General features: G+C 37.6%; 4 protein-coding genes and 1 long non-coding RNA gene across 8 annotated transcripts; 3 read left to right on the top strand and 2 right to left on the bottom strand.

Moving 5' to 3' along the window:
- Positions 1-81,423: 81,423 nt before the first annotated feature.
- Positions 81,424-81,915, bottom strand: LOC5565096. Its single transcript, XM_001649400.2, has one exon. The coding sequence runs from the start codon at positions 81,849-81,851 to the stop codon at positions 81,552-81,554; it is 300 nt and encodes a 99-aa protein (XP_001649450.1). The 5' UTR covers positions 81,852-81,915; the 3' UTR covers positions 81,424-81,551.
- Positions 81,916-105,090: 23,175 nt separating this feature from the next.
- Positions 105,091-105,557, top strand: LOC110675441 (biofilm and cell wall regulator 1-like). The gene has a single exon (XM_021840487.1). The coding sequence runs from the start codon at positions 105,139-105,141 to the stop codon at positions 105,436-105,438; it is 300 nt and encodes a 99-aa protein (XP_021696179.1). The 5' UTR covers positions 105,091-105,138; the 3' UTR covers positions 105,439-105,557.
- A 15,229-nt stretch (positions 105,558-120,786) lies between these two features.
- On the top strand, positions 120,787-121,345 carry LOC110676684. The gene has a single exon (XM_021845521.1). The coding sequence runs from the start codon at positions 120,806-120,808 to the stop codon at positions 121,106-121,108; it is 303 nt and encodes a 100-aa protein (XP_021701213.1). The 5' UTR covers positions 120,787-120,805; the 3' UTR covers positions 121,109-121,345.
- A 5,880-nt stretch (positions 121,346-127,225) lies between these two features.
- Positions 127,226-244,774, bottom strand: LOC5565095 (calcium-binding mitochondrial carrier protein SCaMC-2). Of its 4 annotated transcripts, none has more exons than XM_021840483.1 (6): positions 243,916-244,774; positions 204,761-205,002; positions 204,587-204,698; positions 134,809-134,967; positions 134,175-134,742; positions 127,226-129,505 (listed from the first exon to the last, which is right to left on the bottom strand). In XM_021840483.1, exons 1-6 carry the CDS (start codon positions 244,138-244,140, stop codon positions 129,294-129,296), a joined length of 1,518 nt encoding a protein of 505 aa, XP_021696175.1. In that variant the 5' UTR covers positions 244,141-244,774; the 3' UTR covers positions 127,226-129,293. The 4 variants fall into 4 exon arrangements, with proteins under 4 accessions (XP_021696175.1, XP_001649449.1, XP_021696176.1 ...); XM_001649399.2 differs by having other exon boundaries at positions 204,761-204,975; XM_021840484.1 differs by lacking the exons at positions 204,587-204,698; positions 204,761-205,002; positions 243,916-244,774 and adding an exon at positions 145,904-147,211.
- Positions 244,775-256,778: 12,004 nt separating this feature from the next.
- Positions 256,779-267,194, top strand: LOC5565106. Its single transcript, XR_002499496.1, has 3 exons — positions 256,779-257,818; positions 266,671-266,852; positions 266,918-267,194. It is a non-coding gene; the product is annotated as an uncharacterized LOC5565106 (long non-coding RNA).
- Positions 267,195-288,358: the final 21,164 nt, after the last annotated feature.

Here is a 288,358-nt window from a genome sequence, read left to right as displayed (position 1 = left end):
ATTTACAAGTATGTTGACATGATGACATTGATGACATTTCTCAATGATATTAGAATTCGGGGTAATGTCATTCGGGGTTATGGGTCGTTCGGGGTTTTGGATTTCGGGGTAATGGCATTCGGGGTAATGGGGTAGAATCCATAAGACGTACACATCAGCAAACAGCTCCGTCCAAAGCTAAGAAATTTCGGAATAGATTTAGTATTTTCCAGCCGAGACAACCAACTTAGGACTTCGTTAGGCTCTACCAAGGATCCGGTAAACACACTAAACAAGGCTGGTGTTTACAAAATCAGCAGCTTTCACTGCAGCAAGGTCTACGTTGGTCAAACAAAGCGGTCTCTCGAGGTTAGATTCAAGGAACACTTAGCGGAAATAGGAAAAGCTCAGAAAACGATAGACAAGGGAATGACATACGATTTCAAATCTAAGGTGGCAGAACATATCTTTTCAGAAGGACATACAATTACGACGGCCGATATCAAAATTTTGAGAAATGTTTCTTCTCCTTGAAAACTGGATGTGGCGGAGAGTCTGGGAATTTGCAAACAGGTACCTACGACGCTACTCAACAGAGACTATGGCAACGGCAATACATGGCTATTCAACTTAGTACCTACTAATCGTTCCCGTGATGTACCTTTCAGCATTTAAAGTTTCAACAAAAGAGGGATGGAATGTACATAAATTTTAAGTTAAAAATGGGTAGGGAAATATGTTTATACCTAGTATTTAATATATAATGAGTGCGAGCGAGTAATGGCGCTCGAACCAAAGCTTTTTAGCTAGGGCACTAGGTGGAAATACCTGTGTCCCATCCCTGGAAGACGAACGCGCATGGAGTGACTTTGAGGTGCAAGTAAAAATGAAGCAAATGTCAAAAATGAAAAAGCAGTTTTCGCCCTTGAAGTCGGAAAGAATAAAGACACACAACCTTGTTATTTTAAAAATAAAACAGCTGTGTATTATTGTTTTTTTCGGTTTGTCGATTTTAACGGAGAAGGCTGCTTTTTCACTTTTGACAGTTGCTCCATTTTTACTTGGGCCTTAACTTTTTTAGCTGCGTCACTATCAACAATGATGAAACCATTACATTCACACTTACACCCAATTATAAAAAGTATACTTAATTACACCTACACTAAATTTCAACCCAGTCGCATCACTCGCTTATGGTGAATCCTAGACCATCACCCATCCCTTCATCCAACTCCTTGACATCTATGAGGGCGTCGGTGAGTCGCTGGCCTCTCTTCAAGTAGGTGTCATATCATCATTTTCCTTTCCCTTCCTCGTAACGGAGAAGATGGGCGTGGCCGGCAATGGACATTGTCATGTCTTTTCATTCCTGACCTGAGTTCTTCATGAGCAATTGGAATAAGAGTGGTAAAGCAACTAACATGACAGTTTTTTAGCATGCAATCTACGAAATACTCCGTTACCACGCAACGCAAGTATTTAATATATAATGTGTGCATACGATGGTCGAGTCTAGTACACGACACTGAAGACGGCCTTATAGTTGAGGTCGAAATACGCGTATCTGTCAAAGGATACAAACTCTATGGTATAGTATAGTACCATATAGTATAGTACTATACCATATAGTTCGGTTTTTTCATTTACGTACTTTGTATAAAAATTCGAAAGTTGGAACAATTCTTGTAGGTTCAAAATTAGAGCTTCTCCCTTACAACAGCATTTAACTGGAATTGATACAAGACGATAATATAGGATGATCCATTTCTATATGAAAAAAAAACTTGAAAAAATCCTAAGTTAGTTTCACCCCAAATTGATTCATTTGGATCCCCAGAAGCTACACAGGAAATAAGAGTACAATCGGTCAAATCAAATTCGTTTAGCCCCTCCTTAGAGTTGATAGATTCCAGATTCCACTCAAATTCTCACAGTAGCTTCTTAGACCTCCAAAAGCTTAACAAATTTGGAGGATGTGATGTTTTAGTCTGATCAACCACCCAAGTGCACGAAGGCTTTGATATCTTGTAGCCTTTACGTTTTGTAGCAAATCTTCTAAAATATTTTAGGAAAGAGAAGCGAACTTCTCTTGTGTAATTCGATTTCATAATTCTTAATAAGATGATGACAGCCAATGTCAAAAAGAAGGGGAAATATGCTATGAAAGCATCAAAACAAATTACATCAATTTGTTTTGAGATTATAAAACATATAAACACTGGTACAAATCACTTTTTTGAAAATACAATCAGAGAGAACAGCCGTTTTCTTAAAGAATGCTGTATAATCTATGAAAACAACAAAATACTTAATATTTCCTACAGATTGGGCCAAAGTTAATAATAAAACATTGTATAACGTATGTAAGAATAGCGTTTTCCGCCTTAGATTTTGGTTAGTGCGTCAAAGTACATAAGGGACTGTCGATGTGGCATTTTTTTTTAAATTTTGAAGTCTCTCCACTTTTTTCCCAAGTGTTTTTTTGTCCATACAAAAAAATTCTGAAAACAATATTTTTTGGTTGAATTTAGGCCGGTGTCCGAGACACATCGAATCAACACGGATTCCATGTCATGAGTATGAAACGAGTGAATAAAGAATTAGCATAGCATAGCATAGCATAAACGACTGTACAAATCGTGGGTGGCTGTGCAATTCTCAACTCTTTACGTTTTGAGAAATCTAATAAGTAGTGTCGCAAAAAAAAATGTTTTGGAGTTGACGCCTTTTTTCTACATATTAGAAATGAGCAAAACAAGCATCAAATTGTACACCTGGCCACGTCCTCACAATCGCTAAGGGAAGGGAAGGAATGTTAGTTCAACGTCTACTTTAGAAGATACAGGGAACCCAAACTATCTTCATAGACATCACAGGATGAGGTAGTTGTGTTAGTAGGGTAGGGTGGTAATGAGGAAGAGCTTTATTCGACAACTTAGAGCATTATTGGTAATATAATCATAAATGAGTTGAAATTGGTTTTGAATTTACCTGATTATTCTGGATCACTTCTGTAAGAGAACATTTTTATTATTAGTAATATGATAAATATAACCGAAAAATAAATAAATAATGAATGTTTGGGTATGAAATATAAAATCTTCGGAAATTTCTTTTATGTGTCTCTGTATTTATACATTTGGGAGTTGGTGTAGAATGATTAATTGCGTTTTACGAATGAATTACTGGTTAATACTTATATATACATTTATTTCCTCAAACAATGCTATTATCTTCAATCAACTGAATCAGTGGATTCCGCTTTTCCATAAATTTCTTCAATTTTGTTTGTAACCTTTTCTCTGTCTTTTGCTAAATCTTCCCATTCCTGAAAACTCAGACCTCCAAATCTATCAACATTTTGTTTAATAACGTCAAGCCAAGTAAATGATGGTCTTCCTAATTTTCTGTAGTCTTTTTTGTACTTAGCAGCTAATTTTAACAAATGATTGTCTTCCTTCCGTACTATCTTCTTCTTCTTCTTTCTGGCGTTACGTCCCAACTGGGACAAAGCCTGCTTCTCAGATTAGTGTTCTTATGAGCACTTCCACAGTTATTAACTGAGAGCTTTCTTTGCCGATTGACCATTTTTGCATATGTATATCGTGTGGCAGGTACGAAGATACTCTATGCCCTGGGAATCGAGAAAATTTCCTTTATGAAAAGATCCTCGACCAGCGGGATTCGAACCCACGACCCTCAGCATGGTCATGCTGAATAGCTGCGCGTTTACCGCTACGGCTATCTGGAGCCATCCGTACTACACAGCCAATTCAGATTACCGACCCCAGTAAAATTTTACTGGGTTTTGGAACTACGGTTTTTTCGGTAATTTTTACGATTACCGAAAAAACCCAGTAATCAAAAATATGTTTTGATTGATGGAAATAACTGACTTAGTCAGTAAAATTGTTGAGCGTTTTTACTGGCTTTCCAGTTTCCCATGCTTCATGCTTTGCTTCTCCGGATACTGTTTTTCAGAAATCAATACAAATTAAAACCCAATCGACATGAACATGAACATCGACATGCATTTATCGTACGAATAAACATCTACGGTATGCTTATATCTTAGTGGAAGTAATCGAAAAATGTGTGACAAAATCATTATTTGGTTGGTTTGCATACAAGAGGCAAACTCAATGATGCAGATGAATTTACCTCCTGTATGGAAACCAACCGAATTTTCCAACGTAAGCAGTTAAAATCGTGCTAAGCCTTTTGGCTGCTGAAAATGGTTGATTTTCAAACTAAATTTCGACTACTTACCACGAGAAAGCGCAAAATAGGTGCAGGAAAAGTTTTGTTGCAATAGCCGTGTCTTTCGGCGCCGGTCGATTCTACAGCAGGAGATTCTCATTTGACACTTTCCCGCATGCGCATCAGTTTGTTTTGATTTGATTTTGACGACAAGTCAGTAAAAAACATCAACTACTGAATAGTCGGTAATTGTTTTTACTGACTTTTCGGCCTGTTCGGTAATGTTGCAAAATTGGGTCTGACAGCTACCGTAGTTCAGTAAAAAGTAAAAATTATTACTGAACCTCAGAAGTTTTCAGTCAAAAAGCTGAATGTCCGGTATTTTTTATGATTTACAATTCGTACCCAGTATAAAAAATTACCGAACAAGCAAATCATGATTGAGTGTGTATGTGACTCCAAAATCTCATTTGCAGTTCTCTAACCTTCTTGGTGATCGTTTTTCCTCGTAGTATTTCAGCACCGGTTGGTCTGTCATTGTTTCCTGTACAGCAACTAGCCAATTCGTCTACTATTTGTTTCTCATATTTCCGCATGGATTTACGAGTACGTTTGGTAATAACAGAGACTTGTGATCCAACAGCCTTTCAATTTCAATACTAGGCTTATTTTCTTTAGCAAAGGCAATCACTGCTTTTGAAGATTTCACTGCCTTTTTACATCGGGATTTGTTCGTTTTGCGACGGCACAATCGATCTTTTATTGTCACTCCCAGGTAGTCTAATTCGTTGGATACCTTTCTCCTGTAGGCGTCCTTACAACTATTTTGGTTTTATCATCATTTAGCATTAAATTTGCTTCTTCTAGATACTTCTTCAGCACTGGTAGTAATCTGTCTAATTGCTCTTTATTACATGCGATAATCAATATGTCGTCGGCATACACTAGTATTATCGGGTATCTAGTATGATGTACCTGATCCAAGACGAAAAAGCCTCTTAAATCAGCTTCTGTCTTTCGCAGAACGTCCTCCATTATCAAGTCGAATAGAAACGGAGAAAGCGGACATCCTTGCTTTATCCCTGTGCGGCGATTTTCCTGTGACGTTTTCTGTCCATTCCACAAGGTTTGGTAAGATTCCTCTCTTACGCATTCAACAACTCTACGAATTATTTCAATCGGAGCATTATTTTGCTCCAATATTTTGTGAAGATCCCGCAATGAAATTTTGTCAAAGGCTTTACTTATATCCAGTGACATTATGATCAAGTCGTCTCCTGCATTCCATTTCTCTTCTAAAATCCGTTTAGTAACAAAGAGATGATCCATAGTTGACCTCCCGTGAAGAAAGGCCGTCTGGTGATGTCCAATGGGAACTGTATGTTTTATCAGATGTTCAAGTACCAAAGATGCATACATTTTGTACCCCGTGCTACTCAGACATATTCTCCGGTAATCATTTTCATTTTTAGGGTGAGATTTTTTAGGGATCGGTACAAGCAATGATTGTCTCCATTGAGATGGTAATGAATTTTCTGACCATATCTGCTTCAAGATACCTTTGAACTCATCTTTTGTTACAGTATCGGCATACTTTATTAACTCGGCCGGTATATTATCTAGCCCAGGCGCATTATTATTTTTACTTTCTCTGATAATAGTGTCCAAATCATCGATGTCAGGCATGTAACATTGCACCTCACCAGACATGTCGTTTTTTTCTGGTAAAAGAAAATTTCCTTCTTCTCCAATTCTCCATTTACGCATCGAAATTTTCGGTTTCCGAGTGCTACTAGAGTTTTTCCTATGCTTTTTCATATACTGATGCGCTCTACTGATTCTTTCACCAACCTTGTAATTTTTCAAATTTTCAAAAAATTGTTTCTAATCTCTGCTTTCCTTCTCTTTACACAAACGAGAAAATGTAGCCTTTGCATTTTTCTTCTGTTTGATTGCGCTCTGATTATAGGGTTTCATCTTATTTCTGAAAGACCACTTCTTCACATCCGCCAGCGCTTTTCTGCGAGATGGTGATAAAGGTATTTTATGTAGATCAGATACTGATGAGTTAGCTGCTTGCTTCAATTTATCAACAAAGTTTTTCCACATTTCTGATGTTCCTGTTCGGAAGATGTCAATTTTTTTGTCAGCCAAAGCTTTATGGTAATTTGTTCTGAATTTTTCTTGTTGAAGCAACTTCAAATTCCATTTGATTCGTGAACAATCGTTCAAAGATCTCTCGCCTGACGAAATGTCAGAGTTTATGGTCTGTGACTACGGTTGAATCCCAGGTAGCATGGACATTCTTCAAAAACATCTTGGAGTTTGTTTTTGTCATAATATGATCGATTTGAGAGCCCCTACTTCCTCTAGCCCATGTGATTAGACATGACCTGTTGGCCATAGTACTCCTTACAGCAAGATTGTGTCGCCTAATGAAAAATTTCAATTGTTCGCCGTTCGCATTTGATTCAGAATGGCCCAAAAATTTTCCAAAAAGAGAGCTGTCTTCGCCGACCAGGTCATCTCCTCCTATCTGAGCATTAGTGTCCCCAATACATATGAACTTCTTGAAGTGTTTGATTGCCATAAAACATCAGCCTAGATCACTCAAAAATTTACTGTAGCCATGATTTGGAGCATGTATGTTAATTATCTCAAGGGCAACCCTTTTACCTCTAATTGGGACTACCACCTCGATCTTTTGTATGTTCTCGAAAGCGTTATCCAAACCTACGATTGAAATGTCAACTCCCTTTCGAAGTAGAAACGCTAGACCACGTAGATGATTACCCCATTTCTTGAGATATACCAAACGTAATCATTGGTCTGTAGTTCGGCTGCATCCACATTCACTTCCTGCAAGCATGCGAGATGTACATTTCGTCGCAACAGTGCGTTATTTATCAGATCCCGTTTTGCTGAGTCGCAACATCCTCGAATATTCCAACTACACAGGCTTGGTAAATTTTGAGCATAATCATCATCAGAAAAGCAAATTTCACGAAAAACTCCTGTCTGGTATATCTTCGTAATGCTGTGGAATGGGCCACTTCCATCGTCAATTGTGTGGTATATATTCACGTGCTTAACATGATCTACTCCGGTTCCATCAGGTACAAAGCAGTTCCAAACATAACCGTTACGGTCGTACATTATTATTTTGATGGAAAACGTGTTTACAACAGCTATTATTGTCTTGTACTCTAACAAGCTAACACCAATTTGTTTTCTGATCTCATATGCTGATATTGCCCTCGTTTTAAAGAATTCCTGATTTCGTCACGCGTAATTTGACGAAACTTCTATAATGCTTATTATTTTCTTTTTAAATTCTTCTCTATTCTCCAGACTGTTCAATAGTTGATGAGTGATTACATAATATATCGAATCGGATGCAACTGGCGATACTAGATATTTTAAGATAGGGAGTCCTAACACATTATACAACTTTTGAAATGATACTCTGGGATCCTCTTCCTGGTCCACAATTTCATTGTTAGCGAGACCACTGACCTTATTCAAATCTGTAGCCGCTAATGTGTTATTTAGTTGGGGATGTTTCTCGACGCGATTTGCTTTTTGTTGTTCAGACAATTCTATTACCTCGCGAACACTATCGTAATGATTCACACCATTATAGTAGATATTGACCGTCGCACTGCCAGCCCTGCCCTCAAACACTATAGGGTGTGTTTCATTCGAAAAAAATCTTATTGTCACTCCAAGAATGTCTCGAACCGCAGCAATTGATTCTGACCCTGCCCAAACGCCATCGTGACTAAGTTGCTGCAAATACCCTGATATAATCGCACCGTGCCTATTCTCTTCCGGCCATGACTCCCCTCGCTCTATTGCCTCAGTTATTATCAGATTTCGGTAAGTATCAATACATGAATACAGATGTTTCGTACATTCCTGGCGCATTACAAAGATTGCATCTTGAAACACTTCATGTGTATAGTGCAGCTCCGTCAACTGGTACACTATAGCAGAAAACAGGCAATTTCCATCTCCGGGCATACGATCAATTATTAGGTTGTATTTGTTATTCACCGTTATCTCTATATTGCAACACTTGCTATTCTTCGGCTGCCACTTAATACAACACAAATATAATGAAAATAACTGTCATTGATGGAATGCTTTTTAATGTATTTCTTCTCAATTTACCGCAATTTTCTGCTCGAGCACTGAAACGATCAATATGAGTCAATGACCAGAAAAATTGTTCAAGCCGTACTCCTGTCCTGATTCAACAACGTGTATCCACTTACTACGAGATTCTAAACTCATCGACGAACTCACATACTAAATAATAGCTTTCATATGTTTCTGTGGGGCCCAGATAGCCGTAGCGGTAAACGCGCAGCTATTCAGCTAGACCAAGCTGAGGGTCGTGGGTTCGAATCCCACCGGTCGAGGATCTTTTCGGGTTGGAAATTTTCTCGACTTCCCAGGGCATAAAGTATCATCGTACCTGCCACACGATATACGCATGCAAAAATGGTCATTGGCATAGTAAGCTCTCAGTTAATAACTGTGGAAGTGCTCACAAGAACACTAAGCTGAGAAGCAGGCTCTGTCCCAGTGGGGACGTAACGCCAGAAAAGAAGAAGAAGATGTTTCTGTGTGTTTTCCTGTTTGCAATTACAAAGCCTCGCATAACGCATTACGTACACATATTTACCTGAGATGCCCACAACATTTTTTTTTCATTTTGGTCACACCAATACATATACTCAATAGCCTGGGACACGGTTATATGAAAAATTTAGATTCTCGCTCCAGTCCACTTTTTGGATTGCATTTAGGTCCCATAACAACTGTGCAAAATTTCAGCTCGATCGGAGAAACTATATATTTGCGCCAGCCGTTCAAAGTTTGTATGGGATTTACTATGGGAAAACTTACTTTTGCAAAGAAAAATCGCCAGAGGCCGCCAATTGACCTCTATAAAAATTCTGAACACAGATCTCAATAGGTATTTTTACAATGAACAACATTGCCGAAGACCGCAAAGCAATCCGATGCTTGTGTAAAAAGTTATCAAGCATAGAGTATTCGGAAATTTTGCCCGTTTTTATTATTATTGTTATTCCTTTACGTGTTAATCAACGTCGCGTTGCCAATAGGTTTTCATTGAATAACTTTTTTGACAAGTGTCGGATTGTTTCGCGGTCTTCGGCAATATTCGTCATCGTAAGAATACCTTTCGAGGTCTGTGTTCAGAATTTTTATAGAGATCAATGGGCGACGTCTGGCGATTTTTCTTTGCAAAAGTAAGTTTTCCCAAAGTAAATCCCATACAAACTTTGAACGGCTGGCGCAAATATATAGTTTCTCCGATCGAGCTGAAGCACAGTTGTTATGGGACCTAAATGCAATCCAAAAAGTGGACTGGAGCGAGAATCTAAATTTTGTCCCACACTAATACTCACGTGTCTGAGGGGGGCCCAGATAGCCGTAGCGGTAAACGCGCAGTTATTCAGCAAGACCAAGCTGAGGGTCGTGGGTTCGAATCCCACCGGTCGAGGATCTTTTCGGGTAGGAAATTTTCTCGACTTCCTAGGGCATAGAGTATCTTCGTACCAGCCACACGATATACGCATGCAAAAATGGTCATTGGCATAGTAAGCTCTCAGTTAATAACTGTGGAAGTGCTCATAAGAACACTAAGCTGAGAAGCAGGCTCTGTCCCAGTGGGGACGTAATGCCAGAAAGAAGAAGAACGTGTCTGAGAATAGTGAGTCTCAGATTTACATCCGACAAATCCGCTCTCTGTTCTCACCTGTCTCACTTCAAATGACGCCGGTGGAGACGGCCGATGCCAACAACATTTATATACAGTTCGGTATTACGACCACTGCAAGCACCGCACCTCTCGAACATGTGCCCCTCACTAACATCATATCGCCTTTGCTTCATAAAATTGTGTGCACTCATCACTGTGCCGGTTGCACTACATTTCCCCTGCCACATCACCACACCGCATCTGTTCAACTCTCCATCCTCTCCATCCTGAATCTGTACTCCATGCGCACACGAATCAGACGCATACCAATCACTATCGCCCAGTTACTCAATTCAAAAGCAATTAGATGCGCTGAGACACAAACACACATCTATGGCACTGTGCGTGTGTGGTCTTTCATTTCATTTTAATTTCTTTTTATTTTTTTAGGGTGCTGTCCGCTGCACTTCTCACCAGAACCACACTAGTGGTTGTGCTCCAACTTCTCTTCCTTTTCACAATATCACACGCACCACTGATACCAATAGCGCGCCGCGGCGGCCATTGTTTTTTACACAAACGCCCCTTTTTATGCCTCAAAATACACAGAATCGACTCAAATATGACATCACAGCAACCGGAAAAAAAATTCGCAGCTTTAGCTTAATAAATTCCACACACTTCCGTTCCACTACTCGCGACCGACGTGTACCAAATATCGAATAAAACCGGAGCGCAACAAACGCGTCCTCACCCGATCGACAATCAAACCGAACTCGAAACGAGTGAATAAAGAATTACTGAACAAAATAAAAACTGAAACGAACTGTTAGATAGAAGCTGACAAAGGATTACAAGACAGCATTCAATGTATCGCATCATTCTAGACTAAAAATGAGACTAGGGACGCAAACACTCAACATTTAAACGGTATTTTTGGACACAACTCCGATTTTTTCCCTTGGGATCCATAATAATAAAATGACGAACTAATATTTGTTGAATGAACTAAGGCCGAAATTCGAAGCGTCTTGTAAATCATTTTTAACGAAAATTAAAAAGAAAACTGAACAAAACCAAATTTATTTTATTTCTTTGTACCTTGAAAATGAATTAAAATGATTCTGGAGAATGCCCCATTCTGGGGAATGGAACTCGGGGGTTTGGCTTTCTGGGAAATGTCCTACAACCCATGTTTTCAACGTTATAATATAGTTTCACTTCTGATAATGAAAACTTTCCAAAAAAACAACTAAAAAAAATTCTAGTCTATTCTGAAGTATCAACATGTTTTTCTGGGAAAAGGGCCCCCACATATGTAAATCCACCCTTGCCTGTAAGTATTCTTTAATTTGAGAGAAATTTCAGGAACCTTTAAGGAATGATTCAGATTTCATCAAATCTAGTTAGTATAATATGTAGACAATCGGCTAGCAATTCTTGAAATAATAATTACCGTTATTCTTGAATACAGCTCTCAACGAAACGCCTAAAACATTCCTTGAAAAAGTGTCATGATGTCAAGATAAATCCTACACATCATCGTCTTGGCATTACGTCCTCACTGGATCAGAGCCTCAGCTTAGTGTTCATTGAACACTTCCACAATTAATAACTTTTGCCAAATTTGCCATTTTCGCATTCGTATATCGTGTATTCGTGCAGGTACGATGATACTTCATACCCAGGAAACTCAAGGAAATTTTCAATACGAAAAGATCCTGCATCGAACGGGAATCGAACCCAGACACCGTCATTATGGCTTTGCTTTGCAGCCGCGGACTCTAACCGCTCGGCTAAGGAAGGCCCCCAAATCCTACACATATTCCATCTTTAATATTGTGTATTTCATACATTACTGGACCACTAAAAGTTTCTTCAGAGAAGAAGTTCCACCAGGATTTTCTTCAAGAAAATCTTCAGCGATTAAGTAAGAATCGCTTCTAGAGGATCGTTAAGGTGAAGATAAATCGAAGCCAAACCTATAATTTTCAAGAGCACAAATCTAGAGAACCGAACACCCGTTTGAGCTAAGAACTTAATGGATTGGTCTCCACCAGCTAGCAACCAATCGATTAAGTTTTCAGCTTAAACGGATGTTTGGATGTCCAAATTTGTGCTCTTGAAAATTTGAAGTTTGGCTTCGATTAATCTTCACCTTAAGGAAATTGCCTACGTAATCGTTTAGAAATGTCAGTTTTATTTATAATTCATTATTTGATCGGTAATTTCTACTCGCATAATTGACATAATTAAAAATGTTGCTTATTAAATTATGTCATTTATTGAATCTATTTTTAGTTCTTCCTAAATTCTAAATTTATAAATAAATTCTGCTAAACATTTTCTGAACTAAATAAGGCCAATCATGATGTAGGTGCTTTGACTCAGTAGTTTTACGATGTATCGATTGATTCGCATGATTCAGACGACCACAAAATGTTAAGATTTCTGTGCTTCTTGTCTTTTAGTTTTCATAGCAATAACACATCATTTACAATTTGCATCGCTAACCATCAATCATCAGATGTTGATCGATTGCAGAGAAAACGAGGGTGTCGAACCGATGACCGCATCAAGCTACCTCCATTCCCATCAATAGTGAGGCGGCAACTTTGTTTTCATATCACAGAGTTCATCTCAGACTCATCATTACCACACATCAACAGTGAAAACATTCGATGCGAAAACCCATCCGTTCAATAGAACTCGAGCCGACTCGATTCGACTGACGACCCCTCGGATTTTGCCAAAAGCTTTCAGGGGCAATTAAACTCTCCGGACGGCCATCTACATGCCTTCCTCCTCTCAGTGTGCAACACGTAACGTCGAGGGCTGCTCTATGTAGAGTGAATTTTTAATTTCACGCAACAATCTAATGACGATAATCGATTATAGCTTCTCTGCTGCCTTCCTGACCTGTTCCTAGTCTGCTGCTTCCGTACTCCACGCCGATCCACATTGCGGACACTGGAGGTACAAAGCCGAGCGTCTACCTCCGGAGATACTACGTTTCAATCTGTAACAAGTAGTCTGACTGCTCAGACCCAACTCATCAACGCAATACTTTCTATTTATGGTTCCAAGCACTGGCCATAGGTTGAGAGCATCCCATCCCATGAGTTAACCTGAAGGGGCAGCAAAATAAAAGAAAAGTTCTCAAAGAAAAGGGCGCGAATTGCGAATCATCGCCGATGATGGTGCGGTGTTTGTGTGTTTGCTTATTTTTTTCCTGAGCTACTTCACTCTTCCACTGTTGCACAAAATCATCACTGAGCCACTTCTTCCTTGGAGAGCTTCCTTCCTTCGGGGAGTGCCGAACAAGTGGACGTGAATACCAGACTGCTGCTCACACGGTGGTGCGATTATGCATGTCAATGGCTATAGTGCCATCATCACCACCCGGGCCCGGGTGAGGATGGGAAGGCGTTTGATCTGCCAGCCAGTGCTCATCCACAATGCCACGGTCACGTAGCTTCTTCACACTTCCGTGCAAAAGTTTAGGGTCACCCTTTGAAAAATATACATAATTGTTTTGCCCATATATTTTATTACAAGTCTAATTGAAACTTTCTGTGAGGTTGTCCATTAACCACGTGGTCATGTAGAGGGGAAGGTGGAGGGGAGCTGGCCAATAACCACGATCCATTTCTTTCTTTCTTTCTGGCGTTACGTCCCAACTGGGACAAAGCCTGCTTCTCAGCTTAGTGTTCTTATGAGCACTTCCACAGTTATTAACTGAGAGCTTTCTATGCCAATCGACCATTTTTGCATGTGTATATCGTGTGGCAGGTACGAAGATACTCTATGCCCTGGGAAGTCGAGAAAATTTCCAACCCGAAAAGATCCTCGACCGGTGGGATTCGAACCCACGACCCTCAGCTTGGTCTTGCTGAATAGCTGCGCGTTTACCGCTACGGCTATCTGGGCCCCGATCCATATAAATTTCAATATTCATATATAAGGGAGCATTAGGGAAGGTATTCAACTTTATCGTCATAGATTATCTATCGATTTGATCCCAGATTCTCGGTGTGGATGACTTTCATAGTTTTCCGCAAGTTCTCATGAAAGAATATAGGATTACGGTACTAATGCCTCATTGATTTAAAATTTTGATCGATCCTGTTTGATTCTTCCGAAATGTCACAACTTTAAGTAAAATTTTAGAGAAGAAGTTAAAAAATGTTTTTTTTTTGTTAAAATATTTGTGAATCTGTGATCTCTCTACCTTTCGAATAGAGAGAATCTCTGTACCTTTCGAATAGAGAGTTTCAATTAGACATGTAATCATAGAAAAAGAGGACAAAACACGTTCATATGTGTTTAGGGGGTAACCCAAAACATTTGCACGAGAGTGTAGTTTCTTTATACAGATATTTTCTTCTCCGGTTGGGTTGAGTATAGCTTTGATCACAACAGGCTCCCGAAACCTGTCGGATGGACTTTTGGATGGTTGTTGAGTTCGATTTTTGCAAACTACAAACCAACTGCCAGAGAGGATCCGATCACTTACTGATACGTGTGGAAAGAATAGCTTAGCGTTTATCGAAGTGAGCGGCTTGATTGAAAGCAGCACTTTCTTGACTAGGAGTGGACTGGGAAATAGATCAAACGAAGACGTTTATTTCTTGTTCATTGAGATTACGTTTAAACTTGAAACGTAGAGTGGTTTGAAAGATTGCATTGTTTTTGCGTAGCCTTCGATGCTTTTGCAAACAAAAGTGAAGTTTTACGAGTTAAATTTTTTATACTATTCGACAATGGCACTCCGAAGGGAAATAAGATGAGTTAAATTTGTTAATGTTTATTGTGGCAAGTTTTGGTTAAGAAACCTGAAACTATGTTTCTTCAATAGTAATTCTTAAATCACATCTTTCTACAAAGTACCGTAAACCGTGGGCAAATTGATCAGTATTTTATAACTTTCTGTTGTGTTGCCTTGAACTCAGTACTCATTCAATCTTTGTCAGTCTACGTAAGTTTTTCTTATTCAAACAGACTCAAGTCATAAAAGTCAACAAACTTACTTAATCAGTCCCACGTGTTTCACAGACGAAATTCTACTCGTTCCGCTCTGAACCCTCTCACTTTAAGAACGTTTAATTTCAGGATTCACAAAACGGCGTAGGTAAGATTTTCAACTTTCGCAACCTAACCAATACTTTCGCCGCTCCGTTGTATGTAGAGACAAAGTGACTTAACCACGAATCAACACAAAACACTACTTGAGTCAATTTTACACTGGTTCAAAACGTCGTAAGTAACTGAATGAAACGGATTATCATTTTGTCATACATTTTTTGTGGGAAACGATTAGAACTACCTAGTGTTTTAACGCGAGGTGATTTCATTCAAAATTTAAGCAATGTACACGGTAAAAAAAATTTAAAAAGGGGATGCATTTAAAAAAAGGTCTAGAAGACTGGTTATGATTCTTATTAATTAACTATCTCAAAACCACATGAAAGCTACTTACGTCGATTTGAAAAAGTAATCGAGAAATGATAAAATATTGAAATTGACACTCTGAAACGAAATTAATCAATTAATTAACATGTTTGAGAATGCAAAACTACCTCATACAATAAATTTGATGGTTTTATGATCGAAACACAAAGATTCTTAATCTGTATGAGTTTAAAGAAAGTAGAGCATACTTAAGCTAACACATCATTTCAAATTCAACTTACATGTAGCACTAACAACGTCAACAAAATTGAAAACCGTGAGTAATAAAATTTTAATACTTGCCTTTTTTAAAAACAAGTTAGTTTAAAATTATCTTTGAATACCCAAAAACTAAGAACTGCGAACGGAGGAGAAATAATAACTCTAAAACTGGTCAAACTCGACCAGTGATCAATTTGCCCCCGGAATACGGTACTATTTTTCCTTGGTATATGACGATTACTCTTGGATAGAATGCAATTCGCATTCCTCTGGTTTAGATAGTTTGAACTATTTGTCTATTAACTATTAAATCATCCTGGGACAGCGCCTTAAAGTTTTCACCGGAAGTTCTGGTCAGATCATATATAACTTCTAAGAGCAACTTCACCGGTGGTCCATTTTTTGGTCCAAATTTTCCACAAAAATGGACCTGTCAAAACTAAATAAACCAGTCGAAATAGACCAAACCGCACATGCATGCGCCGGTTGTTGTATTATTTTTTCGATCCATTTCGAAAGTGGTCAACAAAAACAAACAAATTGAACTAGCAGAACACTTCCTCAGAATCCAGTTTATACGGAATCCTGAAGAATCTTTGATGGGTTTTTTGAAAAAAAAAAATCCCAAGGGGAATTCATGGAGAATTCTCCGAGTCCTGGAGAAATCCTGGAGTAACACATGGCGGGATTCCTGGTAAAACTGCCAGCGGAACTTGTGGAAGAATTTCTGCAGGAACTTCGGAGGAATTCTGGAAAAAAAACTCCTGAGGGATTTTTGCTGTAATTCCCGAAAGAACTCCAAAGGAGTACCCGGATGAACCCCAAATTGATTCCCGGAGCGATTCCGATGGATTTTGCGGCGCATCTCTGAAGGAATTCCCATCGGACCTCCGAAGGAATTTTAGGTGGAGCTCCGGAGACTTTTTCGGAAGAACTGTTGAGAAATTTCCGGTATAGCTCCAGAGGAATTGAAGGAACCCTTAAGAAATTTCCGGAGGAATTCCTGGAGGAACTCTGGACCAAATCCTATAGAAACTCTAAAGCTATTCCTAGAATAACTTCGGTGACGTTCGTGGAAGAACTTTGGATGCGTTTCTGAAGAAACTCCGGATGCGTTTCTGGAGGAACTCCAGAGGAGTTTCTGGAAGCATTTTCGGTTTCAATTCGGAGGAAGTTCCGAGGAATTGCTTGAAGAAATCCAGAGCTCAACGGAAGAATTGTTTTCTGCATTGGATACTGGTACCGGAAAATCGTCTGGTCCTGATGAAGTAGGGTATCCAATGATCAGAAGATTACCATTCAGAGCCAAACTCGCACTGTTGGATGCATACAACGTTGTCTGGACTACCGGTAACTACCCAGATGGATGGCGAAGAAGTCTCGTCATAGCTATTCCAAAAAAGGGCTCGAAGTCAATGGAACCTGATGATTATAGACCCATTCCTTTAACAAGCTGTATTGGAAAAGTGATGGAGAGAATGATAAACAGGCGATTATCGAAAATTTTACGGGAAAAGAATCTATTAGATGAACGTCAATATGCTTTTCAACGAGGTAAAGGAGCCGGAATATATTTGGCAAATTTAGGTCAAGTGCTGCATGACGCGCTCAGCAGAAACTTGCATGTGGACAGAGCTACATTGGATCTAGCGAAAGCTTATAACAGGGTTTGGAGTCCAGGAGTGTTGAAAACATTAATCGATTGGGGTATAACCGGCAATATGGTGAGATTCGTCAAGGAATTTCTTTCAAACCGAACTTTCCAAGTATCTGTTGGGAATCATCGATCTCAACCAAAACATGAAGAAACCGGTGTTCCTCAGGGATCAGTTTTGGCTGTAACCCTGTTTCTCGTTTCTATGAACAGCGTTTTTGAGCGACTACCAGAAAATATCTTCATTTTTGTATACGCAGATGATATTTTATTGGTGACTGTGGGCAAACAACCTAAGACATTGCGGAAGAAAATCCAAGCAGCGGTTCGTGCTGTTGCACAGTGGTCCAACATCAATGGCTTCAATATGTCTTTGGAAAAATGCGCGATTACTCACTGCTGCAATCAGAGGCACCATCCATGGAAATCACCAGTAACTGTTGATTCCGTCCCTGTTCCGTATAGGAAGAGCATTCGAGTATTAGGGGCAGGCATTGCAGAATTCGCTCTCATTTGAGAATGAAGCACGATCAAAGCAAGCAAAGAAAAACATCCCATCTGTTGCGGTCTACGATCGTCATTGTATCGCAAGGTGTAACAAGTCTGATAAATGGAAGCAGCGAGCGAGAGCCCCAACGAGAGAGCGATGATAAAATCCATTTTTCTCGTTTGTTTACAGTTGGGGATAGGTGTTTTTCTTTACTGACACGATAAACAATCCACGAACTTCCAATAACAACAGTATCCCCCAGGCTTGGAGCATGTTTAGAGGGGTTTTATCATGCACTACTATCCCCCCAATCTGATCAAACTTGTAGCAGTATACGATAAACAGCTTCTCATAATATGCAGCATGTTATGATAGTTACAGAGAGCGATACGTGAGAGATTCTCTCAATTTTCTCAGGATTCAATCCCTGATTAGGGGTACACATTGATAGGCAGGTGAACTTTGCTTTGCATTTTGAAAATGTAAAGAAAGCGTCAGAAGGATAGATGAGAATCATTCGTGCAATAAGCGGAAGGCATCAAAACTGTAACAGAGGCACTATTTTACGAGTGATGGACGCAATCATTGTTAGTCGTTTGGTTTATGGAATAGAAATAACATGTAGGTCAGCAATCAGTTTAATTGATAAGTTAGGACCAGTTTACAATCGTTGTATTAGATTTTGCTCAGGCTTACTCCCAAGTGCACCAGCTGTTGCAACATATGCGGAAGCCGGGATACTTCCTTTCGACCTACTTATCACTAAAATTGTCTCGAACAGAGCTAATAACTTTCTAGAAAAGACATATGGAGAGAGAGAGAGAGAGGAAGTCTTCCTCCTAATGGAGGCCATGAACCTCCTCCAAAAATATGCCAACATGGATTTCCCTCCGGTAGCTGAGATCCATCGGGTGGGAGATAGGCGTTGGGATCATGCTGGACCCAAAATAGACTGGACGATGAAAAACCATGTAAGGGCTCATGACCCGAAAAACAAAGTGTTGTCCTGCTTTAATGCCTTAATTAGTGATAAATACAAAAACCACATTAGCATTTACACTGATGGATCTCGAGCAAATGGACAAGTCGGTATTGGTGTCTACGGTCCAACAGCACGTGCGGCTAGATTACCAGATTCTTGCTCCGTTTTTTCAGCAGAAGCTGCAGCTATACTGTGCGCCATATCAATGATTTCCAACAGGCCTACGGTCATTTCCACTGACCCGGCTAGCGTTTTAGCGGCATTGGAAAGAGGTAGATCGACACATCCATGGGTGCAACGTATTAAGAGTTCAGTCCCTGACACTACCACTCTGTGTTGGGTCCCAGGCCACTGTGGTATACGCGGAAACGAAGAAGCTGATCGTTTGGCAGCAGATGAAAGAACGGCGTTGTTTTTTATGACAGAAATGCCAGCTCTGGACGTGAAGAATACGATAGCAGCTGGAGTGCAAGCAGCATGGACAATTCGATGGAGAAACACGCGTAATGTTTTCTTACGAAAAATCAAGGGTGAACCAGATAAATGGACAGACCGATATAGTTGGCGTGAACAGCGTGTTCTGTCCCGCCTAAGAGTAGGGCACACATGTTTAACACATGCACATTTTCTTTCAAAGGTTGAACAACCAAGATGTGTACCTTGTGGACAGGCTCTTACAGTGGAGCACATCCTTCTAAACTGCGTCCAATATGAAGAAGAGAGAACTTTCACAAACTTGCCTACAACAATAAGGGATATTTTATGCAACGGCCGAGACGAAGAAGAAAAACTACTTAGATTCTTAAGAGAATCTGGATTGTACGATTGTATATGAAAATGTAGCGGAACAAAATTATATTTTAATATTTCTTGAGGTGAACCGGCCGCCAGGTTGAAAGCCTCTTTAATAAAGACAAAAAAAAAATCCAGAGCACTTTCTGGAAGAACTTAAAAAAAATCCAGGATGAACTCCGCAGGAATTCCACGTGGAACTCTGAAGGAATTACCGGAGGACGTCTAGAGAAAAACTCTCAACAAATTGCCTAAGGATTTATGGAGGATTACCCGGAGGAAATGCATAGAATTTTTAGAAGTAACTCCTGGAAAATTCTTAGTTGGCTCCTAGTGATTCCAAAAGAATTACAAGAGGAACTCTGAACAATTCCTGGAGAAAAAAATCCAGACTGAACTATACAGGAAATCGGAAAAAATCCCGGTGAGGTTACAAAGAAATTGCCGGAGGAAATCTGAAGGAATTCCCGGATGAACTACGAAGAAATTCCATGAGGAACTTTCAAGAGCCTGCAAATGAGTTCCTACAGGGACTCCGAAGCAATTGCTGGAGGAACCTTGGAATATTTGTTTAAAGAACCTCCGAAGAAATTCCTGAAGGAACTATGGAGAAAATCCCGGAGGAAATCCTAAGAGCAATTTTTGGACGAAATTCTCTGAGGAATTCTTGGGGGATATCTTCAGAAGAATCCTTGAAAGGAGATTGGGCGAAAATGTATGGAGTTTGGTCCCGGAATGTACACGGATGACTCATATATCATTTGAAAGATCTAAATGAGACAAGAAAAAGTTGATATGGAGCCAAAAATATTCGTCGAGGGAGAAAAAAGTTATATGTGCTGGAATGATGTACAAAGGGGTATGTTTTGGACAGTTTTTCATAAAATGATATTTTCTTGTGCAAATGTTATCGAGTTCGTGCGTACGTAAGTGCTTATGTATGTTTTTATTTTAATTGACAATATATCAAAAATGTAGTGATCTGTCTCAGACTCCAGGAGGTTTTGAGTTGCTGTAATGTAAATACTTAAAACATACGAAGGTAAAAAATAAAGATATAGGAATGTGCGTTTGAGAAGCACATCACTTTAGGTAACAGAACACAAGTATCAAATCGTGTTATCCTTTTTCAGTGTTCTAGCAATATGTTTATATAAACCAGCAGTATACTCAGGAAGGAATTTCCAGTCTATATCCGATTTGACATTCCAGTGGTTGCGTTGTTGTATTCTGTACTACACTTGTAGAAATACCTCGCTTGTCGTGCACAGCTGTACCGTGCTTATTTTAGCAGAAGAAATCCGCGTGACAGTTACCACACTTCTATCTTTGATATAAATACAACATACTATCGTGCTATTGCTACTCAGAGAAGGAGATCATTTGAACTGGAAGTAACTATAGTGTTTGACTGTTTGCTGCCAACGAACTGCCAATAATCCGAACAGAACCATTTCAGTTTGCTATCATAGACATTGGCGACGCCTGAGCACATGTGCCTCCACAAATGCTTCGCTAAGAACGCTAAATACTTATGAGGATATCAATAATGTGAATGTTCAGAAGTAATAATAATCATTCCAGAGTTGCATGTCACACTTGAACTGGGAACAGCTTTCATCGTGATGAACGACATGCAAAAACATGAGATCAAATGGTGGTCGATCAACAAAAGAATGTACAGGTTGAGGATCAACGGTCGATCAACGGCACTGATGATGGCAAAGACGCAACTGGAACGCAAGTAGGACCGCCACCCAAGCTTCCGCGTCAAGATCATTATAGGGTTTAGAACGCCAAGATGATGAATTGAGATGGACGATTGGGAAGATCAGTGCTATCCGACTGGCGAACATGAATGTCCTACGCTTGATTGTTTTGCCGCCTCCAAGAATTTGTTAATTCGTAGAACCATCTTCCAAGATAACCTTTCTTAGCATTATAACTGGCGTTCACCACAGCAAACGGAATCTCGAACCGATCAGGTATTGGTTAATGGATTGCACATCTCCGACATAATCAACGGCAAAATCTATCGTCTGCTAACATTTACTCTGACCACTATCCGATAATTATTAAATTGCGCTTAAAACTTCCTCTCGTTAACGACGAACAGTACCGACGCCCGCCGCAGCATGACCGTCAGAGACTGAAGTAGACGGATGTCGCCACAGCATCGCTCCGCATCTCGAGTAAGTGTAACAGGAATAGGTTTTGCTAGTTAAAACCCTTCTTGGCTGTTGTACTACAGTAAAAGTAGCCACCAACTCACAGGTGAATCATTGTGCGTCTAACGTAGTCTATGGTACGATTGTTTTGACGAAGGGTGTAGAATTATTCTAGAGGATAAGAACGGAGGTTCAAGGCAATTGGGAGCATTTCTACGTCAAAATGTTGGATAATAGCAGCCAACCAGATCCAACTTTGTGAGTATTTAAGGATGCCGTTCAATAACTCAAGGACAACACAGCAGTAGTTAAGGATGGTATATGAGTGGAACTCCTTAAGATGAGCCCGGAAAAGTTGATCGCTTGTCTGAATCGGCTGACAGTAAGAATCTGGGAGATATAACAGCTGCAAGAAGAGTATAGCCAAGGAATTAAATACCCTATCTACGGAAAACATAAGAGTCTTTCTGTCTGTCCTTTTCCTCTATCTGTAATACTTGCATAGAGGTTATCAAGAGCTTGCAAACAAGTTACTGGAGAGTAATAGTCGGAGAGAGAGATAGGAGATGATATATGATATAGTGCACTCATTAGAAAAAATAATAATGTCATTAGGCTCCTCGGCTTTCGTATACCAACTCGTAAAACGATAATAATTGACATTCTAACTTAAGACTGGTTGAATAATGTAGGAGTACATGTGATACTGAACATCCAGGTATGCAAAATACAGCGCGAGATGGTTTATACTAGCGAGCTAGATCGATTTAAACACATGAAATCCTAAAACTACGCATTTGTTACTGATAAGTTCAAATGAGCATTTCAACCCACATTTCACGTTTTTTATGCTGATGATGTTGTTCATTGAGGTAGAGCTGATGGTTTTAATATTTTTGCAATATCCGTTCTGGATAAATATGTACTTTAGCAAAAACAATTATAGATAGTTCTCTTATAAGACACCACACACCTTTCTTTCACCACTGTTTCCCAATTGTTTTTTATCGAATAAGTCTGACTTTTTTATTTGAATGTAAGTCGTAATATTACCTTATTGTGAACAAAACATATTGTATAAGTCTGTTAAAAAACCGTTAGGAATTGTGATTAGTATAATGTGGGCAGCAGGGTCTGGTAGAATACTTTACTGAATATACATATTTATTTTATAACGATTTTTAAAGTTATTACAGTCCAACATCACCATGTAATGTTTTTATCTCTGAATCAAAGTACTAAATCACTTCTTTAAAACATAGAGCTGCTAATCATCGTATAAGTGCAGAAAAAAATCTATGTTTTCATTTTTAATCGAAAAAAAAATATAGCAAAATAATAATAAAATACATAGAAAATCCATCTCAAACTATGCGGAATAACTTTTTTCTCCCACGACGGATATTTTTGACCCCATACCAACTTTTTCTTGTCTCACTTAGATCTTTCAAATGACATATGAGTCATCTGTGTACATTCCGGGTCCAGATTTGCCCAATCTCCTTTCCGAAGAAATTCCTGGTTTAACTCTCCAGTGAAATTCTGGAAGAAATGTCCGAATGAAATCTCTGAAAAAAAATACGAAAGATTGTTTGGAGAAAATCCTCGGAAAATTTCTCAATGTCTCTGGAAAAATTGCTATTGGAATTCCCTGGAGAAATTTTCCGGAGGAAATTTTGGGAAAAATCTCCGAAATATTTCGTACAGCAAATCGCCAGAACAAAAAGGTTCCTGGGATAAATCCTTAAAGAAATTCCTCGGAGGAAATATCTGAATCACTGAAGGAATTTCTAGGCTTAATCCCCTGGAAGAATTCCTGGACAACGAAATCCCTGGAGGTATTTTAATTGGAAATCCCCCGAGAAATTCCCCGGAGGAGTTCTTGGGAGTATTTCCTGGAGGAATTATTATAAAAAAATCTCTAAGGAAAAAAAAATACTGGAGTAAATATCCTGGTGCAAATCCCCAGAAAAATACCTGGAGGTAATCTCCAGAGAAATTCTCTGAAAAATCCCCGATGGAATTTCTTGAGAAAATCCCCTGACGAATTTCTTATTGAAATATCTGGAAAAATGCCTGGACAAAATCCCTGGAAGAATTGCTTTTGGAAAGTCCCTGAGAAATTCCTGGAGAAAATTCTCTGAAGAATTCCTAGAGGTAATCCCAGAATTATTTCCTGGATTATATGGGCAGAGGAGTTTCTGAAGGAAATTATCGGATAATTTGCTATTGCAAAACTTCTGAAGAATTCCTGACAAATATCCCCGGGTGAATCCTTGAAACTCCAGAAGTATTCTTGGAGAATATCTTCGGAGAAATTCTTTGTGCAAACTTCCAGAGAAATTCCTGGAGGAAAACTCCTGATGATTTCTCAAAGAATATTTGAAAAAATCCCCGCAGGAATATCTTAATGCAATCCCCGGTGGTATTCTTGGAGGAAATCACCGGAAGAATTTCTGAATGAAATCCCCGGAGGAATTCCTGGAGCTAGCCCCCGGCAAAATTGATGGAGGAAATCTCCGGAGCAATTCTCCGAGGAAAACCTCTTGAGAAGTTCTTGGAGAAAATCCCCGGAGGAGGGAATAACCCTGGAGAAATCCCTGGAGGGAATTCTTGGAGGAATCCCTGGAGAAAATCCCCGGAGAAATTCAAGGTATGAATTTCCAGAGAAATTCCTTAAAACATCCCCAAAAAAAATCTCTGAAGAAACCCCCGAGGTTATTTCATGATAAAATGTCTGGAGGAATTTCATAAAGATTAATTCCTGGAAGAAATTCCTGGAGAAAATGCAAGGAGGAATACCTGGTAGAAATCCTTTAAGATAAAGATCGGATAATGTATTCCGGTAGAAATACGTACTGGAATCCATGGACAAATTCCTAAACGATTCCCCGGAGAATAACCTGATGATTCCGGGAGGTATCGCTGTATGAATTCCTGGAGGATTCCCCGAAGGAATTGCCGAATGAATTGACGGAGGAATTGCTGGAAGAGGAATAAATATTATTTCAAAAAAACCAGCAGCGATTGAATATTGTTCCTATTTTTACTTACCTCAAATGAGTAGGAACTAGAGACGGTGAATGTTTCAGCGAGAAACATCAGAACTTAGATCCTGGTCCAAATCCGACCAAAAATTTACCACGCAGCTTCTTCGTCTTCTTGGCACTAACGTCCTTACTTGGACAGAGCCGGCTTCTCAGCTTAGTGTTCTTATGAGCACTTCCACAGTTATCAACTGAGAGCTTTTTTTGTCAAAGTTGCCATTTTCGCATTCGCATATCGTGTGGCAGGTACGATGATACTCTATGCCCAGTGAAGTCAAGGAAATTTCCATTACGAAAAGATCCTGGACCGACCGGGAATCGAACCCAGACACCCTCAGCATGGCTTTGCTTTGTAGTCGCGGACTCTAACCACTCGTCTAAGGAAGACCCCCGGCTATCCTGTTCCAAAAAATAGACCAGAAAACTGGTATAAATAAAATTGGAACATTATTTGTAACACCGGTACAAGGTCCAATTTTTAACATGGTCCAATAATTTGGAACTAACCCGTAGTTCGGACCACTGGTAAAGGTAATCCTCATGATGTAATTATTGCAACAGGAGTTTCGAATTCTATATTTAAACTTTTCAGATACAAAACCATTACTAAAACTTAAAAAGTTTCTGAATTAATTTGAGCGTGCCATTCAATGATTTTAGAGTAAATAGTAGAATTTGAAAAGGTAATATCCAGAATCATGAAAAGCCGAAGGAATTATTTACCGATAATATTTGAGCACATCGAGTGCAGTGCTATTTGGGTACTTCCATGATTCACTTTAGCCCCCCAACGTCATGGGCGAATCGTCTGACACTTTGCAATAAGAAGCACTTTAATACGACGCATATTTTAGGGAAATATTAGCTTAGTAGCATTAAAAAAACCTCAGTACCGAACCGAATCATAAGCGCCAAGAATAAGATCCGGCTCCCTATTAAGACTTCCTGGAGAAAACTTAAATTTATTAAGACTTCCTGGAGAAAATTTAAAAGCTGTTAGCTATTAATGTCCGAAGGCTTATAGTTATTGATGTTCTAATCATTTTTCAGGTACGCTTTTTGCTCCAGATTATATTCGAAGCTGGCTGCATCCTATCAAATTTAAGTAAAACTTTCAATGTGTGCAGATGTTCACTACATATGCCGCTTTGCATGCTTAGATTAGCCAAATTTGATCTATACTATCATTTACAAACAGACTATAATTTCCTGGCGATTTTTTCAATGGTGGATTAAATGACAAATCCTACAAAAAATATTTTACGTAAGACTATTGAAAGTAAGGATATTTAAATGTTCAGAACGAAAATGTTTATATTTACGAATAAAAAAACTAAAAGATTACATCGAGATCTCCATCGATTTTTTTCTCGCTGCATTTCGGCGACCAGCACATGACTTTACCAAAATTGACACTGACAAACATTCTGAAAAAATATGTTTCAATGTGACCTCACGAAGTGCTTATAGTAAGTTTCGGAATATAAAATGAATGCGAAACAGATTTTTTATCAAAGAAACTCCAAGCAAATTTCATTTAAATCTGATCGAGTCGGCGCATCATTCATCTATAACGATACTTCTTTTATACAGCCTTACAATAGGTTCCCATAGCTTCCCCAGCTGACTCAAACTCAATCAATTGCAAACTTTCATATATTAATACGCCAATCCACAAGTTTACCTCAGCGAAGAATGTGACCCAGTAAACCTAATCCACGAATGCGAATCGTAGGGTCCAATTCCCTCTTTCCCATCGATCATCCATCAACGACTTCAGAGGAACTCCAACCGCAGTTTGTTATCCGATTTGTCTTCTTTTCCCAACTTCACGCCCATTCTGTCGTGTTCATTATCGTGCCTACCATCTGAAGCAAACACGCGCCTCCTCAAAGGACTGCGTCGCGGATCAAATCTTTACGACTGGCTCATTTGTTTTGTTCTTTCTTTTAGTGTGACCCTTTCGCAAATTTAATCCAAAAGCCCGAAGATCAAGAGGAAGCAGAAAAGCGACACCTTATCTCCCCCGAAAGATACTCGATTTGCATGTGGCCCGTTGGCAAAAACGGGTTCCGGCGACGATCCCGCGAATGGTCAAAATTATCGGTCAGTGTGAAAATAGGTTATGATTACGCGGGGACGATAGGACAGATTGCAGAAATGCTGTGCTCTGGCGGCGAAGACGACGCACGGTGGGGCAGCTAGGACAATTTCGTGGAAATAATAACAATTTTGGAAAAATGATATTTTTGTCCCACTAAATTTTAATATTAGAGTCAATGCACAATAACCAGATTACCCAATGATTTTTTTTTTTTTTTCATAACTTTCCGTTATATATTTAGGAGGAGATGTCCAGTGCCGCACAGAGTTCAATACCGGACACCGTAAAAAATTGAGAAATCATGGTCCACTCAAGAAATTTTACAGATTTCTTTAGGCCTATCTGTCAAGATAAGCAACTAAGTAGAGTTTAAAGGTATCTTGTCTAACTAGTGATTTTAAGTATTTTCTTTTTTTCCTTTGCAATAGTGAAGTGAAGTGTTAAAGCTCAATGAGTGGTTTTCTAAAATATTCTTCAATAAACCCTCCATACATTTAAAAAGTGTAATGGAAGTGGTGAAACTTCAATTGTGTCCTGCAATGGTTCGAAATAAACTCAAATTAAGCCATGTGTTGTACCAGGTACGAGTATTTAGGGGACTGAATACAAAAGGTTTGTCTTTTCCATATAAATTTTCACATAAACCTAAAAATGCGTGTGCAGACCCAAGCTTGTTTCAAATCACTTGAAATTTTGAGAGAATGATTTTCATCATAATTGACACCATTAGAGCATAGGGGAGTAAAAACTTCAAAATTTGCATCATCTACCGTTTTGATTCATATTACGGACACATAAGGACTCAGGGAAATATAACCCAGCATAGAGCATGCAAAATAAATCATTCTGTTTGATTCCTTAGCGCTATCGAGCGTCGGGAGCCCTTTACTTTCGAACGGTGGGTGAAGAATACGCTTCCGCAACTTCAATAATTTTAAATAAATCAAAATATGTGGTCTTTTCATGATTCTTATTCCGGACGCTTCCTCACTTTTGCCTCATATTCCAGACACTTTGAATCGAATACCGGACAGCTCATGATAATCATTAATGGAACAGTCAAATCATCAATCGAAATCGTTAAACCACCAAAGAGACATCTAAGGTAGTTGGGCATTATAAATTTTCAAAGATATTTATGAAAAAAGTTTACTAAAACGAGCCATGAAATTGAGAACTTTTGAACTTCATTGATTTTCATGAACATTACTTCAATTTTGAACAAAAAGATTGAATATTTTCAAAAACAATTAAGGTTTTTTTCCTCTTAAGGTTAGAACATTATTTTAGCCATGATTGACCCAAATCACTCCTGTGCGCGACGACGGACAATATCAAACAGCACTGCGAAACAAAACTCGCTTCCTCTGCGTCAGACCGGGGCGGTTTTGTGCGAGCAGATAGGTCACCCATCGCCATCGTCGCCATCGACTGGGTGATTGAAAAATTACATCCTGTCAGTCAAGCGGGCCAAGCGCGTGTGTTTTATTGGCGATTTCAACGCGTCGGCCTATCGATGGCGGCGAACCCGATTTGGCGAGTGTCAGCTCAGCGCAACACAAAATCACCGGACGCATCCCGGGCTTATTTAGCTGGAACTTTCTCCGGTTTTCGAAAGTGCCAATTAGACCGTCATATAGAATGAAACCTATTCAGCGATTTCCCATTGTTCACATGAAACATTTGCCGACATTGGCCGCGGCCGAGTCTAAATATTTGGCAAATCCTTGTAGGAAAAAAAACTCCCACCACATGAAGGTGAGTAGGTCATATATTCAGTGCGTGGTTGAATCGCCTTTCGGTATCATGCTGATTAATCCGTATTTTTTCCTGGCGTAGGTGCGCTTCTTGTACATATACCCAGGGTGCAATAAATCAAAAGTCACGATCCCCAAAAAAAAAAATGATTTCGTCCGGTTTGTAACGAGAGATGCGAAAGCACAGCCAATTGCACCCACTTGGAGCCAAACTGAGAGTTTGAATTCGCATTCGTTTTTTTTATTAATCGTCCATTCGACTCAACGGGGAGTTCTTTGAACTGGATTTGGACGGTTGTGAAACATCACAACAAGATGTGATTGAGTGAAAGCATGGCCAATTGCTGTCAGTAGTTGATGGGTATATGTTATTGCCCTGTGCCTTCAAATGTTTCTCGAATTTCACGCACAGGGCCGACTGAGGTCACACAAAAGGGAATCGAACACTGTCTAATGAATGTAATAAACGGCAGAAGAATGCTGTGCGAAAGTTGCTAATGGGATAATAAAGTGTTACTTCCGAATGGGGTGTTTGACCGAGCAGCGTGGAATAGTGTGTCTGCCCATGGTATGCCTATTCAGTAGTGATTCATCGTATTGGAAATGCGTTCATGAGCTTTTGTTTGCTATATGTGATGAGCCAGCTGTAGGTCATTTGGACAGACTTGACGTTTAATAGTAGAAATAGTCTTTGGATACGCGATCAAGGATACACATATAGGTATAACAAAGTTCATCACAAATGTTTTCTCTTTCTCATTACTACTGGAAACAAGCATGCTTTATAGAACATTTAGTCGGCGTTAAGTCAGAAGGGACCAAGTACAAAACTTGGGAAAATTGGATTATTCTTTCAATAAATGCGAAATTACTTCACCTACATTTCACTTTGATCAGATTTGATAAATGCTGTAAACTGCGAGAGATGTATAACAAATTTACTTTGGATGATCAATAAAAATCGATAAAAGTATGCAGTCAAGTGCTTATTACCATAACAGCGAACATGATCAGCTCCTCAGCGCGCTGATGCGAGGAAATGAAAGATCTATTAAGAGATTTGTTAGATTTTTCGACATCGAATTATTATTCTACTCATCCGTCAATAGAAATTTACAAATACAGGTCGGACTCGATTATCCGGAGACTCGATTATTCGGGGACTCGATTATCCGGGATTCGATTATCCGGAATTTTAGACTCGATTATCCGGAATTTGTTTTTTGATGTTCTTGTTTTTTAATTTTTATGCATAAATCTGAGATAATTTGGTATTGCAACATATAATATGAATGGTTTTGCAGTGTTTAACGTATTTAAGAAATGGAGGGTTTGAAAAAGTTTTTTTTTTGTGTATGCTGATAAAAATTTGTTTTTTTTCTTGTATAGACCCCTACAGGAACAGAAAAAATTTCTGGCTACGCCACTGCATTATATAGATAAAACAACGAAAAAAGATAATATTTATGTTCTTTTATCGAAGATTTTAATTTTTTTCTTAGTGATTCGATTATCCGGAGGATTCGATTATCCGGAGTGAAAAAAAAAATTGATACTCCGGATAATTGAGTCAAACCTGTATTACTTAATTCGGTGCATTTGATTTTGATTATTGACCATTTACCATATTTGGATCGGTGGTCAGAAATTGCAACACTTTCTGTGCAGACAGAGCGGACCAAGTGTCAAAAAGCAATGAACTTATTGATCATTGCATTTTTGAGTCGATTTCAGAGTCCGATAGAAGTTTATAGTAGTTCTATGGTATATGTATGGAATGTTCTCGAACCCGCTTATTGGACCAGTATAGGGGAAGTGGTGGTAAAATGAACTGGGGTGGTAAAATGAACACCTTGCCTTTTATCGAGAAAAAACAAATTTCGATAAATTTTTATCACGTACGGGCGATTTATAGCATAAATAAGAGTGTTCGAATTGATACGTAGGTCAATTAAAGTGAAAATATCAACGAAAACTGAGATTTAAGAAAACCACGTTTGAAAATTAGAACTGACGTAACTTTTAGCTCGGAAGACTTGAGGTTTTTCAGTGAGGTGAGTATCGTTATGATATGAGGTCAAATCTGATACCTTTAGAATTCTCTTTGAATGGGTTACAATCATTAATGGATATATCTTCGGTGAAGCAATAAAAATTTTCAGAAATATTTGTTTTGCTCGCGTTTTTCGAATGATGTTCATTTTACCACCAACAGCTGTACATTTTACCAACATAGTGCAGGTAAAATGAACATTTCCATCGTTTTTTGCTAGCGACAAAAATATGTGAAAATTCAGCAATTTTAGTCTGAATTCATGTTGCTTTCATGTTGTATTAAAAATTGTTTTTTTATGTAATTTAATATTCAAGTTTTATTTTTGATTTTTCTACGAAAATAAATAAAATATTTTTTCAGTGTTTTTTTTTCTCATAGATCAAATGGTTCACTACAACTTCTTCACAGAACGTTTTTCTCTTAAATCAACAGTTTCGGAGTTAGAATTTTTCAAACAAGTTGCATGCAAAAATTTATAGGTCATTTTCAAAAGTTACACTTGAGTCAAAATGATCATTTTTTCTATGGAAAACCCTTATTCTATCATACCAAAAACATGTGCAAAATTCAATCCAAATCGAGGATGGTCGAGTTCTGTAACTGACCGATTTACATGGAATCCGTCAATAAAAAGCATTCAAGTTCTGTGTCGTAGGGTGATGTGCCATCTTATTAAGCATTGGTCAGTGAGAACTGCAATTTTACCAGTATTTCGGTGAATGATGCTGATAGAAACCGATGCCAAACAATTCTTTCTCAAAACGGCGTTAGCATTGTACAATAACATTTTGATAAATTTTGATCTCTTTTTGGAAATAATGCAAAGAAAATGTATCTTACCGTATTCTCAGACCGTCGTATCGTTTTCAACTCCGTCGCAATCAGTTTCCAGATTCGTCTCACAACTTACGGCTCACTGTGTGTATTGAATGGTTAAAATACAACATATCAACGCTATAATAAAATGTTTTACTAGAATATATAGATCTACGGGCATCTCCCCCCATTCCTTCAGCATGATGGAATATACTAATTTCGTTTAAAATGAATTGTTTCAATTGAATTCAGCCCAAAACATATGAACACAAAACTTTTTGACCGTACAATTATGGCATTTGCTCACAGTACAGCGAAAACAACACAATCAAAAAAATCGTATTTTTAGCGTCTCGCACACATTGATGCGCACAAGCTTTTTTTTTTCTCAGTACGACGGATTGAACTTTGTTTACATTCTCAATTATACGCGGCGGTTGAGGAAATTTCGTAAAATTTGGTGATTTATTGAAGTTTTACGGCGTGTAATTGGAATGAAATCCTTCAGTGAAGAAGTACGAAGGTTTTCCATAGTGAAAATAAGTGCCCGGCAAAGTAAGTAACCCACGGGGGCGGCAAGAAACTTGTGTTGGAAAGTGGTGTGGCTCAGTTGATCGCAAAGCATTTCTCTCAAATCGTTTGTCCATGCGATTTCAGTGAAAAAGTGCAAAGTGGATAATTGAACTGAAGTTATTTACCGAAATACAGTACATAGTTTCATTGCATTTTTGGTGTACAAGTGTACAAACCATAACAGCTTTCACAAAATTACACTTGGATAATGAATCTATGTTGCAGGTAAGTTTGAATATCCGCCGTAGTGGAACATTTAAAGTTTGATACGACGAATAGTAGCGCTTACGACGAAGTAGAACAAAACCCTAAAACAAATTATACATCAATTTATAATATTCAATACGTAGTATTGAACAATGATCAACAACTTTTAACATTCATCTTCTGTCCCTGACCAAGAAACGTCAAAAATATTCTTGGCATTGTAAGGACTGTTCATTTTATAATGTGGACACCTTTTCATGCTACATCTCTTTTACTTATCAATGAAATCATGATTGATTGTAACTTGAGTTTTTGGGGGGGGGAAAAGCTTACAAACTGTAGTATTAGCTTCCAAAATAGCATTTTTTGGTAGTCTGTGTGTCATACATTTCAGACATCTAATGATTTCCCGTACATGCATTTCTCACCATCTCATTGGAAATAAGCATAGAACGACCAGGAAAGGAAAGGAAAATTTCTCGATCTATCTTCGTACCTGCCACACGATATACATATGCAAAAATGGTCAATCGGCAAAGAAAGCTCTCAGTTAATAACTGTGGAAGTGCTCATAAGAACACTAATATGAGAAGCAGGCTTTGTCCCAGTTGAGGCGTAACGCCAGAAAGAAGAAGAAAAAGGAGAAGAAGATACTTTAGTTATATTTTTGTTTTATTTTCTATCAGTATCATTCCAAACATTACATTCATTTCTTATATCTACGTGTTCTGTGTTATTAGACAACACTATCATCGAGTCTAGTACACGACACTAACCTTACAGTTGAGGTCGAAATACGCGTAGCTGTCAAAGGATACAAACTCTAGTGAGATTAAATGGTATTGTACTAAATTCGGTTTTTTCATCTACTTATAGGTATTCTACTAAACAGCTCGAAGATTTATTATCATCATGGCTACCAAGCGGACGGAGCACAGTATATTCATCGACCTGAAGAGATCTATCGTAAGCACCCAAAAGGACGTGGCATTTCTGAAGAAATGTCTGAAGGAAAAGCTAACGCCCGTTAGCCATAGGATTAAGATGGGCCCCCATATCCCACAACATATCAAGAGGACAGCAGAGAAAGAGTACATCACGGCATCGATTAAATCCCACTATGCGAAACTGGACAAGCTGACGACGAAGTGCTATTTTCTGCATTTAAAATTGGCTCAGGAATATCCGTGAAGGATTCTCATTATTCCTGACCAAGGTTAAACGAGCGGAAAAATGCGAAGCTGACAGGAAGAACCTAGGACCGGACGTGACAGCTCAACTAAGACTGCCCCGTTGTTTTTCAGTCGATAACCTTGACGATGCAAAAGCCAGCGCTACCAGTATCCTTTTTAAGCAAATCTTCTGTACAAATTCAAATATCAAGGCTCATCATTTGGTAGTTTTTAGCACGCTTCATCCATGCAATACAATAGAGAATGCTAGATTTTTCAAAAATCAGGTTTATTTTCAAAACCGGCGATATTTTTAGAGGAAATTGAAACAAATTCCATTATTTTCCTCTCAATTAAGTATTTTGTATTTATTTTAGCATTAAAGAAGCACATGCGGTAAACTGAACATCGAATTTCAAAAGATTTAAAACAAAAAGAGCTCATGCAAAATGTTCAAACTTTTGATGAAAACTCTAATTTCTGAACTAGCAACACGGCATGGCTAGCAACAAAGTGCCCTGTTGCAATTCAACTCAACGATGTGAAAGTAGGCCTTTGCCAAAACGACCAATGAGAAGTGGTCTTTTTTGACATGTAATTGGTTTCGTTTTTGTACTTTGACCTGTCACGTCTTGTCTTAGGGAAGAACAGGCTACATCGAAAAAAAACTAGCCTCCATGCGATCCAAGACGACGGAAGTTAACTGCGTTCCTGCTCCGATTATAGAACCCATTGAAGATTTCGTAGTTAACCGTTCGACGCAGCAGTTCACAGTAGAGCAATTGACACACCTCAACAAGGGGTTAGGATATGCGGTGACTACGAAGCCTGACGTGGAGAAAATCATCGTAGACATGGAAACAGCAATCATCCTAAACGTACCAATAAAGGAACAGAACACAACGAGGAACATCGTAGCAAAGGCCATTACACCAGGACAACGAAGCAGGGCAGACAAGGACGAGACGAGGATCGTGAAAGAACTCAAGGATAAACCAGTGTTCTACATCAAGGCGGATAAAGGCAACGCAGTCGTCATCATGAACAAGACGGATTACGACGAAAATATTGCGAAAAAGATCAACGAAGGCCCCTACCGACATTTGAGAGTGGATCCACTACCCGGAGTCATCAAGCTCACGGACAAAACCCTGAAGGACTGCAAGGCGATTATTGGCGAGGCTCGTTTGAAAGAGTCAAACCCCATTCTTCCACGGATTAAAGGACTACCGAAGATTCACAAACCAGGAAAGGAAATGCGAGAAATCATCTCGGCCGACGGATCCCCCACTCATAAACTGGCGAAATGGTTAATCAAGGAATTCTCGAGTATGCCGAATCCATTCCCCACTAGGTCGGTTAAAAACACCCAGGAGTTCTCCCAGAAACTATTAGAGTCAGGACACATCGAGGATGACGAGATGATGGTTTCTTTCGACGTAGCGGCTCTTTTCTCCAGCGTTCCAGTAAAGGATTCCCTAAATCTTCTCGAGGACTGGTTATTACCCCAAAGAACGGATGCAGCATGGATAGGAAAGGTCAGGACATACATGAGGTTGGCAAGATTGTGCATGGACGAAAACTACTTTCAATTTCGAGGAAATTTCAACAAACAGACGAAAGGAGCCCCCATGGAAAACCCTCTCTCCCCGTTTTTGTGCGAACTATTCATGGCGAATTTTGAGGAAAATTTAAAGAAACAAGGAGTATTACCGGATAAATGGTGGAGATATGTCGACGACATTTTCAGCGTTATCAAGCGGAACGATCTGGCTAAAATTTTGGATACAATCAACAGCGTACACAAGGATATCAAGTTCACCCACGAGGATGAGAAGGATGGAAAACTACCATTTTTGGATCTACTTGTCACCAGGGAAGAAAGTTCAACTTACAACTTCGAAATCTACAGGAAACCTACAAACACCCAGTGAGTTATCCCTTACACATCGAATCATTCGCTCCAGCATAAGATGGCAGCGTTTCACCACATGATCCACAGGATGCAGACTCTACCCCTCAGCGAAGACGGAAAGACCAAGGAACTGGAATATATCTACGAGACGGCAAGGATCAACGGATACAAGGAAAGGACGATAAAAGCCATCATCGACAAAAAGGAAAGACAGCAAATTCGGAATGCTTTAACGTCACTAACCCCTATCACCGAACCCATGAAGAGAGTCTCCATCCCATACGACGTACACATCAGCAAACAGCTACGCTCAAAGCTAAGGAATTTCGGAATCGACTTGGTATTTTCCAGCAGAGACAACCAATTTAGAACTTCGTTAGGCTCTGCCAAGGATCCGGTAAACACACTAAACTAAGCTGTTGTTTACAAAATCAGCTGTTCCCACTGCAGCAAGGTCTACGTTCCCACTGCAAAGCGGTCTCTCGAGGTTAGATTCAAGGAACACTTAGCGGAAATAGGAAAAGCTCAGAAGCCCATAGACAAGGGTATGACATACGATTTCAAATCTAAGGTGGCAGAACATATCTTTTCAGAAGGACATACAATTACGACGGCCGATATCAAAATTTTGAGAAATGTTTCTTCTCCTTGGAAATTGGATGTGGAGGAGAGTCTGGAAATTTGCAAACAGGTACCTACGACGCTACTCAACAGAGACAACGGCAATACATGGCTATTCAACTTGGTACCTACTAATCGTTCCCGTGATGTACCTTTCAGCATTAAAAGTTTCAACAAAGAGGGATGGAATGTACCTAAAAGCTCATAACTTTTAAGTTAATAAAAATAATAATAAGGGGTAGGGAAATACGTTTATACCTAGTGTTAATATATAATGTGTGCATACGATGGTTTTCTTCAAGTCGATCTAGTACACGACACTGAAGACGGCCTTACAGTTGAGGTCGAAATACGCGTATCTGTCAAAGGATACAAACTCTAGTGGAATTAAATGGTAAAGTAATAAATTCGGTTTTTTCATCTACTTATTGTATTTTGATGTTCTTGTTTTCCAATTTTTATACATAAGTCTTAGATAATTTGGTATTGTAATGTACAATATGAATGGTTTTGAACGTATTTAAGAAAAGAGGGGTCTTTTAGGCCTGGAGTTCTGATAATTAACCTGAAGTGTACGATTTGACGGATAACTTTGAATTATTCTAACAATGATGGAAAATTAAAGTTTTTTAGTTTTACGATCAAACCTTCATGCCAAACACTGTCGAATGCTTTTTCTATGTCTAGAGGAGCAAGACCAGTAGAAAAGCCTTTAGATTTGTTGGAACGAATCAAATTTGTTACACGTAAAAGTTAATCAGTGGTCGAATGTCCATGACGGAATCCGAAATGTTAATTGGCAAAAATTGATTTTTCGTTGATGTGGACCATCATTCTGTTCAAAATGACCTTTTCAAAAAGTTTACTGACGGAGGAGAGCAAACTGATTGGACGATAGCTAGAAGCATGTGCGGGATTTTTGTCTGGTTTCAAAATTGGAACATTAGCAGCCCTGTCGTCGTAAAACTTGAGCTTCTTAGTCGTCCTTTTTTGAGGGGGGCGTTGCTATAACCCAGAAGGCGCTTCTAGTCCCAGGCGTTGATGATGTCGTCTCATAAGAAATATCACAAATATTTCAATATATAGGGATGAACTGGGATGCAGGTTATGTTTCTATGGGTTTTCAACTCTCAGTCTATACAGATCATAAAGGGAAATCCAAAAACCTTAGCAACATTTTTTTATATAACAATTACAAATATCACAAATACTGTAATATACATTCCTAACAAACGAAAACCAATATACATTTGCACGTATTTAGTTTGTGTTCCATTTTTTTTAATATATGGAACGAAGAGATCAAGTACACGGGCTTAAACATTATTTGGTTGAAAAATTCGCTGATGTAAAACGTGAAAGTTATTTTGCCCTTTGATCAATTGAATCTACCTTAACAATGCCTACTGTATATGCTATGAGACTATTTTCTTCAGTTATACAACTAATACTATTACGATGTGCCCTTTAAATAGAAATCTCAATTCATGAAATAAACTCAGTCTTGTAGAACTTATCACTCAGTGTTAAACGAATCATCTAGTGTCAATCCAAAAACCACATAGATCCGTTTATTTGTAAACGTTTTTGTGTCTGCCTCAAATTTACATATTTTTCTCATGTTCAGCATTACGCTTTTAAAATAATATATTGTTATTGCATTTCGCTTCTTAAACACAATTGTGAAAAATTTAAGAAAGTTGATGAAACAGTTTTCGAGTAACGACCATTCATGTTTCTGGTAATATTCTGCCCGTATAAAACCCTTCAAAAGTCAAAGGCATAATTTTGACGATACAACTGAATTGTATGATTTTTTTTATTATTTGGTATGGTATTTCTTTTTGTTTGATTAATGAACTAAGAACCAAATGACATTGCACAAAATATGATGTTTGCATTTAATTATAAAATCGTTGATTCGGTAAATATTATTGTACCGTTTTTGCAGCTGCTCTAACTCAGTTTTTTCTATGCTTTTTCTCACGTTTTTCTGAAAAAATCAAAATGGAGCCAAATTCAAAATGGTCGCCAACATTATTTTAAATTAGACTACAAATTTCCCCTTAATTTGCTTTGTCTTACAGGGAATATATGAAAAGAAGATACGTGAAGAAATACATAGAATTCATCAAAAACTGAGCTTTTTTGCAAACTGTCAAGCTAGGGTCAAGAAATTTGAGTCAACCAAAATGCTTCTCCTCTAGTTTTATAAAAGCAAAATACGACGCAAACTGTTATTCTAATTATATATGCCGATGGTAACCGCGTTTCAGCGATTATTACGCAACCATTACTCGGAACACTTTTTAACTAAAAATTATGCGTATTCTCAGTTATGTCAGACCAGAAAAAAATGTAGTCTTGACTAGAATGCAAAGAAAAGTTTTTAAGATTAACATAAATAAATTCATTCCTAACATTCGATGTTCCGAATGTTTGATTATGTTTGTAAGTAAAGTAATATATGAAGCATACTTATAGTGGTAAGCTCCATCGAAGTTAGTACGCCAATCGCGTATTATCCTCGATTTTACTATGGTAAAATCGAGGATAATACGCGATTGGCGTACTAACTTCGATGGAGCTTACCACCATTAGAGGAATGTATGTTATTTTTTTTCTTAAAAAAGAATCAAGAAATTAAGTTTATTAGGATTTTCTTGAGTTTTCCAAAAGCAGGACATCTAGAACGTTTGAATTATTTTTACATAAAGAAAGGTGCTCGATTTTCAGCCATATATATGGCTTAAATTAAACATAAAACGTCACTGTTGAGGAGATAACAACATGGAAAAAGTCAACATTTTTCTGGATTTCAATATATTTTGCTATGAATTTTTATTTTATAGTTTAACGTTAGAATATTAGTGAATCTTGGCGTTGCCAACTATCAATTACAGATGGTTTTCAAACTAATTTCATCAAATTTAAAAACACAAAAATGCTGCTCTTTGTACATACTTGATTATAAAGCTTATCACTGTCTCTAGAACATATAAGTTTAAGATTTTTTCAGCTTTAAACTATACTATATTTCATCAAACTTCTAGAGTGATCTTGGGCCCCTTAATGATAACGTGCTTTTATCGAAGTATCTCTCGCGATAATTTAATCAACAATTTCTTAAAAAATACCGAATATTAGGGATCAAGTGCATACAGCCCTGTAGGCAAATGCTTTTATATACAGTCAGGTCTCCTATTAGACACATGGTTGGGGGGCGTCAATACACAAGGGCTAACATTATTTGAGCCGAAAGTTTCTAAATTGTGTCAGTAGGTGGCGCTAGTGAGCAAAGAATTTTTGTTTCGCGGATAGCTCAGTGAAAATCTAGAAACTCTCGGCTCAAATAATGTTAGCCCTTGTGATACTGAGAAACTTTGCCGAAGACGCCATCATTCTAAACTATGCGCAAAACAAACATTCCATGCCCACTAGCGCCGCCTGGGGGCGTAATTCCGTATCAGCATGACTACCGCATGTCAGCCCTTGAGCTACTGAACAACTCTTCCGAAGACACCAGCCTTCCAAAACATCAGGATCTATAGAGATACCATTTGTTACAAAATTTTGCATTCTTATTCCTCGTGGTTCATATAGTGCAAATCAGAAAAAGCGCCCCTACCGGCCAAGTTCTCAACTAAATGGATGATCCTCAACTCCTAAAGGTAGATCCTACTTAGCACTGAAACTTCGCCGAAGACAGTACTGTGCCATCTCTTTTGGCATACGAGATATTCAACAACACCTCCAAAGTGATGAAGACCCATAAGCCCTGGGTCTTCTATAACGTTCTGGTGTGTCTTATGGGAGTAAGTGTGATAGGAGTGCACGTTATAGGAATGCGTTTAATAGGAGACCCGACTGTAGTTATATCCATTTAATTAGAAGATTGTGCTACTTTGCCCTAATTCTTGATTCCCCAAATGTTGTTCTCTCGAACGCCAGTTTCTTGAATGTCTGTTCTCCGAATATCCCGTTTCACAACTTCCTATATTTCAGTGTAGTGAACGGACCAGTCAACTGGTACACACCCTGTCACTGAGAACTATTCTTGCACCTTCATGAGCTGCACCACTTCTCAAAGAATCAAATCATTCGGAAAAATGGCATTCGAGGAAAAGGGTTATTCGGGCAACTGTCATTCGCGGAAACAACATTCGAGGAAAATGAGCACAATCGATTGATAAATAGTATGGAAAAATCATACGAGACAAAATATAGATATTATAAACAACATATAAAACGGAAAAAACTCACCAATATAATAAATAAGGACTGTTCATTTTATAAAGTGGACACCTTGTGCATGCTGTATCTTTTTAATTTATCAATGAAATTTCAATCGGTTTTCTGCACATCGTTTGACTAGTATTGTACAATGTTGTGATAATAAAAATTCTCCAAAATTAATTAAATTTCACACGAATATGAAACAACGATTAGAACGGTCGGATTTTGGAGGTTATCAAAATCAATGATTGTTAGAAATTAGCTGAAAAATTCGACAATTTACATTTTTTATTTTCAAAAAGGGCTTGTTCTTCGAAAGTATCATCAACTAGAAGCCTGATGGTAAAAATCAAGTTATTTTTGGAACAACAATTTTACAGATATAATAACATCATTTTCTCCCTATATTTTTAGAGAAAACCATTTTAAAATTGAAGGGGATCGGTATGAGTAGAATTTTTTTTGGTTAAAAGTACATCCTGACGGAAGTCCCAATATAGTATTAATATGAAAAATGACTTACGCCTTCATAGAGTTACTTATTAAGTCCCCAGGTGACATTCAAAGCACAATAGATACACAATTGCTTTATTCTTAGAAGACCTTTCAAAGTACATTGACAATCATCAAAATTGGCAACACTGCTGTAATAAAATCGACTTCATTTTGCACCTTTTATTTTTGTAATATGTTATTCTGAGATTACCAATTCAAATTTTCTGAGAAAACCATTTACAATTTGCTGCAGATCGATAAATATGCGTACACGATTTTAAAAGTATGAGACTTTTTAGTAAAACTACCATAAACAGTAAAATTTGTGCTTAGGACTGTGGTTAAACGCACGATTTGGCTCTCGTTTGCACAAATATAGTTTATTTAGTAAACCAGACCAGTTTTGAACACGCTTTTTACTTTCCTCTTTTGCTGGGAGTGAAAGGATGGTGTATCAGCAAATTTGGCCATAAATGGGTGCATCACTAAAGTTACCTAATGACAGAGAATGGTGGAATATAGTTGATTTTTTTTAAAGCTATACCTTTTGTAGAATAGTAAAGGATACAAACATACAATATGTTTATAAAAAATAGGATTTTTGTTTTGCGAAAAATAATGTTAAACTTTGACGAATAGCTTTTCTTAGGAGTTTTTGGAAAAATTATTTGGCTCTTCAACCAAAAGCATTTTCTAAGATCTTATATTTTAATAGTATTGTAGAATAATAGTTGAACGATGCACAGAAAACCGATTACGGTTTTATCAATAAATAAAAAAGATATAGCAAAAACAAAGTGTCCACTTTATAAAATGAACAGTCCTTAAATTGCTCGGCATACACAATACGCTAATCAAGATTGATCCTGATTGCTTCGCTCGTTCCTGCAAGAGCAGACGACGCAACTAAAGGACCAAACACTGCTCTTCACTTGATATACATTAGTTAAGGTCATAAAGCAAACAAAATTTAATTGGATTCCTACAGGGCGATGCAGCTTATCTACGTGAAACAAAGTATAAACAGTTCAGAGCGTTGATACAGATTAAAAAACTGGATTTATTTTTACAGGGCGTTATGTTTCAATTCATTAATGTGGACTTAGGTTAAATTACTACAGGATATTGATAGAGATTGAAATTTTCAATTAATGTCATACAGGGCGTTGAGATATGCCTGATCTTCATAGGATAAGGTCAAATTACTTCAGGGCGTTGATATTGCTCAGATACTTTTTTTGGCAGTTTTCTCCTCTCTTCTCCGTCCGTGAGAATCGGAGAAAGTTGCAGTTGAGTCAGTATGCATTTGAATTCTACAGTCAGTTGTACTGTATAATATCTTATATCCATTTTTGCTGTTAAATAGCATCGTACATTGTTTTTCTCACGCATAAAACACTTGTGGCATTGTACACCTTTTGAGTATTATGAAATTGTAAAAAACGTGGTTGTAGCAAGTGTAAGAATATCCAAACAGTTTTAATTTCAAACATAAAAACTGACATCACTTCCAATCAGTGAGAGCGGCGCATCCGATTCAAAAACAATGTTGGCTCAGTGAATTCGCGTTCTGGTGCTGCTTTCGAGCACAAATTGACGAATATAAGTGATTTATTGCTCCCAGGAGCATGGTGCGTGGAAAATCAAAGTATTTCACGTATCGCATTAGATTTTTGAATTGCTACGGTGAGTAGAAATACGATTAAAGTGAGTTTTAGAACGGGCACCGAAAAGTCAGCAAAAAATATATCGATGCGTGAAGAAGAAGTGATTCGGTAGTGCACGCACAGCAATAACTACGTGTTTGCATTCAAAAACTGGTAATTTGTGAAAACACATTATGGAATGCTATCAGTTAAGAAACCACTCCTCTACAATAAGGTTAGTGACTTCAAATAATCATTTTTGTGGTCGCTCTCGAAAACACTGTGAGAAGCGTGGGAGGAGGGAGCGGAAAGTGAAGGGAGGAGTAAGGTGCCATATTAGAGGCCATTTTGATACTCTATGATCTACATGAAACAAAATCAATTCCTATACAGCTTGACAATTTCGATTGATGCCATACAGGGCATTGAGATGAATCTGATCGAATAAGGTCAAATTACTCCAGGCCATTGATACAGCTTGAAATTGAATGGAATGCCCTACAGATCGTTAAGTTGTACCTGATCTACATAGAATAAGGTCAAATTACTCCAGGGAGGTAATGCAGTTTGATATATTCAATTGATGTCCTAAAGGGCGTTTTTTTCCTGTTCGGAACATAAACCACTGCGACCAATCTATTGTAGTATATCCCGTGTCCTTTGTATAATGCATGTCGTGTTACTTTGTCACTATCGAGAAGTGATGAAGTATTCGTTTTTTTACAGTTGTCATTCCTAACTTGATCACAGGAAAGGATTCTAATTGAAAGGTTCCGCTTTTTAAACCCTTCGAAGGGTGTGGTGGGTTCACTCTCTGCAGGCGCGCCCTTTTATCAGTCAAAATCGGATCCCTTGATAAAGTCTGGAAGTGACACCGATATTGTCCATGCATCAGAATCCTACAGTATGTCCCATAAAAAAATGCGAAAATTGTTTGAACGTGAATAAAGCATCCACAAGCGTGTTTTCATTGTTTTTGACAGTGAATGTAATTTCTGATTATTGTAGTATATTCTGGCACAACTTCGCTATCCAGGACAATTTTTGTCATGTTTTTCTTACTGTCCTAAATAATGTAATAAAGCAAATAAGTTCAAAGGTTTTGTCCGTCCATAGCTAGAAACAGCGTCTGATTGTCGTATACTCTGGTGATAAACTTTCCACCTTCAAAAATCACACTTTATTGTTGAAAATTTTAGGTTGTTTGGTATCAGAGGATGGAGGAGTTCTTAGAGAACGTGGTTTTCATGATCACAATAGAATATCTTGCCAGGGTCATAGTTTTGAGGGCATTTGCATCTTATAGGTTTGATATGCCTTTATTTTTTGTTAAGGTTGAATAAAAAATAAATACGGAGGCCTATATCAGATTTTTGAGAATGGAATTTGTTCCTTCGGTTAGAGACAACTAATATCAATACTAGCTCAAAGGTTTTGAGGAAGATGGAGCCACTTATCACACTTATACGAAGGTTTAATCAAAGCTCTCCAAAATGAGCCGTATTTTCGAAAATATGTTTAAGTGCCCAATTACCCAGGTATAAGTCAATTCTATCATTTGATATGGGCGTATGCTAGAGACAAGGCCTGTGAAGAATCCCTCGCCATCGTTGATGTTTTAGAAGCTTTCATCACACCGATATTGAACTCGACGTCCGCATGATAAAATTTGAAGGTATGCTTCCAATTCCTTTCTGGTTAGGTAAAAGTAACAGATAAAAATCATATCCAAAGCGAAAAACTGAGTCTAAATAGATTGAACAATACAACTTATGAATAATATTTAGTTTCATTCACATTTTTTATGTAAAAACTATCATAAAACATGATATGACGATTTTCGCATTTTTTTATGGGCCATACTGTAGTCCTTACTTCTTCAAACTAGAGAACCATAAATAAAAGATTAGAAAACAACTTGTTGATTTCGACTCATTTTTTCCTTGTCTCAAGGTCATTCTCGCCTACTGGAAAACCGAGACTTGTCACTTTTAACAAGGTTTAAAATGTAACAAGGACTAATAGGGTTCCTTAGATTACTATAGCATCCTGTTTAATTCGTTTGAAGCAGTCAGGACTAAGGTTCATTGGTAGAACTTTACCGCATAACGCACCACGAAAAGGTGATCTACCCGCGTTATTGGTATAAAGGGCGCTAATATGAGCTACATAATATAAGCTTGAATTATTACAGGGAGTTGAAAAGGCTAGAATATCCTATTGATATCCTAGAGGACTTTAAGATGTACCTAATATACGTGAGAAAGGAAAAAAAAATATCCAGAGCATTGATATATCTTGACATTTTCGATTACATCAATCAGAGCATTGAGATGCACCTATCTTCATAGAATAAAGTCAAATTCCTCCAGGGCGTTGATACTGCTAAGAAATTTCTATTGATTTTCAACAGGGCGCAAATATGCTCCAGATCTCGCAAAGATCAATATGGAATAAAGTCAAATTACTTCAGAACGTTGATATAGCTTGATTGATTGATGTTATACAAAGCGTTAAGAAGTTTTTGAACTACGTGAAATAAGGCCAAATTACTCCACGGCGTTGCTAAAGCTTGGAATTTTTAATATATATTACAGGGCGTTGAGATGTACCTGATCTAAGATCTACGAGAGACAAGGTCAAATTACTCCAGGGCGTCATTACAGATTGGAATTTTCAATCGATACAGGTGCACCAATGACAATGTCAATTAGTGGAGGGCGTTTGTACATCTTGACATTTGTCCCACAGGACTCACTCCAGGGCGTTATTAAATCTTGAAATATTCAATTGATGTTCTACAGGGTGTAAAGATGCACTTGGTCTACGTAAAATTAGGTCACATTACTCAAGGGCGCTGATACAGCTTGAATTTTCAATTAATATCCTACAGGGCGTTGAGATGTATTTGATCAAAGGGTCAAATTACTCCTACAACTCGATACAAATTGAAGATTTCGATCGATGCAGGGTATTGAGGTGCACCTGATCTACGTAAGACAGGATCAATTAAGTCAAGGGCGTTTATACATCTTGACATTTGTCCCACAAGGCGTTAAGATGCAGCTGATGTACATGGCATGAGTTCTAATTACTCCAGGGCGTTGATAATGCTTGGAACATTCAAGTGATGTGGGGCGTAAAGATGCACTTGGTCTACATAAAGTGAGGTCAAGTTACAACAAGGCGTTGATAAAACTTGGATTTTTAATTGATGTCATACAGGGCGTTAGGATGCTTCGGATCTATATGGGACAAAATAAAATGACTCCAGGGCGTTTATACTGCTTGGAGTGGAATAAGGTCAAATTACTCTAGGGCGTTGGTAAAGCCTCTAATTTTCAATCGATGTTCTACAGGCCGATAGATATGGTGAAATTACTCTAGGGCGTTGATACAGCTCGTAATTTTCGATTGATTTTCTTCAGGGCGGTAATATGCCCCTGTTATATATGAAGTTCGATATGAAATAGGGTAAAAAACGCTCTGGAGGTAGGTACAGGTGGGAAAGTTCGATTGATATCTTATGGGACGTTAGATTGTTGTTGATTTCGCACATTAAATTTTATGTCTTCGGGTGAAACATTCTAAAAAAAATCTGAGAAAAGCTTCTTAGTCGTCGACTAAGCGCGACTAAGCAGGACGACAGGGCTGAACATTAGTATTTTTCTATTTGTCAGGAAAATATGCTAATTGAAAATATTTGTTCAATATATCAACTAAGCATAATAAGCTACTTTCTGGAAGTTTCTTGAAGAGGATGTAGAAAATTCCATCATCGCCAGGAGCTTTCATATTTTTGATTTTTTTTATAACATCTCTCACTTATTCCAAATCAGTCTCCCAGGAATTTTCGGAAACGTTCTCTTGATTGAAAATGCTTTCGAAGTCCTGAGTAACTTGATTTTCTATTGAACTAGTAAGTCCTAAATTAAAATTGTGCACGCTTTCAAACTGCATAGCAATTTTTAAAGCTTTTTTGAAATTAGTTAGTAATAATTTGTTTTCCTTTTTCAATGCCGGTTGAGGTTTTTTCAAAATTTGAGATAATTTCCAAAAGGGCTTAGAGCCTTAGTCCAATTGAGAAATTTTATTTTCAAAATTTTTTGTTTTCTAATTGTGCAAAATGTTCCTTGATTTCTTTCTGCAAATCCTGCCTTGCCTTCCTCTCATTTTTTTAAGACGGGTCAAGAGTTTGAGATCATCGTCTATAATCACGGATTCAAATTTTTCTTCACATTTTGGAATTGCAATGCTCCTGGCTTCAACAATGGAATTTATTAAAGATTCAAGAGAATTGTGTTTGTGAAGAAATGTTAACATCAAGATTAGAGTCAATATATGCGTCATATATATTTCAGTCAGCTCGAAAATAATTGAAAGTGGAGCTGATAGGATTGAGAATCGCTTCATGGGATATTTGAAATGTAACAGGGACATGATCAGAATCAAAATGGTTGATGGAACTGGATTCCGTCAAATGTACCATTGATGTGGTGAGATGTACTATAAACATAGTAATTTGTTCTGAAATTCCATGGTAGTTATAAGAATGAGCTTAGTAGGCTAAAATAGAAATTTTTACCACTGGATTTTTTCCCGTGTAGGTATTCCATGCTTTGGTAATTGTCGTAATAAATCCCATACGCTGTACCGTGGCTGTGACCGATCATTTTATCACATTCAGAAGTGCACCACCTGTTCGCGGACATCCACCCAGCGGCCAAGATCTGCTACCAACTTAAGCTCATCGAGCTCAAGAGGAAGAAGACCATTAGAACTAGCCACATGCGTTATCTAACGATTGTGCACACCAGACAGATCGTCAAGTCAAGCTAGGATAACGCATAATCTGTACCGGTCAATAATTCTACTACAATGTGAATTGCACTGATTGATGAAGGAGAAATATAGTATAATATATAATAATATATTATGTTCTCGGTCAAGAGTTCTTACTTTTGCTCAAGAGCGTGTTCTTGGAGATAGGTATAAGAGTTTCATAAAAGTATTGTAAAAAATATTTATTCTTATTTAAAATGCATCACATAAAACTATGCATCTAAAGTATTCTCCGAGAGCTGTTCGAAACCAAAAGTGGTTCAAGTTCACTTGCACTGGATTTGACTCGCTATCAAACCAAGAAGAGCAGCAAATCTACATTAAAACTATCATGAATCAATCCAAATAGAATCGAAATTGTATGTTTGATCGCCGTTTTGTCACCCGACATTTTTCGAAATATCTTAGATCCAGCAATACAGTACCTATTATAGGTATAATAATTATACTATTATAATATGTATAATTCAGAGAAACAGCATAATAAAACTGGGTCATAGAGAGGCAACATTGCGTAAAACGGATTTTGAAGGGAAATCCCTTCATTGATCATGCTATTCATTAAGGTCTAGATTCCGTTCAGTGAAGTACGCACCTATCGACCCTACCTCGAGCATGGTTTGGCTGCTTTAGCCCTATCTCAATTGTATGTTGTAATAACGGCCAAACATACTCATTAGTCTGTTCATAACGTTAAACCGCTTTACCTCTACGCGTGAGGCTAGTCGTTAGCATTGAAAACCGATTCAAAAACGTCATAAGGCTTTTAGCATTCTCCACCAGCCTTTCCAGATGTCTAAACGATTCAATATTTAACAGTGCATACCCCTGCTTACGTTCTTTCGTCAGCATCGGATGCAGTAATGGTCGACAACATCCTCCGAGCCCCAGCGGAGAAAGAAAGGTGTGGCCGACTGATCACAGCAAGTGTTTTGGCGAAGAAAGTTTCTTTCTCCTTGGCAAGAACCGTTTTGTGCGCAAATCGTCCGAAAGTGAATCGAACGTTTTCTACCGTTGTTGTTGGCATTGGCTGGCAGTCAGGCCGTAAACCAAGGGAAATTCCACGATCGGATATATTCATTCTCTCCAATTGCCGAAGAAAACGTCTGCGCCAAAACATCCCGGGCCAGCTAGCCAAATTGCGTTGCTTCTTTTCAATTATGTATGTGACTGCTGCCGTGAAGTTTCTTCATTCACCGTGCTCACTCACATGCTGCTGACTGGGCTTCAGCCCGAGGTGAGAAAGTCATTAATCAATTTAAGACCTCCGTTTTCGTATCACTCAACTCCCCCGGCTGACCAAGCCATTCGATATCGAGCACTTCCAGCTTAAGACGCTATTGAAAATGGCGTTTTCAGACCGACTTTTTCAATTAAGTGAAAATTTGTGCCTCGCCCCTTTCATGAAAAAGGTCTGAGCATTGATCAAACGTATCCTATGGTCCTAATCTTCCTACTGTTATTTCTACGCACGGAAAAATGTGTCACTCTAAACAAGGAGAAAGAGTCATGATTTCGGGAAAGAAAAGGTATTTTATTGTTATTAAAATACACCATGACCAAAAGTGACGAAATCATGAATCATTTTACCGTAACGTCAAATTTAAACTTCTAACAGAAGCATCCCAAACCCATCCATTCCGGGATAAAAAAAAAAACTGCCGCCTGGAAGAGTTGGACTTCACACTCCAGATGGAGATAACGTTTTCAGGAAACACGTAAGTTCTACAAGAAACGCAATGAACCCCGCAAAGGCTTTGTACAGCGATCCGAAATGTACCGGTGTAAGGATGAAGGTACCTTGACGTACGAACGTCAGGTGATTGAAAAGTGGAAGTAGTGCAACGATGAGCAACTGAATAGCGCAGAGTCAGGAGACCAAGTTAGCGGGAGGAATGGCTTGATTGGTACGGCGCATGAAGGAGACGTGCCAACTCTCATAAAAAGTGAACTTAAGGATGCTATCAAACAGCGCAAGCAGTTGGAAAGGATGATATTGGAGCGCGATTTGCGTTTTGAGCTGGAAATGCTCCATCGGCTGAATTGAAGCGCACGCACGCTGTTATTGCCAAAATGCATTATATCAATCCTGAGCCATCGCATCGAATGGCGGCGTTTTCGCTTTTCGGCACGTTTCGATTTCATTCAAATTCGGTGCCCCTACCCTGAGAGGGGACCTGATGAGTGTTGTTTAATGCGCACCCATCAATTCAGCTAGCATTCGAAAAACGCTGCTGTTGAGCATAACGGCCATTCTTGAAACGGCCATATCAGAAACGATGCCGACCGCGACGCAGAAAAGGCAATAAAGTTATGCACGCAGCGTCACGAGTTTGACTACTGTTAATACCTTACGCATATGGGCATCCGAGGTGGACAAATGTTTTTTTCGCGGTTATTAAAATTGCAAACGCATAGTTTTGAACCTTATCGGTTGAAGTGACTCCCTTTTGGCTTTCTTTCCATTGTATTTCAGCTATGAATGTAGGTGATGCCAGTACCGAATCCAGGTCACCAGTTCAAATTATGTAACAATTCAGTTTATTACCTTATTGAAAAGTAGTTCGAGGGAGGACTGGAGGACAAACTTACCACTCATTTGGAGTCACTGGAATCGGTAACATTCAATTCTGGAAGTGATCGGTTGTAACGCAGATCACACAGCCAATCGGGGACAATCATGGGAAGTAGATTGAATGAGCGTATCACGTCTTCGGTTCCTTTGCCATCACTGGAGGACGAATCGTTGCGTCTAGCATGTCTGAGCCAGGAGGGCGGAATCTCCGGCCCAAGACCCCACCAACATGGCCAGCGATAGACGGATCGGCTTTCCACAATCGAAGGTAAGTAGGACATAGCTACGAATGTCACAATGGTCACCACTGCAAGCGATAGTCTCATCTTGATAGCAATATCTAGAGTGCTGATATGAGGTGTAATACAGATGGGCAATGCCTTTTATAGTCTGATTTGAACAGATGAATGGTTAAATTAAAATGCATAAATCAATAACGCAAAGCCATGCGATAAGTGCATTTTAATTATCAAACAATGAAACGTAACTGTTCGATTTTGAATACTTTATAGGGCAGCCTATTTTGTTCACCCGTAAAATACAAAAAAGGCACCTAACAAAGTTTGCATAGATTTTAAGAGATTGTATATTTTATTTTCGATATCTGCAAAATTATCGTGAATGGCACTATTGACAATACAGTGAAACCTCCATGAGTCGATATTGAAGAGACCATCGAATCATGGAAATATCGAGTAATGGAACAGATATTCTGTGGAGAGCTGTTTGATGGGGACCATCATAGTAACCTTGATTTTTTGAATTTAGTATGGTTCCATGAGTCAATATCGAGTAATGGAACATTGACTCATGGAAGTTTGACTGTAATATGACATATACTTGTACAGGGTGTTCAATAAGTTCGAATACAACTTTTCATCGTTGTGTAGGAGCGCACCATGTGCGTTCTGTGTATTGGTATTGGTGTCAGCTTTAGCCTCATATATAGGCAATGAGAATATATTCCAAGGTGTGGAAGAAGAAACAATGGCTTTGTAAAATGATAAAAAGTAAACAAAAATTACTACGTCACTAATTAACACGGCTTCTTATGGGAGCTCACTCGCTTGTAGTTGGGGATTTTTTTTTTTTATTACCGTACGGGTTTGGGCCGAAGGGTCTCAGATTTTCATGAAACTTTTTCCACAGGCAGGGCTCATGGATATATGAATAAAAAAAATTGAGAAAAATTCAGGGTCGCCTATTTTTCCGGAAAACTCAGGTGGAATTTTTTTGTTTTCCCTTGACACTACTTACTTTGAAAAATCATAACTCATGAACGAAGCATCGTAGAAACAAAGTTTTTATATGAAAATTTAAGCAAATTTTCTCAAAAATCCAAAAAAATATGAACTGGAAAAAGTTTTCCACTAAATTTTCCACCGTTGGGAAAATTCGTAAAGAAATGCCGGAAAAACTATGCCCGAACTCGTGGAAAATTTTCAAAAAAATATTTTCGAGAAAGTAATTTTATAAGCTTCAATCACTGAAATTTTTGGAATGCACTTTTTTTTCGTTTTTGAATTATGGCCAATTTTGGGAAAAATGTCCAGATGTGCCAAAAAAGACTTTTCTTTGAAAAATCATAACTCAAGAACGAAACATTGTAGAAACAAAGTTTTTATATGAAAATTTAAGCAAATTTTCTCAGAAATCAAAAAAAAATGAACTGTAAAAAGTTTTCCACAAAATTTTCCACCGTTGGGGAAATTCATAAAGAAAAGCTGGAAAATCTATGCCCGAACTCGCGGAAATTTTTTAATAAAATATTTTTAAGAAAGAAACTTTATAAACTTCAATTTTGGTAACTTTTAGGATGTACTTTTCTTTAGTTCCTGCTCTATGGTCAATTTTGTAAAAAATGCAAAGATTTGCCATGTATGCCTTTTCGTTTAAAAATCATGACTCAAGACTCATCATGACTTGTCGAACCGGATTCAAATTATCTAAAAAATATGAAATTTTTGAAATGGAATCAGTTTCCCAGGACATTTTTCACTGTTTATGAAAACAAATAATGAAAACCCGATTAGCTATTCCAGCTTTCAAACAAAGTATATTTGAAAAGAGCGATCAATAAGATCCAATCCTACAATATTTTTCAATACGCTCATTTTTCGTTCCTAAAACATGATCAAATATTGTTAGGATGAGCTGTTTGAACCATATATTTACAAATTTATAAGTTCATAAACAAAATTTCTTAAGAACGAAACTACATAGAAACAAAGTTTTCTTCAATCAGAATGTAGGTAATTTTTTCCTGTTAGGTAACTACAAAATTGACAGTTAAATAAATGGGTAGACAATATGACAAATAGGTATTTACCAATTTAAGTTTAAAGCGTTGAAGTGGCTTGAGAATCATAAGTTTACCAAAAACTAACAAAGAGCAGTGAGAAAGTGCAAGTGTTGTCTATCAGCTGTATATTCCTCGTTATTATTTTTTGTAAAGTGAAAACAGTTTTCCTGAATCTGTTGAAATGGACAAAGTTCAATATTACGAATACAATTCTTTATGCTGTAACCCCTTCGGACTGGACGGCCACAAATCAGTAAGCTTCATTCGAATGGAGTTCGGTGGATTACGGAAAAGATGGAAATTTGCGTGAAGTGCTCCATTACCGGTGACCAGAAGGCTCTCGTAACGGATCTTCCAGAAGCAATGGCGTTTGAGGAACAAGTTTCACCACTATCTTCGTTGGCGTCGCCAAAGGAAACTCCTTCCTCGGGTGAGTCAGTTGGTTCTATAAATAATGTACAAAAAATACAAGAGCTTGCTAAATTCTTGGAAATTTCTTTTCAAGTAAAATCTTCACGTTTGGATGCCTCTAGTAGTAACTTTCGCAGTGCTTCTATGGACGAAATGTTCAATCAAATTTTGAGTAAAATAAAGACTTGGTTTCCGCCTAATATTGTCGATTTTACAGAGGATTTTAATTCCGTTTTATTAAATTTGAACTCAGCTGTTACAAAAGCCGAACCTGACAAGCAAATTGAACTTCTAAAATAACTTCCTAGGAATTGGTGATATGCCAAAGTTAAAGCTCATTTTGACGTGTCTCAACACGTTATAACTGAATCAAAAAAATACAATTTAGGGATACAACCACTTTCAAAAGTAGGACGACCCTCGCATGGATCAGATGTCCAAGACATAGTTTCAAATTTTTACCTAAGGGATGATATCAGTCGGCCATTTCCTGGCTTGAAAGATACCATATCTATTAAGTTACCCAATGCAGTGCGCCAAAATGTTCAAAAACGCATTTTGCTTGACCCTTTGGATACTTTATATAAACAATATTTGGAAACCTGTAAGAGTGAACAGGAATCTGTCTCATTCACATCGTTCTGGAAACTTAAACCAAAACAATGTGTTTATACAAAGGATTCATCGGCCATGAATGTTTGTGTTTGCATGATACATGAGAATATGAAATTCATGGTTGATGCATTGAAAAAAAACTAATTGCTTTGAAGTTCATAATACAGAAAAAAAAAACTTAACACCTTTTTGACTAGTCAAATGATATGTCCAGATAGTACAGATGATTGTTACTTGAGGTCCTGTGAGGATTGTAAATTAAAGAAATTAGATTTTGTTGCCAATCGCTTAGATGAAAACAACGTTGAAGAAGTTAAGTATTGTTTTTGGATTATTTCTCCTCGTTGTGAAATTATCAACAAAGAGGAAAATGTAAATGATTTTATAAAAAACTTGAAAAATATCACAGAGAAGTTTCTTGTGCATCAATTCAAAGTAGATAAACAAAATAAATTTATAAGAGCTAAAAAGGAACCACTAGTTGAAAACAAAGAAATAATGTGCCAGATGGATTTCGCGGAAAATTATTCGTGCGTGATACAAGATTCCATTACTTTGTACGACCTCAAGTAACAATACACCCATTTGTAATTTATTACAAAGACAAATCTTCGATCAAAGTCTCAAATTTCAAAAATGTATGCAACCATGAAAATGATTTTAAAAATGGCACTTTTTCCCAACCTCACATGGAAAAGGTCCATTTGATGGTATCGGTGGCAATATTAAGCGAATGGCTAGAGATGCTAGTATTAGAAAGTCAGCGGAAATTAAAAACGCCAAACAATTTTTTGACTGGGCTGTGTCGCAAAAGGTGAAAGACCAATTTAAAAAAGATTGGGAATTCATCTATGCAACTGGAAATGACTATTCAGAGGCTGAAAAATTACTTCAGGAGAGATTTTCTAACCTTGTTCCAATTCCTGGAACAAAAAAATATCATTCATTTATTCCAAAAGACGAACGAAGCATTTTTGCGAGTAAATTCTCAGATGCACATGAAAAGCAAGAAAATACAGCAAGCTTTGTTCTTAATACTACAAAGAAACGAAAATCTTCTGGTGGTAGCAACCAAAGGCAATCTTCCAGGTTGAAAAAATAGACAGTTTTAAGATAAAATGTAAGTTATGTACTGAATAATTGAATAAATAAAATTAAAGAAAAATATAAAAAGAATCTTGTTTGTTCCATAGAAAAGAAAGAATCCCTTGGAATGGAAAAGAAACAGTTTTTTCAGCTTTGCTTAACGGTGTAATGTTTCATGAAAAATATAATCCAATCCAAATTATACTTCATTAAAACCAATCCCATATCGTTTCTTTCAGATCTTTTTGAAAATTTGCAATTGCTTTGATAAAAAAAAACCTTGTTTTTCTGATGCTTCGATTGAAATATGGATTTTCAAAGAAAAGGCTAATATGGTCATTTTTCACAAAATTGACCATAACTCAGAAACAAAAAAAAGTACATCCTAAAAGTTACTAGAATTGAAGTTTATAAAGTTTCCTTCTCAAAAATATTTTAATAAAAATTTTCCGCGAGTTCGGGCATAGATTTTCCAGCTTTTCTTTATGAATATCCCTAACGGTGGAAAATTTTGTGGAAAACTTTTTTCCAGTTCATTTTTTTTTTTGGATTTCTGAGAAAATTTGCTTAAATTTTCATATAAAAACTTTGTTTCTACAATGTTTCGTTCTTGAGTTATGATTTTTCAAAGAAAAGTCTTATATGGCACATCTGGACATTTTTCACAAAACTGGCCATAACTCAAAAACGAAAAAAAAACATTCTAAAAATTTCAGTGATTAAACCTTATAAAATTATCTTCTCGAAAATATTTTTTTGAAAAATTTCCACCAGTTCGGGCATAGTTTTTCCGGCATTTCTTTACGAATTTTCCCAAAGGTGGAAAATTTAGTGGAAAACTTTTTCCAGTTCATTTTTTTTTTATTTTTGAGAAAATTTGCTTAAATTTTCATATAAAAACTTTGTTTCTACGATGCTTCGTTCTTGAGTTATGATTTTTCAAAGTAAATAGTGTCAAGGGAAAACAAAAAATGTCCACCTGAGTTTTCCGGAAAAATAGGTGACCCTGAATTTTTCTCAATTTTTTTTATTCATATATCCATGAGCCCTACCTGTGGCAAAAGTTTCATGAAAATCTGAGACCCTTCGGCCCAATTTGTACGATAATAAAAAAAAATCCCCAGTTGCGAAACATTTTGCACCGTACACGGATGTCACGCACACTAAATGTCTAAAGCGCGGGTCGTAATATAAATCAAATATATGAACGGGTTTCAATGGGATCCAATTAAATCCAAAAGTGAAAAAAAATGTGCTCGCAACTTTTTTATGTGGATTTTAACACTTTTTTGCTCATATTCACCACCAGAGGTCTACGTTTCAATAAAATAGACCTACACACTTAAATTATTTCACCGACCTCAGTAAAATGTTTTGTCGAGAACCCAACAGTTAAGAATTTGGTAATTTTCAATGCTGAATCTCGGTAATTATTTTACAGAGACTTCGGCAATCCAAATTTATTGTCGAGATCTCGGTGAACGTTACCGAGAATCGTCAAAATATTACCAAGTTATCAGCTATTGGATTCTCGGCGATTCCGTTTAAGTGTGTATGAACTAATTTACGATGATGTCACGCTGCTTCTTCCAGCGAGAAAAAACCTTGCGGCCGATGTTTACAAACAAACGATTTCGTTGCATATTCATCCACGCATTTTTCATCCGGTGAACAGTCATTCACTGGATATAGTCTATTCCTTTAAATTCACTCGGTCTGAGAATTGTAAAACTTGAGCGGGGCTGCTCCTGACGTGTTCTGGACCTGCTCAAGTGTCACAATTCTCAGACCGAGTGATTTTAGTGCACCAATGGATAGGCCAGGGAAAGTGGTTCACCTAGAATGAATTTATAGCAGATAAACAGTAGATCTTGTATTAAAATTTACAGGAAAATGAATGACAAGTTCATCCACTTCTCCTGGCCTATGGACCAATGCACGAGTTCACTATTTGACGTTTTAGCAGTGCCGTGTTATTTATGTGGCCATGGAAACAAGTGAATTCAGCACCGCTCAAACGGGAGCGTGCCTCGCTCAAGTGTCACAATTCTTGGACCGAGTGAATTAAGTACACCGATGGATAAGTCAATCCAGCTTTTTAAGAGCTGTAATGACCATCAAAAATTGATTACTTTCTGGTAGGGATCCATCAGTTTGACGTATGGCTTGAGTCCGTTCGATTGACGTTGTACTTAATTCACTCGGTCCAAAAATGTTGACACTTAAACGGGTCACACTTCTCAGTGCTCCCCACTTGCTTCGGTCCGCTCAAATGTCAAAGTTCTCGGACTGAGTAAATTTAGTGCACTGGTGGATTGCTTTTCAAACTGATAACTACAGTCAATTTTCCATAAATTACTAAGAAAAAAACTACTAATTAAACTTTAACACTTCATTTCTCTTTTGCAAACGAAAACCCCTTCCATAAATTAAACAAAAAATGTAATTATTGATCATCATTTATATCAAAGGAATTATTCAAATATAACATACCGTCGTTGGGGGTGACAATGGGTCAAAAAGGAATGTGTACGAATTATTTATTGAATAACTATCGCAATTTAACTCCAATAAACTTCAAATTTGGTGTGTATGTACTTTGATGGTACATTAACAACTGTTCAAAACATTAAAGAAAAATATTTATTCACAGCGGCACCACAAGTGAATGAAAAATGACCCAATCTCACCCCATAGAGGGGATGACATTGGGTCACTATAATTGAAATAACTTGTTTTTGATAATATGGTTGCAAAACCATTCACAGCTGAAGAATATTGATAAAATACGATGCAAACAAGATAAAAAGATATCTAAGATGTTTCACAAGTATGATAAACCCACTTAAAAGAACGATTATACCAAAACATTGAAGAGCTATGAGAAAAAATATGTAAACACAACATTCATCGTCAAGTTTACATAAATTTTCTAGTTTTTTCCCTCCAATTGTCTTCAAAGTCTCATCCCCATTGCCATGAAGCCTATTCAGTTTCCCCAAAGGTGTACTGAAACAGTGATTATTTTAATTCTTCGCAAATAGTTAAATTTCGGAACGACTTTCCACGATCAATACATTTCAGGCAGATGTTGACGTCATAATTACGATATTTCAGTGTTCCAACTCATTTGTACTTCCAGGAGATGTTTCTATAATATGAAAACACTGATAAATAATTAAATTTAAAAAAAAAACAATCCATTTAAAAAAAATTTTACGATATTGCTGCGCATGAAACACAGTTGCTGGATTGAGAAGTTGTCAAAATGCGTTGCATTGTTATTCAATGTACGGAATCCTCAAGTAGACTAGTTTGATGTTTCAGAGATGCTGTATTTAGAAAGAATAAACACATCTTAATGAAAAAGAGAACTACCGGCACCGTAAAATGTCAAAAAAGTGGACTTGCAATTTCATTTACTGTCGTTCTTGCTTGACCCAATCTCACCCCCATTTTTGATGTTTTAGACACCGTACCGAAAAAAACAGATTCCGGAAAATACGTGTGAAGTGTAATGAAAAGACTCTAAACCTTCTACTAATATAACGGTAGAGGTTAAACTACATGCGTGATCTTTGCACAGGAGAAATTTAATGTTGTAAATTTTATCTAATTTCAACATACAAGTTTATTGATATGGTAAACAAAAACTACTATTTCTAAAAATCTGTATTGTGATAAATTATGTGTAATAATATGCACCCTAACATATGAATTATTAATTTTAGTAATATCACCGTTATTAGCTGAAATATTTCATAAATCATATTTTTCCGTTTTGACCCAATCTCATCCCCCAGACCCATTGTCACCCCCATCGACGGTAACAGAAAATTGAACAATTAAAAGTCTCCTCCCTCCGCCAAGTAACAGATTTTGTATGGGCCGTAACACTACGAAACATCCCCTCCCTCTCCCTGTTGCGTTACGTAATATTTTACAATCTCCAACATGGAGTAACGCAGACAAATTTGACTTCTTTTGAATTACTAAGCGGTCAGAACATAATTTGGAAAGCAAAGGATCGGTTACTATAAGCAACTTACAGCATGTCTTTGTGCGGACCACATCACACCACTATTCAAAATCTGCTCGTAATAAATCTTCCCGAGGACCACACAAAACCTTTTCAGTTTGATGATTACTGATTTATAATGATACATATTACAAATGCCGAACAAAAATTCAAAAAAAATTGTCCATGGGGCTCTGCACAAAAATCATTCGATCTCTTTCACTCTTCCATGAAATTAGTAAACAACAAGGCCAGTAAACGTCAAAATCCCATACAAAATCAAAACAGTGCAGAGCCCCATAGGCCTCTGAGCTGTTTACAAATGTTATGTAAGAGTGAAAAAGAGAGGATGATTTTTGTGCAATGACTTATTAAGCTTCCGTTATACGCATGACTACGCATGACTGTCCTATGTTCCAAAATATGGAATCAAGATTTTAACACATTTAGGCCTCGTATTGACCAGGTTTATCATAAATCAAATTAAAATCTTTGAAAAAGTATAAAGAATAGCGTGTTCATTAGAATCAAGAGTTTGTATTATGGAAAAAAGTAAAATAAGCAACGAAATTCAAAGTGGGACTGTTATGCCTAGAAATACGGGGTTTTTGGTGAATCTCTACGCATAACAGTCCCACTGATAGTAGTGACCAATTGTGTGCTAAGCATACTGTTGTAGACGACCGTTCTTACATATAGATTGTACCGAATGCAGATGATGTATATCCTCAAGACTGTGTTGAGGCACTTAATAAAGGCTCAAGTGACATGTGCCAAACGGAGCCACATGTGGGGAAGTGAACAAATTTTACGATAAAAAGATATTGATAGAAGATCAAAGGGGCCTCCCTTAGCCGAGTGGTTAGAGTCCGCGGCTACAGAGCAAAGCCATGCTGAAGGTGTCTGGATTCAATTCCCGGTCAGTCGAGGATCTTTTCGTAATGGAAATTTCCTTGACTTCCCTGGGCATATAGTATCATCGTACCTGCCACACGATATACGAATGCGAAAATGGGAACTTTGGCGAAGAAAGCTCTCAGTTAATAACTGTGAAAGTGCTCATTAGAACACTAAGCTGAGAAGCAGGCTCTGTCCCAGTGAGGACGTTGATGCCAAAAAAATAAGATCAAAGTGAAGATGCATCGAAGCCAAACCCCGAATTTATAAGGGCACCAATCAAGAGAGTCAGATAACGTTAGGGCTGAAACTTTTTAGCACGAATGTTCCTGCTCACCTCTTTTATATTACATTCGGCCTGGTTTACACTGACTTTGAGATTCCTGCATGTTTTAGAATTTTTTAATCCTCTAATGCCCAAATTTTTATTTTCGATTTATGTATTATTTTTTGTTATCTAAAATCGTTCTAAACACGTTTTGGGCATTTATTTAATTTTATTCGCAAATTTTTAAATATTGGTTTTTGATTTTTATAATTTTTATTTTTGAACATCCCTAGCATTTTCCATTTTTTCTTGAAGCATTTTCTAGTTGTTGATTTTTGGCAATAATAAAAATTTAAACTGTTACGGTATTTTTAAAAATATTAAATTAATTTTTTTTTTGGCGTATTTTATTTTCCGTGTAACTAACGGAAAAACCGTTTTGAAATGATTTGAATACCACCAGGCTCTTCTTTTGTGATAGGTTAATCGTAGAAAAATATGAAAGGTACGATTTTTTATATTACACGTTAAATGAAGTCCAGGCATTCATAGGTTATATAAGAATGCAATTTTTCAAACAATTTCTAAAAATACAAAAAAGTTTCAAAAGTCATAAAAAACTTTTCTTATATGCGTGTTATGAGTCAAGGTATAAGCCAAAAATAAAATCATTTTGATTTTCAAGCTACGAAAAAATACACAAAATTCCAAAGTGTACCCCGTCTAAAGGCGGGGTTGGGTATTAGAGGGTTAACTTTTTTTTTTAATAATCCTTACAGACATTATTAACCCGGTTCGGTTCGGGATTCAGAATTTTTTTTTTTTTAGTTACACTGAACTCAATTCTTATTCGATTTTTCTGAAAATTTCAGGATTTGTACATCTCCATATCTATTTTTGAGGAAAAATATTTAAGGAGTCATTTATGTTTGAGCCTAGAGTTGTATAGGGGGTCTCCTGGGTCTAATCGGGTCAAAAATCGATCAACTTCTTGTTAATTGATGAAAATTCAAAAAAAAATCTTCGCGAGTTTAATCGATTATGCATAACTTGATGCGAACGTCATGGTATAGTTGAATTGAATAATCAGGGTCAAGTTCTGAATATGCTGAACTGCAATAAAGCAGTATATTTAAGTCCGTTCATCCTAGCGTGAAAGCTCGCTGCATCGTAACTAAGGCAAGCGGGGTTGCATTGCCCGACGGTCGGAAAAAGTTGCCATGAACAGATATTGTGTGGGCACTTTTTTTTAAATATATTGTTTTTATATTTCTGAAACGTAAGTGCTTTTTCGCATGCCTCTTACTCAAGGTGTGTATAAAACTATATTCTCTTCTTCTTGGCATTACGTCCCTACTGGAGCATAACCTGTTTTTCAGCATCGTTTTTTATGGACACTTTCACAAGGGGCCAAAGGCAGCACTTTTGCATTAGTATATTGAGTGTCAAGTACGGTGATACTTCATGCCCTACTAATCCAAGTAAATTTGCATTACAAAATGATTCTGGTCCGTCCGGGAATCGATTTCAGACACGTTGAGCATGACTTTGCTTTATAGTTTAAGAAGCTACAGAAAAACTAAGGAGCTATTTTATTTCATGATTCTTGGAAAAAGCTGAGAGATTGATTTTTACTCAAAAACAAGCATACCGAATTCACGCAAAAATTGTACTTAACTTTTCCGTTACATTTTTCGCTCTGTTGCCGGCAATAATCAGAAAACGTCCAATGTTATAATTTATAGAACGTTATTGTTTTATTATTCTTTGTTTTTTTTCTGCTAGAAATGTAACAAACCTTTCTAATGTAAACAATAACATTGTGGTTTGACAGGTTTCCGGTTGGTTTTGTGATCGAATTATATTCAACGGCATGAGCATGAGCAGTGATTTTGCATCTCATGCGTGAGTTTTGCGAAGCAGATCTCAAATGAGTTTGCTCTCGCAGGAGAACTCAATTATTGAGATTTGAATGTGAGTTTACCAACACCATAAATCTATTTTCATTCCTGATTATTTTATGTTGATTTATCGAAAGATTTTTGAGAGATTCTCCTACATGCCTCAAGAAATTTCTCATGAGGGATTGTAAAGATATATCCCGATAAAAATTACTCGAGAAACACTGGAAGCTTATTTAACAAGGAACTACTGATTAATTCCTGAACTAATTTGAAAAGAAATCTTCAAATAGTTTATAAGAAATTCTTAGAGTAACTCACCAACAAATCTCTGGAAGGATTTCAAGGGAAATTTCTGAAATATAATGCTTTTAAAAATTGGATACTTGCAGGTATTTCGGGAGAGGTTTTTGGAAGTATTTTATGGACAGAAGGATGAAAGACAAAGCGTCGAAAGATTCATTTACGTGGAAGAAAAAGAAATCCTTAAAATTATTTTCAGATGAAAATTTATGTTTATCGAATTTTTGGAGAAATTGCTGTAAAAAATTTTAGATCAATAAAGCATAATGATTTACTGAGACAAATGACAAATCATTCGAGTAATTTGAGCATTTCTGGGGATGTAGCTACTGAATGATGCCATGGACAATTTTTAAGAGTTTCGTGGAGATTCATTTTTTAACAATCCTTGAGAAATTCCTTAAAAATATCATGGAAAAAGTTTTGCAGGAACAGATTTTTTGAGAAATGTCAAGATCAATTGGTTGAGAAATCATTGGAGTAATTCTTTGTTGAATTCTAGGGAAGAAAATAATGAGCGTAAATTATGAACAAATCCCGAAACAATAAACTGCTACTATACCTGAATCTGCAGCAAACTTTCACGCTAGGATGAATGAGCTCGAAAATACTGCTTCATTGAAATCCAGTGCATTCAGAAACTGACTCTGATGATTGAAATCGATTATAACATAACGTTCGCATCAAGTTATGCATAATCGATTACATTTGAGTATATATTCTTGGAATTTTCAGCAATTAACAGGAAGTTGATCGATTTTTGACCCTATTTAACCCAGGAGACTACCCTTATAGCTCTAGCCTCAAAGCTCCCTTACTATTTTTCCTCAAAAATGAATATGTAGATGCACTATTTCTTAAATCGGTTAAATATTGAGTTCAGTGTGATTTTCAAAATCAAATTTTGAACTCGGACCGTAACGGGTTAAGAAATTTCTATAGCACTTCTTCCTGGAAGTCATCATGAATCCCTAAAAGAATTATTCCAGTAATTTTTCCACAGATGTTATTCCAAAACATAATCCAAGCGATTTTCTTGGGATTCTCCTAGAACTGTTTGCTAGAGTCCTCTGAGAGTTAAGTTTTTAATTCTTTCAAAAGGCGATCAGGATTTATTTTTATTTTTTTTGATGATCATATGCTCTTCTATAAACTTTAAATGAAATTTATGTCTTTTATTCCTAAAATCCTACTTAAAATCATGGCAGAATTTATAAAGAATTTTTTTCCCTGATCATTTCATCTCATGAAATAGATCCAGTCCTTGATCGAAGAGATGGCTATGACTTATATTTCACAACGTTCTATGCGCTCAAATTAGATCTAGTTTAGAAATTTGTTGAAATTACATGCTGAAATTATCAGAGCCTGTGTTTTTTTACATCTAGTTGATTCATTCTTCACTGAAACTCTAGTTTCAGCGCATCACCTTTTTATGCGGTACGCACGATAGTATTGACCTGCGACGAGCCTCGCGGAGACGGTCTTCTTTTTCTGCGATTGCTGATTTTCAGTGTTTACATTCTTTCAAACTTGCACATGAACATCTCAGCAAAAAACTATTGCGTTTGCATCATGAATTGCAGGCATCATGAATAACTAGCATCTTTGCTCCGCTAACCGGGGTTTTTATTAATAGTTTATTTCGAATACAACACTTGTCACATTTTTAGCCATAAAATCGACGGGCTACAGCGGAATCTGGGCTGCATATGACGTTGATATTTTTTCTCTTCGCGAGTCTCTCTCAGGTATTGACCACTGAGAATATATACCGAGGCGAGGAAAAAGACATCCGTGTACGGTGCAAAATGTTTGACAACTACAAGCGAGCGAGCTCCCATAAAAAGCCGTGTGAATTACTGCCCATTTTCGCATAGTCGACGAAAGCGCCAATAGGACCAAAATGCATTTTTTCAATGCTATGCATTCTTTACCTACTAATACACTGGTTGAGCATGCGAACAGCGTTTATTTGTTCTAAAATAATGGAACTATAAAAAGAAAACGGATTGACATGAGCACATACACAAACTTATCCGAAGAAACACCCGGTTTACAGAGTGTTTATTTGGATAGTTTAACGGTCTCAGGTTTAACGTATAAGCTAGGTTGCTATGACAGTGACCTGGTGTTTACGTTTTTCAGCCATATAATCGTTCATCAAACACATTGATTCTACGAATAAAACGACGTATGCGTTTGCAGATGACAAAAGTAAAAAATTCTACAAAATGTCTCCCCTAGTCAACTTTTGAATTTCAATCCTTAGCAAATGCACAGATTATTTGAGTGAAATTGTTGAAATATTCAATAATGCAGCTGGGAACACAAACACGCATTTTCCCAGCAACGATAGTGCTGGTGGTTACGTCGACCATGCAAATATGGGTAGATTAGTAGTTATTTTTGTTTACGTTTTTTTTTTCTTTTGACTAATACATTGCCATTGTTTCTTCTTACCTTAGTATATTTTCTCATTAAGTATTGATTACTTAGAACCTAGCGAAGTTAAAGCTTGCCCAAATCAACGCGATTTGTTTCAGCGACTGCCCTGAAAACTCGCCGCGATTCAGCATTGCTGCAAGCACTCTTATATGAAACTAGCTAGACTAACGCGATGAAAATCGCTGCTAAATCGTGTTGTCATGGATTAGGAACGCTCATAGTACCGTAGTTGCTACGAGAGGTGATATTTTCAACCAGAACTTTCTGTCCGAACAAGAAGATGTCTACGTCAGTTCTGTGAACGTGGGAAACCGACCAACCTTCACTTTGAAGGAATTTAGGAATGTCATTCAACATAATAGAGCAGCTGATAAGAATGACATTAAAACCAAACTCCGAACTCTAAGTTCATTTGGATTCACCAGAATCCAAAACTTGAAACGATTTTAGGAAAGTTTTATTAGTTGCATCAACGTCGAGTGAAAAATAAGATTAGGTTGTACACATTTTGTACTTTTTCCAATGCAAAGAAAGTGTGTTAGCAGGAGAAAGGTTAATGCTAACTTAATTTCATAAATATGTTTTGTTTCTGGATTCATGCTTTTCTAACCGATTGCTTCCCGTTTTGCTGTTTGACTGTACAGAAATGGAACATGAACTTTCAGGGCTTTTATCGACAGTTAGTTGTTCAAGTGATGCTACAGACATGCCCGTGAAAGACATCGAACCGATTCGGGACAACACCTTCCGAGATTTGTAGCAAACTTAATTGCAAAATGTTAATCGAATTCCATTTTAGCACGCACACCTGGTACTCTCTGATCGATTTTTACCTGGGCACGTACCCCAGTTTACACTTTAATTTTTCATTATCGCCATTGTTTTTGGCGAGTTCAGTTACGCAAAAAAAAGCACACAATGCTAATGGTACGCTGGGTCGTCCGTGCGCCGACCGAACCTTCCATCCCAAGCAATTTAGGAATTGCTAATTGAAACGTGTGATGTTTACATACCTTATAGGTGCGGAGTTCCGCTAGCCTCTTTCTCCACAAAGGCTAATGCTGGGAAGCCATGGACGGACTCCTCAAGAAAGGGTATTATCGTTTCCAAGCTATTACTTTGCGTACCGCGTTGTTGATCGATTCGGCGTTTTTAGTCTGACGTAATTTTCGTAAACCGCCACCGCCCTGACGCACGACGGGGGAGGAAATCGATATCGATCAAGGTCAGTTTTTGCCCAAAACCGATCGTGGGCTTGCACTGATTATTGTGCCGTGCATCGCTGTTTTAAATTGGTGAAATTCGGCGTTAATCAAAGTTTGTACGCGGTTTTACCACTTTTCAATCGAGGGTGATGGTTCGCTTTGTATTATGAAGGTAGCCATAAGTAGTGCGAAACACTGACCTTATTTTGATAGTCCAACAGCATCATCCGAAAAAGCAGCAATCAGCGAAACCCAGACACAGACAGTTCAACAATCGGTGAACCCATTTCGGTTTGATGCGGTGTGGGCTGCCCTCCTCCAGGGTGAGACTTCCCGCCAGGTTCTGACCGGAATGAAGTAGATCTCTCCTGTCGCCGCCTACCTGGCTAGGGGCGACGGATTATTGGATTGGATTGCCATTTGAAGTGCACCGCCTGAGAAAAAGGTCATCAAACCAAGTCTGGCAAAAGGAAATTCGCGTATTGTATTGTATCATCTCTCTACACGGTGCTCCTCAAACCGTTATTATTAGGAAAAATTCTCCATAGAATCTGTGCACACCAGTTGTTTTCTCATTCCTTTGTCTGTGTTCTAGGAGCACTTTAAAGAGCGGTATTTTTTGTTAATGAACCGATTTGTGATTTTTTTTTCCACTCGTTGGTGCCTTTCCGTGAGTTTTTTTTTTATTTCTGCATAACATTTTTCAATTATATTTAAAAATAGTTATCTATTTTTAATGAAAACAGTATGTTGTCTGTTCCTTGCGAGTCATACCTATCTTGTACCTTGTGCCTTGTTGGCTACAGCGTAGCGTCACGCCTTTACCGGGCGTATTGTAGAGCTCCATCTACGTCGGTCTTAAGCGATGCTTCTCCAGTTGCCCCTAACGTCTATGATCGATAGGTCCTCTTCCACTACGTACAGCCAACGTATTAGTGGTCTTCCACGAAGTCGTCGACCACTACCTGGTTCTCTGCTTAATATTATTTTCGAAATTGTGTCTTTCGACATTCGCATTAAGTGACCACTATTTTACAAGCCTGTATTTTACACACTTAATAATATTTACATCATTATACACTTGCTATAACTCGTGATTCATGGGTCTACGACACATACCATTTTAAAGATTTCCACCGAGTATTGTCCGCAAAACTTTACGTTCGAAAACATGAGTTTTCCGGTCTGCCCCACGCATCGTGCCCGTAGGGAGCTACCGGAAGATTTTATTATACAGGGTGAATTTAGTTTCCGTTTGCAAGTTGCGTACCTTGGCCGGTTACCTTAATCTCCTGAACTTTTATGTATGGTCGTACATGCTGGTCAAGCAGAGCGAACATCAAGGGAGCACGATGGACCAATTTAAGAACCTAATTTCCAAGATCTAGTACGAGATGCCGATGGACCAGTGCGTGCCACGTTGTTGATAAACGTCTCAAGCTTTTCATGAAGTACAGCTAAGCTCCCAGCTAATATGCCCTAAAGGGGTCTTAATAAGCATTGCTTCAATAGAAATTGACTTTTAAAAGAAAATCTTGTTTTTTTTTCATTATTCAACACATTTTTAAAGTGTATTCGAACCAAGGTTGTTAACGTTAATCAACGATTAACGCCGTTAACGTTATTTTTTCTCGAGATTAACTTTAACGGCGTTCCGTTGATTTTCATGTTTTTTAACGTTAGCGTCAACGGATTGCGTTGAATTAACGTCAACGAACATCGTTAATCTTATCGTTGATTACTGGGTGACTTGTGTAGATGCAATGAAAATTTTCGCTACGTTGATAAACAAGTTGTCTCCATGCAAATATCGTAACCAAGGAAATTGAAAAAAATCTTGTTTACGGGTATGAAAGGATGCAAGCAGCAAGGGCCAAGAACAATTGTGTTCGAGTGGAAGAGAAATCCGGACGCGTTGCAAATGAAGAACTACCGACCCATGTCGCCAAGTGGCCCTTTCGTCGAGGAAATTTTCAAATTCTGTACACTGGTTTCCGGGAAGTGAAGGCGTTTCGACATCACAAATTTCAAGGCTGAAGGACTGCATGGATTGAAAATTGTTGCCGGTCACATCGCAGACCTTAGCAATTGAAAATTGTGTTGCATTTGCTTGATCTCCTGAACATACACATCTGGAAAAACATCTGGTGGTCACGAAGCTATTTCCTGCAAAATTAGTTCATCTAATCAGTGACAAAAGTGAGTAACTAAATGCTAATTTTCTAGACAAAATGCCTGTGTTTTGGGACCTGTATTTCAACTTCTGGTAGTTCGAATTGACTGAAATTTGAATGACGAACTACAAATGACCTGCAGTTATATCTATAGCAAATTCCTTATATTGCATTGCAGTCATTTACCAAAAAGTTCCAGAGGGTTGATCAAAGACAAAAGCAACCGAGAGATTTTATTACCTAATTCAAAAACGGTATGTTTTGGGTGGTGAAAGTTCAACGAATTTGTTCACATTCAGAAGTTACGTAAATTTGTAGAACATACCACTTGAGCACTTCCATGAACCACTTTGGCATGGGGCGACGCAAATATGAGCTTTAATTGAGCTATCTTCAAGCAAACCTCTGAAAATCTTCAAAAATGATTGCAATGTGATAAATTCACTAAAAATTAAACCGGTTATTTGTAGTTCGTCATACTTATTTCATGGCAATTCCAACTAAACTGTGATACAGTGCCTCAAAGTTGCTAATTTTGTATGGAAAAACAGGATACAAGCTTTTGTCTTTGACTGGAGTTAAAAAAAAAAGTTCACTCATTATGAAAAAGTAGATGCAATAAACTACATGTTTTTTTTTTTTTTTTTTTTTTTGTTAAAGTCTGAACACAAGAGATAAATAACCCGAAAATTTATTTTTAACTTATATGCTGTTTTATTTCTTGCCTCTCACTACATTACATATCCTACTTGAAACAAACTCTGGGATTTGTTAAAAATATGGAAAAGGCCATAATTAACGTAAAAAATTAACGTTGACCGTTGACGTTAAATCAACGCCAAGCGTTAACGCTAACGTTGATCAACGGCTCCGAAAAATCAACGCAAAATTCGTTGATCGTTACAATTAACGTTAACGAATCAACGAAACGGCGTTAATCGTTGATTAACGTTAAAAACCCTGATTCGAACATATTAAACACCATGTAGTAGCCCTTTCCCTGTTGCAAATCTTCACCAAAAAAGTGTAATTTTAAATAGAACTATTCTGCCCATAAATGCATGTCAGTCCCATGTTTGCTGGATTTCCTATTCACATGGGACAATTATGCGTTTATGGGCAGTATTCTGCCCATAAAGGCACATTTCCGCACGCCTTATTCGTTTAGCACCACCGCATAGATTACTCATTTTGTTTCTCTTGATCAGCAAAAAATATAAACTTGAACATAATTCACGTTTTGCAGTTGCTATTTGGGTTGATAGTCCATATAGAGACTGTTATGCCTTTATTTTTCAATATGGGACTGCACCAAGCTCATATTTTTCCACAACATTTTCAAATCAGGTATGTAAATTTTGATATGCATAGCAAATTATATATTAAACCACACATGTTACAATGAAAAAAGGTGTTGGTTCGAAAATCCATATGGGACAGTTATGCTTTTATGGGCAGTATTTCTAAGATATAAACGTCCAAAGATTTACATAATCGCTACCCGCGATAAGGTGTTCCCCTTTTAAATTGTCTTATATTTTTTAGTAAAATTAAATTAAATTTGCTTTCCAAAATTGCAGGAAAATTTAAAGAGTAGGTACCTCGTGTTTGATCCGTTGAATCTGTTGTATGCTCCTTTTGGGCGAGCGACAGAATCCGGATCAATTAAGTCCAGTTCGCGTAGTAACCGCACTATCGGTCTCGGTCTCGGTTCACTCGGTATTCATTTTAAACTAAAACAAATCCTTCACCAAATCCAAACTCCCAGTGTTTTTTTTTTTTTTTTTGTGGAAGTGCAGAGGAGTCCTCGGCTTCTATAAAGCTAGTCAACATTTCCTCCCATCTCCAAATTGACCTGCATTCGGACGCAGCCGGCGCCGTATTGTTTGTTATAGAAATGAGAGCACCCGTACTTACACATTGAAGATGCTACTGATCCTGAGTAGCGTCTGTTGGATCCCTGTGTAAGTACAGCAGTTCTTGCAATAACGGAGTAGCAACTGCGGGCAATCAAACATGATCTCACTCATGCTCGAAACTGTTGGAAAATTTATAATCCTTTCAAACTTGAAAAGAGAACAAAACTAGAGCATGCCGAAGTTGATCTTAGGGGTCGTCCATAAATTATGTAAGGGGTTATGTCGCGAAGGGAGGATTGAGATTTCTTACGCACCATACAATTTCCAATTATTTCATAAAAAAAAATCTTACGGCGGCGGGAAAGAATTTTGATAAACCGCCAAAATAGTCTTATGTAATGGACGGCCAAGACTAATTGTAACAAGATAAATTTAAAAATTAGAGGGGGTTGTGAACAAAAAACGACCGCATGACATTAACTACGCCATATTAATTGTTACATGCTAATAGTTTCTGAGTTCGACTCCCAGACGGTTCATTATTTCCTCACAATGCAAACTTTCTTGACTTATCAGGGCATTATATGCCATCGTAGCCACACATTGGGGCCCAGATAGCCGTAGCGGTAAACGCGCAGCTATTCAGCAAGACCAAGCTGAGGGTCGTGGGTTCGAATCCCACCGGTCGAGGATCTTTTCGGGTTGGAAATTTTCTCGACTTCCCAGGGCATAGAGTATCTTCGTACTTGCCACACGATATACGCATGCAAAAATGGTCATTGGCACAGTAAGCTCTCAGTTAATAACTGTGGAAGTGCTCATAAGAACACTAAGCTGAGAAGCAGGCTCTGTCCCAGTGGGGACGTAATGCCAGAAAGAAGAAGAAGCCACACATATCCCGAGCAGAGGCGGATAACTGGATGATATCAAAATGATAACAACTTCCATGATCACTGTTATCAATTATTGATAACATGTTGATAACAAAATATGTTATCACACATCTTTCCCATAACATTTTTACAACGTGTGTGTTGATAAACAAAGTTGACTTTTCGTCATGCAAAATTTTGTAAAATTATTCGAAGCATAAGTTCAATCCAAGATACTCATCCTCCAAAATTTGCCCGGGAATTATGACCATAATATTAAAAAAAAACTAATATGATGCTGTAAATTTAGTTATCAACTTGAACTCAGTGATAACATAATTTACTATTACTTTGTTATTCGACAAACAAATTTGAGTTCTCATTTTTGTTATGTTGGCTGTTAATTCAGATAACAAAATCAGATGATAACAAAATCAGTTATCAAATGATAATTACCAGGTAACAAGATTTGTTATCATTTTGCTATTCAACTTTGCTCGGGATTCCTATCCTATACGATAAGTATGGTAGAATTGAGAATAATGCTCTGATCCAGCGTGGACGTAATGCCATTAATAAGAAGGCTGTTATGAAAATGTAAACTTTATATTATTATTTATAAATTCAGAATATTTTGTACCATGCCCATACAGTAAAAGATCACCCACAGTGACGGATCACTTTGGCGTTCAACATCGGATAACTCGTTAAAAACATAAACGTTGACGTAAAACATATTTTTCCCATGTTATACTATTTGTCTTCTACCATTTGTAATGTTAGGCACGACATTCAACCGCTAAATAACGGTGTATTTGACAAATGTTTAGTTGGTACCACACAGCTGGGGGTGGGACATTTCGCATAAAGACGTTTCGCATAAGGACGTTTCGCATACGGAAGCTTGGCATAATGGACATTTGGCATAATCAGTATTATATGCCTTCTTTAAAATGCTACCTGTTCTTTCATGCAACTGCTTTATGCGAAACGTCCATTATGCCGAACGACCGTATGCAAAACGTCCTTATGCGAAACGTCTTTATGCGAAATGGGTCACCCTCACACAGCTATCATTATATGGTCGTTTTCTGTAATAAGTGCCGTCAGCATCCATAAGCTCGCACAGGTGATAAAATTCAAATTTTATAGCATAAAACATGCTCGTTCGCTTCGATTTAGTATGTATTCATCTTTGGAAAACATTTTTCTTGATTGTTGATTCTAAATACCGAATATTAGCACTTCTAACTAGTGATCCATAATATGGACCAGGAAATGATTGTTTACCACGGTTATGGATCACTTCCAAAGAATGTTGATTTCTGCCATTTTAAGCATTGGATTCGACATTTTCAGACAATAGCACTAAGGATAAAACTAATAGAACATCAAGGTTTGTAAATTTCATTTTTTTAAGCAAAAAAAAAATGGGTGGAAAACTTGGTGTGGAGCGAAAACAGTTCATGTTTCAGTTACTACAATGCAGTATCACAAAAAAAGGGTATTTTACCCTTGTTTCCAGCTCTAACACTGCTATTTTTTGCAGTAATATGTGACACATTGTTAACTTTCGCCAAACCATGCAATACAGATGCATTGAGTTGAAAATCTCTTGATTTTGCGCACTGATCCGTAATATGTCACAATTTGATCCATAATATGAAAATTGATCCATAATATGGTTTTTGCAATTCCGTTGCAAATTAGCCTACTTTTTATCAAGAGAATGGACAACATAACGGCCTACTTTTCCTACCAAAAGAAACAGTGCTGAAAAGTGCTACTTTTCAGCACTAATATCAGTATCGAAAAGTAGACTTTTCAGTACTGTTTTGGGTGTTATCAAAATGACGTCGGATTGCATCCATACGTTTTATATTCAATTGTTTTGAATTTCTCAATGGCTTAGTCAACTAGGTTCTGATTCTACATCCGTATAATGAACCGAATATACTCGGATTCGAATTGTAGATTCGGATTTAGAATCAGAAGCTGGTTGGCTGTGAGGGATTCTGAGTTCAAATAGGATGCATTTTTATGGGGCAGTAGAATATGTAAGTTCACAAAAAAAAGACGGGAACTTTATAGGCCGATTCATACAATGAACGTAGAGGCCGTAGTTGAATTGGTCCCAAAATGATCGGAATTTCTTCGGTTTGTGTAGGAAAACTGGCATACGAGAAACTAATGTACAACAAAGAAGAATATTTCATGTGGCGTCTTACGTTGTCCGTTCACGAATTTAAAATACAAGTTTGACTTCGGGAGATGCGTGAAAAGTTGTGACAGTCATGTCATTGTCATACTACTGCATCACAGCCTACCTGATTGAAAAATATCGAGTCGCTTCATCGTATGGATGCCATGTGGATTGTCTTGAATTATGTTTGTGTTCCTAAAAATGATCTAGCTCAAACAGCATTTTTCGTAATTGCAAAAAATGTTGTATGCAACGCGTTGCAAAACTCGATTTTTTCAGCACTCGTCGTATTTATCCAACTCGGCAAGTCTCGTCGGATAAATGTACGACTCGTGCTGAAAAAATCATCATTTTGCTACTTGTTGCTTAAATAACTATTTCAGAATCCGATAAAATTTTTAACTTTTATGCAATCCTATGTGAATATTACACTCAAAATTCGTGCTTTCATATTACAATTTTACGTTTTCCATGTCATTTTATTGAATTTAATAGGTTGGACTCCACACTGTCACTATTTGATCCATAACTGTGGGGCCATGGTGAGTGTTATTATGGTATGCGTTTATGAATACGTTTGTTTGTTAGTTCAAATATTGAATATTGAATATTGAAGACACTACACCCGATTCTGTTTTTGCACGGGGGATGCGTACCGTGCAAAAAAAGTTTTCAGTTCAAAATTTCAAAAACCGTGCAAAAAAGTAACACCATTTCTCGACGTTTCATGCAAAAATCAGGTTTTGGCGGAAAAAAATGTATGGAAACTTTTTTTGCACGGCCGTGTAAAAAAAATCCGTGCAAAAACAGAATCGGGTGTATTAAGTTTATTTTAATCAAATATGTCGATAATCAATGTATTCGTTTCGTGTGTGAGATCTAGGATTACATTTGTGAACTGAACGGGGCATTCTAAAGCAGCGGCAGGCTGCTGCTCTGAAGTTCCTTGCTTACTGCGTTCAAGTGCAAATTTGGCTCGCGTTCCGTTCATATTTAGCTCGCATTCAGTTCAAAATGTATCACTGGCTTGGATGATGTTATCGATAAATAGCACTATTTGGTTATTATTAATTGATTGTCGTATCCATACGTTGGTACAAGATTTACAGATTTGTCACACCAGACGCTGGATTGTCAGCTTCTAGGATCAGCAGTTCAGGAGGTGTCGGGTATGGGTGCCTCACGGGTTTCTTTCTTGATTGTGCCGATGCTCAGCCTCACAATAGGAGCTCTTACTAGCTCGAAAGCGAAAATAGAATGAAACCAAATTCGACAGAGGAACCCTTAGAATAGCAGATGATGTTCCTCCTTTTCGTGTTCTTCACTTTCTGATCTGGGAGATAGGGTATATGAAACTGATGTCTTGGCAAGGGATGTACAAGATGAGCATTATGCTGTTATTGCATCCCTACGGCACTGCAGTAGCGTGGAAATTACCAATTTGCTGCCAATTATCAGGCAGGAGAATACAACAGTTGATTTTCAGTCGACTCACATTTTGTCGGTTAAGCTCCATACCGTCAGTATCAGGGACACACTTTTGATCCACTAAACTTTGACGGCACGCAGGATTTTTTGTTGGAATCGATCTGCTTTCATATTATAATCAATAGTTTTCTCCATTCGTGTAAAATGTTGTTTAAATTTCCGACCGATTGGTGGGGAAATATTGATAATCTTACGATAAATGGCTGAGTTATTATCGTTCAAAACCTAACATAATTTCAAACCGGCAGTAAAATTTTAGATTTTCAATTGACACCCAGTATATTGCCGTAAGACGTAGTTAACGTCAAAAATGTCAGTGAATGTCTTCACAATTTGATAAGAAGCTGTTCAATAATCACGTAAGACAATTTTAGAGGATTTTCAACCACACTCCGTCTTTTGTAGGAAAATTAAAAATGAATTGCGTAAGAAATCTCCAAGCCGCCGTCATCCCATAACCCTATATGGAGTTAATGGACGGCCCCTTATAACGCACTTGGTCCTAATGATGTATTGTATAAATTTAAGATAACAAATCCAAGTACTTTGATAAATATGAATTTAGTATTGTAAAGCAATCAGTGGATGTTATAAAGTCTGTTCTGCTTCGGTTACAGGGAAAAAGTACAAGCTATGGCCATAGTGGTTCCTACTTTTACGACATGTAGCATCTTGAAAGCTTTCAAAATTTTAATCTTTTGAATGTTTAACAACAAGAAAGGTTTGATATCTAACTACTAAAATACACCAAACAATTCTAAATTTTGAAGCATTTTAAAATTTAGCTATGTGCAAAGAAATACAATTCAAACCAAAATAGCGGTGATGCTTGAAAGATGTATTCTGATCTTATCTAAGACCAATTGTGTTACTTAGAATGTCAAATAGCTTCTTTAGGTTTGTGGACTTATACCATCAAGAGGGCGTAGCTTCAAAATGGGCTGAACAATTTACAAATATTTTGTCCAAACATGCAGCAAAGTCGTAGAAAACGATAAGTGATTTTTTTCGGATAATAACGGTCTGGGCAGCACCGCGCTCTATCTCTCTTCTTCCACCCACTACACGTGCGTCAGAGCTTGTTGACCAGGTCAATCAGCAGCGATCACCACTCCTGCCGGAGTCGCAACGCCTTGGATCATCCTCTTTTCCACGGAGCCATCAACCCGGCCAACCAGTGCAATAAAAAAATCAATTTATCATCGGGAGAAGAGTTTTTGGCAAACTCTCTCGTTGGCACTGCATGAGCTTATCCTACCTTTGAGGCTCGCCCCGTGGGGAATCTCGATCTCGCGCCACAGGAAAAGAGTGGGTCAGTCGGGAATTAAGTCATTGCCAGCCAACAGTCAGCAGCCAGCAACGTCACACTATGGGACAGAAGCTTACTTTCGTTGGCCAAAATCTCTAGCGATCTGAGAATGTATCATAAGGGTTTGATGTTTTCAGCAAATTAACTTGGACAAATTAGAGCTTTATTTTTACGGTATTGAATTTGATCTAGATAACTTACAACTTGCATTGATTAGTTCAATATTTTTATAGAAGTGCCCTAACAAAACATTTTCTTTTCCAAAGTTATTCATGGAAGTATTTCTGACAAATGTTCCGAAGATACTTAGAGTAAGGTGGGGCAAAAGTTCGACCTTAGTGGTATAATCAAAGTTTCCAGGAAAATAATAGCAGATGAAACAAAACAAACACCATGCAGCGAACCTTCATCATATTGGCTATAACTTTGCTGAACAAACTTGTGTCAAAATATTTACCCATTTTTAGTTATAACAGTTTCAAAATTGATTGTCTTATTCGAACTTTTGCCCCACCGGTGGGGCAAAAGTTCTAATCTAGTGTGGGGCAAAATTTCGTTGGCTAAAACACAAAATATCAATACTTTTATGCCAGGCATACTTTCTACCAGCCGTAAACTTATGTTTGCCGAAAAATACACACTAAATTTTCATCAAAAAATGCTCAAAACCGGGTTAATTGTAATACACCCAAAAAATAGCAGTTTTTCGCAAAACTAAGGGAAATGTAAAATTTTTGTGACATTTTTCGCACGATCAGGCAAATTTCGCTAAATTTGAAGATAATATGTAGATTTCAGGAAATTTTAAAAATTTTGCGTGGGTTTATACATGGGTCGAACTTTTGCCCCGCAGATTCGAACTTTTGCCCCGCTATGGGCCAAAAATTGATTCCAACTATTTATGGGAAAACTAATCCACGTCAAAGCATCCTTATGATAGGCCTAGAAACACCCTTACATAAAATATTGAAAAATATTTTATCTTCATTTGGTTCCATGCATCGAAAGTTTGACCAAATATTACAATATTTACGTCGAAAAACAACAAATAGCCATAACTTTTCCAAATCTCAATCGATTTTTATGATATTTGGAGTGAAAGTCTCTTACTTGAATAGCATTCGAACCACCATGACATTTCTAAGTTTTGATTTGATTTTTGCTAGAAATCTTAAAAAAAAACTCTTGCCCCACTCGAACTTTTGCCCCACTTTACTCTATGCTCTACAATATTTGTGAATGACGCTATTTGACATTTAAAGAAACATTTAACGTTTATTACATGAAAATATTCGATAAAAAATCAGTATAATTTCGTTATTTCTTGATGATGTCTTCAAAAATATAAAAAAGAACTAGCTATTTTGAAACTGCCATGAAAAGAAAAGTCGTCACATATAGAAACACATATTGCGTTACGTCATTATTAAAAATTTATTTTCTATAAACTACAATACAATCATACTATAAGTTATGTCTCTTGTACTCTTGTAGAGGTGAAAATCCATCGGCTGTGCGCTTTAACTGGTTTTGAAGAAGAAAATGTTGATATAAATTTATTGCAACTGGTATTTCTTTCTGTTGCTAGCATTACATTAAAATATGTTCTTTTCGTGTGTTCAAACAGTTTTAATTTTTTTTTCGTGTTGACATTTTATTGATAAAATCTCTCACGCACATTCAACCTCAAGAAATCGAAAATGTTTTTCCCCAGAAGCTTCAATAAGTTTTCTCAAATCAACTAGTTATGTCATCACAAATCTATAGGACGCATCCCCAGAGCATTAAAGATTTTGGCCAACCAAAGTAGCTTTCGGTCACATAGTGCGCCAGTGCCGGGCATGTAATTTTTCTTTCTCTTGAGACTCAATTGGTGCGATGCACGCGACTTCATACATTGGATGATTGGTTTGGCGGCGTGGTTGGTCGGGATCAAACACCGCCCGCTGTCTGCAAGCATCAGTCGAAGTCAAACGCATCCATTTGGACCGATTGACGATGAATTATCGCCACCCCTACGGGTGGGGAAACGCTCTTTGGGGTGGAAAAAAAAAAGATGCCGTCCAAAACTAAGCCAGCAGTATTTGTTGTGAGAAACGCGCGCTGCTGGGAAAATGGGAATAATTGCATCAATATTTTCTAATTGCGAGATGCAGTGCTTTAATTTATATATGGTCTCTGTACGCTAGAGTTGTGCTGAAGGGGGACGAATTGATGTGATACTTTTAATTGGTTTAACTTTCGAGCTGGGGAGAAATTTTCCGGAAAATTCCTCTTCTGGAGATTGAACAACTTTGCTTAAATTGCTTGAGTTAATTGTTCGTTTTGATAAAACCAAACTAATTCTGAAATTCCCGAATAGCCATAGTGGTAAATGCGCGGCTACATATTCGTCAGGACCGAGCTGAGGGTTCAAATCCCACCGATCAAGGATGTAATTGGGTTGGACACTATCTTAACTTCCCAGGGCATAGAGTATGTACGAACGCAAAAAAGAAAAAAGGCACTCAATTGATAACTGTGGAAGTTCAAGCACTAAGCTGAGAAGAAGGCTTTATCTCAGTTGGGACGTAATGTAAGTGAGTAGTAGCAGTAGATTATCACACCTGAAAACATGAATGAATAACATACAACAAACTCAAAAGAGATCCTAACTTTTTTATGTTTATCGTAATGAGCGACTTGATGGGGCATGTGGGGGAGTTGCACATCAACTTTTTTCGTCATTTGAAACCAAAGTTTTTGATACTCCAGGTGTTTCTGTTGAAACACAGCTTGGTAAATATACTTCTCCAGCTGCCCTTTTTTTGCCCTTTAAATTGCTCCAAACTGACTTGTGAAAATTGACTCGCAATTATCTTTTTTTTGTCATTGGTGACTTTAATGCCAAACATTGCTCATGGAATAATTGGCAAAGTAATTCGAATGGCAGAATTTTGTTTGATGAGTGCTCTTCAGGATTTTCAATTCAATACCCTGATAGCCCTACCTGTTTTTCCTCTTCTAGAAACCCTTCTACGTTTGATTTGGTCTTAATCGACTCTAGTCACCTTTGCAGCCAATTGGTTACTCACGCTGATTTTGGTTCTGATGTCTGTTACATTTCAAATATCCCATGACGCGATTCTCAATCGTATCAAGTCCACTTTCAATTATTTTCGAGCCGACTGGAATATATATAAAACATATATTGACTCTAATCTTGATGTTAACATTTGTTTACAAACAAAATTTGAATCCGTGATTATAGACGATGATCTTAAACTCTTGATCCATCTTAAAAACGTGAGGAGAAGGCAATTTCAACGCACTCGCGATTCTGCTATGAAAATTAAATTTTTGAAAATTTAATTTCTCAATTGGACCCTGGCTCTAAGCACTTTTGGAAATTATCTAAAATTTTGAAAAAAAGACCTCAGAAGCCAATACCGGCATTGAAAGAGAAAACAAATTATTACTAACTAATTGCGAAAAAGCTAAAAAACTTGCAATGCAGTTTGGAAGCGCGCACAATTTTAATTTAGGACTTACTAGCCCAATTGAAAATCAAGTTACTCAGGAGTTCGAAAATATTCTCAATCAATAGAACGTTTTCGAAAATTCCTGGGAGACTGATTTGGAAGAAGTGAGAACTATTATTAAAAAATCCAAAAATCTTATCATTCTTAGTTGATATATTTAACAAATGTTTTCAGTTGGCATATTTTCCTGACAAATGGAAAAAATGCTAAGTTTGTACCAATTTTAAAACCAGACAAAAATCCTGCATAAGCTTCTAGCTATCATCCAATCAGTTTGCTTTCCTCCATCAGTAAACTTTTTGCAAAAGTTATTTTAACCAGTGTTTCCCAAACTTTTTTGACTTTCGCCCCCTTGAGCACTATATTTTTAAGAATCGCCCCCCTGATATATGATTTCAATGTTTGTATTAAACGCTATATTTTGCTGAAGTTTTGATCCATATCTGATCAAAATTCTACCAAAAATGGGTAAAATTTTCAAGCCATTTGAATTGAGTGAGTTTCATATTTATATAAACGTCAAAAATATGTGCTTTACTCGTATATTCATAGTAGAAATATGCATTCACTATCATATTCTTTGATTTCCTTGTATCAACAAATCTATTCGAATATACATTATGGATATCTTATTCGGAGAGCGCATTTTACTCCAATCCAATATTAAAATTATATGATAAAATTCATGAAATCGTCCAGCCAGCTTCTATTCGCAGCAAAATATTTTTTTTTTGCTATTCATGTGAACTCTGATATTCCTTGGAGTTCTGAAAGTAGCAATAAATTGGTTTTCATATACTTTTTCAAGTCTTTTGGTTAAGTTTATTAACATCTTCGATAACCATTGTTGAAACCCGATTTCCTGGCAAAATTTTCCGAAATTTGTGTGTAAATAGTTTTGCTATATGAACTTATAATAATGTGTTTGATCAAAAATTTAAATAAGCATTGTCAAAAATTTGTCAGTTTCCGGGTTTCGGGTTTTCGCGGACCATCATTTGAAACATTAGTTGACCAGTCCTTAAATCCAGCTAAATAATACATTTTTTTAGATTTTTTCTAAAATTTACTTCTACTTTCACATGTTTTTACATTGATTTGATCTACGATATATTTCGTGAATTCATGTTTAAATTCACAAGAGATGAAAAATGGAATGCACAACGCAATTTTTTTTTTTAATCGTTAAGTTTTGTCCGCGTGGTTTAAAAATGAGCATGCTCAAAAGTGCAAATAAGAAAAAGATATGTCGGAAAGTTAGATATGGAATTAATAGTTATAAGATGTATTGATATGTAATTTTCTAATAAATTGAGTATTTTTCAAACGTTATTAGTCGTTGTTTTCAATTTTAACTTTCGCCCCCTTTGTAGATTTTTCGCCCCCCAATTTAAATTTTACAAGTTTTCGCCCCCCTGGACGTGAAAATCGCCCCCAGGGGGGCGAATTCGCCCACTTTGGGAATCACTGTTTTGAACAGAATGATGGTCCACATCAATTCTGCCATGGACATTCGACCACTCATCAGCTTTTACGTGTAACAAAATTGATTCGCTCCAACAAATCTGAAGGCTATTCTACTAGTCTTGCACTTCTGGACATAGAAAAAGCATTCGACAGTGTTTGGCATGAATGCTTGATCGTAAAATTAAAAAAACTTTAATTTTCCAACATAAATTGTAAGAATAATTCAAAGTTATCTGTCAAATCGTAAGCTTCAGGTTAATTATCAGAACTCCAGATCTGAACGACTTCCTGTAAGAGCTGGTATTCCCCAAGGCAGCATTTTGGGACCAATATTATACAATATTTTCACATCTGACTTACCTGAGTTACCTCAGGGATGTCAAAAATCCTTGTTTGCTGATGACACAGGCCTCTCCGCCAAAGGAAGAAGCCTGCGTGTCATCTGTAGTCGATTGCAAAAAAGTTTGGATATTTTTTCTTCATACTTGCAAAAATGGAAGATTTCTCCTAATGCTTCCAAAACTCAACTAATAATATTCCCACATAATCTTAAAGCTCTTTATTTGAAACCTTCAAGTAGACATGTTGTCACGAGGGGTTCTAATAAATTGGACAGATAAAGTTAAGTATCTAGGGCTCATGCTAGATAAGAATTTAACTTTCAAAAATCACATTGAGGGCATTCAAACCAAATGTAACAAATATGTAAAATGTCTCTATCCACTTATTAATAGAAAATCAAAACTTTGTCTTAAAAACAAGCTTTTGATATTCAAACAAAATTTTAGGACAGCCATGTTGTATGCTGTACCAATATGGACTAACTGTTGTAATACCAGAAATGAAGCTCTGCAGAGAATTCAAAATAAAATTTTGAAAATGATTCTGAAGCTTCCTCCCTGACATAGTACCAATGTGTTACATAGAATATCCAATGTTGAAACATTGGAACAAATATGAAATAAAATAATCAATAATTTCAGGCAAAAATCGTTACAATTTTCTAAATTGCCACGATTAATGCGTTATATAGATAGGTTTAGTTAGGTAAAGTAAATTGAAAGCGATTTTTGGTCTTTTATGAGCAGGTGAAATCAACTCACCTGCAACAAATCTGAATTGCTACGGCAAATGAAATGTAATAAATTGTTAACAATTGATTGACTCTTTATTAAGGGGAAATTCATCCCGAGGCTGGTTCATCCCCGTAAATTGTTAACAAAATGTTAATAAAATCATAAATTTGTTTTACCAAATTAGGATGATAGTGTTGTCTAATAACACAGAACACCTAGATATAAGAAATTAATGTAATGTTTGGAATGATACTAATAAAGAAACAAAAAAAAACTATATTTCTCTCTAAATCAACGAAACATTCGAGCTTATGTTTCACAAAATATTTGTCCCAATATTGTTCAAGTGCATCAAAAATCAATTTATTTAAGGAAAAATCGTCACAAACCACATTCAGAAAAAGCCATTATCTCCATTGGACTGGATCGGAATGGGCTGACTTGGGATTGCGAACGTCCGGTTGCGCACCGGAATTGGAATCCTCGGGCGAGGAATCCATGCTGCTCCGTCGGTACCATTGAAACGTTCACGGGTCCAAAGAGTTCCGTTGTAGCGCTGCCAGGGACTTGTTCTGTTGAAGCGTTCACGGATCGAACGAGTTCCATTGTGGTGATGGTGATGACCGTAGGGATCGGGAAGAGCAATTGCCACCACGGCAACAACTGCCAGCACCAAAATTAGAAGCAGCTTCATGTCTAGGCTCGAGATGCTTTCAATCAACTTAAATTGTGGGGTGTGATAACGGTCTGAAATACTATGCATTATATCGTAAATCATTGTTTGAAGTCAGTTGAGTTTCACCTGTACTAATATCGATTTAATATTCGTAGAGTTCAATGTTTGTGCAACTTATCTAATGTGATTATCCGCCAAACATATTCAACCATCAAAGGTATGATCAGCATATGTTGGTCTACGAAATAGGTGACTGTGCAAATATTCCATTATCAAATAATTAATCAGCCTGGGCCAACCGCAAACTGACCAAATGGATCAGCATGTAATTGATTAATCATCATTTCATCTCATTAGGTTGGTATGATCCGTCAGTCAAATCCATCTGAATAATTAAGATGATTGATTACACGCATGTTAGACATCTTGCATTACCTGACAGCAAAAGAGCCGATCAAAAATTAGATTAGACACAACTAGAATTAATATTATTGTGAATATGAACCATCGTTATATAGAAGCTAGACAACGCTGAATAATCTACTGCCAAAACCCGTTAGTAGCAGCTCGCAAAAACAACGAAGTAACGTGACCGATGATTGACCAATTTCTTGTTTGATCTTAGATCATTTAGCGTCGGATGAACTCCTGCCGTGAGAAGATGTTTTATAATGTTGATCGGCTTACACCGCGGTCAGCGGTTTTGGTCAAATACACAAGGTTCCTATCTACTAGTCGCTGTGGGAGATCTTGTGCTCTGCCAACATAGTAGATAGCTGATTAAATAGCAAGATCATGTCTCATTCAAGAAGATTTGCTAGCAAAACATGACATAAACATATCTTTGATTTGTATATTCTAGGGCAATACGGTTCTTATTCAATAATAGTTGTCCTGGCAAACGTTATGATGTCCAGCAGTAGGCTGTGAGGTAGACCATGCAAAAATCCCTAAGAAAATGTCAGTGTAGTGTTTACAGTTTTTCCTTGTTGATATATTTGTTCTGGTTTTTCCTATAGTTGCCGTAGTGCCATTTATACTGATTTCATTGAATTAACCACAGAACCGAAACTGCCAATCGACGTATTGGCTTGTAAATACTCTAAATAGTTGAAAACATCGTTCAAACTGCTTCAAAATTGATGATACTATTAAAACTGCTTAAACTTTTCTCACTAATACCAAAAGTTGCGGTAATCCAATAATGGTGGATCCCATATGAAAAAAAAACGAATACCGCAACTATAGCAGCACAAATTAAAAACGCAACCGCAACTATAGGAACAGTGTATCAATAGTGGAGGTATTATTTTTCACTGACATGCCTTTGGTTACTACGATGAAATCATTCTTCCCATTAAAAAAATGGAAGTTACTTCCCGCTTCAACAATAATATGTACATTCATTGCGCTTTTTGACTTTTCACTTAAATGAAGTTGAATCGTTCTAAGCACCTATCACTATTGGAACATTCACCCTAACCTTCAAACACGGCGGATTCAACAGTGAAAGAATCAGGTAAATCCATCGACGCGTTCTCAAGGAATTTCGTAACATACAAACACCATTCCATATTTGTTAGAAGATAAATAGATGATCAGTATTCCAATGAATAAAATTTATTTCAGAAGTTAACTTATGTGGAAAAAGTTCATTTGAAGCGTATTTTAGATTGTTTCAGTAAAGATAACATATCAACAACTGAAGCGTAGTTTAGATTGTTCAGTAAAGATAACATATCATCAACTCTCGAAGCACTTAAAAAAGCATTTTGAGCAGTTGTTTTTAGACGCATTTCAGTTTCAAAGCCAACAACAATTTTAAAATTATTTTTTTTAGTTTGTTTTCTTAAGTTGAATTATAATGTGTACAAAACTATTAACCTCTAAACAATCCCATAACTGTATGAAATCCTGCAATGATGCTACAACAAAATTTCTGAAAATACTCCTTTGATAATTTTTAGAAACTTCATTAGTAAATCTTGGAATACATCCGTGATGAAATTCCTGGAGATATGCTTAAATGAATTATAAGAAGAGATTTCTGAGAAAATTTTGTTAGTATTTTGGAAAAAATCAAATCCTAATTTTTCCTTGGAATTTTTTTGAAGTAATTAGAGACAAGTATCTAGATGTTAATCCTGGAAGAACATCATAGAAATAATTCCTATAAGAAGTCTGGGTGTAGTTCTAAAAGAAATCTAGAAGGAGATACTTTGAAGTATCATCGATGGGGGTACCAATGGGACAGAGGGGTGAGAATGAGTCATATCTCATAATTTTATTGTTGCTTTCCTACCAGACATCGAAAGTTATCAATAATAAACAAGATCTCTGGGACAAGTACCTAGTTAATTTTTTGCAGTACTAGTACAAAAAATAACCACTTGGGCACTTCTATGATTCGCTTTGACACTGGGATTTTTCACCGATAATTTTTGTTTGTTCTCGGGAAGAATAACCCCTACCAAATCGAATGATAAGGATAAAATACGTCTCTCTACTTGGGAACATTCCAACAAAAAGCACCTCCACTGGTTCGGCAAAGATCAATCTCAACGATTTTACCATAAAAACGAGGAAAACACTAAATAAAATACTAACTCTACAAAATACATACCTGACAATTGGTCATCTCTTCACAGAAATCTACCAAATATCACTGATTTAAGTAATACAGAAAAAAAATTATTTTATTTTCAATCCTGTCTATGATCGCCAGGGTCCTGAATCCTTCCGAAGATCTCTCAGGAAGGAGAAAATCTGCCAAGAACTAAAACGCAAATATGCTAGGAATTACTCATGAATATTTCAAAGAACAATTTTAGTTTAATCTTCAAGCTCACATTGAATAAAATTAGGACAGAAGCGCATTATTGGCACCTTATTGGCAAAATGCTATCTTTATTCCAGCAGTAGTGTGTAATTCAAATGATCAAAATGAGTTAAACTATAAAAAATGCACACCAAAAAGTTAAGAGATTCATCATCCAGGAATAAAACGTTCCTCATTCTCTATAGCTTTGCGGACCCCCTGAAAACAGAGTAGAAGACACTACACGTTAATGCTTCCAGTGGGCTGTTTGCCCTATGAAGGAAGCACCACACTAGACAACGGACTAGCATGCAACGCCCAGTGGCACAGTCGGAAAACATTCCTCTCGAAAAGTTTTCGGCCTGAGGCGGGAATCGAACCCACACTCCTTAGCACGATGCGGCTAAATGCCTCGGTGACACTAACCGCACGGCTACGAAGCCCACAGAGTAGTCTGCGGAGTTACATTTCTTCCACCTCAAAGTCACAATCAATTGATCCGGTTGATCCCATCATTGCGAATCAATTATCATCCGTTGGTGAGAAATTTGCATGCAATTCTTTTCGTTCATTGCTCATTGAAAACCACGGGACACTATGAATTGTTCGGTCCCTCAATTTGCAATGTAACCGTGTCCGTTTCGCATGGAAATTTCCTTCCAAATTCAAGCCACGGCAATTGCAAGTTGCAAACGGTTACAACTGTTCTGCAAGTCATCTGGCAACATTGATAAGTGAGTGCCAGTATTTTTTATGATCTCCGTGACCCATTTGGGTCCCACAATTAAAAATCAATTCCCTTGCTGTGGCCGCATCTATATTCTGCGAGAAAAACACTTAGAGGTCTGTACCTTGCTACAAACCCACACCTTCTTTCCCCGATGGTTGGCGGGAAATTGGCTGGGTGTAATTTGTTATATTTTCCCTTTACACGCACCCAACGAATTGCATTAATGTTGCTGCGGCTGCTAACTTCCGAACAAACCTTAATAAGTACAAGCCAAGCATGCAGCAATGGTCCATCAACAGCAACGAGAGCATTTCGATAAGTTGTACAACAGTTATGGCCGAGAGTCGTTCTGTTATCTCTCTTGTAAATGTTAAGCGTTATCGCTGCGAGTGAATTTCTTAGTGGGCCTTAAGACGATCAATGGGTGCTTGCCCTGGGGCAAATTAAAGACTATGGGGGCCGCCAGCGTAGGTGCAATTTTTTGCTAAATTCTGCCCGAACACCTTCAATCAACTTATTTCACCGACCCTCGCACGGTGGTTCAAAGTCAAAAACAAATTAGAATTGAAATATTATTCTTCAAAAGATAACATTTTTCTAAGCTTTCTTAACACTTTTATGGTTCAAATCCAAAGTTAGGAACAGTTTCGTAGGATTTTGAATTCAATACAACTGTTTGAGTGTAGTGTAGACTTAATTCTTCCTAAAACAAATAGCATTTGTGGTCCATAACTCACTAGCGATTTCAAAATCAAAAGAAAGATCAAACCATTATAGTATCTCCAAAGAAGTTGTTTATAAATAAATAAAGTATGCCTGAGTGAAATTAAAAAAATGCAAAATCGATAAAAAAAAAAGTAGCCTAACATTATAGCAGTCCGTGAATGCTTAAGTACAATCAAAAACTTAAAACAAGGACTTTCATATTAGATTTTCCGAAAACTTGCTATAAGTGACTTCACTTTCATATATTTTAGTTGAATACAATACATACATTAAGTGAAAATACAACGATACTTTTCATTTATACGAAAGTTTGAAGTTTGGGCCGACATTTGTTCTAGATCGAACCACTGTGCATCGCTCCTCTGGAATGGTCGGCTGATTGAAGGGAATGTGCGCGCCTCGGTTATAACTGTAGCGGGCTAAATGGAATGTAAATATTAACTTCACGCACATTAGAAGTCGGTCGTTTTTTTTTTACGGGGGTGTTTGTTTCATTCCATTCTAATTCACGGCATGATTATTACATTGATAATCGGGCAGGGCTGCCAGATGGACAGAAATTTGAGTAGCGTAGAAGATTTCGGATCATTTCAGATCGACAGGCATTTCAGATTTTGATAAGACATTTGGAATACAATTTTTAATTAGAAGATTTTTTCCAAAACTACAAAACTCTTCAAAAGATTCTTAAAGATAGCAGTGGTCTGGTCCGCACAAGTTCCTAGTAGGTAGTGCGACCTTGGTAAAGTAGCCCACCGAATCTTCAACTTATCATGAAAAATGGAGAAAGAAGAAATATAGAACGATATTTTCGGCAAGCGACATGAAAACGAAATATAAAGTCCCTAAATGAGAACTTGGTACACTTAAACCTCAATTTACGATGTCTTTTTTAGGCAAATTCAATGTACGTCACTTTGTTTACGAGGTAAATTAAATTTACGTAACTTTTTTTTTAAAAAGTGCGTAAATTGAGTTTAGACAATTATGTGGGAAATCAGGTAATGGATTGACCTCCGGTTGGGTAAAATCGTTGGAAACCCATGCAATATGTTCATTTTCGAAACGGGCACAACAGGGGGATGACGAAAAGCGATGTCCGACGCCATTTTGAAATCAAATATGGCGACATCCGGTTGGGGAAAATTTGGGAAACCCATGCACTGGTTACACTTGTAGATCCTAAGGCCTGTATTACATGGAGTTCTTGGAGGTCCAAGAACATCAGTACAAATCAATACAATTCTACGTTTACTTATTTGAGATTTGAGATTTTATGCTACAGCATAATATCATCAATATACAGCTGCTTACGCTCGTAGATCCTGAGGCGGAATATTGCGTGGAGCCCTTGGAGAACCAATAAGATGCATATATATCAGCTCAAAACAACGGTAACTTATATGAAGGGTTAAGATTATATGCCATAGCATAGACTGACTGTACATGTCAATGGTTGCTACTCCGTGATTGATCGGAACTGGTAATAATTGCACTGCGATCCAAATGAATAAGGGATGGGAGTTTCCACTTACTCTCGGAGTGCAATTTTAGCAGATCTAATATTATTGATCAACAACGACGCCGGCCAAGTCCTTTCGGATGGGGAAGAAATGTTAGGGTGCTATAATTGTTCCTTCTAGAGACCGAGAATACCTCTGCATCTCCACAATCATTACGGGAAGGGTGCTTATTAGTGGAACAGGATAAGATCTGAGAGTCATCTTTGGTCGGTGATGCGATCCATGGATAAGGAGGAAAAATACGACTTATACTTAAAGCTAGTTTTTATTTTTGTCTCGAGAAGTTTTTGGTAAAAAAATTAAAATAAACGTCAACATCTATAATGCCGAACCATTCAAAAGAAGTTTTTATTAATGGTGAAAAGAGAAAAACATATTCAAATATTTTTTAAATTATATGAAATAAGAATATGCCGACACTTGTAGTGACGAACCATACATAGTTTGTTTGAAAATTACATAAGTGTATTGCTGTGCATTTTTGTCTCAAGAAGAAAAGTCTTTGGTAGAAGTTTTAAAAAATACGTCAACAAAAAATGTGTTATCATAAGCATAAAACGGGCTTACCAGTTGGCAATCCATTCTTGATTGAACATGAATATCTTTTCGCACAGTGCGAACAGCAAAACTTCTCGGTGCCCCGAAAACGAACCGTTTTGCTTGGGCTTTCCGAAGCACTGCCCAGCAAAATGCCCGAAACGAAACACAAAAACAAACTCCCGGTGACCCGAAAACGAAGCGTCTTGCTTGGGCTTTCGAAAACTCACTAGAAAAGGTTAAGATTATAAGCCATAACTAAAAACTAATACGAGAACACTGGTTACACTTTGTATGATGAGGTCTGTATTACATGGAGTCCTTAAAAAACCAAGAATTTCAGTACAGATCAGTACATTCGTCCATTAACTTATATGAAGATTTTTTTATTATTATGCCATAACTAATTATCATCAATAAACAACTGCTTACGTTTGTAGATACTCAGGCCTATATTCCGTGGAGTCCTTGGAAGCCTAAGAACATCGACACAACTCAATACAATACTTGGTTTATTAATATAAATAGTTAGGGGCCTTCGTAATATAAAAGAACTACCTATTGATAAAAGGTTACGCTTGTAGATCCTATAAGGAAAATATTGGATAGAGATCTTGAAGGACCAAGAACATCCGTACACTCACATGAATGGTTAGGAGCCTTCGGAGTATTTGAAAACTAACCTTAAATCATGTATTCGATCGTAGATCTCAAGGCCCATATTCAATGGAGTATTCCTGCCAAATTAAAAACTATCGATAGACCATTGATCACGCTTGTAGATCCTAGGATCCTAGGAGGACCGACGACATCGATACAAATTATAAGAATACTCATTTTACTGCTATGAATAGATGAGGACCTGTGCCATATCAAACAAATATGAAAGGATCGCTAAATACGCCAGGTATATATTCCAGGGAGTTTTTGGATGAAGTAGAACTCCTGTTGTACTCACTTAGTTACCAAAACTCGGATCTGACAATACAAACGATTCTTCAAAATATAACAATCTTCCAGTGTCTAGTATTATGAGATATTCTTCAACATAGAAATGATAAATTAATCTCCGTTAACTTATGTCGAATCATATGCCCAAACTCCAAAGAGTTCTTGGAAGACCTTAACATGCACACATTCTAGCATGATTAACCCGTAGGCTACGGGGCTGACATACAAAATTCAAATTACTCGTGTTTAAGCATAAATCCATATTTTTCAATGAAATTTTGAGGATTGCTTCCCTTTTAGTTGTAGTTTTATAAGTGATGGGAAGGTAGGTATAGCTCCGGAATATTGCGGACAAATTCAAATAACAAATCACATACACCTCCTTTTAGAACTCATTTATCATTTAGAAACGAAATGTTTCCATACAAAATGTGAACAGACCCGTTATTTGTAATAAACTAAGAAGACTCAGGATATTTTTAAAATTTATAACCAATCTCAAGTAAAAGTAAAGCCTCCAGAATATTCTGCAATTTTGTCATAATCAACATAGGTTCATAAGTTATTTTTTAGCGATTGATGTCTACGTTTGTTGATTTACAGCACTCACTAGACCTTAACACACATATCATATGGCTCAAAGAGTGTACTGCTATGAATATTGGTAATCTCAAGGTCTTCAGAACATACTGAAGTTGTGGGCATCAATTTCTATACGCAACTCAACTAATTATTCAAATAAAATGTTTTTAACATATCCATACTTGATCACAAATCTCCGTTATAGTTGAACATATTTTTTCCAAGCTTATTGGTTGTACTATGAATTTTAAATTACTCTGATGACAATATTTACAATATCTACTGGATCAATTGTTACTGTTTTTCACTTATTTTCATATCTGATATCGCAGAATCTTCAAAGCTATGGAAATGTGGTTCAAGTGTTTCCTCTCCTTTCTGGCGTTACGTCTCAGTTAAGATATAACCTGCTCCTCAGCAGAACCTGTTTTTATGAAAACTTTTACTGTTATTTACTGGGATCTTTCAATTTATCTATGATTTTCATAACAAAGAGATCCTCAACCGGTTTTGTCTCAATTGGGACATAACGCCTGAAAGCAGAGGAAACATTTGAATCACATTTCCAAAACATTGAAGATGTCCTTAGAGATTCTGCGACACCAGATGTTGAAAACAAGTGAGAAACAGTACCAGTAGATATTGTAAATATTGTCATCAGAGTAATTTAAAATTCATAGTACAATCATGAAGGTTTGAAACAATTATTTTCAACTATAACGGAGATTCGTGATCAATTATAGATATTTTAAAAATATTTTATTTGAATAATAACTTAAGTTGCGTATAGACATTGATGCCCAAAACTTCAGTATGTTCTGAAGACCTTGAGATTACCAATATTCATAGCAGTACACTCTTTGAGCCATGTGAAGCTTTATGGATAGGAACGAGAAAGTTTCAAGAGAATTGGGTTAGTTTAGACTGTAGTAGATTTGGTAGATCATAAGGACCTGAATTTCAGGACGATTTAGACGACTTCTTATATCCAATTTCTTGTCAAAATTTGTGGACACGTCTGTTAAGGCTTAATGAGTGCTGTAAACTAACTAACGTAGACATCAATCGCTAAGCAATAACTTATGAACCTGTGTTGATTATTAGACAGTTTCACAAAAATCAAAATTTCTTGGATTCAACCAGTCACCCCCAAGTCCTAGTTGCAATACTAAAACAAACTACCAGACAAATTTTCATCCAATTTGGAGAAGATTAGGAGGTGCCTCAAGTCGAATTTGTATTTTTTGGCTATTTTTTACATTCAAAAAATTCTAACAAGAATTTGGAAAAATGAAAATCAATATAAATACCACTGGTTGAACGTATTATTAGTACTTTACAACTTTTGAGAACACTGTATGCCGATTAGAGATGGTTTTGACCTCATAACATTTATTTTTGTTAATTTAAGTACCTGTAAAACATACATTTCTCTACAGTTTTTGTTCTACGAGATTCTTAATCTCATGCCTAATCGTAAAAGTTCAATCGTAGTATCATTCCTTTGTCATTTCTAAACATTATTGTAGTACATGATTTTTGTCTCCGAATTACAGATAAATTGTAAAAAATCGTCGGAAATACGACATTCCTCATTCCCCTGCATTTAGAGCTGCTGCCAAATGGCGCAATTGCTGACATGTTAAAAAATTGAACATAGTAGCTTTGCTTTTTCAATGATGGATGATGATTGAAGAAAGCATCTAGCAAATGTCATCAACGCAGTCGTGTTTCAAACAACATTCTCTTTTGATGCCAAGCAATTTCATATGTGATATAGCCCCGAAGTCAAGTTTCTCGACTACCGATCTTGAGGATCAGAGTTTGATTCTTTTTTTCAAGTGAAACCAATGTTTATTATATGCAGCATAGAAAAAGGACTAAAGGCGCAAATCACTACTTGAGCATTTCTCTTCATTCACTTAGGAGTGGGAGATTTTTGTGAGTTCTATTGATTAAGACTCAGCCACAAGATACACTTTTGAACAATAAATCGTGATGAAATTTGTTGGCCTCAAGTAATTTGGTCCATTGGAAAAAAAAGAACACTCTAAATGAACTCGCGTAATCAAACTCTGATCCTCAAGATCAGTAGTCGAGAAGCTTGACCTCGGGGCTATATCACATATGTAAATGCTTGGCATCAAATGCGAATGTTGTTTGAAACACGACTGCATTGATGACATTTGCTAGATGTTTTCTTCAATCATCATCCATCATTGAAAAAGCAAAGCTACTATGTTCAATTTTGTAACATGTCAGCAATTGCGCCATTTGGCAGCAGCTCTAAATGCAGGGGAATGAGGAATGTCGTATTTCCGACGATTTTTTACAATTTATCTGTAATTCAGATACAAAAATGATGTACTACAATAATGTTCAGAAATGACAAAGGAATGATACTACGATTGAACTTTTATGATTAGGCATGTGGTTAAGAATCTCGTAGAACAAAAACTGTGGAGAAATATATGTTTTACAGGTACTTAAATTAACAGAAATCAATTTTATGAGGTCAAAACCATCTCTAATCGGCATACAGTGTTCTCAAAAGTTGTAAAGTACTAATAATACGTTCAACTAGTGGTATTGATTCTGATATTCATTTTTCCAAATTCTTGTTAGAATTTTTTGAATGTAAAAAATAGCCAAAAAATACAAATTCGACTTGAGGCACCTCCTAATCTTCTCCAAATTGGATGAAAATTTGTCTGGTAGTTTGTTTTAGTATTGCAACTAGGACTTGGGGGTGACTGGTTGAATCCCAGAAATTTTGATTTTTGTGAAACTGTCTATTGATTATGGCAAAATTCCATGAACCGGAACAATCGGCGAAGACCACAGCGACGTAAAGGGACTAGCGATTGGAAGCTCAGTTCGTGGAACTATAAATCTCTCAACTTCATCGGGAGCACGCGCATACCCGCCGACGTGCTGAAGGACCGTGGATTCGGCATCGTTGCGTTGCAGGAAGTGTGTTGGAAGGGATCAATGGTGCGAACGTTTAGAGGTAACCATACCATCTACAAGAGCTGCGGCAAAACACATGAGCTGGGAACAGCTTTCATAGTGATGGGTGATAGCAGAGGCGCGTGATCGGGTGGTGGCCGATCAATGAGAGAATGTACAAGTTGAGGCTCAAAGGCCGGTTCTTCAACTTCAGCATAATAAACGTGCACAGCTCTCACTTCGGAAGCACTGATGATGATAAAGACGCTTTTTACGCGCAGCTCGAACGCGAGTACGACAGCTGCCCAAGCCACTACGTCAAAATCGTCATAGGAGATCTAAACGCTCAGGCTGGGCAGCAGGAGGAGTTCAGACCGACTATTGGGAAGTTCAGCGCCCACCGGCTGACGAACGAAAACGACTGACGACAAATTGATTGTGCTGCCTCCAAGAATATGGCCATTCGTAGCACCTACTTCCAGCACAGTCTTCCATACCGATACACCTGAAGATCACCACAGCAGACAGAATCACAAATCGACCACGTTCTGATTCATGGACTGCACTTCTCTGACATCATCGACGTCAGGACCTATCGTGGCGCTAACATCAACTCTGACCACCATCTAGTAATGGTTGAACTGCGCCCAAAACTCTTCATCGTTAACAACGTACGGTACCGAGGCCGCCTCTGTATGGCCTAGAGCGGCTTAAACAACTGGGTGTCAAAACTACATATGTGCAGCACATCGAGGCTGCATTACCGGAAGAGGGTGAGCTGGATGAAGCCTCTCTTGAGGACTGCTGGAGAACAGTGAAAGCAGCCATCAACGTTGCAGCTGAGAGCAATATCGGCTACGTGGGACGGAGACGACGGAACGATTGGTTCGACGAGGAATGTAGGTAGATTCTGGCGGATAAGAATGCAGCGCGGGCGGTCATGCTGCAGCAAGGGACTCGATAGAACGTTATAGACGGAAACGACAACTGCAGACCTGCCTCTTTCGTGTGAGGTGATCCATCACCAAAAAAAATTGAAGAAGCTACGTAGACTTTTAAGCGGTTTTCAAAAATAGCGTGCATATTTTAAGGATGTGTTATTTTACGCAACCGTTCGTCTCTATAATAACTTTCTTTTCTTCTACGACTCCACCTTGATGAGGCCGTGATTTCTCAATTGTTCGACGGTGTCCGGTATTGGGTGCTGTCCGGTACTGAAGGAACTCCCTCTACTTATGCCTGAAACACTCATCAACGTGAAGCTTTCAACCTATGGTGTTAATCGTTCTATCGGGTGGTCTAGAATTGTTTTTTTTTTTCTAGGGATTTCCAGAACAAACTGCAGAGAATTACTCATTTTTTTAATTAATTTGACCCATAGTTTAAATGGAAAAATTATAGATCATTTTAGCACTATATGGATTACCTAAACCATCCAAGCGGTAACAAATTGTTATTATCTTAATTTAATTATTGACTAAATTGCAAGTGAACGAAAATTGACTTGTTGTGCTATAAGCCCAATTTTAAATTGCTTGTTTCATATAAAACATACATTTTTCTGTCTATTGCTCCAAATATAAAGTTTTGTTAGAATGTTCATATTATTGATCAAAAAACTCGTAACAGACAACATTACAGACAGTTTTGATACTTTCTATCACAAATTAGTATTAAGTTTAATACGTTTTTGATAGACATATAACATATTATGTTGTATTTAAGTTACAATTCATATAATTTCATTATGTACCCATAGTCGGGTCTTCTACGAAAGATGCCGTGTGAAGTTATAATGAAATTTCCGAGGAGTTTCGTTTAGGAATTTGAATAACAATCCCATTATGACTTCTTGAAGAAATCAAATAAAAAATTCTCGAAAAAAAATAGAGAAGCTTCTGTAGAAATGTATTTATACAGGTTTCTTGAACTTTAAGAAAAAGATATGGCAAACCGGCAACACTGCCGCTCCCACAGCCGGAAATAGTTTAACTGCTTCACGGACTGCTTGGTATTCTGATAAGAGGAGGGATGCGTTTACCTTAAGACCGACTTGTTTTATTGATTTTCCCACATAGAAACTGGAACAACCGGCCCGGCAATGAGATCTTAAGTGCCAGCCATGGTAAGAACTTAACCACAGGGAGCCGCCGATAGCCCAGATGAACGGTTCTGCGTCGAAGATTCGCCTCCGTGCGTTGATGGCATGGTGTTAACACGCCCCTGCTCGGAGTGGGGATATTATTACCCAACCGATTGGATTTGTTGCCGCCGGTTCTGGCTTCACCATCAAATTACGCAACTTGCAGCAGAACTTTTCCTACGCGAGTCTATAAAAAAAAGATAACAGCTCAATAAACGGTCGGAATCGGATGGGAATTGTTTGAAGCTGCTCACGGGTCTGGGGGAGTCTGCATCGTAAACGCCCTGCAAGAGTGAATATCTGCATATAAAAAATGCCGGGTCCGAGGTGGATGAACTCAGCCGGGTGAAAATGGACTTCTCCTTTTAAAATGTTAATTTACCTTTTAAACCATTATGTGCAATCAGAACAACAAATATGAGAATTACAGCAGGTGATCGTAATGAAACGGTGCTGAAGCATGCCAATGATAAAACAAACAACAGCTCAACACCTTCTTCATCGCCCAGATGGGTAAGTTTTGGGGAACGATCATCGGCGTTTGGTGTCTTTGCAACGCTTGTGTGAGTTTTGTATATGGATCACTGGGCGACGATTTTTTAAATTTGACATAACAGATCAATTATGCATTTGGGAATTTTTTGAGATAATTGTTCAATTATATTGTTCCGCTTTTTCCCAGGCGAGGTAACAATTTGTGCTTGGCAAAAATTGAGAATTGATTTAAGCTATTGAGAAATTATTGAAAGAGAAAGGAAAATAATTAAGATTGTGATACTTATGTTTTCGAAAAGGAAAATAATATAAGGCTGAAACAATTTGGGATCTAACTTCTAAGATTGCACTTAAACTTTAAAGGCACTAATCTCGCGAAGGAATTATCCAAAAATAGTTCAATTTTTACTTTGGCTTTGTGTACTAGCAGAGAACTTAAAATAAAAAGATCAGGAACGTTTGCTTACTATTTCTTTAGATTAGTGGCTTTGAAAACGCGAGTAGGGTCACAAGTCAGTCATTTTGTTGATCATCTTTGGATTCCAAAATGTTTCCCCTTAATTAACGAAATAAGGTTTTTCCGAATGGGTCAATGTCAACGGTCCTTCGAAGGACAAACCCATTAACAACCCAAGGCCCCAATCCCGAATGTGTTATTTATAATGACGTTCTGCTACCGCCTGATGGTAACATATCCGAGAGAACATTAAACTTCTGAAAATTAGAGCTACAGGTCCAAGGTCCTGATAAAGGTAAACGGTAATTTGATGGCTGTCGCCGTTATTGTTATTTATTAGATTAACATCTAAACAGATAACACTGAGTCTACAATTTCACGCCACAATGCTCGCTTCGTGGCCGCATCTCTCCATCCGTTGTGCACATGATCTACCTATTTAGCTCGCTGCGCTCCACACCGTGAGCTCATGGTTCATCATGGTTCATACGCCAAACACTGATCTCCTGCACCCCGCCGAAGATAGCCCTTAGTACTCGGCGTTTGAAAACTTCAACTGCTTGCAGGTCCTCCTAGAGCTTAGTTCACGTTTTATTCCCGTAGAGGACTACCGATCTTATTAGCGCTGTACATGGTACATTTGTTGCGGGGGTGATTCATGTTTGACTTCCTCTGGGGCCTTTGTGGTTCAAGGATAATGTTATTTTTAGCCGTCAGCAAGGATCTAAGGTAGACGCGCTCGTCGATAACCTCGAACGCATCCCCGTCTATCGTCTATCATCTACTATCATGTATAGTCTGCCTCCTTTTCAAATGTTCGGCCGATAATGTCCATATCATCCGCGAAGCAATCAAATTGACTGGATCTCGTAATCGTAATCGTAACACCTTGTGGCGCGATATTGAATAACAGACATTGAAGTCCATCACCTTGCCGTAGACCCCGGAGAGAACCAAACGAACTGTAATGTTCCCGGAAAAGATCTTCTCGTCCATGATTTTTTCCATACCTCTACGTGGTCGATACTATCATATGCCGCCTTGAAATCGAAAAGAAGGCTATTCGTTGGGACCTAGTGTTTATGACATTTTTGGAGGATTTGCCGTACATTAAAGATCTGATCCGTTGTTGATCAGCCGTCAATGAAGCCGGTTTGATAACATCCCTCGAACTCGTTTACTACATTACTACGTTTACTTCGTGTTTACTACACGAAGTGCTTCTTCCACCTTTCAATCACCCCACGGAAACAAATCCTTTTTGAACTAATTTTGTAAGGTATTCTTGAAGAAGCTGGCAGGTCTATTATCCCATATGGAAATAAATAATAGCAAACAATAATAATGAATATCTTTTCTCCCATCCAGCAAGTTTATCTATTATGGTTTGAAGAATGAATTTTCATTATGGGATAGTAAGTTTGTATTGACATTCCATTACTAACGTGTTTGGAACAATTTTCAAAATATCTCCATATTAATTTCCATACAAACCTACAACGTCTTTGCGCCACCCCTAAATCACCACAGAGAGAACTGAAAAATTCACAGAACACTTTATGTATGATAAGGATGGTAAGCAAGATATGGAAAATTGGATTTTAAACTTTTTTTTTTAATTTTGGAACCACTATAATGCGACATCCAGTTACTTTAGCCGTTCTAGGTCATAACGGAGCGAGCGTCGGTACCGAAAATTGGCTATGACCGTAAACGGACAAGCAGGGCTGGCATCTCCTCAGTGAAAACAGAAAAACACAAAGAGCGCGCACTTTGTGTTGATCATGAATTTGAGTGCAGTGCGACAGCTACACTTTCTCACTGGTTCTTACTTCTTTGACGCCTCTTTGTGTTTCTGCTCTCGCTGCAATGCATCCTTCGACACAAAGTGTTGATGGAAAATGGTGAACACACACTCTTTGTGTGGCTCATTGAGTACCTACCGAATGCTTCTATAGGAGCTTCTATTGGAATATATGGGAGAATTGTTGGAACGGGACCGACGAGTAGATCCGGAAATCGATGTCCGTTGTCGTTTTGGAATCCAAGATGGCGACTTCCGGTTTGTGAAAATCACTTTAAACCATGCAATATGGGTATTTTTGGAACGGGGCCGACGAGTAGATGACGGAAATCGATGTCTGACGCCATTTTGGAATCCAAGATGGCGACTTCCGGTTTGCAAAAATCCCTTCAAACCCATGCAATATGGGTATTTTTGGAACGGGACCGACGAGTAGATGCCGGAAATCGATGTCCGTTGTCGTTTTGGAATCCAAGATTGCGACTTCCGGTTTGTGAAAATCACTTTGAACCCATGTATTTTTGGAACGGGGCCGACGAGTAGATGACGGAAATCGATGTCTGACGCCATTTTGGAATCCAAGATGGCGACTTCCGGTTTGTGAAAATCACTTTGAACCCATGCAATATGGATATTTTTGGAACGGGACCGATGAATACATGACGGAAATCGATGTCCGGTGTCGTTTTGGAATCCAAGATGGCGACTTCCGGTTTGTGAAAATTACTTTGAGCCCATTCAATATGGGTATTTTTGGAACGGGGCCGACGAGTAGATGGCGGAAATCGATGTCCGACGCCATTTTGGAATCCAAGATGGCGACTTCCGGTTTGCAAAAATCCCTTCAAACCCATGCAATATGGGTATTTTTGGAACGGGACCGACGAGTAGATGGCGGAAATCAATGTCACCATATTGAAATCCAAGATGGCGAAATCCGGTTTAAAGTGATTTTCACAAATCCTGGATTCCAAAATGGCGTCAGACATCGATTCCCGTCATCTACTCATCGGCCCCGTTCCAAAAATACCCATATTGCATGGGTTCAAAGTGATTTTCACAAACCAGAAGTCGCCATCTTGGATTCCAAAACGACACCGGACATCGATTTTCGGCATCTACTCGTCGGCCCCGTTCCAAAAATACCCATATTGCATGGGTTTGAAGCGCATTTCACAAACCGGAAGTCGCCATCTTGGATTCCAAAATGGCGTCAGACATCGATTTCCGTCATCTACTCGTCGGCCCCGTTCCAAAAATACCCATATTGCATGGGTTCAAAGTGTTTTCATAAACCGGAAGTCGCCATCTTGGATTCCAAAATGGCGTCGGACATCGATTTCCGTCATCTACTCATCGGCCCCGTTCCAAAAATACCCATATTGCATGGGTTCAAAGTGATTTTCACAAACCGGAAGTCGCCATCTTGGATTCCAAAACGACACCGGACATCGATTTCCGTCATCTACTCGTCGGCCCCGTTCCAAAAATACCCATATTGCATGGGTTCAAAGTGATTTTCACAAACCGGAAGTCGCCATCTTGGATTCCAAAACGACACCGGACATCGATATCCGACATCTATTCGTTGGTCTCGTTTTAAAATACCCATGTTATAAGGTAAAAAGAGCCAAATTGTGTACACTTTGAGCATGTTTTGCCAACACACTCCGTCAGCATTACTCTTTGCGTAATCGCTTACACTCTCTTTCCTACTGCGTGCCCTCATTGTGTTCGTGTTGTTACACTTTGCGCGCGTCTGTCTCCTCTTTGTGCAGTGGTTAAATTCTGCTCTTTGCGCGCATTGTGCGAGTTGATGCCAGCCCTGCGGACAAGCTTTAACGTGTCAGCACCGAGGAGACCAAGATTTAGGTAGTGCAACCCTAGCGGCGGTGACAGAGCAGAACGTGGAATTGGCTCTATAGTAATCGCTCCCAGGATTCATTTTACAATCGTGTACTGGAATCTATTAGAATTCTGCCAATAATTTCACAACATTGTTCCTTAGAATTCTGCGAGGACTCTGTTCGGGATTTTAAGAGAATTATGTCGCAGATTCGAAGATAAGCATGGCTTGGATTCTGTGAAATCATGCTAAAGATTCCATGAAAGTGTTGTCTAGGTATCCGACAAAAATCTTGTCAAAGATTCTGTATATTTTTTTTGCGAGAATCCTCCCTCAAACCCCTTCCTAAATTATGTAAAATTTGTGCCCAGTTTGCAGTGAAAACCCCCTCTACACTAGTTTTGAACAACATTTTTTCAATTTTTACACATGCTGCAAAAAGTGATACACAAAAGAATGCGTTGTACTTTTTTCGAGTCCTTATGTTAAGAGGAAAAATGATCTATTTGATTTGTATTCAGGAAGTTTTAAGGGTTGTCGAATCTATTTCAGTTTCCAAAAATATCATAGCACGTCTAGTTTTTGAGATATTTAGTGTTGAAAATTGCAAAATTATACTATTTTTTTCAATTTGCATGCAAGTTTTCCAGCTTGTATGCATTGGCGTAGGAACATCCCGAATCATCATTCACTGCATTCTGATTTCTCATGTTTTTGGAGGATATTCTGCTCGAGGTGTCCGGTGATGATGATTTCTTTTATGAGAGTTTACTAAAGAAATCCATACATTTACTTCAACTTGTATCAAATCCGAAAAAAAAAATTAACAAAATTACTAAATGAATTTCTCAGACAATAAACATTGGGAATGTTTATCGAAAAGTAAGGCTTAACTTTCAAGGAATTTCGACATGCCCAAGTTTCCAATGAATGGCAGAAATTTGAACTGGTGTGAAAAAATGTAACAAAATCGATCGTATTTCTTAAACTATATTTTTCCAAGTAAATTTATTATTTCATAAATAATTTGATTATTTTCTTCATTCATTTTAGCATAATCATATTCATCAAGGAATATTCAAGGGTGGCTTCAGAACTTTTGCAAATCACTTGAGAATTAGTTAAATAATATTGTAAGACTTGAACACACTTTCGAAGTGAATTCCTCCTGGTGAACATCAATTCTTTCTACGTCTACTTTTTACTAGCATTTTGATTCTGGAATATGTTCCTGGGTTTACTTAAAAAAATGTATCTCAATTTATCAAAAGTTCTGTTTTTAATCGCAATTCTTCCAATAAATCATTGATTCTGTCAAATCTAATTCTGAGACATTTCGCTGAAAGTTCTTTTAGAAATTCTTTTAAAATTTTCTTTAAATACGTTTCCCAAAATTGTTATTACAAATTCTTCCGCGAAGTTCATCAAAGTCCTTAAGAAATATTTCCAAAATACTTCACAAATTGCGTTGAAAATTCTTCTATGTTTTTGTTTTCCGGAAATTTTGCTTCTAATCCCTGGACTGTTCAAGAATTGAAAAAACAATTTTTTTTTAAATGTCTCTTGCCTATGAATGTTCAGAGGGAATTTGTTGAAACCCCCCAGGAACTAAGCATAGCGGAAAAGCACTCAGCAAAATAACTGGGAAGGGGGAAAGGATTCATTAGGATAAATTAGGATAATAAATTTGTTTTTGATTTTCCTTTTTGATTTTCTTTAGAAATAATTTTACCATAATTGTCAGAATGTATATTCTTTGTTTGATTTTTTGTGCAATACGAGGTTAGAATTTCTAGAGGCTTTTTGGCAGTATTCTAGAAAATCAGAAGTCAAAGAAGGATAGATTTAAAGGATAATTTTTTAAAAAGATTCTGATGTAACTTTTTGACAAATTTGTTTGATTGTAAATTTTTAAGAGAGGTTCCTGTAATTTACATTTACAGAAAAGATTATAAATAATCACTTATCTTTCATTGTACCATTGTCCATCTATTGTTGTACCTGTTTCAACATTTTGTTGTTTCTCCTTCCTTCGCATGACGCTTTGAGGAACTTCGTACAAAAATCTTTCCATACTCCAAAAAGCAACATTTTAAAGAATCTTAAAAAAGGTAAATTATAGCATCCTTGAAAATTTTCAGAATTCTTATACGTATGTTCCCTGATTTCTGAAAGTCCGTCAGGAATTCCTTAACAAATTTTCAAAGTAATTCAAAAGTTTCCTCTAAAATAAAAGTTCTTTAAAATCTTACATTACGAATTCTACACCAATACATCTTTGGTAATGTTCTTAAAAAATACCGGCAACATTTTCGCGTTAAACTTCTACAGTACTACAAAATAATCGATGATAGACCCTTAAAAAAATTTGTTTGGGTTTTCTAAAGTTAGGAAAAATGGGTCCTACATAAATATTTTCACTATAGTATTATAAAACTTCGGAGTTGGTACACAATGTTATCTAAGATTTTAGTTACAAACACTTTCAGTAAAAATTCCATCCGTTTTAACCCAAATCATTATAATAGAATAGACGAAAAAAGGAACAATATTTTTTGTAATGAATCCTACAAGGACCACTTAAGCTTTTCTGTGAGGTAAATTGTCGACAAACCTCAGAAATTATACAATAAAATCCTTGAATTTTAAGAAAGGAATTTAGTATATTTTTCCTAATTATATTTAAGCTACAACTATTAAAAAAATACCAACCAAGTTCTTTCCAACCTTTGTTTTTGTATCGGGTATGGAGTGATTAGTAGAGGAATTTGTAAAGCAATCCATTAAAAATATTGAGATAGAAAGAAAACTTTATGGAACTTCTGCAGATTTTTTTGTGAAGTTCAAGAATGAACTGCAAAATCTTAGTAAATCTGGTGAGAAATTTATTCAAAAAATTCCTTGAGAATCGTTAGTGCGGTTTAAAGAAAAAATCTGTGGAAAATACTTAGATGAATCTTTGGTTAATATCTCTAAGAAATCCCTGAACAAAGTACTAGGGAAATCCTTGAGAATTTTCGCGGAAGAGTTTTTGAAAGAACAGTTGAACGTACTTCACTAGGAACTTTATAGGGATTTTGGAATTCTTCAAACATTTCTTAATAAGATATTTTTTTTGAGATAGAGTTCTGAAGGAATTCGGGTTGTTGCTCATTGATTTTAGAGAATCCTAAAAATATAATTATCTGTGAAAAAAATGCAAATAGATCTGCGGAGAACTTTTCTGAGTAATCATGAATAACATTTTCCCAACTGAATTATTTTTAATTGCTCATGAAATTTTTGTGGAATATTTCAAGGAATTCTTAGAGAACATTTGATTTTTTTTGCAGGAAGTCTGGACGATTGTTGTTGCGGTTTTTTTTTCTAACATTCTTGTAGAGAAACTTTTGGACGAACTTCGAAAGCAAAGTTGGAAAAAATGTTGGCGAACTCTCTGAAGAATTCGTGGAATCTCGAAGACATTTTTGATGAGACTCATAGAAGTTATTGTGCTATTTTTTGGAGAAATCCTCAGTAATTCCTGAAAATTTGAAACAAATTATTAATGAACAACTAGAGGATACACGTACTTAATTGGAATTTGTATGTAAAAAATACTAAGAGGACCCTCCAGGAGAAATAGCTAAACGAATTTCTAAAGCATTCTCTGTCGAAATTCGTAAAATGATTTTTAAGTAATTTTATAGATACTCTTCGGGATATTTTCTGAAGAGATCAGGAAGTCTGGGAAAGATTTTCCGTGTGAATACCAGGTCGAACTCAGTGAAAACTTGTAAAGAAGTTTTTGGAGAAAGCACTGAAAACTACGAAAATAATTCAAGAATACTCAGAGGAATCTATTCAAAGCACATGGTTGAATACCTGAAAAGTTCGTGGAAGTATCACAAAGGAAATTCCTTGTGAGTTTTTTTTTTTTAGAATTCGTGAAGAATTTACGACTGGATTACAAAAAATAAATAAATTTACAAATATCACTGATGTGCCACGAAAAGAGACAAAACAACAAAAAAATAAAATCAATACAAATCTATTAAAACTACAAATTTTGTGAAAGTCTGGATTATTACGACCGACATTACTTCTGTAAAACAAGTATTTGTTAGGCTCCCTCCAGAAAAAAAAATCCTAGCTATGCCAATGCTTGTATAATAATTTATTCGCTTAATATGCCACGGAATTGAAGCTTCATGTGTATAACAATTATTATCAACAAAGTTCATAATACTTGAGATGCTTAAAAGTTATTTTTTGAAGGCTTCGAAAAGTAATGAATTGTACTATAAACGAAGAATTTCGCATGGATACTGCAAGCATGTTGGAAAAATCGATATAATCTAAATTTGATCGTGCAATTTCATCCAAATTATACCTGAAATGAATGTTAAAGACATATATTGCATTCTTGGTGGATTAGATCACAAGAAGTTTGATAAATCATACTTTAAATTTCATGTAAACATCAATGTAACCAGTGCTTTATACAGCTTTGGCGACTTGTACCTAAAAACTGTGACGTGCTGGAATATTAGAAATATTTGAAAACGGCATAATATACAGCAATCTCAAATCTACAAGAGACACATAATTAGATCCTTAAGGTACGCAAAAATGTCATTTCTGCTACACTGTGTAAATTGGCTCAGTTATTCAAATAAATCAGCAACAATTTCCCATCAGTTAATTCTTCAACTGGTTGCTGCTTGCTGAGCAATCATACGTTTAAATGATTCGATTCTAATTCAACTCCTAGCTAGTTATAATTATAGTTACCCTTAAGCTAATCATCATCATAAGAACGACCAAACTAAAATTTTCACTCAACCTTTCACTGCGGATTAACTTTCTGCATATCATTCCCACGACAGATTCGTTTCCATCATGCTGAGTAGCGGTTATCCCTTGCGAATATCTTGCAATCGACATAACAATCCACAGCGTGATTCCCCACCATAGATTCCGACCTTCATCCACCAAGCCACAGCGATTGTGCCAAAATTATGATAATTTAATTCGCAATGTTCGCTCGGCAGTCGAACCCGTTGATGGACGGATGTTCTGCTGATCGAGCCTGATCAATATCAAGATAGAAATTTCTTTCCCTTCCAAGCGCTGAGCACTATAATTTGCCAAATTTAGCATGCGGTGGGCATGGCCGTGAAAATGAACCGTAAGCCTTAAGTGCGCAGGTCACACGGTGAGTTCTTAATTGGAGTGATTTCTTACGGAGCTATGATATTCTAGGCGGCTCAAAGTGGTTCAGTGTTTATTGCTTCGCGTTTCTACTTCTTCACTCTGATTAGAATGTTTTGAAATTTTTGGATTTCAGGGAGGGAAAATTGTAGGGATGGAATAGTATAATTTTGCTGATGCAACGCGCTCTCTCATTTGCTGAACGTAATCGTATTCTAGGCATAACCGATGTGTAATTGAACTAAGTTCATTTCAGCTCCCAATTAGTCACAATTTTTATAAAAATCATAATTCCGTGACAGGTGTTTGATGCACCACATACAGACATCATAAATGACTATCGTAAAACAGGTTTATTTCGTTAAGGAAATACATTTGTTTAATAGCAATTTCATGTGTTCAAACATTAGCTAAGCGATAGACATTTAGAAGCAAATATTTGAATAACATAGACGCAAACTACTAATTAACATTTCATTCCACCTATAAAAGAGCAGCTTCCCGATCCAACTAGCCACTTATCGATTTGCTCGGAAAACTAATCCAACAAAATGAAACTGATTGTCGCCGCTTTGGTCGTTCTTGTATCGTGCTTGGTGATGGCCGAGCCACACTGGGGATTTGGCCATCGTCACCGTCACCATCATGACCAGGATGGACAAAATGGACCACCATCGCCACCACCGCCACCGGTTAACGTTACCCAACTGATGCAGGACATTTGGCAAACCATCACCAGTGCCATCAACCACGCCCAGAATTCAACGGCTTCCGCATCGAGCAACTCGTCCTCCTCCTCAGCAGCTAGCAACTCATCCTCGTCTGCAAATTCCACCAGCGAAGGACGTTAGAGCACTGCTCAACTGGTTAGCTCTGCGAGAAATCCTGTAAAGTTTTCAGTGTTAAAAATCAAGATATGAATTTCATTAGTTGAATAAAAGAATAAAAGTGCATCAGCAAAACAAACAAATTGATTGGATCTTGTAAATTCTAATTCTAAGAAAAAAAAATCAGGTGGCGCGCTTTTGAAGAACTCCGACCAGGGAAAGTGTTCCAGTTATGGCTATAGTGGTTCCCTATTTGGCCATATGTGTTTTCTCGAAAACATTCAGATTTTTAATATTTTTGAATGTTTTGACATCAAGTTATACTTAATATCGAACTACTTAAACACACAGAATGATAAAAAGTTTGAAGATTATCAAATTATCACGTATGGCGAAATAGGGAACCATTGTGTCCATAATTGGTACACCTACCCCATATGTGGCAATACAATAGTGTTTGATCCGTAGGTACTGTTGCATGCACTTGTGAGGCGAGCGATGAATTTAATCACGATCAATCGTGTGCGATTCGCGTAGTGCAATTACGAAAATAGTATCGGTAATCTTGAGTTTGTTGTGGAAGTGTAGAGAGCTTCTCGGTTGAAGTAACACGTCAACATTTCTCTCACATCCTCAAATTGGCCTACAGCAACCCGGTGCTAGGCAGCCATGTTTTCGAGGTTAGTATCAAACTCAAGAACAACAACATACATTGGCGTAATCATATTAGGGAAATTTTTCTCCGATATTTAAATGTGCTCCACGCTAACCATATGTTGTACTGCAAACGAATAGTTTGCAACCGTTTGTTTATGCTAATATAGGGTAGATTGATTGACAATTATTGCATACCACCCAATTATTGCACACTTGCCAATATTCTGGGAATATAACACTGATGGCAATCAATTAAAACCCTAATATTTATGCTAAACACTGATGAATGCTTCATTCCAGCTACCAGCAGTTTGTTTGTCATTAAAAAGTTCAAAACCATGCACTTAAAGCGAAATTGAACTATCATGTGCAGCGCTATTCAATTAGCACCCAAATTAATACGCCATGACTCAAATATTTCTTGCGATGAAATAGCATCTATCGAAGTCAAATTTGAATGGATTTCAATTCTATTTCAACGAAAATTGAGATCTATATTATGGTTTCATAATACGAGAAGAACTTATTAGAGAAAACATAGTTTTTCTTTGTAAATATTAAAGCGTTCAGTAATTGGCGCACCACTAGCAGCTATAGCCTAATTTATTGGCTATGGAGTAAACGCCGCGAGGTATGCAATGCCCTTCGTTACAGAATGTAAACAAAACTTACAGAACAAAATGCAGTTTTCCACTCCTACTGGATTTTTCTTTGATAAAATCATTATTTAATCGAATTATCATGCAAACTCATCGTAATTTGTTAAATTTATTGTTTGGAATGTGGTATCACGCCGTCTTCAATTACACTTACGAGTCAACTCCGCGCAAAAATCGATGGGAAATCTGATTGCCGAATATATTTTCTGGTTTTGGACGAAATTTAGATTTAGGTTAAGGGATACTGACATATTCCACAGCCAAATTACTGAGACTGCTTGCTTAACCGTGCAATAATTGACAATTTACCCTATTTGTTGTTGTGAGAAAATAAATTTTTCGGCAAAAAATATTTCGCCTTCCTCCAAACATTGAGTTGTCAGTGGAAACCACTTCCCAGTGGGAACCGAAGATGTTTGCTCGATATTTTCCAATGGGATTGTATGGGCGGTGTCAGGAGGCTGGCCTACAGGCATATACATTTGGACTCAGTCGGCTCCGTTATTCTGCTTTTTACGAGCGCTAATGGCCGCCACAAGGTTGCTCGCTTTCTGGTAGGGATCAAGCGTTCTGGCGTTTGACTTGTGTCATTTGACAGTAAGTCAATAGGATTGATCATCAAACTTATCGATCAGCTTGTAGTGTACATAACGAAGTCATTGAATCAATTTTAAATATTTTAAATGTAATTTGATTCATAGGTTGGTAGCTACAGTACGGCCCATAAAAAATGCGAAAAATTTTTAAACTTGAATATAGCATCCACAAACGTTTTTTTTTTTTTTCATTGTTTTTGTTAGTGAATGTAATTTCTGATTATTGTAGCGTATTCTGACACAACTTCGCTATCCAGGACAATTTTTTTCATATTTTTCTTACTGTCCTAAATTATGTAATGAAGCAAATAAGTTCAAAGGTTTTGTCCGCCCAAAGCTAGAAACAACGTCTGATTGTCGTATACTCTGATAATAAGCTTTCCACCATTGTTAAAAATTTTAGTTTGTTTGGTATCAGAGTTCTTAGAGAACGTGTTTTTCATGATCACAATAAAATATTTTGCCAGGGTCATAGTTTGGAGGGCATTTGTGTCTTATAGGATTGATATGCCTTTTCTTTTTCGTAAGGTTGAATAAAAAATAAATACGGAGACCTATTACAGATTTTTGGGGATGAAATTTGTTCCTTCGGTTAGAGACAACTTATATCAATACTCGCTTATAGGTTTTGAGCAAAACGGAGCCGCTTATCACACTTATATGAAGGTTCAATCAAAGCTCTCCAAAATGAGCCGTTTTTTAGAAAATATGTTTAAGTCTCCAATTACCCAGGTATGAACCAATTCTGTCATTTGATATGGGCGTATGCTGGAGACAAGCCCTGTGAAGAATCTCATGCCATCGTTGATGTTTTAGAAGCTTTCATAACACAGATATTGAACTCGACGTCCGCATGATAAAATTTTAAGGTACGCTTTCAATTCCTCTCTGGTAAGGTGAAACTAGCAGATAAAAATCATGTCCAAAGCGAAAAACTGTGTCTAAATAGATTAAACAATACAAGTAATGGATAAGCATTATGTTTCATTCACATTGTCTATGTAGATAGTACCGTAAAACATGACATTTCGCATTTTTTTATGGGCCATACTGTATTTGAATCTATTTGGCATCACTGATAGTCGACATAAGTAAAGGACAGCTTTGGTGAAATGAGAAAGGCTGATGATTACCAAGGCGCGTTCAATTCTCTAAGGTGTCCTATTATGCCCACTTTGTGGAGAAAACCAGACAGGGTAGGTGAGGAAGGGCTAGCCGTTTTGTTTACAAACATCTGAGACAGGTAGTCGAGAGATCGACTCATGATTGGTTGGAGAAACAGTGTTGTCAATAATTATTCCAATCTGGTCGCCCCTACTCCTTGTGTGCTCTACTCCTTTCTTTCTTTTTTGACAATTTCGTCCGCACTGATGGCAGCACTGCTAGTTTCAGTTTCAGCATCATCCAGGCAAGGCAGTAATGTTTGTAAACAAAACGGCCAGCAAGTTAAAGATGGCCTCCAAGCCGCTTTCGCCAAGTGATTACACCTTACTCTGGCTACAGAGTAAAATGCACACACCTTGCCATTAGGCGCCTGGCGCTTTGTCGATCTGATTAAAGGATTCTTTTAATAGATTTTGAGATCGTAAAAAGCTGGATTGTTTTTATTGATAAGAGCACCATTGTTTACACATTGAGGGTGTTACTGTTCTCGAGTAGCCTCTGTTTGCTCTTCTTAAAATAACGGAGGAGCAACTGCGGGCGATCAATCATGCTTCTGCTCATTTCCGACCGTTTGTGGCAATATGAGCTTCCATTTATTTCGGCAGCTGCCTTATCTAAACATATCTGACTATCATCCGAATTTTTTCGGAGACATATAAGAACTAAGCTTCTGAAATCAAAAAATTTCCAACAGCGTTGAAGCTGCTTGATCTAGCACAGTTATCCGATGCTCTGTTCCATACTATTACAGGGGATAGGCAAAATTTAGCCCAAATGTTTATAACTTTTTGAAAAATGAATGAAATTGGATGCATCTGAAAGCATCACATTAAAAAATCCCTGAAATTTGATCCCAAATTGATATGTTCCTAATCGACCACTTACCCCGATGTACCTGGAATCTACTGTAGATTAGTCAGAGAATCTTATTTATTTAGTTGGATTACATCAATTAATTTGATAAAACCTCGTTAACGATGTTACGCCAATTTACTCGGTCCATGGCTGTGTCTCTCCAACTTCGATTTTGGCCCACGTTCTCCAGATCTTGTTGCACCTGATCAAGCCACCTCGCTCGCTGTGCTTCTCGCCTTCTTGTGGCAACCGGATTCGACGCGAACACCATCTTTGCAGGATTGTTGTCCGGTAGTCTTGCAACATGCCCTGCCCAGCGCACCCTTCCGGCTTTCGCAACCTTCTGGATACTGGGTTCGCCGAAGAGCCTAGCGAGCTCGTGGTTCATTCTCCGCCGCCACACACCGTTTTCCTGTACTCCGCCAAAAATCGTCCTAAGCACCCTTCGTTCGAACACTCCAAGTGCTTGCAGGTCCTCTTCCAGCATGGTCCATGCTTCATGTCCATAGAGGACCACCGGTCTTATAAGCGTTTTATACATGGTACATTTGGTGCGGGGGTGAATCTTTCTCGACCGCAGCTACTTCTGGAGCCCATAGTCGTGCCTTCCACTGATGATGCGTCTCCGTATTTCACGACTAACGTTGTTTTCAGCCGTTAACAAGAATCCGAGGTAGACGAACTCATCAACCACCTCAAAAGTATCCCCGTCTATCGTAACACTGCTTCCCAAGCGGGCTCTGTCGCGCTCGGTTCCGCCTATCAGCATGTACTTTGTTTTTGACGCATTCATCATCAGGCCGACTTTAGTCGCATCACGTTTCAGGCGGGTGTACAGGTATTCCACCGTTCCAAATGTTCTGCCGACAATATCCATATCATCCGGGAAGCAAACAAATTGGCTGGATCTTGTGAAAATCGTACCTCCGTTATTGAACCCGGTTCTCCGCATGACACCTTCTAGCGCGATGTTGAACAGCAGGCACGAAACTCCATCACCCTGTCGAAGTCCCCGGCGGGATTCGAACGAACTGGAATGTTCACCCGAAATCTTCACGCTATTCTGCACACCGTCCATCGTTGCTCTTATTAGTCTTGTGAGCTTCCCGGGAAAGCTGTACTCGTCCATTATTTTCCATAGCTCTTCGCGGTCGATGCTATCATAAGCCGCTTTGATGAACAAGTGATGCGTTGGGACTTGGTATTCACGGCATTTCTGGAGGATTTGCCGTACAGTGAAGATTTGGTCCGTTGTCAAGCGGCCGTTGATGAAACCAGCTTGATAACATCCCACAAACTCATTTGTTATTGGTGATAGACGACGGAAGATAATCTGAGATAGCACTTTGTAGGCGGCATTCAGGATAGTGATCGCACGATAGTTTTCACATTCCAGTTTGACCCCTTGCTTCCACTCCTCCGGCAGCTGTTCCGTTTCCCAGATTCTGACAATCAGCCGGTGCAGACAGGCTGCCAACCTCTCCGGGCCCATTTGATGAGTTCAGCTCCAATACCATCCTTACCAGCGGCCTTGTTATTCTTGAGCTGGTTGATGGCATCCTTAACTTCCCTCAATGTGGGGGCAGGTTGGTTTCCTTCATCCGCCGTGCTGACGTAGCCACTTCCTCCGCTGTCGTGACCCTCGGCGCCTGTGTTCTCCGTGCCATTCAGGTGTTCATCGTAGCGCTGCCTCCACCTTTCAATCACCTCACGTCCGTCCGTCAAGATGCTTCCGTCCTTATCCCTACATATTTCGGCTCGCGGCACGAAGCCTTTTCGGGATGCGTTAAGCTTCTTGTAGAACTTTCGCGTTTCTTGTGAACGATGCAGCTGTTCCATTTCTTCACAGTCAGAGAATCTAATGATTCTGAATATTTTCCTGGAAGCATCATCTTGAAGTTTTATGCCCACTTGGATATAATTCCGGTTGATTTATACATGATAGGATAAACAAACGTGACTGATCATATTTTCCGGAACTAGTTTTACTGAAATGACCATATCTCGGAAGATTTCCAACGAATCTTAATGGGTCCACCTACATTCACTCTTCGATTAATTCTACAAAAATGTAGAGGCCAATAAGCATGGCCAGGCAAATTACTGTAACTAGACCAAATTTGCCATCGAATGCTTCCAGATGCATCCAATTTCATTCAATTTCATTCTATTCCAGATCTCTGTGACCCTATATCAGAATGGCTGGAGAGACACGTCCATTCAGAAGTCACTTTCACTAACAATAAGCCCTGCATGTATGCATTACCGTTATCAAATGGATAATGATAATGGAAACACACTTCCAGTTCGAAAGATGTTGTCTTAAGAATCGGCGCGTATTTAGTTAGTTTTATAAGCACAATACTCAGAACAATCTTACCGAACACCATCTAAGGCGACGTTGCCATCACCATGGAAACCTTCTTCTCAACTTTTGGCTGTGGGGTTGGCCTTTCTTCCCCTTTCACGTCACGCATCTGTTCATCGCTATATCATGCCACCGTTTCGTATTGCACGACATTTTTCAATTGATCCCATGTTTACACATATTTTACAACCAATCAATTCATAAATCATTATTTTCGAAAAATTATTGGTGCCATTGCACAGAGCGCTAATTGTAACATTCGAATCCGGGGGCGTTCTGTGTTGTGTTGGAACTTAACTAGTAATAAAATAATTTATCAAAATCCTTCGAATTCAAGTACAATTTTCTTAAGACTTTTTGTTAGAAATTTTCTTATAAACATTAAACAAAATGGTAAAACTCTAAAAGAATCACAAGGTTTTCTCGCCCACATAAGATAACATCACAAAATAATAACTTTTAGGGTACCGTAAAATCGGGTGTAATTGATCAGAAGGGTGAAATTGATCATCGTATCACACGATTTTATTTATTCGTAATGGAGCACAAATATCAATGTAAGCTGCAGTAAATGAACGTTGTTTGTCGTAACTATTGTCGAATTGTGTGTTGTGAAGTTTTTTTGCGTTAAAGAATGTTTATTATTATGAAAATAATGTAAAATTTCAAAATCATGCACGGTGCAGTATTGAAAAACACCTATAAACTTCTATTTCTAAGCAAGGAGTTGAACATGGTATAAACTTGAAAGTTTGTGAGGATGCTTGAGATATATCCCTAAACCAGATTTCATTACCAAAACTTGCACCAATTAGCTCATATGGTTGAATTAATTGAATTTCTGTTAGATATCATAGAATTCCTTAGGAAATTGCCTATATTTAGGCGTTTTCCGCGTAATTGTTGAAATTTAACTGTTCGTCATTTATATAAATATTGCATTGTTAAGAATTTGACAAGCATATTCGGATTCAGTGAGCTTAAATTTATCATGTAGAGTTGTTTTGAAAACTAACAATAATGGCTTTGACAAGTGATCAATTTCACCCCGAAATGAGATCCCCTGATTTTTTATTTTAGAGATATTTGTTAACACTAAAATGACATTTGTTAGAAAATTTCGCTACATGAGTCGATGAGGCTCACCTTCGTACTTGTTTTCCTGCATTTAGTTGTTTGGTATTGTTAACATTATAGGAAACAGACTAGAAAAACCGTGAAAAATGATCAATTTCACCCAAAATTACGGTACTCTTAACATATATAAAAATTATTCATTTAAGGTTTACTTAAGTCAAATATCTTTACGTTTGGATAGGCAACAACAATTTTAACCATTTTTGAATCGACCATAGCAGAAATCAGATTTCAAGGTTGTATTCAAATTTCATAGCCTCAAGTTTATAATTTCCACAAAAGTAAGTCTGATAGTCTGATCATTTATCATATCAATACATCTCACAACATAATTGATACATTTAACTTCTTTTTCATAAGTGGTATCATTTCAAACATTTTTTTTTACACGTCATCTTTCTTATGAAGGGCAATACTATCGTTTTTATTTGTGCAAACATATTTTATTTTAAGTGCACGGTAGATCATTTTTTTACAGGTGAATTGTATTCGTCTGCTTATACGAGATAGAAGCTTTTGAATAACCATAATAAAAGTTAACCTAAATATATAATGCAGTGGCAGTGAGAAGTGGATAGGACAGGTAGGATATGTACTATGCACAAAAACACCTCGGTAGCAAGAAGCTTAAAAAATAAGTTAAACTATTTCTCATCGGATCAATACACATACAAACTCGATCAACGCCGTACTTATTTTATGGAGGATGGAAGACACGAACGAAATAAGCAATTAAATTAAAAATATATTAAACTCATCGGATTTATTGAGAAATTTATTGAAACCCTTCAAATTTTAATAATTATTTTTCGGGCTGCCCCCTCAAAAAGCAGTTTTGCACCAAAAATTAAGAAGGGGGGGGGGGATACGAAAAGTAAAATTCAAATTTGTATTGGCCTAAATATAAACAATTTTTATATTTTTTAATATGAATGATGCAAAAAGTTTATCAAATGAATGATCCTAAAGACAGGACTGGTAGCATTTAGTAGTTGTGGTAGTTTTTCGAAACTTGGTCTCTATTGTAAATGCAAGTCATTAGAAAGTTCCATTTTAATCGAAATAGTCTCTAAAGTCTCATTTTTCCTTCTTCTGCATACATTGAATCCTGATGCAATGTTGTACAGGCTCCAAAGAAACCAAAGAGGTTCCGGGTAATTTGGCCGAATGCCATTTGGCCGAATGCCGTTTGGCCGAAATTGTAAATAAAAGTGAACTATATTTAGTATGGATTTATGATGAATTCTAAAGAACTTATTCACCTTATTCATAAAAAAAGGATAAATCATCATTGATATACATATGCTTTTTAGTGTTAGTTGAAGAAACAGTCAGTGCTGAAAGAAGAACATCCTAAATGTAAGCAGTTGTTGTAGTTGTAGTTAGCTTTTGACAGTAATCAAAACGGTTTAACACTTATTCGTTCTTCTGCTGGATCGGCTTGCTACGATCCCTCGAATCGTACCAAGTAATATATGGCATAGTTCTGACACAGACAAACAGACGTCACACTCTCGTCATTGTCCATGAACCGCCTTCCTAACGGTCGATTCAAATATATTGTAAGTGGTCAATCCATCACCCGCAGCGCATACATCGGTTTTGTTCGCATTTGATGTTACACACTACCACCATCTGTTCACCCATCGTCTAAACAGACCGATTTTAACATTGGGCGTACATGGTCTCTCGACTATGATTTTGATCGCGATTCGTTCTACGTCTGTTTGTCTATGGTTCTGACATCGACAAGTTTTGGCTTCTTCTTTTCACATCGGAGAAACAGTGTGCTTCTTTGACGTAAGTGTTCATCGAGTCGTTTATTCCTATACACAAGCAACGGTGCAGTGTTCAGTTCTCATGTTGTAATCTTGACCTTGAAGGATAATGCCATCTAACCTAAGTTACCTTGAGCTAAAAAAATGGTTTGAATAAAACGTATTATAAGCATTAATTCCAATTACTATGAACAATATTTATCTCTTCAAGGAACAGCCTATGATCAAAACAAGGAAAAATCTCTTATGAAAATTTAAGCAAGTGTAATGCATATAATCATTTCATCATTACAACCACAAAGAACTGCCGATGATTTAAAGAAGGAAAAATTCCCAATTAAACTATAAGCTAAACTATTGCCAATAGTAATGTAACCAGTATAACTAAGAATAGCCTATGTTTAAAAGAATGAAAAAAATCTGATGAAGTTATTACACCGTTGGTAATCCAGTGGCTAATCATCACCTCAGACTCTTAACGCGAAGTGTGGAGTTCACAGCTTCGTCCTGAATTAAAGGGTCGATGTTATCATTCTCTTGGAGCTCATATAGTGGCAAACATGACGTCCAGTCACATCATAAAAATCTCGCATACACTGAGATAACGCCCTAAAAGCCATTGGTAATCACGTGCGTAGCTGGATGTTTCTGAGCAAATGAAAGAATAAGCATCCAAACCAACATCACTAGCAGGTAGATATTGATCCTTTCTTCCCCATAACGTTGTGAAATAACATGAAAATCCATGCAAATGCTCAGAAACAACGAGCTACACACATGGTTACCAATGGCTTTTAGGGCGAGATCAGAAGTTATGCGAGAAATTAACAAATTAGTTAGCTTATCAGTAATTGGGTCACACTTATCAATCCTACACATCAGCGTTGTAGCAAACGGCATTCGGCCAAATGACCTTTTCGGCCAAATGGCATTCGGCAAAATGACATTCGGCCAAATGGCATTCGGCCAAACGGCGTTCGGCTAAATGGCCGGACACCAAAGAAACCATTAGAGACTAAAACTAGTTCATCAGTCTCTTTAAAAATTTCGTTTCAGATTCCCCGAGGAAAAGCTTCGTTAATTCATTATTATCATAGTAATTTTAGTTAGAACTAGTTGACCCGACAAAAAGTTTTCGAGAAACTCTGCAAGCATTCCTCCGTTCATGTGGATTCCTACAAGAATTCATCCACGTTTCCACCCAGAAATCCGAAATTCCTTGAAGGGTTCTTCGAGTATATCTACTTTTTTATAGGAAATTTTCCAGCATTTCATCCAAGTATTACTCATGCAGTTTCACCAAACATTTCTTAAAAAGTTTCTCGAAAAAGTCCCATGCAATCTTCAAAAGTTTTCACACCAGTATTTCAATCTCACGCCAGTTTATACTACAGCAACGTTTCGAATAAATCCTCTAATCTATAGAGGTTCTGTCCAATGTTTTTCGAGAAAATGCTGTGGAATACTATCCCGAAATTCAATTGATTTTTTTTCTCGATTATCTTATCCAATTATCCAGGATGTCTTTTGAAATTTCCTCAAGAGTCCAGGAGTCATTTCAGAGTTCATTGTTTGTTAAGGATGACTTTAAAATTCTCCCAAGTTACATCAGAAGTTGCTCTAGGATTTTCTAAAAAAATTCCTCATGAACTTATTTTTCAGGAAAATTTCATTGGCACTTGTCAGTACGAGATTAGAACGGGATTTTCATAGTCTTTGAAGAGCACTTGAAAAATTTTGACAGGGAACTCTGAAAACTATTCAAAATCATTAAAACAGTAACTCAAGTCATCGTGTAAAAGTTTGGGTTTACCTCTCGGTATGATGTATGTATCGTGCAAAAGTTTGGGATCACCTGAGACGTATGAAAATCATTGTTGTCAATTTCTTTACCATTTTTTAACCCGTTTCAATAGTCTATGGGTTATTTAAACGTAAATAATAAGGCATATAGTTGGTGGCCAAGGCTGGAAGGATACGCTGGGCAGGGCATGTTGCAATAATGCCTAACAACAGCCCTATAAAGATGGTGTTTGCATCGAATCCGGTTGGTACAAGAAGGCGTGGGGCGCAGCGAGCTAGGTTGGATTGATGTAGAAAATAAATTAAATAATAATAACTGGTATCAGTTTTAAAGAATTTATGTGTTTTAAGTAAGTTCAAGTGATGTGGGATCACGGGAGTGTAAATACCAATTGCTCAAAAACGGTTGTATCAATTTGTTTCATTTTTTCACAACAATGTACCGGGTACCCCCGTTTATTTGACCATATTTTTTAATTTGTACCCCGCTAATCTGCATATAGTTGAGATTGAAAAAGGAAACGGAGTAAAGTGAAGGAACTTTGTGCAACGGAACGCAGAATCGAAACAAGACAGCCAAGAAGGTAACCAGAAGTACGATTTACAATGGTTTGCGTGGGGTACCGTTCAAATTAACGGGGGTACACGGTATTGAAAAACGGAAAAAAATCTGTAGTCCGAGATATTTACGTGGATTATGGCTGCGTATCGATTCCCTAAGGAATATCTTCGGAATGATAACACAGATTTAAAAAGTAGAACATATTTTTTAGATTTATCAATGATATATAATATCAGAAAAACAAAAAAAAAAAGTTATCGCGATTTACATATTTTTGTGGTGAACAACGATACAGCCGGTAAAGAATACTGATTCATGAATCAAAATACTGAACATAATCATTTCCATCAAGTGATCCATTAAATGAATCTAAAACTGATTGTTTTCTACAATTATGGTCAGTTCCAAATAAAAAAGATTCCTGAAAGTTTTGCAAAAGAGTTCAGGACTGCGATAAGTTCATAATAATAAATATTGAAGGAAACTGCAAATTCTTTATTTATAACTTCTGTTTTCTTCAATCATCGCCATTGTTGCTCACATTGGAGGGCGTCGCACTTGCAAAATATCTAGGAATTCCACGATATCGCCAAGGTCGCACTCTACGCCACGGAGGATTAAATATTAGCAAAGTTGGTCCATAGGAGGATATGTTGAACGGCTGGCTGCTGTTGGTTCCGTTCTTGAGCGCCTCTGATGGAGGATGTAATAGTAGATTCGTGTCATTTGACTGGCTGGTTGCCAATGCGCTGACAGCGATCACCAACGCCAAAACTAGGAACAGCTTCATGATTACTTCGCTATTAGGTAGGGTTCAGATGTTTCCCCTAGCCTGATAGAAATTGTTCACCGGTGGCTGTATTTATATCCAATGGATGGGATTATAACAGCTGCCCTAATACAATGTGTTCATATGAATAACATTGATGACCGAAGCCTTCTAAATATTCGGTATCACAATGAGTATTACACTGTCATACCGTTAAGTCACCAGTCACCGTGCAGCCTCCATTCACCGTGCACATATACCTACAAATCTACATAATATTTATACAATTTTCACAAATTATTCTCTTGTCGGCAAAATAAGATAAAAATGATGAAATGAATTAGTTTTTGTCACAAAGCATTTTGAAAAACCTAGTTAATGTACCGTCGTTGGGGGCGACAATGGGTCAAAAAGGGATGTGTACGAATTATTTATTGAATAACTATTGCAATTTAACTACAATAAACTTCAAATTTGGTGTGTATGTACTTTGATGGTACATTAACAACTGTTCAAAACATTAAAGAAAAATATTTATTCACGACGGCACCACAAGTGAATGAAAAATGACCCAATCTCACCCCATAGAGGGGGTGACATTGGGTCACTGTAATTGAAATAACTTGTTTTTGATAATATGGTTGCAAAACCATTCACAGCTGAAGAATATTGATGAAATACGATGCAAACAAGATGAAAAGATATCTAAGATGTTTCACAAGTACGATAAACCCACTTAAAAGAACGATTATACCAAAAAAATTGAAGAGCTATGAGAAAAAATATGTAAACACAACATTCATCGTCAAGTTTACATAAATTTTCTATTTTTTCCCTCGAATTGTCTTCAAAGTCTCATCCCCATTGCCATGAAGCCTATTGAGTTTCCCCAAAGGTGTACTGAAACAGTAATTATTTTAATTCTTCGCAAATAGTTCAATTTCGGAGCGACATTCCACGATCAATACATTTCAGGCAGATGTTGATGTCATAATCACGATATTTCGGTGTTCCAACTCATTTGTACTTGCAGGAGATGTTTCTATAATATGAAAACACTGATAAATAATTAAATTCAAAAAAAAAATCCATTTGATAAAATTTTACGATGTTGCTGCGCACGAAACACAGTTGCTGGATTGAGAAGTTGTCAAAATGCGTTGCATTGTTATTCAATGCACGGAATCCTCAAGTAGACTAGTTTGATGTTTCAGAGATGCTGCTTTTAGAAAGAATAAACACATCTCAATGAAAAAGAGAACTACCGGCACCGTAAAATGTCAAAAAAGTGGACTTGCAATTCCATTTACTGTCGTTCTTGCTTGACCCAATCTCACCCCCATTTTTGATGTTTTAGATATCGTACCGAAAAAAATATATTTTTTTATGAAAAATCAAATACATTCCGGAAAATAAGTGCAATGAAAAGACTTTAAATCTTCTACTAATATAACGGTAGAGGTTAAAGTACATGCGTGATACTTTGCACAGGAGAAATTTAATGTTGTAAATTTTATCTAATTTCAACATACCGTTTTGATTCATATTACGGACAGCTTCAAATTCCGGACACTCTCGTTTGTATGGGAAACATTTCACACGAAATGTTTCAATTTTCGCCGTCCAAAAGTTCTCATTTTGAGGCTCGTTTTATTAGGTTTTTTCCATAAATATCATTGCAAATTTATAATGCCCAACTACCTTAGACGTCTCTTAAGTGGTTGAACGATTTCAATTGATGATTAGACTGTTCCATTAATGATTATCATGAGCTGTCCGTAATTCGAATCAAAGCGTCCGGAATATGAGGCAAAAGTGAGGGAGCGTCCGGAATAAGAATCATGAAAAGGTCACATGTTTTGATTTATTTAAAATTATTCAAGTTGCGGACGCGTATTCTTTACCCACCATCCGAAAGTTAAGGGCTTCCGACGCTCGATAACACTAAAAAATCATACAGAATGATTTATTTTGTATGGTCCAAGATGGGTTATACTTCACTAAGGCTTTAAGTGTCCGTAATATGAATCAAAACGGTACAAGTTCATTGATATAGTAAACAAAAACTACTATTTCTAAAAATGTATATTGTGATGAATTATGTGTAATAATATGTTCCCTAACATATGAATTATTAATTTTAGTAATATCACCGTTATTAGCTGAAATATTTCAAAAATCATATTTTTCCGTTTTGACCCAATCTCACCCCCCAGACCCATTGTCACCCCCATCGACGGTAGTCAAAATCATGTGAATTCAGTTTGATAATGAGATTTTTCAACACTCCCAATAAAAACGCCAAAAATTCCCATTTTTCATTTTAACGATAGACCATGAAATTTGTCTAAATTTCAACAAGTTTTCACTGTGGATACTATTAGTAAAATGTATTTCATCGTATGAGCAATGAGATTTTATGCATATTAGATTTGTTTATTGTGTTTCAATCGAAACCCAAATGCACGGTGAATGAATCCTTTCCAATATATATGGTTCCTATTCCGTGCATTAGTGTAAAAGGCATGAAATTATTCGGTAATATTTAAGATTCATTGTTATGTCGTCATTAAACTACTTCATATCTAGTTTTTAAGTGAACATGGAATCTCCTATAACAGATTATTTGGAAAATTAATTTTTGGAAGTGTATTCTTTTCTTAAATGCACGGTGAATGGTAGCTTGACGGTACTAATTAATTTCAAAGTTTCCCAAACTGTGGGTCACGACCCACTAGGAGTCATAAATAATCGATGACGTGCACTAATAGAGATCAAAGAAGTACTGTTTTTTCCGAAATTAAGTTGACAGTATCTCAATAAAAGATAAATAAATAAATAAATAGTGATCAATTTGCCCCCAAATTACAAATTCTTGCAATTTAAATGTGATTAATTCAATCATATTTACAAAAATTCTTAAAAACGTAATTCTGCTAAACCCTTATTTGATCAAATGTTTCCTTCAGTCGGCATCACAACGAACCCAAACACTAAAAGCCTTCCTAAAAGTCGGTGTCGAACCACTTACAAACCAGCAGCCATGTGGCACTCATCGATCCTATCGCTATTGCTAATCCTATCCATTAGCCTGTCGACATCCATCTCGAGCTCGAAACCGACATCATCCCGAATAGTGAACTGGAACTGGAATCCAACGCCCATTCCGGTAAGGCCGTCACCGATCGTCATCAGCAACCACGATAATCCGGCCATCGTTTCCTGTCCACCGATCAACATACAGATTATGGTACCGCCAATGGTGACGGCTGCGACCACATCCGGTGGCAGCGGTTCAACAACAACAACCTTGGGGCCAATCGTGTTCCCCAACTCGAAGAAATAGCGTTTGAGAGCATGGCACGGCGATATGGGGAATGTACTTATCGGTGGGGAACTATGGTGAATAGGAGATAGCTACGAATCGGATAAGGTAGAATGATCGCCTAAATATAGACATCTAGCGAACCATGTGGTTGGTTGGACTTGACAGAGTAAGTGATAAAAGATGCATTACAGTCCACTCTTTATAATTCGAAATATTAGGTTTATATTGAGGAAATTTTATATTTCCGGCAGCTTTTTATTTTTTGTTTTCATCGACTAAATCATCTGATATTCAGCAATATAATACACTTTTATGCCAAAAACATTTGTGCCTGAGGCCTGAGTGAAACCAAAAATACTAAAATTCTCACCGCTCAGTGAATACTTAACGGTGTAAGTACCCTTTCCCACAACTAGTTTATAGAAGTGGCCAACTCGGGAATTTTCAAGTAGCCGACGTTATTCTGGTGAGTCACCGGGTAAAGTCAGCTAGGGTAAATTATGTATTTTGGACAGGCTAAGGATATGTCTGGGAACGGCGATCAATTAACTGCATTAGATACTAATATTTTATTACGTTATGATACTTATATGCTTAATGTCTCATTGTACTTTGACTTTCTGGGGATGAAAAGCTTACAAACTGTAGTATTAGCTTCCAAAATAGCGTTTTTTGGCGGCCTGCCTGTTATACATTTCGGACACCAAATATACATTTTTGCTATTACGTTGCAAATAAGCCTACTTTATATCAAGGTAATGCACAACATAACGGCCTACTTTTCCTGACAACAAAAACAATGCTGAAAAGTGCTACTTTTCAGCACTCATTTCAGTGCCGAAAAGTAGCACTTTTCAGTTCTGTTTTGATAGTCACCAAATATGCGTCTCTCCATACTCATCATATACCACTAAACAGCTCGAAGATTTATCGTCTCTTTATACGCCAGTATCTCATGTTTTTGACCATGGTCATGCATACTACTGCTGCTGCAACCATTGGGCGATTGGTATCCGAGTAAAGGGAGATCGAGAGCCATTCTGATTTATAAGCCAGTGTTTGTGAAGGTTGATGTAGGGTAAATCCCAAAATATCCGGAACCTAACTTCAAGCTTCTTCACGGTTCGTGCAGGCAATTTAGTACATGAGAAATAACTTTTAAAAGTCGAAATTGTGTGCGGCGTCCCTCGTCGAAATCCGAAAATAGATTCTCGATTGAAGCGTGAAAATTTGTGACTGTCATAATTAAGATCAGGCTTCTGTGTCACAGCCTACCTGATTGAAAACTACGGAGTCTATGCGTTGCATGGAAGGCCATGTGGATACTCTTGAAATAGGATTGTGCTGTTAGAAATAATTCAATAGAACGGCATTTTTCGTAATAGCAAAAAACGTTGTATGCAACTCGATGCAAAACTCGATTTTTTCAGCACTCGTTGTATTTATCCAACTCGGCAAGCCTCGTTGGATAAATGTACAACTCGTGCTGAAAAAATCACCATTTTGCATCTTGTTGCATAAATAACTATTTCGACACCCTGATGTGAAAATAATTTGGACAGGGGCGTTATCTCAATATCCACACAATGGTTTCTTAAAAAGACGATTGTTTCATAAAACTTTGAGAATTTACTTGTGACTTATGCAATTTTTTCGCTTATTGGATGTGTATATTAGTGATAATCAATAATTTCATTTGGGGCTGTTCATTAATTACGTAAGACAATTTTGGACCCCCCTCCCCCCATGGTAAGATTTTTTGTATGAAAACCAAAAATAATCTGTATGGCACGTAAGAAATCTTCAGCCCAAACTAACAGGAGTGCCAACCGGCACATCAGGAATGATGCCAGTGAGATCCTGATTATGGCATACTGGTCGCGATGGAACTACGAGTAGGAGTGCTTCGAGGAGTGCACATTGGGACCATCGCCAGTTCGGCCCCAATTATGTATACTGGCAGCGCACGATTAAGGACAAGTAACGGTATATGTACTGGATTATATGCTTTGAGACTGACAGCGGTGACATTCTACTCCCTTAGTAGGGTCGGGTGACACTGGTCCGAAACGGCGAGTGGGTTAATGGCGCAGGCTGCCCCCGTCCCGTAAAACCGTGGCAGGCCTTAGAGTACGTTCCAAATCCGTCGCCTGGTTGTTCCAACTGGGCGGGAGTAGGCTCAGATGCCATTACCTGACCTGCGCCGATCCGGCTCTGAACATAGTACCCCATAAAAGACTATGTCAACCCTAGCATGGCCTCCCTGCTTGCATAGATAACCATGGGATCATAAAGGCGACTATTCCAGCGGAGATGGATAGCGGCTCTTAGAGGGACCCAAAAGAGATGATCAACCAAAACAAACAACTAGCGGAATTTGAAGGAGAGGCTTCTGGACCTATCAGTAACCGGCTAAGGTTCCCGCCAAGGAAGGACGCGACTAACATCAACTTTAGTGAAAACAGTGTGGGCAAAAGCCTAGATACTGTGACGACGGCAGGCACTGCCCGCTCCAGTGCAACATGTGAGGTGACCGATGGCCCGGGACTAATCGAGGCCATGGATCGCAATAGGGAGTACCTACCTAAAATGCAAGTAGCTGCTGAGCAACTTGATGTCTTCATCAAGTTTGTTCAGAGCATAAGCAATATCAGCAAAGACTTGAAAACAAGTCTATTGGAATTGCGACAATCAGTCCTTGCTGCAAAGCAGGACTACGAGAAAGCCAAGGAACAACTTGATAAGGTAGAAGGCATAAAAGACACGGAAAAGCTGGCACGAGCCAAGCCCCGCGATCAAGAGGACATGGCAACAGAGGAGAGGCTAACACCAAGCCTAAGGCCAAGAAAGCCAAGAAAAAGGAGCCACGGAATAACCCGAACCAGGCAGTGCATCCACAGGAACCACGGGCGCAAGGCAACAGCAACCCGTGAATACGAGTTGGAAATAAGAAAAAAACAGAGGAAACCGAAAACGGAACCCACGGAGAGCGCTAAACCGAAAACAGCGAAACGTAGGAATTTAGGCGAAGCCCTCGTTATCAAAACGGAGAAAGCAAAATACGCTGAGGTTCTGAAGGCGATGCGAAGCACAGAGAAGCTATCGCCATTGGGCGCAGACTTGCGAAGCATAAGGTGAACTAGGATTGGTGAAATGATCCTAGTCTTAAAGAAAGACGCCAAGCGAAAGGGTGCAGTCTATAAGCAACTGGCACAACAAGTACTTGGGGACGAGGTTGATGTAAGATCCCTTACTGCTGAAGCGACTCTCCTGTGTAAAAATCTGGATGAGGTCACCGACGCAGCGGAGGTCTCGGTTGCTCTCAAAAAGCAGTGTGACATCGACAGAGCCACTAAGGCCATCCACCTTAGAAAGGGCCCGCAAATCACCTAGGTGACGGCGATCAGGCTGCCGGTCGCAGAGGCCAACAAAGCGAAGAACTTGGGCATACTCAAGGTAGGCTGGTCGGTTTGCCGGCTGAGCATACAACAGCCTCCTGAAGTTTGCTTCAAGTGTTTCGGGAAGGACCATAAGTCGTGGAATTGCAATGGTCTCGACAGAAGTAAGATGTGCAGAAAATGCGGCACCGAAGGCCATAGGGCAAGTGATTGTAAATCGCTAAGTGCTATGTGTCAACAGAGCAGACAACGGACACTTAACGGGTGGACCAAAATTTCCGGGCACAAGCGGAGTATCAAAGCAGCCAAAACGGAAGTAACACAGTTAAATTTAAACCATCTGATGCAGCCCAGCTTTGGCAGTCAGTCTCGGAAACCAAGACTGACGTGGTGTTACTATCGGACCCATACCGCATACCAGCCAACAACGGGGACTGGGTGGCGGATAGGTCTCAACAGCTAGCAGCTACAGGGACGACAGGACGATACCCAATCCAAGAAGTACCCAACTAACAATTTTAGCGCTATAAGCCAAGATTATTTGCTTTGTGCTGTATAACAGTTGAATTGAAGCAGCGAACGCAGCAAAAAATGAAAGCTGTCAAAAATTGTGTTTTTGTATGAACTAAAGAAACTATAAGCAAGTATTATTAGTATTTTAGACTCTTTAATAATATGTTGATGAATACATCCTGCAGAAGGAGTCGTAATAATATAACAAGGCAATTAAATTTGATGTTGTTCGAGTTTTTAGCTCTCAATTGAATAGTTCCTAGAGGTAGCACGCCTAATGACCACTCGAAAGACACGAGTTCGAATCCCGTCTAATATTTCAAATTAGACAAATTCATCGTTTTCTTCGATCATCACATTTTTCAACTACCTACATCATTGTTGTCTTTTTCGAATCTTTGAATCCCGCGGACCTTGATTTAACATAACTTCTATTAAAAAAGATAATCCACCTAGAGAGACAGACAGAGTACGTTTTGGATGCATTGTACAAATTTATTGTTCACATAGGTCCCCAACATTACATTGTGGGCCAGTTCTATGGGAAATTAGAAATCCTTCCCATTCGTAGTGTATAAACATTTGTAACATGCATGGCGATGATACGAACCATTTGTCTCCTTTTTCTTTTGTATTGCTGGAAATCATGAAACACATTCAGCCAAACCGAACTGAAAACCATTTTCTTCAATTTTTGTTCAGCCAGAGTGAATCAAGTGCCTTTTAATTTGAAATCAAATCTATTTACATGGAAAATATATGATGATTTTCTTGAATTTTCCATCTTGACTTACTTATTGGGCCCTGCTAGTCATTTGTGAACGATAAACTTTTGAAAAGATTCATTCGCGATCTATTCGCAGGTGAGTGGACTTTAAAGTTTAATATCTCAAAATAATGTTTTTGGTACTTGGTGCAGCTTAGGAGAACCCCCACCAATTCACTCTATGGTATTTTTCTTCTTCTTCTTCTTTCTGGCGTTACGTCCCTACTGGGACAGAGCCTGCTTCTCAGCTTAGTGTTCTTATGAGCACTTCCACAGTTATTAACTGAGAGCTTACCATGCCAATGACCATTTTTGCATGCGTAATATCGTGTGGCAGGTACGATGATACTCTATGCCCTGGGAAGTCGAGAAAATTTCCAACCCGAAAAGATCCTCGACCGGTGGGATTCGAACCCACGACCCTCAGCTTGGTCTTGCTGAATAGCTGCGCGTTTACCGCTACGGCTATCTGGGCCCCATATGGTATTTTTATAAAAGACGAAATAAAGACATAGAAGTCGGGCTAATTATCGGTATCACTTCTAGTAGTATATTCGGTTCAAAACGATGGTGTTTCTATGCTTCATATCAATTGGTTGATGCATTAAGCACTTTTATCGACAATTTTTGTATGGGAAACCTTGCACAAGATATGTTTCAATTTTTGCCCTTTCGGAAGCTCTCACTTCTAAGGCTCATTTTCCGTAGATGACTATGAAAATGTATAATGCTCAACTACCTTGGACGCCTCTTTAGTGGTTTGCCGGTTTCAATTATAATTTTAATTTTCTATTTATGAGCATATTAGTAATAAGCTTATTACCGTGAGCTTTCCGGAATTCCAATCAAAGTGTTATGATTATGAGAAAAAAGTAAGGAAGCATCTGGAATAAAAATCATGAAAATTCCACACATTTCTGTTTGTTTTAATATTAAAATAAAAATCGAATCATTCAAAAGTTAAGTGTTAAGTTAAAGATGATTTATTGTAGGTATAAGGCTAATCGGCCATACAGAACTCTCCTCTATATAATATCGGTATAGTGTTAGGTAGCAACATATAACGTCATGCGATTAAATGCATGAGAGAAAATTTGCACCACTGGGTTAATTGATACCGGTTCAACCAACATTGCATTGGTTTGGATCCAAACAAAGATTTTACATGAACCAACTAAGTCATTCCTTCTTCCAAGAAATGCCTTGATACGGTGACAATGACCAATTGGCACTTCAATCGTCGCTATCTCACTTGTCTCGATCAAGTTGATTGAGAGCAAATGCAAACATCAGAAAGTTTTTATATAATGGTTCGCATTGTAACAGTTCGGTATCGACAATAAGGTAAATCACCATCAGCAACTGAGTATCAAGTAGAATCTGCATTTCAAGTGGATAGGCCATAAAGGTATTTCGGAAAACTACAATCCAGGAGAATTAATAAACAAACGCATAGTATTGATATTTGAAGAATAATCACTTATATTTCATCAATTGAGTTTTTTCTGTCTGTTTCTTGTATTTTCGATTTGCGGCAATTAGTATATCATTTGAATATTGTTTCGTTTCATTTCAGATTAAATAGCATTTGTTTGTCCTATTCACTGACTGAACTGTCTCCTTCGGTGTTTATCAACCTTCTTTGTGCCTTCACAGAATCCATCCTATTCAAAACTGACTTCTCGCATTTTTTTCGCCTATTGATTTTTTTTAGCAATTGGTTATTTACTTTTTTTCGCACTAACTGTTTGCAATAGTCGACATTTTGTTTTCATAAGGTAAAGAGTAAACACGGGAAAATACGGAATCACTTTTTGAAAAAGAGTTCATCTTCGATTTGAATTAGTTAAGTTTTGCACGATTGCGATTTTAATTCCTATAACATCTTAAAAGGTCTAGATAACGAATCGTTTCACGGGAGGAATTGTGGTTGCATAATTTTGCACGTTTAAATTTCTCTCTCTCTCTCTCTATCTGTCTCACTGATCGCTCATTCGCACACTTCTTCCGTATTCAGATTCTGACGCAGCACCACTTGTTCGAGGTGGTGCTGCCATTGTTCCTGCTCCATTTTCCACATTCCTAAACGGCTTCACGCAACGTCCATCAGTCTCACATCATTGTTATCAATTTACTTCGATTTGTTTCTTTTAATTATATTTGTTTTCTAATACATAAGCACAACGCGCACACCTCTGTTCTCTTTTGCCCGGGATTTCACACCATCACTGACTTTTATGTTGCGAGAGAATTCCTCGAAATTCCTCTGTTTTATAATATATATTTTTTTTGAAAAAGTCACCTAACTAAAAGTAATAAGAAAAAGCGCACAAGCAAACACGATTTTTGAATTGTTTTCATTCCAAACGAACTTTAGCTTACAGTTTTTAAACTACAGTTGGAGCATTAGAGCGCTTTGGATCAATCAAATGCGCTACGGGTTGAGAAGCCCGAAGACCGGTGGCCGTCCCGTTGTCTCGCTTGCTCCTTGCGAACCTGCCGCGGAGTGACCTGCAAGACGACGGGGAACCAATCAACCGACTCGATCGGCTTCTTATCTCCATCCGAATCCATTTGATCGCACGGTTTGGCGGGATTGGACGGTTTCACATTGTTCCGTGTGAGTGTTTCTCTATTTAAGTTTAATAGGATGCGGAGGGTAGGCGTAAAAAAGGAAACTAAAAAATTTGCTACTTTAATATAAATATATGTGAGTAACGATGCGGTTGCCCTTCCGGGAAAATAAATAGCTAAATCGTATTGGATCATTGTTTGCACTTTATTCTTGCGTTTTTTTATCCTCTGTCTAGTAGTTTAATGACCTTTCCAGAACGTCAAGACCCGCTAAGATTACCACATTTAGAGAGACGACGATTGGATGTCGATTTTTTCGAGCATCCGTTGCTTCAATCGAAACTGGAATCGTTAGAAGGTTTTTCTCGGTTTTGTCGTTATGTAACATAATAAAAAAATGGAAATTATAGATTGCTTTTACTAAAAGTATTACATTTTGGAGAACTTGGCTTTCAATTTGTTGCTACTACTTATGAATAAACGAAAGAATTGAATCAGCGTTGAAATAAGTTAAATTGCATTATGTACACCTAAGAGTAAAAAGGGGTTAATAAATCAAAATGATCGGGGGAGTAGGAAATTGAATAAAGCTGTGTCCTCTGCTCATTGTTCCGTTTTCTGTTCGAAAGCGCAAATGTTCGGAAAACTTTGATTCGGTTAATAAATAGCTGAAGGAATCGAACTGGGCCTCGTCGAGACCACGGTTTGATCGATGTCCGGGATGACGATTGACGAGATGGTGATGATGCAGCGAGACGGCGGCGACGACAGCGGCTAGTAACATTAGCAACAATGGCTGTTGTAGTGAAAGTAGCAGTTTTAGAAGTGCTGCCACCACTGATGCCGACAGAGGCGGCGTCGGCGGAAGCAGCGTTAGCGACAGCTGCTCAACGATAGCATTCGGGACGCTGATGCTGATCGCGTTGGTTTGGGTTGCTTCGGGCGCACCAAATCACGTCATGTTCACGCCGAGGGCGCGGCTCGAGTACTCGTACACCACGTAGCTGATCGACACGGCCGGCAGCACCTTGATGAAGTTGGGCGTGATGCCCCGGTACAGCCCCAGGGGACCCTCCGTTTGCAGTATCCGCTTGAATACGTTCGTCATGTTCGGCTCGACGGCGGCGATCCCGTCGGCTGGGTTCTGCGAACCGATCGTCACGGCTGGAAGAAGAGGAGAATTGGAATGGTTGATTAGATGTTTGTTCGTTAGGGATTATATAGAGGATCGAATAGTTTACGTTTTCAACACTCGAAGTCAAGGGAAGATCCAGGACATTATTTTTTACATTCTATGGCCTAATACAGGCCAATGAATGAAAGAAGAAAATGTCATTGATTTATTTCGCTTGCTCATTGCAGAACGCACGTAAAAATGCGTATGCATAAGCTTATTTGGATTGCTTACATCTGTGTCGTGGGAAATGTTGTATATGACACAAGTTCGCTTCAGTTAGCCGCTTATCGCTATATGTTAGAGTTTTAGTCAAATTCCAGGAATTCCACTAATTTACATGAGTTTCAAACTTATGGAGAGATTGTGAACTCTTACAGGACATCAATTTAGAAACTTAGAAGGAATTTTAAGGTTTTTCTGAGGCTAATAAGTTTACTAAAATCACAGATTTTGGAAAGAAACTAGACTTGGATGATTCAAAACTTAAGAAAGCCACACCTCAAATTTTCTAGCGCACAAGACTTGAGAACCAAACAGCGCTCCACGTTGAAAATTTATCCCATTGGTCACACGCAGTAAGCAAGTAATTTGATTGATTTTCAACGCGAACTGTTGTCAGATTCTCCAGTCTTGTGCACTTGAAAATTCGAAGTTTGGCTTCGTTTTATAATCACCTTAAGATTTCAGAAGTTAGGTAGACGGAAATTAGAAGAAAAATTCGGGCTTGGTCTGGGAACTGGAGTGCAGTAAAGAACAAGCTGAGGATTATGGGAAGAAGCAAGATATTTGATGTTCAAAAGTTTACAGAAATCTGTTGATTTCGAAAGGATACAGGAAATTCTTTGTAGAACGCGATGATTTATGGAGAAATCTTTGGAATCTGTGGAGTACAGTACTGGACAGAATAAAATACTTGTCAGCCGTTTATTCATACAGAATGATCAAGCTTGGAGTCCTAAATGTCGGTTTGCAGGTCTACAATTGACCTAAAATTTCAATCGCAGGTTCAAAATAATTTGAAATTAATCCAGCTACACCTTTCCTTGACCAAATATTTATTTTTTTGGAATCTCCTGATTTTTATAATTTGAAAAGACAATGCGAAGTTTGTATTGATTTTTGATTTTTCAATGTAATTAATCCAAACTTGATAATTTTGTACGAGGAACGGTTGATGCGTTCTTTATACTCAATGTCACATTGCTTTAGGCTGTAGCTAATGATTCTGTAGAATACCTACTAGAGATATGTGGCCAATTTATTTCTATAATAATTGGAGGTGAAGGAAAAAGCTGAGGATTATGTAAAAAAGAAGCTAGCTTCTAGAAAAACATATGACTTTTAAAGAAAACTAAAATGTTATCGACAAATTATCTCGAATCAACAAAATGGGGATTCCTGGAAAAAAGTCAATAAATCGTAATGGAAGAAGGTAACAGGGCATTCCTGGGAAAAGTTGGTGATTGCTGGAAAATACTAGAAAAAGACTGAAAGTTTTGGAAGATGATAGACAATGTCAAAGATATATAGCCGAGACATATGACTTCTGGAGAGATTTTTTCGAGAAATTATCCCGAATCAAACAATGCATGAGTAAAGGAATTATTCTTGAAAGTGAATAAGGATTCCTGAAAGAAGATAATAATAATGAAGGTAGGATTTCGATCAAAGCTAGGATTTCGTGAAAAAGCTGATAAATCCTTGAGTATGCTAAAGGTTTATGAAAAAATGATATATACTGCAATAATAAGCTCACAAAACTGGAACATTCATGAATAAAGTTATCCCTGAAAGAGTAAGGATTTTCTTTTCAAAGATTCCAAGGATGATCTCCAGATACTATCACAAATTTCTACAGATTATATGAAAATTGAATCTGAATTTCTAAAAGGTTGTCGCAAAAGAGTGCTTTAGTGCACCTTCCAAGAGTTTCTCCAAAGATTATTCTAGAATGATTTTATTTCCAAGGATTTTATCGAGAATTTTAAAATTTCTTCAGAGGTCACAGGAATTTATCTGAGATTTGCAGTATCCTAGAATTTTGTTGATAAAACAATTGGAAAACAATAAATCAAGGAAGGAAACTTACAGCTAAATGGGAGTTTCATGAATAAAGTTATCCTTGAAAGAGTAAGGATTTTCTCTCCAAAGATTCCAAGGATGGTCTCCAGATACCATTTCAAATTTCTCCTAAGTTTCTGAAAGTTTGTTGCAAAAAATCTTCCAAAATTGTTCCCAAGCATTCATCCAGAAAGAGCTTCAGAGCATCTTCTAAGAGTTTCTCCAAAGATTCTTCTAGAAACTCCGTGATTATCTCAAGCAATTCAATAAAAACAATCTATGTTTTTTCCCAATGATTTTACCGAGAATTATAATTTTTTTCCAGAGGTAACAGGAATTTGTGTAAGATTGTTTTTGAATGTTTGAAGTATCCTAGGATTTCACTAAGAACTTGTCGAAAAACAATAAATCCCGGAAGTAAATTTACAGCTAACGATTGTTGGAGGAATCTCTGGATTCAAGAAGAATTATTATTATTATTATTAACTTTATTTACGAGACTTTCAGCCCGTGGCTGGTTCGTCTCGGATTCAAGAAGAAAGCTGAACATTTTGTGAGTTAACTTTAGAATGAAGGGTTTGGAAGGGTTCTTTTTAGTAGACATTGGGAAAACCGGAATGAGTTTGGGATCCATGAGCTAGAGTTTTATTCCCAGAAGAGAGATTATAATGCATGAAGAAGGCAGAACATTGACATTGACAGTTTTCGTAAACAAGCTTACATGAAGAAATTGGGAATTTTGGGAGGAAGACAAAGAAATCCTGAAGAAAGCTAATGATTCATGGAGAAAAACGGTGGTTTGTTTGGAGGAAGCTGATTGTTTAATATAGCTTGAAATCATCATCTTGATTGTACAAGGAACGTGAGGATTTCGGGACAAAACTGGCAAACCTTGACAAAGCTAGAGATTATCATGGAAAAGCTGATGATTTCTGGAGAATGTTGAATACTTGTTTGTTGGGGTTTTCAAGAGTAAGCTGGAAATTTTAGAAGGAAGCTGGGAATCGTCGGAAAAGGAAATCACTTAAGAGCAATGTATTATTCCGGAGTTCACCAAGGCATTGCATTAAACATTAGGTAATTGAAGGAATTCTTCAGAAATTCTCGCAGATTGAATTTTGGCAAGGAGTCCTTAAGATAATCTCTCACTCAATCAACTCAAACCGTAAAACTGATTCATTCGCAAAACCCGTGAAACCCGAATGTTGTTGTTAACGTTAGAAAAGAATTATTATAATTTTACCAGACTAACAAGAAATTATTGCCGTGGGTGAGTAAACTTGGAAATACGAGACAATGAGTGAAAAAGGTGAGCCAATTCATCCATGAGTTTTTGACTGCTGAGTTGCGTGATTGAAAACTCACGCATTAAAAAAAAATCAAGCGTGAGTTATGATAAATTGAGTTGTTCACAACACTGATCTGGAGTGGTCAAGACCAAGCTAGATTCAATGAAAAAATTATGATTTCTAGATAATTCAAGAAACCTGAGAATCTCAATTTCCACAAAAACTGCATACTCCCCGGATTTTTTTATAACTGTTTTCAGCAATTCTCCCAAATTCCAAGGTGGCATTCCAAAATAGTTTGTTCAGAATTTTTCGGTGGCTTCTAACATACGTCTTCTGTAATTTTGTTTTTTTAGAATAGTTGTTAGATCTATTCTGAGTTTCTCCAGGGAAATTGGATCCCAAATTGTTCACATGGATTCATGCAAGAGGTTCTTTATGCCATTTTCCAAGAATTGCTCCAGAGAATCGTCCAGAAACTCTTGAAAATTATCTTAACGAATTCCTATTGAAAAAAAAAAAACAATATTTAATTCGTTTCATGGATTTTACTAATAATAACTCAATTTCTTTTAGATAGTTGTTTTAATGTTTGCAAAAGAATCCAAAAATAATGAGAGTAAATTTCTGTATTCCGAGAAAAAGCTGAAAATTTCATGAGAAAGGCAATTTGTTATCAAGGCCACCGAGCGGATAAATTTCTGATTAGATTTGTTACTTCCAGATAGCCCATAAACTACTGAACAATTTTGCGGAACAAACCAACTTTCTAGCATATCAGGAATTCAAGGCTTCATTGAAGAAGAATCAGGGGAATTCTGAGAGAAAGCTGGTAAATCTTATAAGAATCTGTAGAAGTTGGGACAACGGTAAAAATTTATTGGAAGAGTTGATAATTTCTGGATAATGTCGAATGCTTGAGAAAACTGCAATTGCTAGCCGGGGATTTCTAGAGCAAGTTGTAAGTACAGTTTAGAAACAAGCTGGAGAATAATTAAGGATGAAAAGCATTTTTCCAAATTTAATCAAATATGAAGGAATCCTTTAGGAAACCTCACTGATTTTGCTGAACTTTTTTCATGGATTGCACAAGGCTTTCCTTCAAATATCTTCTAGGGATTCTTGAAGGAAATCTTCCATAAGTCGAAGGTCTCCTTAGATATCGAATCATGGAGGTTTGACTGTATTATTCAATTTTGTAGAAATCCTGAATGCCTCAAGTTTGTAAGATGTATTGCAGAACATCTGTCCCGATTCACCTAATAACTTCGAGTATTCCAACACGTCATTATTTAAAGAAACTCACCTTGAGCCTGTAACCGGGTCCGCACCAGGGCCAACGGGTACGAGCACACCTGCCCGAGCGTGCTGGAGGCGCTACCGCACGCCAGCAGCAGCCAGAAACTCGGCTGTTCCGTCTCGTGGTGGCTGAGGTACTTCTTCTTCAGCGTTTCGTACACCGCCAGGTCGATACCGGCGTACGGTATGATGCCGAGCATGTTTGGAATGTAGCCGCGGTAGAACGAGCGAAGACCCTCGCGGCGGTAGATCTTGGTCGCTGCGTCCAGTATACTGCTGTATTGTCCGGTTTTCCTTAACGCTAGTCGGGTTTTTAATACTTCTAGTGGGTAGATGGCGGTCTGGGACACTCCGCCGGCGCACGCTCCCGCCACGAACCGTTCGTAGATCGAGAGCTGCCGCTTGTCGTTGCCTCGGATGAGCCGCTTGACCTGTTCGTAGGCGGCAAACTTGATCGCCGATTCGGGCGCGATCTTGAGCACGTTGATGAAGTTACCCCGCCAGAGGCTCTGCACGCCGCCCTCCTTCAGCATGTACTGCAGACAGTCTGAGATTCGCTGTTTGGTTGATTGCACCTGGAATATGGGGTAATGGTTAGGCTGAGAGTTGCGTTTGAGATGGACTCTCGTCGGGAGACTTACCTGCAGGAACACCTTGAGCCGATCGAGGGGCGCCGTACAGGTCCGGGACACGGCTCCAGCGAAACCGCCGGCAGCCAGATGGCGCCACCACATGCCACTCTGCATCTCGCTCTGCGTGAAGTCATCAGGTACGTTCAGATCTTCGCCAATGTCCAAATACTGAAAGTGATCGTAATAGCGGAGAAAGGAAGCACAATTAGTACCGCCGTCAGTGCCGTTTCGCGGAATGGTACGCATAACGTCCATTTGGGGGAATACGATTGGGGAGGGGGGTGTAATCTCAACTATGGTATGTTCTTCTAACTTAAAAACGGTGCAGCAGATGGTGAAAGGTGATGACGATCAGGGATTGCAAACAAATATACGACTAAGGGACCGATCAAAGGGGTTGTTTTAGACAGTTGATCTACAGAAGGGTAGGGGACAATGTTGGCCTACTATGTGAGAGGGGAATGGCGGGTGCACGTGGGGATTATGGGTATCGATTAATACTTATACAACAGAATTCTTGGAACTATTTGCCACTAGCATGAACAGTGTTTCATCGAGAAATTTCCAGTTTCTTCCACACAGCGATCACGCGCATGATGCAAGCGCTAGAACAAATTTCATTATCACCCCTAATAGCTCCCTAATGACCGCGCATTGACTCTAGGAATTGACATTCAGTGCGCTTCGGAAACCAGTTCAAACCGATTATCCAAACCATAAGCCGAACGAAAACTAGGTCTCTTATACAATTCCGAGCAATTACAACGTCGAGCGAAAGACTCGTAGTTTGTTTGTATTTACATGGCTCTCTAGAATTAACGATCGCTTGTGCTGAGGCGCAAAGCAAAGCTTAAAATGTTTGATTGTCGGCTGTGTGTGACGTCATCGGTCACGACGATCACGATCGCGCAAATGACGCGAACAGAGTGATGGATGACGACGCCGTACACGACGTGGATGCATGTGCTTCATATAGTCGTCGTTCAAGGTCCAGTTTGAACTCGAATACGATTCCGTTCAAAGTGGTATTTGTCTTCAGGGTCCTTGGATGGGTTCACTCCTTAATTTTTCTGTTTGTCACTGCATCTCAGTAAGCTGGATTCAGTCAGACAAATCAGAGGTATAGTTGCTACCTTATACAGTTGACGGTTTGAAGTTCAACACACGATTAATGTCATAGCTGTCACTCGCTCCACGCGAAAAAAACGCTCGGAAGCAGCGCATGACTGAGCAATATTTGCGCAAATTAACGCGCTTCAAAACAGCGCTCATGCGACGATGCCAGCTCGAAGCAAACAAAATGTTTGACAAACAGCAGTCTGATAACGAATCAAAATGCAGTTATAGTTGTTGGGGAGAACAACAATCCCCGGTCAGCCACCAATCAGACGTAAACATCATGCTTTGCTGATTACGATCGATAGACGATTGCTTTTGCTTTCTCTAGAACCACCTAATGCTCTATTTGAAATGTCATGCACTGGACGAGTGAACTTCTCTCTTCGGCGGGGAGTACCGCACTGTAGTGTTTAGATTGCGATAAGTGGTTACTTGGATCCGGGACGATTTCCGGTATTTGCCAAGCCGTCTAGGTGTAAATAATCCCCAACAGACCCACCCATCCAAGTTCGCCGTGACGTTGTGAATGTGATGATGTGACGTTGTATGACTTGCATAAAAATGAGGTGCGACATTTGGCCAACCGAAGCTAATTATTCCGATTGGCAAAACGAATTTCCTCGAAAACAGCGCATCCAATTAGCGAATGCCTTATAATTGCTGGCACTCGCCCCGAGAAACACCCCACCTGACACTCTGTGACGTTCAGCTGAGTGTCACTAAGAGAAACTTCCTTCCTATATCTTATCAAAAGAACGAAATTCGCACACGCATCGTCTCCGTGTCGACTTGACTACAGTCCGCCCCGAAATCAGGACTTTCCATTTGCAAAGGTCAACTGTCGGCTCGAACCTGTTGCTTCTTCGGGCAAAAATAGGAATTTCGCAAAACGAAAAAAAAATCGCCTTATCGCCCCTCGCGTAACAACAGGCTGGAAGCTCGTGGTCATCCAGACTGATTTCTGTTGTCAAGCCACCGTAGCTCATTAATTGCCGAGCTCCGAGCGAATGAGAAATAAAAAACCAGTTCCATCACCTCTTCGTCGGTCAACCTTCACCGTCGCCATTGTTGCATCGTTGCTCCATTCGATTCGGTTCGGTTCGGAATGATAAGGTGGTTCCGATCACACACACCTTCTTTGTTTCCAGCAGCAGTAGACTGGATTGGAGCAACGGAGGTGTGTCTTTCTGTTCCATCGGATGTTGGTCGTAGCAACCTATTGCAATTGAGACGCGCGCTCTAGATTATTGGGACGGTAAATAAACAATGGCGGCTGATGGCAACTGGCGAGCTTTAATCAACAAACGGAATTGTTTGTCTTATGTGGAGACTCATAATAGAATAAGTTTCAAATGGACATTGAACGCCTTTTCTAACCCCATTTTGATCCGTAGTTCGAAGTCTAGTCGAGCTAGTTAAACAGAATGTAACTTTCTGTTGCATTAATGAAGGAATAGCGTGCCATGAGCTTGTCGTTTGAGGGCAAACTGAAGTTTAATTTGAAGATTAAAGCTTTATCTGTCTGTTTATCGCGAAGCAGAAGCGATTAAAGTCAATCAAAGTATGACGAGAGAGAAAGTTGTTCAAATTTGTAACAGGTTATCTGATTAAAATTCTTCTCAAGCAAGCGATACTCTTTATATATTTTTGTTAAAAGCAGCTTTGAAGTTCAGCGTATGTTATATTACACTGCCTGTGGTAATCAGAATCGCTACATTATGGTTTATTATGGTTTTGAAAAGGTTATTAGCAATCAAGGCTAATCAAGACAGCTTTCATGGACCAAAACATCGCTTCATTGGTCGTTTAAAACTAACATCTAGATAGGCGAGGGCTTGTGCACATTAGACTGGCCCACTTTAGTGTGGGAGAAAAATAAAGTTGTATAATTCCACGGGGCACCCACCAGGATTATTCTTTAGGGTTAGAGGAAGACTTCCTGAAAGTTTCAGCTCATTTGGTCGTTCCATGAGCTGGCGCAATTGAATTAAAGTTAATATGGGATTTTCAGCTCCAACATATAGGAAACAGCACGTCATCTCCTGTTTGAGTCAGGAAAATTGTTGATCGCGTTCAATTGAACCCAGAATGTCAAAAACACTACTTGATACTATAGCAAACAATATTGTAGAAGGTTGTATGATGATTAAAATTGATAAAGTTGGTGTTTCAACTATCTGAAGTAGATTTGCAATATTGCATAGTATTCCTTCAACTTAGCTGGGTGGCAGTCACCAAGCGCATCATAGCCACCTATGACGCTGACCGAGCTGCGGCACAAGGTGCATGCACATGTGTGATTGTACGGGAGTGCTGATCTAAGCCTAACTTTCAACAACTGAAAGCTTAATGAAAATGAGCTTAAATCCAGATACTACCTTCGGCAACAATGTTCATTAACGTATCAACTAGTGAATTTGTCATTCTGGGCTCAATTGAACGCGATTAACTAGTGTACGAGACGAAAAAGTGACATAGGGTCAATTTTCAATATATTTGAGACGAATATTCCATACAAACTTTGAATTGAATGCGCCAGCTGGGGGTGCAACCAAATGAGTTGAAATTTTGAGAGAGCTTTTTTCTTACCCTAAGGCACATATCTAGGGGGTGCCCCGTTAAATTTTACAACTTTTTTGTTTAAGGGCCAGTCTAGTGCACATTGTCTGCTGTAGACTTAGACTTTCTTCACAGACGAAATAAAGACATCACAATGGGTACCATTTCTAGTACTACATTTGATCCCTTGGTACTACACTCGGTACTTAAGTTTGACAGAACGCAGTACACTTTTCACAGCATTCTAGATTGTGCTCTATGAACCTTATGTGCCATAAAATTTCTGGCAACTGCAAGGCACATGAAGGTCTTTATTTTGTTTTTACTTCCTTTGCCTTTTCGTACCACCAAGCTGTTCATTAGGCAATGTTGCTTATCTGACTCAAAGCATCGCCAACTTCGTTAGGCACTCTTGGGTGAGTATGCCAGCAACTTAACTGTTTGTTCATTTTCAATCCACACTTGTCTGCTAATGTTGTAACTGCAATGTGAAAGACACTAACGATTTTCAAACGAACAACATTGAAGTTCATGCACATGTCATCCACGATGCTACGATCAAAAAACGCTTGCTCACAAATTGAGCTTACATCGTAATTCACTTCATCCCATCTCAACTTTTCGTCAATCGTTTCGTAATGCCACCACCGTCAATCGTCAACGGCGGACAGCTAACCCTGACTTGACCTCGCTCGCCAAAACAGATATGTAGCCGGCAAACGGCTACGTAGCGCTTCTTATGTAACGAAAACCCCAATTTCACGTCGCGGTAGTTGTTCTACTTCTGCGACGAAGGTGCATTACACAAAGGAAACAAACTAAACGAACAATAAAGGTAACAATGTCACGCAACACCAATCACAGCAAGCGCAGAATAGTACAAAATAGTAGACAGTGACCTTTAGCACAACTTCCACGTAGAAATCGCTATCAAGCGTATCCATGGACGCTCCTGGAGGCGGTTTTGCCCCTTTTCCTCTCGCCCTATCGACGGCCTAGCGGGAGGCAAATCGATAAACTTCGATGGGCTGCCTGCCGGCAGGCCAAAAACTGCACCTCGTCACGCCGAATTCCGACTGCACTCACTGAATCACGTCGTTACGTCGTATCTATGATAGAAAGCCGCGCGTGCAACCACGCCAACTGCGGTTATGCAAAGAGAAAATCGGCAAAAGGCCAAAAACAGAGTGGCCTCCGACGCCGTCTGGCAACACTGCTCACCGCCCGTAAAACCTCCCAAAGGCACAACGTGTGTCTATGTTTGAAGCACGAGGTAAAAATGCAACCGACTCGTTGCACCGGTGGCGTCCAACTGTGTGCCAGGTTCGGTGAACGAGTCTTTCTCGGGTCCCCGGATAGGGAAGCCGAAAAGAAGATAGTTATAGATGTATAAGCCATTCTATGACGCCCGAGTTCCGATTTCTAGCGTGGGAATTCGAAACATGGATATATGATGGACGGTATGTTCCACCAGTAGTAGTGCAGTGTGACAAAACACCGTTGGCGTGTGCTAATCATAACTTTTAACGTTTGACGCTCTCGTCTATTCTGAGTTGATCGGATCGGTAAACTACCCCCGGAGCAATTACCCCTAGAGCTTGTCGTGTGGAAGCTCAAACGACAAAGTTTACACGGAAACCAATCATGTGGACAGCACCACCTGTCGGAATGTATCGTCCTCATTAAAATTGCTACAACAGTTTTCCGAGTGGTCTTTGGACTTTTATAAATTTATAAGCATGCCATGCCTGTACGCGACGCATGTGCTAGGCAATTACCATGACAACATGCGAAGAAAAACTGCAACCTTTGACCTTTTTTACCTGGGTCCTACTTTGATCGTTTTTCGATCCAGTGAGTTGTGCCAAATGGGTTCGGAAGGATAATCTTTTCCTTTCGGTTGAACGAGCACTGATGGCAGTTGGCTATGAAGCGCAATCATTTTCGTCGCGACGGCGACAGATAGGTGTCTGTGTCTACTGCGTTTCATTACCATCATGAAGTGACCGAAATCGGTGTTTTATAATGGGATTAGTCCAATTGTTGGTAATTTTATGGTATTTGGAAGGTAGACAAGTATTGCACAGCCCATAGCACTATATTTTGAGATGAGATTGCTGAAAACTGTTGCAGCGTGCTGTACCACAACATGGTTTATGTAACAACCAGGACGAAGTGACTGACAGCCTGTCATTTTCAGATAGATTTTCAGAATAATTGCTAAAACAAATCAAATTGGAAAAGTAAGTACCAATGCGGGATGCAAAAGCAAACTCTCAAACAACGTCCAGATTAATTTTACGAAATAATAATATAGATACATGAGTTACCAAGCAATCAACTGACAAAGATTTCCCATAAAACGGTCTGGCAACTCTGCTACGTTGTTTACAAATGTAATGGAGCAGGAAGAAGAGCCAAACACAAACTAAAGAGCACTAAAAGTCCATGATTACATCTGGCATTTGAAGCACTACGCTTCTAGCCCACTCGCCAGAGAAACCAAACGACGAGAGGCGAAAGGCAGTTTGCACTTTAACGTACAGTTGTGTTCAGAATAATAGTAGTGAAAGCCGATTTTCATACAAAATGCTCAACTTTGGCATGCTGTAACTTTGTTTCCATATGAGCAATCGGCATGAAATTTTGGCAGTGAACTACAAATATACTCAATTTTATTAGCACAAGATTTGAAAATTTTCACACTACCGGCTAAAAAGTTAAGCACCAGGTGAAATCGCTCAAAATAATAGTAGTTTTAATAATTCAAAAATCTGCTGTATTTTGAGTTTTTGAATTTTTCTTTATTCATCATTTCAACCATTTCCACCCAAGCTATAAATGTATAAACAAGCCAATTTTTTACAAAATTGTTACTGAACAAAAATTTACAAAAGAAAAACTACTGTTATTTTGAGCGATTTCACCTGGTGCTTAACTTTTTAGCCGGTAGTGTGAAAATTTTCAAATCTTGTGATAATGAAATTGAGTATATTTGTAGTTCACTGCCAAAATTTCATGACAATTGCTCATATGGAAACAAAGTTACAGAAGGCCAAAGTTGAGCATTTTGTATGAAAATCGGCTTTCACTACTATTATTCTGAACACAACTGTACATCGCAATGGGATGGGAACACTGCCTTCCTAAGGCTTCCTGCTGGGCTCAACCGGGAAGCTAGATGAGATACGAGCAAACAGCTTCCGGTTTGTGCTTGTCGGTTTCGACAAGCACAGCCTGGCAATGCGATGAAGATTGAAATAAAGGGCGGTGGTGTGGTAGAACAACATAATGAGTATTTTAATTGGAAAGCAAATCTCCATTGCATTGAACGTTATTTATAGACTTCTACGGCAATGGGATTGTGTTTCATGGAGGCAGGCAGTTGGTATTGAAAGCAGTATAGATTTCTTTAAGATTCACAATTAAATTAGATTGTTTAAAAACGATAAAATCATAATTCTTCATAAAGCTAAGTATGCTGTTTCGCTCAAGAAAAGTAAAGAAATTCCTTGACTGAAAGGGTCAAGAAATTTCCTACAGAGAGCCCCCTTTGAAGTGACATTTCTTCTCAACTGCGTACTGCGATCAGAAAAAAGTGATTTTCTTGATCATTTCTTGGGAGAAATTTTCCACGCATCGAGATAGGCGATTCCTTTTCTTGTCAGTAGCAAACCGGCCTTAAGAATGTAATAAAGACGAACGAACGACCGAATTGCCTTCTTACAGTGTTGAGTGCTTTGAAGAAAGCTTAGATTAAATCTCACATGAGCTTCAAGCTAGGCATAGAAAAAATGATAACATGCAGAATAACAATCCGATTAGAAAGATAATCCAAGAATACTAAGCAGCTTGAAGCAGGCTTCGGCCTTTCTGAAGGATAACGATAACAGTGACAATTCCCTACCCTCGAATCTACCTGGTCAACGAATGGGCATTCTTGAATTATAGCAACAAATTTGCATATTAAAGGAAGAGAAGGACTAAGAGAAAGGACTAGGCCAATCATTTACTTTTTGCTTCATTATCTAAATATGCCGAGTAAATCATGCTTGAAATCGTTGAACAGGTAAAAAGTGGACTTACAAGCAGGGTTGGGAAAAAATCTGAAATTCATTCTACAGTAACCAAACAAAGCCAATCGCAGTCAGCGAAGCCAGTGAAACTCACGCCTATCGCTGCTGAAGGCAAAGAGCCTTGAAAATTGCAAAAAACCCGTTGCTAAGGGCAGCCTAAAATTACTGCAGAAAAATGTTCTATTTCCCGCTGCATTTCCCGCATTTAGAGCCTTCAATGACACTAACGATTTAGAAAATTCATGTACCCAATATAGACTACTTGATGAGATTCACGTTTTCGAACTACTGTACTGGGAAAGCCACGTGATTTTCGCGAAATTCAAGCCTACTACTATTACCATTCCCAGCGCTGCTTACAAGTTGCCACTGAACCAAGAGCGGAAAAGCTAGATCACAGAAAATAAGAGAAGAGTGAGTGGCAAAATTCTGATAAGCGGATCCCTAAAGAGGTCTTTTGAGAGCTCTCAGTTAATAACAGGGGAAATACTCATAAGAACTGAGCTGAAGTGCAGTCTCTGTCTCAGTTGGGAGTCAGAAGAAACAGATCTTTTAAGTATTCCTTTCCTGATCCTAGAAAATCACAATACCTTTGATCGATGAAACTATGTCAATTGTATGGTATTTGTTCGAAAATATACAAAATGTACGTTACTTCTTTACTTTGCGAGAAATATAATCATAGCTGAAATGTTGTTTAACGACTGAATATTGGAAACTTAAAGGGATTTCAATTGAGATTGTTGATGGATATTCAAAGAATAACATATATATCGCGTTATTTGCGAGATCTCTTTGGAACTCTTAGTTAGACGGCTGAATACATTAATCATATTTAGGAACATACACAAAAAATTGCAATAGGAAAAAATTATCTAGAATTCGTTCAGCTGAAATGCAGACTCGGTCTCAGAAGGGACTATGCCAAAAAAAGAAAGAGATCTTTTAAGAATTCCTTTTATTGATCCTTTGATCTTTTGTAGCTTCTAAGTCTAAGTCTAAGTCTAGCAAATGCTCAAATACTGGTATTTGTTCGGAAATATACAAAAAAGAATTCACTTTGCGAGAAATACAATCATGGCTGGAATATTGCTTAACGACTGGATATTGATATTGATAGATCTTCGATGGATTTCAATTGAGATTGTTGATCGATTTTCAAAGAGTTTTATAACAGAAATATCCTTAAAGTATTCTCTGTGAGATGCTTGGTGAACTCTTAGCTTGGCTGAAGACATTAACCCTATTAGGAAATATTCCAACTACAATTGAAATAGAAGAGTAAATCCTCCAAGACATCCGCTTAGGATCTTAAAATACTGTACAATGATCAAACATGCTCAACAGGACGTACAGTGTAAGTCATGTATGACGGATTCACCAAGAATTTTCAGTAATGGCACAAAACTACCAAACTGAACTTTGAAACTCGAATGATAACTTTATCATTAGTCACCCTACTCAACTACAATCGAACCTAAGAAGAATATCGATCGCTCGATGAATCATCACACTCTCGCTGATGCCCTTGCAGTCCAATTAAGACTCAATGGATGGAATATTCTGCGCTCAAGTGCAAAATTTTCCAACCCAACTGTTATCTGTGTACCCTTCAGTGAGTGTTGGTCAAACAAACCCGCAGAAACGTATCTCTGCCAAATTGTTTGTGCTTTGCAGATAGTACGCAATACTGTGCAAATATTTCCGACGTAATTTATGCGCGACGCACAGAAGGGAACATACCAACCGGAGAAGGAAGCGATCTCCGACTTCTTTATGGTAGAGTACTATTTTGAACGATAAATTTTGTCATTGTACAGCCAACTCTATCTTACTCGACATTCATTCTCGGTATAGAGCTGGAAAACCATAATAGAGGTTGGCGTATTAAGGAGAGTTGAATGTAGCTTAAAAAACAATTCGGACAGATATTTGATAATCCAATCTTAACTTTTTCCAAATAAGAATAAATTTGAAATTTTTCAAATTCTTAAAGCTATTCGAACCAACTTTTTAAGACGAGAGGAAGTCTTTAATTTTTTTATAAAATGCAGTGAATTTTTAATCTAAACCATGTTCTGTTGTGCACATACTCAAATTGATTTCAAAACTAATGCAAACGACTGATAAAATCAGAAATATTTCTTATGATTGATTGCCTTTGTTTGCATGATCCGAAGTATACAAGTTTTTAGACGAAACATTGCCTATAAAACATAGTTAAGTCCACAGTAACAAATTATATAAATCGCAAAACATTGCTGGGTTTAATTGAGGGTTTGGACCAATTTGTAGCTTCTTCTATATTGCTAATCTCTAAATGTTTGTTGAAAAACCCAGTTTGTTTGGTTTTTCCAGAATTAGATCCAATTCAACATAACCGATATATATTTTATATTTTTATATTTTCATCGTTTATTCCTTCCTTACATCTGTAAACGAAAAAAAGCATTTTTTTTTTCATTATGGGAAGCAAAATTTCAACGTAATCTAGAGTACTACGCCAACAAATGCAATCGAGTTTAAAGTGTCAGTTATGCCCTCAAGATTGAATAGTTTATGAAGCTGTGTTGTGTAAAACACAGCAGTTCACCGACTTGCAAATAAATAACAAAATTAAAACAGACAACAAAATCCCAGAACAACAAAAACACAATAAACGTTGAGTAGAAACATAGCAAGCTATCCAGCAAGAAGGAAGTTCCCCATCGATATGTTATTAACATCAATTATAATCTCGCAATCCAGTTGGCGCCCTAGATTGCAAAGAATCCCGTCACTTTAGATATGCTTATCAGCGTCACATTTTTTCCATCGTCTCCGGTCCCATCCCGTTTCCCACTAGATAATATTGGGGTTATCTTCGCATAGACGTACCGGGAAGCCCTTGAGCAGCGTAAATCCCCCGAATATTAACCACTTCGTAACCGGTTCAAACGGCTTTTCGAAGACCATTCGACAAATGCCGCCGAAACCGGTTGTAAGCCATAAAATACAAACATAATTTTCATAACAAAGCTAAATTGAATCGGGGGGATTACCAACCACCTCATCGAACTTTTTCTCCGAAAAGCGGAACTGAGTAATGCGCGCGAGCCTTGAAAGCGCTGCGCTGGAGCGATGACTTCACCGACGCCCTTCAATACGGCGACGATGACTAACCTTTCTACAACCGCCATGGAGCCGATTTGGCGCGTAAAGTTCCAATTACCACCCCCTAAGACGAGCCCTTATCTATAGACTAGTAGTGACGCTATACACAACACTGCACACCATGGCTGTTAGTGAGACGGAATGCGGAAACAATCGCATTCAACACCCGTTTCTGAGTCAGACACATAGAATATTACCTTCGATAGTAGCTCTCGGAAGATGAGCACAAAGTCCTCCAGGACGTCCCCAGTGACGTGGACGGCAGCACTGTTCTGTTCCAGTGCCATGTTGGGATCAATTTTGAGGCCTTATCTCCTTCGGGAGTGGGATATTGCACGGTCCGCACGAAACAGACTTGCAATATACACCGATCGAGGTGACGAAAAAATGGGTCAACTCCCCAAACACGTGTGGAACTGTTTCGCAAGATAACGTTTAACCGCCCTTCGGTTCAGTAATGCTCTCCACAGCTGGTCGAGTGGAGGCTCGACGGTCAGTTCAGGAAAGGGTGGCAAGAGAGCACCAATACACGCTAATATCACAATAAGATTTTTTCTTCTTTTTTTGAAACTAAACGCACACACCAATTTCCTCCAAATTACTCAATATACGATTCGCACGTGGCCTCTTCCAATTATGTTATATACCCCTTTCAAGGACTAATGCACTTGGCTTCACTTTTCGTAACGGAGACCTTCTTCTCGGTTTGACTTCGTACGTCGTCTACACTCGCTTCCTTTTTTCTCCTTTACTCAGATTCGAACTTTTCTTATGTGGGCCTGCCTCAAGCCACACTTCGCGCTTCATATATGTACTCTCTCTCGGAACAGCTGTTTGATGGCCGCTTCAACGACCGCGTGCAATCCGGTTTTTCGCCTAGCAACAGTGCTTCGAATTTGTGTGTTATATTCTCAGAAAAACGTTCACTCTTCTTCGTCTGGATGTGTTAGTCTTGTGTCGCTATAGGCCAACCACACTACCAGCACTCTTGCACGGAGGGAAATATTGGTAGCGATTGCACTGACTCCGAGGTTAACATTCAAAAAGAATAGCTATTATCACACTTCTCCGCCAGGAAGACATTGTTCCTGGATATAGGGATCGTCAACAGACACTAAAAAATCTTCCTATTCACTAATCAGGTATAAAAAAGCAGACTATTCTTTTTCGTTTTTGGTAACTCGTGGGATGCTTAGTTGTGATGCTTCTTTGTTGCTGCGTGGTTCTCCAAAGGCCAATGCAAGTGAATGCACTTTTGGACAATGATATGGAACGAACCACCAATCCGTCCAGTCTTTTCGGCAGCTAAGTACAAACTGAAAGCTGCAGCAGTCACTTCCTCTTATTAGGTACCGCGACCGAGCGTCAACCGTCGTCGCTGTCGATATGTAGATAGAGGTACCTCTGAGAGGCTATGGGTGACTGCAGTATGTGCCGTATCAAGCTGCTACGGTGCTGTGCGATCAACGGAAGCGCGAGTACTACTACTGACTGATGTGGAGCAACGATGAAGGCGAGCCAGCCTGTGATTCGGTTCTCCTAGCACATATAGGTACATACCACGGTGTGTCTGAAAACGTTATTACCAGGGAAAAAAGCCCATGAATTTGGTACCTACCATTCAAAAGATATAGTAATGAAGCATCTTCTCCGTGAGTTTGAAATATTTCAACGAGGAAATTGAAAGTTATCGTGGTTAGAAGGTTTTGAACAATTTTGGACGGGATATTCGCATGCTTCAAGTATTCTCTAACAGTATTCATCAGGTTTGCAAAGTATTACCCGAGCAGGTGGAAAAAGCTGACAAAGATCATAATGTGTTGTTCCAAAGTAATTACTGACGATCATAAGCAGCTATTGGTTTGATAGAGATAAAAGATCGAAAATAATATCAAAAATAAATACGGAGTATTGAAGTATTGATCAATATCTTGTTAAGATATTATAAGATCAAAACAATACCTGGCAAGTTTATTGGTCGAACCCTCGACTTTTAGATCTATACACAGAGGTTCTAACCATTTGGCTATGATAATAAATCTTAGAGCTGTCGATCAGATGGTAGCTCAAGGAAATAAGAGTAGCATTTTCTTCGCTTTCTGAGACTTCTTTTTGATCTTAGATGTTGCCCCGAAGTCACACTGTTTAGACGCGCCATTTTTCTATTGAATGTGTTTTGTTTCATGTCGAAGAACTAATTTTGATCTTGTTTACATCAGAGCGTTAATGATTAATCATAAATTTAATCATGATTAATGATTATGATTAATCAAAAATGTTAATCATTAATCACAAAAAATCAAGAGTTAATCATGAATCACTAATCATAATCATTGCATTTTAATGTTTTAATCATTAATCATTAATCATAATCATAAAGATCGCCAATTTTATTCAGTAATCATAATATTAATCATAAATCAAACATTTAATCAATCATCAATCAATCATTGAACAAAATTCGACAAATACTTCAACATTGCTTTCTAATGTATAAATAAATTTTGCATTTCTTATATCGTGTGACAAGAACGCTGATAGCTTATGCCCACGGAAATTCAAAATTCAAACCAAGTACAGCATGGCTTTGCTGTATATCCACGTTACCATAAGACTAAAAAAGACCCTTAAATATATCCTTCAAGTAAGACGGTGCATTTTCTCAGTTGTATTTGATCCGAATCCGAAAACCCAGTTGGACGCTAGTGAGTGGTACCATTCTTCATGAAGGATTGCTGCTTATAGGCGCTGATCATCAAATTTCGACCGAGCACTAGTTTTCTAGCCTTTCATAAGATGTTTGTGTACTTTGTATGAAAATCCGAAAATTTGCACAAAATTTTCAAGAGCGAAAATTTGTTCTTTTCCCCTAGTAGGTGGTATTTCTGTCAATAGCTCCTTGCTGCTTTTGTTCACGTTTGATGTTTGCAATCCTACATCGCCTAAAGATATCTACTTAATAAAAGAGAAAATTGCTTTTACTTGGGCCTTAAAGCTTTTCAATTTGAATTATCCTCTTCAATAATGAGTAAAATAGGGAAAGTGTACCATTTATGGACATAGTGGTTCCCTATTTGGCCATATCCGAAATTCGGATAACTTTCACATTTTTAATCTTTTTGAATGTTTTAACATCAAGATATATCGTTAATCTTACTGCTAAAACACAACAAAACTTTTTAAAATGTAGAGACATTCAAATTATCACGCATGGCGAAATAAGGAACCACTATGGCCATAACTGGTACACCTACTCTAATTCATTTTCATGTTTATGGCTCATTCGTTGCATACGTGTATACGTAGCGCTAAGAATAAAAATTTTAAACCCTCCTCTCTCCGTAATGCTTTTTGTATGAGAGTTATCAAAATTTTGTTTGATCAACATTTTTATCAGTAATCATTATTAATGGTTAATCATTCAAAGGCTAATGATTAAATGCCCGAAAGTATGCACTAAACGCCTTGAAGTATGCAACAAACGGGTTATTTCAACTTTTCCCTTGGTTAGCAATAAATCTAAAATATAAATTTTTTGAAGCAAATTTTTAATTTAAACCCATTTTTACTGAAATCTAGATTCAGATCAAGGAAGGGCGAACATTGTTAGAAAAAATATGTTTCCAGTTTCTCATAAAAATCTCGTTAGGAAATTCCAACCCAATGTTCAAACTGATTTTACTCAACATTTCTCCAAGAATGGGGTTGTTTAGTGATGAAATATTTGCAGTGTTTTGTAGCTTGTTCGAAGGATCACATTTTTCTTATTATTTCACAATTTATTGCGCTTAAATATCTTTAGATTGATATTATTAATTATTAAATCTTGTCGAAGTTAAATTTAGGGAGGGGGGTGGTTGATTCAAAAGAGATTTTCATACGTGCTATTGAAATAGTTCCAGGGCATGGACAATTATAAAACTTTGGTCTCTGGTTCGAACTTTAACGTAGCTTCATAAAATATAAACAACTGGATACCCCTAACAATTCTTTCGAAAAATAATATAAAAATGATATTTTATACTTCAATAATTCTCTTGAGAGTTAAATCTATGGCTTCGTTTGCAAAATTCATGAAGTTTAAGATGGAAAGCTAGGTTTCAGAACTACCAATATAATGCTTCACTTTCACTTCGGAGGAATTATTGGAGGATGAATAAACAACTAACACTTCACTATAAAAAAAGTACTAAAAATCACTAGAAAGGCGAGCAAATACCATTTAACTTTTTTTATAATAATCTAATAATCACAAGATAAAAAGCATATTAGAGTTTACCGGAGTTTGCTCATCTTACTTATGATTTTTTCTACACTCTTCTTTCTTTTATGAAGTGAAGTATTGAAATCCGACTAGTTTTTTACCAATATTTTGAATACTTTCCCCGGGAAATCAACAAACCTTAACACCCCGGCATATGTTCAAGTGCATGAAAAACATCCACTTAAAACTTGATAATTCATGAATGTGTCGCAAGCTACGCATCAAAAGGCCAATATATTAGCGTTAGCGTTAGCGTAGTTACGGTATACTTCGTAGATTGGATACTAGCAACATTCATGTTTCTTTTTAATAATCTCATCCTGACTACTTTCAAGAACAAGGCAGGGGAGTATACCTTGTTCAAATCATAAACAAGAATACTAAAAGCATGAATATCGCTATTCCCGGCCACGCCCATCTTTACCGTAACTTGGGATAGGGGAAGGAAATGTTGATGTAGCACTTACTTAATGAGAGGCCACCGACTCAGCGACACCCTCATAAGTGCTACGGAGTTGGAGGTTGGGGAAGGTATATTGTCATGATTCGCCTAGAAAGCTGGCGATAGACCATAAACATTTGCTGTTTAAGCGTTTTCAAATTAATCTTTTGAATGCCGGCAATCAAAAGAGAAAACAATAGTTTATTTATAGTATAAATAGTATTTCGCGAAATGCTTGTCGATTGTGCAGTAATATTTTTGCTCAATAACCAGTAAAAAGCAAAACCGATCCCTCCAGGGTCATCGGATTGTATAAAATAACGATACGCGTAAAAAAAAAAATCACGCCTATTGAAAAACTGTACTGGGTGGTACTGTATTTTTAGATAATCGAAAAACGAAAGGAAGCGCGTTCGAACTAAACACCCTAGGATACCACAGTCGGTTTTCTGCTCAAAATCATACGAAAAGCAGAATCGATCCCTCCAGGGTCATCGAACGGTTAAAAAGCATCCACAACCGATTGTTAGTTGCGTAACACCCGCCCGGACAGAATGCGCAATCTGAACATAATTATCAAACTCCGAAAATAACATTTTCCGTTCAAGAAACGATCAGAAGTTCCACGACGCGGACAAAAACGATCCGGAAGGCTCACAAAAGAAAAAGTATCATACTGGAACAAACTCACCGGATTGATTCTCTAAATTTATGTGCTGCCTGTCACCTCCGGATGGTTCGGTGAGCTTAGGGCAGCCAAAAACCAACAGTACTGAGGACACAAATCAAACAAATCACTTTTTCACTTTTCACTATTCCATTTCTGAATGTAAAAACTGTCCTGCTTGGGCTTCACGAAGCACTACCCAGCAAGACGCTCCAAAACAGGAAAAAAAAAAATCTACGGTGACGAAAACATGCGCGAAACCGTGAGCCAAATCTATCGGACGACGCAAAACCGAACTGTCCTGCTTGGGCTTCACAAAGCACTCTCGCATCAAAAGGCCAATATATTGGCCACTTTCTCCAGGATACTGGCTTTTGAACCGGAGCAATTAATAACGAGTTCAAAAGATTTGTATTTAGGATTGTTTGTTAAATAATATCATCATCATTAGATAATGAAGAATTAACAAACAATCCTTAGTGTATAACCCATTTATTGCATACTTTAAGTTGTTTAGTGCATCTTTTGGGGCATTTAATCATTTGTTAATGGATGATTAATCATAAAATTAAATGACATTAGATGCCCTAAACACCTTTTAGTATGCAACGAATGCATCACACTCTTGAAAATTTATTGGTACACTTATGATTAAGAAAAATCTGAATCAAACAGTTCTCAGCATGATTTTTCGTTCAATCATCAACTTTTTAATCATGATACTCTTAACATTTGGGACTCGATATGAAAGTGGCTACTGAATCTTAGGGGGGCTTCTCCAGTACTCCACGCAATTTAAAAAAAGACAATTAACACCGTCTTCAGCCATAGGCTGCACAGACTGAACATAACTAACATTAGACAACGGACACACGGAACGACCAGTGGACCAGTGAAGAATTTTTCGTTTGACGAAAAGGTTTCTCCGACTGGGGCGGGAATCGAACCCACACTCCGTAGCACAATACGCCTAAACGACTGACGCCGCTAACCGCACGGCTACGGAGCCCGGAATCGTTGTAATTATCGAATCGATACCCGCAGAAGACAAACAGCAATCCTGATATTTACGGAATTTCATTAGAAGACGACTGAAAAAACATAATTTTGAACAACTATCGTAAAATTAAACAATAACTTCCTCAATTGGATTAAATGGGAAAAATTGATATGAAATTTGCGATAAAATAAGACTTCTCCTCGGTGCGAATCGAACTCACGACTCCCTGTTCACTAGATAGGGCGCGTTACCCCTACACCACGAGAGGACTCATGGACACAACGGTTTCTGCTGTTGAATGCCTAAGCCGAGAGTACACTAGTTATTGGGTATATAAAGACCACATACTACTGGCCAACATCGTGCTGGACGCGATTTGTACAGTGCAGGTTCGCAATGTTTCGTGACGTCTCAATGCAAATACAATAAATGATAATTTAAAAAAGTATTATTTTGAAATTAAAAATTTTGATCAAATTTGACATTATTCACGTAAGGGTTAATCATAATCATTAATCATAATCACTGACCATACTGATTTTAATCATTAATCATATTAATTAATCATCTAAAATTGAAATTTAATCATTAATCATAATCATTAATCATACTTTGGCTTAATCATCAATCACAATCATTAATCATGAATTCAAAAAATTTAATCATAAATCATAATCATTAATCATGATGAACTTGAATTTAATCATTAATCACTTAATCAATCATTGCGACTCGTTAATCATTAATGCTCTGGTTTACATATTTTCAGATGTTGAGCTATAGCGCTTAGATTTATAAAATTTTCGAACATCTTTTCGATATCAAATTGAGATATGCTATAATTTGTTCGTTTCGAGATTTGATTTTGATTTTTCCATCTGCCCGGGTAAGTATTCAAAACATGTTGCATTCAAGCATCTTCTCTGTAAATTTTAAATCATTTCGTCGAAAAAATCAAAAGTTCAAATTATTTGTAAATTCACTATTATTTCCGTGGATATAGATATAAATCAAATTTCAAGTTATTTTATCCGGTAGTACTAGGTATCCAGAAGTGTTACTGTACTTTACTTGATAGCATTGACTATGGAAACAAGCATTACAGAAACAAGCTATACATAACATTAAAACTACTTCAACAAGCATCAAAAGTGAGATTTTGTCTGAGTAACTAAAAAACTGAATTTTGTAGCATGATTTTAAAGTTATTTTCAACTGGTGCAGAGAAAGTTTAAATCAATCCATTCAACCAAAATCTAATAGAGAGCATGGCTGATTGATAAAGTATATTTGATGGGACAAGGACACCAATTTTGACTTTGAATCGGATGAATTGGCAAGTTGAAATTGTTATGAAATTAAACTTATGATATATTAACAAGTAACTTTGATAATCGATTCAGCACTAAATTCCACACTAAATCATGCTCAGACTTGTTTCTAAGAGTGTCCTCGTAAAAGTCTGCCAGATCCGGCTACAACTTCCTGCACGTCTTCTAGATTGTTGACTATTTGTAGGTACATCTCTTAACCAGCAAAAAATGGGTTATTTGTGATAAAAAAAAAATCAGAACATCTTGTAACGTAACGTCTCCGCTCAACCAGATATTACAACAAATTACGTTTGTACAGTGGGGTTCCGTTTTTGGCATGCTCCGTTTTTGGCATGTTCCGATTTTGGCACCCCCCGATTTTGGCAACAAAATGGATCCGTTTTTGGCAACATTTTTCGATACCATTAAAATTTGTAAATTTTTGTAAATATTATCGTATCTGTTGCTTTAGTCATTTGAATAGCATGTTAACTTCACACTGATCACATTTCAGAGCTCCATTTTCGTCGATATTTCCCAAAATCTCACCAACTACTAAGGACTCGCGTACGCGCTTATTTACTTCAGAATGGTCATTGGTCATGCATTGGCAACGTTTCATGAGGCCAATAATCTCCACTAGTATCTCAACTAAAGACCAATCTCTTTTCTTAGGCATTCTAATTGAGTGACCAGCCCACTTGAGTCTGCCAGTAGGTGATACAATAAAAAACACTGTTCTTCAGATCTGGAACAGCTTGTTTGAACAAAGCACCAGCACCGACATAAGAGCAACAAAAAATCTATGGCTCACACAGAGTAACAATCATAAATTTTGTCTCATCTTGTTAGCTCACTGTCTTTATTATTATGGATTTACATACATTGCGCATGTAAAAACACACCGCCATAATAGATATAAATATGTACAGCAAAATATCGTGTATCGTGTGCCTTTAAATAAATTTCATTAAATAACTTGACAAATGCGGATAGTCCAAACTACAATTTATTTTCGATAATATCATTGAAGCGTGCGATAAATACGACTGAGAATGTTTTAACTTTTTGTCTGTGATATTGGTCTTTCTGCGTCAACTATTTAAAGCTACGTTCCCTCTTTTCTATAGACTCTGTAAGGCGTTAGATTTGTTAAGAGACGATCCAGAATTCTGTTTAAGATTGTTAATCACCGGTACGGGCCTCAACACCATCAATATGTTCCTTACGAGTTGAGTCTATGAGTTTCCTAACTGTACCCTGAAGAATCCTTAAATGAGTCTTGGTTCTTGTGGGACTTTTCAGAAATTTTAACGAATTCATGAAGATATCTACAGATCCCAAGTGGACGCTGAAGGCTTCTTGAGGGATCCTTAGAGTGTATAATTGGTTATGGAGAATTATGTCCAAAATCTGGTGATTCCTAATAAACTCTAAGGCGTCCTGTAAATTTTAAGCGGGATAATGTGAATTTCTAGTAGTATTTTTTTATTATTTCCGGCGAAAGCTTGGAGATTTTGAAAAGGTTCCCAGAAGAACTTGAGGTGTGCTAGTGGTAGCCTAATAATAATAAACTTTTAATTTTTTCATTGGAGACTTGAGAATTTTCAGCAACATCGCAGCGGAATTCCAAGCAGCAAAAGCCTTAGCAAGATCCCGAGAACTCTATGCAAGATCCTACGGATGCTTGGCAAGATGCTTCAGAGCTCAAGCGTTTTTTCTGTAGATTCCTTATGAGAACCTGAAGATTGATTTAAGGTTCTTGAGGTTTTATAACAGGATCCTGTAAATTTCAGTGGAAAACATACATATAGCTTAATTAAAAATTATTTCAAGTAAAAATTGAATTCTACAAAATAACAAGTCACATTTATGCATTATCGCATGTTTATGTTTGCCCTTTTGATGCAGTCAACCATTCATTATAAAATGCTTTACTTTATTAGAAACATATATTGAATGAGCAATTCTAAACTTATCGAATTTTTCAAAATTTTTCGCTTAAGTCCAAAAGTCAAACTGATTTCAAATGTTCATTTAATTAGGAAAAAAAGCTCATGCCGTTTTGCAATACCCAGCGCTTTTGTTTCGTAAATACTTCTTTAAAAGAATACAAACATATTTTTTTCGTGTTCTTTCATAGTTTTAAGAAAATGTCCAGTTCTTCAATAAAAGTCACTTATGCGATTATTGGTTTTACAAGGCCCTCTTATACAAAAATTATACATAAAGCTTCTAAAAAATAATTGAAGATGTTGAGGCGTATAAACGCCACTAGAAAAACGTTTGCCAGATTTAACATGACGGAGCTATAGATTCATAGCATAGTATAACCCTTTGGAAAAATGCTTCGAAGTGAACCTTTTCGAAGTCTCAACGCCCTATGATTCCATAAAAATGATGTATCAACATAGTAATGATGTTTTCAAAATTAATAGTTGAAAAATAAAATTTGAAAGATGGGTTCCGATTTTGGCACGGTTCCGTTTTTGGCAACTGAAAATTTCAACTTTGTTGCCAAAAACGGAATCCCACTGTACCTCAAATGATGCATTTTAAAAGTAGTTCCTAAGATTGTGTTTAAATTTTATATAGAAAACCGAAAAAAACTGCTATTTTTGCAACAACCATTATATAATGAAATATTTGCAAATAAATTCGTGTAAGCTTTGTCGTGGAAAATAATAAAATTGGCATTTGAGACAGTTTTGCGATTATGATTATATCATATCTTATAGAGAGTCTTGTTTCCCAGATATAAAAAAAATCCCGAGATTCGGGATTTTTTAAATCGCGAGATAACCCAAAAAACTAAAAACTTGTATAGAAGGGTCGCAAGTAAACAGAAATTTAACATTTTGATTAAGAACATATACTCTACCCACCATAAGTAAGGAATCGCATCATCTAGTATTGCAACACCTTAGTTGAATATTGCAGCAACCCGTGAAGTTTAGCATCACCCGTAAGCTATTATATGTATGATATAATATTGGGTCTTCAACGAATGTTTAGATTTGAAAGCAATTTGAAACAGCACTCTATGGCAAGCAATTTTGGATGTGATTGCAATGTATTTTTACAAGTTAAATTGTTAAAATCTAACCGTACCCGAATTGACTTTAATATCAATTTTGTCAATTTGTGTGTTAAATTCGAGCAGTGTTTCTAAATTTTTCCTAAAAAGATTTATGTTTTATTTAATGGGTGTCAGATAATATTCTTGGAACTCTTGCATCCTTTCGGCAATCTGCGTCGTTTTGATGCTTTTCTTTTAAAAATTTCAGACAACTTGGCCAAGAAACCCCCTTCCCCCCTGCCAAAGTAAATTATCAAAATTCCTATGTAGTTTTTCACTAAATATAGTGCAATTCTGAAATTTGTTTTTGGATGGTCACTTGTTTATGATTTAATACAAATATTTCTAACAGTTAGTATAAGTACCAAAATGGACCCATAATTCATAACACCAAGAGTTTTATCGGGCGAATTGTCTGAAATTTAGCACTAAGATGCACTTGACGGAGCAAATTGTTGCACAATATGGGCCTAGTGACTTCAAACAAAAATCCTTTTGATTAAATCAAAAGTGACAAGAAAATTATCCATCTCCTACTTTCCTTTACCTAAAGGTGTTATACGATAAACAAGCTTAAACATAATGACAAGTCATTCTTCTATCACACGACATTTTATGTAATGCATTGTACACAATTTGTTTTCATGACAATTTCGCTACAGATGTTCAAGAATATTCCTCTTTCCTGGTCGCGTTTATATCACTTTAGTGCCTTTCGTTCCATCTACATTTTTTCTTATTGCATGATCTCATTTCTTTTAAGAAAATAAATACTATAGTATGAAAAAATACAGCGAAAAAATCATGAGTTGACGTTCCTGAATTCGATATGAACTTATGTAACCATACTGATATCAGGCATGGGAAAATTTACTCACTCACCTGAACGCTACCGATAATTATCTGCAAAGTATCTGCTGCCAACGAACGTTCAGTGACTGCCTAAAGCTACTAGGGTGAGCGCAATCCCGACGAATCGCATAAACTGAAAATCAAAAGATTTACTGAGCGGAGAGAGCACCACTCCGCTCTTAAATCGGAGACGTTCAATTCGTTTATCGAGTAATATCGCGAATCCGGTTAGAAGCATTCATTTCAAATTATATATTTATCGTTTACCAAAACGAATCCCTCCCCCATATCCAAACTCCCAGTGTTTACTTGTGGAAGTGCAGAGGACTCCTCGGCTTCCATAAAGCAAGTAACACGTCAACATTTCCCACCCATCCCTAAATTGACCTGCATTCGGACGCAGCCGGTGCCGTTATTGTTTGTTATAATAATAAAAGCACCAGTACTTACACATTGAGGATGCTACTGATCCCGAGTAGCGTCTGTTGGTTCCATGTGTAAGTACAGCTGTTCTTGCAATAACGGAGTAGCATCTGCGGGCGGTCAATCGTGCTAATGCTCATGCTTATAACACTATGAACAGTATCCAAAATTTTGTGATGCCTAAGGTCTTTGCAAGCCATCCAATCTAACCAATCATCTTTCCTTTCCTCAACTAATAAACGAGTGTGAAAGCAGTTCTCGGCTACCGAAGTATACATAAATCTTGTCAAATTACGATAAATATTTCGGGATACGGGAGAGTACAGATGTCGGGAAATCCCTAGATTTTTGTCAAACCAAACCAAATGCAAACCAGAGTTCTTTGAAAATGATGTCCAGATTTAATAAGATTCAACCCATGAATCAGTCTCAGTATCCTGATAAAAATCCGGAAAACTAATCTGTCAAAATTTAAATCTAGTACGTGAGAATTCGGCTCTAGATTCTGCAAGACGCCTGTCAAAGGGTGAAAAAAATAAGAATAGTGCTTAAAATTCCGACAGAATCGCTCCCAAGTATGATTTTAAAAGTAAATACTGGAATCAGTAGGAATGCAATTCAAGACCTCAAAAGATTTTTTTCGGAAATCTATTTGAAAGCCATCTAGGATTATACGAGAATCCTGTCCAGAGTGGTCACATATTATACGAAAAGGTTGGCTAGGATTCTGTGGAATTATGCTAAATATTCCACGGAAATGTTGTCCAAGCATCCGAAAAAAAATCTTGTCCAAGATTCTGTGGGAATTTTTGGCAAGACTTTATGACAGCTTTTGTTCAAATTCCTCTCTGAATTATGTGAAATTCATGCCCATTATTCAGTGAAAATTAAACATTATAATAATCGAGTGGAAATAAATGAAAACCGAATTTATTACTATACCATTTAATTCCACTAGAATTTGTATTTCGTTCACAACTCCTGTGGCCGTCTTCAGTGTCGTATACTACAGGGTGTCCATCCTAATTTGGTGAAACTAAATTAATCTTTTGTTAACAACATATTATATTTCATTTGCAGTTAGGAATTTTTAAAAGTGAGTTGATGCCACCTGCTTATAAGAGAAAAAAACGCTTTCAGTTAACTTAACCTAAATATATAACGCATATATCGTGGCAACAGAAGATTGCAACGATTTTTGTTTAAAACTATTTATTATTTTATTTGACATTTGTTCCATTGTTTCAACATTGGATATTCTATGTAACTCAACCCGAGCAAAGTCGAAAAACAACCACGTAACACAGTGATAACATTATGAATTCATTTTGTTATTTTTTGTTATCAATACGAAGACTATTGTTATCAACGAATTTCGAGCTGTCAGATCGAAGATGCCATCGACAGGTGAATGACGTCAAATGTTGGTGATCATAATTCGATCGTCATAACTAAAAGATAACATAATGAGTTATTAATGAGGAAAATTGGCTGAATAACAAAACTTGTTATCAATGTGTTTCAAATGATAACACAATGAGTTATTTATATGATACCTTTAGTATAAAACTTTCGTTATCACGTTTGTTATGTTGCCTGCTTACTCAACCAAAATGAAAACAAACTAAGTTATCAAACGCATGTATTCGGAAAACATAAATTGTTATCTTTTTGTTACCCAACTTTGCTCGGGAAGAGTACTATACCAGGGAGGAGGCTTCATTATCATTTTCAAAATTTTATTTTGAGTCCTCTGCACAGCTTTCTTCCTGGTCTTACAACAGCAATTTTTTTGAAGATCAAAAGCTTGTGGACATAGTTTTGATTTTCGATTAATTAGTGGATACAGACATTTCATATATTCGTTACATTTGGCTTAAATGCCCTAAATGTGATTTTTTAAAGTTAATTTTTTATCTAGCATGAGCCCTAGATACTTAACTTCATCTGACCAATTTATTGGGATCCTTCTCATCGTGACAACATGTCTACTTGAAGGTTTCAAATAAAAAGCTTTTGGTTCATGTGGGAATTCTATTAGTTGAGTTTTGGAAGCATTAGGAGAAATCTTCCATGTTTGCAAGTATGAAGAAAAAATATCCAAACTTTTTTGCAATCGACTAAAGATGACACACAGGCTTAGTCGTTTGGCGGAGAGGCCTGTGTCATCCGCAAACAAAGATTTTTAACATCCCTGAGGTAACTCAGATAAGTCAGATGTGAAAACATTGTATAATATTGGTCCCAAAATGCTGCCTTGAGGAATACCAGCTCTTACAGGAAGTCTTTCAGACTTGGAGAAAAATGCTTGAATACCATATCTTTAAATATGATGGGTGTTAAATTCTTTGACATTTTTTCGTTAATAATGTTCCGAAACACACCGTGGTACACTACCACCCAAGAAAAGCCCCAGCCCAGGGTTGGTGGTGTGCGCGTTTGTTCGTTACGTAAAAGCACGTGAAACGTCCGTTGCTCGTTCCTCAATCCTCCAATACCGACGAATATGGCCGACACTGCCTGCCTCCTCTTATTAGCACATGCCTAGTGGTAGACTTTATGGGTGTATTAGGTACCAACATCGTCGTCTTGGTCGTTGTCGGATTTGTTCGTATTTAAATGCCACTGCAGCTATGATGGTATGTGAACAGTAGAGGCTGAAAGTGTAGTTTTTGGGGTAGAAAATGCTAGAAGTTTCAATATATGCATTTGTGGTAGAAAACTTGGCAATGCATCAAAAATCGAATTCAAGTTAATGATTGATTTTTAATTGTGAAATATTTTATATGATAAATATTTCGAGGAAGGACTTTGGTTCTGATTGATTTATCCTTCATACATTTCGTCGAACCGAATATTGAACAAAGAGCAGAATGTAGCACAAGGCGTCTCCATGCCGATCGATATCGAACAAATACAAATAAAACGAATCGTGATGGCTGCAATGAAATTGGATATTTGAGACACAAATAAATCCAAAATACCGTTGATAAAAACTGCAGCTTAGATGGAAACAGATTCTTCTCAATTTTTCAAACTCATAATTAGAGGTAAAACGAAACTTAGTTGTTATTTTTTTCAGGCATACTACTATAGGCTGGACAACGTGGACACTTTCATAGGGGTACGAATCCTACAAGTTGGACTCAAAGCCACAAATGTATACTTCAGAATTCATCAAGGGACTTGTCCAGCAATGTCTCTAGAATATTTTTCAGAGATCCTAAAATAATTCCATAAGGGATTTTTATTAGAAATCCCAGGTTCTGCAGCTATTCAAACCCGTTGAAGGCAAGTCCCATGCAATGCAGAGTTTTCCCAGTGTTCCATACAGAATCTTATCAGGATTTCACAGAATCTTTTTTTTTGTCACTAGGACAAATCCTGATTTTCAGCTTAGTGTTCTATGAGCACTTCTACAGTTATTAACTAACAGGTACTCAATGCACAGGGAAATCAAGGAAATTTCCATTACCAAACCATCCTGAACTGCCCAGAAATCGAACCCAGACATAGATTTACTTTGTAGCCGCGGACTTTACTAAAAGGTTGAGGAAGGCCTTATGCTACTATCTACAATTTCCGCTAATTTCTTGAGTGTAAAAAATCTGTTAATTTCATATGTTGTTCATTCAACCACCCGAACAAAAATGGGTGTTAATTCAAAAACTTCAGACCATTCTGTCTAATACATGCGTGTGCCCATGATTGCGGTGAAAACTGTACTGTAAATCCGGTCCTAACCGAAAAAATCTCATTTCGGACACAAAATGCTGACAAATAAATCCAACTGCTAATTGATGTGACATTCCATTTCGCACAACTGATCACGAGCCAGCCAACCAGAGAAAATGAGATCAACGTCAAGTGCTTTGTGGCTGTTCTCGAATAGGACAGTTACGAATAAAGAAACGAAATATTCACTCGGTGTGAAAATTATCTATCACAAGGGGTTGCACAAACCGGACCTTGATAATTGATATACACGCATGTCGAGCAATCGCCGGAGGATGTCGCAGTGTTCTCTAAACTGCGATAGATATGACGACATCCATGACTGTAACGCGTTGAATCATACCGTAAACAATTTTATCAAATTTCATCGGAATCAATTAGAGTTCGATTTGCTGTACTTTCAATCGAAACTAATTAAAACAAGCCCCCGAGTTGTAAGGTTCTATTCAGTTACAAAAGATTTTATGAGTTTCTTATCTACCTACGTTTCTGTATGCATCGCCTGAATTGAATTGTGTGCGTCTTCACTACCACACTTGGTTTATCGAAGAGCCGTTAAAATAACGAACTTTTCGGGTGGAAAGTTACATACATTTATACTGTGCTACCAGTGTCACCGTTGGCAGGCGTTGATGCTGGTGGGTGTATTTTGTTCGGTTCGGATTGGGATGCACTTCGTACTTTACCGCCCATAATCTCCGGCTGTTACTCGTTATCCCTTGTTCCCATATTGACCGGGTAACCGATTTAAATCGGATCAAGGCAGTTTCCTAGGGAGACTAAGTCCACCCATCGGTAAGTGATCTTCGATCGTCGCTTCCCACAACGTAATCGATCGGATCTATTAATTGTGTATGCCAATATTGACGAGCTATAGCTATGCTTTGTGGAATATATAGATTTATATGTGGGTAGTATTGTATTCATCATGAGATCCCTAGGGCACATGTCTAGTACTGTTATTCGTTATGAGGGCATATCGGGGGATGTCTGTCCTCCACACGCGCCAAGTACTTGACTGATAATTAAATCAACGCGTCGCATCAGACTGGTAATTATTGGGGAAAAGGCTGAAATCAATTCACCTAAGGATTGATTCCCCAAGTTCCACAGTATTTGTTGGTATTTGAATTTTGAAAACAAGTTTTCAAAAATGTCAATATTTCAACCAAATCGCACGATGTGTATGAAATTGTAATTGATGAAAAAATTGACCATCAATTTTGCATCATTCACCATTAATAAACAAATCACATATCTGTCAGATTCATATTCAGCTTTTGAAAGATTTGAATCTAAAAAGCTTCCATTTGAACGCATTTAATGATTTATACGCCTACCAAAAGAGTACATCAAGAAAAATCAATAGTCTGATATTTTTACTAGATTAATTCTTCTTTTGGGCATTAAAGTTCTCACTATGACAGAGCCTGTTTCTCAGCTTAGTGTTTTTATGAGCACTTCCACAGTTATTAACTGAGAGCTTTCTTTGCCAAATTTGCCATTTTCGCATTCATATATCGTGTGGCAGAGGCCCAGGGAAGTTTCCATTACGAAAAGATCCTGGACCGAGCGGGAATTGAACCCAGACACCTTCAAGCATGGCTTTGCTTTGAAGCCGCGGACTCTAACCACTAGGCCCCATGATATACTATTTTTTTAGTTTCTTTATTAGTATTATTCTAAACATTACATTCATTTCTTATATCTAGGTGTTCTGTGTTATTAGACAACACTATCATCCTAATTTGGTAAAACAAATTTAAGATTTTATAATCATTTTGTTAACAACATATTACATTTCATTTGCCGTAGCAGTTCAGATTTTTTACAGGTGAGTTGATTTCACCTGCTATTAAGAGAAAAAAAAAGCGCTTTGAATTTACTTAACCTAACTTAACCTAAACATATAACACATTAACGATCAACGCTTCGTCATCGTAATCATCGTCATCATCGAAACTTCAAAAGCAGTTTTTCTGTTCAAAACTGAAAATTATTCGATGAAAATGTGTTCACTGTGTTTCGGTTGTTTTTGTTAAATTTGAGGTGTTTAAACATCTTTTTCTATGATTAAACTGTTCAGAAAAGGAAATTGGTCGAATTTTTACCCGAGCTGACACCGGAATAACTCCGACCAACGGGAATAGATTGGTCCACTGATTGTAGTTATTGAAAACCGCATGTATATAAGTTCACAATAACAGATTGAAAAAATATCTTAACTCGGTCGGATATGGGTTGAACAATATTGAAGCACCATACACTGGAAAAAAAGTAAGCAAAGAATTAGAAATATGTCTCCTTACTAAAATGGTATACATCTCGAATATCTTTTCCGTGGGCTTGAGAACATCCAATTATTAGGTAGGCAAATTACAGTGATTTTCAAGTGTAGTTTGATTGATTTTTGTAGAATTATATTCAAAACAAGCAAGATTCAGTATCAAAACAATTTAAATGTGAATTCAAAAACTTTTACATACAAAACTTGACGCGGTTTTACACGGTTAGAAAAAACGATTTAAAAATATCTACGCAGGATTTTTTTTCCACAAAAAAACAATGTTCTACATTTTGATACATACGGTCGTGAAACGTAGAAAAACATGAAGACTTTATTACAGTTTGTTGTGAAACAACACGGTTTTGAACGTAGTACTTAAAACTACGCGGTATTTCGTTGTTCTTTGAAATAACGCGGATTTTACGCGGTACGTCGGCCAACGTAAAAACAACCACTCCGTTTGAAATTAAGTTTTCGACCCTATAATTCCTACCAATATCGTGAAGTTAGATTTATGTTGGTCAATCGTTCATTAGTTTTGCTTTTATTTCAAACTCAAGTTTCTTTTCTAATCAGATTTGTTTTATTTGATCGAGCCATCTTTTCGTTTCGGGCTTAAATCGAACTATACATGGTTTTTGTCAAATATTTCGATATTCGTGGTTAAACGGCAGAATTCTATTAGTTAGGATTTTATTAATTTGTTCAAATGGGTTAACCACATGTTCAACACTCACTGAAATATTTATAACATTGGTAACAATATTCCTGATTCTGTATAACGTTGTCAAAATCTGGATAATTATCAAAATTTCATGTACCTCAGATTTTTTTTTCAATGAGTTTAGCTACCCTGACAAAAATCACACCCTGCAAGTTTCAAAATTTTCTATCGAACTAAATAGTATTTCTTCAACTTTAAGGGTTATTTTCCATACTAAATTCAAGTAAGCACTATTTTGCATCTAAAACTGTCCTATGTAAAATATATGGGAAAAATTTCTTCAACATAATATTGTAAATCTTCCAATCAGAGCTAAAAAATAAAAGGTCGATTATGACAGAGATTTTCATACCATGTCATACGATTTTGGGTTCTTTCGGCAGTCTTAAGACTGCAAAGGTCGAAAGACTCCAAAAATGAGTATACGTTTCCAGTTGATAGCTAACGTTAATGCCATACTATGTGTTTAAAACTCGTTGAACCGTGTTTCGTTATCCACCATAACCTCATAAATATCATCAGGTGAAGATGGATTGAAATTACCTCAACCTTTTAAAGAGCACGAATCAAGAGAATAAAACAGTAGATAATAGTTCGATCGATTGATCGCAATCAACGGGTTACTAATCGATCAAATTTTCAGTGCAGTCGGATGTTTTGTCCTCTATATTTGTACCCTTAAAAATTCTAGGTATGGTTTGGTGTAATCAAAAAAGTTATTAAAAGCAAAAAGTTAAGATATTTCAAAGCATTTGTACAAAAACTGTCGCGGAGCACGATATGAAAACCTTCTTTATTCTTCATTTATCAGCTCATGTAAAACTTTTCGATCTTGCCAATAAAAAGAAAATTTCCAATCAAAGCATTTATACAACTTTTTACTTTTTCAAAACTATTAATGATTTCAATGGTAAATCAACTCCATATTCACTGAATAGAGGCCTAAAACTTAGTTTTTCTAAAGACACCATATATCAATTTTGAATAGAGTGCTGCTTGATCCTTTCGTCGATAAACACTTATTCAGCATAGAATGAGTTTATTGAGTAACTTCGCGAATCCGATTAGCTACAAGCACGTAACGTTTCTTGATTTCAAAATTGGAATAAAATATGTGTTTAGGAAATTGTGATAAACACATTACAGGTGCTTGCTATATTCAGCTTAAAAACCTTTATCTCGTCCAACATTTCAAATCCCGGTGATTTTTTTCCCTCTGATAAAGAAGATGTTTGAAGACCGAGTAAAAATCTCATAGGCTTGTGATTTTTGTTGAAAGGATCTTTTGATTTAACGCAGGCCTGCCCATTTTTTTTGAATCGCGGGCCACAATTCAGATACAATATTGTCCGGGGCCAGTGCACCAATTTAAAGATTTTTGGTAAAATCAAATCAAATCGAAAGAACGAAAATAGAGTTATGCTACTCTGATAATATTGTCGCAAATTATGTAAAAAAAATAATCTCAGGATTTCGTCAGAGTCCAGTCAAGATTTCCTTTGCCATCACATGATATACGAATCGGAAAATGGCAACTTTGGCAAAGAAAGTTTTCAGTTAATAGCTGTGAGAGTGCTTTTAGAACACTAAGTAGAGAAGCAGGTTCTGTTCCAGAGGGGACGTGAAGAAGTTATTGGAGAATAGTGAAGAAACTTATAGGAGAGATTTCTTGTACATTCTTATTCTTATTACTGGCATTACGCTCTCATTGGGACAGAACCTGCTTCTCAGCTTAGTTTTCTTATGAGCACTTCCACAGTTATTAACTGCCAAAGTTGCCATTTTCGTATATCGTATATCGTGTGACAGCTACGATACTCTAACCCTAGGGAAGTCAAGGAAATTTCCATTACGAAAACTGCCATGAATCATAAGTCAGGCCCATCTGCATTTTCGTCAAAATTTAGTTGAGTTCAGTTTTCAACATATCTTCCGATGCTATTTCGGCTGCACTAATGTGATAAGATTTATTCCAAAAAAATAAGAAAAAACAGGAAGTCATATTGTCCCATAATGAAAAGCAACCGCATATCTGTCAAACTATAGTTTTCCGCACCGTGTAACACAAAAATGAACCGTGTTATGTTCGTCTTTATATTTTTCTCGGAAGGATATAATAATGAAAATCAAATTGTGAAAGTTTCATTAAGATTTGGGCATGTTCCAGCATGTTTTTTGAATTTTCGTATGGAAAACGAGTTTGGAAACTTCACAGTCCATTTTCACAATGCCTACTTTTTACAGATGGGACACCTTCGGCATGACATTGCTTTGGAGCCGCGGACTCTAACTACTCAGCTAAAGAAGGACCCATTTCTAGTACATAAGGACTGTTCATTTTATAAAGTGGACACCTTGTACATGCAATATCTTTTTGATTCATCTATAAAATCACAATCGGTTTTCTGTAAATCATTCGACTTATATTGTACATTGTTGTGATAATGAAAATTCCATCACAATAGTTACATTTCACACTAATAAGGCACAACGTTTGAAACGGTCGATATTTGAAGGTCAAAATCAATGATTATTAGAAATTGGCGGGAAAATTTGACAACACATATTTTTTATTTTCAAAACAGGCTTGCTCTTCGAAAGTATCATCATTCTCATGATGCATTTTAAATTTCATCTCTGTCTTTGTTCAATTTTAATTCGTATTTCAAAAATAAAACATAAATAAAAACAATTGGAAGAATTACATATTTTTTCTCCCTTTTATGCAATTACGTAATTTGAGTTTGATCTTTTTTGATAAAAATCTTTTGTTTGACTGTTTTAATGCTACTCTATAAGAAAATGTTTGAAACGCACAGGAAAAAAAATGTTTCTGCTGGTTGTTTTGATAGGTCCCACTTACACCGGGTATAAAGATATTTTGGGGTAAGTTAGTCCATCAAAAATTTCATATAATATTGAAACAAAATACCGGTTTATTGTTAGCAGCTTGTAATAATACTTAAAATTGTAGCTTACTGATGGATATTCGATTTATAACACATTTATTTTTTTGCGAGACAATGCAAGACGTGAAACGTGTCACAATTTATATTGCAAGTTGAAAATGGCGCTGAAATGACAACTGTTACATGAACCACATGGTAATAAAAATCACAATATTTCTTGTACTTAATACATACTTTGTCATTGTATCTCCAACTTTCTAGAAGAATACCTCCATGAAAAACTTTTCCTAAGTGAGCTATGACGGAACGTCCCACTTACCCCGGATTCTCACTTGCCCGGGGTACCTTATTTTTTTGATTCATCAATAAAATCACAATCGGTTTTCTTTAAATCGTTCGACTTATATTGTACATTGTTGTGATAATGAAAATTCCATCACAATAGTTACATTTCACACTAATAAGGCACAACGTTTGGAACGGTCGATATTTGAAGGTCAAAATGATTATTAGAAATTGGCTGGAAAATTTGACAACATATATTTTTTATTTCCAAAACAGGCTTGCTCTTCGAAAGTATCATCAATCACAAGCCTGCTCAAAAAAAAAATAAAGTTATTTTTGGAGCAATAATTTACCAGATATCATTAAATCATTTTTCACCGATTTTTTTAGAGAACAATATTTAAAATTTAAATTCATCTGTTATGAGTAGAATTTTTAAGTTTAAAGTACGCCCTTATGGAAGTACTAATATACTATTATTATGAAAAATAACCTACGCCTTCATAGAGTTGCTTATTTAGGCCCCGCGTCATATTTTAAGCACAATAGAAAACCAAATGCTTTATTTTTAGGAGGCCTCTCAAAGCACAATGACAATCATCAAAATTGGGAACACTGCTGTAATAAAATCGAATTATTTTCCCTGCATTATTTACATACTGTGTTATTCTGAGATTACCTATCAAAATATTTGGAGAAAAATGCTTATAATTTGATGTAGATCGATAAATATGCGAACATGATTTTGAAAGTATGAGATTTTTTCATAAAATGACTATAAAGAGTAAAATTCATACCTATTAATCCGGTTAAAACTCACGATTGAGCTCTCTATTATACAAATATAGTTCCTTTCCTTAGTAATCTAAACCTATTTTTTACACACGCTTAGCTTTACTTTTTTGCTGGGAGTAGAAGGATGATTTATAAGCAAATTTGGCCATAAAGCATAAATCACTAAAAAGTCCTAGTGTCAGAGAATGGTTGAATATTAGTGATATTTCTCAATAGAATACAAAATACATTTTTTTTTTCATAAAAATGAGAATTTTTGTTATACGAAAAATAATCCTTAACTTCAACGATTATTTTGTTCTTGAACCAAAAGCATTTTGTAAGATTTTTTATTTTCATAACATTATAGAATGATAGTTGAACAATGCACAGGAAACTGATTACGATTTTACCAATAAATAAAAAGATGTAGCATAAACAAAGTGTCCACTTTATAGATTGAACAGTCCTTAATCCTCATAAAATTAGGCTATTTTTTCAAAAATATAGCATTTGTATGATTGAAAAGCAAACCAAACAAATCTGAAGCTGTAATAATAAGCCTTGATCAGGCATCAAGTTGGTAGAGCAGCAAGCGAGCCAGATACGTACTTCGATCAGGCCTGCAAAGCAAAGGTGTGTAATTGGTGTGACAAAAACCAAGTTTTGACAAAACCGTCTTTAATGTTTTGTATAGCAAAAAAAACGTTTTTCTAATAATCATGTGTTTATTTCTGTTGGACGGAAGACTCTCCTAAAAATACCGTTGGAAAGCTAAGCTCCTCATATGCGTTTGAATGGAAACTAAAAAAAATGGAGATTATGATAAAAACACAAACCAATGACTTCGAATTTACATGAATGTTGCCAAAATTATTCACTTACAAGGATTAATACAAAACTTTAAAACTAACTTAATTGAACAGTGGCAAGCAAACTGATGACTTCTTCAACAGTCGTCAGTCCCTTCATTTTGCTTTCTACATCCATCAGTTTTCGAATGAGCACTGCACCATTCAACAGATTTCCAACTTTATCGAGCGTACATGTGACCACCGTGCGTGTGGTTACAGCTACGATACGATAAGCCAGTTAGCCAAGGTCTGTTGGATGTATTATTACAGCTTATTACATTCCGGAACGACGACGCCACTATCGCCATCTGTTGTTGTGTTCTATCGTTGGGATTTTTGACAGTTTTGCAACCCGCCAGGATCAGGGTCACGGGCGGCCTCATGTGATATCAACAGAATACGTAGACTGTTTGTTTGCTTTTACTGTAGTGTTAAACAACAGTAAATTAAAAAAGTTTCCAAACATTCCCAAAACGGCTTTTAGCAGGTCACTCGAACCGATAGAAACCACTCCGATTGACGTCAAGCGGAAGACGGCGGCGATAAGCGCGCCGTAAGTCGAGTGACGCATGCAATTTCTTCCTCGATAAGATAAGGTACTGCTGCGAAAGGGGTTAAACTTGTGTTCCGTCTCAAACAGGTAAGGACCATTTTATCCCAAAGTAAATGCACGGGTCTAGAACATTCCACGTGAAAGCTTCAACAGACGTTTCACAAAAGTACGCTGCGACGATCAATGGCCCGAGGAACAGAGATCACGTCTCGGAGAAGCGAGCGACAGAGTTCGGGGTTGGATGAGCGCCAAAAAATGCAAAACTTGTGGCGAAAACGTGAAGTACAGTCAGCCGAAAAAATGCAGCGATTTGCATGAAGAAGAATTGGCCCATACGGTTGGTTTAAAGATGGTGAGAGGATGATGAATGATAAAACCGTGCATGGGTAAAAATAGCTGCAGCACCGAACGGCGTAGCACGGGTGGTAACAACCGGTGCGGCTTCATGATACAGTTCAAGATACAACTTTATTGGACCATAAATAGACGAGACGTAATAAATGGGAATTGCAATTCTGTTGACAATTTCACCTTTTATAAGCAATCGTTACACGTTTATCAGCACACATTTCAAATAACTGGTATCATAGTTCATCTGGCTTATTTTATGTGCATGAAGTTTGAAGTGAAATGCCATAAAGTAATTAACTCGAAATTATAATTTCTGCGAAAGATTAGTTATGCCTTTACAGCAAAAAATAATAAGATGGACCCTGAAAGTAACTCAAAAATCATAAAAATGATAAATAGACGAAAAACTAATATTAGTATTAAAATGGGGCCTTCCTTAGCCGTGTGGTTAGAGTCCGTGGCTATAAATCAAAGCCGTGCTGAAGGTGTCTTGGTTACATTCTCGGTCGGTCCAGGCTCTTTTCGTAATGGAAATTTCCTCGACTTCCCTAGGCATAGAGTATCATCGTACCTGCCACACGATATACGAAAGCGAAAATGGCAACTTTGACAAAAAAAAGCTCTCAGATAATAACTGTGGAAGTGTTTATTGAACACTAGGCTGAGAAGCAGGCTTCGTCCCAGTGAGGACGTAATGCCAAGAAAAAGAAGAAGTTTTTAATTCAAATGCAAAATGGCAAAAATTTCTAATTTCGCTCATACAATTCACGTGAATTCCTAATATAAATGCTTTTGGCACAACTTTGCTGTCTTGAGTTCATCATTTTTTTTAATAAATGAAAAAAAGAAGACGGCCTTACAGTTGAGGTCAAAATACGCGTATCTGTCGAAGGATACAAACTCTGGTGGAATGAAATCGTATACGGTCAAGCTACCATTCACCGTGCATTTAAGAAAAGTTTGCACTTCAAAAAATTATATAACTTTTCCAAATAATTTGAAGCGTACTAGAATACCACTACGTAGCGTGAAATTGTATCATAATTCAGGGAAAAATCTAAAACTAGTGATGCAAAACAAAAACTTACTCAAAAATTATGTTTGAAAATTTCATGTTAAGGTCGCCTCGTACCGTTCTATGTCACCATTCACCGTGCACACTAGTGCACCATTCACCGTGCATATAGTTTTCGTCATGATTTTATTTCGTATCTTGAAAAAACGTTGTTGATGGAGCAACTATGTTGCTAGTAGTGTGCGCACTTATTTTTAAGAGTATTCAAATCTTCATTTACAATAAAAACCTTAAAAAGTTTAAAAATTGACTAAAAAAATATTTTTTCATTCAAATCGTTATAGGAGACTGTATTGTCCAAGCCATTCCATATTCACTCAAAAACTAAATATGAAGTAGTTTAATCACGACATAACAATAAATCTAATATTACCGAAAAATTTCATGCCTTTCACACTAATGCACGGTAATAGGAACCATATATATTGAAAAGGGTCCATTCACCGTGCATTTTTGTTTCGACTGAGACACAATAAAAATTCTAATTTGCATGAAATCTCATTTCTCATACGACGAAATACATCTTACTAATAGTATCCGCAGTGAAAAATTGTTGAAATTTAGAAAAATTTAATACTATATCGTTAAATTGAAAAATGTGATTTTTTGGCGTTTCTACTAAGAGTGTTGAAAAATCTCATTATCAAACAGAATTCACATGATTTTGACATAAACAAGGTTTTTCAAAATGCTTTGTGACAAAAACTGCTTCATTTCATCAGTTTTATCTTACTTTGCTAACAAAAGAATAATTTGTGAAAATTGTATGAATATTCTGTATGAATTTGTATATGTGCACGGTGAATGGAGGCCGCACGGTGACTGGAGACTTAACGGTAGTACTAAATTCGATTTTTCATTTATTTATATGTATTACACTAAACAACTCGAAGATTTATTATCAATTTTTTGAAGTTCCACACTCCTCTTGAGAATACTAGAATATCTCAATCCTTAATGCAATCTTGAAATTGAGGTTAAAATTGCAATCACAAACTTTCAAAAAAGAGAAGAAAATTGTAATGGAATTTTTAAATGCATTCTACAATTTTTCATAAATTTTCAACTATTTAACTTAGGGATGAATAGTTTTATTCTACAGAAGAACTCGGTTTTGCCCTACAAACATTCCCTAGGATTTGTTTTTCCAAGCAGACGATTGGGATCCACGAGCCTGTCCTCTCGGAATAGGATGTTATTGAGGCGAATGTAAACCGTGGAGAGCATTCGTAAATTTCATGATTGCTATCAGTCCCAATAAATCAACGATCTACAGCCAAACAGTTTTTCCCACTTTGAACTCGTTATTTACCAACATCTGGTTCGGGTTGGAGCGGGTTGCTTACGTCGTCGCCGACATGTGATGACGCGTTGACCGCTCAGGGCGGCGTAGATCGGATTGCGTCAACGCAAATGTGTTGTTCTGCTGTCTTATTTTGCCGCAGACTAACAGAGACACGGGCTCCTCATACTTTATACTCATACTTGCTGTGTATTGCGATCCTGATGTGTTCACGCTTATTAAAAGTAGTCTACCACTTCATCGGGTAGAATGACGTGCCCCTTTTAGCTATACAAAGTAAGTAACCGAACCGGGACTCTAATCAAGTGGACTTTAATCCGGCCGTTCCTATTTCCTTCTTGCGCGCTTCTTGGGTGAACTCTGCAAGGTTATTTGAAAATCAGCGAAAATTATGGCAAATTTTATTTTCGTCAAGGGAAAAACACTCTTCCGGATGGCACCGGATTTTATTTTTTTTGCGAGACGCACCAAGGAATGTGTTTGTGTTTTGATCTGTTTTCCGACGGGTGCGAATGTGACTTGTGACGTTTGCCTTTTTTTTTCTTAACGAGAAAATGTGTGAATGCGCAGTTTTTCAAGGATTTGACATTGCAAATCGAATCTTTGCGTTACGATTTCGTTGACCCATCAAGAGGAATGGTAGATCAATCACCGTATCGAGTGACATAAGACTTGCCGCTTGTCTCTTGCTCGAAGTGGATATAAATAACTTCGTAAAACTGCTAATTCCAATGAACTAATTATATCTCAAGTACATATATGTAACGAATCCACTGCATGTCGAATGGAAACAAAAGTTAGCTCAACCCTTGCTCGGCTAGACTAAAAATAACCCGATTGCACTCGCGCGTGTTACACGTGCGAAGTAAAAGCCCTTATCTTGGCTGTCGACATTGAGAAAAAAAAAGAGCTACATATTTGGCAGAAGTACGAACGAAAATTTATGCAATATTTACACTGGCTAAAATAGCCCACTAACCGACGGCCAATGTCGATTGACGCGAATCGGCTTTGTTTTGCTCGAAAAACTCCGCCCCCGACAGTGAAGACACGGACAATCGGACGTAACACTTAGAATGAATCGCGATCAAATTCATCGGCGCGAAAACATTCACAACTAATGCTAGTCACTATGTTTGGTCAAGGGGCCAAATGGGAGGCGTTAGTGTGTAAACGTCAAACACGAACAAAAACGAAGCTAGTGGCAAATTGACCAACTAAAGTGTGGGATCGAAATCCGTACACCTAAGAAATGAATCTAAATTCGTCTACTTCATACAAAACGCCTACTATTTGTATGAAGTGTACGGATGTTAAGCCTGTACGGATTTCGGTCCCTCACTGTACCACATATGCGAAACGATCATTTAAAAGTATAGCATGATGGAAAATGATGAGTGTTATATCCGCTTGTCTGTGGCAAAGCTATCTGCCTAACGGCCGGCCGACCTCGAAGAAGAAGCTCTTTGAGTGATATACAATCAATCAGCCACAGCTAATAAGTAAAGCGTCTCCTACCACAAGAAGCGAAATGACGCAGAAAAGTACACGGGCAACAACGATCGTGTATTCGCCGTCGGAATATGGCGAATATGGCTTCAAACGATGGGAAAGATGTCAGTTATTCGGTTACACAAAAACATTTTCTGAAATGAATGAATCATTTGAACCGTAGCTTAAAAATAGATGGTTGTGAACTTAAACGTTAAAAATATGAATGAAACTGATCGCTAACCTCTTTAAGTCAGTCGGAACATCCGGTTATTCTCTACGCAGAGTACTAAACATATTGTATAGACAATCGATTTGCAATATTACAAGTAGAATAATGAAGAACCATGCAAAAGATATACCGTGACATGCTCTATTACCGTGAGGTTAAAAAACCTCAAGTTTCAATCAATCAGAAAAAAATAATTTATGATTATTTTCAATTTTTTTTTAGTTTTATATAGTAGACCTTTCTGTATATTTCACACAAAAAAAATATCTTGTACTATTTTTAAAATTTTAACAACAGTTGCTGTTGTTAAGCATATCATTGCACTATGGTCCAGGAATCAGTTTTACGCGGAAAGATGCTTTTTGAGCTTTAGAATGAAACATTAGACAAAAACGGTCTTCTACAAAGTTGTTTGTATTAGTTGAGCCCTTTGTTTGGTTTTATTGAAAATTAGGGTGGACCACATTTTCATAAAAATTGTGTAAACAACTTTCTTATTTGTAGAAATAATATTATACATGCTTCAGCAAAGTTGTAGACCATTCAATTTCAAGCAACTTTGCCAAAACAGTTTTTTTGTATCTCTCAAATTGACCGATTTAGAGCTTTTTTCCTACGGTGACATAGGGTGGTCCGAACAAAACTGGTTTTCTGGCTCTAGAGTTTTCAATTCAAATTTCTCATCAAAGTAGTCTATGAAACACTTTTAGAGCTTTGAAAAATGCGTAATTTGGTGAGTGAAGAAACTCGCTATCTCCTTCCGTTTAGGAGCTATTGTTGTTTTTCTTTCAAAAACATGCCTACTTTGATTGTGAATATCTCTGATTGGGGCAAACATAAAATATATCTTTTGACGGCGTTCAAAAGACACAATAAAATTGTATATTATATCAAAAAATTACAGATGTGTTATTTTTGTAACTCTAATAAAACGTCTGGAAATTCAAATATTTTTTATCACAAAAACTTTAATAACTTTTGAACTAAAATAGATATCAACAAACTTTTTCCATGAAAATTTGCGTTTTGTTAAATTCGAAAAGTCGTTCATAGACGACTTTGACAAGTAAATAATATTAAAAAAACTAGAGTTGAAAAACTTATTTTTGTTGGACCACCCTGCGATGATTATGAAAAAATACTCTAGATTGGTCAAATTTAGAGCTACAGAAAAACTTTTTTTGGCAAAGTTGATCAAAATTTCAAGTTCTACCGCTTTGCCAAAGAGCATATACCAGTATTTTTGCAAATAAAAAAGTTGATGATTTGATATGTGCGATATTGTGGACCACCCTAGTTTCAAATGACAAAGTATGTAAGCTTACATTTTTAGAAACAATTTTGTAGAAGATCATTTTTGTCTAAAATTTCATTTTCATGCTCAAAATGCAAAATAATAAAGACAATCTTCAAAACAGTTTTAGAGCCATATCTTCCTTATTTCAGATTTCTCGTCAAAGCGGTCTATGAACGACTTTAAGAACTTAACAAAACGCAAATTTTCATGCAAACATATTGATGATATCTATTTAAGTTCAAAAGTTATTAAAGTTTTTCTGCTTAAAATCCTTTGTTTTTCAAGGCATTTTATTAGAGTTACAAAAATAACACATCTGTAATTTTTTGATATAATATACAATTTTATTGTGTCTTTTGAATGCCGTCAAAAGATATTTTTTATGTTTGCCCCAATCAGAGATATTCACAATCAAAGTGGCCATGTTTTTGAGAGAAAAACAACAATAGCTCCTAAACGGAAGGAGATAGCGAGTTTCTTCACTCATCAAATTACGCATTTTTTAAAGCTCTAAAAGTGTTTCATAGACTACTTTGATGAGAAATTTGAATTGAAAACTCTAGAGCCAGGAAACCAGTTTTGTTCGGAACACCCTATGTCACCGTAGGAAAAAAGCTCTAAATCGGTCAATTTAAGAGATACCAAAAAAATTTTTTTGGCAAAGTTGCTTGAAATTGAATGGTCTACAACTTTGCTGAAGCATGTATAATATAATTTCTAACAATAAGAAAGTTAGTTACACAATTTTTATGAAAATGTGGTCCACCCTAATTTTTAATAAATCCAAACAAAGGGCTTAACTAATACAAACAAATTTGTAGAAGACCGTTTTAGTCTAATGTTTCATTCTAAAGCTCAAAATGCATCTTTCCGCGTAAAACTGATTCCTGGACCACTGTGCATTGTTCCAAATACCGTGTATCCCGAGCAGAAGAAAAGTGCTACTGAATACTGAAACTGAGGTATTCCATACCAGATAATTTCCAATACCAGCAACCTGAATGAGGTATGAATGAACTCTGCATAACTCTGCAATACCTCAAATAATATCTCATGAATATTTTACTAACACCAAACTGATAACTAGATGAGGTATAGTAATACCTAAACAATACGTGATGGATTTTCATACAAAAGTGAAATTTTTCAATAACACAGTTCGACAAAAAAGTCGATATGAATGCACAGAGACCGGACACCCCGGGCTTGAAAGTATAAAAATAAACAAAAATAATGGCGTTTTCAGAATGTTCGTGTCTGCCCCAGGTCATTTTTAAAATATACTTGAACTTTTTGCATTTTTTATTTAAAAATCTAATCTAATCAATAAACCGACACAGTGTTTTATATTCAGGACAGGGGATTTCATGTGCCATATAATGTTTTCAACTTTAAATACAATATGAAGAGTTGTGATAAGATTTGCAGGGAGCCCTCCCCCCTTTTTTGTACCCTCCCCATTTTTAAAGTATCGCAAATGATGGAATATTTGATATACAGGGGGTTGTCAAAATAACTGGGACAGGCAAAAATTGGGCCAACTTTGGAATGCTGTAACTTTCACAAAAATTGACCGATTTCAATTCTTTAAGAAGTAATGGACGGGTCAACTAATCTAGTTTTGAGGTGCATCCACGGAGATGAACTATGACCACCGGATACCGGTGATAATCCGGATTTCCGGAAGCATGTCTTATGCAGTAAAATTATGACGTGTTTTTAGCAAAGGTCTCGGCTAAAAAATCAAAATTTTACTACACATGAAGATAGAAGATCTAATTCTGAAGCGATTGGTGCGCCAAGTATTAATATTGGTCCAGAAACAACCAATATATGGCCATTTCCCCGGAATCGGTGCCGGTAGTGGATCCGAATTGGGATCAAACAATTTATTCACTCAAAATATGTCGCGCAATATTGTTTTCTCCCTAGCTTATCATAAAATACCCTATTATAAGTTGAAAATGAGTCTTGTACAGATTTGGCCACACATGGCGCCGCCCAGTGCCCCGGGGGAACCTTGCATAGGGGACATTTCGATTTTGACACCAAAGCATATCATGCGACGGCTCATTCTTCATGTCTTGTCGTAAATAGGGCAACTGTAGATTCAAAATGGATAGTTGACTACAGTGACTACTTCCGGGACCACCGGATGTTCCAGAGGGAACCTGTAATTAGGGACAATTGATATTGAACTCCAATACATATCGTGCGACAGTTCATTTTTCATGTCTCGTGCTAAATAGGGCTATTGTAGACCTTAAGTGGATATTTGACTACAGTGGCCACTTTTGTGACCACCGGATATCCCTGAGGGAGGCTGTGATGTCTTCAATGACAGATTCCTCCGGGAAATTCCAGTGGTCCCAAAAGTGATAGGTTCCTTAGGGAACTATAGGAGGTCCCCAAAGTGGCCATTCTAGTTAAATATCCATTTTCGGTTTAAAGTTGACCTATTCATGACTAAACATGAAGAATGAGCCGTTGCACGATGAGTATTGGAGCTCAATTCCAATTGTCCCTAATCATAGGTTCCCTAGGGGACACCCGGTAGTCCCAAAAGTGGCCAATTCAATTAAATTCCCATTTTGAGTCTACAGTTATTTTATTTACGACAAGGCATGAAGAAAGAGCCGTCGCATGATATGTTTTGGTGTAAAAACAGAAATGTCCCCAATGACAAGTTCCTCCGGGAAATTCCGGTAGTCCCAAAATTGGCCACTGTAGTCAATTATCCATTTTAGGTCTACAATAGCCCTATTTAGCACGAGACATGAAAAATGAACTGTCGCACGATATGTATTGGAGTTCAATTTCAATTGTCCCTAATTATAGGTTCCCTCGGGGACATCCGGTGGTCCCGGAAGTAGTCACTGTAGTCAACTATCCATTTTGAGTCTACAGTTGCCCTATTCACGACAAGACATGAAGAATGAGCCGTCGCATGATATGCTTTGGTGTCAAAATCGAAATGTCCCCTATGCAAGGTTCCCCCGGGGCACTGGTCGGCGCCATGAGTGGCCAAATCTGTACAAGACTCATTTTCAACTTATAATAGGGTATTTTATGATAAGCTAGGGAGAAAACAATATTGCGCGACATATTTTGAGTGAATAAATTGTTTGATCCCAATTCGGATTCACTACCGGCACCGATTCCGGGGAAATGGCCATATATTGGTTGTTTCTGGACCAATATTAATACTTGGCGCACCAATCGCTTCAGAATTCGATCTTCTATCTTCATGTGTTGTAAAATTTTGATTTTTAACCGAGACCTTTGTCAAAAACACGTCATAATTTTACTGCATAAGACATGCTTCCGGAAATCCGGATTATCACCGGTATCCGGTGGTCATAGTTCATCTCTGTGGATGCACCTCAAAACTAGATTAGTTGACCCGTCCATTACTTCTTAAAGAATTGAAATCGGTCAATTTTTGTCAAAGTTACAGCATTCCAAAGTTGGCCCAATTTTTGCCTGTCCCAGTTGACAACCCCCTGTATATCAGATATTCCATCATTTGCGATACTTTAAAAATGGGGAGGGTACAAAAAAGGGGGGAGGGCTCCCTGCAAATCTTATTACAACTCTTCATATTGTATTTAAAGTTGAAAACATTATATGGCACATGAATTCCCCTGTCCTGAATATAAAACACTGTGTCGGTTTATTGATTAGATTAGATTTTTAAATAAAAAATGCAAAAAGTTCAAGTATATTTTAAAAATGACCTGGGGCAGACACGAACATTCTGAAAACGCCATTATTTTTGTTTATTTTTATACTTTCAAGCCCGGGGTGTCCGGTCTCTGTGCATTCATATCGACTTTTTTTGTCGAACAGTGTAATAGTTCAATACCTCAAGCAGTCCTCAATAGCTGTCGAATGCCTCAATGGAGTATTTTTGATTTTTTAAACAGTTTTTGCAATACCATTAAAATACCATATTGTGGTTTTGACTACTGAACAATACCTAATTATGGTATGATACCAAAATATTGGCCAATACCAATATTAGCAGACACACGGAATTAGAGCAGGTCACGGTACGGAAAAATAAATTATAGCTTGTTACACAGCAAAAAAAATGAATTACATTATTACGCTGATTTCACTGCACATTGCAAAATAACATTCAAAAAATTGTACCAAATATTTGAACAATGTTAATGAACTAATCAGTAAAATACAGTATTGTGAGGTTATGTGTAGCTTAGATAGACGTAGCGGTAAATACGCAACTATTCAGCAAGACCAAGCTGAAGATCGTGGGATCAAATCCCACTGGTCGAGGATCTTTTCGGGTTGAATATCTCGACTTCCTTTGGCATAAAGTATCTTCGTATCTGCCCCACGATATACTAATGAAAAAAAAACTCTCAGTTAGTAACTGTAGAAGTGTTCATAAGAACACTAAGCACTAAACACTGAGTCCCAGTTGGGATGTAACGCTACAAAGGTGAAGAAGACATCAAAAATCTAAAATGATAAAAATTAAAGATTCGTGACATTTTATAATAACTTATGATATTTTTCACACATGCTGAATTTCTTGCTAAATTGAGAATCTCGACAGCAAGATGCGATACCCAGCAAAAAAAAAGTATTTTCAATTCAACATAGTTTTTGGTGCACATCATTTATGTCATGCTATAGCGTAAAATAACATTTCGATTGCTGTGAGAACGTGTTAATGCCCTGGGAAGTTAAGGAAATTTTCATTATGAAAAGATCCATCCCAAGTAACATTTTTAGTTTTTTCATTTACTACAAGCTGTTGTTACCACCATATCGTAAAAACTCATTTTAGAACTTATTGGTCTGGATAACCTTAATAAACCTTTGATAAAACTCCCTTAAGCCCGAAAAGGCCTACACTACAGGAGGTTGTTAAGACTATACCTTAAAACCGTTTCTAAAATTCTTAGTTTTGTATCGTATGAATACATCTACCCTTGTAGTATGCTATAAAACATTGATAAGAGCTATTGTATAGTCTTATTGAGCTTAACTAGTGGTATTAAATCTTTAACGATATACTTATACACGGAATAAAACCAATGTTAAGAGTTTATGATAATTAACCAATAATTTGTTTATAAACCATAACCATTTTTTGATTTTGGAACCATCATGATGTCTGCCGACTCATAATAATCAATTAAAATAATCATTTTTGGCGCGGCAGAAAATTTCCTTACGATCACGTGAAATTCCTGCCAATAAAAATTTACTGGTGGAATGACATAAAATTTTTCGATTTACAGCAACGCGCCACAATTACGACATCATTTTTGGCTATCCAATATTTTACTTCCATTTTTAGAATGATTTCATGCTCATCTCAATCATAAATTGAAATTTCCCACGCATATTGTAATTATCAATCTGAAACGGCGACAATAAAAATGGATTACATCCAGTTAAATCTTGCTGGTCTTATCTGGGATGGTTTAAGATCAATTGGTGATTATTCCGAACAATATAATCATTCATAAACGCTTTTGATCTTCAGAACCCGTGCGCAAAATCCTCACTGGCTAAAATATTCCTAAATCAGAATATTTGTTCTGCACTTAGACAAATTGGTTTTCTGGGAGCCTTGACTTAAACTTAATGCACTCAGAAAAGCTAGTGCTGTCAAAAAGGTAAACAAATCGGAAGATTCAATTTTGTGATGCAATTCATTTTAATTAAATTTGTGCCATTATGTATCTAACTGTTTTATTGGAATAATTGTTATAATAAAGCTCGTCGTGCTTGATCAATTGTACTGATGCAGAAAACGGTAAGTGATAAGTGTCTGAAAAATGAAAGCTTTTGTTCGTATAGCTCAGCTGTTGTGTGCAGCATAGTTGTCCCACTAGAAAGGGAAGTTCAGGCAAGTATGAGAAAAGTATGCGAGAGTCTGTTAATTCTTCGAGAGGAATATTTGTCATTTCTATGTTTGTGTTCTGATTAATTCGTGATTCACTACATGATTATCATTATCAACATAATGATATTGATAACCATACGCAGATTGCATTCCAATAACATGCATCAAACAGTTGAGATTTAAGAAGGCTTTAACATGACTTAGCATAGCCTTAGAAGTTTTACTTATGCCTTGACAAGACAAGCAAGATGAGGTTTTAAATATAGGTTTTAATAGACACTACACAGCTCCTTCAAAATACAATTTATTATCAACAAATGTGGCCAGCAAATAAGTTTTAACGGGAGCTCTTGTAGATATCTACAGAGCATTTTAAAGTGGGTTTTACCGAAAAGAACGTTTGGCACTTTGCAATGCTTTATTAAATCTGTTGGGAATGAATACATCTCTAATAAAACCTCCATAAATAACATCTAAGATCAAAAAGCACTGAAATTGTTACTTGGGATGGCTTTGCTTTGTAGCCGCGGACTCTAACCACTCGGCTAACGAAGGCCCTTGGTTAAGAAGGTGTTTTCAAATGCCTTAGGGTTGAATTTTCGACATTAGGTAAGTATTGAGCACATACCTATATCGTAGGTGTCAAGTCCTATGCCATCCAATGAGAGCTGCCTCCTTCCCTTCCTATGCTCTCCTATCAGAGTTTTCAAACTTAACTTGGACTTGTACAACCATGGCCCATCCTTTAAAAGTCGATAATTGCCCTGACCACGTCCTCACGACAACTGAAGATTGTGATTAGTTTGATTAAAAACGTATTTGGAGTTGCAAAGAACCTATTTATTTTACATATAACATGACATGTTCAGTTCTTAGTTTTAAGGGATGGGGCTGTGAATAAACTTATCTTCAAAATAAAGACGTAGCGAAGTTCAAACTGGATACCTGTTCTAGTATTAAATTCGATACCCAATTTTGAAAGATAACAGTACACTTCTGTCAGCGCTTTGTTCTCTTTAACTCAAACACGATATCTATTCACAGAAGAGGTCCAGCTAAACTTTGCAATATATTGAAAGTTTCGGAATCTCCATACAATAAGTTAACATCGAGTAAGGATATTGAAGTACAATCATATATCTGTAAAGTTTGTGCATAGTTTGTATGCTCACTAGTGCTGCCTAGCGGTCGAATTCCTACAAAAATAGGCTCACCAAAAGGGAGTCCTTGAACTAGGTAACAATTTTGCTGAAGACACCGTTCTTCTATCTAGTGGAAATCAAAAGAATATTTAATATTGAAGTGAAACTAGTTTCATCTACTACTTGGCACCTCCATCCAGCTGGCAGTGATGCGGGCTTTGCCACCGTGATGCCAGATTAAAAAGTGACAAATCAAGAGCTACTAGAAAGTTGTGTTCTAACGAAGTGTTCACTGATCCATGCCATAAATTATCAGCTAGGGAGACAATTTTGAGTACGTCCTTAACGTACCCTTTTCTATTTATTTTTGAAAGGATCCATTTCCCCATACTAAATAAATCATTTTCCCATACTAAACTTCGAAACGATTTTTTAGAATTTTTAAATTTTGCAGGTACTTGTTTGGGCTTATTTGCTACCATTTGTGACTAAGCGTTTTTTTTTATTTCAGTCTTTAAATGCCCTAACTCATGAGGATGGTTCGATGAAATATTTCTTTCGGCAGCATTCAAAAAGCTATAAATTAGGCAACTTTTGCAAAAACTTCGAGGGCTGTAGCTCAAAAGATTTTAAAGTTAACGGTGTGATAAAAACGGATACCTCTAAACAAACCTATACAAAGTTTACAACAACAAGGATATGGAAGGCAATACTATAAAATGTGATTAAACGATTCAGATGTAGGTGACCTTTTAAATTGTGGAATTGTTTCTACAGTTTTCGTTTTACATTTTTCCAAAAAGTTGTGTATTGGAAAAAACCCAATAACGACCAACTTTTCTGAAGACGTCATACGTCTAAAATCGACGAGAACAGAGAAAACACTTTTTCCTGGTGTCGTTTCGAACGGAATCTTTTTTCATGGTCTACCTATCATCAAAAACTAACAGTTTTGACATGCTGTTGTACGGTTTTGAAGTTTACATGTACACGACACACAAATGTCAAATCTACAAATTGAAATTGAATCTGCGAAAAGAAACCACGAGCTCCGGTGGAGATCGAACGCACGACTCCCTATTCGCTAGATGGGCGCTTCAACCTACAAGCTGTGGAGTTTTATCTTTCCTGTGAATATTAGACGTTTATACATAGGATGTGAGTATATAACAATGAGAAAACTATCTTTTTGGTCCCATTATTCCCATAATTGGTACTTCCACCCTATAGTTGGTAAATGGTCAATTCATGTAGTTTCATCTGTATTATTCATTGATTCAAATGTAGTTTTATGGAAAAATCATGACATTAGTTTTGTGCTCGCGATTTAACAATTGCCATGCTGTGTACAAGACAGCCATATTACTAATTGTTTTTATAAGCATAAAAATGCTTAGAAGGAATTTTGAACTCTCTCTGTTATCATTGTAAGAACAATCAGTAATATTTCCTGTGTCACGTCGAATATACAATTGTTCAATTTATTTCTGTTTTAATGATCAAAGTTTTTGGAAATTGTTCAAAGACTACGATAGAACTTTGAGCAAATTTCAATAGAAATCATAAGCTCTGTCAGGACTAATGCTTGGATCTTTTCGAGCATGCCTCATCCAAAGTCTATTTCACAAGATGAAAATAGTCACAGGGTATCCCTACACTCGTAAACAGCTGTAAACATGATTTGCCTAACGACTGAATGACACACGATTAGAGACGCAAGTTCCGCAAGTAATTTGACCTTATGGAGAACGCGGAGCTGGCTTTACAGTGATTGGAAAGCAGTTGAAACCAGGGCAGTTAAGTATCATGACCGATTAGCGACATTGACGAAACGAGTCTTCTCACTCTCACTAGACGAAACCATATTTGGTCGGGGTTCTGTCAAAATCTTTATTCCGAGATATTTTACTTTAAAGTTTTTTCATGTACTAGTCTATCGCGGATGATAATTTTATTTTTTTTATCGCTCACATGCGATTAACAGTGTTCAATAAGTACACCGAGATTTAATATACTAGTAAATCATTAAAAATTAACGATGTAATTGGATTTCATTAAACAATATGAAGCACTCAGTTCACTCTGGCTGAACAAAAATTGAAAAATATGGTTCTTGGTTCGGTATGGCTGGATGTGTTTCACAGTTTTCAACAACACAAGTAAAATTGGAGACAAATGATGTTTACCATCACCGTGCATGTTGGAATCCATGTCACAAGTGTTTATGGGAAGGGTTCGTATGTATTGAATCAAGGTTCTCACGTGTTCATACATAGGTCCTAATGATCGAAAAAAAAAACATGAATTCGCTCTGCCAAAGCGCACCAAGTTGCTCCCATTTGGTGCACCTTTGCTGATTAAGTTCACAGTTCAATGCGTGAAGTGTTCACCAGGAATCACCATCTTTTCAGATGTACATTGACCTGCTGATGTTTTTCTGCAATATAAAAATAATCACAGAATCTAAAAGTTGTTTGATTTCCATCACCATCGGATAGAACATCAGAAAAAAAGTTTCATCGGGATTCGAACTCTTGCCTTCTGAGTGGTAATCTAGTGTGCTACCACTAGGTCATCTTCACTTCTTGAAAGAATGATGATAAACTTGAATCAAGTAATGTGCAGTTTTTCTGACGGTGTTTGATGGCGATAATGTCATTTTCTGAACAACTAAAGCGCACCAAGTCCACCTGAGTTGTTCACACAGTATCAGATTAAATTAATTCGTTTTCTTTATTACGGCTTCTGTGTGATTCGATGAACATATTATATAATAAGCTAATGCAAGTATTTATTGCATGTAAATGCCTTTACTTCATGTCTAAATGTGATTTTCAGATAAACAGTATTCAGTGCGGTGTGGCTGGATAATATTTGAAAGAAAATAGATCAACGCCATCGGAGCAATATTTAATTTTAATTAATCAATTGCTGCCCAATTTCACTGGCCTCTATTTCTATGAGTTGCTTGGAATGGATAAATTGTAAAAATATAGAAAGAAGTTGAAAAAATATAGCTTTATATCTGTAAATTGAATTTCCTCTGACGACGTGCATTGGTTTATGGTTCGCTCTGGCTGAACAAAATTACAGTTTTTCTTGTCCACCCAAAGAAAATTTTTGATCTAAGATTACAAGGGACTGTTTAAATTACTTGATATTTTTATGGTAGAAAGGTAATGATTATTTGAGTCCTCTGGTGTAAAAAAGTCAATTAGGGAAAAAATGGCACTTGGTGCGGTTTAGCAGAACCCCGACCATTTCATGTGCACATTTTAGTCACGTCGCTATGACGGAACTCTCACGAGAGCAATTTTTATGTTGTTTTTCTATTCAAATTTTTATTTTAATTTTTTCATTTTGGGGAATTTCAGGAAGTAAATGTGTTTGATAAGTTAAGTGGATATCCTTCCATGGTTTCAGCGATATAAATAACAATAATACCAGATGATAAATGCAGAATTATCAAGCTTACTTATTCCGTCACAAGCCGTAATGACGGAAAAATTAAAAAGAATTACAAACAAATCGCTCTCATTATCTCGCCGTCCGATGATAATGAGGGAAGCATCTAGGTAAAAGTTTTGCGGCGCTCTCTATTTACATTGACGCTTTCCAGCCCTGGTTGAAACGAGTTATTAGGTGGAAACCGCTTAAAGCGTCCGAGTCTGAGAGGCAAGTTTTTGAACTACAGTCTAATCAGCACATGTACCTCAAAGAACGATAAGCCCGATGAAATGAAGGATGAGTTCTATGCGCGCCTTGATAAGGCCAACGTACTGAGTCCAAAACAAGATCTCAAGATGATCATTGGCGATGCAAATGAGCAGATCGGCGAAGAAGACTTCTTCTGACCCGTCATTGGGACGCAAAGCCTCCATTCCGTTACCAATTATAATAATCAGCAGGTTGTAGCCTTGGCTGCTACTAGAAAGATAACAATCAAAGTACTACACCTGGCAACACCCGATAGCTGATGCCTGCTTCCAAATAGACAACGTGCTGGTTGACGGGCTACATTTCAGAGATGTTGAAGATGTCAGGGTCTTTAGAGACCCCAGCATCGACAAGAATTATTATCTCATTGTAGCGAAAAATCGGGCATGGTTATCCAGCGTCACAAGCTCAGAAATAACAAAACGCTACGCTTCATTGCGCTTCCCAGGTAACCAGAAGCCGTATATCGGGCACAATCCTTCATATACGGCTGATATAGTGCTATTTAACGGCTTATTAGCATTAAATCAGCAGTAAATCAACATTTTGGCCCAATTTACGGCTTATTGGTTACTTGGGTTGTTAACAAAGGAAGCGAAACGACTGGTTCGATGAAGAGTGCCAGAGAGTGACAGACGTGAAGAATGCCGCCAGAAGCCGTATGCTAGTGGCGGCTACCCTAGAATACAGAGGTACAGGGCAGTGAGACGCTGGAGGACTGGAGAAGTTCATGTTAGGGGGGTATAGAGAACACAAAACTAGTGCAAATGCAATCCAAGGGACCATCGAATTAGCCATGAAAACCCATTTTTACTATGGACCAATGCACGGGTTCACTCGTTGACGTTTGAGCGGTGCCGTGTTATTTATGTGACCATAGTAACCGATGAATTTGGCACCGCTTAAACGTCAAATTCGTGAACTCGTGCATTGGTCCATGGACCGATGCACGCGTTCATTATTTTACGTTTAAGTGGTGCCGTGTTATTTATGTGACCATGGAAACCAGTGAATTCAGCACCGCTCAAACGTCAAATTAGTGAACTCGTGCATCGAGCACGAGTTCACTAATTTGACGTTTGAGCGGTGCCGAATTCACTCGTTGCCATGGTAACGTAAATAACACGGCACCGCTCAAACGTCAGAAAGTGAACACGTGCATTGGTCCATGGTTCTCTAAGCCAATATCAAGATACGGAATATCGAGTAAGGCAGAGTTGACTTTATTACCAAAAATACATTTAAAAGTTAAAAAAATCTACTCAGATCTTATGGAAGTTAAAATCCAAGTTCTAAAGAAAAAAATGGTTCAGATTTAAGCTGCTAATGATGTTTTGACTGCTGGTTTCCTTTTCGATAGTTTTAGAACTGACTACAGTTTTTAGACATCCATCTATGGGTACAATTCATGTGAAATGCATCAGTTGTTGAATGTAAACTATTCCGTCCAATATTACTTTTGTCTAAATGTTGGACGTATGCATCTATCATAAACAAACAACATGCTTATCAATTTCGATCTGGGTTCTGAATAGCCTAATCGTATGGTTAAACCTGTTGTGGGACGATGGTCCTAACGAAACAACTGGAAGAACCCAGAGAATTCCTACACCACATTTACCAGAAAATCCTTAGGTTTATCGATAAACTCGAATAGCACGTGGACAGTCCAGTTATCAAATTGAAAGTCATTGTACTTCTCGGCGAGCTACTATCTTCTATCAGTTGCAACAGACAGCAGTAGATTGACGGTACTGTCATGATCATTATTTCGGTAATCAACGATAATGATGTATTGTCCCATTCCAATTTCGGTAGTTCGTACCAACCAGTTAAGATTATCACTGTCGCTGAAAATCCATCGATGGGACGAATTCAAAAGCTTATGAATCAGCACACTCACATTTCCTACGACGGAACGTCGACCCGAAAACAGATTCCAAACCCGAAAACCAGATGAAATTCTCCCACTCGAACAAAAACAGTTTGACGCGTCTAACCGACGGAAAATTACCACCGATGATTTTATGAATGAAATGTCCCAGAATGGATGAACGATCAAACATATGTCGTTTTCGTTTTTAGGAACTGGGTCGGTGATCAACAAATAAACAAAACTACATCAAGCAAATTGTAGTTCGGTCGAACCTGAATCGGGTTGGGGTTGAAACTGTGATTCAGAACGGGTTGCGCCAGGTCCAACCTAGGTTCAAAAACGAATTCGTCAATATAGACGAAAGGAAATTTCCATCAACGATAGGCGATTGAAACGCAGAACAGAATCATATAAGGCGTGGATTAAAATGGAATGAACAAAAATCCTTGCACTTCGACGGTTTGTTCGAAACTGATTTTTTTCTAAAAATAGAACTTTATCCTACGTTGAGGAGGAGGTCATACAATTCCTTCAGACAAAAGACATTCACGTTCTCGTGCAACCGGGTAGCGAAATGTCGCGAGACGATGTTCAGCAAAGTAGATAAAGACGATTAAAGCATTTCTTTCGAGAGCAATAAATTATCCCAATTTATCTAGCAATCAGTTGGAAACAGGTTTCACTCAACTGCAACGAGTTATTATTTCCTACTGCAGTACGAGATGCTGCAGATAGTGTGGGTTCCAAAGTTCGCAGTCCGAATGCATTTTAAATTGACAACAATCAGCCTCGTGTCGTGCAACTCAATTCAGTCAACAGGTCCCTGCTGTAAAAATTTTCCACAGTTTCGATTGAAACCGGATTGGACTAGTCTTCGGTCAACTTTTACGAAAGATGCAATCAGCAGCCGGGAACAAGGGTTCAGTCCGGTTTCTGGAGCATTATTCTCTTATCATGTTTGTACCCGATGGTTGATGTCAAGGATCAGCAATCATCCCGAAAAGCAACACTTGCCATTCATATTCTGTTAGAGAACACGCATTCGAAGCTCGACGCAGTGCTATTATTGGACAGAGGTTGGCGTTAACCTTCTCTTGATTAAGCGGTCAGTTCGGTCCGCAATTCAATGCCGGGTCTGCTCACCACATACAGCAAACAGGTTCATAAGACATCGAATATGTTTACGCGTGCTTCTGTGTATGTTAATTATTCACGAAAGGGCCAACTCACCAATCAGCGATCGCCTCGGCACAAACGAGCCTCCAAGCTGTGTACAGTACACCGTCGTCTCTCTGTACATGAATGGGTATAGTCTACGACGTAGAAGTACACGACATCACAGCTGTTTGTTTGGCCAACAACGACGACGACGACGGCTAGTTTCCGTGGATACGGAACAAAACCTTTTTGGCGGCCACTAAACTAGAAGGGGATTGTCCCCGGAAAGGTCATTGCAATGCTAACTATACAGCAAAAAATGATAATTGGATATATACAGCAATCAAGTGCAATTGTAATGCTAAATTAGAGCGCCAATACAAGTGTGCTGCAATTATTAAGCGAAACGACAAATCAACAGTTTTGTTGCTAAGCAGCACGCGAACATTGCATTGACTCGTTAATTGTACATAGACGTTTAGATACAGGTGCTACTCTGATGACTACAACAACTTGAACACGAATAGAAATTGCACTACAAACAAACAAAGTAATGGGTACAATGTAGGCCACAGTCAACCCACAATTGCTAAACCGGGGCTGGTATCGAATCTATGAAATAAGAACTTAAGAGACAACATGCTTGAAAAAAATGACTTAACCTTAGTAAGGACCTTGGGTCTTTTTCAATCCATTCCAAAATTCAATTTAAATAAATTTTGATTGAAAAACTTAGCAATTTGAAATTTTTTGACAATTATTTTTTTTGTGGTAAATTATTTTTTTTGCTGAAACAAAAGTTTTGAATGACCCCTAGGGGAGGTTCCATGAAAAAAGTTACAAATTGTGACTTAGGGTCGGTTTTGACCCGAAAATTTAAACAGCTCGCAAAAATAGTGTGTTGACCGAATTTAATTCTGTTGGGCTTAAATGAAAAGCAAACGACGGAACTGCAGAATCATTACCCGTTATGTGGCGTAGTTGGTTAACACTCCCAGTCTAGCGTATTGGGAGTCGGGGGATCGAAGCCCACCAGAACGATTCCATTATTTTTCACATTTTTACATCTGAATTTGTCCAAATTGACTTTGTGTCTACGAACTTCAGGTTTTTATTTTCGGTCACAATTAGCCGAAGTGGTCATTGATCTATAATTTTACTAGAAAAATCACAGATATTCAAAATCATGAAGATTGAGCCGTCGCATGCCTAGTTTTGGTACAAAAACCGAAATATCGCATAAAACGGATATCTCTGGTGGTCATTCCTGGGTTATTTCGGTGGGCCAGAAAAACTAAAATGATCATTAATCTATAATTGAACTAGCAGAGTCACAGGGATTCAAAATCATTAAGATTGAGCCGTCGCATGCCTACTTTTAGTGCTAAAACTTTGTGGTCCCATATTACGGGTTTTCCGGTGGCCATTCCGCTGCTCCAAAAGGATCAGAATAACCATCCTTTTGGCAAAATACATCCAAGCATAACAAAAATCGTAAAGAATTAGACACAATTCATTTGGTTTTGGGGCACACATCTGAGTAATTTTATCGAATTGTCCAGATTGGTCACCTTCCGCGACTCCAGGAACCGGTTCCGCATGGACCATACTGGATTGATTTTTTCAGAGGATATGCGTCGGTAATTGGTTCCTTGTTACAGAAAAAAATCATACCAAAATATCCATCAACCTAATAGTACCGATGTGAATTACATATACAAAACTGCTATGGAAACTTATTTTTCGGATGTTCTGGGTTTCCGGAACCGGGTATGAATAACTAAATGATTTGAGAATCCTTATACACAGTCCACGTGAATACCTATTCAACAATATGAGGACGGTTCAGATAACTTGTTTAGTTACGAAACTGCAGGTTGTCAAAGTGGAGCTCTCTAAAGGGACTTTATTCAGATGTAGCAGGTTACCGGTGGTCATAGTGATCAAACCCGGATCTCCGGGAGGGTTTCTAAAACTAGACATGTGTACCTTTCATTTAAGTCCAACAGAACTAAATTCGATGAACACACTGATTTTTGCGAGCTATTTGAAATTTCGGGACGAAAACGACCCTAAGTCACAATTTGTAACTTTTTGTTAGGGACTAAGAAGGTTTAGAGGAAAATAACCGTCATCGTTTTACAATTTTTTCAAAACCAGTTTTTTCGCTCAAAATTGAAGCAATGTCCATGAAAGATTTCTCTTAATTTGAACGAAAAAACTGGTTTTTCAATTTTTAATGATGGCTAATGATTGAATGATGAATTTTTGATCCATAAAGGAACCGAAATAGAACCAAATACTTAGGGATCAAGGAATACTTTTGAAATGTAATGAGAATTCCTTAGAGAATTCTACCAGACATCCCTGAAAAGTTTGTTCTAAGTTGTTTGTTTTAGATTCCTCGTGATATTACGCCAAGTATTACTATATGTATTTTTCAGGATTTTCTCTTTAAATTTCAACAAAGTGGCCACAAAGAATCAGATTTAAAATTCCGGTATTTTCATTGATTTTACACCGCATAACGTCCGCGTTTTTTCAAATGTTCGATTAAATATATTTCATTGAAACTGTTTTACCACATGTTGCTAATGCACAAAGTATGTTGCTATAACAGTGACCAGGTTTATGTTAATTCATTCATATAATCGTTTATCAAACACACCGTTTCTTTGGATAAAATGATGTATGCGTTTTTAATTGACAACAGAATGGCATTAGGTGTTGAAAATCCATATGGGACAGTTAAGCTTTTATGGGACTGAAAAATACCTTCTCAGATTTGTTCGCATATTCCTCTGAAATCCTCCGGGGACTTTTTTATACAATTTCTTTTAAAAATTTCGTGCAGGATTTCTGTACGATTTCGATCAGAAATTTCTCTTCGGATACCTGCAGGTAACACTCCAGAGATGTTTTCTAAGATTTCTTCTGGAATTTTTCAAAAAAAAAATTTCAAAGAAGGCTTCAAAAAACTTATATAGAAATTCTTTCTGGAATTTCTCCAGGAATTCCTCTAGGAAATTGCCAATGAAATTTTATTGGAAGCCTATGAGCCTTTTCTAAAGGAAATCCAAAAGTTTTCACAGATGAATCTCCTGAACAAAATGATAAAATATTGCAGGAGAGAACTCCTACAAGGATCTTTAAAGAAACTGGAGAAATCTTAGAAGATTCTCCGGGAAGATTACTAAAATTATTGGAAACACTAAAAAAACAAAATCCTGTAGAAACTGCACGATTTCCTGGAACAATCCTTCGGAAAATGAATGTAAAACATTACAGACATTACAGGAATACTAGCTGTAGCAATTAACTCCGCAGATAAATCCGCAAGAAATGAACTGCAGGATGAATTTCTAGATAAAATGTTGGAGAAATCTTTAGAGAAAGCTCTGGAATTCCTATAGAAATCAATTGAGAAACGCAAGTCGAACTTGTTGAGAAATTCATGGAAAAGTTCCTAATAAATTCAACGTAGAATCGCGGGAGAAATTTATGAAGCAGTTCTAGAAAAATCCATATAAACATGGCCCTAAGAATTATTGGAAAATTATCGTTGGAGCTCCTCAATGAATTGTTGTAGGATTTCCTGGAACAATTCCCACGCGAATTTTCTGAACTTTAGAACTAACCTTTGTGGATTTTTCAGTAAAAAAAAATATGTAGGTATATTTGTCATATATGCGCAAAAACGGAAAACTCGATTGAATTGTTGGAGAAATTTGTTTGGAAATTACTGAAGGTATCAGCCTTAGATTGCTTTTACCACCAAGAATCAATCGCAGTGGTTCATCCCGCACAGAAACAGTAGATTGCTGTAGAATTCTTTGGAGCAAATTTTGGAGAGATTTATCGAGGTATCTGTTGAGAAATAACAAGTGGAAATTCAGAACGAATCCTGCACCCTAAACTGGCCACGCTCAAAAATGAGTGCCGAGTACACAAAATCAGCCTCTCTTCATGCAGCACAGATTCTGTGCAAAGGGGGCTGTACACAGTTTTGGGCAAACGGTGGTAAACAAACCGAATGAGTGAAATGCGCACAGAGGAGGAACGCTTGGAATGCGGAATTCGCTTCCATTTTTGTTTTGCTTCTGAAAACATCGAAAAAACATTCAAATTTTCAAGTTTTCAGAGATTTTTTCATTCGAATAGCCGAAGCGGAAGCAAATGGGGAAAAAACTTCCACATTTGCGACCATCTTCCGGCTTTTCGCTAGAAAAAATCACAGAAAACTCCCCATCTTACCAACGGCCAACTGTTAGCTGCCACGCGGGAGATGATTGACGGTTCCGTTTCCATCGATCCCCGCACAGCCGAAGGCCAACACATCGGCTACACACAGCATGAGTGCGACTTACACAGAATTTTCACTCAGCCAGCCAGTCCTGAATTGGTTGCCTCATTCTGTGTAGTTTTAACACATACGCTGCGTGGAGCAGGCTTAGCGTGTGTAGGAATCTGAAGAGATCGCTGAAGGCGATATTAGTGTGTTCCTGAACAAATCTTTGTAGTTTCATGTGATTTTCCTGATGCATCTATAAAACAATCAGAGACGCCTCGTAACCTCACTTGATACTTGTTCAACAAAACATAAAACTACAATTTCGTCAAATTTAGAACGTGAAGCAAACAGTAAATGATTAAAATATATTGGATATTGAAGCCCACCATTACACCGCGGAACATTATCTTTTATGCTGCAATATCATATCAATGTAAACTTTATGTGTTAAATAACCAGTGCTGAGAATGTTAATAGTAGTAGGCTAGAATTTCGCGAGAATCACGTGGCTTTCCCAGTACAGTAGTTCAAAAACGTGAATCTCATCAAGTAGCCTATGTTGGGTGCATGAATTTTCTAAATCGTTAGTGTCATTGAAGGCTCTAAATGCGGGAAATGCAGTGGGAAATAGAACATTTTTCTACAGTAATTTTGGGTTGCCCTTAGCAACGGGCGTTTTGCAATTTTCAAGGCTCTTTGCCTACAGCAGCGATAGGCGTAAGTTTCACTGGCTTCGCTGACTGCGATTGGATTTGTTTGGCTACTGTAGAATGAATTTCAGTTTTTTTCCCAACCCTGTAAACAACACTTATCATTATCAATAAGGTTCATATGCTCAAGATACTCAAAAGATATTTTTAGATGCTTTAGGAAAGTATCTTGTCATATGAAAGAATTAAAGAATCTTGTATGGAGACTACAGCTATGTTGAAAAATACGATTGAATCGAAATTTAATCCTGCAATTCAAATTGAACTACATCCTACATAAAACATCAAGTTCTATTTTACTTGCTTGGTGGATTAGATGGAAAAAAAAGTTAGATAAATCATAGTTCAAATAGTTATACTCAAAATTGTGACGTGCTGCAACATTTCTGAGAGCGGCATCATATTCAACAAGCCCAAAATTAGTAGCACATTATTTGATCTTTTAAAACTGTCATTTTTGTTAAGCTGTGTTATTTTTATTTTTTTGATGTTGGACTACGTCTTTGTTTTTGCATCTCAATATGTCCAGATTGTAGGGTTTCAATGCTAGTAATGGACCCCTCAGTAGCTGAAATTCATCATCGACGCTTTTACGTAATAATATCTCAGACGGATATACGTTATATGGCGTCTAACAACAAGTTCAATGTCTTTACTTCATAGTACGCCTATGAAACATACAAAATCATTCGGTTTTTCCGAAATATACATTTGGAAAACTGTTGTCCGAATACCCTCCCGGGGTCCATAATAGGCATGTTTACAAATTTGACGTTTCCAATTATGGACCCTCCATTTGATTTCCATGTAATCCGGCTCGCTGCCGTCGTGCCTATTATGGATCCTCTTGTGTGGTTTCATTTACAAAACTGTCCATAGAGGGTCTTGTTTCCCGGACTCGGAAAAATCTCGGGATTCGGGATTTTATTTTAAAAAATCCCGGGATTTCCCTGGATCCTGAGACAAAAATCAAATGCTTCCAAAACGACTATAGAACGACCAGAGCGGGTATTGAAGCTTTGTTTAGTCTTATAGAGCAGTTTCACAATACCCGAACCTGTTTTTGAAGGTTTAGTTGAATTATAATAGACAAAAACAATGCTGTCTTAGGTTTCATTCATCAATATTTCACCTATCTGCAGTTGAAGTATACGGGCATTTATTATAGTTAATTTAGTAGTATAAAGTATAGTATAGGTGATACCAATCACTCTTAAATTTTACCGTTTATTTTAAAATCTACTCTCATAATTATGCAACTTATTTACATTGTTGTGACAAATGGAATCTTCATGCTTTTAAATTGTTGGCATGACAAACACAGGCGTATTCGTCCTGTAAAATTGTAAGGTACACCGGGCAAACTAAAACGGGTACGGACAGATAAAATGGCATTCATACAATTTTAATATGATGAATAATTCAAGCACCAAAGAATTTATTGACAAATGGAACAAACCGTAGAGTAACCTGCTATAGTTTGTTGGACAATACGCAACTAACATTAAATGGCCTTAAATGCAATAAGTCGGCATCCACAAATTACGTAACGCTCTAGGGGGAGGGGGAAGTAGGCTCAAGGGTTACGGCTCATAAAAAAAATTTCATACAAAAAGCGTTACGGTGGGGGAGGGGGGAGGTGATCAAAAAAAATCTAATTTTAGCGTTACGTAATAAATGGATGCTGCCTAACTAAAATACATTCCTGTATCAACAGTCACCGGAAAAACATGTAGCTTGTTCTGTGCCATTATTTGAAAATAGTACAACAGTATTTTCTAGTTCAACATGCAATTTCGGGAAATCCCAGGATTTTCGAAAATATCCCGTGATTTGGGATTTTTGTCACGGGATTCCCGGGACAAGACCCTCTACGCATAAATACAAATCTCGATTACTTTTTCAAATCGACATAAGTAACTTTCATACGGTTTTGAGAAAATTAATTCAGAAGAATCACAACCTGTCTTCTAAAACTGTTTTAATATGAATCACCTTTTATACATTTTTTCGATTTGTACATTTCTTAAATTTTGCATACAATGAGCTCGCGTTCAAAAACTATGGAGTTCCTATTATTTCACACAAAAAATTTATGACAAAATGATAAGCCGTTTTATTCAGTTACATGCGACGTTTTTCTACCAGTGTAAAATCGACTCAAGTAGGGTTTTGTTTTAATTCGTGGTTAAGTCACTTTGTTTCTCCATACAGCGGGGCGGCGAAAGTAGTGGTTAGGTTGCGAAAGTTGAAAATCTTACTTTCGTCGTTTTGTAAATCCGGAAATTAAACGTTCTAAAAGTGAAAAGTTGAGTTGGTTGCTTAACACGTAGGATCGATAAAGTAAGTTTTTATACTTTTTTGACTTGAGTCCAAATATTTTGCCTGAAACTGCTGACTAACAATGCAATCAAAGTTCCCCCGGTAGATTTTCATAGAAATAAGGTTGCTTTGAGTGTAAATTTTATGTTTTTCTGTAGGGGGTCCATAATACGCAAAGGGTCCATAATCGGCATCGACTCCCTATCTACGAACATCAAGTTCTTCAAAACACCATCGGCTGATTCAGCCATAATAGATAATATTGCTTAAGTGTGCATATTTTGTTTTTGCTAAAGCACAAACAAATCTATTGGAGGAAAAAGTAGATTTCAGGTTTGGAAAATACCATGGGAGGAAATTACTGAAGAAAAAAATGGAATAAGCTAGTAGGAATCCCTCGATCATCAAGAATGTAAACAATGTCTTACTGCACTGCCCATAAATGCATGTCAGTCCCATGTTTGCTGGGTTTCCTATGTACATGGGACAACTATGCGTTTATGGGCAGTGCAGGGAGAAAATAAAAAAAATAGACTCTGAAGACCTTCCATTAAAAATAGACTTCTTAGAGATTTGCATTAAAATAGTGACCATGTCTCTAAAAAAGAGATCTGCCACCTGCCCTGCAAAACATTCACTATTATGAAACAAATTCTAAATTTAAGCTGAATTGACTTGCTAATGATTAGTACTAGATGACCCAAAATTGAGGGATTTGTGTGATTAGAAATTAGATCATTACCATTGAGCTCCGGGTGGTGCTAACAATCTACATTGTAGAATACTGATAAGCAAAAGTAGAGTAATATGGCGCAAAATGCACCCCTGCGGCCAGCGTATTCGTTTCCAGTATAAACCAAGTTTCCTTTAAATTGAGGTATGCAATGTGTCTCACACCAACGACGCGTATTATATCGCTATCCCCTATATAACCACAACACACCAACAAACACTGTTGGGTTGGCAACGATCGCCTCAACGAATCGCTACCCAGAATTGGCACAAGCTAACCCAGATTAGGCTGGGCCGAGGAATGTGCTGAAGCTTTTGGGCAAAGTTCGTATTCCGCGATACCATGACCCGGTATTTTGTTTGTGCGCGATGGTAATAGGGGTGCATTGCCCCACTTACATCTTCTTGATTTTCAAGCATGAATGTCCAATCAAACTGAGATTGGATAAACAAACTTGTTAGTGCCCTTTGATCGCGCGTGCGCTAGAACGGAAACTCGTAGTCATCGTCAAGTGGGTGTGTTACTTAGATAACGGAAACGTACTCCGCGCTATCGATCTTTGAACCCCCGTTTGGACTAACGAGCCTATGCGAAATTGATCCGAGAAATGAACATACAGCGCACTACTGCTGTGTTGGTAAACAAAGTCCGGAGGCATTCGTCTATCTCTGTATAGATGCGTACTTTGTAGGGATGAGAGCAAACATAGCTGCGAGCTGATGTAATTGAGATTGTTGATTACAAACGAAACAGCTGCGTGGAAAGTTTCGTTCTAATTTTTCCGTATTTTCAAACTACGTGGCGTTGAAATTCCAATATTGACAGAAGTTGTCCTGGTGGTGTATAACATAAACAAAATAATTAATTAATTAGCACACAGGATTTCAAGATCACACTTCTGTGCCAATCGTTTCGCAAACTATTTAGCGGTGATTTTGATTTTGAACGGTAACGTTGATGTTGTTAACAAAGAAATAATAACATCATGGAAAACAATGTTTTGAGGATGAAAACAAAAATAGAGCGTTATTAGGAATATGATAAAAAACTAGATTGGTCAAAGACCAAAATATATGATATTTAATATTTTGATGAATACGGGTATTCACCGTAACAAACAGCAATAAACTTTTGACAATAATATCGTATTTTTTTAAGGTCAACAACAACAATCGGGGCCTCCCTTATCCGAGTGGTTAGAGTCCACGGCTGGAAAGCAAAGCCATGCTGAAGGTGTCTGGGTTCGATTCCCGGTCGGTCCAGGACCTTTTCGTAATGGAAATTTCCTTGACTTCCCAGGGCATAGAGTATCATTGTACTTGCCACACGATATACGAATGCAAAAATGGCAAGTTTAGCAAAGAAAGCTCTCAGTTAATAACTGTGAAAGTGCTCATAAGAACACTAAGCTGAGAAGCAGGTTCTATCCTAGACTCCTAGTGAGGACGTAATGCCAAAAAGAAGAAGAAGTAGGCTCCAATCTGATGGAATACTTAAGTAGTACAGATCTTGCATTACTTAACATAGGCAATCGTATCTAATAGAGAAGAAGTGTTAGACATAACGCTCTGCTCGAACAGAATCAGTCACGAGTTAACGAATTGGCATGTATCAGACGAGTAATCATTATTTGGTCATAGCTACATCTTCTTTGAGCATTCAAATATAACTGCGCAGACTTTGCTTTTTAGGAATCCCCGGTCAACAAACTGGGAACTCTACACTGAATTGGTTGCGACCAAATTTCATGGATACTCTGCGTCCATTGAAAATTCAAGTGATTTGGATGATGCCGTTGATTCTACAACATCCTACATTTTGGAAGCTTTTGAAGAAGCATGTCCTCTGCGGTCTGTAAAGACTACAAGAGGGACCCCATGGTGGAATTCCGATCTGACTAGACTCAGGAAACAATGTAGAAGTTGGAACAGACGCCGTTCAGCTAGGTCAGAGTCACTCAAGTCGGCTCGCAAGGCTTACAAAAAGCCTCTTTGTTCTGCTGAATAATCCGGTTGGAAAAACTTTTGTACAAATGTTTCCAGTTTGAGTAAAGTCAGTCGGCTGAACAAAATCCTTGCAAAATCTAAGGATTTCCAAGTGAACGAAATTCGCTTACCTTATGGTGACTTTACTTCTTCTGATGAAGAAGTTTTAGAATGTTTATTCAATACACACTTCCCCGGATGTGTGGACATAGCATCTACGGATGAACCAAATGTCTTTTCATGTAGATACGAGTGTCTGGCCTCGGCTCGCAGTATCGTAACCACTGAATCGATTCAATGTTCACTTAATAGTTTTGCTCCATTAAAATCTTCAGGAGCGGATGGGATTTATCCTGTTCTGCTTCAAAAGGGATTTGAGTTTATCAAACATGTTTTGAAAATGCTACTTGTAAGCAGTTTTGCTACCGGGTATATTCCCAGATCCTGGCGTGATATTACTGTAAAGTTCATCCCGAAAGGAGGACCACTTTTGTGGAATCTCGTAGCAGATACGCTATTGAGGCAACTCAATAATAGCGGTTTTCCATATTGGCATATGGATGTCTTGCTGGTGGCAAAAGGGCGAAATGCGAACAATCCAATCAAAATTGGGCCATCTCCAAAGGATGTGCTTGACGACGATGTCTGGTGCGATGTCTCTACAACTCCCACAGCAGCGCTCGAGGCCCTTTTCGACGTTGCGCCACTATACATACATCTTAAACAAGAAGCACTTTCTGGCTCTTACCGTTTATGGGTACTGGATATACTGGAGAAAAATCCAGTGAATCGTAGTATATCTACACACATTTCGTTGTTTCCACTTTAGGTGAATTGGGACAAAATTGTCCTTGCTCCAAGTGATCTCACAATTGCTTGTCACTTTCCTTACAGGACATTTACCACACAATTCCCTTCACGGGAAGAGTGGACGTCTGGCTATTTGGAAAGAAGTATATCAAACAATATAGTATGTTACACTGATGCCTCCCTTCTTGAAGGAAGAGCTGGTGCAGGAGTATATTCTCGTGAGCTAAGGCTGAATCAGTTTTACTCACTTGGTAGAAACTGCACCGTTTTTCAGGCGGAAATATTTGCTCTTATGTGTAGAATGTAATCAGCACTTCTACAGCGCGTAATGGGTGAAGTCATATACTTCTGTTCAGATAGTCAGGCTGCTATAAAAGCTCTTGCTTCGACCAACTCAAGGTCGAAGCTTGTTATCGCATGTCGAACCCAAATTGAGGAACTGAATTCAGTCAACTCTGTAAACCTTGTATGGGTACCTGGCCATTCGTCCATCGCTGGAAATGAATTGGCTGATGAGTTAGCTCGCGATGGAGAATCGCATGACTTTATTGGCCCTGAGCCTGCTATTCCAGTTTCGGTGAAACTTCAGATAAATTCTTGGGCGGCAACTCAGCACAAGCAATATTGGAATAGTTTGGAGTCGTGTCGTCAAACAAAATTGTACATTACTGAGCCATCTCCAAGGGTGGCGAAGTATTTACCAAATCTGTCAAAGCAGAATTGCAGTCTATTGGTCAGAGGCCACTGCCGGCTCAACTGTCACATGGCAAATATTCAGCGTGCTGACTCATTTGTGTGTGATAGTTGTGACTCCGATTATGGAGCTTCGTATCACCTGATATGTAACTGTCCAATTTTTGCACAAATGCGATTCCAATTACTTGGTAAACACTTATTAAGTGAATTCAGAAGCCTGAATCTTCAGGACATTCTGCTATTCTTAACCTGCTGTGGTAATGAGCTATAGCTTTGATGATGGGGGCCAAGATATTCTATCCCCAGGGTGTTTTTCGACCTCTATTAAAGCAGAGATACTTTTAGATCATTGGGCCCACCAGGTTCCAGAGATTTTTATAAAATCCTGAACGACATTTCCACAAAGTCTTCGAAAGATTTCTCATAGAATCTTGGGATAGACTCAGCATATTGTTTTACAAAAAACAGAAATAGTACAGAATCCAAGAAGCTATTCCTACAAACTTGTTTAAGGGATCTTTACATAATCTTGACAAGGATACTAAGCAAAAATTGTCTTTTATCAATTATGCCAGAAACAACATTTTTTAACTTACTGGTATTTGTTCTGTTTCACGAAATGTTTGGAATAGCTAATGTCTTAAATACATAGATATATTTGGGCCAGCCGCTAGGTTGGACATGGGTCATGGGTTGGGATTGTATCAAGGTAATTTTCTCACTTGATGTTCAATCATATTCCCTGGTTCACATTTCTTTTGAATAGATATCGCATAAATCTGAATAATTCAGAAGATGTAGTTTTATGTTCCAATTCTTGAAGACAATTTTAGTGAAGCTCATGGAAAACCCTATGCAGATTAGTCTAATTCGTTAGAATTCAGGAAATTTCAGTGAAAAACTGTCTTAATCGTGAAAATTAAATAGATACTTATAGTGAGACATGATTGGCGTATTACGTTTCGGGTGAACGGATCATAAATTAAATTTTAAAGGAGAATTTTTTAGGTGTTTTGCATTAAAAATCATTTGGGCATTTTTTTTTGTGAACAGCTTCGAAAAACATTTCTACAAACAATCACAAATAATTTCTCTGGTGGGGAAATCAAATACAACGCAAATTATTGATTTCGCGATAAAAGTCGTTTCAAATTTCCTACAGAAGTTTTTCCAGAATATTTTCTAGAAGATCCATCAATGTTTCTTTTTAGAAACGATTTGTGTACTGTGTAGGTATTATATTATAATGTATTGTATCGTGCCAGGAATTTCTCCTGGAATTCTGACAAAAAAATCAATACTATCAAACAACATCGTAAAAAAAAGCCTTTTCACCTACAATATTTTCGCAATGGTTCAAACTACTGACATTATTTCATTCTACTATTGACGATGATAATTGATCATTCTACTATGTATTTAGTAGACAAATGCAGTGATACCAAAAATCAATATTCCAGTGATTGAAAAGTTCATTTAAGAGACATAATACGGAAGATTATTGGTTGAGAAGTTGTACGACTTTTAGACATCATGAGCGTGAATAACGGCTGAATGAAAATCTCAAGCGTTATCGTGATAGGGTGCTATAGGATTGGTATTTGTGAAGAACTGGATATTCAATCCAGGACTGGAAGAACATCATACGTGAACACTATTTTCTGTCACTACAACCTAAATTTCACGACTTTTGTCAAGTCCTGCATATTTCATTATTAGCTATAAGTTAACTCTCGCGGAACATTACTAAAGGACCTATGTACAAATGAGAGATTCTCTCCTCTCTCGTTCTCTTTTGATTATAACCGTGGAATACTAAAGATTTTGGGAAGTTTTTCACTATAGATCGAAAGTCAATTTCCTTGACTAGCGTTTCATACAAAAAAAGCAACAGAAGAGATTAATGTGACTCAGTTATTAATGAAAGAGAAAGTAAACAAAGAGAGCCTCTCAATGTTAGATAGGTCCTTTAGTAATGTTACGCGAGAACTTATGAATTATGTATTTTGATTCGTGTTCTGTTGTAAATTATTAACTGGACAGATGCATGCCTACAGAATGGTGCACACAGTTGAATTACTTTTCTACGGAACTAGAGCTACTACTTCACACGCAATCTACAGCATTTCTGGGATGGATGACACAAAAGTTATTATTTATTCTACCAGGTTTCAAAGTACTAATTGGTAGACTAGTCACTATTCACGCACAACATCTAGATCTATTAAGGGTTATAATAACGGGGTTCACGCTGTATCACTCATAATTATCGTAATATAGAGTAGGGGGTATGGTAGGACTATATTAGCTAACGATTAACGAACTCATCATGTGCAATAATTCGAGATTTATCTCGGTGAATAGGTAAACGAAAACTGCACCCATCCATCCGCACGGACTGCGAAATCAATTGATTGTGCTAATTTTTTTCGAGCGTTCCAAGAGCTACTGCTGGTGGCAAATGATCTGGTACAGGATTGATTCCATCATACGATTCGATTTACGAAATTGCATTTTGGGGATAGTGGGGAAGGATGAGCGTGAAACAAGCGAGGCGATCGATGGTTCTCTGAGTCGATGTAGGGGTTAAATTTTATGTAAGGTGTGGTTGAAAAGGCAGTTTTTTAATTTTGAACATTTTTTGGGCCGAAAGGTTTTTGATTCCAAAATTAGTACCAAAAGATTATCATGATGTATGTGTTCATGACAATCTTCATGGTAGAAGAAATTTTGAATCCTGCCAGGATGTTTGCGATGAAACAATGAGAAGGTGATAGGTGCGTCTTGCTTAGAATTTCTTAAAGATTACAACGAAAGCTATCTAGCAGAGCGGTTTAGGTCTGCCTTATGCAACTAAATCGTTTTGGATATAGAAATAAAATGTCCGCAAGCAATCATCGGAACTTGCACAAACCCAAGGACGAAACTAAAGTGAAACGAAACGTGTTGCATACTTCTCTTTTACATTAGCGCACCAACGATGAAACACAAGGGGCAGGTAATTTTGAAAAATACAAAGCCTTTTTCCACTGTACCTTACCATCCACCAGCAGGTGCGAATTGTTGCATTTGTGTACACCGGCTAGGGTGGAAGACGGCGAACCCGAGTTCAGCAAGCTAGGGGTCAGAATCAGCTCAGTAACATGTTCGATCGCTTGCTCGAGATCGATCAGACTAAGCAGGGAAAGGTCGGGATTGTCGTCGAGTGTGGCCGTCCCCCGGATCCGGTCGTCAGCCACCGCCGAAGTTATTGACGGAACGTTGTTATTAGTAATGGAAGGAGGATTTGTGTTAGTGAAGGGAGGGATCGTGCTGGTACCTAGTTCAGATCGACTCCCGCGGAAGGTCCCAGGAATGGCGCTCGCAAGTGGTGGGATGTCAGTGGAAGGCAAGGGATACGTTGGAGGCATTTCCCGACCTATCATCCTCAGATATGCTTGATTATATTTCAGATTCTTCACAGACACAGAAGGGTTCCGGGATTTGAGATTTGAGCGATTTGTTTTTTGGTTGGTTTGAGAGTAGGAGAAACGAAAAAGAGAAAGTAGAGAACGAAAGTTAAGGGAATATTGTTGTTGTTCGAATGGATTCCTAGGAAATTTGTAACTGCTAGACGAAGATTATTATGATAGGGTTGGATACTTACGGTTGAATGCCTCCAGTACTTGACGAGTTCATGAAGATCCGAAGACGGCGCTAACAGCAGAAAATCTCGCCACTCGTCATAATCAATGTTTAAACTTCCATCTTTATCCATCCTAAAAATAAAGTAAAGCATTATTCATCAATATTCTTAAATAATATATCACAAAATAATCACCTTTTAAGTAACTTCGCTGCTTCCTGGTTATCGATTTCGACACCCAGCTCCTTGAAAGCCAATATCAGCTCGTCCAGATCCACCTTGCCGTCCTTGTTCTTGTCCAGGTGCGTAAACTGTAGCCGCAGATTTTTTTCGTGCTCCCGCACATAATGAATAAACTCGGCCAGGCCGACATCCCCGCTTTCCGTTTGATCCGATTGCTTAAGAAATCGCTGAAAAAATAACGAATGTCCGTATTCCTGTTGTTGTTGTTGATTGGACGCGACCGCGGACGAGGTGGTGGTGATGATGATGATATACAGATGCCATGTGTCCCAATGACCCAACCAATCGCAGCCAGGAATTTGAGAGACGGGGGCCCCCGATGATGATGGTGTAAGGTGTAGTTATTGAACACACATGTTAACACAGAGTAAGTGTATTGTTTTGCATTGGGCGTGCGTGTTATGATTATGGCAAATTATAAAAAGAAGAAAACAAAAGTAAAATTGAAAATGTTAGCAAATTATCATTTTAAGAAAATAGTTTACAGAAAATAATTTATGCTTTTCATCTCTTCTTCAGTGGCTAAATTATACGGAGTGGTGAATAGGACCATCGAGCTTTATTTGACTAGTGCTGCCTCCTACTTGTGAAATTTGGCCATAAGCTTGTACACAACTTATCAAGTAGGATTATTCATCCAATACACGCGTACTGTCTGTGCCTAGGTCAAGGTCTAAATGCAGAAATAATATTGGATTTAATGATCGAAATGGTACGAATTCTACCGATTTTCTTTTCCATTCGACCAAATCTAATAATAGACAATCCTATCACTTTCATTTCTCGGTTGCAATCGATCCAGCTCAATCAAAACAATTCTACCTAATGAAAACAAACTTTATTTAGATCGTATGCATCCAGAGCTCCCACACCCCTTTGAAAATAAGAATGACTCGTGCAGAGAGGCAGGCACATGTTTTTCATCCCAATTCCCGCAGAGTAAAACGAAATTTTAAAAGATACGCAATCAAAGTGGACGATCGAAACAACCTCAAGGTGAAAACGGTGGCGGCCGGCTGCCGGTGACCATTTTTTCGATAAGAGAAACACGGACACAGGCTCAACACTATAGGCGAAGAGGGTGGAAAAAAATCTTGTTTACACCAAACTAATGAACGCGACTTGATTCGCGTCTCACGAATTGAGAGATGGGGATATGAACAAGCACTTTTGTTGCGAAATTGAGGAATTTTGTTATTTTTCGGTTGGGTATGAACCGACATGTGGCACTGCAAACCTAGTTACACTTGGAGCGTAACGAGTCCTTACTGATTGATGTAGGGTACAGTTTGTTGGCAGAGAGGGTACTGCACGAATTCCTGAGTACAAGCTATTCATGAGTAACATTGTAACGATAGGAAACTATGAAAAACTGCTCACAAACTAAATTTAATTTACAGATTACGTTGAACTTCATTACAACCTTATCAAATGAATGGAGATCGACATTAAAATAATTCTGATTGCAAAATTTCTTGGATTAAATTATTATTGAACAAAATATACGAACGCTTATTAAGCATACCATTTGTAGGGAATATTAAGAAAATGATGTATTCTTTTCAATGGTTTATTCAATAATGGTCTTAGTCACGGTGTACTACATTAAGAAGGTGATATATTTCGAAATTTGACAGCTACTTGACGACGTCATTCCTATCCACCTCGAACAAATTTGCGAAAAAAATAATCTAGTGGTCCGAAAGGTATATGGTACGATAGGAGTGACGTCACATGTTTACAATCAAACTTGATATTTACATCAGTGAAGAGCCTGCCTTGTTAATTTTTATGCCGTGGGTCTTAGTTTGTCAATTGTCATAGTCATAGCCTGCTTAATTAGAATCATTCACCATAGCCTACTACACCATTGGAAAAAATGTAGAGTTAGATCACTACCCACAGTTTAATTGTAGTGTCTCTTCGATACAAATGTAGATTTTCTTTAGCATGAAGATTTTGTCAGAAGTTCCTCAAGACATTACAATACGTATTACTGTATAGATTTACACTGATAGGCAAAATAAAGTGCCCACCTCACCAGTTTTCGAATTTCTCTCATTGATTTGGTTCAAATTAAAGTTAACACACTTAAATCTTTTTTGATATTTTATTTTTGATATTCTTTTAAAGTTGCACTTACGAAATTTTCATAAAAAAAGAATTTTACTCAAAGAAAAAGAAAATCAATTTGTATTGAAAAAAAATAGTGACAAAATAAAGTGCCCACTTCCTTCCTAGCCCCAGAAAAGATGATTTAAGAAAAATAAAAAGCAATTTAATAGTTAGTGTGTCCTCCTTTGGCCTTAACGACTTGCTGGAGGCGCTTCGGCATGTTTTTCACCAGGTTTTGTAGGTGTTATGCCCAAGTAACCATAAGCACTAATAATAAGCCCTTAATCAGCATCATAGATGCGTACATGCATTATAATAGCACCACAAATGCTTACACACCTTATAACAGCACTTCCGCTGCATAGAAACCCTTTTACAGCATCATTAATGCTTCTAAGCCTGATGCATACAGGCATTAAATAAGCACTATATTGGCTTTATATTCGAATACAGGGCATGTTTAAATGCCATCCAGAGTTTTGACAGATATACCACGTGCTTTGTGTTTGCATATAGTGGTAAGAGGGAGTCAAACATAAATCTTCTCACTACTACAATTGCAGGTTTTATGACGGGGAAAAGTGATGGTTTAAAGTGATCTTTCCAATACTATTCATCTTATGTGGCCGTAGGAGCAAAGGAGCAGGACAACAACTCAACAATACGGGTGTCGCAGGTTCGAGACGCAAAATAAGGAATTCATCATCATGAAACGAGGATCAAAATGTGACAATTGGAAGTCCTCAAAAGGATGAAAACTACCAAAACGAATATATGTCTGATACGGAGAAGTATTATCTGTATCATTTTATTACATTTTTTGCATACTATTAGAGGTTTCCGTTTTCATTCATTCATTTATTTACCTTGTGTACCAGTTGCTTGGCCGCATACGCGAAAGCTCTCTGGCTGCGTACGCGAAAGCACAAAATATTCGCCCTAAAAACCTGGCGAAAACATCTGACGTTTCTCACATGGTCTTATATCAGCATTAGTGGTGCAGAGAAGCACGGCTATATCTTGGCACTATAATGGCACGCTATTTCGCCTTTTCTGGCATTATAATAGCATTATATGCGTATATAAAACTGACATGCATCAAATGATTACCCTATATGCGCATATAATGCTGTTACCGTGCTGCATTATCATGCTTACTGGTTACTTGGGTGGTTCTAGTTCTTCCCAGGCGCGCTCCAAGGCCGCAACATAATTATTTTTGTTGGTAACACCAGTTTTGTCAACCCTGGCATCGAGAATCGCCCACAAATTCTCGATAGGGTTGGGGTCATATTGATCAATATTTTTGCAGGTTTGGAAAGAAAATATTATTAAGTTTTACTAAGAAGTAAACGCAAATTCAAAAGGGGGATGGTTCATCGCAGGGAAGGGATATTGTGAGAAAAGGGCTAAAAACAGCGAATTTTTGAAACTTTGGACGTTTATATCATTACGCTTTATAGGAGTTCTATAAAATTATACTTTCTTTGGTGACGATTTGCAACAGGGAAAAGGCTCCTATATTACGCATTGGTTAGTTGGAAATTTCACCACATGATGGCGCTAGCTAAAAACATAGTTTTCTGACTCCCCTAAGCGACTATGATGTTCTGTAACAAGATCTTACGATGGCTCTAAATTCTGTGGATTTGAAATATTGATGTCTTCGACAAAGTTGCACATAACTTTAAAGGGTATACACTACATATTTGCTTAATTCAACACTCTACAACTAGGGGGCGCTAGTGATCTACAAATATTTCAAACTCACATATCTCACGATGTAGAACAGCTAGAAAGTCGACGTTTTCGGCAAATTTGTTCATTATGTTTAGGACTAAGTGCTGCATGCTTTGTTAGTTCGGAATTTTATAACTAGGAGTGTTGGAGCAAGTATTGGAAATTTAAAATTTAAATATTGGCTAATATAGTTTTTATGGAAGGCTGTTGTTTTCGGTAAAGTTGTACTGTAAAGTTGAATTTTTTAAAACCATGTGTATCGAAATGCTGATGTCTGAGTTGTATGTATTGTCGACAAAATTAGCAACTTTGCTGAAGTAATCATTCTTCGAAATCCTAAGCATCTTGAGATATAGAACGTCATAAAAAAATATGTAAGCTCCATATAGTAACATTTTCTAAGCTAGCGCCATCATACGGTGAAATTCCAAATTAACCAATGTGAAATATGTTGGTCCTGTCCCTGACGCAAATCTTCTCGGAAGAAGTATAATTTTGTTGTTTCTGAGATACAAGCGTCCAAAGTTTCGAAAATTCGCTGTTTTTGGACCTTTTTCACACAGGGTGTACACTACACAGAAATAAAATTCCCTGAGCATTCCAGGTTTTAAAAATAATTTCAGGTCGAAGAAATACCTCAAAATATACGAATAGTCAATTTTAGATGACTGAAAACTTTTTTTTCCAAATGAAAGGTATCTTTTAAAATAAATTTATCTCACAATAAATTTTAAAGTATTTTCACTTCAATAAAAACAATTATCTGTTTTGTACTTACAACGTGTAAACATAGGGAAAAAATTGTGATTTTTATTAAATTACCACGAAAATCAACAATGTTTATCAATAGATCATCGACATGAATGCACCAACTGGTGTAAAATGTCACAAATAAATAAAAAAAAAACAATGTTTATCAAATGGTCTGAAAGTGTCTTTAATCATCAAAGTCAGATATGAAAAAATAGTCTATTAGATCTTAAGAAAAAATATCCTTTCCCTTAAAATGGGATTCAGGATTTCTGGAGAGCGTTTTGTAGTTTTTTAGGGAAATCCGGGCTGGTGGTATGACCTATTAGAAATAAGAACTTTGGACTCTTCTCCCTGGAAAAAAAACAAACGAGGAGGTAGCACAAGATGAGAGTCTGATTCATAAGTTGCGCAGACAAGTATAATTCTAATGCCCTTTTTGGAATTTCTCATGGCATTACGACAACTACAACAGCTCGATTTACTATAGATTTCTTTCAAATATTACTCCGCAGATCGCTTCAGGAATTTGTTTTAAGATTTGTCACGAATTTTCTAAGTAATTCTTCCATAAATTTTGTTTTACATACCTGCAATAAATCAATATGGATTTTTTCTTAGGATAATCACATCAGGAATCATCCATCCAAAAATCATTCCATTGATTTCCCTAGGACTTCCTCCCGTTTATAGCTTTCAAAATTCCTCAAAGAATGCCTCCAATTCCTTTTTTTAATATTTCTCAATGATGTTTTCAAATGATTTTTCATCCGGCGAAATATAAAGGAAATTTTTTAGATTGTTTTGAAGATAATAACAAAAAACTGCATATAATTTCGATCTCAGATGAAACTTGTGTGAGCTCTAAGTACGCCTTGATGAAAGGCCGGAAAGGACTCCTAAATGTATGATTTCTGTAGAAACTTCATGAGGAATTATACATCAAATTAATCGAGGAACTCTTGGAAAACTTTATAATGGATATCATCGAATAATGACTAAAGGATTTTTGGAGAAACTCCTCAATATTTGAAGAAATCCTTATGAAAATGTCTGGAATAAATGAGAAAATCGGCTTAGAAATTATTGTAAGATTTTGTGGAAAAACGTCGAAGCTTTGGAATAAACTTTTGTGGAAGCGTTGGAGTGCTCTACGATTTTTGGACCAAATTCTGAAAAAAATTCTCGAAGGTTTTTTGGAGTCTAAGAATTTAGCATCAGAAATCACTGCAAGCAGATTAAAAAAGTGGCTTTAGGGATACTTTTTATTAAAATAGAGACTTTAGAGACCATAACCAAAGCAAAAAAATTGCATTAACATAGTGATCAAGACTCTAAAAGAAAATTTGCTTACCTGAGAAATGTACTATTTTTCGTGCCTTTTGTAATTTTTGCTCTTTTCCTACAAAATTTATTATTTTTGTATAAAAGGCAAAAAATATTTTCGTAATTTTTTTTTAATCTTTTCTGCTTATCAGCTGCTTATGAACGACACCCAATTGGAACTGTACTTGCCATAACCAATTTTGCAATCTTAAGATTCCTTATCGAAACATGTTGTATGCTGATTAATTGAATAATCGTAAAAAGACTGAACATGTCAACTAGCGTTTTGGTAGCGGCGCAGCCGAAAATTTTTTTAATTGAGGAGATTTTGTGTCACAAAAACGACATATTCTACCATCTATTACTGTTTCAAAATGAGTGTAGCCGAAATTTCCTGAGAATTCCAGGTTTTTTCCAGGTTGAATAAAATTCCGTGATAATTCCAGGTTTTCCAAGTAGTAGTCACCAGCCATGAGACACTTAAAGGAATAATATTATTGTTTGACATTGATGATATCAGTTTGTCTAGCTCCAAACAAAGGTGAAAAGTAAATGAATATTTTGAGTAATAACTAAAAAGCCACTAAAATGTCTACGCTTAGGTCGTAATTTATTGATTCAGAAGAATAAATAAAGAATGGCACTTCTTTATTCGCGGAGCAAAGTTAAAAATTGGATGATGGGCTAAAATCATTTCCTTTTTCTCCTGAAATTTAAAAATCTTTTGTCAAAATTCCATAAATAAAATATCTCTCTACCCCCAGGGGATCACGACCCACAGTTTGGAAAACTAGTTAGGAAATGTTTGAAAGAACTGTGGGATTAACTACTGCATGAAATGCTAGCGAAATATGAACTTCATAAGAAATCCGTGTTATAGTTTATTGAAGAATTCCTGAATGAGTCCTTAAAAGATTTCCTTGAATAATCCCTGTGAGATATTTTGAAGCAATTCCTGGAAGAAACTGTGGATGATTCTAGAAGGAATCTCGATACAAATGGTTTGAAACATAACTGATAAAATGATGAGAAAATTCTTAGAATAAACAATTAAGGATTTTTTTTGGAATGTTTAGCGTAATTCCTGCCTAAACGATTTCCAGAGGATCTGCCACCTTTTCAAATGTTCGACCGACAATGTCCATATTATACGCAAAGCAAACATTAACTGGATCCGGTTAAAATCGATTCTCTATTGTTACCGTGGCTCTTCGCATAACTCCAGCCACGGTAACAATCGAGAATCGATTTTAACCGTGGCTCTTCGCATAACACCTTCTAGCGCAATGTTGTACAATAGAAATTTACGTCACACAGTTTTGCACACTATTCATCGCTATTCCTTTAAAATATCGGATGGAATCTCTGAAGCAATTATTGTGGGAATGATCGAAGAAATTACTGCTCATTTGCTGGTTTGAAAACTTATATAAATTTTTGAAGAATTCATAGATTTTATTAGAGAAACTAATAAGTAAATGTTTGAAAGAACTGTAGTATTAGATTAATTGCTGCATAAAATGCTCGAGAAATTTCTAGAAAAATATCTGGAGAACTTCATGTTCTAATTTCACAGTTCTAATCTATTAAGGAATTCTTGAAGAAGTTCTTAACAGACATCCTGGAATAATAACTGAAAGATATTATGAAGCAATTTCTAGAAGAAACTGTGGATGATTCTTGGACCTACGTTGTTTCTTGAGTGAACTCCTGTAGGAATCTTTGGTATATCTTCTAGCTTATCGACTGGAGAAACCTGTAGAGGTATTTTTAGAGGCATCCCTGGAGGAGTTCATTAAAAAAGGGTAAAAAATCCCGAAACTTTTTCTCGGAGAATCTGAGAAGAAACACAGAGATAGTCGCGTAAGAATCTTTGAGGATATGTTTGGGCTCTGGTAGCTATGAACCTTACCACAAAGTTAAGGAAGGACTTATTTCCTTTTTGAATTGACAAATCCATGGTGGTCTAATAGCTAATTCTGCTAAGTAGTAGACATCATGGGTGCAGTCAGAGGCCACTTAGCGGAATTTGGGGCAAGTGTGCCACCTTAAGCAAATTGTTCTCTAGCTTTGCCTAAAGCTTATAAAATCCATCAATTTAGCCTCATGATGTTAGTATCACATCTTTCCATAACCACTGTGCTATTTAAAAAGAAAATAATTTCAAAAAGTATTAGTTTTGGAGCTTCTCAAAAATCATCCAAAATAACCTATTTTTTGACACTATGGGGCAAGTGTGCCACCCATATGGGGCAAGACGGCCACCGAATGAACATCGCATGTAATTCTACTTGTAATCAAATTTTCTTCATTTCCTAATAATATTACTTACAAAGCAGACACTAATCGATAATTTAAAAAAATAATTTTAAGTTTACCGTAATAAGGGGATGCTTTATAACGAGGTTTAAAACATGCATAACTCTCTATTACTCAATTCGAATAACTCAAATGGTTATTTTTGTCTCCATTCAATACAATATATAGATAACCCTTATATTACGGCAAATATGTATAATATTAAACTCGATTAGCAGTAAATAACGGTAAAATATTGATGTAGATATGTAAAACGGTACTTAATAAGCCGAAAAACATGCTATTAATGAATATTTTGAGAAAAAATCACTTTGGGGGACAAAAATGTCAGTTATTCCCCTACTATACTTCAGAAACCACTACTGGTGCCTCATTTTGGTTTATTATTATGATTTTGTTGATGATGTTTACATTTTTATAAATTTCACTTCAACAATTTTCGTTTACCAAATAGGTGGCACACTTGCCCCAATAAGTATACATTTCAACCAAACTGGATTTCGTATGTTAAACTGAATATTTTTTTTGTTCAAATGCCACAATAACTTACACATTTGAATAGTTTCACGATTACTTAGTACGTTAGAAAAATCTGTTAAGAATTTACCTTTCACCATACTATTTAGAAACAACATAATCTTATAAAAATCCACTCAAATTTGGTTGTCTTTGCACAAGTCGATGTAAATACGTGAAAAATAGAGCAATTTTCATCATATTTTGATCATTGCACTGTAAACTATGAGGGAACATATTGTTAAGCTCAAAAAGAAAATATATATGGTAGTTTTTATAAAAAGCAGGGGTGGCACACTTGCCCCTATGGCACACTTGCCCCAAAGTCCTAAGATTATTTCGTAAGAGCAAACCGTTCAAGCGACATGCCCTGTGCACTATATTCTTCCATCTTTCGAAACCTTCTGATCTGCCATATTTTCAAAGTTCGGCCGTCAATGACCATATCTTCATGGCTTCGATTCCCAGTCCCCACACCAAAATATTTCGTTAAGTCGCTGAAAGGTTCTGCGCGGAAGAAGGTGCTATGAAGGGGATCACCCGTCAATCTCGGCGATCAGACAGCGACTAGACTATGTATTTCTCGGATGGCAAATCATCCAACATTTCACTGGAATAATGGCAACCGACCAATAATGCAAACACAACCGGACTATTCTCGATGGACTCGTTGGATACAACACATTGGCAACAATGTAGAAGCAGCAGGGGATGTCCTTTCTGTCGGTAAAGCAGAAGAGGATTGATCACAAAAATAAAAATAGAATAGTTGAAGACACCACATTGCGAAGATAGCTGACTTTGTGCTAAATGAGGGAGTTAGTACATCTGTCAAATGTATAATCAGCTCGCTTAGTGTTTACGTGGACAATAGAGCTTATCTAAATAAATAAATAAAAAAATGACCATATCTAACGCGAAGTAGAACTGGATCTGTTGAAAATAGATCATTGTAACACTTGAAGAATACCGCTATCTACTTAAAAAAGGGTTACTGAATCTATTGCCGTTTTCAAAGATATCATAGCACGTCTGTTATTGACTGTTGAAAATGCAAAATCTGACATTATAAGCCAACTTGCATGCAAGTTTTCCAGCTTGTATGGTAATTGTTTGCTTAATTTGCCATAAAATTCAAACTTCATCTGTGTAGCAATACTTATCAACAAAGTTCATAATACTTTCGATGATCAAAAGTTATTTTTTGGTGGTTCCGAAAATTATTGTATTTTTCGATATATGAGAAACAAAGAATCTCATGTAAACATCAATGAAACCAATGTTTTATACAACTTTGGCGACCTGTAGCTAAAAATTGTGACGTGTTGGGAGTATTTCTGGAAACGGCATCAGATTCAGCGACTCTAAATCTACTAGAGACACATAATTTGATCATTGAGACAAGCAAAAATGTAATTTTTGTTATGCTGTTTGAGATTGAGACAAGCATAGTAAATTTAATATGATCTTGGTGGATAGAAATTCCGTCAGTGTCACGTCTATTTGTCTGTACTTCTTCTACAGATGTGAAACACGTAATGTTTGAATTTACAATGCAAATATAGAAAAAACGACAATTATGTTACTACTCTAAACTACGGTACTCATCAACTAAGTAGTATTCCATTTCCCAAATAGACTAAACAACCATAACTAGTTTATCGACCCCATCCGAAAGCGATACATCGGCATAGTTAAGTCATCCGATTATGTCCAGTGGTCGTAGCGATCAAATGGCCATAAAACATAAGCAGCGGCAGAAAGCTCTGCTATCTTAAACAAATGAAATCAATCTGCCCTGAATCGACACCAGCCAGTCTGCTTGCCATGTGCGCGAACGCGAATAAATGCCACCTTGAAGACGGACTCGACCGCGTTGACATTATACGTGCAAAGACGCTACCGTAGCACTTTTTTTCTCTCTTTCGAGTCGGACACAATAAATATTTACATTTAGGTGGTTCAAATTTAAAAAAAACAGCGCTATTGATATAAATAGACCACCAGCGCGTCACACAAACACCAGTGCCTGGCCCGGTGGCAGATATCGACTCTAGGAAATCTGCTGAGCCGTTTTGTGGGTGTGGTAAGCTAATCTGGACTACGAACTTCCCGTGGAGACGTTAGTAAGGGATTGCTCGTGAATCATGTAAACTATGTTTTTCTGGATCGGATCACCTACAGCCTACTCGTAGGCATTCGATCATAAAAAAGTATGATTTTTTATTAGAACTGGCCAAAAATTGCTTCAGGTGATAATAAATCCAAGTCTAGTTACACGAGATTGAAGATGGTCTCGCTGTTGATGTCCAAATACGCGTATCTGTTGAAGGATACAAAACTCTAGTTGGATTTAAATGGTATAGTACTAAATTCGGTTTTCATTTACTCCCGTTCTGTAATAAACATAAACCCGAATTTAGTACTACACCATTTAAATCCAACTAGAGTTTGTAACCTTTGACAGATAAGAGTATTTCAACCTCAGTGAACTGTACTATCTCTTTTCAAAATAATGAAGACAGGGTTTACAGTTGAGGTCGAAATACACGTATCTGGCAAAGGATACAAACTCCAGTTGAAATATGGTATACTACTAAATTTGGTTTTGCTTCATTTACAGGTATTCCACCAAACAGCTCGAAAATTTATTATTTCATTATGTAGTTTTTAAACGACCCTGAGTTGTTGTTCAGTGAAATATGATTACTTCCACATGATTGACCGCGAAGAATCTGGCAGACAAAAATAGAAAACTGCTTTGGAGTCAATTGGTGCATCTGTATTCCATTTCGGAAGCATTTCGCCACCTGGTCAATGTCAGTGGAAACTGTACAAGTAACATTTTTTTGAAGGTCTATTTTCCTGTAAACCATGAATTAGTGGTGTCATGCAAATGATGACGTCGTTTCGTCTCTTTACAATGTTGACTATAGGAGTTCATCATTGATTGCCACCCTATAATTTGATGAGAGTGCTGATATTGATGTCACTCGTCAACCAAGTACAATGTTCCCTAGCCCCCAATCCGTATGATTATTTCGTGTGGATGACAAATTACTTACTGGGAATCACCCACCACTGAGCAGACCACACCAGACGGTTTTCTGCAAACGAAGTCGCGTGCCGCGTGGCTGATGTACAATTCGGTGCTCACGAAAGCCACGATACAGGACACGTCGTGTGTAGGTACGATATGCTGGTATTAGTTCCTAAACACATGTCTCGTCTATAAATTAGGGTTGACGAGTCGTAGTGACCATGAACCTTTACGCCGAAACTGTAGTGGCTGTCTCTCCTGAGTACAATACTACAATCATCGGAGGTGTTTACAGATAAGGCGCTAATCCATCAGTTTTTACGATTGTGACGCGTACAAAATAGATGTTGCAATCTACCTTTATTTAGACGAGCGCATACTTCATTGATAATTGGTAACTTTGACTCCAATTTCGTTATCTATGATCGCGTGTGGCGGCGAAAGCGCACACACTTAGAATCAAGAAAATACGAACCGAAGAACGACAACTTGTTGGCATCTTGCCAAGGCCGTTTGGCGTCCCGTAAATAAAAGATCATCTACACTACACGTAGAGCCAATGGGGGAAAAGACAAGGTCGCCGTCGTCCGTTTGCCACGTTCGAAAATTTGAACCGGTAAAAACCAATTCGCACCGAAGTTGGGCTGAGCTGTTTGGAAGCAAAAGTTGAAGTCGAACCGGCTTTTATATGCTGTGCGCGGTGAGTTTTGTGTGTAGTTCTGTGAAGGTTAGCTCGAACTTCAAGCGATAAACTTTTGAGCTCATTTAACGGATATGTCAACAGGTTTTAAAACCGTTCACCTTTCTGATGAAATTTCAGATCAAATTTCTAGAGATGGAAATGCTTCAGACGTAAAACAATAATGTTTTTGCAATTTAGTTACACATCAGGTTACATTTTATCAAAAAATGAAAAATGCTTCATCACTGTTTCAAAACGGTGCTGAAAACTAGTGCTTTTCAGTTCTGTTTTTGGAGTTAGCATAAGGTACCGTGGGGTAAGTGGATACAGAAAAATCAATAATTAACTTCATTGTTATGTACAGCTAACGTGAATAATGTAATTCAAACTTTTTTCTGTGGATAACAAATGAGGGACTATTATACTTCAAATCGTCATTTATTTTTATTTTTCTGATTGTTATGTATTGAGTATGAGAGACTTGAAAATTTGCGCCAAATGATCCACTTGTCCCACCATGGTGGGGTAAGTGGATCACCAATTAAAAAAATCTGTTCTCGAAACAAATGTGGTGTGATTAGGTGTAATAAAAATGATATTACTCTCGTTCTTTCTATTTGTGCTAGTAATGTTACATTATAATACTTTATAATTAAAAAAAAATCCTTTATTTAATCAAAATATAATAAAAAGTATGTATGTATTAGTTCATACTAAATCTAACAAAAAAAAACATTGACTCTAGAAAAATTTTGGAGAAAATTCATCCATTTATACGCATAAGTTATACAGAAGTATTGTTAGATTATTCCTAACGATATTTTCGAAAAACACTCTTAGTTTAAAAATATTAGTTACTTTTACTTTGGAATAACAAATTGAAATACTTCTATTTTATTTATGAACATATGTGTATCATCTGTCTAGAACAATTTCTATGGTCAAATAAGGTACGATACTAAGCGTTAAATTGGAAAATTAGTATATTTTGCTCTTTTACAACTCAACTTAGATAAAACACGAAAAGTTTCGTGTACATTTTGAAATTATTATTCCTTCAATTTTTTTTCTATGCCAGAAAGGTTAAAAAAACTTTTAGGTGGATTAATTCAAATTTTCTATGGTCAATTTGACAAATTCAAGCTGGGAATGGAAGAAAATAAAGGAAAACAACATTTGCGGATATTAAAGCTTAATAAAATTCTCGTAAGCAGTCTGCCAATAAATGATAATAATTCTTGATCCACTTACCCCACCCCATTAAAAAGTAGGGGTAAGTGTACCATGTCCAGTATATTTGTATTTATTTATAAAAATCACATATTTTTCATTGTGATTCATTCAATTAGAACTGAAGTGCTCATCATGTGTCGAAAAAAATAATAGAATTCGATTTAAGACAGAGATACAATGGATTTTTGATTGATGGAAAACAATTTTGAAATTAATTATTTTTTGCAGCTAACAAGTTTGCTTGTGTTAGTGTGCGTGTAGTACCAGTTTTGCAATAGTATCAGTGTGGGCATAAGAATATAACCTAAAACGAAGCAATGGTGCGAAAACATTCAACATATTCAAGCTTTTATGCTTTATATTGACAAATGATCCACTTACCCCAATGATACACTTCCCCCACTGTACCTTATAATATCTGCGTACCTTGTGTCACTCTGAGTGTCTTATGACTTAGTCCATAGTTTCCCAAACTTTGGGTCGCGACCCCCTGGGAGGTCGTGAGCCAGTGTTTGATGGGTCGCGAAAAAAATCCAAAATATGAATTTATTTCCAAACTTTTTTAAAGTTTCCTAAAACTTTGGCCACTTGTTCGAACTGATTCATCATATTTTGACTTATTCACGAAAACTGTTTCTTCCAGTGATCAGGCATTGGGTCTGTTGGCACTATCAAAACTGTTCTAAGCCTAAGATTCAAGGCTAAAACATTTGAAGAATTATTGACTAAGGGTCTACAGTCAAACTTCCATGAGTCGAAGGAATTATCGGCCTATATATTCTAGCAATATTAACAACTTTCAAATGAAGTCGTCTGACATTATTTTTATTTGATAAAATAATTCTTTATATTGAAACCACAAAATCTCGTGAGCGGTTATTGGATCACTAGGTATTTTGGTGTGTTCCAATAACCGCTCATGCAAAAATTAAACAAAATTTTGAAGAAATGTCGATTTTAGTATACAACCTTCTGCAGTAGTAGCTATGGTTTGACCATAAAAAATATCAGTATAAATAACGAAATTCGAAATTATGCATATTTTAGTAAGTTCGTCACAAAATCTGTTTACAGTGAGCGGAAATAGGAACACTTAGATGCAGTAACAAATGCAATAAAATATTTTTTGTGAAAGTTTTTCAAATTATTTTTATTTTGCCGCTGATTACTTATACTTGGAACATGAAAATAGTATTGATCGACACAATAGTTTTTTTTAATAAACATTTGAACACATAACTTCCCTTAAATGGGCGGAATCTGGTGCACTGATGGTATTAATATTTTTTCAATTTTTAGTATGGTTCACGGTGTCTTAATCTTAATTATTATAAAACCTTCATGCTTCTCCGATGTTTCTTCAAAAACGTTTAGTATTCCGGATTTTATGGTTGGATGGATAAATAATGTTCTGTCGTAAAAAATTCCCCATACATTTTGTAGCTGTTTTAGCTGAAAAATTGTCTTTTCTTGAAAATGTGAAATAACCCTTACATTTGAAAATATTTAATTTTCTCGGACATAATATTTTTAAACTTTCAGGGTCCAAAAAAATCTGAGGTAAATGCAACTTCGAATTGAAATATTGATCCCGTGTGGTTCCGTGAGTCAATGGAACATCTACTCTTGGAGGTTTGACTTAGTTGGAAAGTTTTGCAAGAATACTGCTTCTACATCCGTTGGACGATCCTAAGGACTCGGCTAAGGAATTCTGTGTGAAATTAAGATCGATACTCCTAGAAATAATCCAACTATAACGACAATATTCGCGAATGCAAAAAACAATCACTTTTCAACTTGTTGCATGAATAACTGTTTTCAAATTTATTCTCGAGTGCAGTACCAGCTGTCATACAAGGCTATTGAATTTCTATTTCCATTATATTTTATCAAAATAATGAAGAACGGTCATCAAAAGGATGAACATAACGGCTATTTTTCTCAACGTACATTTTCATTCCGCCTAGCAAACAGGTTCTTGTTTTTCTCTGTGTCACCGGATGGACCTATGCACGAGTTCACTAATTTGACGTTTGAGCGGTGCCGAATTCATTGGTTTCCATGGTCACATAAATAACACGGCACCGCTAAAACGTCAAATAGTGAACCCGTGCATAGCTTCATTGGAAGTTTTTTTTTCCGTTTTGTCGACAAGGTAAAACCCACACTGAAAATAATTCACACGTTTGATCTAAATTCTTTTCAACGTGAATCTGTCGTGTACATTGATAAGGTGAAATGACGTGTAAAATCTGTAATTTTGTTGAAGATTGACTTTGGTTCGACAGCAAAGTCTTTTACACCTGATTTCACATGAGTTGTATACTCGAAAATCAGGAGCTAGTAAGGGTAATAGAAAGAAAGTGGATATCAAAACGCGAAGTGCCAAAACGATGTGCGGAAGCCCCAAAATGTATGCAATATGACAGTCCTATGATGAAATCCAATCAAGCGGGACCGTGTTTTTTTTTTACTGCGACGCCGAAATGGAAGTTTTTTCGTGACTTCAGCCGACGATGGATTACTATACCATTACTATACCATTTAATTTGTTCCCTTCACAGATATGCGTACTTCGACCTTAACTGTAAGGCTGTCTTTCGTACACGACACTGAAGACGACCTTACAGTTGAGGTCGAAATACGCGTACCTATCAAAGAATACTAACTCTAGTGGAATTAAATGGTATAGTACTAAATTCGTTTTTTTCATTTATTTAACCTTTGACTTGATTGACATTTGAATTATCAACGCGCTGATAGATAACTATTTTAAATTGAGGCTACAGCTACTGCTATACTGATTAATCATTATTGTCTTACAATATTCGAACATTCAATATTAGAACTTTTTTTGCATAGAAATAGTTGATCACAGTCGTGTAAAAACAGTTTCAAGGGTTTACCAGTGGAAATCAAATGTATAGATTATTTGTTAGTATTTTTAATGCAATTTATGAACTAATTTCTAGCAAAATTAGTATTTGCTTTTGAAATCCTGGACGAGTTTCTGACAAACTCTTTGAATCTATTTTGGTTATTATTCCTAAACGTCTATGGCTGATCTACCGGAGGAGTTTTGATCATGTTTTTTTTTCAGAAGCAGGTTAAGGATTCCTTCTATTGGCGTAGATTACTGCGGAAAGCTCACTTTCGCTTGTAATTTATTCAGCAGGTCTTGGTTTTCGCCAAAAAATTATCAAATATGTTGGCCAAGGTGTTGGACCAGGTGAAAATAGTCAAATGGTCACGAGTTGTAAGAATTCAAACATTATTCAGGAAACCTGAAATTAACAGATAATATATTGTTTATTCATATTTTTGTGCTGTACATGGCGATGATCAAATTCGCCCAATGTGTCACTTTCAATTGTTATTATTCGAACTTATTTTAGGAAACGTTAAATATCAATTCATAAAAGATTAAATATGTAAACTGAAAAAATAACAAGGTACAGATTTTGTCTAACTTATTTTGAAAATATCTAAATACCTACCTATGGATAATATTTCAAAAGGTTTTTGAAATAATGATCGATTTCACCTCGATTTACGATACTGAAAAAAGCTACTTCTCAGCACTGTTTCATTACTCCCCAACTGTAGAGGGGTGAAGGGCACAATGGACACATCAAGCAAATGACCTTAAATCGACCATGCTTTCCAGTTACTGTCGGCTAGCTTTCAAGCTTGATGTGTTGCATTGGTAACAAAAATCTCATCAAATGTCATAAAAACGAGATAGAAAATTGGGTCGAAAACAAGACTGGTAAAAAGGTATCAACACCGTGAAATTTCTAATACAATTTTGTTACTGAGTGTCAATTATTCTGATATTAACCCCTCTACCGGCAGCTTCATTTTTTACCGTCAACAAAATATTCAAATCGCGATAACTTTTTAGTTTCTCGATATTTTTCGCACCATTTTTTCACAAATCTAGAAGAGTTTGGTTTAAGAATCTGTGTCGAAATTGATCATTGGTCATGTGGAACCGGAGATATTCCAAAATTCCTTGGGGGACCGACGCATTAACCATAACCCACGTTAATTTCTAGGCTACAGATTTTTTATCGTGTTCACTCCTCGGAATGATACACTAATGCGAGTATGTTGTGAAAAAATGAAGCAATTTGGTGCAGCCGTCTTAGAGTAATGAGCATTTATGTATCTGGTACCACGTTGGACAAATAAAAATCTTGAAAACTCTAAAAAAAACCTCATACCGCAATTTTCAGATTTCTACAAGAATACAGAACCGATTTGTATGATTTTTTCAGAGTAGCTCCTTACTACCTGGCATTGTATAGTACACATTTTATTTTTTTGATAAATTAATCAAAAACAAAATAATCGTCAAAGCCATTTTATATGGAGAATCTCGGTCCCCCAAGGAACATCGAAATATCTTCAAAATTAGATCACCAATGATTGATATCGACAAGGATTCTTGAACTAGAAGAGTTTATTGAGATCTTGTGAAAAAATGGTACAAAAATATCGAGAAACAAAAAAGTAATCGCGATTTGAATATTTTTTTGCGGGTAAAAATGAAGCTGTCGGTAGAGAGGTTAAAAGGGCTCCTCCTCAAACAAACCAGGCAGAAATAACTTGCTCGAAAATTAGATTCTTCCACGGTCTTGCTAATATTTTAGTTTGAAATTGAGATAAACCTAAATTGTAATTTCAAAGGACAATTGAAGCAGAAAATAAACTTTTATATCGTCAAACAGTTCATATACAATACAGATTTCATACAATGTATAAAATTTTAATGAATTATGCATATTCTTAGAGAACAAGGGGTGCCCATTTCGTTCCATGTGTTCATTATGTTCCTAATCCCTATTGGCGACGATCAGTTTGCCTTTTGCAGACCAGAACGATGCGTAGCCACTTACTATTAGCTAGCTAGACACATCGTTATTATATACGACGTAGGGAAGAGGAAAATGTAGTAAATGAAGATTCACTGAGTACAAATAAGTGGCAACCATCTTATTTTAATATGGTTTTTACATTGCCATAATAAGGAATACTTCTTTTGTAACAATGGTATAAACAATCTAATTCCAGCTTCATTTTCGCAAAATTTGCTAGTAGAAAGTAGGCGTTGTGAAGCATTGCATTTGCCACCAAAAAATGAATCTTGTAGGAGACTGTAATAGAAGCCTAAAGCGATTTAACTATCAAATTTTAAAATAATGACTACGGAAAGTAAGACACTGAGATCAATCATTGCAAATTTCGAGGAATTATCATAATAGCAGGACACATAAATGACAAATTATTCAAAATCATGTCGACTAGACAATATTAATAATGACACTGCTACACTACTACTTCAAACAAATTCTGTTGGAGTTGATAACTTTCACAATACTTTCTCTTCGCAGAAGCAGGGGAATATGGGTAATTTTCCAAAACCTACCACGTCACAATACTAATAAAAAAAAACATTGTTCATGTGGCGGGATTGTCCAGTCCGTTTGAGTATTGGTCCTGGTAGAGGTTAAACTTGGCTAAAGCCAGACCGAGGGTTCAGCCTTGACAAGTAAAGCTGTCAGGCAGCTCCAACCAATCATTGATGTTCCTGCTGATCACTTTAACGTGGAAGCAGCCTGGAACGACAGGTTCTGATCCAACGTTATTCCAAGAATTTATACGCGCTTTTTAATGAATACTGGGATCTTATATTCAGTGAGATCTACCGCGGTGTTCGACGATTGGAGTTAAAATAATGGAGCCTAGCATATTTTTACGCCGCAATTATAATCGACAGTTTTTCATCGAATTAAATGACTATTCGGCCCAATTGATCCCCTAATAAAGGCCCATTCAATGAACATTTAGAAGCACGATTAGAAAACCAACCACAAAAAATGCAAGCTCGTGCCTGAAGAAATCCGGATTACTTCCGATAAGCACTAGACGTCTGGTTGACGAATGTTGTTATCTTTCATCGTAAGACCAGTTAATCCTTCCACGGATATGACTGATACCCATGAAGATCCCCACTTTTCCTTTTTAATCTTGCCGCTATTGTCTGTTTTGCTGTGTGTGCGATTTCTTACGTTTGTCTACCACGGGAATGAATCAATTCCGCTAAGATTTAACTTCCGAAGTGAATCGCTATAAACAAACGGTCCCAACGGTTGACGTCTTATCATCTCTGGAAGCAAATCCGAGCTTCTCCTGATGTATCTGCGGTGGCATGTTTGTGTTTACCATTCCTCGCACGAGTGAACTCCGCAAAGCCCGTAGAGAAGCATGTGGCCAACTCGGTTATCAGCAGCACGGATTACCTGCCCACTGCTATTCCAGACACGGCCCAAGCAGACGTAGGTCATGTTTGTGTCCACGGGTTGTGGCTTGAAACGATCGATTTCAATGTGCTAGCGGTGTTGGAAAGTACTTGTTTTAATGCAGCGGTGATGACGGTACTTGAAGCGAAACACATTGTGGTAATAATCGTTTCTGATAAGATTATCCCTCGCGTGCGGAAACTTCCGGAACTAGTGCTCGTACTTTTTATTGGCGCATTCACTACTTTTTTTCAAGCAAGTCCCCAGGCCGGGAACTTCTCAAAGAATACTTTCAAAGATTGCTGTAAAGACTTCTGGAATTTCTCAAAGAAATTAATTTTAAAAACTTCCATGAATTTCTCTATAAATTCATCCAGTGGTTCTTCCGTCGATTTCTCTATGAGTTCCTTCAAGATTTTAATTCTCCAAGAATTCACCTAGTAATTTCTTAGTAAATAAAACCGAATTTAACACTATACTATTTAGTAATTTCTCATAGACATCTTAAACATCTTCTAAAAATTACATTATGAAGTCGAGTCTAGTACACGACACTGAAGACGGCCTTACAGTTGAGGTCGAAATACGCGTATCTGTCAAAGGATACAAACTCTAGTGGAATTAAATGGTATAGTACTAAATTCGTTTTTTTTCATCTACTTACATTATGAATTTTTACAAGCTTACTCTACAGAATTTCTACAGTATTCGACACGATTTTTTTAAATTTCCTCTAAAACTTTGAAGAATTCTTTAAGAATTCAATCAGTATTTTCACTATGGATACTACCAGGGCTTCCTTCGAATATGTTCTTCCCAGATTCTTCCAGAAAATTCACAAGGAAGTCCACAAGAAATTTACTCAGGATTTTTTTAATATCGTCTAATCATTTATTAGAGAAATGAAAACATTAAAAAAATATTTCTAAAAAGAAATCCTAAAGTAATCTTTGATAAAAGTCTTTGCGAAACACCTGAAGAACTCGGACAGAAGAGAACTCGTGCAAGCATTTCTGATTTAACTTCGAACCCCTGGAAAAGTCTTAGAGGAAGCTCTAGATAAAGTGTTAAAATAATCTTTGGAAAAACCGCTTAACTATATCTTCAGGTCCAGGAAATAGCTTCACGATTTACTAAAAAAAAATCGGCTCGAAATCACAAGGTAGAATTCTCGTAGGATTTCCTGAAAGACTTCTTATTGGAATCTTCGAGAGAAATGGAGAAATCGATGAAATAGTGTCTGGAAGAAACCGAGAAGATAAGATACGAATGCAAAAATGACAACTTTGGCAATGAAAGTCTATAACTGTGGCAGAGCTAATTCAACACTAAGCTGAGAACCAGGCTCTGGCCCAGTGAGGACGTAATGCCAAGAAGAAGAAGAATAAGAAGAGTATAGTTTGATCCTTATTGGCCACCCTACTTCACACCTTTCCTGCAAATGCAATAATCCCATCACACCAGCCAAGCTGGTCTGGAATTTGCAACTGAAATAAATTCTCTGCACGCCTCACGTGTTCTCCACTTTCTTATTAGCTTTCGCTGGGCATGGGACAACGTAGAGTCGTCGTCAGCTGATGAAACTGGTTGCGCGCTCAGGTGGTAATGTAATCCAATCGCTTTCAAGGCTGCAAGCGAGTTTCTCCACCCACCACCGCTAGCCGGTTTCGCCACCCATAGGTAAGATCAAGACCACTGGACCGTGTGTCACATTGCAGTAACAGGGCTGGTAGTGATTGAGTGTCCTAAAAATTGAAATCTTTAGAAATCTTATGTTCGAAAAAAGGGACCAAGCTGGATGCAAAAGACAGAAATAATCCTTTGTAAATTTTCTTAGAAGAACTGTGGATGATCTTCTAGAGTAACTACTGAAATCATTTCTGGAGCAAACACTGGAAAAAAAAATCTTTAATTATACCTCTGGATGATTGTATGAAAGTATTTCGGAACAAATATCTATAGAAATCACTTGAAAAATTCTTGAAGCTTCAAAATCCCGGATAATAATAGCGTAAGAGTCTCTAAAGGTTTTTCTAGAGCTTCTGGCGTGCGTTAAAATAGTGAATAAATTTCCTAAAAGAGACCTACTACCAGCCCTGCAGTTATTGCACATCGGCTGTGTGGAGACACCGCGCGCTCACCACAGGGTGCCATCGTCCTATACCGCATCAACGTCAGCACAGGTAAAAGCAGCACACTCGGTGAAGTAACAGAGCGATGTGACACTATAACACCTCTGGGTAATTGATCGTGTAGGCCTTTCGGTCGCATTTCCCCAACATTCCGGTATTGCTGCACCACACTGGCCTCAAGGCACACTAAAGCACTTCAATTCGCATTTTTGATGAGCTGCAGTGCCGCTGGTAGGTTGAAGTTCAACTCATGCCTACATATTGCCTTTATTCTGCCATTCTTCGACAGGTCACACGGTCCGAGTGCTAATGCGCATACGTATGAAAACCGAAAGGACTAGAACAGAGTGCAGTGCTCGCGTTTGTCGGCGTTTGTCCTTGGCTGGGTGGCAGAAAGGACGAGTGGAGAGTCAGCATGGTGCCAGTGCGTCTAGGACAGGATGGTAATTCGGGGCGATATCGCACACTCTCACGTGAGTTAAGAATTTATGCAATTGCTCGCGGTAATCGATGGGCATCAAATGAACTAGAATGGAGTAAAGGAGATGTGTAATTTGTGTATATCAGAAGGTCGTATCCTAAAGACGATTTTGCAGTACCCTACAGAAGACTCATCTCGTGCACTCTAACACAATTATGTTGGGGCTTCAATAGAAATCATATAGAGATTCCAACAGAATTCCATTGACGATACAAATCATGCTGAAGACCCTACAAGAATTCTGTCGAGGCTTGGTACAGAATTTGGTCCGAACATATGCCGATCGATGATTTAACCAGAATTCTGTCGAAGATTCGAACAGAAACCTTCCAAGGATTCAAACAGAATCCAGTCGAGGATTCGAACAAAATTCCTGTCGAGGATTCGAACAGAATCATGTCAAGAATTCGAACAAAATCCTGTCAAGGATTTAACAGAATCTTGTTGAGGATTCGAACAGAATTCCGACGAGAATTCGAACAGAATTATATAAACGATTCGAACAGAATCCTGTCGAGGATTCGAACAGAATCCTGTCGAGGATTCGAACAGAATCCTGTCGAGGATTCGAACAGAATCCTGTCGAGGATTTGAGCAGAAACCTGTCAAGGATTCGAACAGAATCCAGTCGAGGATTCGAAACAAAATCCTGTCGAGGATTCGAATAGACTCCAGTCGAAGATTTGAACAGAATTCCAACGAGGATTCGAACAGAATCCTGTCAAGAATTCGAACAGAATCTTGTCAAGGATTTGAACAGAATCTTGTTGAGGATGCGAACAGAATCCTGTCGAGGATTCGAACAGAATTCCGACGAGAATTCGAACAGAATCATATAAACTATTCGAACAGAATCCTGTCGCGGATTCGAACAGAATCTTGTCGAGGATTCGAACAGAATCCTGTCGAGGATTCGAACAGAAAACTGTCAAGGATTCGAACGAAATCCTGTCGAGGATTCGAACAGAATTCCGACGAGAATTCGAACAGAATTATATAAACGATTCGAACAGAATCCTGTCCAGGGTTTCTAACAGAATCCTGTCGAGGATTCGAACAGAATCCTGTCGAAGATTCGAACAGAATCCTGTCGAGGGTTTGAACAGAATCCTGTCGAGGATTTGAGCAGAAACCTGTCAAGGATTCGAACAGAATCCAGTCGAGGATTCGAACAAAATCCTGTCGAGGATTCGAATAGACTCCAGTCGAAGATTTGAACAGAATTCCAACGAGGATTCGAACAGAATCCTGTCAAGAATTCGAACAGAATTCTGTCAAGGATTTGAACAGAATCTTGTTGAGGATTCGAACAGAATCCTGTCGAGGATTCGAACAGAATTCCGACGAGAATTCGAACAGAATTATATAAACGATTCGAACAGAATCCTGTCGCGGATTCGAAAAGAATCTTGTCGGGGATTCGAACAGAATCCTGTCGAGGATTCGAACAGAAACCTGTCAAGGATTCGAACGAAATCCTGTCGAGGATTCGAACAGAATTCCGACGAGAATTCGAACAAAATTATATAAACGATTCGAACAGAATCCTGTCAAGGGTTCGAACAGAATCCTGTCCAGGGTTCGAACAGAATCCTGTCGAGGATTCGAACAGAATCCTGTCGAGGATTCGACAGTATCTTGTCAAGAGTTCGAACAGAATCCTGCTGCGGATTTATGGTAAGGATTTCAACAACAGAATCCTGGTAATGATACCATCATAATTCCAATAAAGAACAGAAAACCTATAGCAGAATGCAACTGATAATTCGTATAGTATCAGTCTGAGGATAACAAAGGAAACTTGCAGCGAATTCATAAACCACTTTGTTAAGGGTTTTAACAGAACCTTGCTGAAGATTTCAACACAATACTGCTTAAGATTCTACATAAGAAAATCCTGCTGAGAATTTTAACTGAATCCTGCTGAGGATTCCACGAGAATCCTGCCGAATATTTAAACAAATTCCTGTCAAGGATTCTAACAGAATCCTGCTGATGATTCTAATAGAAACTTGTTGAGAATTCTAACAGAACATTGGCAAAGATACTAAGAAATTCTGCATTACGATAATTATGTTGTTAGCTAGGAATTCTGGGATGTCGATGGGAACTCAGGTATGCACAAAGTAGTTCTGAATTTAACGTGTAAATTCTGACATTCTGGATTCTCAGATTTCCTCTGAAATTCCAGAATCCAAGTAGGAATTCAGAAATCTGGTAAAAACACTCGAATTCTTGTGGGAATGGGATTCCGGTTATTAATCTCTTAGAGTTCTTCTTCTTCTTCTTTCTGGCGTTACGTCCCTACTGGGACAGAGCCTGCTTCTCAGCTTAGTGTTCTTATGAGCACTTCCACAGTTATTAACTGAGAGCTTACCATGCCAATGACCATTTTTGCATGCGTAATATCGTGTGGCAGGTACGATGATACTCTATGCCCTGGGAAGTCGAGAAAATTTCCAACCCGAAAAGATCCTCGACCGGTGGGATTCGAACCCACGACCCTCAGCTTGGTCTTGCTGAATAGCTGCGCGTTTACCGCTACGGCTATCTGGGCCCCATAATCTCTTAGAGTGCTGTGGTTATATTAGAGACGGTATTTTTGTATAAATCTATGAGATTTCGGTGGGATTCCTGTGAATTGTGGTGTGCATCTTTGAGATTCCGTTGATTTCAGAGCAAAACTTGCATATGAATCTTTCGAATGTGAGTAAATATCTGCTGGATTCCGATGGAAATTTTTCGTGATATCTTAAAAATTTCGATGGAAACCGCGGGGCTTCAGGGGAGATCATCATTGAATTCTAACATCGAAATCACAACAATTCCCATAAAAATCTCAACATTCCCACCAGATCGAATTGATTACAAGATTTAAAAGAATCGAATAAAACACAAGATTTTTATAAAAGCTCAGTAATTTTACTAGACTCACAAGAATTTTTAAGGGTAAATTTGATTTAGGATACTACCAGGAATCCTACAGGAATAACGAGCGTAACACAGAAATCCTTAGAATTTCCGGAATTCTACATGCTGTTAAGAAAACGCACATGGAATAATTCTACCGTAATTTCACCAGAATCTCAGTACTGGTCTCAAAAATGCTAGGAATCATGTGATTCCTAGCTTGAAGATCTCTTCATACAACACAGTAATTAAGCTGAAATTCAAAACTTGTTAAACACTGGGGTTGGCATAGAACGAAAACCATCCAGAAAAATCTTTGATGTAAAATCATCATAAAAGCTTGCACATAGAGAGAATGCTCGATTACGCGAGTAATAGCGGTAATGTACATGATAGTCTCTTTTTTATGTTTTTTTTTTTTTTTGTATGATCTTCAGTTGGAGCTGCCTGAAAGCTTAACTTTTCAAGGCTGAACCCTCGGTCTGGCTTGTGCCAAGTTTCCCCTCTACCAGGACCAATACTCAGACGGTGCCCACATGAACACATGAACACTGTTTTTATTAGTATTGTGGCGTGGTAGTTTTTTTTTAAATACCCATATTCCCTTGCTTCTGAGAAAAGAAAGCATTGTGAAAATCAGCAGCTCCATCAGATTTTTTTAAATAGTAGTGTAATAGTGTCATTATTAATACTGTCTAGTCGAAATGGTTTTGAATAATTTGTCATTTAAGTGCTATTTCTGATTACTCCTGTCTTTCACGTAAGATTAGAGACTTAAATGTCAATTGTCGTTAAGTCTTAACAAAATTAGGCTGTTTAGTAGTAGTTCTAGTTAATTTCAGGTCTTTACGTTCATATATCCTTAGAGAAAAAAGTCACTTTCCTTGTCTGTTCAACAATTTCTCGAAACTAGCAAGTGTACCCTAATGATCGATCTCAGCGTCTTACTTTCCATAGTCATTTTATAGTGAATATTTAAGAGTAAAGTTACCTTAGGCTTCTATTACAGTCTCCCACAAGATTCACTTTTCGGTGGCAAATGCAATGCTTCACAACGCCTACTTTCTACTTGTAAATTTTGCGACAATGAAGCTGGAATCAGATTATTTATACCGAGGAGGTATTTCTTATTATGGCAATGTAAAAACCATATTACTCAGTGAATCTACTAGTCATTTTTCTCAGAGTAATATTCCCTACGTCGTACATGATAACGATGTGTCTAGCTAGCTAATAGTAAGAGTGGCTACGGATCATTCAGGTTAGCAAAAGGCAAACTGATCATCACCAATAATATTAATGTCCACTTCGAATAGATTAATTATTTGAAATGGGCATCACATCTATCAATGACGCAGAATGTTTGTCTGTTGGATCACGTCCGAGATATAGGCCAGGGGAAGTGGTTCACCTAGGGTGAATTTCTGTCAAAGAAAAAGTAGATTTTGTATGAGATTTGACAGCAAAATGAATGACAAGTTCATCCACTTCTCCTGGCCTATTAATGCTTTAAGCAAAAAAAAAATGCCAAAATGTGATACCACCACTACAGGTTACGCCTTTGGTTTCCATCATATGGGCTAATGGATTATGCCCTCCCATCGCGGCAAGGTCGCATAACCAAGGGGAGGGATAATGTACATGATAGTCTTTATGTTTATAATCAGATTTGATTTTTATTTATTTTATTTATTTATTTGTTGTACAACATGGAAACATTATAAAGAATTGATTTGTGTCACTACATTTAATATTGTCAATACCTGAATACATACTTGTTTACTCTAAAAATCGAAATTTCGGGTTTCCTACTTATACCATTAAGGGGACGAAATAATCTGGAAGTGCGTTTAATCGCAACACAAAGTCAGATATAAGATAAAAATCCAACTTAAGAAAATAAATAGGCTTTCCCTTAGAATGGAATTGAGATTTATGAAGATCAGCGACGCACCGAGAAAATTTCTTTGAAGGGCAATTTGTATTTTTGCACAGATGATATCTTGGGGAAATCAGGGTTGGAAGTGACTGAACGTCTTGGAAATAACAACTTTTGATGCCTCTTAGCTGAATAAAAAAAAAACAAACAAAAAGAAACCTAACAAGACATGAGAGTTTGATTCCTTAGTTGAACAGGCATTTCTTTAAGAATATTGCTAAGACTTGTTTTCGTAAATATCTTGTGACATTACGATAAATATAGCTGCTCGTTTTGCTGCTGATTTCTTTCACATATTACTCACTTTAGAAGTTGGATTTGTGATATTTGACGAACTTTCTAAGTAATTCTTACACGAATTTCTTTTGAGGTGCATCAAATCAATCTGAATTTTTTCTAGAAATCAGGAATTCCTCCAAAGTTTGTTTCATTTTTCAAGAAAAGTCTAAGTTTTACAAAAAATTATCCATTGTTTCTTCCATTGATTTCCTTAGGACTTTTTCCAACATTCTCGTTTAGAGCATCTTCAAGAATTTAAAATTCCTTCAAGAATTTCTCCATTTTTTTTTAATTTCCCAAGGAATTTTTCAAAGAATTTTTCCAATCCTCTATCAAGGGATGTATGAAATTCTTTCTAGGATTTACAGAGTAAGTTGCTGAATGTTCCACAAGACTTTTGAAAAAAAATATTCTGGCAGAATCCCTGAAGAAATTTACATATGAATGATCGGAGCAGTATCTCTTGCATAAATTATGATCCCGCCCTAAAAGCCATTGGTAATCAAGTGTGTAGCTTGCCGTTACATGACAAAAGAATGGATTTCCACGTTATTTAACAATGCTACGATGAAGAGAAGATCCTCCTACTTCTCCCAGTGTGATTGTTTTTGTATTGCTCCATTAATTTGAAAATGTTAAAATGAAAATGTCTGGTAAAAAAGAACGAAATAGACGTAGGAATTATTGTAGCGTTTCCAGCAAAAATACCGAAACGATTAATTTTAAACTTTAAAATAAACCTTTGTGGAAAGATTTCTGCAGGATCTGTGGAAAATCTAATAGAGGAAATCATAAGAAAATCGTTGGCATTTTTTTTCAAACCAATCCATGTGAAAATTAATGGAGGTAATAGCTTTGGAAGGATTTTCTGGACCAAATTCTAAAGAAATTCCTCTAAGCATCCGTTGAGAAATCCTGGAGAAGTTTCTAAAAGTATTCAAGGTAGAATCTCTGGAGAAATCACTAGAACTTTTGAAGCATTCTGCGGGATGTGAGAAAAATAGCATTAAGAACTTATGGAATAATCGCGTAGTAGAATAAGGCAAAAAAATGACTTTCAAAATCATTTCGTTTAAAATGGACTATAAAATTAAAGAACAACGTTTTGATAGCGGCGCAGTCGAAAAATGTTTCGATTGAAAAGATTTTGTGTCACAAAAAAGACATATTCTATCCTGTAATGCTAATTCAAAATAATTTCACTGATTGTGGCCGAAATTCTCTAATAATTCCAGGTTTTCAGGTACTAGACACCCTGTACAATCACTTTCCTAAGCCTTCGATATCGTATGTTTGACAAAATACGATGAGTAATTAACTTGCCTCATTGAACAAATGACGTCTTTTGAGATGAGGCTATTCGTATAAATGAGGAATTAGTCAAAGGGAAGAGAGGTAAATAGCTCTAATGCAATGTCACATAGAACCCACATCGGCTCTAAGTAATGCGTGCTGCAACGTATACTATGGAATATTAGTCCTAAGAATGAACATTTTATTAGCTTTCCATTAAGTAAGAGTTATTTAGCGTTAATGGACGTGTGCGTGAATCACGCGCTCTATACCCTTGCCTTTTGCAGTTCAATTCCAGTTCGCGGCTATTTTATTCTTGAGCATTCTCGCTGAAACCAGGCCGCCATCGGCACCCATCGTTAGAATTCCAATTTTATGTCACTGATCGTAGTTTTCGATAAAAACTTAAGGGTGGTCCTTCCTGTTTTCTCAATTTGGTGGACCCCTCGTACGCTAGCTAGCTGAACAGTTTGCGAAAAAGCCCATTTTTTGATAAATCTTGGGTTTTTTCTTCACGGGATATGTCTCATATTTCGCATGGAACACATAGCAAACTTAGTGGCATCGTATAGAGAAAGGATATTGCTTTCGTTTAAACTTGAAAAAATTTTGGCGGCCATTTTGAATTGGGCCGCCATCTTGAATTTTGTTAGAAAAATTGATTTTTCACCATTAGCGCACCGCTAGTTTTGAATTCTGAGATCACCATCAGAAAGCAGAGGAAAAATTGCGTAAGATAGGCTACAGAAACTAGGTGAGCAATGGTATTCACCGTATCAAATGAACGATTTTCTAAATCATGTTATACGATTTTGACGTATATGGCGAGTGCAATCAATACAAACATCATTATTTGTACAACAAAGAAACAAGTTTTCAAACCTTTGTGTTTTATTCGAGTCGAGTAAGAATAAGAATATTATTTTTTAGTGAAAAAAATTCTGGCGGCCATCTTGGAATTTGACGCCTTCTTGATTTTAGGTAGTAGAATCAATTTTTCACCTGCATCTCAGCATGTCGAATTTAGAGGCTACCAATTAAAAAGGTTACGTATACTCTGCTTCTTTATTATTCTTCATTTTACTGAACGTTACGTCCCTACTGGAATCGAGCCCTGATACTCAGCTTTATTAGTTATAAATCCAGGTTATTAAACAGGAATTTTCTTTTTTAATGCGATTTCTGACAACAGAATAATTTTCCGACATATCTTTGAATTCAGTAATAAAGAATAAATAAATTCAATAAATTAAAACCGTCAAAAACATACAATCAATGTCAAACAAACATTTTTTTACCCTATGCATTGTTGTTCATTGTATGAAGTTTATAGATTGCGTGTCGGGGACATTAGTAAGCCTTGTGGTAATATCTGTAGTTTTAACGTAAAACATTGACAAAAGTGCATTAATTTATAATGAAAGTCTTAAACTTTGAAGCAAAAAACATCCTTGATTTTCTAAGTCATAAAGTATCGTTTTTAGTACCGCCCATCATGCATGTGAAAAATAGCGAAATTGAATGATGAGAAGCGGGTTTTGTTCTAATGTGGACATAATGCTGAAAGGCATCTTAGTTTTTAGCAGTTGCATGATTTTTTACCATCTCAGTGCTCATCATGTTGAATTATAAGGCCTCCGTTAAAAAAAATCAGATTCTATCTTTCTTATCTTATTTCAGCTGTTCAACTGATTGTTCATTTGTATCAATGGTTTTAGACCAAATAAATGAAAGAAATAATGCTAATTTTACAACTCGAAGATATGCAGAAGAATCATTCAGGTAGCAAATAAAGCGTTTAAAAAATCCCATTTGGATAATTTGTTTTTAAAACCTAGTTAAGCTGAAGGGGCTGGCTCTGTTCCAGTAGGGACGTAACGTAAGGAAAAAGAGGAAAAAGAAAGAAGAATAAGTGTAACGGTAAGCATTGAAATTCAACATGTTGAGTGCTAACAAGGGGAAAACTCCAATTCTTACTACTTAAAAACCAAGATGGCGTCAAAATCCAAGATGGCCGCCAGATTTTTTCACTCAAATTAATACTCCTATTCTCATCTGTCTCCAAATAGTACACCAACGATTGAAAACTTGTTTCTTTGTTGTACAAAAAAATATGTTTGCATTGATTGCACTCGCCATATACGTCAAAATAGTAGAACATGATTTAGAAAATCGTTCATATCATAGGGTAAAATACCTTTGCTCACCTAGTTTTTGTAGACTATCTTACGCAATTTTTCCTCAGCTTTTCTGATGGTGATCTCAGAATTCAAAACTAGCGGTGCGCTAGTGGTGAAAATCGATTTTTCTAAACAAAATTCAAGATGGCGGCCAAATTCAAAAATGGCCGCCAAATTTTTTTTCAAGTTTAAATAAAAGCTATATCCTTTCTCTATACGATGCTACTAAGTTTGCTATGTGTTCCAAGCGAAAATATGAGACATATCCCGTGAAGAAATACCCAAGATTTATCAAAAAATGGGCTTTTTCGCAAACTGTTTCAGCTAGCTAGCGTACGAGAGGTCCACCAATTTGAGAAAACAGAAAGGACCACCCTTAAGTTTTATCGAAAACTAGCGATCAGTGACATAAAATTTGGAATTCCTAAACGATTGGGTGCCGATGGCGGCCTGGTTTCAGCGAGAATCGCTCTCTTGGTAAAACGTTTGGTACGAAATGTTGTTCATAAAGAATACTATCTGTAAAATAAAACATTTTCCTATGGGCAAAATTTCATAACGTTAGTTTCCTCAGTTATTCACTGGAAAAGTATACCTATACAAAAAGTTTTGAATGATTTGATTCTAAAGATGTTTCGGCGGTTGACTACCATTAGAATCACCACGCTGATGCTGTGTACAAGTGAGGTTTTTTTCCTGTGTTCTACCAAATACAACGGCGCGACCACTGAAGTGTTAATGTAAACATCCATCTCGATAAATTCGTGCACAAATCCATTGGAGAAATGTCTGTATCTCTGGAAGAATACGTAGACAAATTCATGAACCCAAGAACTGCAAAAACAATTGCCGGAATAATGTCAACGGGCTTATCTAACAAAAAATAAATCTGGAGAATGATGCAAAACGGTTAGAGTAGTCTGGTTGAGCAATTCTTGCTCGACTACATTGAACTTTTAAAGGGATTTTCGACAAAGCTCTGGAAGAGTTATTTAATAAACTCTGAACCCTATGAAATCAAAGCACAATAAATTCGGAATTGTGTGATTTTTGAAACAATGCATATAATAAAATCGCTAATCACAATAGACTTAGCTGTAATAATATTAATAATATTTTGATGACGATAGATGATGTTTTGCTGGTTGGAACAAATAAAAAGCTCGATTGTCAAAAAGCTGCTGACGACGTCGTACTGAAGTCTCGTTATCGAGAACCATTTGCCTGAATCTTGCGCAATATCTCGGCTAACTATCACAATTAATTCTTGCTGTACACGAAGAAAGTGTACTTATTTTTCAGCATTTTCAAACCGCTTCGATATTGCAAGAGCTTTGTTGTAAATTTATTATTTTTTTGTAAATAAATAGGACATTACCACTCTATTAGCATAGCGCACTTCAATGCAATATCTCTTACAAATATTTACTTTACAGAACGCGTGGTTAAATAAAGCCGTGAAATTTTAATGTCCATAAAATCGAGGTAAAATGTCTATCGAGGGTCGACTAAATTGAGGTATTACCCTGTATGTGCAGGGTGTCTACTCGTTTACTGAAATGAAATTCCCTGATATTTCCAGGTTTTTCCAGGTTTTAAGAAATAATTCCAGGCTCAAGAAAAACTCTTAAATACTAATGATTATCGAATTATTAATTTTGAAATGAATTTGAATTCATTTCTAACAGTAGGTCCTTAAATGGCTTCAAACACTTGATCAAAAAAAAAATTTCTTTAGTGAGTATTTCTCAAGGAATTCCCCTACAACTTCATTTTGGAAACCATATCTAACCTAACATGGATTTTTCGAAGGAGAAACACTGAAAACACCTCAGAGATTTCATTATAAATTTATCCAAAATATCTTCAGCAAAGTTTTAAGTCCTCCAGACTTTTAGCAATGATTTTTCCATCGCTTCCTTTTTGGACACTCTCAAAAATACCTGTTTAGAACATCTAAAAAAACAGTATCTTCTCCAGAAAGCACCTGTGGGTCTTTCTAAGAATTCCCTACAACATTGTTTTCAGGAAATCCTTAACATTCAACTTAAAATTTCTCTATGGACCCTAGAGATTCATTCTAAGATTTCTCCAGTATTTTTTGAGATATTTCCCAAGTAAGCCTTCGAGTATTATTTTCAGGCATGTTTAAAAGTATATCTCCAGAGAAATTTAATGATTTTTTTTTTTCAGAATATCTGGATGAGTAATATTTTAGAAGAAACACCTAAAGTAAACACTGATGTGTAAGGTTTAAAGTACATCACACTTGATGAACCAAGGATCCCTGAATGAACTTCTAGACCCTTGAGGAAGTTTTAGAAGATTTGCTAGATCAACTGTTGAGATATTGAAAAACAAAAATCAATCGAATAGCTTATCTCGTAGGATTTTCTGAATTCATATTCCTTGAATAACATCGGGAGGAATTCCCAAAGATGTTTGTGTAAGAATGATTGGAGTAATTACTGGAAAATTTGCAGTGGTGGTAACTGGTGTGGAACCTTAAATAAACTTTACAAAATTCCAAGTGTTTTTTATTCGAGAAATTCATTGGAAACGTTTGGATAATATGCTGAAGAAATTCCTAGAAAAAAAAAACTTAAGGAGCATTATGATGAATCGACGATACAGTTTATTGGGAAATCCTTCCTTCCTAATAGATTCCCTCGAATAACCCCTCGAGAAACTGTTGGAGCAATTCCTGAAAGTAACCATGAACTCTAAAGGAATTCACATGAAAAAGCGTAGGAATTCTTGTGGGGTTCCTTGGTAAAATTTCTAGGCGAATTTCTTCAAAACTATGGAATAAATCCTTGTGGTTTTTCTTGAAGAAATGTCTGTGTATGAATCTTTGGAAAATTCTTTTAGAGCAACAACTGGAGGAATCGATTGAAGAATTAGTGCAATAGTTTGGGATAGTTTTCGAAAAAATAAACCAAAGAAATAAATGAAGAAATTACGGCAGCACAATCTGGAGAAATTCCTCTAAGCAGCCTTCGAAAAGTCGCTGGATGAATTTCTGGGATAATTGGTAGAGAGAAAAAAAAATCTAGATGACATCTTTGACAGTATTCCAGATCAAATCACTTGGAATTACTGGGATATTTCTTGAAGCTTTTTTTTCGAGGGATCTGAGAAAAAATCTAGATAAGGCTGTTGTGTAGTCGCATTATAGTCTCTGAATGTTACTGTGTATAATTTTGCATCAGGATTAACTGCAAGCAATATAATGATTATTATTATTTATCTTTATTAGGGAAATTTTCAACCCTTGGCGGGTTCATCTCCGAGCAATATAATGAATATAGTGACTTTGGAGACCATTTTGTTCAAAACAGAGACTTTAGAGCTCTTCTTCAAAAATAAAAACTTTTTCAAGACTGGCATTGAAATAGAAACCAAGTACCTTAAAACAGACCTACTACCAGCTCTGCAAAGGACATAAAATGTTTTTTTTTTGTATTTTGTATTAAATTAGAATTACTGAAACCATGGCCGTTTTCAAAAATATTTTTTAGTTTTTGAGATATTGGGTGTTAAAATGCATTGTTTAACGACTACAATCAAATCAACATGTAAGAACCAGCTTATATGAAAATTTATTTGCTTAGTTTACTAAAATATTCAAAGTTAATGTGTAAGAGAATACTTTTCAATAAATTTCATAATACTTTCAAAAACTCAAAAGTTATTTGATGATGCATTAGAAAAGTATGGTATCTTGCCATATAATAGGAACGAATAATTTTTGTGTAACGATGGCGGCATGTTTGAAAAAATCAATTTATTCAACATTTATTCGTGCATTCTAACCAAATTGAATCCTATTCTGATGATTATTGGTGGGTTAGATGACTATATACCAATCATAGTTTAACTTCCAACATTAAAAAACCAGCATTTCATAAAACTTTGAGAACTCGTAGTTCAAAATTGTAATGTGCTGGAAACATTTTCGAAATTAGCTTCAAATTCACCAACCCCAAATTTACTAGGCACATGATTTGATCTTTGAGACACGCAAAAATGTTACTTTGTTAAGCTGTGCAATATTACTGCTACCTTTGTAAAATTTTAATCATGCAGATTCATAACCTGCAATAATCAGACATTTTTTTCGGGACTACGGATAATCGATGATTTTAGTACTTTATGATAAATATATGGTGGATTGTTTGAAAGCATTTCACGGAAAACGTTTATTAATGAAGTGAATAGTTCAAGTAGCATTTTTGAGCGGCGCAGCCAAATTTTTTTTTTTTTTTTTTTTTTTTTTTTTTTTTTTTTTTTTTTTTTTTTTTTTTTTTTTTTTGTCGGTAGCGATAGGGGGTAGTTACTGGCACTTTTAATCTGCCCTAAGCTCCTTCCCAGCATTTGCTTTTATAAGCCTCTATTGCGTTCATCACACAGACGTTCCTAAGCAATGTTGCTCAATGGTCACTGTGTACGCTAGCAGCAATCAGCCCTTGCCGTAGTTTTGCAGTCTAGTAGTTCAGACTGCTATCAAACTATGATAAGGCCTGAAATGCTACTAGAGTGGTTAAAGTGAAGAACGAAATAGTTTTATTAAAAGGTCCTCATTCCCCATTTCATTTCATCACTCACTATCGTCACTTTTATTTTCGACACTATCACGTATATCACCGATTATCACTCATCAACTTTCGTAATACACTTCAGATATACTTTCTATTATATCACTTTTCACATCACACCATTTTCATATAAATCTGTTAGCATTACTAAGTAATTTAAAGATATTCAATTTAAATGTATCATTATTTTTGTTGCTGTAGAGTCATTACTATTCAAACTTACGATTTAGCACTATGATCAAGAAAGTTACATTAAAAAAAATCACTTCGATCCATTCTTCTGCACTCGCTGTCATTACATTAACACTTTTATCATGTACGTTTGAAGAACTAGGCAATTAAGTTTATATCAGAAAAAATGATTGCACAATGTATTATGGCCATTATTAAATTAGTAGAGTTCACATCATTATTATTATATTTTTAACAAAAACTATCAGAATCACTTCCACCTTAATTTTTAATTATAATTTAATTATAAAATCACTATTAGCACCTTCACAATCACTAAATTTAATAACGACGAGTGTAACGCACAGTTTCACCAAACACCCATTCTTATGTTGCATTATAAAACGATTGATCACACGTTGGCTTCGAAACTTAACCACCATTGCTGATTAGTACAAAGGATGCTACAGCTCGTGTAAACGAATTGAAACATCAAACAACCAGCACTGGTTTATAAGTAACTAATGAGCCCTGGCGGTCCCTCCGTTCGAAGAGAACCTGATAATATGCCGAAACATATTAACAGATCCTCCGCCTGAATGCAGCCGTTTCATGATAAATCATGAACCGTTGGAGGTGTGCCAAAGTATTGGGAAGGTGATATATTTCACAGACGGGTATTATTATGGTGCACCTTCTACTTTGGCACCGTCAAACCCTGTGATCGTGGCCAGGGATTTTTGAGCGGCGCAGCCAAATTTTTTATATTAAATAAAAAAAGCAAAAATAGTTTCGAAATAGTCAATCGTGGATGTATTCAACCATGAATTACTGTTTCAAAATTATTTCCCTGAGTGTAGACAAAATTCCCTGAGAATTCCAGGTTTTTCTCCAGGTTAAATAAAATTCCCTGAGAATTCCAGGTTTTTCCAGGTAGTAGACACCCTGATGTGTAAAATATTAAATAACAACTTTTATCATGGCCTCTACTTGCACTGTGGAGGTAGAGATTGTAGAAACGATTTAAAACAATTTTTATTCTGATATTTGTACTTTAGGGCTGGTTTGCTACTGACAAGAAAAAGAATCGCCTATCTCGATGCGTGGAAAATTTCTTCCCAGAAATGGTCCTGAAAATCACATTTTTCTGATCGCAGTACAAAGTTCAGGGTGTGAACCGTTTCACCGATTCGTTTAACTTTAAGTTAAAACTTGACAGCTCGATAGTTATTTCCCCTTCGGTTAAAAATAACCCTGCTCTGGAGCATGGCTAAACTTGACAGTTTGAAAGTTATTTTCTGCTCCCGTGAATTTAAGAATAACTAACCATCTGTCAACTTTGTTCTGAAATAACTGCTCGACTGTCTATGCTCAAATGGGTCGACCGCGAAGTTCAGTGTAACCATTTGAGGGGAAAATAGCTATCGAAATGTCAAATTTTAACTAATAGTTAAACGAATTGGTGAAACAATTCACAGCCTGAGAAGAAATGTCATTTCATCTGGAAACTTCTTGACCCATTCAGTCAAGGAATTTCTTTACTTTTCTTTAGCGGACAGCATACTTAGCTTTGTGTGTGTGTGTGTGTGTGTGTGTACAATCCACCTCCCACTGACCGGCAGTGCTTTTATGGAAGAAAATTGTATGCATGTATTTATTGATACCCTTCGATATCTTTATATCTGCAGACAATTTTAGCCCAGGAGATGAAAGGTGATAGCTCTACTGAAATTCCAACGACCCATTTCAAGAATGGCAGTAAATACACACACATTCTGAGGTCATTTTCATATACAGTAAGCCCCGCATAAAAACACCCAGATATCAAATGGATATCTGAAATATTTTTACACTTCCCGAATCGGAATTAAATTTTCGACCCTGGCACGTATTTAGTTTCGCATGGTAATTGGTAAGTAAATAATAATAAAGAATGATTTTACCAGGATGTAATGCTGTTTCTTCCGTCGCCACACTGTGCTTACCGCAACATATTACAACCTTTTTCACTGCACTACGCACGTAACATGATCGATTCTGGCCGCATCACCCGCCCCCGCAGGAGCAAGAGTCACGGTCAAAGGATCACACACTACTCTTAGCGGACAGCATACTTAGCTTTATAGAGAAATAAAATGATAAAAATTCACTTGTTGCAAGTCAACCCGTTTGATGGTAAATAGCGTTGATATTTTTTTAAATTAAGATAAACATGAACCTGTGACAAAATCAGATAAACTATTTTCGTCTCTATATAAAAAGTACATCGCGATTTAAAGAATTATAATTGAATGAATAGAAACACTGTTGATAATAATCAAAATCACTAATATTACTAATATTACCGTTCTATGGCCGAATCATAAAACAAAAAAATTTTGACAATTACATTTAAGGTGATTATAAAACGAAGCCAAACCTTGAATTTTCAAGTGCACAAGACTGGAGAACCTGACAACAGTTCGCGTTGAAAACCAATCAAATTGCTTGCTTGCTGGTGGTGACCAATGGGATAGATTTTCAACGCGAAGCACTGTTTGGTTCTCAAGTCTTGTGCTCTTGAAAATTTGAGGTGTGGCTTTGTTCTATAATCACCTTAAAATCGAGATTTTTTGTGAATTTTATTTGCATTCAATTAGAGATAAATAATTGAACTATGATACAAAAAAGGTGGATTTTAACAACGAGACAAAAAAAGCCTTTCAATAATATACTTCACCCCATGGGGTAAGATCTCCAGACAACTATTATCACATCTACCTACTGAAAGAGAAACGTGAAAGTGTTTCACCTCCAATACGCAATTGATGAAATCATAAAAACCGGTTTCGCCAACCTCAACGCTTTACAATCGAATCGTGAATGAGTGGGAACTGCGAACAATAATTTATTACCTCTCTGCACTTTACTGATCTACCAGAACTTTTGGCGTTGAAAGCAGTTTCGCAGACATTCCTAACGGTATCCGTATTTCATTTAGCCACTGAATGAATCAAAAAGCGCATAGCAACAAAAATCGCAAAGAAACAGAACCGTAAAAACCGCTACTTCCAGACTTCCGGGGGTAGCCCCTCGCGAAAACGGTTCCCGACAATTACCTCCGCATACTGGTGGGACAGGCCAAACTCTTTCAGGGCCGCCGACAGGTCGTGGATATCGATCCGGCCATTGCCGTCCCGGTCGAGCTTCTTGAAGATCCTCTCCAGCCGCTCCTCGTCGGCCTGGGGCAACTCGTGCAGATAGTGCACCGGCGGATATGCCTGGCCGTTGTCCGAGTTGCCGTTTCCACTTCCGCCGTTCCCTCCCAGGTTCAGATTGACCATCGTACGGTTTATGGAGATGGAATGGAATCGACTACACACCTAGTTCCTAATCCGGTCCCCCAAAGAATCCACACTTTCACCACCCGAACACCAACACACAGAAGCTGGTGTCGCAAACCTAATTTTTGGCCAAGCTTTCGCACGGTTCCACTTTTCGATGCTGAATTCCTTGCCCTACTCGAAGCCAAGCACACAGTTCTTTTTTCGCAATAAATGCCACTTTTGCAGCCGCGGAACTGGCTGACTCACACACACGGGGGATCGTCTCACGTTTTCTTTGCACAATAAGCGACCGCCCGATCGACCGAAAGGGGAAAAGATTTTGATGACTGCACCGTTTTCTGCCTACAACTCTGCCGCGATGGGGAAGCAAAATTTTTGCTCACTTTTCCCCAGACATGGCAAATCTATTTCGAGCGAACCGATTTTCACCGTAAAATGCATACCGTTTCCGATGCGTTTGGGGATAATATTAACTTTCGAAATAACACGCAAGGGAAGGGCCTAAATTTTCAAATCGAAAAAATGGAAACAGGAAACTTTTTTCCACTCAAAATGCGACAATGACTCTGGTTTAGTTTTCCACTTTGCGACACACTTTCGCGACTGCGATCGAACACGGATGAAAAACGACTGGCAGAGCGACGAACGTTGACGAACAAGCAGAAAGCATCATCATCATCGTCATTAAAATTCAGCACAAACGCAAAAGTTGCGTGCGGATAAGTCAAATCGACGGTTTGGTGCAGCCGGTCTACGCGCATCTGGAAATGGTTGATGCTAGCGAGCACACGGAGGAAAATTCTGGACGAACATTAGAAAAAGGCGGTCGCTCGCATACACGCAAACAAATTTTGTTGTATAATCTACCGAATCCACGGTAGAATTAAGAACTGCACCAACGATTTTCAACCGACTACAAAAATCTGTTAAGTTTACTATAATCTGGTGAAAATCACTGAGCAGTGCAGTAAATTTGACTATGCCCATAGTAGCATCCACTATAAAGCATTGTATTTCAATCCGTGACACCCACCGTACAACACAGTGTGGTCAAAAGTATGATGCTAAACTTCTCAAATCAAGAATGTTTCTAGTCAAAAATACTACAACTCTGGTTAAATCAACAGAAGAAATTTTCTTGTGTAGTGATGTTGACTATGTTTTGGTAGAGTTAACAGATTAATGTAGTCGGTTGAAAATCGTTGGTGCAGTTCTTAATTTTACCATGGATTCAGTAGTTTCTACAATAAAATTCATTTCAGTGTATTGACTTCGCAGCACCAAGGAATCGTTCAAATATTACGTAACGCAATAGGGGGAGGGAGGGGGTCTCACATAGTGTTACGGTCCATACAAAAATTTAAAATTTTCCATACAAAAGCTGTTACGTGGGGGTGGGAGGGGGTCTAAAACTGCCAAATTTTGCGTTACGTAATATTTAAATGAACCCCAATCTGGAGTTCGCCGGTTGGACTTCCGAAGCGAAGTTTTGAACGAGCTAACTGTCATTGCTCTGCCGGCTTGGCTTTTATCTCAACTGTTTTAGAAAACTGTCCAACATCACGTCGACGGAAGAAGTTTCACCACAACGGAGGATTTCCCGCATAGAAATTTACTATATCTGGAAAGGTTTAAACCATACAACAACCAATATTCTTGTTGTTACCTATTTCCAATACGTTCCACGTGTGGTGTGTTGATTATGGTTCAACAGAAGCATTACCATTTTTGTTATTCTTACATTATTAAGTGTTGTCCATTTATTGTTCGATATTGTCCCACTGTGAAGCAACTTTTCTCAACATTAGGTGAACCATAAGAATTGATATTCATTCCTGACTCCGTGCTGGCAGTCTCATTTCGCAAAGAAAAAAAAAACTTGTTTACGTTCAGAGGGAAGTTGGATCGTTGATCATATTTTTACAGTTTGTGGGTGAAATTCTATCGTAAAGCTTCCAATTTTCTGTACAATCTGTGGCGATGAACATGATGAATGTAAAGGTAAGTGTTGTTGTGCACTTGCAGCTTAGAATCGCAACGAAAAACATACTGTGATTTTTTCCACAGGAGATTCCCGACCATCTAAATTAGTTTCATCAAGAGCTTCTACAGCGAGATTAATGTTCAAAATTGAATAACGCCGGTGTGTGCAGTTTGTGAAGCGAATAAATGCTAAAACTATGCTGTTGAATTATATGTTTCATTCCTGGTTTGATTTTTTTATCTCATGATTTATTTATAATTTGTAATGATCCCCCAACAACCTGTTTCTACTCGTTTTGGTAAAAACATAAGGGAACCATAGACCCTACTTTCGTTTGCCTCGTATATGAACTATAGTAAGTACATTCTCATTGCGGTGGATGAAAGATATTTGTATGGGGAAAATGCGATTCTGGTACGGTAAACATTCTTAACAACCCGTTTTTGGTATGGTCGAGTCTCTGAAAACTGCATCCGCTATGGTTAGAACTGTATCCCAGTAATGTCCGTTTATGGTTCATCAAACTATTACCATTACGGTTCAAAGAGGAACATAAACTGTATTTTGTGTAGTTCTACTACGGTTTTGATTTATGCGGGTTGTCAGTTCGAGCGCGCCAAAATCCTTACGATTGAAAATGTGTTGGCGGTGCTTAAGGTGCAACTGTTTGCCATCCATAAATGATGATCAATTTTGTAGTTTTGGGGATGTGATATCGGTTCTACCGGACATAGATGAACTGAAAGTGTATCAACATGCCTGTTGTTAGCAAGCATATGATCCGGATAGATCACCGAATGATCGATATTATATAAAACAGAAATATTTTCTTTTCAACGATAGTTTGAACATAGATTGTTCATGGATGCCACGATGAGTCTATCGTGTGTTACCTTAAGTTCGTTGATAAAGAAGAGGAAATTGAGCGAAGTTCTTTTTCTGAATTTTATCGGGATGCACAATAACATATCCAGCTTTTTACGAACGCTAATAGTGGTTATCACGCCCAATGGTATGGGAGCCCTAGTGTAGATGTAGTTGTGAACCTTAAGGCTGGGCCACGATGGTGTGAGCGGCAGCGCGGCGCGGCAAGTTTTGACAGAAAATGTATGGGTTAACTGTCCGCGCCGCGTTGCCGCTCACATCATTGTGGCTCAGCCTCTAGAGGAAAACAATAGGCACTCTGTCTCGAAAAACACCCAGAATCAGGGTGTAAATTTTTCAAATTGGGTAATATATCCATATGCATTTTTAGGAGTCTGGAAAGCGTGTGCAAGTTTCTTTGAGGAAAACAAAAACAAACTGTGTATGACGAGCTTATGCTAGTCTACGTGTGTTCAAATGTAACTAAGCTCTATGGCTGCCGCCAACAGGCTCGCTTTCTTGTGGGGATTGGTCGATTTGACGTTTGGCTTGGGTCCGCTCAGTATAAAACGTCCATTCCAAATTTCATACAAAATTCGTTACGAGAGGCGGATAAGTGTCAAAAATGTTCGTTTTTGGCGTTATGAAATTTGTGAATAAACCCAACTCACCTTATTTTGAAATTAGTTTCTAAGTGTGGTGCTGCATTCTTACGATGTTTATGAACACAGCGCTCTTTTCTAATATTAGTTGCGACGCTTGGAGGTTGAGAAAAAAAATAGACCATTTCCGTCAGATCTAACCTCCAGTTTTGGTACTTTTCTTCGTAAGACAATCATTTTTTAAAGAATATTAACGCTTTCCGATTTTGTTTATATGCACTCCTAATTTTCTTATGAATTTTTTGAAAACATGGATACTCACCACATTTTTGAAAAATAATTCGAGATGCGGCACAGTTTGTTCAACCCTATGGACACAGACAAACAGACGTAACACTCTTTTTTCATCGCACAGCAGAATAGCGCTCAATTCTAATATTTGGTAGTTGGCCAACAGGCCACTCGCGGTGCTCGCATCACTTTTGTTCGAGTTTGACGTTTGCTCACTACCGCCACCTAGTTCGCAGTTGGCCAAATAAAGTATTTTTAGCATTGGGCGTGAATGTTCACTATAGTTAAAGCACAGAGAAGTGGATCAACAATTTGAGGTAAGGTAATCATATGTTGCTACAATTTCCCCACAATTTTTCATCTCCATATAGTTCAACAATACCCGAAAATTAAATTATACTGTCATTATTTGGTATAGATGACACAAACAGTTTTTAATTATCCCAAGATTCAGGTTTGATATTGTTCAACAGAAAAGTAACAGTTTGTGATGCATTAACCTTATCAGGTAATGGCATCGTAGTGTTTGCAACATTTATCAAAATGTATTTTCTATGCGGGAAAGCTTACAAACTGTAGTATTAGCTTCCAAAATAGCGTTTTTGGCAGCCTGTCTGTCATACATTTCAGACACCTAATATACATTTTGGACACCCTCATGTGAATATAATTTGGACAGTGGCGTTATCTTAATATCCATACAATGGTTTTTTGAAAAGACGATCATATAATGATACTGTAAGAGTTTACATGTGACTTATGCATTTTTTCGGTTATTATATTCATCAGATGGTCAAATTATATCAACTGAACAAAAATCAAATCTATTTTGGACAACCCCTGATGTATGCCGTATATACTAATGTTAAAATTTTAGATGAACTTAGCTTAAATTTTAGACATATTTAATCATGTTTCCACTTTCAACCTTTTTTTGAATGCTAATTCTGAGTGATATTATTGCATTTAATGTATGTTCTTGAAATGCACATCCTCTTGCATTCGTAGGTTTCACAGATGTTCTGTAGATACAATTCACAATTTTTATGTTTTTGAAGCCAATTTGTAATTGTTATGAAAATGGTCATCATTAATAAGTAGCATAGTGTATTTATAATACAATACATGATTTCCGTACATGTATACTCCACCATCTCATTGGAAATAAGCATAGAACGAATAGAACGACTAGCCTGTCCAAATTATATGCATGTCCAAATTATATACGTTACCCTATTTACCATGGTTGCGTTTGTCAAGTGGCTTTTACAAAACTACTTATTTTCACTTTTTGAATATTTTTCACCCAACATTTCTTGCTTTCTGAACTTGTTTTGTTTACTTCTTTCAGCCAAGCTACACAGAAAAAAGCAACAGTTGTTTTACGCGTAAAAAGGAATTTGACCAAAATTGGAAGGTATAAAACCAATAAAAACCAATACAACGTTCTGTTACAATACATTATATTGTTTTTAATTGTATATTCAAACAAGAATAATGTTGCTTCGACCCCGCATAATTACGAACCATATTTGTACTGTTTTCACATGCTATCCAGAACCGTATGCGACAATATAAGTATAATTTTGAATAGCATCGAAAATAACAATAAACCAACCCTACCGTAATTGGTTTCAACAGTTTGGTGAATGGTAATTGCTAAAATAACTATGTGGGGAATAGGCGGTTAAGTTATGTAACCATTAAAAAAATCCCGATTTTGCCGAACAAAATTTTTTGTTTACAATTTGTCAAATGGGCAATATACTATCCATTTTTCGTACAATTTACCGTATCGCAAACAGTGTCGGAATAGTTGACCTATAAAATGCAATATGGTGAGCTTACAGTATTAATAGTATTTTAACCATTTACTGTGATATTATGTTATGTTAGAACAATAAAAGTCAAATGTAGTGATGTAACCTCTATATTTTATTATTTATATTATTGCATTATACAATTATCTCTAATTAAGGTTGCTTTTCCAGGTTGGTTAAGATGAAACTTGTTTTTCGGACACTATTGTCAGTTCTATTCTGCAAAATTAGCACCTTCGCTTGTTTTTACATAGATCCGACAGCCACTCAGTCTGGAAATGCCGGAGAATTTGTGCGGACCTTGCTGTTTGGTAATGATGATCATTGTCAGCTTTCTGCGAATTTGATTCGGTTCAATCGAGTCCATCCCCTTGATCATCCTATGAATGATGTGTCTAATCACGAATGATTTACCAGAATGTAGGTGGGGGCTGCCAAATGAACTATGCAAGTTGCTTCTGAAGTTGCTCCATCCTCGCATTGGTCACTCGGACCACAGATTAACGTCGTTTGATATAAAAGTGTACTGGCTGGTAATCTACCCGCGGGCCCACGTACAACTGGCGGCTGAAATCCAATCCCGTCTGACTAACGGGCAGCTTTTTGATGCAGACAAGGACACTTGAAGAATTTGAATGGAGTTGAAAATATACTGCAAAGAAAGTGATGTAACAATTGTGGTAACTGACGCTTGCCGATCAACTTCCGCGAAACGGTATGCGCTCGTCACAAAATCCGCTAACAAACTGAAGCTCTATAAAACGATCATGTTCCACCCGCGCTAGGCTTTTTGCATTCTTTAACCCATACATATGTATAACGATCATCAATGGTCAACGCGTCTCTTTCACACCCATTCGTGAAATCATTTTCTCTCGCTCGCATCATTCGAAACGTCTCCATTGAACGCTCACATCATTCTCGCGTCCATCAATACAACCAAAGGCTGTGTGTGGTCGCATCGGTCGCATCATATTGGGACCCGATTCCAATGAAAGCTAAACCTTACGCTATCCCACATGTCAAATGGAAAGCTCATCGTGTATAGGGCTGTGCGCTCACATTATAGAACACTGAAACATTTATTTTTTTTTTGTTTTGCTTTGCAGACATGCACGTTGAGAAGCATTTTGTAATAAATCCCATATCGCAGACTCTGTACACCACATCGCTCCCTTCTCTACTCTCATTTTCCAATAAGACTTGGTAATTTAAAAAATAACAAAGTTCTCCATTTTGTTTTATTTTGATAAAAATCGCAAATTAAGGTACAAGATATCACAACTATTGATAAAGAAATGTATCGCAATTGCGATAAACTATAAAACCGTTATTTTTGTTTTTTTTTTACAAAAACAATTCATATCTATAAGAAATTCAATTTAATTCTATTACCTAATACAAACTGGTTCTAACACAAACAATAATACAATAATAAAACAAATTGAAATTATGATCCAAATCCAAATCTTATATAATCCTATGTCAAATACAGTACAAACCAAATCCATATCCAATCCAAATCCAACAATCATAAAATTCAAATTCAATTCCACCCAAATGCAATCCGAATCCAAATACCAAATCCAATCCAATCCGAACCCAATCCGAATATAATTCCAGTCCAAATCATATTCTAGTCGTCATACTTGAATCCAAATTCACCAAAACTCAATGCAGTCTAATTTGAATTTCCAATCCAATCCCATCCAATTCATTTCAAAATGCGATAAAACCCTAAGCAAATATAACCTTTATATAAATCTAGTCCAAATGCAATCCAAATCCAATCGCAATTCAATCGATATTTAAACAAATTAAATCAAAATCCATTCCAATCGTGTATAAGTTCAACCCAAATCCGATCCAAAACAAACCAAAATCCGATCCCAAACAAACCGAAATAAAACATTCCGAATCCAATTCAAATTCAATCCAATCCTATCCATATCCAATCTTATCGAAATCAAATCTAAGTCTATACCAATCCAATTCTTATCTTATCTAAATCCAATCCAAATCCGATCCAATATAATCGTTTTTTGTCCAATCAAAATTCATCCTCCCAATTTTAATTCAATACAATGCTGATCAAATCCATTCCAAATCGTATAACCATAAAAATTCAATTCTAACTGCACTCAGAATCCGTCAAAATCAAATCCAAATTCAATCAAATTAAAAATCAAATTCTTGTCCGATCAGAGCCATACTTCAATCTAAATTTATCAAAAACCCAATGCAGTCTAATTCGAATTTCCAATCCAATCCACATTTTCTAAGAAACCAAACCAAATCTAACTTTATCGGAATCCCGTCTAAATGCAATCCAAATCCTAATCAAAATTCAATCAATATTTTATACAAATCTAATCAACATCCATTCCAATCTTGTATGAGTTCAATCCAAACTCAATCCATATCCAATCCAAAATAAATCAGAGTCCATTTCAATCTAAGTCCAATCCGAATTCAATTCAAAATTCAATCCAACAAAAACTCAATCCACATCCAAATCTAATCTAAATCCAAACTATGTCCTAACCAATCCAAATCCGAGCCAATTCAATCATTTTCTAGTCAGATCAATATTTATTCTCCAATAATTCAATACAAACACCGATCCAAATCCATTCCAAATCTCATTACCATAAATTCAATTCTATCCAACTTTAACCAGAATCCAGTCAAAATCCAATCCAAATTCAATCGTATTAAAATCAATCCTATCTAAGTCTAATCCCAATTCATTCAAATCCAATTCAATCTAAATCCAATTAAGAATCAATCCAATCAAAAAACAGAATAATTGAATTCAAAATCCAGTCCAAATCGAACTATTCATAATATTCAAATCCAATACAATCCGAAGGTAATCCAAATCAAATTCTAATTCTACTCTAATCAGAAGCCATCTTCAATCCACATTCAATCAAAATTCCATGTAGTCCACTTCGAATTTTCAGTATAATTTTCGTTTCTCAAATAGAATTACTATAAAACGGAAACCAAATTCTAAACTATATTAAATCTAACTTCAATCTGAATCCAGTCCAAATGCAATCCAAATCTGATCCAAATTAGTCCAATACAAATCAATTCTAAATTCAATGGATATGTAATACAAATTCAATCAAAATCCATTCCCAATCATGTCTGAGTTAAATCCAATTCATATCCAAATAAAACCAAATCAAATACCTATCTCCAAAACCAACTCAAATCCAATTCGAATTTAATTTAATCCATATTCAATTTTATGGGAAATCCAATCTGTGTCCAAACCATTCCAAATCTAATCTAGTCTTAATCCAATCCAAACTCAAAATCCAATCAAAATCCGATTCAATTCAATAATTTTCTTGTCCACTCTGAACCCATCCTCCGATCCTAATTCAATACCAATCCTATCAAATCTTATTTAAATCCAATCCACAACCAATTCAATTTAAATCCATTTCAAATCAAAAACCAAACAGAACCTAAATTCAATCAATCCAAATGCGTTCCAATCCAAATTTAATCTAAATCCATTCAAATCATATCCAATTGAATTCTAGTCCGATTTAAATCATTTCATTGTCCAATCAAACTCATTCTCCATTCTAAATCCAATCAAAACCATTCCAATTTATTTCGAATTCAATAGAAATTTCAGTTTTTTTCACAGGGACCTTTCGCTACACAAAACGATCCTTGGAGACCTGTCGCCCAAACAAACCAATTCGAAGACCTGTCGCTTCGCAATATTTATCTTCGAAAACTTGTCGCTCTGAAAAAAATAACTCGAAGACCTGTCGCTTCGGAAATTTTCGACAAAGGAGACCTGTCGCTCCAAAATTGAAAACAAAACGAAGACCTGTCGCTTCGCATTTTTTTTTTCACGGATACCTGTCGATCCGGAAAATTTCTCGTCGGATACCTGTCGATCCGGAATTTATGTTCGGAGACCTGTCGCTCCGGCAAAATTCTAGTGAAGACCTGTCGCTTCAAACTATTTTAGTATGGAGATCTGTCGCTCCAGAAAAAAAAACGAATTTTCCACTTCACAAAGCCTACCGACTGCGCCCATTGTGGTAACTGACGCTTGCCGATCAACTTCCGCGAAACGGTATGCGCTCGTCACAAAATCCGCTAACAAACTGAAGCTCTATAAAACGATCATGTTCCACCCGCGCTAGGCTTTTGCATTCTTTAACCCATACATATGTATAACGATCATCAATGGTCAACGCGTCTCTTTCACACCCATTCGTGAAATCATTTTCTCTCGCTCGCATCATTCGAAACGTCTCCATTGAACGCTCCACATCATTCTCGCGTCCATCAATACAACCAAAGGCTGTGTGTGGTCGCATCGGTCCGCATCATATTGGACCCGATTCCAATGAAAGCTAAACCTTACGCTATCCCACATGTCAAATGGAAAGCTCATCGTGTATAGGGCTGTGCGCTCACATTATAGAACACTGAACATTTATTTTTTTTTTTGTTTTGCTTTGCAGACATGCACGTTGAGAAGCATTTTATAATAAATCCCATATCGCAGACTCTGTACACCACAACAATGATAAGTTAATAGGAAAAATCTTGAATCTGATTAATGAATGTTGTACCTACCTAGTTCTCCAAATAGATCTGATGCAGGAACAAACCACAAAAATCATGATTATATTTTGAATAATCAATTATTCACAGTTAATTTTCAGGAAACTTAAAAAAAATCAATATTTTTCATCAATTTTGACTCTATGACTTCGCTATGTTTTGACAGTTGATCTTTTTTCGTGAATATACTAATACCAATCTATTCCACTGTTTGCCAAACTGTTAAAAACAGTACCATATAGTTAAAAAGATCTGTGTAAGTGTGTTATTATAAACTATTTCCCAGAAGGTAATTTTTACATTGCAACCATATCTGTCGAGTTTTTATCACAATATCATTCAACAATATCGGCGCTCTATCATATATTGTAATTATTTATGGTAAGTTATTCGAACCGCTAGATATGGTAGGAAGCTTAAGGAATCATATTGTTCAACATAAATGCAATTGTTTGAGAAACACTAACCTTAATCGGTAGAAGAAACTTACTGTTCGTAATGTTAGCGAAATTGTAATTTGCTATGCGGGACATTCAATTACAATACGCTGTATTGTATCCAATACGTTATATTGTACATTAGGCTGATACAAATATTAAATTTCTTTTATGTCCGAGACCACTTGGAAGGAGGGGTGGATAAAAATAAATAAGGAACAAAAAAATAAAAATGAAAATAAGTTATTTTTTCGAAATTTTCATTTTAATGGTAGTTGTTAAAACTTTTTTTAATCGTCTTCTGGATCATTATTTTACTTGCTTTTTACTTTAAAAATTGAAAAAAACCTAAATGATGTCAAAAAATGATGAATTTTTTTTTTTCTCCCCTTCAAAATTTTCGGATTTTGAAAGGGGGGGGGGGGGGTGACATAAAAGAAAATTAATATTGGTATCAGCCTTAATGGTGTATTCTATTCGCTGAATGGTACGTTTTTATCCGGGCAGCCACCGGCTGAAAGTCTCGATAATAAAGATAATAATAAGTAAGATTAAAATTTTACATTACATTTTTATCTGAAACTTTATAGCGAACTAATGCTGGCAAAGCTTTGATTTTGATTTGTTTAGTTTCGCCCATCTGAAAAAAGTTTACAAATCATTTAAAGTAGGTATGTACATGTGATCATCGACTCAGTAGATACTAAAATGACATTAGAGGTTCATTTGATCATCGAAATTAAATATGCTGTTTAAGAAACTTCTGATGAGGCTTAAGAGCCTCATAATTTTGCCGCAATTTTACAAGAAACTCAGTACAGTAATCAAGATTTGCTTTTACAAAGTTTTAATAATCATTGTTAGAATGAGACAAAATCTCCGCATAATTCATAATATCGTCTTAATCAGGAGTCAATCAGGAGTCAATCTCTCGGCTACCTATCTCAGATGTTTGTAAACAAAACGGCCAGCCCTTCCTCACCTACCTGTCTGGTTTTCTCCACAAATTGAGCATAATGGGACATCTTAGAGAATTGAACCCGCCTTGCTGATAATCGAATGTGTAGCTCATTGTTTTTAAGTAAATGAATGAACCGGGCATGCCAAAAACTATGGATCAGTGCACGAGTTCACTATTTGACGTTTGACCGGTGCCGTGCTATTTACGTGACCATGGTAAACGAGTGAATTCGGCAACCGCTCAAACGTCAAATTAGTGAACTCGTGCACTGATCCATAACCACTGGGAGATAGAGCAGGATTTGTTCTTTTTCGTAGCATTGTTATATTCCCACCGCAAAACCGCTAGTGTTTGGAGGTGATTTTAACCTCCAAATTGCGAGATCATTACCTCCAAGTTAGGGCCTATTCACAAATTTCATAACGCTAGAGGGGGTGGGTGGGTGTCCCAACGATGTTACCGCCCATACAAAAATTCAATAATATTCATACAAAAAGCATTATAAGGGGGTGGGTGGGTGTCCAAAAAGGCCAATTTCAGCGTTATGAAATAAATGAATGAGCCCTTAGTTCTAATACCCTCCGTTACATGGATTATGGTGGCGCGTCGATCGTCGCAAGTTTCTCGTTAAACAGTCAATAAAGTATCGATCTATTCGTTTGCTCAGTAACAACAAGCTGCACACTTGGTTATAATGGCTTTAAAGGCCCAAACGCAATGATAGCGGAACGGCAACGGAATGCGGAACCGGTTCGCCAGCATGAATCACACCATCTCGACTGAGCTGATAACGAATGAAATTGAACCAAAACTGAGTCGACAAGCTTATTATAGTTCATGCTGGCGAACCGGTTCCGCTTTCCGTTGCCGTTCCGCTATCATTGCGTGTGGGCCTTAAGGGTGAAATCATAGTTTTACTAATAAGCGAGAGATGTAGGGAAAATTACATAGCACCCCGTGTTACCTTAATCAGTATTTAACGGGCAGCGCCAGCTTTCAACTCAAGACGATCGTCGATTTACGAGAAAACCCATGATTCACATGTGACAGCGTTTTGTTTATCATATCGTCATCATCATCACCACAGCAGCGACTCGCCAGCCAGCAGCGAGTACAAGACTGGCGGTCGTCGTTTGCTTCCGCAGATCTTCCAATCCGAGACGGCAGGTGGTCACTCCGGTGCAGTACTTATCCGGTTTGAAAACGTTTTAAAATGTGCTCAACGGTTCTGAGTAAGTACTGCTAGTTTCAACGCAAAGAAAGCCGTCAACAGTTCGAGGCGTAGTTTGTCGCTTCTAAGTGCGTTCAACCATGTCGGTCTCGAATCGGAACGGCAACGGAAGTGAGGTGATTTACGTTGGCGATAGGAGCACTAACCGGCCACCGCGGAATGCACCAAGCCCGGATGAGGATCGCAAGGAGGTTAAGATTTTGTTCTTTGATTTGACCTACTACAACACGACGACACAGTTCTTGCTTTGCTGCGCTGGAGTCTTTGTCCTGTATCTGCTGTATGGATACATGCAGGAACTGATATTCACCCTGGACGGATTCAAGCCTTACGGATGGTTCCTGACGCTGGTGCAGTTTGCCTACTACACTGTTTTTGGATACGTTGAGCGTTCACTGGAGTCCAAGAGGGTCCCACGATGCATCCCAATGAAGACATACGTCCTATTGGCATTCCTCACTCTCGGGACGATGGGATTATCGAATTCCAGCTTGGGTTATTTGAACTATCCGACGCAGGTCATATTCAAGTGCTGCAAATTGGTACCCGGTGCTGATCGGGAGCATCTTGATACAAGGCAAAAAGCATGGACCATTGGATTTCCTAGCGGCCATTGCGATGTGCCTCGGGTTGACCCTGTTCACTTTGGCCGATTCGCAAGTTTCACCGAATTTCAATCCTTTTGGGGTGCTTTTGATTTCGCTGGCGTTGCTCTGCGATGCAGCGATAGGAAACGTCCAGGAAAAGGCCATGCGAGAGCACAAAGCCCCCAACAATGAGGTGGTGATCTACTCGTATGGGATCGGTTTCGTCTACCTGAGCGTTATTATGCTGCTGACGGGGAATCTGTTCTCGGGGATTACTTTCTGCATTGAAGGTTAGTAAGATTTTATTTTTTATTTTCTTTATTACCTAATATTATACATTCATGTCTTAAAATTTTGGTGTTCTGTGTTAGACAACACTACCTTCCTAATTTGCTAAAACTAAATTAGGCTATTATTACACTGCTCATACTCGCATAACAGTCCCATTTATATAGGAAATCCCCTACAATATGGGACTGTTATGCGAGTATGGGCAGTACAAGACTACCTTAAAAACCTGGAAAAATTAGAAAATTTCATTTTTGACCTGGAAAGTCATCCTGATTTGCTGCTAATGCATCTCACGATTTCGAATCAAAGAAAATCAGTTGGTTTTGCACTGACACACCTGAAAAAATATCAGCATACTTTATGCATGTTAGCGCATACAGTGATACTTTTTCAAGTCAATATAAACTATCAAGACTGAGTTTTATCACTTTGAAATGCAAGCTGAAATGCCATCATTGTTGCTAAAACGAATGACGGGCTACTTAGCCTAAATCAGGGAATTTCACTCGGGGCCAGGGAATAAATATTCATACTATATTTTAATATCCATGCAAATTGTTGCAATATGAATTAGCATTAGCATTAAGCAATTCGCACAAATTCGTCGGTGGTACAGACCTAGATTGTTGTATGAGGGTTGCCTCCTTCCCGTCCGTTACCAAAGGCAAAGATTTGGGATTAACCCTTGACTCTTAGACAAGATAGACGTATCCTCCAACAGTCAAGAGCTGTCCTGGCTACGTCCTTGCGAATGCTGAGGTATGGGAAGGAATAGTTAATAGAACACCTACTTAAGAAAGATGCAGAGAACTCTTTAATAGGTGTTACGGGATATTGTGGAATGTTAATGGGATGGGAACGGCCAAAGAATACGTTTGGTAGACGTTCTGGCACCTATGAATAATATTTTGACATTGGTTCATATTGAAACTCATCGAATTCTGCATTTGAAACCTTTCTGCAATCCAACGTTCTATCGACCTTCCAAATAAAATTTGAGTCGCCTTAACAAACGCAAAACGCGTGAATGGAAAATTGAATGCGAAGAAAAAAAAACAAAATCGCATGCTTGGGCTTCCGACTCACACTGCCCAGCAAAACGCCGAAAACCGAAAACTCAGTTATAATTTATGGAAGTACTTCTGTAATAAAAAAAAAAAAATGTTTTCGATTCAATTTTTCTAATGCAAACATTTTTGACATTAAAAATACAATAAATTGTCAAAACAAAAGATGATTTTCAAATATGTAATTTGGTATATCACTAGCTACTTGAAACTAACATAATTGTAGTCTAATAACAGTCAAATGTTTCACTTTGCAATCTAATATGAAATTAGATGAAAAAATATGTACGATTTCCTATGAATGCAAAAACAATATTATAATTTATTTAAATACAAAAATCACTATACTTACAGAGCGCCATATTGACCTTTTTGTCGGTAGTACAGATATTGAATGTATCGACTTTCGACAACTTAATCATATTTAATTTATGATATTTAATGAGAGTTCTGTTTGATCTTTCGACCTTGACGCTTGCTCCTACGGGGGCGAGCGACGAAGGCAGGATCAAACATGTCGCGCGTCGGTCTAGTAAGTGAAAAAGTGGCGTGATCGGTTAGTTCTTTTTGATCCTTTGACCTTGACGCTTGCTGCTGGGCAGTGCGTCAAGAAAGCCAATTTTTTTTCCTTTTCGGGTCGCGCGCCTTTTTTTTCTGAGTGCTTTTATATAGCCAAGCAAACGAGTGAAGCTGAGAGTGGATTGTGGCTGCACAGTGAAGGATAAAGGATCAATTGGTGAGCTCGTTTCATGCTACTATTTCTAATCTATAAAATATCCCGAGTAACGCACATGTTATGGTTGATGCATGTTAACACTTATATGACAAAATATAGTCTTATAGGAGTTGACAGGCATCAATTATAACATGTGTGTTCTTTGGGATGTATGACTGCACATTTAATCGTTACAATTGTGGGACGTAAATATGAATTTTCAACAAACTATGAATTGTTCGTCACTGTGAGTGTCGACACAAACTCTGAGTCATGAATTATTTATGTTTCACATTTTTTTTATTTTCAGAACACCCCTTTTTACCTTTATTTTTGTAATTAAAAAAAAAACTTTGAATGGTTCGACACTACAAGTGTAGACTTGCGAAAAGTTCACTTTATTCAACAAACTTTGGATGGTTCGCCACTGTAAGTGTCGGCATAAGAATAAGAGTGTTCTATGATGTTCCAACCAATCAAGTTTTTTGTTTCTTTTCAAATTAGTAAAATATAATAACACATGCTTTCGTCCTGACAGCTGTAGGAATGTTACATTTAGGTATTTGTTCAACAAACTGTGAATGGTTCGTCACCTCAAGTGTCGGCATAATTTTCCACTACATAGAAATTGTTCATATCAAATGAAAATATTATATTTGCAAATAAGCATGTATATATCTCACAAATCATTATTTATCATGGTCTAATCGCTTATCAAAGTGAATCCTGTGACCCAACGATCCTTCCCATTAACAAACATCCCTCCCAGTAACCTTTGTGGAGATGCAGAGGCAAACACGGTCTCCAAATAGCAAAGGTTACACACTAACATTCCTTCCCCCAATCCCACCTGACTGCAAGGACGTGGCCGGCGCCGTTATTGACCCTGTATAAATAGAGGCACTGAATTATGCACATTGAAGAAGATTATGGCCAATCCCAGCAAAACTTCTAGTTGATTCTTTGTGCATTTTCACTGACTTCGGTCAATCACGGAATAGCAACCATTGATATGTGTAGTCAGTCTAAGCTAAGCTCTAAGCTAAGCTTTAATTTATGATATTTAATGAATTTGACGTTAAGAGTAATGCTTCTGAAACGTTTTTTTTTTCTTAATTGCTCCTGTGTTCTCCAGCTTAGTGTCCCGGATACAGAGATGAACTGATTTATAATATTCCTATTCTTATGATACCCGTAGGTGAATTCCGATGAACAATTGCTTCGAAGAGAATGAATTTTCTTCCATTACTCATCAGCAAGAAAATTTTCATTTCGTCGAAGAAAATACGCGCCGAAATTCACCTACTGGTATAAAGAATTATGAATTGTTCTTGTTCTTTGGTTTTCAACCAAATTTAGAAAGTGTCCCGTTCTATTAAATCACCAATGTTATCTTAGAAAATCGAAGACATTTTTGATGGTTTCTCTAAATTTCAATAATGTGACCAGATTCGGTTCGACCAAATATACGGATTTCTAAAGTTATCGGATGATACATTTTATTTTAGCCAACGGATATTTTGATTTGGACCATTCACTATTATGCAAGTTTTGATGTACCTCGTGGTTTCATCACACCTAACGTATGAATTGGTCACTTTTCTGAGACTCACGAAACTTGCTACTGTTATCTCAGTCAATTGAAGACTTTCTGATCGATTCTTTATGTAATTTTACACATTTCAACCTTTTGCATTGCTAGGTATGGTCACTGTTTAATTCCCTCTGTATTGGTTGGACAGATACGTATTAAAATATTATATAATAAATCTTCAACCTGTTTAGTGGAATACCTATGAGCAATCACTTGTAACAATCGATTTTACGTGTGCAATTGCGATCTTTTTCGCACGGATATCTTCTGGCCACATCAACGACAATGAAGCTACCTGACATTATTTTCAGTTGTTAAAGTAGTTTTTTACATCAAGTCCATAAGACTATATGAGCGGCTATTGGGCCAGTGTAAGGTAAGATGTTCCAATTACCGATCATGCATCATGTACAAAATTTAAATACTTATTGTTTTAGTATACAGCCTTCTTTATTACTGTTGTAGTTATGGCTTAACTAAAAATTAGTACCAAAATAGATAACGAAATTCGAAGGAATGCATATTTTAATAAAATCCATCATAAATGTTAACGTGAACGGGAAGGTGAATACTAAGACGCTACCTATAACAAATGCAACACAATATTTTTTTTTCCTGGAAGTATTGAAAATTCACTTTCATTCGCCGCTGATTGCATATACTTTGAGCTACATTGTGACACAAACATAGAATGAATCGACTCAAAAGTTATTGTTTAATAAATGCTTTAACTTAACGTTTGACTTATATGAGCGGACTCTGTGCACGATGGTACTGAATTCAGTTTTCATTTCATTCCAATTACATTTTCATTTGGTCAGTGTTCAGACAGACCGGACTAGATGACATTTTGGTGTTCTAAAGTTATGTTAAGAGCTCCATAAATTCTGATTTTTCCGATGCTGTTATGAAACAGACGATTCTTCAAATAAATAAGTTCCCTTATTACAGCGAAACAATGCAAATATTTTTATATTTCGAACGCCTGGGGTACATTTTTCTGAAACTCTTTAAAAAACTCTTAGTCCAGTCTGCCTGAACACCGACAGTTTCATTTCAAAATATTTGAGTTTTCGTTAGGAGCAAACTCTCAATACCCTTGAAATTTTTTATTGTTTTGGCGCGGGATTGGTGTTTCCAGTCGCTGATCGCGTCTTAAAAGACGCGATTTTTTGCGGACAAGATTTTGAAGTTTTTGTAACAGCCCTGAAAATGTTCGAAAACTAAACCTATTCAAAAATATACATTTGAAAATGGTCAAAAATAAAATAAAACATACATAACGTTAAAATCAACTATGCATCTTGTAAAAAAAATCATGGTGCTTGAAATTAATGGGTCTGGAATTTCTCTGAAATCGACAGGAAAGACAGGGAAAGTCAAGGAATTTTATTCTCAAAATTTAGTCGACACCATGTTATTAACATTATTGTTAAAATTTTGGTCCCATTTCTGTAGCCTGGGATGCGTAGCGGTCAGACAGCAAATAGCGTGACTTTTGTGATTAAAACGAACCAAATAGCAACTTAAAAGTGACTGTAACACTGCAAGTTATAACCATAGATAAAACTTCCTTTTTTTTTCAATTCCTCGTCGTAATAGGCTGATTTTCTGTCATGATGATGATGAACGCTTTTTCATTACGCAACTGTTTTGAGTGCGTAATGAATCATTACACAACCATTTTTCAAAAAATTGTTAAAATAATGGTGAATGCATTCCCTCAAAAGGTCTTCTACGAAATGCGAAATTGCGTACGTAACTCGTTGTAGAACTCGATTTTTACAGCATTCGTCGTAATTATCCTACTCGGCAAGCCTCGCAGCATAAATTTACGACTTGTGCTGTAAAAATCATCATTCTGCCAATTGTTTCGCTAAACTTACCTATTCTTATAGCAATAGGGTAGAGACACCGTTTTGGTCATACGCCCGTCGTAGCCATAGTGGATTATACACAGTTTTACTTAGCCAGTCAGCACAAAACCTTCTGTGTTTAGTTGATCATATTCACATATAGAACTACATCAATTTACTTGTCCAAATTGATTCAAAAAAAAAAAAAAATATTTTTCTTATAATTGTAATTCTTATACACCTAATCTGACAAGACAATTTCTCTTTGGCTGGCCGAACCGGTGGTTATACCGTATACAATCAGGGACAACAGATAGTAACCAAATGCTGTTTTTCCATACAAAATGCCCAAGTTTGGTGATCTGTATCTCAGCTAAAACTAAATAACCTGAATTTTTGTGTATACTGAGCTCACTAAGTTTCAATCATTATCCGAGGAGTTTCAGAGGGTTGGTTAAATAGAAAAGTGAGTAACCAAATAATTTTTCGACTTAATTCATAACGGTAAGTTTTGATGATTAGTTTCTTTGACAAAGTTGTTAACTTTCGGAGTTACATAAACTTGCAAAACACACCAACCACTACCAATCACCTTTTTTAAATAAATCGAAAAAATCTCTCGGTTACTTACTTTTCAGCTTTGCCTAACTTTCTGAAACTCCTTGGAAAAATGTAGAAATTTTGAAAAAGGTTTCCAAACACGTTAGTACTGTAATGTAAGTACAATCTCATCATTCTCATAGTGAAAACACATTCTTCAAACCATTAATAAAGAAGGTTGCTGAAGTGAGCAACTCTATCCGAGAATTTGTTTGCTTTTATTTGGGGTTATAGTCAACAGCTTCGCAAAATAAAATTAGCTCAAAAATGATTTGTTTCTTCAGCAACATCGTTCACTATGGTATGGAGAATAAGAAAGATATGGGAGGGTGCAAGTTGAAGAGCCCGAGCAAGCATGAGTTATTTTCGTTGCGTCGCCGGTTTTAGTTCTTTTTTTCGTTTCACGTTTACCGGGCAGTGCAAGTTGAAGAGCACGGGCAAGCAAGAGTTTTTTCATTGTGTCGTCGGATGTTACGTTACATGAAGCTAAAAGTGGATTGTGGTGATCAGTCAAGGATGAAGTATCAATTGGTGAGCTCGTTTCATGCTTTTATTTCAAATCTGTAAAATTAGTGTGACCACATTTGATCGTTCAGCGTTGAAATGGCTATATGATTTTTCAAACAAACTAAAAATGGTTCGTCAATATGAGTGTCGGCATAAACTCTTATTTACAAACTGTTGTTCGTAAGCACGCTTAGAAGAGTCGAATTGGGCATCTCAGAGAGCCGAAGGAGGTGTAGGGTTGTGAAGGAGGAATATGGGGGTCGTGACGGACTTTGGTTTCAGGTTTGGCCGATTGCGCTGCCGAATCGTTACCCGTTCTGTGGCGTTAGTTGGTTAACGCGCCCAGTCTATCGTATTGGGAGTCGTGGGATCGAAGCCCTCCAAAAACGATTTTATAATTTTTCACAATTTTACATCTCAATTTGTCCAAATTGACTTTTGTGTCTACGACCTTCAGGTATTTTCAAAACTATTTATGTTTTACATTTTTTTTTTCCAAAATACCCCTTTCCTTTTACTTTTGTTTTTGTAATTGAAGAAATACTTTGGATGATTCGACACTATGAGTGTAGATATGCTTAAGTTTTACTTTATTCAACAAACTTTGAATTGTTCGTCACTTTAAGTGTCTACATTATTTTCTTCTACTTGAAAATTGTTCAAATCAATTGAAAATATTATATTCAAAGTCATGTTTCACACTCATTTTACCGGAAATCGGTGATTTTCATCGTAATTTCAACAGCTGAACAGTTCGTTGAAGTAAAACATCGTAATTTCGTCAGAATTTAACGGATTCCGGTGATTTTTTACCGAATACTGTAAAAAGTTACCGTACTTCGTTAATTTATTTCACCTCAGTTCAGTTATTGAGATTTCACAGGAATCCGTAAAATAATTTAAGTGTGTTATATCTCTCAAATAAATGTTTATCATGGTCTAATCGCTTATCAAAGGGAATCCTGTGACCCAACGATCCTCCCAATTAACAAAAATCTCTCCCAGTAACCTTTGTGGAGATGCAGAGGCAAACACGGTCTCCAAATAGCAAAATTTACGCACTAACATACCTTCCCCCAATCCCACCTGACTGCAAGGACGTGGCCGGCGCCGTTATTGTCCCTGTATAAATAGAGGCACTGAATTACGCACAATGAAGAAGTGTATGGCCAATCCCAGCCGAACTTCTAGTTGATTCTTTGTGCATCTTCACTGATCTCGGTCAATCACGGAATAGTAACCATTGATATGTGTAGTCAGTCTAAGCTAAGCTAAGCTAAGCTATAGAGAGTAAGAAAGATATAAGAGATTGAATTTTCAAACAATTTTAAATTTCAAAATCTACATATTCCGTAGAGTTTAAAATGTAGTGAACTGTAGTAATTTGGAATATTCCATAACATTAGCTTTTGGGATAAGACTGGATGCCATAAGTGGTTTGAAGGGGAAGATTGTGCCAAGAAGATGTCGCATTTGAGTACTGATACTTTTTTTACAAGACCAATATAAAGTATACATAGATTATCCCAAGCAACAAATCTCTGATCTCAGTCAGTAGAAAACTCATAGTGGCGAAAATTATGTTCATGAGAAACTCACTGGACTCATTGATGCAATACGAATTTCTTGAGGCTTTTTCGGACAAATTTGTGTTTTTTAAATGAAAAATACAAACGCGAGTTCTGAACGAATTTGTAAAATAATCCTTCAACAATTTTTGGTTGGAATTATTGAGCGTCTTTGCCGTATCTTCCCAAAAACAATTCCTTCAGAAAGTAGGATAAAGATTTCTGTGAAAAATTCATTAGATTTATGTAAAAAGTTCTCTAGCAATTCATTGAGTAAATTAGCAAGATATTCGCCAAAGTTTCACTGTTTGGAGGATTATTGGACTATATATTCGAAAAATATTATAAATGATTTCATCATGATAACTTGGACTGGTTAAAAATCCAAGTAAAATAATTTATTTCATTTTTGATCTCTTCAGGTGACTTACAGCGACAGTCTCCTTTCTTTGCGATTTGGAAGGGAATCTTGATTCCCCTAATGAAGTTCAAGATCTCCTTCATAAATCCTCCAAATTCGGAACAACTGACCACGGTTGGCGAAACCCTTCGCCCAATCCCCAACTTGAATTGAAATGCCTGTGCTTGAGGCTGCTTCGATTTGATATTCTGAAAATTTGTCTCAAGCTTCGACCTGATTGCTCGTTACGACGCACTTATCAATATCAACCATTTTACCCCTGTGAATTTTCTGACATGACCTTCTAAGAGGTTTTTTTTCCAGACGGTGTCCTAGAAGGATTACCACCATTATTAGCTTTCGCTAACGTGTCCAACGAAAATTGAAGGCACGGGTCTAATCAAGAATTAAAAGGAATCAATATGCATAAAAATCCTGTTCTTGTAGCACTGAAGAGTACTGTTTTATTGCTTTAGATAATTTCAAAACATCAGTTGATTAATGAAAATCAATAGAGTAAAACTAATCTATTCTTTGTTTTCAGTACCCCGTCGAAACATTCGGCTATGCTTTCCTGTTCAGTCTATCCGGCTATCTGGGGATTCAAATCGTACTCACCTTGGTACGAACATGTGGTGCTCCTCTGGCGGCGACTGTTACGACCGCTCGTAAGGCTGTTACCATTGCGCTTTCGTTTGTGTTCTTCAGCAAACCGTTTACCATCAAGTAAGATTAGACAGTTTTCAGTGTTCGAAAAAAAAGCACTAAATCCTCGTTTCCTTTCTTTGTAGCTACCTATGGTCTGGACTGATTGTGGTGCTAGGCATCTATCTAAACGTGTACAGTAAACGCAGTAAATTGACTTTCACCGATATTAATAGGACAGCGGAGCGGATTTATCGCAAACTGGTGCCTCAGAGAGGCGGCTCATCAAGTACCAAAAAGTTACTGCTAGAAGTTTAATTCCAAGTTCGTAGTGATTTTAAGAATTTTAGAAAGGCAAGTCTGACCGTTGCTGGGTAAGTATAATTGATCAATAAGGCTATATTAAAAATTAATTTATTTATTGGAATGGAGAATTCGATAATTTTATAGAGAACGCCCTACTCATCGATTTCAAGGAAATCGATCCTATTCTTGACACTTCTGATTCACTTCGGCAGTTTTTTTTTTTTTTTTTTGAAGCAAACGAACGTATGCTCCGTATGTAAAGACATCTCACACTGCTGAGTTTCAGACAATTTGACCGAACAAATCATGATGCTAAAAATGATTGAGGGATGTACCCAAGTAGTAACTTTACCCCTACCTAGACGGTTCGATGACCATGCAGGTTATCGGTGATCTAACGACCCGATAATGAAGCTAATAATAGTCGGTTGTTTGGATTTCGGAATCTGTTGCCTAATCGTGTTTTCCCAACAAAAAACGCATTGTTTCAAAGATTTCCTTTCATTTGTTTATTTTTATTTTTTTTTTGTATTCATCATACAACAAACCACTAAACATAGAATTGGTTTTTTGTTTTTCTTCCTCACAACACAACCCACTCGTGCCCAATTGTCGCAGTTACTGTGTTTTTTCGTAGTCCATTTTTTATGTTTGTTGTCCGTGTTTTTTGTCCATTTCTTAACTCCGTCCGAGAGCGAGAGAATGTGTTTTGTGTGTGTTTGTCAGTGTGTTGTGCGTGCGCGTATGTGTGAGTCATTTTCATCTTATTACGAATAGCTTATGATTAATGTTTTTGTTTTTTCTTGCTTACTGTGTTGTTTAACTTCACTGTTTTCATGTTTTATCCGTTCACTTTTTTGCATTTTTTAGTAGTTTAGCGTTACTTACTCCTTACTCACTAGGATTCGCATTCGTTCACTCCTTCCAAACGACCTTCTCCAATTTATAGTCTGCTTCAATGGGGGTAATGTTCATGTGGATGTTGTAACTTTCAAATTTCCGGTTTTGCTTTATGAAGAGTATGTGTGAGTGGTTGCATGTAACATGAGCTCTTTCCAAAAATCGGGTTCTTGAAAAATGCTCCGTCCTTCCGTTGAGTTGTGTCGTTTTGTATATAAAATTCAGCAGATATTTCAGCTATAATAGTAAAAATCGGATTTCTCGCCACTAGCGTGGGAGGGAAACTCGGTTAAAAATTTGTTATTAGAGCCGTTGTTTTCCATGGTTTGGTTTACTGGTAGGTAATGCGTGTGAGTTTATGTCTTGTATTAAAACCTTTTTCGCTACTGTTTTTGTTTGTGTGAAAATGCATTTGTGTAGTTTTGAAATTTGAAGTATTGTATATTGTTTATTGGCAATTGTCTTTATTCCCTATCATTGTTGTGTTCATTTTTCATTATCTGGACAGAAATATTGTTTTCCCTTATGTTTTCAGTTAGTTTTTCGCATCCATTCCCTTCCTAGTCTTTTCTTTTGCTTTCTTGGATAAAGATATTCAATAGAGAGAAGAGTTAGTAAAAAGATGTGATTCCTGTCTGTTTACCATTAAAATTATAGCATGTCGTTTTTTCTATAGTTTGCGCTAATTTTAGTCAAACCGAGATGTAACGGGAAATAGATTAAATTCTACAGTTTGTCTGTATGTTCAGTAATTATTTTATATAAATATAAATAGTCATAAACGTGTGTTCAGTTTTACTAGCGCCCCACTTACCGAATACATTTTTTGTTCGTTGCTTAATGCATACTCGTAGCTTCGTATATAATGCATTCATACAATTTTCGCTCACGTGTTTCCATTTAGTGATAGTGCAGCGGCTGATTTTTTTTTCATTTTAATTTTCAGACGCATGTGTACTTTACATTTTACAATGTACACACATATGTACTTGTATTAACAAGATCTGACTAAGCTTCACATCATTTTCGTCAATCCACGACCGTATTACATTGTTTTTGGATCAATGAATTTTTTGCCGATTCAAAGTATAGTTCTGAAACTATCGAAATAAGCAACAACTACCTTAAACTGAAACAGATTAGTAGTGTGTGACAGATACATGAGTTCACGGGAGAAAAATGGCAGTTCTCATATATATTGGTATTGGGTTTCGTGTTTTCCAATGTTTCGATATTTTCACTACTGGTTGAAACTACAATCTTTTTTTTTGGTAGTCATGAAAAAGGTTAATGGTTAATTTGACTAAATAGACGAGAGCAATTCATGTTCTGGGTTTATCCTGGATGTTTTTTTTGCTTGGTGTGCTGTGGACACTAATGATAAAGAAATTATATTACAAAGAGTTTTTTCACATATTTTTATCAGCTGACGACTAGTTTTGCTTTTAGTACACAGGTAGCCACATTTGATGCTGAGCGTTGTAAAGATCTGTCGATGAAAGAAAGGCAATGGACTGTGGATTCCCGCTGTGGATTGCTTTATACACTTCTCATTGTCATGAAGATGAGTCATCATTCTTTGATGAACAGTTTGATGAAGTTACAGACAATTCGGCCAAACAAAACATGTCAAAGTCAATCATGGAGGTGCTCAGGAAGTTTTTTCACTCCTCTTCTATTAAATGTGAACCGATATAATCTAGAACTTCCTTCAAGATGACCATTATCGTATTAGCTAAATTTGGATATATCAGCTTTCGAGAAAGGTGTGCTTATTCTTCGCGGGCGTGTGAGGTGAAACGAGTCGAACGAGAGACAATTGTCGACTCGCTCCCATTTGATCAACATTGTCGACTAACGTCACTCGAGTGAGAGCGACTCTTCTCAACTCAATACGACGCGTAGAATAAGCCACAAGGGTTTGACGATACATGATTAACCCATCTACCGGCAGCTTCATTTTTTACCGCTAAAAAAATATTCCAAATCGCCGATAAATTTTTTTGTTTATTCAATATTTTTGCACATTTTTTTCACAAAGACCCCAAAAAACTTTTCTTATTTAAGAATCCATGTCGAAATTAATCATTAGTTTTGAAGATATTCTAATGTTCCTTGGGGACCGACATTTTCCATATAAAATGTCTTTGGCGGCCATTTTGTTTTTTGGTCAAATTTAAATATCAAAAAAAATAAAATGTGTACTATACAATGCCAAGTAATAAAGAGCTACTCTGAAAAAAATCATACAAATCGGTTCAGTATTCTTGGAGAAATTTGAAAAATTACGATATGAGGTTTCAAGATCTTTATTTGTCCAGTGTGGTACCAGAAACATAAATGATCATTACTCAAAAACGGATGCACCAAAATTGCTTCATTTTTTTCCACAACAATACTTGCATTAATGTATCAGTCCGAGGAGTGAATATCCGAAAACGATAAAAATTTTGTAACCTGAGATATTTACGTGGGTTATGGCTACGCCGTCGGTCCCCCAAGGATTTTTGGAATATCTTCGGATCCAGATGACCAATTATCAATACCGACACATAATTTAAAAACTAGAAGTGTTTTTTGAAAGTTTGTAAAAAAATGGTGCAAAAATATGGAGAAACAAAAAAGATATCGCGGTTTGAATATTTATTTTAGCAGCAAAAATGAAGCTACCGGTAGAGGGGTGATAATAAAATAAATCGCAATTTTCAAAATGCCTTGATAAAAGCAAAATTAAAGCTGTTGATCATTCAATTGTATTATATTGTAGATTACTTGTAACTGCCAAAGGCTAGAGAGTACAGATCCATTTGGTTTGTATTAAGAAAATTACAGAGATTAATTCTTGAAAGAGCCTCCAGAATCTTTATTAGTACCGTTCTCAAGAAAGGCGGAAGTGCTATCAGAAGCTTAACGCCATCCCGCAAAGGCTTCATGCCACGAGCTGAAATCTGCAGGGAATAAGGATAGGAGCATCTTGACGGACGGACGCGAGGTTATTGAAAGGTGGAAGCAGAATACGGCGAACACCTGAATGGCGCAGAAGGTGGTCGTGGATCGAAGCAACACTGCGGTCCTAGAACTTCATTACAGCAACCTATTGTTTTATACCTGAGAGAGAGGAGCCAGCTGGCCTTAGATTGCGAGCTCCCAAAAGTCAAGGAACCTGTCATCAACTGTCACTGAAAAACCACACATTCGAAAGGGCAGAGCGTTGAAAATTAGGCCAAATCAAAACTGGATGTGATTGAAAATGCAGGTTGTTTTCCTTTGCTCTCGCATATAAAATAGTTGATTATTTAAATATTGTCGATTGGACTCAAAGTGCTATTGAAGTTTTTAAATTGTGATCTTTTTGATAAGAAATGCGTCGCCGTTAAGGCAGAGTGGACCAAGTACAAAACTTGGGAAAATTGGATTATTCTCTCATTAGATGCGAAATTACCTTACCTCCGTTACACTTTTGATCAGATTTGAAGAATGCTGTAAACTGCGAGGAGATATGTAATAAATTTACTTTGGATGATCAACAAAAATCGATAAAAGTGTGCAGTCAGAATGGACCAAGTGCTTATTACCATAACGGCGAAAAATCATCAACGCGCTGAGAAATGTGAGGAAATGAAAAACATTTCAGAAGATTTGTCTGATTAATCCGACATCAAAATCATTCTTCTACTTATCCATCACTAGAAATTTATGAATATTACTTAATTCCATGAATTTTGAATTTGATTTTTGATCATTTACCATATTCGATGGGTGGTCAGAAATTACAACCAAATTATGTGCAGACAGAGCGGACCAAGTGTTGAAAAGCAATAAAATGATTGATTACTGCATTTTTTGAGTCAATTTCAGAGTCCAATAGAAGTTTACGTAGTAGTTCTATAGTGTATGTATGGCATATCTAGGACCCGCTTATTGAGCCAGCATATTTTGGTCGGTACTCAAGATTTTCACTTGGTCCACTCTGATGAACGCATATTTGAATATTTCTGTCTTCAATGCCCTGACCCTGCGAAACCTTAATTTTCAAGCTATCGTTATGCAAACTGATTTTTGGTATTACTATATGGATTTATTTAAGAATTTACGATACTGATGTCGAAGGGTCTCGATAATTTGTTTATCTTAGAGATATGCATCCAATTTACCATGCAGGTAAAATGATTGTTATTTTCCAAGAAAATGTTCAGTCAGAGTGGACCAAGTACAACATAGTCCATTGAAAAATCGTTCTATTAGAGGTTTGAATTATGATTTTCATGATTATCACTTCACATTATATTGTTTGAAGTAACATAAAGGCGTGTAGAAAAATTGAACCAAAATTTAAACGAGTTCAAAATTACAGAGCGTAAGACTTTAAAACCCGTTTTTCTCGAAATATCAAAAATGTCACTTGGTCCACTCTGACTTACGCGACCAAATGAGATGTGAAAATAGTTTTTACCCAGTTTGTGCTCTCCGAACCATTGTGCACAAGTCTGAATGATCAGAAACTAATGTAATAGTGGCTTACATCATAAGTATCTCCATAATTATCTATTGCAAGAATGTATGCATCTGATCGCGCCTTACACACAAAGTGAATGAATCCCAACACTCCGATTACTAACTCAACTGGTTTTTTCATAAACCCAAACAGAGTAAACAATCTAACATCATCTGCCCGGATACTTCGTCTAGTGTTGCTGTGTTGAAAGAAGTTCCATTTGAGCAGTTAAGAAAAGGGTTCCCACGCAATCCGTTATTAAATATCCAACAAGCCGGTAATAAGTTGCCAACTCGGCTAGCACAAAGACTGGGCAGCATTGCCAGCTAAAGTAATCCGATAAGTACCAGCAAGACAGCAACCACTGCTCAGTTCACCTCACTTAACCCTATTGATCTACTAGGTGAAGACTACGAAATGGATACAGCTACAGGCACCTCTGGCACACATGATATCGAGATCACCCGAACAGATAGGGATTGATGGTATCGCCGTTGGCGACTGTATTAGGAGTGGAGAACACTGAAATGAGTATAGAGTCTCTAAAAGGGATGATTGATAGCACCCAGCTTACAGAATCAGAGGTGATCAACGTTTGCCTACAGTCAACCGTTGAGCCCAATCTGAAAACAGTGCTACAGGATCTTCCCGGTTCTGACGGTCTTGATCAGTTAGCTGATACTATGGACCGCATGGCCCACGCCAGCCGCCTAACTAACGAAGTAGTTGATCAGCTCTTAACAGAGCCTCTCGACCCTAGAGTGAATGATGTTGAATGTCACTCGTCTCAAACACCATGCACAATCTGGTGATCCAGTCAGCCATGACACCTGTAACCAGTGGTGTGTCTGGTCTGTCCGAGATTTTTGAGATTTTCGCGATGTAGAGTGTTCCGTGTAATAGTTTGTACGAAAAAACCAAGAAAGGTGTTGAGTATTCGTGTGCATCACCACCCATCGCCCACGTGGACAGCATGGCAGCCACATCGAAACAAGTTCCGCTACTCACCACCAGGCATCGCTGGACGAAGCAGAATGGGCGGCCATTGGGGGTGGTGTAGAAGGAGCCATGATGGGGCGAATTTAGGAAACTGCGGGAAACTCTAGGTCGAGGGGCTCTGAAAAGGATATCCACCATTGCTCTGCGATCATTATCGCGAGCCAAATATTAAGCAAGATAGACGTCTGTCGGAAGTTCAGAAAATTTGTAAAGAGTAGAAAGAGTTGTGAAAGAGTAGAAGATAGTGGGATAGTGTGAATTATTGGAAGCATCCAGGTAACAGAACCCTCGACAAGAGCCCCCATTCGTCCCCATAATTAAAAACACACCCCCCATTTGTCCTCCAAATACCCGCAGGACCCTTTGGTTTTACCCTTGGTTTTATCCTTAGAGTACCCTTAGTGACCTTGGAGTAACCTTGGCCGTTGCCTTGCCGTAGGCTGGAGTGCGCGTAGTAGACCCGAAGACCTTGATTGGTCCTACCGCCTCTAAGTGCGCTGCAGTGCTCGTCCGTTACACCCGAGACTGCCAAACGAGCGAGGAAGTGCCTTCTGTCGCAGCTGTGCACGCCATTTTGTTAGCAGCGACGCTACACCTTCAAGCCAAGGCCCAGTAAGGTGAAGACAGGAGGAAGGAAGTAAGGAGAGGAGCCGCGGTCGCAGCCCAACCGAGGAGAGGAGCAAACCGGCGGCGACGAAGCAAGGTGTGGTAGCGGAACGAAGAAGGGGCCCCGCCATCAGAAGAAGAGAAGAAGAGGAAGTGGAAGGTAGGAGATAGGCTGTAAGGAAGTGGGAGGAATAAAGGTACCTGTGTGCAAGAAAAACTAATAAAGTGGGTTTAAGTGACGCTCAATAGTATTCAAGTGTTTTCTTGGTCGCGGTTTATCACGCGCATATGCCGACCCTGAGGCAGTGTAGAAGGGGGTCTCATTGATGCCGGATAGGGGGCTGCCCCATTAGTTACACTTGGCGACCAACTGAAATTTTTGCGCAGATTCTCAGTGCCCGGGTACACTTGAATGCCAATTGCGTGTCTGCAGAAGTCTCTGGGAAAACACCCAGACTTCATTGACCAATCTTTACCAAAAGCACACAAAAACAGGTAACCAACTGGTGATTGAACTTCAATATATCTTATTTCATTAAGAAGGGTCTTGGATGTATGTGAACGGTCTGATTAGCCGCCAACAGTTGAGTAAAACTAACTAAAAGAATACGAGTTGTTAAGTTGGAGAATTTTCGCGGTGAATTCCGGAAAGGCTCAGTGTAGTGTGATTTTCAGATTGAACAGTAAAACACCAAACAATCACGAAACGTTTATTAACTGTAAACGGACTAAAACTAGGATTTTTCAAATTGATTTGCTTCGTTAGGGAGCGTGAACAAATTTTAGGATTTTTTAATACAATTTTCAGCTTTCAAGCAACGAAAGTGTTTACAAAATTAGGATTTTCAAATTGGTTTCTGAGGAGGTTCCTCTGGGAAAAACATAACTAGGTTCTTTTTAAATTTATTTTCGATTTTTTTCTGGTTGAATGTCAGCGACAACGATGGAAATGTCCTTGTTGTTGGCGAAGTACCATGCGATGAATCCCAGTCATCTAACAATTGATGAGCTGGAGCATGAATTGAAATCCGCGGTGCGCCGATGGATGCTTTACGTAGCGCGTCTGAGAGAACCCTGAGATGTTTGCTGAAAGAAGAGAAAGATAAATCAGACACGGTATTTCCATTTGTCAGCGAATCAGTAGTAGAAGAGCTGGAAGTATGCGACGATAAATTGAATGGTATCAAAAACCATTTGATGAAACGAGGTTCGAAAAGAGCACCAGAACAGTCGAATAAAACTAGACTGATTCACATTTTATTCGAATGCAACGGCTGAAAGCCTACGCAAAAGAGGAAGAGGAATTGAACAGTTTAGCGGTAATAGCTGGAGAATGCGTCAAGCTTCTAGATGTGTATTTCTCAGCTACCTCCCACCTCCCTGAAGTGAGAGAGGCTGAGATAGCAATCATGAATGAAAGCTTGCACCGAATGCCGAAAATGAAGTGGAAAACGACAATGCTGTTCAGGAGCAGAATGGAAATGAAAACGAAAAGGGATCTGCAGAAGAGAATCGGACCGATACGAATGAGAAAAATGGAGAGGAGTACGAAGAAGGTGTCGTGGGTGCAATAGGGTTACGGTAGAGAACGACAGTGATAGACTGGCAGCTGAGGTGGCAAAGCTGACAGCGGTTGTAGGAGTGCTTCTGCAAGCGTATCACTATGCTGGAAGCTAAACCAAGCCATTAGCCAACCAGTTGAATCACACGCTAAGACCACCAACAGCACTAGAATTGAGAACACGTAAATGAAGGTAGGGAATCTGGTCAGGTTCAAGCGAAACCAGTAGATTTCCTAGATTGGTTGAAGGAAAGGAATGATTCGCTAGAAACACCGGGAATGTCAGAAGATTTGAAGAGAGTAGGGCGTAAGGTGGACGAAAAGAGTCAGAATATGATAGGAAAAATCAGATCAGAGAGCAGGTTTCCGATTCATAAATGGGCAGTACGATACGATGGAATGGACAATGGACGTAAGTTGAACGAGTTTCTGAAGGAGGTGGAATTTAACGCTAGGTCTGAAGGTTTTTCGGAAGATGAGTTGTTCCAGGGTGCTCACCATCTGTTCACACTGTAGAAATATTAGTAGTAGAACGCTATGGCACTGTTCTCACAAAACTGAATTAGTTTATTATCACCTTTAACTGTATCTTATCATTGTTTGTTCGATGTTATGTGGTAGTGGACGGTTTTGAAATTTATTTGACACTTTGAGGACCGGTACTCAAGCTGTCAGCGCGTGGCAAACTAGATGTTTGGTAACACGAACAGCAGCGACATTAGCATTCTTAGGTTAATGCTTCTACTGTTCACACAGAAGGCGAGATCCTGGTATATGGAAGTCTGTTGTGAGATAGGATCGTGGAGAGAATTGATTAGAGAGGTTGAAGAGAGAGTTTTTACCTGTCGACATCGACTATGTCTACGAACGGCAAGCTGGAAACCGTAAGCAAGGTGCCAGGGAGAAGTTCCAGGACTTTTACTTGGACATGGTCCGGATTTTCCGTAGCATGTCAACCCCGTGGGATGAAAAACGGAAATTTGATGTCTCTTTCGTAACACCCGGGAAGACTGTCGCATAGCAATGCTGGCGGCAAACGTTGACTCGATTCCTAAAATGAGAGATTTTGGGAAACGTTTTGACTCTATTAATTGGCACATGTACCAGAGAAGAGAGGGGAGGTTTACACGGAAAGATACGATAGAGATAGATGAGGTTAGTCAGCAGTCGTCGTACAGGGAGAATCGCGACAGATATCAGAAAGGAGGCCAACAAAAAGGTACTCCGAACGCGTATCAATCTTTCAGATCAAATTATCAGCAGCCACAGAAACGTGAATGGAAACAGCAAAAATCAATGGAACAAAAGCAAAACCCCGATAAAAACTTTCAGAAACTAGGCCGAACAATTCACCTCACAGAAACTCAGTTCCTAGCACTAGTGGAACGAATGCTCTGGAAAGGATAGTGAAAGCATACATTCCATTAAAGAAAAACGTTTGCTATAACTGTCATGAAGGAGGGCATAATTTCCATGAGTGTAACCAGGAACGGGAAAGTTTCTGTGAGCGTTGTGGGTTCCCTGGTTTCCATACGAAGGACTGTCCGTATTGCGGAATCAAAAAACGGCCAAAAGACTGTCTAGAGAGGCAAGGCCAGTCTTCTCATAACTCCACAAGACCTCACACAGAGCCAGTAGTTCCAGAGACTCTCGAGCAACTCGGCTATTCGCGAGTGAGTGGAGAACCGAATGACGATGTAGAAGTAGCTACTATGTTGGTCACTCTCAGCGATGATCCCAGACCGTTTGTGAGAGTAGAATTGTTAGGCATTTCTCTCTTAGGGCTGTTAGATAGTGGTGCAGCTAGAACTGTGTTAGGGACAGGGAGTAAACAGCTGATGATTGCGTTAAATTTGAAATTGAGACCCACCACGTTGAGTCTGAAGACAGCCGGAGGCGAAAGGTTAGATGTGTTAGGTACAACCGATATTCCCATTACATTCAACGGAGAGACCAAAATCATACCGGTAATGGTTGCTCCGAAATTGAATCGTCGTTGTATTTTGGGATACGACTTTTGGCAAGCTTTTGGGATCCGTCCAACATTTTCTCAGTCCGTTGATTTGATCGATGGGGCTGAAACAGAAACAGTAGATAGTGTTGATGAGCTGGATGAAAATCAAAACAACAGCTGGAGGATGTGAAAAGATTGTTCTTAGTAGCTGCTCCAGGACAACTTGGAAAAACCAGTCTCATTGAGCACAAAATAGAATTGAAGGACGAATTCCAAAACGCGGATCCGGTTCGTAAGAATCCGTACCTTGGAGTCCTGAAATTCAAAAGAAGATTCACCGAGCGCTTGATGCGATGATTAGGACGGAGTCGTAGAACCATCCGAATCGGATTGGGCTTTACCAGTGGTTTCCCGTAAAGAAACGAGACACTGAAGAGGTTCGACTTTGTCTCGACGCCAGAAAACTCAATGAGCGCACAAAGAGAGATGCGTATCCTCTCCCCCATCAAAATAGGATCTTGAGCCAATTAGGTCCATTAAATATTTGACTACGATCGATCTATCACAAGCCTTTTTGCAAGTGCCCTTGAATCGTCAATCAAGGAGGTTCACAGCTTTTTCGGTGCCAGGAAAGGGACTTTTTCAGTTCACTAGGCTTCCTTTTGGGCTGGTGAATAGTCCAGCGACACTAAGTAAGCTGATGGACAGAGTTTTGGGTCACGGTGAACTTGAACCAGCTATTTTCGTCTACCTTGACGATATAGTGGTAGCGAGTCACACGTTCGAAGGCACATACAGAAGCTGAGAGATTTAGCGAGACGATTGAAAGAGGCGAATTTATACATAAATTTAGAAAAGTCGAAATTTTGCTGCCATGAACTACCCTACCTCGGATATATCCTTTCTGAACAAGGATTACGCCCTAACCCAGATCGAGTCCAAGCGATCCTGGGATTTGAGGCGCCAAAATCCGTGAGGTCACTGAGAAGATTCCTCGGTATGGTAAACTACTACCGGACGGTTTATCAATAATTTCAGCGAACTCACCGCACCTCTAACGGATTTGTTGAAAAACAAAACCAAAAAGAGTGCGGTGGAACGAGGCAGCAGAAAATGCATTTAGATCTATCAAAGAGGAGACTCATCGTAGCCCCCGGTGATGGCTAATCCCGATTTCAGCTTACCGTTTTCTGTGCAAACCGACGCGAGTGATAATGCTCTGGCTGGTGTACTCACCCAGGTGCAGAACGGGGTCGAGAGAGTCATTGCATATCACTCTGAGAAGTTGAAAGGTGCTGAGCTCAACTATCATGCAGCGGAGAAAGAGGGCTTGGCTGCCCTTCGCTGCATTGAGAAGTTTCGATGCTACATAGAAGGCACTCATTTCACGCTTGTGACTGATTCTTCGGCTCTTTCCTTCATAATGCGTGCCAAATGGAGATCGTCGTCACGGTTGAGTCGTTGGAGCATCACCCTCCAACACTATGACATGGACATCAGGCACCGAAAAGGGAAAGAGAACATTGTCCCTGACGCTCTGTCTCGATCCGTAGAAGCGTTGGATGTGGAGGAGTCCGACAGATGGTATCGAGATCTTTTCGATGCAGTCAATGAGGACCCCGAGAAATATATAGATTTTCGAATCCAGGATGGGAAACTCTTCAAGTTCGTTGCCTCTCAGTCCGATGTGCTGGATTATAGGTTCGAATGGAAGGAGTGTGTTCCTGAATCCGAACGCTCCAGGATCATTCGGGAAGAACATGACGGAATGATGCACATTGGATTTGAGAAGTGCATCGAAAAAGTTAAACGAAGGTTTTACTGGCCAAGAATGAGCGCTGATGTGAAGAAATACATAGCCAAATGTGAAAACTGCAAATAAGCAAACATTCCACAGCCTCAACCGCTCCAGAAATGGGAAATCAACGAATTGCAACTCGTCCCTTCCAGATCGTGTGCATGGATTACATACAATCTCTGCCCCGAAGCAAGCAGGGCAATGCCCACTTGTTAGTTGTCTTAGACATCTTTTCTAAGTACTGCCTGCTTGCTCCGGTGAAGAAAATTGCATCTGGTAATCTTTGCACTATTCTGGAGGAACGGTGGTTTCGTCGACTGTCAGTCCCTCAGTACGTCATTACGGACAACGCCACGACTTTCATGTCCAAGGAATTCCAGGAGTTGTTGAAGAAATACGACATTCAACACTGGGCAAATGCGCGACATCGAAGTCAGGCCAATCCAGCGGAACGGTTGAATAGAACTATCAACTCGATGATTCGCACGTACGTCCGTAACGATCAAAGGCTATGGGACACTAAAATCTCAGAAATTGAGTTCGTGTTAAACAACACTGTTCACGGATCAACAAAACTGACCCCTCACCGAGTGATCTTTGGGAGTGAGATGGTAACTCGAGGATCACACCATCGTTTAGAGGAGGAGAGCGAGCTCTCTGAAGCAGATCGAGCAGAGAGAATGCAGATCATCAGCAGGAAAAACATGGAGTTGGTGAGGCAAAACCTAAAAAAGCGTATGATAATACAAAACGGCAATATGATCTACGTCACAAACGGTACTCACCCACGTTTACTGTCGGACAACGGGTATTCAAACGTAGCTTCACCCAATCAGTCGCAGGGAAGGATTTCAACGCAAGTTGGGTCCACAGTATATTCCTTGTGTCATCGTCGCAAAGAAAGGAAGCAGTTCCTACGAGGTCTCGGACCTGAATGGTCGGTCGCTGGGAGTGTTCTCGCAGCGGACCTGAAGGCCTAGAAAAACAACTAAAAATCCATGGTACTAATTAGATGTGGCTCTGATTCTTGAGTGATAGAAGGTCAGTGCTGAAGAAGATATCCAATCCGTTAATGGTTCATTAGGATGGATTTTCTGAATCACACTGCGTAATTCTGAATCGAGGATGGAATCAGTAGCGAAATCAAAGCGTGTCAGATACACTCAGCATGAATGCATTCAACCAAAAAATTATCGATTTTTTTTTAATGTGTATGTAATTTCTATTACTTTTTTTAATTTGAAAATTAGTTTGCGAATTCCAATTTTGAAAATTTTGAATCAGCTCAATTATGCACCACTGCAATCATCTGACTTGAATACAATCTTGTTAACAAGTTTCTAAGACTGCATTACAATCAGTTGATAGACGCGGTGCATAATTTGAGTGTGTGAGCGTGCAATCAATTGTGAATGGCCAACAAAATATGATCTTCAATCACAAAACACAATTTCAGCACTTTTCTGAATCACCCATTATCAATAATCTTCAAAGCACTACAACAAGCAATAGCACTGTAACACTATACTTACCCTATTGTGTGGAAACATGCAATTATCATACGATGAATTTTTACCTAAATTCATTGAATAAAGGGATCTTATGGAAGAAATACCAATCAAATGATCACTGGGCCCAATAAATAGACACAATGTCACAAAATTGATAATTTTCTTCCAAGCACGCACTTTATCCTAGATTTTAGGAAAATTCACCGACCACAAGTCTGCCACGTTTCACCATAGTCACGATATAATAGGCATTTGACAGTTTGGTTGTTCACAGTATACCGCACGTACACACTGATAAGCCGATAACGTTATCAAAAATAACCACAGTTGATTAATATCGATATGGTTAACTCCGACAAAACAGAATATTTGAAAAGGGAGAAAATGATATTTTCACCGTACTCATGAGTAACTTTGTACATTTTGTAAATATTGTTCATTCCGGAATTCTTTTACTAGTAATATTTTTGTGTTTTTTTTAAATTGTTGCATGTTAATTGAAATTTGCATGTTTTAGAATAGAGTATGATATTTTTTTAATTTGTTCAATGTAGTTCGACTTGTATATATTTTATTTAGTTTTGCTTCAATGTTGGTAAAAGTTCAAAATAGTTTAATATGTTCGCTGGAGACCGGAATCGTAAGATGTTGATGGTCAGTAGAAAGCAAAGACTTTGAAATAGCGTGGAGTTGAAATAAACAACGATGACACCTTATGACCCCGAACAATATTATTACTGTTTTTAAAAGGCTACTTTTTCCATAGCTTGCAATCGTGATTCGTTATTTTTGAAGGAGTTTGAGATGTTTTGATTCGGTTTGTGTTAAAAAAGTGTGTTAGTAAGTTTAGTTGTGTTGGTGAAAATTCTGGTTCAGAGGTACGCGTCACAAAGTTGTTGTTGGAGTGTATTAAAATAAAAAAAAAATCAGCTTCTCTGATTTTTTTTAACCCGAGCGGGGGGAGAGTGTAACCAGTGGTGTGTCTGTCTGTCCGAGATTTTTGAGATTTTCGCGATGTAGAGTGTTCCGTGTAATAGTTGGTACGAAAAAACCAAGAAGGTGTTTGAGTATTCGTGTGCATCACCACCCATCGCCCACTGGACAGCATGCAGCCACATCGAAACAAGTTCCGCTACTCACCACCAGGCATCGCTGGACGAGCAGAATGGGCGGCCATTGGGGGTGGTGTAGAAGGAGCCATGATGGGGCGAATTTAGGAAACTGCGGGAAACTCTAGGTCGAGGGCTCTGAAAAGGATATCCACCATTGCTCTGGATCATTATCGAGCCAAATATTAAGCAAGATAGACGTCTGTCGGAAGTTCAGAAAATTTGTAAAGAGTAGAAAGAGTTGTGAAAAGAGTAGAAGATAGTGGATAGTGTGAATTATTGGAAGCATCCAGGTAACAGACCCTCGACAAGAGCCCCCATTCGTCCCCATAATTAAAACACCCCCCATTTGTCCTCCAAATACCCGCAGGACCCTTGGTTTTACCCTTGGTTTTATCCTTAGAGTACCCTTAGTGACCTGGAGTAACCTTGGCCGTTGCCTTGCCGTAGGCTGGAGTTGCGCGTAGTAGACCCGAAGACCTTGATTGGTCCTACCGCCTCTAAGTGCGCTGCAGTGCTCGTCCGTTTACACCCGAGACTGCCAAACGAGCGCGGAAGTGCCTTCTGTCGCAGCTGTGCACGCCATTTGTTAGCAGCGACGCTACACTTCAAGCCAGGCCCAGTAAGGTGAAGACAGGAGGAAGGAAGTAAGGAGAGGAGCCGCGGTCGCAGCCCAACCGAGGAGAGGAGCAAACGGCGGCGACGAAGCAAGGTGTGGTAGCGGAACGAAGAAGGGCCCCCGCCAGTCAGAAGAAGAGAAGAAGAGGAAGTGGAAGGTAGGGAGTAGGCTGTAAGGAAGTGGGAGGAATAAAGGTACCTGTGTGCAAGAAAAACTAATAAAGTGGGTTTAAGTGACGCTCAATAGTATTCAAGTGTTTTCTTGGTCGCGGTTTATCACGCGCATATGCCGACCCTTGAGGCAGTGTAGAAGGGGGTCTCATTGATGCCGGATAGGGGGCTGCCCCCATTAGTTACACACCAGCCAGTCAACCTCCATCTCCGACCCATTGGACAGGCGCTATCCCGAAAACCAAAACCCCGACTCTGCCACCAGCATCAGAAGATCGTACTCCAAGATCGCGCCCCATGACACCTGGCAAACGCTCCCAAGAAGATGATCTTGAATGGATTAGAACCAACCAGGCCATAGTTGACAGATATACAACCAATGGAATGACCCCCGTTGAAGTAATCACAAAACTGCGTTGAAGCTTCAGCCAACGTGTATAAACTGGCAGATTCTGGTATGCCAGAAATGATTGAGCATATTGCTGCAATCAAGATGCTCGAATGTGTGGAAGATACCAGAAACGAAATGAATATGAAAATCGTTAAGGATATCAGAGAGTTAAAAAAGACACAAGCGTATCCGGTGGGTTATTCTCATAAGCTCCTCTCGGTTTATCTCACTATCTCACAACATACGGAATGATCGGACAAACCTCGACTATATACCTTTGTCCCCAGCGGGCACCATGAATATATTCATTGTTGATGTTCAAATGGGGTTCTAATATCAGAAGACAAGATCACAATGAGCTGAAGAAGTGTCTGGGCATTCTTCATGAAGAAGTAACTGGAAAGACCAGCGGATTTGTAGATAACATGGGTTACATTCTTCCAGTCATTGCAAGAGCAACTAGATAGTGACCATGCTCAGAGAATTGCATTGGGAAGACAAGATGGCTCAGATGACAACACAATTGGACACCCCTCACAACATCAGTCAGCGCATTGACAACACAGATTCACAATCTCTCAACTATAGTGTCACAGTCCGGTTTTCTGAAGCAACAAGATGCCATCCAAACGGATACCCGCATCCCACGAACCCAGATTGTCCCCCCAGCGGCTCATGCTTCAACAGCTGCATCAGCATCCGTTGATCAACAAATAGTGCATCTAAAACATGCGCTAGCAAGTGATCTCGCGGCTTACTCCACCGGGACCTCTGCTAATACAGAGGCATCTATCATGGCCCTGCTCAACGCTAAACCCCAGTAAAAAAAAAAAAAACATGAAAAGAAGAAATCAAAGAAGCCAGAAAACAAGCAGTTGTCAGTGAGCTGTATCCTCTCTCTCAGCTTTATACCATGTCAGATCAAATAAACACTTGTTCATTCTTAATAACCGTTAACTACCTAGAGCAGTTGTCTTCCACTTAAGCTCCCACATTTCATCAATTTTGGGCTCAGCAAACTACTAGTCAAGCGGAATTTCGAAAGAATTAAGAAATTTCTCAAGATGAACAAGTTCAGGTCTTCGCTGCAGAAGCTAGGAGATTCAACTATCCAGTCTGGAAGTTTCGCATGTAGCGCTTGTGATCCAGGAAGAATTGAAGGCTATCGTTACGGAACCGAAACCGGACGAATCGGATGCCACCTGGACTGCAAACGACGCGAAAGCACGGGTACTCATCGGGTTGTCAATCGAAGATGATCAAACTAAATCACGTCATTCGAGCTATAACGGCAAAGGACATATGGGACAGTTTGAAAAAGTACACGAGCGGTCATCTCTCTCAAGCAAAGTCTATGTGTTACGGAAGCTTTGCTCGTAGCGGTTACTGGAAGGTGGAAGTATGTTGGACCACCTGAATGAGGTCGTGGCGATGCTGTTTTCAAGTCTACTGGAGTCATACGGGAGCTTGGTCACGGCACTGGAAAGTCGACTAGAGGAGGACCTACTCTCGAATTCGTTAAGGGCAAGTTATTGGACGAGTGGAGACGTCGTGAGCAGCACCAAGCGGCAGAGAAAGTTCTGAAAACCGGCGGCTAATCTAACGGACCGTCATCCGCCAGACCGTAAGTAACGTGCCACTACTGCAACAATGAGAGACACTACCGTCGTGATGGCAAGAAGCTTGCGAAGGACAGTAAGGTTGCTGATCAGACTAAACCGAAGCAGAAGGCGAAATAGCTACTACTGACGAAACGTGCCTTGCTGCAGAAACCGGTGATTCTTCTAGAGGACTGTGGGTCTTCGATTCCGGAGCTACTTCACACATGACCAACGATGTGGATCTGTTTGGAGACTCTGGACACATCACGGCAAGAGAATATTACGGTAGCGGACGGAAAGCGAATCCGGGCCAACGGCATTGGCGTAGGCATGTTTCAGAGCGTCAATGGTGCGGAAACCCGATGAACATTAAGGTGAAGCGGCGTGTAACTCAAAGAATCATTAGAATCATCATTGATGTAATAGTAGTAGTGTCGCCTTTCCATGTATATTTTCAAAACAAACAAACAAAAAATATAACATTTGTGTTAAGGCATATTTTTATGTAAACACATGGGAAATTTTGTGATTGACGAGTATTGAAAATCAAAATCAACTGTTCAATCGTACATATCAAAAGAAAACATTACAATTTAATGATGGGCAACGGAATTTCTCTGTTTTTTATTGGATTTATCGCATATTTTTGTTACGCATCGGTACGGTTTGTTTGCAAAGGGATGACGGTGTTGCCAGGGTGATTGGTGACAGATTTTTCTAGCAATTGTTATATGCTTGTTTTCGGAACATTTGCTGCATATTTTAAAAACTTGTCATTTTGCAATTAGTTTTCCATCACAAGATCACTGATTTAATAAAATTTCAATGATTTTTGTGATCAATCCACATTAAATGCTATGATTTAACAGATAGCAACTCCGACATCACTGCGCTCAACGATCGCGATGATTGTGCACACACGATAGACGCGTCCCGACGCATCGCACTGTGGAGCTTTTCAATTATTTTGGGTGGTCCAAATTGATAAACACTTGGTTTGATTTTATGCTTCGTAAAGATGGTTTCTGTAATATTAGATAATCGAAAAACAAACAAACGTATGAGTTTCAAGTTTCTATGCTTTGCCCAACCTTTCCGCACTGAAAATTAATACAACAGAAAAAAAAGTTGGATATTTTAGACTATAAACACAGGCATGTCTCAGTGTGCGGTGGCGGCGTCGATTCGCAGCAAGTGATAACCGTCGCCATAATAGTTTTGAGTGATGCGGTTGATAAAACTTTATTAATATTTGATTCCCGTTTGAAATGTGTTCCTTTGAGGAAAGTAAATGAAAGATTTGTTTCAGTGGAAGTGCAGTGAACGCAATATGAAATCCAAAACACAAACGCTTGCTGCAGAATTACGATGGAAAAGGTAAGCACCTTCTATTTACAAGTGTAGTTGTGTGAGGCAATGAAATGCGGCATGAAATCGGAGATTTTTTGAGAATATAAATCTCATGTATATTGTCGCTAAATTGATAATGCTGAACCTGAAAGTGTTGATTAAATATTTAAATACCACCTGAAGCATTTTTCTTCGCATAAATTATCCATTAAATCAGGTGATAAGCAGTTATATTTCATCGATGTTGCAAATACCAATACTATCATAACAATATGTTAATGATTTTGGAAGAAGCCATTTTGTGATGACGCACCAAAAGGCCTTGAGCTGAGTCAAGTTTATCACGTTCCGGCACTAGCTGGAAATCTTCTGTCGGTAAGCAAGATCGTCGATCAAGGTTTCTCAGTATTTTTCGACAAGAAGTCATGCAAGATTCTCAAGAACGGAGGAACCCACATTTTTGAAGAACGGAGAGGCAACCTGTATCATCTCAAGAAACGATCGGAGAAGACAATGCTAACCACCGACAGTCATTCGAAGCAATGCGTTCATCTGTGGCACCGCCGGTTGGAAGACCGAAGCATCAAGATGCAATCAAGAAAGTCGTGCGTGAAGGGCTATGCAATGGAATCACTATTCAAGATTGCGGCGTACAAACGATGTGTCATTCCCAAGGGCATCCGAAAACAGGAGCAAAGCAATAGGAGATCTCATCCATTCGGACTTGGCTGGTCCGTTCAAAGTGAACACTCCGGGTGGAAACCGTTACAGTATGGTACTGGTAGACGATTTTTCTCGCTACACGGTACTGCATCTACTGCGATGCAAGTCGGAAGTTGTATGAAAAGATCCTGCAATTCGTCAGTTTGATCCAGAATCAGTTCGGCCCGATGGTGGAGGTGACAAACTCTAGCGACAAACTGAGGAAGTACCTCTGCTACAAAAAACAGCACCATACAGCCGCCAGCAAAATGGGATCGTTGAAAGAAAGAACCGATCGATGGAAGAAATGATGCGGTGCTTACTGACGGAAGCTAATCTGGAGAAGTTCTGGGGTGAAGCCATTTCAAAGCCCTATGAGCTATGGCATGGTCGCAAAACTTCCTATACCCATCTCCGGGTGTTTGGATCGTTGGCATGGGTGTATATTCCAAGCCAGAAGCGAAAGAAGCTGGACCGGAAAGCTGAAAAACTAGTGCTGGTGGGCTACGCTGAGGGACGCAAAGCTTACCGTCTACTGAATCCGCAAACCAACGCTATCAGCTTCAGCAAAGATGTGAAGTTCGACGAGTCAATCTAAAACACCAGCAACATGAAGACGAAGAATAAATCGAATGCAGTGGAACTACCTATAAAGCTCAATGAGCCGGAAATCGAATTCAACGCCGATGACAGCGATGACGAGCATAACGATGAAGCTGCTGGCGTGGCGTCAGAAAGAAGATTTCAAGGTTTTCCCGAGCAGAATGCTGATCGTATGAGTGAAGCTGATGCAGAATTCGTTCCTGTACTAGATGATGGCGTGCCGGAGGTTGCCTTAAGTGGCGACTACATTCAAACCCCATGAAAATCTCAAAGGTCCAACAAAGGCATTCTGCCAAGGCGACTGTTTCTGTGTACCGGAAATGATGGACTCCTTGAACCGAAGACATTCACCGAGGCCATGGCAAGTCCTGAGAGCAAACAAGTGGTGTTCCACCATACAGGAGGTGTTGCAGTTAATTGAAGAGAACGAGACCTGGGACTTGGTGAACCTACCACCTGGACGGAAGCCAGTCGGATCGAAATGGGTCTTCAAGATAAAGCGAGGTGCCGAAGCTGAAGTTACGCGATTAAAGGCGAGACTGGACAAATCTTCGCGCCTGTGGATCGACAAACAACGTTTCGGACTCTGTTGGCGGTCGCTGCGAAGCATGGTATGATGGTGCGTCAATATGATGTCAAGACTGCCTTCCTATACGGCACTCTTGGGGAGGAGATTTACCTCCGCCTGGATTCACTGTGCACGGATACAAGAACAAGGTGTATCGACTCAAGAAAAGTCTATACGGATTAAAGCAAGCCGCGTGATGCTGGAACCACATGCTGCACACTGAGCTGCTGCGACTGGGATTCCAGAAGTGTAATTCTGACCTGTGTGCTACATTCTTGTTTACGTGTGTATTCTAGAGGGGCACCAAAGACTACAAGCTGCGAGTAAGTAATAACGCGAAATCG

Source organism: Aedes aegypti, chromosome 2, assembly GCF_002204515.2.
Source record: "Aedes aegypti strain LVP_AGWG chromosome 2, AaegL5.0 Primary Assembly, whole genome shotgun sequence".
Lineage (NCBI taxonomy): Eukaryota > Metazoa > Arthropoda > Insecta > Diptera > Culicidae > Aedes > Aedes aegypti.
The sequence above is the reverse complement of the archived record's forward strand: the minus strand, read 5'-3'. Positions and strand labels throughout refer to the sequence as shown.

Bases quoted from the DNA above. Each gene is read 5' to 3' on its own strand.
- LOC5565096 (XM_001649400.2), bottom strand. From the start codon at position 81,851: ATGAAGCTGCTTCTAATTTTGGTGCTGGCAGTTGTTGCCGTGGTGGCA.
- LOC110675441 (XM_021840487.1), top strand. From the start codon at position 105,139: ATGAAACTGATTGTCGCCGCTTTGGTCGTTCTTGTATCGTGCTTGGTG.
- LOC110676684 (XM_021845521.1), top strand. From the start codon at position 120,806: ATGTGGCACTCATCGATCCTATCGCTATTGCTAATCCTATCCATTAGC.
- LOC5565095 (XM_021840483.1), bottom strand. From the start codon at position 244,140: ATGGTCAATCTGAACCTGGGAGGGAACGGCGGAAGTGGAAACGGCAAC. The intron at 134,968-204,586 runs GTAAGTATCCAA...GATCACTTTCAG, and splicing joins AGTACTGGAGGCATTCAACC to TATTTGGACATTGGCGAAGA. The intron at 129,506-134,174 runs GTGAGTTTCTTT...CTCTTCTTCCAG, and splicing joins GACCCGGTTACAGGCTCAAG to CCGTGACGATCGGTTCGCAG.